The sequence below is a fragment of the Girardinichthys multiradiatus genome, chromosome 13 (assembly GCF_021462225.1).
Source record: "Girardinichthys multiradiatus isolate DD_20200921_A chromosome 13, DD_fGirMul_XY1, whole genome shotgun sequence".
Taxonomy (NCBI): Eukaryota; Metazoa; Chordata; class Actinopteri; order Cyprinodontiformes; family Goodeidae; genus Girardinichthys; species Girardinichthys multiradiatus.
In genome coordinates, this window is record NC_061806.1 from 42,938,898 (window position 1) to 43,188,897 (window position 250,000).

Below are 250,000 nucleotides of genomic sequence, written 5' to 3' on the forward strand. Positions count from 1 at the left end.
TTTGATTGTGGTTGTTTATAACACTGGTCAAGGATATTAGCCATAAACAGGAAACCTGTAGTGTAGAATAAAAGAAGTAATGGTACTGTACTCCGATGACACAAAGCATAAATTCTCATTTGTTATTCCTGATAACAGCTTTTTTTGGGTTGTTTGTGAAGGTTTAAGTAACTGCACTGTTACTATTGTGTTCTATTGTGATTTGGGCAAAGGGGCCTGGATTAGTTGACCTCATTGGAAGAAAAAACTGATTCAGTTTTGCAGATTTCAACTTTTGTTTGAGAAATCAAGTTTTTAATCTTAGACATGAGTCGTTGACAGAAGTTACATTGAGAGGTCTGCGGCAAGGATAAGTTAAGCATCACATCATCTGCAAAACAACAAATACACAGAAGTGAACATAACAAAAAATCAAACGGGCCTGAGTAAAGACCCCTGAGGCACTCCGCAAGTTAGAAGCACCAAAGAAGGAAGCCCCTAAATCCTTTAAGTGATTTAGTTTAGTACTCAGCCAGGAATCGGTATCTACAGGATGCTGTCTCGCTTCTTCAACCTCAGATCAACAGGTTTATGTTTCAGGAGCAGGTTTGATTTTCCAGAGAACAGAGTATAGACTCAGATTTAAATTTTATTCATTTCAGTTCAAGTTACTAAGATGTTAAAAGTACCGTAATATCTGATCTTTACCTTATTCCCATAATTAATGAAGAGGATCGACCTTTATATTTAACCTCGTCTCCTCCTCCTTCCTGCAGCGTTTTCCTACCTGTGATGATGTTAACATGCAGCCATGTTCTGGTTGTCCTCCTCAGCTGCTGTGACTGTCTGGCTCATATCTGCTGGAGGAAGAAGGAGCTGAAGGCCCGGACCGTTTGGCTCGGATGTCCAGAGAAATGTGAAGAAAAGTACCCAAAAAACGGCATCAAGAACCAGAAGTACAACATCATCACCTTCGTGCCTGGGGTGAGTCAGAACCAAGTTCCCTGAAGTTCGGCGCCGCATTAGAACCTTCTAACAACGTGTATATTTGTTTCTGTTTTTATTTTGCCACTGTTCCATATGTTGTTATTGGGGTTGAGATGGAGAGATGCAGAGTCAGACTGGTTGGTTAACATACAATGAGTCCAAGAGCTTGTGTGGGTTAAAAATCAGTTCTTCAGCTTTGAACCAGAACTGGAACCAGTTTCAGCTTCCAGTTAACTGGAACTCTTGTGTTCATATTGGAGCTCAGGGGTGTCCTTGGCTTGTTGGCGCACGCTCCTGATGTATTTTCCTTCAGGTTTTAAGGAACGCATCATCCAGCAGACGGAGCAAATTCATCCCAAATGAGCTTTTTTATCAGGAAGACGTTTTCACTTTAACAAGAAAAGAGACGCATTTTCTTCTTCTGCACAAAATATGGATCTCCTCAGTGCTTAAGTTCAGTCGGAGAAGTTTAACGGGCTTCTCTGCTAATTTTAACTAAACACGGAACCACATGCAGCCCATAATTCCTCATTCTCATAGTTACGCTATAGAGGAGCTCCTGATGTGTTTCAAGTTATAAGACTGTTTGTTGAATTTCTACTTCAAGGAATTATGGGAGTAGTTTATTCAGAACACAGGTCCAGTCAAAGGCTGTTTTAGACTCATATTGTTCAGCTCTTTGGGACTTTTTAAACCTGAGGCATGTAGCCCGTTTAAAACCAAATCCGCTTCGTTTCCCTCTTGGTTCGGTCCGTTTGTGTTGATATGAACACAGGCATTAGATCAACACAACAGAGACCTTCTGGAGGAGGTGGTCTTGGTACGGTTCCAAACAAACTCTAGAGCGGTTTGTTTAGGTTGTGAAAGTGATCCAACCTTGACCCGACACAGCTACCAAGTGTTAATGCAAGCTTGATCCAAACTCCTTCCTGTTGCCAGGTTAGTGTTGCATTATGGGATGCTAATGGGGGAACTAATGACCAAAGGCGGCAAATGTTTTTTGCAAAGCTCAATGCTACTTTCTCAAAACCCGTTCAGTGTGCTGCTCAGAACTTTAGCCTGAAACGGAACACAGAAGGGTTCTAATGAGATGATTAAATCAGATCACAGAATCTGTTTCCTGTATTCAAAGTTGGTACTTTCCTGGACCAATCTGACACTTAAACGCACTGAACGTTCTGGTTCTGGTTCTGATTCACTCTGAGTTTTCTGTGTGAAAAAAGAAACTGAACCTCTGGAAAACGTTAACAAACTCATCAACTGATCAGAACTAAAGTTTACGAGCTAGAGGTGTAAAAACACCCTAAAATGTAAATAGTTGCATAAAAAATAAAAATAGTTTCGGGCCTAAATGGGGTGATTTTAAAAGCCTTCATTTGACTCTGAGGGTTACTGTTAAATGATTAATTATAGTTTAGTTATTATGTCGCATTAATTCCACAGAAATAACCGCTAAATGTTTATGACTCTATGGGCCATAAACATTTAGTTCTTCTGTCTGTCTTATAAAAGTTGCTTCAGGCTGATTTTCCTTGTCTGACATTAGAAGAAGAAGAAGAACTGGAGAAACTTCGCAGCTTGACATTTAAAAATGAGATGTTTTTGGTTTTTAAGTAATAGAAAATAGAAAAAAGAAATTCAAGTGAAAATATTTAGGTGGGTTTGTTTGTTTTGTCACCTTTTTTTATTTTCCCTTTTTCTTTTCTTCCACTTTATACTTTATACACACTTATAATTCATTCAAGATTTTCATGAATTTTTATTTTATATATTTAATTTTACCATCATGCGGGCCTCCTGCGGGACTCATGCGGGCCTCATGTGGGACTCATGTGGGAATCATGCGGGCCTCATGTGGGACTCATGCGGGCCTCATGTGGGAATCATGCGGGCCTCATGTGGGAATCATGTGGGACTCATGTGGGCCTCATGTGGGAATCATGCGGGCCTCATGTGGGACTCATGTGGGACTCATGTGGGCCTCATGTGGGAATCATGTGGGACTCATGTGGGAATCATGCGGGCCTCATGTGGAAATCATGCGGGCCTCATGTGGGAATCATGCGGGCCTCATGTGGGACTCATGCGGGCCTCATGTGGGAATCATGTGGGACTCATGTGGGCCTCATGTGGGAGTCACGCGGGCCTCATGTGGGACTCATGTGGGACTCATGTGGGCCTCATGTGGGAATCATGTGGGACTCATGTGGGACTCATGTGGGCCTCATGTGGGAGTCACGCGGGCCTCATGTGGGACTCATGCGGGCCTCATGTGGGACTCATGTGGGCCTCATGCGGCACTCCTGCGGGCCTCATGCGGGCCTCGTGGGAATAATGCGGGCCTCATGCGGGACTCATGCGGGCCTCATGTGGGAATCATGCGGGCCTCATGTGGGAATCATGCGGGCCTAATGCCGGGCTCATGTGGGACTCGTTGGCCTCATGCGGGCCTCATGTGGGACTCATGCGGGCCTCATGCGGCATTCCTGCGGGCCTCATGCGGCACTCCTGCGGGCCTCATGCGGGCCTCGTGGGAATAATGCGGGCCTCATGCGGGCCTCATGTGGGAATCATGCGGGCCTCATGTGGGAATCATGCGGGCCTAATGCCGGGCTCATGTGGGACTCGTTGGCCTCATGCGGGCCTCATGTGGGACTCATGCGGGCCTCATGCGGCATTCCTGCGGGCCTCATGCGGCACTCCTGCGGGCCTCATGCGGCACTCCTGCGGGCCTCATGCGGGACTCATGCGGGCCTCATGCGGGACTCTTGTGGGACTCATATTCGAACTCATGTCTGACTCGTGTGGGACAAAGACCTTGCAGAGCGTCCAGACCAGTCAGACCTGTGTGTGAAGTGTCCCTATGATGGTGGATGATATGAAGCCCTGCCAGTTTTGGCTCAGCATTACAGGTCAATAAGACCCCTTTAAAACCCACTGGTAGTGGTAACCGTAATAAATAGTCTCTGGTCATAGTGCAGCACTCCTGCTCTTTCAGTGAAACTTGGTTCCTCACATGTTACCTGTATAAAAAGCCCAGTGGCCTCCCATGCATCTAAATGTTAACTCTTCAGCCTCTAAATTAGAAGTTTACCCTGTCGGGGACATTAGAGATTCATCTGAGATACTTATGAAGAAGCCAATTGGTCCATGATTAAGAGAGCTGCCTTTGGCTCGGTTCATTAAATGTCAACTGTCAATTAGAGACATAGATATTCTCTTGGATGGCGAACCAAACTGCTCTATTATTCTCCCTCTACCTTGAATTATTAAGTACACACAAATTGAGTTTAGCAGGATGCATTTCCCCCTAAAGGTCAGAAGGTTCATTAACTTTAGAGCATCGCCCATTGATCCCATTGTCGTTGGTAATGTTTGACGCAGCGCCTCACTCTCATTATTGCAAACATTACTCAAAATTCGACCTTAGATGAACAGAAGTCCAACATCGTCTGGTTGATTGATGGCAAATGAACAACGTGTGCTGCTGCATTTGGAAAGTCTTTAAGGAATACCACCTGTAACAACATCTGAGTGAGTCAAACTCACCTGGATTTTACTCTTATTGTGTTCATGGAGATTTAAACATATTTAAAAAGGAAACCTAACAGCCAGGTACCCCAGATGAAACCCTTTGATTAACTGATCAGCATTTCAAAGGTGGAAAGACATCAGCAATTACCTTAGAGCTGCCCATCAATCTGGGAAGGGTTATGAGATGATCTCCAAACATCTGAAGTCCATCATTCTGCAGCAATGAAGATCATTTCCAAGAGGAAATTGTCACAGACGGTGCCAATCTTCTCAGGAGTGGCCGTTCCAGCAGATTCAGGCCAAAGTCAGAGCGTGAAGCTCAGAGAAATAATCACTTACCCAAGAGCTCCATCTCAGACTCTGCAGGCCTAAGTTAGCAGGTTAAAGGTCATGAGTAAAACAGTAGGGATGGACAGTTATTGTTTCGTTTATCTTTATTAGGAAAGAAATAATTTCTCCTCCTGTAATAATTACAATAAACTCCTGGTGGTCCAGTTGCTTCCATGAGATCATTACTAACTGCTACGTTTATGCTTCATAATGACTAAATGCAGTTATTATTTACTGTCATGATGTGACGCCGTTTATACCCAGATGTCAGTCAAAGGGCCGAGCGAAGGGCCTAACTTTCAGCGTAGCGGGCCGCTGAAATGCGCTGGCGAGACCCTGACTTCTGAAATGAGCTTGTGGGACCAAAGTAAAGATGTTTGGCCATAAGGCACAGAACCGTGTCTGGAGAAAATCCAACTCAGCAGATCAGCACAAACCGCTCATAGCACTGCTAAAGCACAGCAGTGGAGGGATGATAATTTGGGCTTGTTCTGCAGCAACAGCACCTGGGCTCCTTGCAGTCAATGAGTTAGGGTTAGGCTAACCCTAACCCTAACCCATGAACATATCTGTATGTCAAGGTTTTCAAAGAGGAGACAATCTGTCCTACAGCTGAAGCTTGGACCAAACCGGGTCATCAACAGAACCAAGATCCCAGGTGGCTGAAAATGATGTTTAATGTCGTCTTGCTTGCAGCTCTAACCGTGTTTCTGCTTACGCCGATGAATTTGTGTCTCCTCAGGTTCTCTACCAACAGTTCAAGTTCTTCCTCAATCTGTATTTCCTGGTGGTGGCCTGCTCCCAGTTCGTTCCATCGCTGAAAATCGGATATCTGTACACATACTGGGCCCCTCTGGTTTGTAGAGCATGATTTTATTTATCTAGTTCTCTATATTACACCTTTTTGTGTTTCTCTAACTTATATATATTCTATTTACTTCATTTTCAATGTTTTTATCTATTTTCAGAAATTCTAGGAATATTTTTCTAAAACATTTTTCTTCGTTTTTAAGGTTGAGTTTGGATGATGATTTTAAAGTGCTGGACCAACATTGTTGAATCCTCGGTTTAAAATGTTCTGGTTCTTCTCTGCTGTTTAAATATTGAATGTGTTCTATTATTTTTGATGTAAATCTTTTTAAAGGAGCTGCAGGTCTTGTTTTATTAATATGTTTATTTAAACAGGGCCTTATTATTGCTCTCGTCGCTCAGGGCTTTGTGTTAGCGGTAACGATGGTGCGGGAGGCTGTGGATGAGGCGCGGCGATATCAGCGAGACAAAGAGATGAACTCTCAACTCTACAGCAAACTCACAGTTAGAGGTTAGCAGCACTGAAACATTTGGACCTTCATCTGAGGACCTTGCAGAGTTTGTTGATTCAGAAACTCTCTGCAGAGGTTTGACTCTTGTTGTTGAGTTGATTTGTCATTTTTCCCCCTGCCTGACAGTAGATGATTTGAGATCTTCTTCTTTATTTTCGAATAAAATCAAATATTTTGGGTTTTTATTAAAGAAATATGGAGCTTTGTGCGTCTCTTTAGACTACTATGGTATCGGAACGGTCTAACTGCTGTTGTCGGATCTTCTGACCAGACAGGAAACAGAACTTATGTTTTAATGTAATGGACCTGTTAGATGGGATGGTTTCTTTGAACTGGTATTCATTTCCCAGCTCTTTAAAAGGTGCTTCCGATTCAGTCTTTCTGTTGTTCATCATATTTGTTCCTCTGAAACTTCCTTTTTACCTTTCAGGTAAAATCCAAGTGAAAAGTTCAGATATACAAGTTGGAGACCTGATAATAGTTGATAAGGTAACATGACCTGTTTATATCTGTGCTGACATGGTAGTTATGTAATCTACTCATAATAATAATAATAATATTAATAATAATATATATTTTTTTTATTTAACAAAAACCAAGATCTGCTCTTTGAAAAGCCTGAACCACTTCCTCTGTCTGCAGAAACTTTCTCTTCTTCTATTTTCAAAAAATGTTTTTTTGTTATCGAGCAGTCAGTATCTTACCTGCGACATGAAGTTCTCAAGGTGATCGTTGGTTTGGGAATCAGGGAAGAATTCTTATAGAGGAGTATTTTTTTTATCCTGTAGATTTAGCAAAATTCAGTTTATTTTTTAGTGCAGTTTCATGATTAATGTTCAGATAAATGTTAATCTAAGGGCCATTATTGTTCTTAATAAAATAATTTTATTGGAACTTTGTTCATTAAACAAGAATTACTTTATTGAAACAAAGTAGGAAACAGCAAATTACTGAAGGTTTCAAACATTTGCCTTTTTAAAAAGAGGGTGAACTGCTTCCCAACTTTTTGGGTCAAATATTTTCTGAAAAGGCTAAAAAACAAAGGTGCTGTTCCTAAGATTTTCCATTCAAGAAGATATAAATGTGTCATATCATCCTAAAAATGTCTGCATCAGCTCCATTTGGTGGGGGGCCAATTCCTACCATTCTGGATCTGCGGTCAGGGGCCCCACCAACTTATTCCAATGGCCACAGATGGTCCCCAGGCCACACTTTGGACACCCCCAGTGTAAAGTCTCCCCTGATTGGCTCCTGCTTTGAGCATCTTTTAGCCTGACTCCTCTGTGAGAAGTTCTGCTGCTGCAGGGAAGACACTGACTGCTCAGAACTTCTCCGCACAACCAGGTTGACTAGATCCGACTCATATGATAGGGAATTCATTCAGACCGGATTTACTAGGATTGATTTCAACACATGATGTTCAAGTATTTACAGATATTCTGATAATTATTAGAGCAGCAGCAGCGGTTTACAGTTAAAGCTACAAACCCAGAACTTGTTAAACATCATCATGAATTTAGCTCAGATTAACAGCTGGACTCCAGGTTTTCTGTTTCTGACTTAGGTTTTGAACTCTTTTTGTAGAACCAGAGGATTCCTGCTGACATGATTTTCCTGAGGACGTCGGAGAAAACGGGTCAGTATCCAAACTGGGTTTGTGTCCAACAGGTTGTGTTGGAACGAACAGCACAAACAGAAAGTGTCAGATTAATCATGCAATAACCAGTTAAAGCCACCTGAACGTAGACGGGTCCTCTCTGTATCTCCTGTCATGAAAACATCACTTCTCTTTCAGTCCTTTGAGCTCCTCAGATCAAACCTGCCACTCAGAAGATTCCTCTCACATTGTTCCTGTGACTGATGATCCAGATTACAATAAATCAATGAGCTCATCCTTTTTCCAGAGGAAATGTTCGGAGGACATCATTTCCATCAATCTCTGATGTGTCGATATTCTCCACAGCGAGGCGTCAACGTCTTTGTCCCCCTGAAAACCCATCGTGCTCTTCAGCGTCTCAGATCTCATCTCTGTTTGACTGCGAGGGGCTGAGCTGCCTCTGCAGCACAGAGACGACATGGATCATCCTCCATCATGCTGAAAACCACAGGGAGCGTTTACAGATGCCCTCTGCCCTGCCTGTCCCTTAGAGGCTCCCATCCATCAGCTGTTCCATCCGTATTATTACCTCAGATCAATGCCGGGCAGATGCCTCCAGCACTCTGCTGCTGTAGCTCCTTTAGAGGCTTGTTGATGACTGAGAGAAAGAGCTGGAAATGCAGGAAGGAACTAGCAGGAAGTGAATATTTGTTCCTCAAAGTTCATGTGTTGGTAGTAGAAAAAGTGAGCAGTGTGAGCATCTCTCTGGGATGTCAAAGATCATGCTGAACCCGAACCTGTCCCCTGTGATAGAAGATACCAGGCTGTGTGAGAATCATGTCAGAAAGGTCCAACGATGAATGGATGGCTAGTTTCAGGTGTTCATGCTGATATTATTAGAGCCTGACACTGAAAAGAGGAGAGGAAGAGGAAGATGAGGAAATGAGACGACCCTAGAGGCGCTCCTGGCTGGCCGTCAGCCACAGCAGCAGTCGCTCTACGTGATTTTCCCAAAGATTTCTGACACATCTTGACCTTTCATCAGAGGTCACCTTTGGTTGGGTGTGTGGTGCATCTGTGACACTGCAGGACGACACACTACTGATTAATGCACAACCTTCACCGTCTTCAGATTTAAAATAAACCTTTTCAGATCTTTTCAGCTTACCAGAACTAAAGGATCTGCTGCCAACATCTCAGTACACCTTCAGAGGTCTGGTGCCGTTTTGATATCTAAATGGTGTCCAACACACTGTTAGGCAAGTGGTCATAATGCTGTGCCTAACCGGAATAAAACTGAAGTGTTAACAGCAGTTTGCTTTTTTCCACAGGGGCGTGTTTCATCAGGACGGATCAGCTGGATGGAGAAACCGACTGGAAGCTGAAAGTCGCTGTTTGCTGCACACAGCGCCTCCCTGCAGTCGGGGTACGGAGATCAATGTGAACCTGACTGCTGCTCCATTAAAACACTTCAGATTTAGGTGACATTTCCAGCAGGTTATTGGAGACGGTCGTGTCTGCCGATTAAATCCTGCTTTTCAGGTTGCAGCCCATAAAAAAAAAAGCTCCCACAGAAACAAGTTAGGTTTTAAATAAAGTTTCTTCAGAGAACAGATGGAGGGGATTTGTATCATTCTCCCTGTAAGGAGCAGAATACCATTCAAGGAATTTCAGATCCATCTCACAGCTCTACATCCAGAACCTTCATTTATCACCAGCTGGTAGAACTTCATGGAGCAAGGATCACTTTCACAGACCTGATGTAAACCTCAGAGGAGGCGTCAGCTTCTCTGGGATGGACCATCACACAGTGGGAACATGGAGCAGATGGACCAGTTCTCCAGATGTTGGTTGGAAACGGATCATCCAGCCTGCAGCCTGGCTCTGTGTTGGTAGGAGGTTGCATCATGGTTCTGGATCATTTCCTCTTCTTTGATGCAGGATTGATGCAGAAAAGTCCAGCAGAGATTTTACATCTGCTGCCTTCAGGACCAGATCTTCTCCAGGGGTGTCCAGCATTTTTCACCATATAGACGACAGAAAACCACATTCTAAAGCCTGGGCGAAGAAGAGGAGGGTACAGCTGCTGGACTGGGACAAAGATGACGCCTGTTCTGCTTGGAGTGATGGGAGAAGGAATGTGAGCATTCCTGTGGGAAAACTGCGGAAGCGGCGTTTTGGGGGTTGCATTGCAGTGAAGTGCAGAAGTTAATGATAATGAGCAGATAAAATGAAGCTGATGAGAAAGACCTTCTCCACACTGTCCCGAAGTCATGGGTGTGGGAGAAATGAACCTCAGTGTTAATGTGATCAGTGGGGTTCAAAAACGTTCTGGTCTGAGCTGCAGGTTTCATTTATCGGCCTCCATCCTGATCAACCATCCATTGTCGGGTTTTCTGTGGCAGATTCTGGGTGGTTCTACAGTGACCCACTCAGTTTGTCTCTAAAACCTCAGAATGAACATGAGCCTCCAGTGGGAGTGGAGGAAAATAATCTTCCAGCTGCTCTTGGACCGCTCTGCTCATGTTCTCGCTGGTAGAACATGGCTTAGGGCTTCACGCTCGCCTGAATAATTTAATGCTTGGAATTTAAAGATGACCGTCTCTCTGTACTACAGGAGCCCCGTCTTTCACCCAGAGATCAGAGGGATTCAGCAGGTTAACACTGATTTATGAAATGCAACAGAACTTGGACCTCCTACCAGTTTCTGTCTCTAAACACCTAGTATATGATTTGATAAAATCAGATCACATGCTTTGGAGCCTTTATCTTCAGTTTAATTCTCCAGCGCCAGTCATCTGTTCCTCCTGTCTTACAGGATGTAAATAAAACTGAATTGTCCTCAAAGAAAACCGTAAATCGGTATCGGCCAGGAAGCGTTGGATCAGTACGTCTCTCTTCAGACAATGCAGATGTTTTTCAGAATACGAGCCTAAATGAGCACTTCTGAGATCCTGAATGATGCACCTAAACGCTCTCCTTCAGTTTTATTAAACGACCTGCAAACACAACCTTTGACCTCATATTTAAAAACAATGTTGCACAGATAAAATATTTGAAGGATCCAAAGATGGTTAAGAAGTCATCCTTCTATGTGGTTTGCAGTAATGAGGACGTTGCTCTGGTCTGTGGTGGTAAAGATCATCTGAGCTGAGAGAAGAAGCTCTAGATCAGAGGTGTCTAAGTCCAGACCTGAAGAGCTAATATCCTGCAGCTTTTAGATGCATCCCTTCTCCAAATTATGGCTCGTTACCAGGCCTCTGCAGAGCCGAACGACCCAATGCAGATGAGGGAGTTCAGGTGTTCACATAATGTGAGGAGTGAAATGTTTTGTATATATTTCTCATCAAATTACCACAACTTTAGACTACAAGCACACACACAATATTGGTTTAATTATGTGTAACACAGTTTTTTTAATGTGATGGTGGCCTATTCAAAGCCCAGCTGCAATGTATCCAGAAGGTGAGGCGGCCCCTGGGTGAGGAGAACCTTCTGAGATGTTTGTCATGTAGAAATCTGCATTTCCAGCACAAGCTAATATGGGACGACTTTGTTTCTTCTTAAATGTTTTAAACTTTCTGTTTTATTAATCAGCAAAACAAATAATCTGAGGCAGGAATAAAATAATTTCCCGTTTGGAGAGAAAACTGAAACACATCCTGAGTGGCTTTTAGTTCTGAATTTACAGTAAAATAATGAACACAATAGATTAAATGTAGCCAATTTTAAGAATGTTTTACCCTTTGACTTTAGATGTTTAAAATGTTTTCTCTGGTGTCTTCTGGCTACAGGACCTCTTCTCCATCAGCGCCTATGTCTACGCCCAGAGGCCTCAGCTGGACATTCACAGCTTCGAGGGCAATTTCACCCGGGTACTGCAGCTCGCTGACACTTTTATTACCTGCACAATAAATCTCAAACACTTGCAGATGTCTCCATAGAAACTGCACTGACTTACATGATGGTCCTGGCTGGAAAGTGTTGGCAGGTGACAATAAAGAGGTCCAGTGTGTCCATCTGGGCCGGCGGTTATTTGCTGCAGGCGTCCCTCTTACATCACCGCAGGTCCCTGCAGCCTCGGCTCTTTCCGTCCCATCCTGCTTGTTTCTCAAAGATTTTCTTTTTGTTTTTTATTAATAGCAGATTAGTGCAGCCCCCACAGAGAGGAGAGCTGCAGTACAAAGGGGGCCTTTGTGGTCCGTCTTCAGTCTTGGCCACACACCAGGGTTAGTGAACGAGCACTTCCTGCGTTCATTCATCAAGCATCCCGCAACCTGCCGTTCATTTTTCATGCACCTCTTCCCGTGTTTGAGCGGACTGACAGGACGTGGCCGGTTAGGTATCATAATTATCATGTCAGGCAGGAAAGTCGAGCTGAAACCAGAGCCTGGACTCTACTCCTGATGCAAGACGTTTTCGGTGTTTTTCTTTATTTAAGAGAGACGGCTGAAACAAGAAGCTCTCTTGGGGGCTGATTTATCACTACAATCTCATTTACGTTTCTCCCTCTCTGCTGTTTTTTAAAAGAAGCTTCTACCATCAAGCCAGATCTACTCAGGGTATCAATAAAGGCTCGGCTGGGGCGCAGCAGTCTCTGTAGAGGACTTGTTTCAGTGGATAGGACAGCAGAGGTCAGACATTATCACAAACATGTTCGGTGTCTCAACTATAGATCACTTGTGAGTCGTCCTTCACGCCAGAAAACATTTGAAATACTAAAGGGGAAAAAAGGACAAATCCACCAGCTCGTTAATATTTAACATTTCTCGCCTTCACACAGCTCTCTCGGACCGGACCGGACCTCTGTCACGCCTTGGTTCTTTGGTTTTTCAGCCGGTCCGTTATAGATTAGCTGCTGCTGTGTGGGATCATTTTCCTGTTGACCCAGTTTGTCATATTTGACTCTTGAAAGAGGAGTTCATGGTCCACTCAACGACTCCAAGGTGTAAAACAAGCCCACATCATCAGCCCTCCACCACCGAGCTTTACTGTTGATATGAGATGTTTGTACTCATCTGCTGTGTTTGGTTTCCTCCAAACATGGTTCTGTCCATTATGGTCAAACATCTCTACGTTGGTCTCATCTGTCCAGGGGACTCTGGTCCAGAAGTCCTGCTAGCATCTTGTTTTTAGAGAGAAGAGGCTTTCTCCTTCAACCCTTCCAAACAGCCATACTGGTTCAGTGTCATGACCTTTAACCTGCTAACTGAGGCCTGTGGAGTCTGAGATGGAGCTCTTGGGTGTTTGGTCATTGCTCTGAGCTTCACGCTCTGACCTTGGGCTGAATCTGCTGGGACGTCCACACCTGAGAAGATTGGCAGCTCTCCTAAGTAAACCTAATATTTCATAACAGGTTTGTAGAGTGTGGCTGTTTACACAAAATCACAATCAGCAGAACTGATTAGAAGTTGTTTAGTTGTAGAAATATTTTGCAGCATTTCCTTTGTTTTTACAACTAAATGTTACAAAAAGCAAAAACCTAAAAACAGTTAAGTTGAGCTACGTATAAAAACATCTTAACACAACTGGAAGTGGTTGAAGTGGATTTGTTTCTGGTTGTTTGTAGGACGACACAGACCCACAGATCCACGAGAGTCTGAGTATTGAAAACACTCTGTGGGCCAGCACAGTTGTTGCTTCTGGTAAGTGGACTCCAGCTGTTCTTCCTCAGCTTTTCACTTTTTACAGAAACTCTGCTCGCATCCTCATCATGTAACCAATCACTGAAGAGCCGTTTCTCACCATCCCCTTCATCCTCGGTACATGTTACAGATAAATCAGAACATGAGTCGAGGAGGAAACGGGACCAGGAGGGAGACCTAGACCTCCTCCTACTGAGCACACACTCCAGCTCTCCTGGAGGATCCCTAGTTGTTCCCAGGTCAGAAGGGATCTACAACCCTTCTAGTCCATTCAGAGTCAGCTCCAGGGTCTCCTCACTGTGGGACGTGATGAAGATCTTTAGGCTCTTTGTTACCAGCATCATGTCTTCTTTTGTCCTCAATGTGTCCAGTTTCAAGAACACTCATAATGTTGAAATCTTCTGAGGTTTCATCTACTAGGACAGCTTAGAGAAGGTCTTTTCCATCAACTAAAAATATGTGAACAAGCAGTGAAAGTGCAATGATGGGGCTGTCGTATGTTGGAGAAGCACTGATGAAGACTACTTTGAAACAGGGATGCCTGGATCTGTTTTAGCTGTTGATCACATTCAGTCAGAAAAAATGTGGAAATCCATCATCATTCCTCAGATTAAAGTGAATCTTCTAAGTTTTGTTGTCCAGAGGTTGTTTTTTTTTTTTGACCTTCAGTTTGATTCTTCTGCTGCTTCCTCTGTTACCCACCGTGACTCCCAGAACCTCCTCCCTCGCTCCACCGATTCTCCACAGACTTGGTCTCATCAGTTGACTGCTGATGTTTTCGGTGATGGTTGCAGTATTAATGACCTTCACCAGAAGAGGAAACAAAAGGACTTGAGCACCTCACGTCATCATCATCTTCATCATCCCGTATTCCCTCCCAGTCTCCACTCTTCATCCGCTCCACAGCGGCGTTCCGGGCTTCGTTCTCCCTGGTTTTCACGCTGTCCGGGTCTGGGTCCAGCTGCGATGGGAGAATTAGATGCTTACATGTTCAGCCTGCAGCTCCTCTACATGCTGAGACCTTCTCACCATTTGTCACCCTGCTCACTAATCCTGGAGCTGTCATCATTCATCACTTTTCTCCTGCAGTCCTCTAACTACAACTCTCCTTCCTTCCTTCTCAGCTTCATCTTCACTTCCTTTTCTTTCTTTTTAACCCGTTTATTAGTTTCTCACCATTTTTATAGTTCATGGGTTCTCAGGCTGCATCCAGGTATTATTAGTGGCTTTTTTTCTTCCACTAAGCTCATTTAATATTAACGAGTCATTAATCCTTCCTAATAAGGCCGCTGTAATGAATCGGCAATAAAGATGGGAAGTATTGATCTGAGTTTATGAGCTTCCAGAGGATGGCTGTGAGTTTCCTCTCATGTCATCCTTCACCATGATGAGGACTTTCTGTGTTTGTGTGGGAGCTTCAGGTAATGAGCTGCATCCTTTTCTTTATCTCCATGTTGGACAGGAACCGTGATCGGAGTGGTGATCTACACGGGAAAAGAGACACGGAGTGTTCTGAACACGTCCTGCGCCAAGAACAAGGTGAAGATTTTCCCGTTTCTTCTGGTTACAAACAAGGAGTTTTCCTCTTTAAACCAGAAGGAACAATTAGGATGATTGTTAATTATCTCCATTAAACAGCAGCAGTGGTAGTTTATTCAGTTGGGTAATCCAGAAATGAATCCAGTTAGTTCAGCATTGGTTACTATCAGCATCAACCTCCTGCTAATCATAAATGGACTGAATTTATGAGACCCAGTCACACCGACCACTCGAAGCGCTTTACACTAGAGCCACATTCATACACTCATCTGCATAGATTGCTAGGCAACTTCAGCTTTGATGCCTTGCCCAGGGGCACATGAACATGTGGCAGGAGGCAGCTGGAATCAAACTCACAACTTTCAGGTTTTAAGGCAACGGATCATTCTACTGAGCCACAGTCGCTTTACACAACATGACCCCTTCTGACTTCATCAGGTGCTGATAACAGAGATGGAGGCTCGAGTCATCAGATTTGACTGAGGTCCTGTCTACGTCTCCTGCTGACCCAGACTGAGATGGACCATGTAGGGCCTCAGGAAACCTGTGCAGGTGTTTGGGGTTAATTAGCTGATTAGAGTGAGACGCCAGGACTGCTTGAGCTGTACCTGTACATGTTGTTCAATATGATGCCCTCATATTCGAGGCTCATAGCTTACACTGACATGGAAACTAGAGCGGTTTGTATTCTGTTATAAACCAGATCACATTAGAAAAATAACATTTTACTGTAAAATCTCAGTGTTGTGTTTGGGAGGATGATGTCTTAGTTTAAAATAAGTCCTGAGATGTCCTCCAGAAGATGAAAAGCCTCAGAACAAGAACATTTCTCTTTCTGTAACCTTTTTATAATCCCGCCCTGGTCACTAATCCATCCTGGCGAACAGGAAATGTTTTAAACCTTGACGAGTTGCAGCTAAAGGTCGGGATGAGTTGTTCATTAAAAATGTTTACCACAAGTGGTCCCTGATCAGAGAGATTAATGAAAAGTGAAGCTAAATGTGTCATTTTCTGTTGAAGAGCTGCTCAGATTTGCTTCAGATGGAGACCTGGATCAGTAGGAACCTCAAACCTCTGTGGTCCTGTAGCTCGTTGAGGCTGCAGAAGTATTTTGAAACCTTTGTCTTTTATTAAGAGCGCCGATAGCTGCTGGTTTCTGTGAGCTCTGCAGTTCAGAGCCATTCGATATTTCAAGGAGACGATGTCAGAAGTGTCGATATGGAGACTGGAGATCAGGGAGAGAGTCGATATAGCTCAGTTAAAGTCACAGGAACGTTCTGGCCCGCTGTGACACGGACGAGGACAAAGCTGCAGTAGATCAATGTGGCAGGACACAGAAACACGCTCAAACATTGGTTCCCATCTCACACGTCAGTTACTGCAGCAGATAAAACTTTTAAAATAAAGTGCTTCAGATGCCTCCAAGACTTCATTGTATTGATGGGTGTAAATCCGTCTGATTTCTCAGTTTTATTTCATTTTACACACTAGAAAAACTAATGGATTCAGATGAACAGTTTTTCCTGTTAATCTGAAAATGAAGACTCCTCTGAGGAGAAGCTACAGTCTTGACACAGAAGACTCGTATTGTTGGTCTTTAATGATGTCGACTCAGAAGCTGCTCGGCGTCTGATTCAAGATGTTTGGCTGCTTTTGTTTCTCCGTCATGAATTCATGAGTCATCCTTCCACTGATTGCTGCTGAACATCAGTCTGTCATTTAATGAAGAGCTGATGTAGGGTTGAAGCATCTCTTTAAACTCTTCTTCTATGTTATGAAGAGGATAATTCAGTCTGAGTCTCTAGGTTCTGTTTGAGCTCTTGGATCCACCAGCTAGACCTTCTATTACTTCTAGGTTCTAGACTCCGACTTTGGTTCCGTTGTGAAAACCCGTTTGTGAAGTTTGCCAGACGTTAGCGTTCTTTAGTTTTGGGCCCATGCATATTGATGTTCTGGGGCTGCCTTTCCTCATCAGATTTCACATTCATGTTTGATCGATTTCAGGCAGATCCAGTCGTTCCTTTAGCTTTTAATAGCTCCGGGATGAATGAAGTGAAATATGCACTTTTATTCACTGATAGCATCTTTACGTTGGGGTAATTGAGTCCCTTTTTTGCCCATTGACTGAATGAATAATGACTTCATCTGATCCCTGGCAAGCCTTGGAAAATGGCAGAGGGGATCCTTTGCTTTTCAGGCCTCCTCTCTGTTCTCCTCTTCATTTTTCTTCATTTTAATCCATCCTAACCTGCTATTTTTCTCAATTGCTCAACCATGAAGCATGTGGTGAGGCGGCGGATTGGGGGGTGTACCAGGCCCTCCTCTGTGCTCTGCTGCTGGGAGTTTAAATCAGTCACACTGGTCTCCCAGTTTGCCCAGTCCTCAGGGGAATGCTGTTAAGATGGGGGTGTGAGCAGTGGAGGAATTTTGCAGCTTTTTTCCCCCTGCCCTGCTTGTCTTTATCTGAGGGAGAAGAGATGTTATGTTGTGCTGTTTTTGTAAGCGTGGTGCATCACATGAAAGGCCTCTGTGTCCGAGGCGGCGCTGCCAGAAAGGGGACGGCCGCGTCTTTATTTGACATCTTTTTCCCACATGCTCCATTGGCTGGGAGATGCACTCCAGAAATAAAAGACAATCCTGGCCCCCCTCCTGCTTCCCTGCTCTTTATGGGAACGTCTCTGTGTTTCTGAGGCCTTTTAACCTTCAGCATGTTGATGATGCAGTTTGGAGTTGAGCTGAAAGTTGCAGAGTTTGCATGAAAAAAGGCTTTAAATGATGCTGGCTTTGCTTCAGTGCAGCATGTTGGAAGAAGGTTTCTGGACCTTCTGGAGAACAGAGTCGCCTCCAGAATAAGACGTCAGAAAAGGATTAGCATATTCTCTCATTGTAGACATAATAGCTTTACATTGTTTTAGCAAGCATGCCAGTAACTCTTTGGTTTCGACCCTGTACAGGTGGGCCTTCTGGACCTGGAGCTGAACCGCCTCACAAAAGCCCTGTTTCTGGCTCAGGTGGTTCTCTCTGTCGTCATGGTGGCGCTACAGGGCTTTGTGGGCCCATGGTTCCGGAACCTTTTCCGATTTGTGGTTCTGTTCTCCTACATCATTCCCATCAGGTGCGGTGTGGTTCTGAACGGATCAGTCTCAACACGTGGCTCTAAGAGTGGGAAGTAAAGTGATGTTTGTGTTCTGACGTGCAGCCTGCGGGTTAACCTGGACATGGGGAAGTCCGCGTATGGATGGATGATCACGAAAGACGAAAACATTCCCGGGACTGTGGTCAGAACCAGCACCATCCCTGAAGAACTGGGCCGGCTGGTCTACCTGCTGACAGATAAGACAGGTGGGAGTCATCATCAGTGGCCCAATCAGTACCTGCACCTGATCAAACCCAAATGAGATCAGATTCTGAGAACAGTTCTGTCTGTTTAAACTCTAGATTGGATTTCAATATTGGACCTTGATGGTTCTGGTTGGTTCGGGTTTTAATGTTCAAAATGACTCTCTGACCTGCAGGAACCCTGACACAAAATGAGATGATCTTCAAGCGGCTGCACCTCGGAACCGTCTCCTACGGCACCGACACCATGGACGAGATACAGAGCCACATAATGCAGTCGTACGCGCAGGTGAGCAGCGGTTATCTGAACGTATGGACCAGGGCCCAGTTCATGCTAAACTAGCTTTATCCAGACTGCTTCACGAGGTTCTGGACCTGTTTTAATGTTGAGGTTTATTTAGATTCGTATTCAGTCTAAGACCAGTGAGTCTGAGGTGCTGCAGGTTGCTGGTTTCATTCCCAGTTGGTGCTGGTTTTGTTGCTTTTCGTTAAACCAGAATGCAGACAGTAGGTCTGAGGTTTTACTTTGTTGCATTTTCAGTTATTCTTCAGGATTCATTGAGGTTGGAAATAAAACAAATACAAATTCTTCAGCTTTTAATTCCATATTCTATCAAACGGACTTTAAATCATATGCTGGGAACGGACTGTCCAACCAGTCATCCTTTTACTTTAACCTGAAACCGTCTCCACAGGGCCAAGAATATTCTGCCAGAGCTCATCGCTACAGCTGGCTCCATATCTTTGGAAGAAAACCAGTTTGGGTCTTAACGGGACCAGCTGGTGGTCTGGCTCTCAGGGGTGTGTGTCTAAGGATGCAGCTGAAGTGGATCTTCTTCAGATGATGAAGAGCGGAGCCGATGATCCTGCTGGAGAGTCTCCGCTGTGTTACGTGAAGAACATCGGGAAGGTTTCCTAAAATCCCAGCGGAGATATTTAAACTTGACTCACTGTTGCTCCTTCACTTAAAAACAAGCATCTGAAATTTAACGCCTAAAGTTCACTTTTCTTTTGCTGCCTTTAAAAATGAAATGCAAAGATGATTAGAACCTTTATAAATTCTGAAACTGTCCCGGTTTGGAGTTGAAATGTCCCATGTTTCACTTCCTGACCGCCACTCTGTTTTAATCAGTTTTTATGACGAAGGAATCAAGCGGTTTCCAGGAAAGCTGCTCATATTGTCCATTCATCACTCCGTGTCCCCCGGGTTTTCCTCGCTGGGTGGTTCGGATCTGGCCGCAGTCGGGACAGAATGATATTGTTTGCTGTTGGCCAGCTCCAAACAGCTGCTGGAGCTGGAACCATCTGCCACACACCCTCATGTGTAATCTCAGCTAAGAAGAAATGACTTGGAGCCAAAAATGGGCCGGTGCTGCTCAGCTCAGCCCAGGCACACCTGTTGGTGGTTCTTATTTCCTCCTTAACCTGCTTCACCTCTTTGGGTCTTCAGTCCGATTAAGAGATGGACTTTCTTTTTGTCGTGAATTATGATTAATTCCTTTAAAATATCGAGTTGTGGCAGGTTCTGGTCCAAGAAAACGGATTTGTTTAAATCAGTTCTAAAGTACCTTGGATCCAAAACAAAAGCCAAAGCTCTCACAATGTTTCAGGTGACCTCTCAGCCATTGGGAGGAAGTGCCGGGAGCGCCAGCAGCACCACGCCGTCACAGAAAGCCCAGCCGTCAGGCCCGAAGGTCCGTAAGAGCGTCAGCAGCCGCATCCACGAAGCGGTGAAGGCCATCGCCCTGTGTCACAACGTGACGCCCGTCTACGAGTCCCACGCCGCCGTGAACGGAGAGACGGAGTCTGCGGAGGCCGACCAGGACTTCAGCGATGACAACCGGACCTACCAGGCCTCCAGTCCAGACGAGGTAAAGATGCATCTGAGTTAAACAAAAAGCAGAAGCAGTGATCATGTTGAAAGGTTCTGTCTGATGAGTTTTGGTCAGACTTTGAGGACATCATTAATAATTTGACAGATATCAAACCCAAAATCATTGTTTTACAGCCTGGGAAACTTCAAGTCCTCAGGCAACAGCAAGGTCCCTCCTCAAAGGTCGTGAGGGGTCAAACAAGTGAACTTAGGAAGGAAAGGATTCATAGGTTACAGCATCTTGAACAGATTTTTACCACAACAGATGAGCTCAGTAAACATAACTGCACTCGTTGGTGTTCTTCTGGTCCTCAAGAAGATGATTTTTAACGCTACAGAAAATGTAGCAGATGCCCGTTACTAAGGGTCCCTTAGTAACTGACTTTTAAACTAGTGGGGGTGTGAACGTTAACAGATAGCAGGACCTTTGATTTGGCCAGATTAGGGTCGCCTGAGCATGAAGATAGAAATGAATTAAATTAGCAGATGACACAATTATTTGAAGTGCTTCACTGGATTAAATAACTGACCTACCTTCTCCAATTAAAAATGAAAAGCTTGTGTTTTAGAAAATGGTTTCATTATTTTGTAAGTCAAAGGTTTTCAGGAGTACGAGAGCCTGGGTTTTTCTCTGATGTTTGATGTTTATAGTGTGTTGGTTTGAAGGTGATGAACACACAGTCTGGTAGCTTTCATGTTGATTCAGCAACACTTTCTATTAAGAAAGGCTCAGAGAGCTCGACGTAGAACACGGACAGAACCCGAGGCATCCAGACCCAGTAACAATGAAACTGGTCCTAGAACGAACCCCTGAGGAGCTCCACGGACCACTCAGCCGTTACAGCAAGCCGTTAGTAAGGACATCATCAACAGTGTTTATCTCCAGAGAAATGTGTCTGATGACAAATACCAGAGGGGCTGACCTTTGAACTCATCCCTGTGGCCTCTTTCAGAGCTTGGTCTTAATAATAGAATATGTCAGACCATATCTTCCTCCAAGTCCGAGGTCATGGTTCTCGACCAGAAAAGGGTGGCTTGTCCTCTTCAGGTTGGAGGGGAGTTCCTGCCTCAAGTGGAGGAGTTTAAATATCTCGGGGTCTTGTTCACGAGTGAGGGAAGAATGGAGCAGGAGATCGACAGACGGATTGGTGCGGCTGCTGCAGTAATGGGGGCGTTGTGCCGGTCCGTTGTGGTGAAGAGAGAGCTGAGCCGAAAAGCAAAGCTCTCAATTTACTGGTCGGTCTACGTTCCTACCCTCACCTATGGGCATGAACTTTGGGTCATGACCGAAAGAACGAGATCCTGGATACAAGCGGCTGAAATGAGCTTCCTCCGTAGGGTGGCCGGGCACTCCCTTAGAGATAGGGTGAGGAGCTCGGAGTAGAACCGCTGCTCCTCCACATCGAGAGGAGCCAGTTGAGGTGGCTCGGGCATCTATACCGGATGCCTCAAGCAGAAGACGACGAGTACATATCTTCCTTCTGAAGGTTAGTGGTCCTCCTGGTTCCTCCTGCTGTAAACATGAGAAAGTACCAGGAGGCTCCTTCAGTTTCTCCTGGTTTTAATGTTTATTGGCTGAATGTCAGAGGTCATAAACTCCTGTTGGAGGTTAATCCGTTTGTCGCTGTTTGCTTCCTGGGGATTTATTTCCTCGACTAGAGGAAGAATGCAGCTCGTTCCCTGAAGGCATCTCCATGGCTTTCTGTGAAGCTGGAGCTTTTAGGACAGAGGAACTAGGATGGCCAGGTGGAACACAGGGAAATAGAGTAATGGCATGTTTTGTCAGGATGGACTGGGGGAGGACTTTAGGAGAGATACTTTGTGTTTGTAATCACAATGAAGATAAAAAATAAGATAAATCTGAGTTTACGTTCCTCCTGCGGTTCCTCCTCCACGACTGGCTGATGTGTGTTCATTCCCTGCCTGTTCAGGCTCAGCCGTTCCTCTCTCTGTTGTTTCACTCGCCTCTGGTTGATCAATATTTAATTTTCTCTCTGAGACAGAAAGACGTCGGAGTCTTTGTGGCCGTCGTCGGAACGTTCTCATCATGTCTACTCCTCTTCTTATTCACTTAAAGAATCAGATCAGCTGCCACTGTTGCTTTGGTTGATGTTCATCTTCTCTGATGAAATAAATCACAATTAAAGAGGTGGAACGGACCAGATTCAAAGGTCAGAACTTGGGTCACTGGAGCCGTAGCGTGAGCCATGAACCTTCTGTAACCTTTGACCTTTATAATGTCACAACAACATTTGACCCTCGGCAACACTTGGCGACCATTATCTGTCATTCTTCTGAACGATCCGCATGTTGTCGCAAAGAATCAGCTGCTGCTGAAATGTGAGGTTCTCCTGGAGATCTTTGAATGGTTCTTGTTGTGCTGAGGAACTGGATCTAAGAACTGAACACGTGTTCCCAGCTGATGTGACCTTTCCTGCGTGTCAGATAACTGACACAGTTACGGGTTGAATAAATATAGGTGGCGAGAGAGAGGAAGTTCCTGTTGGAAGGTATAACAAAGAGCTCTGAGAGAACATCTCTGAGGGTCCTCAGAAGGAAACATCTGAGAGAAAGAGAGAATCATCTCTGAGGGACTCCAGTTCCTTGAGGAGAGATTTATTTGAAGCTGTGACCTCTTTGATCCAGTATTTATTGGATCTTTCTGTATCAATTAAATAACAATGAATAAAAGGATTTTTTAGATATTAAGGTTTTAGTCTTTTGGTGGATCATTGTGTCAGAAGGCCTCCTAGAAGCCTCACTTTGTTCCATCATGAGGAGATCCTGAGGATGACTCAGAACTCTTTGGTGGGATTATAAATCCCTTCGAGGAGGAGCTAGAGCTAGTGTTGCTGAGGAGATGCATGTCTGGGTTTGCCTCCTGGACCAGTTTCGTCCACAACTCAGATCTCAGATAAGATGAAAATAATGGATGGATAATAAAAAACGAAATTCTCCACCAACTTCGCTTCCTGTAGACATAGGTCAGGAGCCACAGAATCATCCCGACTTGTCACTGGTCATCCAACTTGAATGTTATTGATCCAGTAAACCTGCTGGTGATGCTGGTCCCAGTGAGCAGAAAGGAGCAAACACTAAGATCAGGAGTTTCCCTGTCTGGCCTCTGCCTGATCCAGATGTTGAAGATCAAACTCAATCAGCAGCAGCTTCAGGTTGGGAAGCAAGGCTGAGTGCAGAAAAACACAGAAAACATAAGTCAGTGTGTGATTCTGATGTTCTCCAGGTGGCACTGGTGCGTTGGACGGAGAGCGTTGGTCTGACCCTCGTCAACAGAGATCTGACCTCCCTGCAGCTGAAGACCCCGTCTGCACAGATTCTCTCCTTCCTCATCCTGCAGATCTTCCCCTTCACCTCAGAGAGCAAACGGATGGGCATCATTGTCCGGGTGGGAACCCTCTTTCTGCTGTTATCAAACGGTGACCAACAACATGAAGTAATAAAGCTGTTGCCTCTTCTAATGATTCAGGACGAGTCAACAGGAGACATTACCTTCTACATGAAGGGAGCTGATGTTGCCATGGCGAGCATCGTCCAGTATAACGACTGGCTGGAAGAGGAGGTAAGAACGGGTGGCTTCATCCTCAAGCTTCTGATGGACACTCCATTGAGCCAAAAGTATTCACACCCCCTAACCTTTTCAGTGTTTTGTCCCATTACAACCAGAAGCTTTAATGTGTTTTATTGGTATTTTATTGGTAAGTATTTAGTAAGGAATAAAAAAAGGTTTTTTACAAATACAAATCTGAAAAGTGTGGCATGCATGTGTTTTCAGCCCCCTGAGTCAGTACCTAGTAGAACCACCTTTGACTGCAGGTCTTCTGGGTTTATCTATACCAGATTTAAATGTTTTCAGACTGACATTCTTCTTGTAAAACTGGAGGGAGAACATCTGTGAACATCAGTTTTCATGTGTTTCCAAAATATTGTCAGTTGGATTTTGGTCTGGACTTTGACTGGGCCATTCTTACCCATGTATATTTGTTGATCTAAACCATCCTGTATGTTCAGGGTGGTTGTCCTGCTAGAAGGTGAACCTCCACCCCAGTCTCAGGTCTTCTGCAGCCTCTAACAGGTTTTCTTCCAGGATGGTCCTGGATTTAGCTCCATCTATCATCCCATCAACTCTGACCAGCTTCCCACAGCATGATGCTGCCGCCACCATCAGGCTGGATATAAATGTATTTGCTGCTTTTACCTGTAAACATTAATAATTTTCTATCTCATAAAATCAAAATTAAATATGTGATTGTTGGAGGAGGTAACCTGACCAAATGCAGAAATGCTTTAAGGATTTAGGGATTGTTAACATGCTGCTTCCATGTGGCGTCCCACCAGACTCCTTTAGAAACCTTCAGTTTCTGTGATGTTAGACCTTAGGTGGAGGTTAGGGTTAGACACAAAGTCTCTTTTCTTCAGCGAACCTTTTCAATAAACACTGAATCCTCGACTCTGAGGAAAGAACATTCATTTTGGCTGATTTCAGCAGCAACATCCTCTGGGTATGAAGGCACATCATCATCTTCTGGGTGTTCATTGGTGGACTGGGTCATGTTGTCACCTTCATCATCATATTGGCATTATTGAATCATTTAGCACCGGGGGCAGCTTCTGATTTAATTAATGACCTAGATAAAGTTGATGTAATTAGTGTTTGTCATATTCATGACCAGAGCTGTTGGCTGTAATATCCTGCTGTCAGACTCAGCCTGTCGATAACCAATCAGCAGCACCGATCAGTGTTTCATATCAGAAATAAACCGCTGTCCATCCTTCTGGTTCCCTGACCTCCAGGCTTCACCACAGGCTCTTATTCTCCATTGATTTCTGTTGCTGTTGGTTATAAGTTGTTATTGGCAGCTGTGGACATGGCGTTCCTCTGCAGCAGCTGCTGTGCTGGAACCATCATCTGCCCCATATTTACACTCATTCAGGGTCGCTGCACACAGAAGCGCTGACATTTATTCTTAGTGTTTTCCTGGTCTGGAGAAGTTTGGAAAAGCATTTGTTCTCCAGATGTTTCTCTCTTTAGTTTCTAAAAGAAAACCTGAGGTCGTGGTTCTTAACAAGAAGTCTGTTCCAGTATCCTGGTGTTCCTCAGTGATGGAGCAGCAGATGGATGCATCAGAGGCTTTGTCTGCTGTTATGTGGACGTTGCTCTGGTCTGTGGTGATGAAGAAGAAGCTGAGCAGCAAGGGGAAGCTCTGTTCCTACTGCTCTACCTTCGTTCTGTGGTCCCTAGATATGGATCAGGTCCGAAAGAACCATATCCTGGATTCAAGCCGCTGAAATGAGCTCACTCTGTTGGTCGCCTGGGCTCTACCTTAGGAGAGAAGGTCCATCACCCCCCACATGATGGACCGTGGTGGAGGAGCTGCTACGTTGAAAGGATAGATTATCCTAAAGAATCTGGAAAATATGGAATTTGTTTTAAATATTTTCCTGATCCAATTCGTATTCGTCGTCTTCTGCTTTATCCGGGACCGGGTCGCGGGGGCAGCAGACTCAGCAGAGACACCCAGACGTCCCTCTCTCCAGACACCTCCTCCAGCTCCTCCAGGGGGAGCCCAAGGCGTTCCCAGGCCAGCCGAGAGACATAGTCCCTCCAGCGTGTCCTGGGCCGTCCCCTGGACCTCCTCCAGGTGGGACGTGCCTGGAACACCTCCAGAGGAAGGCGTCCAGGAGGCATCTGGTATAGATGCCCGAGCCACCTCAACTGGCTCCTCTCGATGTGGAGAAGCAGCAGCTCTACTCCGAGCTCCTCACCCTATCTCTAAGGGAGTGCCCGGCCACCCTACGGAGGAAGCTCATTTCAGCCGCTTGTATCCAGGATCTCGTTCTTTCTGTCATGACCCAAAGTTCTTGCCCATAGGTGAGGGTAGGAACGTAGACCGACCGGTAAATCGAGAGCTTCACTTTTCGGCTCAGCTCTCTCTTCACCACAACAGACCGGCACAGCGCCCCCATTACTGTGGCAGCCGCACCGATCCGTCTGTCGATCTCCCGCTCCATTCTTCCCTCACTCGTGAACAAGACCCCGAGATACTTGAACTCCTCCACTTGAGGTAGAAACTCCCCTCCTACCTGAAGAGGACAAGCCACCCTTTTCTGGTCGAGAACCATGACCTCGGACTTGGAGGAGCTGATCTTCATCTCAGCCGCTTCACACTCGGCTGCGAACCGCCACAGTGCATGTTGTAGGTCTTGGCTAGAGGGGGCCAGCAGGACCACATCATCTGCAAAAAGAAGAGACGAAATCCACTGGTCCCCAAACCAGACCCCCTCCGTCCCTTGGCTGCGTCTAGAAATCCTGTCCATAAAAGTTATGAACAGGACCGGTGACAAAGGGCAGCCCTGCTGGAGTCCAACATGCACCGGGAACAGGTCCGACTTAGTGCCGACAATGCGGACCAAACTCCTGCTCCTGATCCAATTCATTAAACATATTTATATTTCCATACTTACCCTGTTCCGTTGTCTAAATGTTGCAACCATCCATGTATGGAGATGAATGTATCTCCTCCGGTTTTTGCAGATTCCATATTTAAAGCCTCACTGGAAGTATCATATGCAAATTTGACCTGAAAAATGTTTAGGAACCCTGAAAGGAGTCAGCTGAGGAGGTTCATGTGATCCAGATGCTTTCTGGACACATTGCTTTGGAGCTTTTCCATGCATGTCCTACTGGGAGGAGATCCAGAACTGCCGGAGGGACTTTCTGTTCCTTCTGGCCTGGAATGCCCTGGCGGCATTTTACTGGGGAAAGGGATGTCTGGGTTTCCCTCTTGGTCCAGATAAACCAGAACCTGAACAATGGACGGATCTGTGATGATAAAATGTTTGAAATGCATAAAGGTTTTTCCTTTTTATAAAACGTATAAATTCCAGGTTCCTGTCTGGGTCAGAAACTGGATTTAAGGCTTGGTGCAAACATTTAAAAATGAGTTTCATTTATCAAGATGCACTGAAATACTAAGGAGTTCCTGTTGGTGGCGCCGTCAGGTGTTCCTTGTTTTGAAGAATTAAATACACAAAATTAAAATTAGGTTTTATTGAAGAAGACTGTGATGAAGATCACATCTTGGGAAATAGTTTTGGCGTCTGAGACAGAACGACCTGGGAAACTGGAAGCTGTAGAACCTGAAAGAACACTGTGTGCTCGAGTAACTTGGCCTGTCTCCTTTGCTTCCTGCCAGTGTGGGAACATGGCCAGAGAGGGCCTGAGGACCCTGGTGGTGGCCAAGAAGTGCCTGTCTGAGGAGCAGTATCAGGACTTCGAGGTAAGGATGAGCTTCAGATATGATGACAGCAGCTTCAGTGAGCCCATGTTCTCCTCACAACGTCCTCACAGCTTTACATGACCTCAAGCTACTCAGCCGCTAAAAGCTTTAATCAGCTGTGGTTCTGCCGGGCCGCTGGACTCACCAGAAGTTTGATCAGTATGCAGACTTAGGAGGAAGTTGCTTACCAAATATTGCTGCACCGTTGCAGATTGTTCTGCTTTTTACATCTTCTGCTTCATGTTACTGGAGATGAATTAAGATTAAAAACATATTCACTGTTGCCCTGCAGCAAGAAGGTCCTGGGTTTGATTCCCAGCCGGGGGTCTTTCTGCATGGAGTTTGCATGTTCTCCCCGTGCATGCGTGGGTTCTCACTGGGTACTCCAGCTTCCTCTCACAGTCCAAAGACATGCCAGTTAGGTTAACTGGTCTCTAAATTGCCCTTAGGTGTGTGAATGAGTGAGTGTGTGGTTGTTTATGTGTTGACCTGTGATGGACTGGCGACTTCTCCAGGGTGACTCCGCCTCCTACCCATAGACTGCTGGAGATAGGCACCAGCTGCCCCACGACCCACTATGGAAGAAGCGATAGAAAATGACTGACTGACATATTCACTGATTCACATTTCTGCCTGGTGGTCGCTGAAGATCCTCGGTTTTATAGTTTATACTCTGGAAGCAACCGAGAATATAAAGAGTTTTCTTTAAATGTTTTTGGTTAATAAATATGTTCACATCGCAAACTGTGGTTCAGAAATGGAACCGAACCAGCAGCTCGGGTTCAGTTCCCAAACCTGTTTCTGAATGAGGGACAAGACATCTGCACAGAGGAGACCAAAGCAGAGATGTTTCACCATAATCCAACATGTTTGGAGAAAACCAAACATGGCAGATCAGCACAAAGACCTGGTACCAAGTGTAAGGCATGGTGGTGGAAGGTTGATGATGTGGGTTTACATCCACAGAACCTGCCTACCTCGCAGTCATTGATTGAAGTTCTGATTAAACACCGGACCGGCTGTAGACGTTTATAGGAGAGCTGCGCAGAACCACATCAGTGAGCTGAAGCAACGTTGGACCCAAATTTCTCCTCCTTCAAGCTGCTGATGTTTCCACTCACTGCTCCAACAGTTTGATGTTAAGTTGGTTTCTTTGGTACCAGAATCATGCTGTTGCCTCTGCATCACGTTCTGGACCGGATCCACAGATTGAGTTTGTGTTTCATCTAAAATGTGCTGAAGCTCATCAATGTTTATTCTGCAAAGATTTATGATTAAAGTAGAACATATGAGGACAATCACATGTAGGTTGATCTTCTGGTCTTCGGTCTTATCTGTGAAACCCGATTAAGATGTCGTTTGGACCTCTCTTCCTGTCTGAGCAGAATCGGTACAACCAGGCAAAGCTGAGCATCCACGACCGAGCTCTGAAGGTGGCTGCGGTGGTGGAGAGCCTGGAGAGGGACATGGAGCTGCTGTGTCTGACCGGCGTGGAGGACCAGCTGCAGGCGGACGTCAGGCCCACGCTGGAGCTGCTGAGGAACGCCGGCATCAAGGTTGGTGCCGGGAACATAGACGGTCACAGTTTGATGTTCCAGCTTCTCCTCATCATCATCATGTTTTCTCCTCAGATCTGGATGCTGACGGGAGACAAGCTGGAGACGGCTACATGTATCGCCAAAAGCTCCCATCTGGTTTCCAGGAACCAGGACATCCACGTCTTCAAACCGGTGCGCATTCCCTGAGCATAACGCTCCCACTCAAAGGAGATTACTGGAGCCCTGAGTGTACTTGTGTCTAATCGTGTTTTGTGGCTCTCAAGCAGGTCTCAAACCGAGGAGAGGCCCATCTGGAGCTGAACGCCTTCAGAAGGAAGCATGACTGCGCGCTGGTCATCTCCGGAGACTCTTTAGAGGTACTACAGCTCCGGCACACTTCCTGCCACTGCAGATGATGCTGAGGATGCAGCCAAAACAAATACTGTGGGGCTGAAACTGGGACTTTAGAGTTGAAGAAAAATGCTCAACAGATTTTGTTCAGAGATAAAAAGCTTCTCAGAGCCTCACAGAAGATCACGTCTCTGTTTCTGCTGCAGGTCTGTCTGAGGTATTATGAGCACGAGCTTGTAGAGCTGGCCTGTCAGTGTCCGGCTGTGGTCTGCTGTCGATGTTCTCCGACTCAGAAGGCCCAAATCGTCTGCCTCCTCCAGCAGCACACGGACAACAGAACCTGTGCCATAGGTGGGCTTTAAAGACGGGGTCAAAACTCTGGAGAAAAAGATGAATTTATTTGAAGGTTTTCGAACATCTCCACCAGAGGGAGCAGATATGAGGGACGCTGCTTTAGTTTGACATCCTGAGGGGACAGAAGAAAATCAGTTTTCCTACAAGGATTTAATTGATTGAACTTTATGATGCATCTTTGTCTTACAGATAAACTGATAATTAAAGTATTACACTAGCTCAGAGGTGTTATATTCCTTTTCTCCATGTGAATCTCTCCTTTGTGGCAGGCGATGGAGGAAATGATGTGAGCATGATCCAGGCTGCAGACTGTGGGATCGGGATTGAAGGAAAGGTAAAATCCTCCTGAACTCTGGGATTTTAATCTGTGTTAGTTTGGATTAACTTCCTGCTGCAGCTTTCTCATTCAGCCATTGGTTTTTGAGCAGGAAGGGAAGCAGGCATCTCTGGCTGCAGATTTCTCCATCACTCAGTTCAAACACATCGGTCGCCTCCTCATGGTTCACGGCAGGAACAGCTACAAGCGCTCGGCTGCGCTCGGACAGTTTGTCATGCACAGAGGCATGATCATCTCCACCATGCAGGTCCTAAAACAGCTCCATGTGCAAACATTCATCTGCAGCATTCACCAGGACCTTCTAATAATCCTGCCTGTTGTTTTATCCTCAGGCGGTCTTCTCCTCCATTTTCTTCTTTGCCTCTGTGCCTCTGTACCAGGGTTTCCTCATGGTCGGGTATGTAAACTTTTACAGTCAGAACCAGAGGTCCCACCAAAACCAGCAATGTTTCCATTTCCTGCCTTGCTTTTAAGAATTATGGAAAATGTTGATTTCTGCAGGATTCTCATTAAAACAAAGCAGCTTTGCCATAAAACGGGAGGTTCTGATTGGTCCAATCAGAGTGTGTGATTGGTGGGCAGTTCATCTCAAGGTCACATGAACAACATTGTTTGAGGGAGTGTTCTGATTGGTGCAGTGGTCCACACTGTTAATAGGAACCCAGAAGGTCCCAGGTGGAAATCTGGGCCTGGGATCGTTCTGCATGTTCTGCTTCTACATGCATGGGTCCATCCCGGGTACTCCGGCTTCCTCCACAGTCTAGAAACATGACTGAGAAAACTGGTTACTCTAAATTGTCCTTAGGCATGAGTGTCTGTTGTCCTATGATGGACTGGTGAACTGTCCAGGTCCCTCTGACAGAAGACACCAGTCCCCCGTGACCCTGCAAGGACAATCTGGTGTAGACGGCGGATGGATGGATTCATCTGCCCCAAACAGACATTCATGCATTAAGGTACAGAGAAGAAAACACATTCTGAGGTTTGACGGTTCTGGATCTTCTGGATCTCGTCTCTGCTGTAATCTGCATCTACGGGAAACCTTTATTTCTATTTACATCATTGTTTAACTCCATAACTTTCATGCAGCTTCCTTTTAAATGTGGTCGTTCTGCAGATGAACGGTCATCATCTCCTCCTATATCTGGTCCACATGTCAGCCTCTGAGTCCTCTGCTCTGATGGTTGCTTGTGATTGGGAGGAGAGGTCAGAGGGGGCAGGGTTGACCCTTCTTCCAACGGTAGATCTTTGCTTGGTGGAGCTGTCTGAGCTCCAGGACAACGTGTTGAGCTCAGATGTTGACATCAACCCTGCAGGAAGCTTCTGAATTGAATTAGCATAAAATTAGCAGAGAAGACCCCCACAGGCTGTAGATGTTACAGAATCTGCTTGTTGCTGGACAGCCAAACATTCTTCCTGTGGATTTCTGTTCTGTCCAGGTACGCCACCATCTACACCATGTTCCCCGTGTTCTCCTTGGTTCTGGATCAGGACGTGAAGCCAGAGATGGCACTGCTCTACCCAGAACTTTACAAAGACCTCACCAAGGTTCCAGCTCATGTTCTAACTGTTCACTCTGCTGCACTGCTGCTTGTTTCATTCACTGAAGATGTTTCTGTTTTTCAGGGACGTTCCTTATCGTTCAAAACTTTCCTCATCTGGGTTTTAATCAGCATCTATCAAGGTGAGCTGCCCTGAAAGGTGCTTCAGGTCTCTCAGCTAGGGTCAGAAGCTTTTATCCCCTCATCATGGAGAAGATGGACAAGAACCATCGTTTTATCTTACATCTAACTGCAACATGAGCTGGGATCACTGTGTGGATCAGAGTTAAATCCAGCAGGAATTCAAACCAGAGTCATATGACTCATACAGGCTCAGATATATACATACACCCCCACTGATTCAGCGTATCCCAGCAGGTTGCACTCTGACCCTGGGAAAAGAACAGTTCAAACCAAATGACTGATCTTCATGTCCATGATGAGGTTGGAACTTCTGACCAGAGCTGTAGGCAAGACGCCATGGCCTCGGTGGAGAATTCCCAGTCCGGGTCTGTTCCTGTATGGCTCCGCCCCCTCTCCAGTGAAATTCTCCGACGGTCCATTTCTCAGTATCTAAGGTTTCCAGCCACCGTCCTCTTTCCCATGCAGCCTTTTGTCTGGGCGGTAAATCGATATCGGTGTAAGCCGTGCAGCGTGTGAGAAAGATCCGTGTTCCTGCTGGAGCGTGACTTCCTGACAGCTCCGGATTTTTAATTAAAGGCCCAGAAAGCTGCTCTGCAGGAAAAAACCGCTGAGCGTACGGCAGCGAACTGGCTTCATTTTTACAGAGATTGACTCGCTGGAATCTGCTGTATGAAGACTGTATATAAGAGCAATTATGTGATAAGTTAAAGGCTAATTACGCTTAATTTGTGTGGAGTTATGATAAAGCCAAAGGCTATCAGGATACAGAAGGCGCCAAAGGATGGCTGGGGTCAGACGCACAGAAATTAAAGCTTAAACAGTCCTTATCATCACACTCGCTGATCCCAGGATGGATTAAGAGACACGGAGGTGGACAGAATATTATTACTTTCAACATACTTAAATTTCTCTGCAGCTTCTTTGATCCAAGGTTTTCCTGCATGGATAAAAAGGAATGACATCTGATAGTTTCATCCACCAACAGTCCTGGAAAAAGCACCTGAAACAGATTCAAATCTCCCTGAAAGTCTGGAAACCCCAAGAAGTTCTTACATTTTTCTTTAAGTTTTAACCTATTGCATCTTTTCTTACATCTGAGGCTGCAAAGCAAAAGCATAAAGGCTTGCTTTTTCTGCTTTGTAGCGTTCCCATTCCCTTCTTCAGCCCTTAAAGTCGTTCTGACATTATGGGCCCAACCTGTGAGGAATACCAGGTCCTATTTTACCACATCCTTCCTGAAAAGGCGTAGATGGGTCAGTCCAGCAGCTGTACCCTCCTCTTCCTCAGCCAGACCTTTGAAATGTGGTTTTCAATCATTTTGGTGAAAAATGATGGACGTCCCTGGTGAAGATGTGGTCCTGTGGGCAGCAGATGTTGCTCCTATATCTCTGCTGCCTTCACTGAGGAGGAAATGATCCAAATCCATACTATGATACAACCTCCTACCATCATGGAGCCTGGCTGCAGGAACTGGTTCCTGACAACAGGCTGGATGCTCCTTTCCAACAAACATCTGAAGAACTGATCCATGTTCCCACTGTGTGATGGTCCATTAACCTTCAGCTTGGCACCAGGATCATTTACAGCGAGGAAAACTCGATTCGACAAATGATTCAAGCAGGAGTTCATTTTTGGGAAAAGTTTAGAAAGCCATCCATTATTCAGCAGTCATTCAAACGAACGCTGACCTTATTTAAACATTTATTTTATACAGAGCCTTAAAAGATCAAAATGAAGAAGGAGCAAATCATTTAAAATAAATAATAAATTCGTAATCATTTCAGGTCCTTTCAAACTGTTAACCATCTTTTATTTGTTGTCTTTGGCGCCTCCAGGTGGCATCCTGATGTATGGCGCGCTGGTGCTGTTTGAGTCCGAGTTTGTTCACGTAGTGGCCATTTCGTTCACGGCGCTCATCCTGACGGAGCTGCTGATGGTGGCGCTGAACGTCCGGACCTGGCACTGGCTCATGGTGGTGGCCGAGTTCTTCAGCCTGGGCTGCTACCTCGCCTCGCTCGCCTTCCTCAACGAGTACTTCGGTACGTGTCCAAGTTCATGGAGGGTTCTGCTTCTGCTGCTTTGTCAGGTTTCTTTAGGAAGCAACAGAACGTCTCTGGATTCATCATCATGCAGCTCATGGTTCAGGTTGGTGACCCTTAGATGATGTAGTGGGGAGGTTGTTTAAGGGAAACGTCCTGGTAGAACTCAGAAGATCTCAGGGCACCACAAAATCTATCTGAAACTAGGTCAGGGTTTTGGAACAAACTGGGTGAAACCAGCTGACGGAGAAAAAGCCAAACTGGAACCACCAGTACCAGCATAACAGGAGAAAACAAGGTTCCAGTAGGCAGAACAGAAGCATTTCTGGATCAAACCTGGAGATGAAGCTGTTTGGTACCATCCCAGCAGTCAGTGATGATCTGGATCTGCAGGTCTTTGGTGTTTTTAAGGGGGATCAGAGTCCATAAAGACTCCATCCTTCAGAGCTGATCTGTTGGAGCCTGATTGATGGAGAGGTTCTGCTGAACCATTCTAGCTGTTTAACATCCTCCAAGAGTTTCTAATAATCTTGAAGAACCTTAGGAAGATGAGGGAAGCAGCTTTTAGTTGAAATGAATCTATTGATGGGGGGCTGCTGTCCTTCATCACTGCTATTGTCTGTTGTTCAGCTGAAGCTTCTGCTCCTCTTCTTCTTCTCTCCTCACTGCTTCTTCTTCTTCTGCTTCTCTAATGTGTGTAACAGGCATAGGCAGGGTGTCGTTTGGAGCGTTCCTCGGTAGGTTTGCAGCATCTTCTCACCTTCTCTGTCTCTGCTGATTGTTTCCTGTGTTTCTGTGGCCTGCTGTCCATCCCACTGCCTGTCTTTAAATCCTGAGATGAAAAACCCAAACACAGAGCTGGGTGTCTGTGACGGGTCCGTCTCCTTCCAAGTAACCGGATCTCCTTTATGATGGTTCTTGGTTTCATGCCTTGAATGTTTTCAAGAACCAATCAGAAGAGGTCAGCTGGTTTTATGGAAGGGTTTAGGTACCTCATTGGTCAAAGCTTCTGCAGTGACATAAATCTGCTCGGTTCCTGAGGAACACAGAACCAAGGAACTGATCTTCAGTTTCAGGGGTTTGTCTCAGAGAAGCTAACTTTGCTCCAGTCTGTCCATGATGGATCTTCTTGGATCCACCTGCTGCCAATGCTGACGGCACCATGAGTCTGTAGTGCCCTCTTCTGAAAGGACACCCTCTTGGACATCCTGAAGCTTCTCTGCAGCTGAACCTCCTAATTTAAAGTTCTGGATGATCCAGAAAACCTTTGAGATTTTATTTGTAAGAAACCTATGACTCACTTAGCTTCTCCTTCAGGGATCAGCAGCTCTGTCTCATTGAATCCCAGTAAAACAGACAGAGGTTTGATTCTGATTAAACTCTGGACACATTTAATGGGTGTACATACTTTTGGGGCTGTGAGTTTAAGCAGATAAATAATCTGGAGCAAAGTGTCTCTGCAGAAGTTTGGTGTTTCTATGTTTCTCGTTTATTTCTGAAGTTTTAATTTGTTGTCTGCTTCCTTCCTTCCTTCCTCTCAGACCTGTCCTTCATCACAACGTGGCCGTTCCTCTGGAAGGTGTCGGCCATCACGCTCGTCAGCTGTCTTCCTCTCTACATCATCAAATACCTGAAGCGTAAATTTTCTCCTCCGAGCTACTCCAAGCTGTCCTCCTGAGCCCCCCGGGGGGCCAAGCGACTGCAGTTGGTTTGTTTTTTTGTATTTTCAGCACTTTTGTTTTTCCTTCCTCGGTGACGGACAATGACCCCTGCAGGTCAGAGAAACGCTGGAAGCGTCATAAACTGGGAAATCTTTCTTTACTTGAACACAGGAGCACAAGATGGAAGACCAACCCGTCAGTTGTTTTAAAGTATTCAATGAAATGGGACTTTTAGAGGGTCTGAATGCTCCAGCTGCAGAGTTTGCTTTTATAAACAGCTTTTTTTAACACAGGTTTTTTATTCTACATGTTTCTGGGCTGCATTCAGCTGGAGTTCCTGATAATCCTGCCTTGGTGCAGCTTCAGCCGCTAACAGCTGCAGCTGGCACCTTCGTCATGCATCCAACCAAAAACAGACATCAGACATTAAGAAGAAGGGCGTTTTCTGTCCTTGTCATGCAGAAACATCCTGAGATGCTTTATAGTTCTGCAGACTCGGTGATCAGAGTGTAGAAGCATCAACTGTTTCCATCTTTGGCCTTTAATTAACGCCTACAGGCAGGAAGCGGCAGCTCGTTTAGTCTGTTTAACGCCCTGAAGATTCACCTTAAACTCTGCATCTCAAACCGTTCACTTCTGATGTTAAAAACTGTCCAGCAGAGGTTCTGAAATTGCTCCAGAATGAGTTTTATCATTGCCTAACTAGACATACAGTTGGGTTTATTACATGGTTCTTTAATCTGATCATTCCTGGTTTTGGTTCTGACCTTCATGCTGGAAAACGTTGCTGCTCTGTTAGTAAAAACAAACCTGAAGAATCAGCACCACTGGGCCACTTTGATGCGAACTGCATTTAGGATTTAAATATTTCATTTTTCTACTGTTTCCTGCTCTGATTCTTGTTTTCTACAGATTGCTTTGTGTTCCTGTGATACTTTCCTTGTCCTACACTGCACTGTCACTATTCGTTAATTATAGAAACGTTCCTGATTAATAAAAAGAAACTTTGAATGTTGTTCAGATATTTAAGGTTTTATTGGTGAACTTTCTTTATGGCCACTAGATGGAGACAAAGACTGATTTCTGGTCACAGTGGGGATTATATGGAGCTAAAGCCAGCAGCACATGACATAATACAGTAATGTAAGTACACCCTTGTTGCTACGATGGGATTGTAGAGGGAAGGTATCAGGCATGAGCTGCTGATGGACCTATTGGACCCTTCAGTGGGTTGGCGGGTACCGCTTAAAATGAAAAACCTTCTAAAGATGAACTTCCTGAGTTTGCTGCCTGAACGTTTTATTGAGTTTATAACTAAAGAATCAGTGAAAATAAAAATCTGACCTGATCTGGTCAGTTAGCTTGTTTCTGGTGGCTTCTTCATCACGTTTTCACAATAATGTCTGACAAAGTGTTTCAGTAAAATGTTGCTGTGTGAACAAGTCTACATGTTTAAAAACTAGAACCTTATAAAATCAGGTTGGTTCTGTGTTGGGCTTCAGTTCATCAGGGCAGGTCATCATTCATCTTGGATTTAAAATATTCATTTATTCGCTGCAAGCCGTGAATCAGAAAACAAAAAATTTAAATGCTACAATGACCTAGTCAAAGTCAAGACCTCAACCTTCAGAGACCTGTGCAGAAATTTCAATGAGAATCCAAAGAAGTTTCCACACGTAGCCAAGAGGTTCCAGAAGCTGCTGAATAAAAATGATCATGTGGTGTTCTGTAAAGGTTTTTCCATCATCCTCCACCTACAGAGCTCGGGTGGAGGAACTGTCCTGCTGGTTCTCAGGAAACGACTTGACCCTGAATGTCCACAAAATGAAAGAACTGATCATGGACTTCAAGAAGATCAGACAGGACCACACCCCTCCTCATAGATGGAGAACAGATGGAATCCTTCAGGTTTCTGGGCACCTTCATCTCCACAGACAACTCCTGGACTCCTGTGTGTCCTCAGGAAGAACAACCTGCACCCAAAGCTGCTGCTGACCTTCTGTCCCTCCTCGGTGGAGAGCGTACTGACGTGCTGTCTGGGTGGGTGATACCCAGACTCCACAGCTGAGGACAGGAAGGAGGTGCAGAGGTCATAAATACTGACCTCTGCACCTCCTTCGGCTGCCCAGCCTGGAAAACATCAACATGTCCCGCTGCCTCAGGAGAACAAAGGCCATGACAGTGACCCCTCACACCTCGCCAACACAGCATTCAGAGCGAGACCACCAGGTTCAGAACCTGAAGCTGTCAGACTGCTGACCTCGAGCAACAATCTGTAGACTCTCTCCACGCTGACCTGCACTAAACCCTTCACCCTCCAATGGTGCAATATTTAAGACTACCTCATGTTTTACATGTGGATTCAGTTCATTTCAGCTTCACTATTTAACTGTAGATATTTGTCTTTTTTGCTCTTCGCTGCATATATTTTTACTGATTGCTATTTATTGGTAGATTTAGCTTTGAATGTTATACGTAGTTTTCTTTTTACTTAAGTATGAGGCTTCTTAACGGGCACCTGTACCTTAACATGTGAAAGTGAGCTGGTATGACAATAAAAATCCTTGAATTTAGAAACTGCTCCTCAGAGCTGCTTGAAGAACCTCCAAAACCTCTTAGAAACATTTGGACTGAAAGTTTAACTAAAGAAAAGCTTGAACCTCTAATCAATGACCTCTGTGTGCATCGAGCTCACATGTTATCCATTTGTTCCCACACAGCAGGAAGCAGTTTTTGGATGCAGGAGGACGCAATGATGAATGTGATGGTCCAATGGCTTCAGAACCTTCTTTCATCTTTCACACAGGAAGACCTGAAGCTCTGCAGGTTGGACCCAACTCTTCAGACGTCTCTACATCGTTCATTTCAGGATTTTTCACATTTGCTATAATTTACATTAAGTTACTATAAAAACCTCTGAATTTGTGTCGTTTTTTAAGTGCCGCTCAACTTAAAAACGCTGAAACGCTTTTATGTACAATGCTTAAGAAAAAGGTTCTGCTTGGACCCATTAGGTCTCCCTATCATGAGGATGTTAATTTAGATATGCAGCAGCTCAAAACTGGACCGGGTCCACCCGATCGCAGAAAGGCTCTGGAGATGAACACCTCTCTGCACCGCTGGAGGCAAGCAGGAACCAGTTGGACTTTTATTCTTGTATTTATCTTATTGTAATTGTCTTTCAACCTCTGCTTGCTTTAGTTCACTCAGGTTTGGTCATGTAGAACTGTTTGGTTAGTCCAGGTTCTGAAACCCAAAAGCCGTTTCTACCCTCAGTCCAGACAAATGAAATTGTTACAGAGCCGCTAAAGTTACCTGGTCTTATGAAAAAACACAATTCTAATATTTGATAAATGTCTTCTGTATAAAATGTATTTCTTTTAAAGAACAAAACCTTTTTATTTGTAGTTTTTATGTTAGAATGAAATAAAAATCTTCAAGCCGTAGCAAACAGAGGATGAATACATTCAGCCATGTTCTGTGGAGAATGATAAATAAAGCGGATCGTTTCCAAACTGAGGAGAGAAATGGGTCCAAATCATCTTACTGGTTCTTTTAGTTTCTGCTCCAGAAATGTGTACTCGTCATCTTCTGCTTTATCCGGGACCGGGTCGCGGGGGCAGCAGACTCAGCAGAGACACCCAGACGTCCCTCTCCCCAGAAACCTCCTCCAGTTCCTCCAGGGGGAGCCCAAGGCGTTCCCAGGCCAGCCGAGAGACATAGTCCCTCCAGCGTGTCCTGGGCCGTCCCCTGGGCCTCCTCCAGGTGGGACGTGCCTGGAACACCTCCCGAGGAAGGCGTCCAGGAGGCATCTGGTATAGATGCCCGAGCCACCTCAACTGGCTCCTCTCGATGTGGAGGAGCAGCGGCTCTACTCCGAGCCCCTCCCAGATGGCCGAGCTCCTCACCATATCTCTAAGGGAGTGCCCGGCCACCCTACGGAGGAAGCTCATTTCAGCCGCTTGTATCCGGGATCTCATTCTTTCGGTCATGGCCCAAAGTTCATGGCCATAGGTGAGGGTAGGAACGTAGACCGACCGGTAAATTGAGAGCTTTGCTTTTCGGCTCAGCTCTCTCTTCACCACAATGGACCGGCACAGCGCCCCCATTACTGTGGCAGCTGCACCGATCCGTCTGTCGATCTCCCGCTCCATTCTTCCATCACTCGTGAACAAGACCCCGAGATACTTAAACTCCTCCACTTGAGGCAGGAACTCCCCTCCAACCTGAAGAGGACAAGCCACCCTTTTCTGGTCAAGAACCATGACCTCGGACTTGGAGGAGCTGATCCTCATCCCAGCCGCTTCACACTCGGCTGCGAACCGCCACAGCGCATGTTGTAGGTCTTGGCTAGAGGGGGCCAGCAGGACCACGTCATCTGCAAAAAGAAGAGACGAAATCCACTGGTCCCCAAACCAGACCCCCTCCGGCCCTTGGCTGCACCTAGAAATCCTGTCCATAAAAGTTATGAACAGGACCGGTGACAAAGGGCAGCCCTGCCGGAGTCCAACATACACCGGGAACAGGTCCGACTTGGTGCCGGCAATGCGGACCAAACTCCTGCTCCGCTCGTACAGGGACCGGATGGCCCCTAATAAAGGGCCCCCGTTTCCATACTCCTGGAGTACCCCCCGAGGATGAGCTGGTAGATAACTTTCATTCTAAAATCTCAGACATCATTGATTAAATTGGTCCAATTAAAGTGAAAGTTGTTTCTGGGAAGAAAATGTCTCCATGGAGAAGTTCTCCACCAGTTAGAAGTGAAATAAAATGAGTGTTGAAAAGCTGAACGCAGGTGGAGAAAGACTGGACTCCAGGTTCACTATATTATCTATAAATAGAGACTATACAGATATAACCTACAACTGAAAAATGTAAGAGAATCTTTCTTTTCTGAGATCATCAGTAAAAACATTAACAATGCTGGTCCATTATTTGCCACGGTCGACAGGTTAACAAACCCTCCTGTAACTGTAGCATCTGAACTCTACTCTACCAGGACCTGCAATGAATTTGTTAACTTCTTCACTGAAAAAACCCAAAAGATCAGAGAGGCAGTCAGAACATCCACATCAACTCCAGTACCAATGTTGTCTCCAACTAGAACTGATTTTGACAAAATTTACCAATTTCACCAAATAAACTACAAAAACTTAGAAGAAATCGTACAGCAACTAAGTTCTTCTTCTTGCTGTCTTGATGTTTTACCCACAGCTTTCCTTCAGAAAGCTTTGCCTGTAATAACATCTGATTTAACACAAATAATAAACACGTCCCTTTTGTCAGGTGTTTTCCTCCAGGCCCTGAAAACAGCAATTATCAAACCTCTATTGAAAAAGAGCAACTTGGACAAGCTGCTACTACAGAACTACAGGCTTATATCAAACCTCCTCTTCATCAGTAAGATTATTGAAAAAGCTGCGTTTCAACAGTTAAACAACTTCCTAACAACGACCAACTGCTTCAATGTCTTCCAGTCAGGCTTCCTGCTCACCACAGTACAGAGACTGCTCTTGTCAAGGTGTTCAATGACATCCGTATAAATGCAGACTGTGGAAGAACCACAGTGCTGGTATTATTGGACCTTAGTGCAGCATTCGACACTGTTGATCCATTTTATTAGAGCGCCTGGAAAACTGGGTCGGCCTTTCTGGTACAGCACTCAACTGGTTTAAATCCTACTTGATGGACAGGGACTTTGTGTCAGTAGGTAACTTTACGTCAGAGACACAAAAATCACATGTGGCGTTCCCCAAGGGTCCATCTTAGGGCCCCTCCTATTCAATATCTCCATGCTCCCCCTAACTCAGATTTTAATAAACAACAACATAAGTTATCATAACTATGCAGACGACACACAGCTATACGTTAAAATGTCACCAGGTGACCATGAACCCATTCAAGCGCTTTTTTCTTGAGCTGAACCAAAACAAAACTGAAGTAATAATCTTTGGACCAAAGGAAGAGCGTTTAAAAGTTATCACACAGCTTCAGTTAATACAGCTAGAAACCACCAGTCAGGCTGGAAACCTGGGTGTAGTGATGGACTCAGACCTGAACCTTCAGAGGAACATAAAGACAGTAACAAGGTCGACCTTCTATCACCTAAAGAACATCTCCAGGATTAAAGGACTAATGTCTCAGCAGGACCTTAAAAAACTAAGACTTTTGGACCAGACTGAACTACTCAGCAGCAGGACGGTGGAGCTGATCATCTAATGTTTTATCTCTTCTGAAGAAAATGGTCATAAAAACAGCTCCATAACCTGATTTGAGGTGGTTTTTGCAAAACACTTCTCTTCTAAACTGGATTAGCTTTGTGCCATAAGTGGCAGTGAAAACACTCACGCAGCTCAAGCTGTGGAGCATCTGGCAGAATTACTGCCTTTATTTCACATTTCTGCAGCTTTTGGACTCGTTGGACGAGGAGAGATGCCATTATCCTATCCTGTTACTAAGTGGCTTCTGCAGCCATGTTGATCCACTGAGCTTGTCCTGAAATTTCACAGCAGCCTGTTTGAATGATGAGCAACTAGCAGAGATGACCTCACTGTTGCAGATCTGAGGAGGTCAAGGGTTTAAGGAACTTTTAGGGAGACGAGATGTTTCCACGCTGCCCCAAACTGGGGGAATAAATCATTCATGTTTCAGCAATTCTCATCTAATGGATCTTTTTTATCAGGCTGTAGGTGATTGGTTCAGTCAAACTCTGCTCAGGAACCAGTGAGAAACTCAAGAGAGGAACTCAGAGGCCATTGACCTAAACTCAAGAATTTCTACACTGCAAAAACTGACAGCCCCCTTAGGTAAAATCTGTTTGTAGCATCCAGTCAATATTAACTGGTGGTTAAATGATGATTTATTGAATCCATCCGTGTCATCAACCAACGTAAGAGCTAGACAAGAGCAAATAACAATAATTTGAAACATTTTTCCATTGTCATGCATAGCCCATTAGTACAATACAAATACACTTTATCACATTTACAAACCTTGTTCCCCTATTGACTGTAGCTTAGCTTAAGTTGCCTTTTAACTCTTTCCATAACCTTTTCTCTGTGTTGCCGAACTCATTCCGGTTTTACCTTTTTGTCCAACTGAGCTGGTTCCGTTACCCTACTTCTGCACATTAGAAAGTTATCGCTGTAACTTGCAATGTGTAAATACACTTCAACTTTATGGATTTATCTTTCAGTCTTCTAGCATCAGAACTAACTTATGAACTGGGCGTTCTACTACAGACATGTTATTCACACGTTGACCTCTTGACCTGTCTGCATAAGCTATTCTGACCTTTCTGACCAGTCCGTCTGAATCTCTTACAGTGTCTGTGATTCGTCCAAGCCTCCACTGGGATCGTGGTAACATTTCATCCTTATCCATTACTATGTCTCTGTCTATTTGCATGTTCCTTTTAGGTGTGTGCCATCTTTGTCTGACCATAATGTTCTGAAGATACTCTTGTTTCCATCTGTTCCAGAACCGTTTGAGTAAGTACTGTATCTGACGCCATCGCTTTCGTGCATACAAGTCCTCTTTAACAAACTGACTGGGGGGAGGCAGAGCAATCGAGGTCTTCATTGTGACAAGATGATTCGGAGTTAGTGGCTCCAGACTATGTGGATCAGTAAGATTACATGTTGTTAGGGGACGACTGTTTACTATCGCAGCTGCTTCATACAAAAAGGTTCTGAGTGAAGAATCAGAGAGTCGACCTGGTGTAAGAGCCAATGTTGCATTAAGAACGTTTCTCACAGTCCGTATTTCTCGTTCCCATACTCCACCTGCGTGACTAGCATGAGGTGTGTTTAGGACAAAGTCGCATTGTTTCTCTGCCAAGAAGGTCGTCAATCTGTCAGTGTCCATTCCACTTTGGGCTACGTTCAGTTCATTTTTGGCACCTATGAAGTTAGTTCCCTGATCACATTTTTATTTGTCTGACAGAGCCTCTTAAAGCAATAAAACATCTGAGTCCATGTATAAAGGTGTCAGTTGACAGATCCTCTAACATTTCAACACGAACTGCACGTGAATAGAAGCATGTGAAAAGGAGGCCATATCTTTTATATTCTTTCCATGCTTGTTTAGTCAGGAATGGGCTGAAAACGTCCATACCACAGTATGTGAAGGGAGGAGTGTGTTCAATTCTCTCCATGGGAAGGTCTCTCATTCTTTGTTCTTCCACAGGTCTCCTTTGTCTACGGCAGAAAACATAATGGCGAATGTTGGATGCAACCCTTTGACTTAATCTTGGAATCCAATAACCATTTGATCTTATCTCATTCATCATAAAGCCCTTTCTCTGATGACTGAACCTTTCATGGCAATGGGCAATTATCAGTTTTGCGATGTGATGTTCACTAGGAATGACTGTGGGATGTTTGAATGAAATGGGAAGAGATGAATGATGTAGCCTTCCTCCTACTTTAAGCACATTGTCCTTGTCCAAGAAAACATCCAAATTGTGCATTTTGTTGTTCTTTGGTAGTTGTTTGCCCTTTCTTAATGTATCTATTTCATTTTGATACACTTGTCTTTGTAAATCCTTGATAATCACAGTTTCTACATTTTGTCTTTCAGCCACAGTGGTGAGGGTGTTTGATTTGTCTTTGATCGGGTATCGTCTGAGACGCGCTACTGCAATAACGGCACAGGACCAGGATGAAAATTTTGTGATGCGGTCACTGAGGCTTGTATGTTCACCTGGTCGTGTACTTAAGGTCTGCACCTTCCTCACTTCCGGGTCTCCTAGTCGGAGAATATTTCCCTTTTTGGATGCTGTATCTCCTTTTCCCACAGGAACCGAGGGCCTATGAGCCAAGTGGATGACATCAGTTCATTTATTGAAGTGCCCCTGGATGCAAGTCTGCTGGGTTTTCACAGGTAGGTACATGAAACCATTGTTGTGGTGAGGTATTGTTGTGGATTTTTTGCACTCTATTAGCAACAAATGTGTGGAAACGCCTCGCCTTGTTATTTATGTATCCCAGTGTGACCTTGGAGTCTGTCCAAAAGAACTCCTCAACGTTGTTGTAGAGTAGTTCCTCTTTTAAAATGCTGCTAACCGTGACTGATACTGTGGCTGTGACGAAACGGCACCAAAGTGATGTACTGTCATCCTGTATGCTTGCGGTTGGCTGTTCCTGTCTCCGTCTTTAGACTATTGATCATGTCGGGACCATTTAGCAAATGTTCATTAAGACAGGTACCTTTATGCTTTGCAGAGCAATCAAAGACCACCCGTAACCTGTCCGGTTTCTTTGGGTGATAGATGCCATGGTGCGGTATGTACCATGTCTCTCCAGGTTGTCCATTATCATCACACTCTTCTGCATCACCTCTTTCGATGATGTCATTCATGTATCTCCTGTAATCCTCCATATATTTTTCGTCTTTCATGAATTTGCGTTTAAGCTGGTTTAATCTGCTTTCCGCAAGTTGTCTGTTATCTGGTATTTGTGGCCTTTCTCTAAATGGTAATGGCATTTTGAAATGTCCCTTTTCCATTTGTGTTATGCCTCGCTCGAGCTTTTGGAGGAATATTAAATCCTCTTGTGACACAGTTTTTTCATTTGTGTCATTCTCTTTGAAATCTCTTTCTAAAGCCAAATTGCATCTGCTGGAGTAGAAGAAGGGATTTCTTTAATTGTGACTCTATGACAGAGACTGTTGGCCATATTTGTTTCATTGCAAGGTGTTGAGTTGCCAACTATGCTCCATCCTAAATCTGTGTGAACAGCATAGGGCTCATTGTCTTTGCCTGAGATTACTTGTTTGGGTGCAAGAGCTCTAGGACAAGTATAACTTATTAGGAGACTTACTTCACAAGTAAGGAGTTGGGGAACCTCATCTACAATAGATAGTAAATGAGTCCACTGTTTGGCTGTTTCACATGTGGCTAAGTGTTCTCTGTTAGCAGGTATGCATTCCTTTGAGTACGCAGTGGGGAGCTTAGGACTGTAGCTTAGGACTGTAGCTTAGGACTGTAGCTTAGGACTGTAGCTTAGGACTGTAGCTTAGGACTGTAGCTTAGGACTGTAGCTTAGGACTGTAGTTTAGGACTGTAGCTTAGGACTGTAGCTTAGGACTGTAGCTTAGGACTGTAGCTTAGGACTGTAGCTTAGGACTGTAGTTTAGGACTGTAGCTTAGGACTGTAGCTTAGGACTGTAGTTTAGGACTGTAGCTTAGGACTGTAGCTTAGGACTGTAGCTTAGGACTGTAGCTTAGGACTGTAGCTTAGGACTGTAGCTTAGGACTGTACCAGGAGGTATAAGCTCCTCTAAAGCTTTCATCTTCTCTCTTTGTCTTTGTTCCTTTAGTACAACCTCATATTCCGCCTCTTTTGCTGCTAGTTCTGCCGCTGCCACAGCTCTTTTTGTACTAAGCTGTGAAGCTGAGGATCGCTTGCTGTGGTTTGATGCTGCGGTCGAGCCATATATGGACGGAGCGTAGTCATGCTCTAAGAGTTCACATCAACGGGTTCTTTCACGTCTTGCATCAAAGTTTTCATCAACACCACTTATTCTTTCCAGAATTATATTTAGAATGTCATAAGTTACTGCTTCACATGCATCGATCTTTCTCCTGATGTCAGATGATGGTGCCATTTGGTTTCTCATTTCCGAGTAGAGTTTTAGTATATCATCTCTCTTTCGTTCAATTGTGTCTGCAAGTTCTGACATTTCCTTGTCTATGATATTTGTCTTTAGCCTTTTTCTTGTTTCGCTTGCCTGGATCTTCCATTGTTTCCCTTTTACTCCTTTCTTCCCTTTGATATGTTATCATTTTTTCTGTCTGTAGTTTAATTCTTTCAGAACGTCTTGGCAAATCTGACATTCTTTGAGTTTTATCTTGAAGCTTGTTCTTTGCAAGTGAATGAATCTTTAATGTCTTGTCTGTACTTACTTTCATCTAGAAGTGAATCCTTAAAATCTTGAATTTCTAGTTGTAAATTTGCACTCTGGTCATCTGTGACCGTTTGACTAACAGATGCAGTCTGTAGATCTTCCATTTTGAGCCCCTTTTATCCGTTTTTCTTTCTGACCAACCTCTGTCCTCTGCTGGACGATGTGGGTATTACCTTAGGACCTTGAGACCACGTGGTGCAGCAATGAGGTGGCGGTCAAGCTGTTACTGTAGCATCCAGTCAATATTGAGAAGATCAGAACTGGTGGTTAAATGATGATTTATTGAATCCATCCGTGTCATCAACCAACGTAAGAGCTAGACAAGAGCAAATAACAATAATTTGAAACATTTTACAGTCCATTGTCATGCATAGCCCATTAGTACATCTATTTCTGTTAACACTACCTTTTACATTTTTTCACATAAACATTTTAAGTTACTCAAATAAACTTTATCACATTTACAAACCTTGTTCCCCTATTGACTGTAGCTTAGCTTAAGTTGCCTTTTAACTCTTTCCGTTCTCCTTTCTCTGTGTTGCCGAACTCATTCCGGTTTTACCTTTTTGTCCAACTGAGCTGGTTCCGATTCAATTCAATTCAATTCAATTCAAAAATACTTTATTAATCCCAAAGGGAAATTAAATGTTGTTGTAGCTCATATTATGAAGGTTTCTTCAAAGAGACGTTGTAGATGCTGATGGCTGTGGGCAGGAAGGATCTCCTGTAGCGCTCCGTCTTACAGCAGATCTGAAGAAGCCTCTGACTGAAGACACTCTGTTGTTGTAGGACAGTCTCATGAAGAGGATGCTCAGGGTTCTCTATAATGTTCTTCATTTTATGAAGAATCCGTCTTTCCACAATGATCTCCAGAGGTTCCAGAGGAGTCTCCAGAACAGAACCAGCCTTCTTTATCAGCTTGTTGAGCTTTTTTAAGTCCCTGGTTCTGATGCTGCTTCCCCAGCAGATGATGGAGAAGAGATCACACTTTCCACAACAGACTTATAGAAGATATGCAGCATCTTGCTGCAAACACCAAAGGACCTAAGCTTCCTCAAGAAGTACAGTCTGCTCTGTCCCTTCTTGTAGATGGCTTCACAGTTGCATCTCCACTCTAGTCTGTTGTCCAGGTGAACACCGAGGTATTTATACTCCTCCACCACCTCCACTTCTTCTCCCATGATAGAAATAGTTTTTGACTTATTCCTGTTCCTCTTAAAATCTACAATCATCTCCTTTGTTTTAGTCACGTTCAAAATGAGATGATTGTTTCCACACCATGCCACAAAGCGGTCCACCACCTTCCTGTACTCAGCTTCTTGTCCATCTCTGATCCACCAACAACTGCAGAATCATCTGAGTATTTCTGCAGATGACAGGAGTCTGTCTGGTCCTGGAAGTCTGAGGTGTACAGAGTGAAAAGGAATGGTGAGAGTACCGTCCCCTGTGGTGCTCCTGTTCCGTTACCCTACTTCCGCTCATTAGGAAGTTATAAAAATAAAGGCATGTGGTCTTAAACGTAGTTACTATAAACAGCGGTAACTTTACTCTGCTGGTCCTTACACTGTTCATTTGTACACAGAATGTGTTTAATCTATAGTTGTAAAGTCCTGAGAGTTCTTCAGCTTGTCAGACCATGAACATGTGAACGTTGCCTTTCCTCCTGGTTTTAAAGCAGCGTTCGAACTGTCTAACTTAAGAGACATACCATTTTTATAGTGTACACATCCAATTCAGCAACAGTTGCAGTGAATTTTCTGTTCAGTTACTTTTATTTAATTTCAGAAATTGATTTAGTGAATAATTTCAGTAAAAGATGTACACCTGAAATCAGATGCAGCAGAAATCTGCATCTGCTGAATCTACAGCTTTTTCTCACCACCTGACATCAAATCGGACCAAACTTCTCCCAGCTTCCTCCTACAGTCCAGGAACATGACTGTTTGGTTCACTGGTCTCTCTTTAATGTCCTTCTGAGTGTGTGTGTCTCTGTGATGGACAGGTGACCTGTCCAGGGTGGACCCCGCCTCTTGCCCAGTGATCGCTAGAGATAGACACCAGCCTATTTTGTCTTTTTGTTAGAGTTCATTCATTTATGACGACTGAATTTCAGGCATGAGAAGGTTTATTCTCACCTTCTGAAGGACGATCTGACAGATGGAGACATGTTGACAGCGTCAGACAGGCCTGAACAAACTGTTTTGTTAGATAAACTACAGGAGCTCCAAATATCTACAAGATTTACTGAACTAATGGTAAACAAATGAAGAGTTTCAGCAGCAGCCTGGGTTTGGATTGGACCAACCAGGCTTCTGATCAGAAGGATCTCATAGATTTAACCCGGTTAGCAGTAGAACCTACAAAGATTCTGGAGAAATGTTTCAACAGAGCCAGAAGAGGATGGGTTTCTACTTTTAGCACCTGGACCTTCTGCTGGAGTCGGATGCCTGTAGGGGATGCAGGATATCAACTCTGCAGATAATAACCCACTGGTCCAGAACCAGAATGTGGTCAGTGTTGGCCTGCTGCAGTTTAACAGTTCATCCATCAAAAACATGGATTTAAGTGCCTACAGAAGAATTCATAGCTCTTTAGCAACTGTTCCTCATCTTGTCACATTAGAACCAGGAACCTTTGTGCATCTTATCAGGAGAAGAAGGTGAACCTCCACCCCAGTCTCCAGTCTTCTCCAGCCTCCAACAGGGTTTCTTCCAGGATTGTCCTGGATTTAGCTCCAACCATCTTCCAATTAACTCTGACCAGCACCGCCTGTTCCCGATGAAGTACAGCAACGCCACATCATGATGCTGCCACCACCATGTTTCACTGTGGGGATGGTATGTTCAGGGTGACGTGCAGAGCCTCCTCCCCCATGTAGGCCAATTAATTCGTTGTTGGTCACCTATGAGCAGATCACCTTCTTCCACGTTTGCTGTGTCTCCTACATGGCTTGAGACAAACTGCAAGCAGGGCGTCTTCTGTACTTCTTTTAACAACGATTTTCTTCTTCCTTCTCTCTAATAAAAGTCAGAGTCCACGACTTCCCACCTGAGCTGTGGATCCTTGCAGCTCCTCCAGAGCTACCGTGGACTTCTTGGCTGCTTCTCTGATTAATGCTCTTCTTGCTCAGCCCGTCAGTTTAGGTGGACCTCCATGTCTTGGTAGGTCTGCAGGTGGTTGAACTTCTCTCCATGTTCAGATGATGGATTGAACAGAGCTCTGTGAGATGTTTAGAGCTTGGGATGTTGTTGTAGAACCCACCCCTGCTTCAAACATCTCCCCAACGTTCTCCCTGACCTTTCTGTAGTGGTCCTTGATCTTCATGATGCTGTTTGTTCTCTAATGTTCTCTAGAGAACCTCTGAGGCCAGAACCAGAACATCTGCAGTTAGTAAATCACACACAGCTGGACCTTGGTTACTCAGAGGTGTCTCTGAAGGTGGTAGGGTAGTTTTCATTTCGGGGTATCAGGTCAAACTTCTTCACTGCTCTGTCGGTTTGTCACATAAAATCCCAATAAATTATACAAACATTTGTTTTGAGTTCAATGGGTGCAAATACTTTAGTGAGGCTCAGCATCTGATCGCTTCAGGCAGAAAGTGAGTGGACTTTCTTTTTAAGCTCACCTGAACTGAAGGTACAGAGATCACACCCCTAACATCCTTTTTCCTGAAAAACAGCCTATTTGAACTTCTCTACATATTTAATTATCAAAACTAAATAGTTTAAAAGTCCAGCTGTGTGATGACTCCTTCAGCTGTCCAGGTTCCAGGAAGCAGAACCATGTTGTAACTTCCAGCTTCCCCCCTCAGCGGTTACCAAGGCGACGGTTCTGTACAACAGGAAACAGAACCGGGGATTCCACCACAAAGACGGACCATTGACGGGGGGCCGGAAATCTGTGAAAAGAGTGGCGGCGGCCGTGTTGGAGGGGTGAAGGGTCAGCTGAGCTGAATAACAACAGGAAGTGGGAACTCCCAAAACTAACGGGAGTTTAATGGAGACAGATGGTTACTCCTCATTCCTCAGAAGGATCAAAAAATCAATCCAGAGCTGATAAATGAGATGGAGAGCAGATCAGCAGATGGGGAACGTTCTGCAGGCTGATGTAACTCTTCATCGCTGGGCCAGATGACCTCATGTCCTTCAGAGCCAGCTGTCTGGTCACTGTCGGACTATTTCTGCTGCTCAACATCATCAAACACTTTATAAAGTTCAGAGTTTGCTCAGAAACATGTGTGAACACTCACAATATTCCTCTGTTCCTTTAAATCATTTTTTCCAAAACAAGCAATGACTCCGCTGAGTTCCCTCTCATTGGTTTCCCAGCTTTTAAAGAACTTCCATCCCCGTCCAGCGATCCGGCGACTGGTTCTGTTCAAGAGCTGGATTCTTAGGGAGTGAGCCAAGGAGGGAAAAGCCACCCGAGGCCTTTTCCACCTTGCTGTGTCCAAACCACGTCTTTCCAGAGACTGCACTCAACAGAGACCACCCCTAAATCCAGATCCTTAACCCCTCCACGATGCATGAAGTTCAGGTCCTCTGCTCCAAACCTGAGGAAAAGCTGCTGGTCATAATTTCCAGCAACAGGATCAGACGTGTTTGAAAGTTTCCTGGACTAAAGAAGATCTTCAGTCAGATTGTGTCAACCAGCAGCTTCAGAGAACCCATAAGTTGTGTTGAGGGTTTGAGGAGAGTTACGTCCTGTTTCAGCTTTCTGACGGCCAGAAGACTCTGAGATATCTCTGAACCAGCAGGAAACCTGTTCCTCAGGAAAATAAATCTGAGGCAGCTTGTTTCTAAGCTGCTGAGGGACAACTGAAGGATCAGAACATTTCTGGGCCAGATGGACTGGACCCAATAAGGTCTGGTACCCTGTCTCTAAAAAATCTTATCAGAGATGGAAATGTCATTCATTTTAGCTCCTCGTTATTCTTTTGATGGTTTTTCTTCCAGGGTGGTAGAGATTTTTAAAAACGAGGATATGGTTAATTAGTTCAAATTTTCTCTGATCAACACAGGGTCAGAATTATATGTTGGGACCACAGCTATGGGTTTCAACACTAAAACTCCAGTACATACTTTCCTGGAACTTTTCAAAATAAAGTGCATTAACCTTCTTCCAGCACAGCCAGGAAATGGGGTAACTGTGGACTTCCTGTGGCGCCATTACCCAAATAAAAGTCCCCACTTTTCCACAAGTCTTTCTCTTCCATGCGGCCTTCCAGAGGAACCGGATAGGAGAGGAAAGCGCGCTGATGTCTCTTTGGTGGTAAAAAGACATAAATTCAACTGGATCCAAGGACCGATCATCGATCATATGCAAAGTTAAGTAGAATGAAATACTGTCTGTGTATCCGGTATTTTCATTCATGAACGGGGAAATTAAGGTGTAAGAGTTGCTTACATTTTCTCTTCGAGGCCCCACAGAAGCAAAACTGTATCGAGGAGAGATCCTGGTGGAGAAGCTGTTTCTACAAGCCGAGCTGCAAGGACGGACTATGGCCCGCACCACCACCGTGTTACGGTACCGAACAGCTGGTCACCTTCTGATCGGGAGAAACTGAAGAAGTTAGCGGGAAGCTAACTCTTTGCTTCTTCAAACTTCGCCCTTGGACAACATTCCCTCAACAGGTTCAGAGGTTGGGTTTTGGGCAGATTAACAGTTAGGATGAAATAATCTGAACGTTTACATTCTATGAAGTTTGTTTTGTGGAACCTGGCTACCTTTAGTGCTAGTAGGCTAGCTACGGCACGCTCCGGTTCCGTGTTCTTTGTATGTTTTAAAGTTAAGATAAACTTTATTTAAAGGGTGGTTTTAACCAGAACATTGCTCATAACGCGCCGGCAGCGCTTATGCATTTTAACCCTTTTATTAACCTGGTATTTTAAAGGTATGTGTTGATTCTGGCGCTAAGCTATCTTCTAGCTTAGCACTTTAGCTAGCTTCTTTGTTAGCCCAACGGCCAGCCGGTAAGAACACGTGTGCTAGCATTAAGGCTAGTCAACAGAAAGGTTGTTAGTTTTCAAGCTAGTAAATAATAGTCCCTGAACATCATTTACTAAAGTTGATAACTAAGTAAACACCATTAAGACCCATTTCTCCAGAAAGATTTGGCTCTTTTCCAAAATACTCAATAATATTTCTTCAAATATTATTTTAATAAATAAAGGCAGCCAATGAGACACCGTTGAGAATTATTCATCCAGAAGGTTGGTTTTATTCAGCAGATCATTATTTAAAACATTATTTTATTAAAATAATATTTTATCTGATCTTGCATTGTGAATGGTTGTCTAATGTTTGCTGATTATTTCCTAAGTTAGTTCCAAGACTAACTTAACTTCATTTCCAGATTCTTCAAGATAATCCTTGGTTCTCAAACATAAACATTGCATGGTAATGTTGCATCACTCTTTTGGTCATAATTATCAATCATCTTTAATCAACTTGTTTATATTGTACATAGTCCATTAGTCTTCATTATTCTTTAATTCTGCTTGGTAGTTTAGTTGGATTGTTTTAGCAAAGTAAAGAGTTTGTTGATTGAAATATGTTTGACTTTGAGTTGACTTATTTTTGTTAATAAATTCTTGTATTTTAAGAAATTGTGTGAATTTATTCCATATATGTGCAGAGTTTATGCTGTTCAATAATGTCAGAGCTCGTCTCACACCTTTCTATTTTGTCTTAATACCATCACCTTACTGGGCTGGTATTCACAGGACAATCCTTAACAGACCATAATATTATTTGATAAAATATTAATATTAAATAATATTCTCAGATTCATATTTACAATATATACATACACCCCCACTAATTCAACGTATGTTTCACCCTGGAAATAGAAGGGTTGAAGAGTTTGGAGGTTGTCCTCCAAACTTGGATGACTTTAAATTTTCTGCTTCTAAATTCAGACAAGACAGAAGTTGTCGTCTTTGGACCGGAGTCTTTAAAAAAGAAACTGCTTAGTCAATCACTTAACCTGGATGGCATTAAATTAACCTCTGATAATAAAGTAAAAAACCTTGGTGTTATTTTTGACCAGGACATGTCATTTAAATCCCATATTAAACAGGTTTCTATGATTTCCTTCTTTCACCTCCAGAACATTGCCAAAATTAGAAATATCCTGTCCAGGAGTGACGCTGAAAAACTAGTCCATGCATTTGTTACTTCAAGGCTGGACTATTGTAATTCTTTACTATCAGGATGTCCACAAAATGCAGTTAAAAGCCTTCAGCTGATTCAAAATGCTGCAGCAAGAGTTTGTTAAAGGCTACAGTCTGTGGTCCAGGTGTGTAATTCAACCTGATGACTCATTTAAACTGATGCTGGAGGGTGTGTATGTATACTTGTGACCCTGTGTGGATCAGAGCATGTATGGTGATGTATGTAAATTTGTGACCAGAACTGTGTATTTCTTATAAACTCTGTGATGGTTTCTGCAGTTTGTATTTAATCGGAAGTCCTTGCAGCTCTTTGTTTGTTTCTTCTCTCAGTTCTGGTTCTGGATCAGCCCAGTCTGTATTGATCAGTTTCTGAGGGGTCCACTAAGCAGATCAAGACCCAGATGCAGAAACTGAGACACTGCAGCTCGTTCACGTGTCAATCAGCAGTGCAGATATTTATTAACAGCAGACGTGTTTATTGCAGCACATGCTTCAGTTACGCAGAGATCTGCTAACACACCCCTCCCCTCCACTGGACCAGAACCGCCAGCTTTCCATTAGGTCAACCAAACGAGCGGGCCTCTTCAAATGTCTGACGAGTCAATGAGCCTAGTCTCCATGATGAAACACACTGATTGGGTTTCACAAGAGCCCCCCAGATCCAAGATATAGCATTCCAGTGGGAAGGGAGGGGGCGTGTATGCTAGGCTGTTACAACAAGTATGGATCAAGAGATGGTCTCTAAAAATGTTTCATGGCATCAAATTAATACGTCCTGACAAAGAGGAGGGTTGGATAACCTCATATGTATTGTATATGTATGTATATACCCCACTCACATAAAATTAGGTATATTTGGCTTTCAGCTAAAATTTATGGAACATAAAAAGTTCACACAACAGTGATCTTATCTGATGAAAGCAGGGCGTGTACGTAGAAGAATGCAGCGGTGATTTCCTCATCTCAACAATTTATTGGTGGGTAGACCACAACAAAAATATTAATGTTTCATATGACCTTAAGCATCACTTACAGCTTAACAACAACGCCTCCTGCTCTTCCCGAGTCCACTGGTTGTCTGCAGAGGCATGGCATCCCACTCTTCTTGAAGGGCGGTCCTGAGGTCATTGAGGTTCTGGGGTGCAGAGTTACGAGCCTCTAGATAGTGACTCAGCTGATCCAATAGGTTTTCTATGGGATTCAGGTCTGGAGAACCTTCAGGCTGCTCCGTTCCAGGTTACCCAGTCTCCAGCAGCCGTTCCCTGATGATGAGACCTCGATGATCTGGAGCAGTGTCCTCCATGAAGATGAAACTAGGACTGTGTTGTTAATGCAGGGGCACAACGACTGGATCTATTACGGTCCAGGTGGGTCTCTGTCTTGTAAATCCTGGCCTACTTAATTTAGCATCGTGATGGGGCCCATATTAGCTGAATTAGTGCCCGCTTCACGCATCTACAGACTCCACATTTCTGCCCGTTGTTGCTTTTAAAACATATCAAGCTCAGTCAGTTCAGATGGAGAGCATCTGTGATCATCAGTTAAGTATTGACTCAGAATCTCAGCTGGATTTTAGTCTGGACTTTGACTATACCATTTTAACACATAAGTATGCTTTGATCTAAACCATCCTGGTATGATTCTGGTTTCAGGGTTATTGTCCAGCTGGTAGGTGAAGCTCGACCCCAGACTCCAGTCTTTTGCAGCCTCAAACAGCTGAAGAACGTTTGCTATTCTGAGCTCTCAGGTGGACTAACGTTTGCCCTCTGACAGCAGTGTCCTGCTTTAAGTTTTACTGGGGAGAAATGGTGTCCATTTGCATGCCATCTGTAAGCTGCAGAACTGATCTCGGGTAAAAGGTAGAGCCGGGTGGAGTGGAAAAACAGACCTAACATGAGCAGAACTTAAAATCAAACTGAAACCTTTTACCACAACATGACAGATTATTCACTGGAATAAAATTCTGGAAATTTCAATCTCTGATTAAAGAAGTCAGAATAATGCTGGAAAAGTGAACCTGAAGAAGAAGAAACATCTCATTTGGGCATTTAATCAGAAGCAGGAGAGCTGGAGTGACGGAAAACACCAAAGAGCTGCTGTTGCAGGTAGAATAAGAATACTTTAATAAATTCACCGGTTTTATTTAAAGGTTCTAAACAGATTTATCTAAATAATTCAGTCAAAGTCTATTAGAACAGATCTGCAAAATCCTGATAAAATCATTGAGAATGTTAAGAAATAGTGAAATACAGTTAAAAAACTCATATTGGACCTTTAAATGTAGGGTTCTGATGGGATACCACTATCCTGCAAACAGAGTGAAGCAGCTTCTCACCTCTAGGTGTGGACAGACTCTCAGGGAACAGTCATGTGACTGTTGTCATCACAGGAAGCATGACCTGCTGCCAGCTGCTTCCAAAGATAGAGACGGGTCAGTCTGTGTGAGCCGGGTAGGACCGGCCCAACAAGAATACACCGGCTGCGCAGAGAAGATTATGAAAACTGGAGATCTTCACATGCATGGATAATTGCAGCTGGGTCGAAGAAGTGGAAGAGCAGTCAGATGCTTTTTTTAGCTGTGAGAAGATATTCTGTCTGACTCCAACTGCGACGAAAACACCTTTAATGTTTTATGGAGGACAACAGAAGTTATACGACAAATAAATCTGATTCCAAACTCCAGACCCACAAGCAGCTGGAGCCTCCTGAGATCTTAGACCAACAGTTTTTGTAGGTCTTTCAACATGTTCGTAGTGAAATATGTGGTAGGATATGTGGAGGTGTTCTAGTTACATGCAGCAGAGAAGGATCCGTCTGGTGAACAGTTGTATTTACTTTCAGCCAAACAGATCCATTCAGAGCTGTGAAGAAGCATCTACCTTCTTACTGGGTTTATCTGCTTTTGTTGAACTTGAATGTTTCAGATAATCAAACGAATGTTTTAAATAAGACAAGGAGAACCTGAGTGAAAACAAAAAGCAGTTTCCAAATGACGATTACATCACTGTGGAGGAGTTTTGGCCTACTCTGCTTTGCTGAATTGTTTTAACTCAGCCAAAATGGAGGGTTTCCCAGCATGAACGACTTTTTAAGGTCACACCACAGCACCTGAAACCTATTTGAGTTTGGGCTTTGACTAGGCCACTTATAAACCTTCACATTGTTTTATTGTGCCACTAAGAGATAAATCTGCTGCTTTTCTTTGGACCATTGCTCTGCTGCCGAACCAAGTGTGACAAAGCTCATAAACCTTCTCCTTCTGGATGTTTTGACCAAATGTCATGCTTTCATCAATTACAGCAGGTTTTCTAGGAGATGAAGCAGTGAAGCATCCTTAGACCGTCACATGAGGTGACTGTGGATCAGTAGGAAGAGTAGTCGTCCTGCAATCGGAAGGTTGTGGGTTCGATTCCAGCTTCCTCCTGCTGTATGTTGATGTGCCCCTGGGCAAGGCACTTAACCTCAAGTTGCCTACTGATCTGCGTATCGGTGAATGAATGTGTGAGCGTTAGTGAGTGCGATTGGGTGAATGTGGCTCTAGTGTAAAGCGCTTTGAGCGGTCTGTATGACTGGAAAAGGGCTATATAAGTTCAGTCCATTTACCATTTACTACCACCGCTTTGTTTGACTCCTGGGTTCTTTCATGATCTTCTGGATAAATAATGAGAAATGTTGCAGTAATTTTGGTAGGCCGGCCACTCCTGGGAAGATTCTCCTCTGTTTCATGCTGTCCTCTGGAGTCCCAAAGGCTAAGGAGGACTGGGAGCACCACTGAACATCTCATTGTTAATGTTCGTCAACTGCTGCCTTTGACACTCATTGGACCGTTCAGCCAGTTCTCTGTCAGTTCGATGAAGGTACTTGAAGGCCTTGTATCTTGAGGTGGAACTGGTGCCCACATAACGCTGGCTCATCCCTTGAGTTTGTATCTGATGGCTGCTTCCAGCAGGACAATGCAGCACGTTACACAGATCAGATCATTTCAAACTGGTTTCTTGAACATAACAATGGGTTCGCTGGAGTCCAATGGCCTCCATCAGAGAACCTTTGGGATGTGGTGGAACATGAGATTCTCATCATGTGTAGCAAATAGATCTGCAGCAACTGTGTGATGATATTGAGTCAATATGGACCAGAATATCTAAGGAACGTTTCTGACACCCTGATAAATTGATGCTCTGACGAATTAAGGTAGGGCTGCACGGTGGCGCAGTTGGTAGCACTGTTGCCTTGCAGCAAGAAGGTCCTGGGTTTGATTCTCAGCCTGGGGTCTTTCTGCATGGAATTTGCATGTTCTCCCCGTGCATGCGTGGGTTCTCACCAGGTACTCCGGCTTCCTCCCACAGTCCAAAGACATGCCTGTTAGGTTAATTGGTCTCTAAATTGCCCTTAGGTGTATGAATGAGTGTGTGCATGGTTGTTTGTGTGTTGACCTGTGATGGACTGGCGACCTGTCCAGGGTGAACCCCGCCTCTCGCCCATAGACTGCTGGAGATAGGCCCCAGCTGCCCCACGACCCACTATGGAATAAGTGGTAGAAAATGACTGACCGACAAATTAAGGTAATTCTGAAGGCAACAGGAGGTCCAACCAGCAAGTGTGCCTAATGAAGTGGCCGTAGTTTAATATGAAGAAATCCTGTGGAACAAATATTCAGGTTCAGCTCATTTTTACAAAATGAAAGTTATAGGATCAAAACAGAATCTAAAAATGATTTAAAACTTTTGCACAAGTGTTGCAAACAGAAGATTAATGATGTCATGGCGCATGCGCTCTCTGCTAACATTCAGCTTAATTTGGGCACAGGTCCTCTGAAACATCTTCTGATCTTTAGGGTTTGGGGCTGAGGATCCAAATAGTCTCCTCCAGGTTTCCTTGATTGGGTTCCACCAGGTGTGTACGCGCGTGCGTGTGTATCCGCTGGACACATCTGGCGCTCGTGCACGTTAATGCGTCAGAGGGCGGAGAGCGGTGCGTCACCGGCCGGGGTGATCCCCGCGTTTAAAAGCTCAGGAGCTTCTCGGTGCGTCACAGCGAGCCACAGAACCAGGATCCCCCCCGGCACACAGAGCCCGGAGTTTCCCGGAGGAAACCAGACCGCACTCGCGGTCCATTTAAACATCAGATTGTTTTCTACGGTTTGGATGGGACTTTGTTCTCACTTGAAGCAGAAACTGTGAGGTTATTATCTGAGCCCTGGGAGGAGGAGAAGGAGAAGGAGAAGGAGGAGGAGAAGGAGGACCGTGCAGCAACTGGAGGATATTTATGGAGGACGGATCGCACCGGTCTGCTGCTTCGCTCACAGTTTAAACTTTTTTCCTCAGAGGAGAAAATGAAATCTGCAGAAGAAGGTCAGTTCATTTATTTTTCTTCTTAAACTGAACTTCCTGACAGTATTTTGGACGTTTAAGACCCGGTTCGGGCTGATGTTCTGAGTTTTCCAGTTTTCCACTTGTTTGCAGCTTGAGTTGAGCTGAAGGCTCTCTCTGCTCCTCCCCGCTGATCCGGACTCAGTGGGCGTGGTTCGGCTGATAGTCCAGAACCCGATATTGTGTTTCTGTTTGGATCACAGACAGGCATCAATTAGGTTTATTACAAAGATTCATTCTGATGTCACAGTCTGACCAGCAGACAGGAGCTGAGGCGGCTGCAGCCGTCTCCTCCTCACTCTGACCTCAGCTGTGGACACAGATGGGCCCGGGTTGGAGCTTCAGAAGACCCAGCGGGAGGCTTGGCATCATCCGCTGTCTGGGTACAGCATGCACCTTTACAGCATGCAAATAAAAGCATCATGTTCCTGCTGTGTTTATTCTCCATGGCTGCTGCTGGAACGTGAAGCCAGCCAACAAAAGCATCAGCTTTCAGGAGTTTATGGGCCCTGTGTGCATTTGGTGGGAGAAATCTGGCCACGCGCGGTGGAAAAACACTACCTGGTGTTGTCTGTAGTTATATTTAGTCTGTAGTTATTCTTAGCTCTGTTGTTTGGTCTTCCACCACATTTCATTTGTATAATTTGAGCCTTTCAGAGATGGTTTGTGTCAACGTGTCTATGGATCATCTCAGTGCATGCCCTTTGGAGGCCAACCCCAGTAAGCAAGCCATTCTGGACCCAGCGGCATCACTAAGGGGGGATTAGGCTCCTCAATAAATCTTTGTTTTCTTTGTCTTGCTTTATTCTGTAGATAAAAGCTAGACTACTAATGAGCAGTGTTGGTTTTCCTTCACTCAGTTATTTTGCAGTTCTGGTCTCATCTGATCTGAGTTTACCTGTGGACAGATTCTCCCACCTGAGCTGTAGATTTCTACAGCTCCTTCAAAGCTACCATGAGCCTCTTGGCTTGCTCTCTGACTAATTCTCTCCTTGCTCAGCCGTTCTGTAGGTGGACGTCCATGGTAGGTCTGCAGTTGGTCCAGCCTCTCCATGTTGAGATGATGGATTAAATAGAGCTCTGGCAGATGTTCAGGGTTTAGGATGTTGTCGTAGAACCTAAACCTGCTTTAAACTGAACCAGAACCTCCCCCCTGACCTGTCTGCCGGGTCCCTTGGTCTTCATGATGCTGGTTGTTCTGTGATGTTCTCTAAAGAACCCCTGAGGCCAGAAACAGGACATCTGCACAGCTTGATTCTGTTTATTTATAGTTATTTTAAGAAGGCAGTTTGTTTCCCTACATTTTATTTGGAGTGATTAGTCATGCATGCTTGAGGTATCAGAGTCTCATGTGTAACAAATATTGAAAGCCCCTCTATGAAGTCTTTCAGCTGGTCCTTCTGTCTGGCCAACGCCTCTGCAGCAGCTCCTCTCAGAGCTGAGTCAGCATAAATCTCCTTCTAATTGAGTAAATATTTGTTTTACTATCATGGTAACAAACTCGGTCTGTTTGCCTTCTAGATGCATATGGCTTCACGCCGAACATCAGCCTCTCCCTCCCACTGGGCAACCCATGCCTGCCCTCCCAGTACCATGGCCTCCAGTCCAGTACCACCATATCCGTCTCCATTACAGAGCCTCAAGCCTTTGACTCCCAGGACGGCATGAGAGCAGCCGGCTTCTATTCAACTGTCCGTCCAAATGGGGCCCCGACCCTTGAGAGTCCCCGCATCGAGATCACGGCCTACGGTCAGTTTCCTGAGGATGAGGCACAGGAGAGCCGCCTACCCACTGCCAAGCGAGTAAACTCCATAGGGACGCTGTCCCTCCCCAGTGCTGATGGTTACCGTGATCCCAGCTGCCTGAGTCCGGCCAGCAGCGTCTCATCACGCAGCGCCCTCTCCGACGCCTCCTACGAGTCAAGCTTCTCCTACAACTATGACAACTCCCCCCAGAACTCCCCTTGGCAGTCCCCTTCCGTGTCCCCAAAAGGCTCCACCCTGGTCCTGCCGGGTGATGGCGGCGCCTCCTGTGGCTCCCCTCGTCACTCCCCCTCCACCTCCCCCCGTACAAGCATAACAGACGACACCTGGATGGGGCCTCGAGGTTCCAGGCCCAACTCTCCTTGTGGAGCCAAGAGGAAGTACAGCCTGAATGGCAGCGAAGCATCACACAAGAGCTTCCCATATTCACCCACCCACTCTCCAGGCCTGTCCCCTCACACCTCCCCACGGCTCAGTGTGACCGAGGAGAGCTGGCTGCCAAACACCAACCAGTACACCAACTCGGCCATCCTGGCAGCCATCAACGCGCTCACCACAGATGGAGTGTCCGACCTTGGCGAGGGAATCCCCATAAAAGCTCGAAAAACCAGCCTAGAGCACAGCCCCACAGTCAGCCTGAAGGTGGAGCCTGGAGGTGGGGAGCTGCGTCATGGAGACCTATGTCAAGATGAACCTTCTGCAAACCGAATGACCCTCAAGAAGGAAGGCTACTGTGGAAGCTTCCTGGATGTTCCTCAGCACCCTTACACCTGGACAAAGCCCAAGCAATATATCAGGTACAGAGGGGAAGGTGTTGCACCTGTTCATGTGCAGAAGTTGGAGGTTTTAGCACAGTTTTATCATCTTTCTTACCAGCTCATCCTAGTGATCACATTCTGCACATTCAAGCTTCATAAGAACCTCTAAAATAAGCTCTTTGTTCGGTCCATGTGGGACCTGTTTTCAGCCCATCTGTGCCGGCGCTGGACTGGCAGCTGCCATCGAGCTCGGGGCCGTACAGCTTGCAGATTGAAGTGCAGCCCAAATCTCACCATCGAGCCCACTACGAGACGGAGGGCAGCAGGGGAGCAGTGAAGGCACTGGCAGGAGGGCACCCAGTTGTCCAGGTCTGCAAACACAATGTGTCTGTCTTGATGAATCAGGTTTGCAGTTATGTTGGTTCCTGCTTCTGAGAATGTTTGAAGAAATCATCCAGAAATGCACAATAAACTCTGCTTGTAGGTCAGAATCAGCAAACCAGACTATTAAATGTCCTGTAATGATGAGACCAACACATGGTGCAACCATAAGGCTCAGTTTATCCTCTGCTCACCACTTTGTCACCTCTCACCTCGCCCCTCTACCTGTTTGGCACTCTTATGTTATTCTGAGATGTTGCATTTCTGAATGGAATACCAACAGTCTGTCATTAGTCCGGCCCGGTCCACTCAGCCAGTTCCTGTCCAGACGGGGGTGACTCAGACTTCTCCATTACGTCCCTGAATGCAGCGCAGACAGTCACAGAGTAATGTAGCATGGCCAGTAAGAGCTTAGTCATGAGCTCTAACCACAGCAGGCTCCGGTGGTCCAGTCTGCAGATGGTTTAGCTATAAACCCGTCTGCTCCCCCTGAGCATTACCACAGGTTCTGAATAAATAAAGGCTGTGAAAGTAAGGAGAGTCCTGCATCACAAAAACCCCACTAAAAGGTTCTGGGTCCAATAAATCTTATCTGCCTCAGAGTTTGAAAAATGGTTTGTGACGTTCCAAACAAATTGTGCAGCTTTGCAGAGACACGCTAATTAAACAGTGAGACAAAATACTGCATCTCAAATATCAGTATGTATACTTAGAAGTAAACAGCTTAGGGAGTATTAAAATACTGCAATAAAATAACATTTCTTTAAGGTTTGGAGCCTCTTCTAGTCTGGAAATATTTTATTCTGTGATTCGTTCAGACCTTCAGGGTTCAGAGTAGACCTATTCAGGCTCCAATGTTTACATTAAAATTGGGACATTTTTTATTTTTTAAATTCAGTTCTGATGAAATCAATCTAAACATACAATCTTAAGAACATCTGGCTCCTGGTTGATGTTTCTTCTTTTCTCCAGTCGGAACTTGGACATTTTCAGTTTGCCAGATAGTTTTAATAATGAATATGTGCTTTTCTATCTTTAACAAAACCATTTTTAACACTGGTGAAACTGGAAGCGACCCTGGAAGTCAGATTTGGAAAAAAAAGGTTCTGCCAAACTTCACTGTGTTTCAGGTCCAACCCTGAAAACCAGTCCGATTTGTTGCCAGTTGTGCACAGTAACCAGTTTAACTACTATTAACAATAACCAATGACAACATGTGTCTCTTACTCTTACTACTCAATGATTTAATAGGACACAAATGCCAACAGCATCGGATTATCTTTCAGCTCAGGGAAGGACGTTGGCTTGTAAATACAGCTAGATTCAGAGATGTTGCTATGGAGACAGTCAAAAAGAAAAACACAGCAGTCTCTTACTTGTAAGTTTACACGCTGTGTGTGTATTTACAGCTGTAAATAATCCTTCCTGCTGTCCAGGAAATGAACATCGGCATGAGAAAGCAGAGGTGACGTGTTTTCCTGGGGTTCAGCTCTCAGCCGTGCACTCCCACCCCGCCTTCGCCTCCAGGCACACGGCATTCGGTGCAGCCGTCTGGGCCCCCGGTTCAGTAGCTAGCCATGCAAAGCTTGTCCACAACAAGCCACAGGTGGCATCCAAATTGGATATTGAGGTTTGGGTTGGAGAGGCACCTTTAACTTTCCCGTTTAGGTTTGATATTCTTACAGTTGATTAAGCCACAGTTTTAAAGGAAAAGTTGTCTGTTTTCTTATATATAAATACACAGCTCAAGAAAATAAAGGGAAGACTTAAACAACACAATATAACTCCAAGTAAATCAAACTTCTGTGAAATCAAACTGTCCACTTAGGAAGCAACACTGATTGACAATCAATTTCACATCTTGTTGTTCAAATGAAAAAGACAACAGGAGGAAATCTTTGGTGATTAGCAAGTCACTCAATAAAGGAGTGGTTCTGCAGGTGGGGACCACAGACCACTTCTCAGTACCGATGCTTTCTGGCTGATGTCTTGGTCACTTTTGAATGTTGGTGGTGCTTTCACACTCGTGGTAGCATGAGACGGACTCTACAACCCACACAAGTGGCTCAGGTAGTGCAGCTCATCCAGGATGGCACATCAATGCCAGCTGTGGCAAGAAGGTTTGCTGTGTCTGTCAGCGTAGTGTCCAGAACCTGGAGGCGCTACCAGGAGACAGACCAGTACACCAGGAGACGTGGAGGAGGCCGTAGGAGGACAACAACCCAGCAGCAGGACCACTACCTCCACCTTTGTGCAAGAGGAGGAACAGGAGGAGCACTGCCAGAGCCCTGCAAAATGACCTCCAGCAGGCCACAAATGTGCATGTGTCTGCACAAACGGTTAGAAACTGACTCCATGAGGATGGTATGAGGGCCCGACGTCCACAAATGGGGGTTGTGCTCACAGCCCAACACCGTGCAGGACGCTTGGCATTTACCAGAGAACACCAGGATTGGCAAATTCACCACTGGTGCCCTGTGGTCTTCACAGATGAAAGCAGGTTCACACTGAGCACATGTGACAGACATGATGGAGTCTGGAGACACCGTGGAGAGAGATCTGCTGCCTGCAACATCCTTCAGCATGACCAGTTTGGCAGTGGGTCAGTAAAGGTGTGGAGTAGCATTTCTTTCTCCATGAGCTCACCAGAGGTAGCCTGACTGACATTAGGTACCGAGATGAGATCCTCAGACCCCTTGTGAGACCATATGCTGGTGCGGTTGGCCCTGGGTTCCTCCTAATGCAGGACAATGCTAGACCTCATGTGGCTGGAGTGTGTCAGTAGTTCCTGCAAGATGAAGACATTGAAGCTATGGACTGGCCCACCCGTTCCTCAGACCTGAATCCGATTGAGAACATCTGGAACATCATGTCTCACTCCATCCACCAACGTCACGTTGCACCACAGACTGTCCAGGAGTTGGTGGATGCTTTAGTCCAGGTCTGGGAGGAGATCCCTCAGGAGTCTCATCAGGAGCATCTCCAGGTGTTGTAGGGAGGTCATAGAGACACATGGAGGTCACACACAATACTGAGCCTCATTTTGACTTGTTTTAAGGACATTACATCAAAGTTGGATCAACCTCTAGTGTGTTTTTCCACTTTAATTTTGTGTGTGACTCCAAAATCCAGGCCTCCATTGGTTCATAAATTTGATTTCCATTGATGATTTTTGTGGGATTTTGTTGTCAGAACATTCAACTTTGTACAGAACAAAGTATTCAATGATAATATTTTATTCATTCAGATATAGGATGTTTTATTTGAGTGTTCCCTTTATTTTTTGGAGCAGAATATATATATATATAATCTTTTTCTTTTAAACAGCTTAAATAACTTTTGTACCAGCTTATGCTACTGTTAAAATGTTGATTATGGTCACTTTCATGTCTACTTTGCTACATGGAAACCCTGCTGTTCAGAAAAGTTAGTCACAGGGTAAATAAGGGTTTGATGCTAAAGTAAGGGCTGCACTGTGGAGTAGTGGTTAGCACTGTTCCTTGCAGCAAGAAGATTGTACAGGTCCTTCTCAAAATATTAGCATATTGTGATAAAGTTAATTATTTTCCATAATGTAATGATGAAAATTTAACATTCATATATTTTAGATTCATTGCACACTAACTGAAATATTTCAGGTCTTTTATTGTCTTAATACGGATGATTTTGGCATACAGCTCATGAAAACCCAAAATTCCTATCTCACAAAATTAGCATATTTCATCCGACCAATAAAAGAAAAGTGTTTTTAATACAAAAAACGTCAACCTTCAAATAATCATGTACAGTTATGCACTCAATACTTGGTCGGGAATCCTTTTGCAGAAATGACTGCTTCAATGCGGCGTGGCATGGAGGCAATCAGCCTGTGGCACTGCTGAGGTCTTATGGAGGCCCAGGATGCTTCGATAGCGGCCTTTAGCTCATCCAGAGTGTTGGGTCTTGAGTCTCTCAACGTTCTCTTCACAATATCCCACAGATTCTCTATGGGGTTCAGGTCAGGAGAGTTGGCAGGCCAATTGAGCACAGTGATACCATGGTCAGTAAACCATTTACCAGTGGTTTTGGCACTGTGAGCAGGTGCCAGGTCGTGCTGAAAAATGAAATCTTCATCTCCATAAAGCTTTTCAGCAGATGGAAGCATGAAGTGCTCCAAAATCTCCTGATAGCTAGCTGCATTGACCCTGCCCTTGATAAAACACAGTGGACCAACACCAGCAGCTGACACGGCACCCCAGACCATCACTGACTGTGGGTACTTGACACTGGACTTCTGGCATTTTGGCATTTCCTTCTCCCCAGTCTTCCTCCAGACTCTGGCACCTTGATTTCTGAATGACATGCAGAATTTGCTTTCATCCGAAAAAAGTACTTTGGACCACTGAGCAACAGTCCAGTGCTGCTTCTCTGTAGCCCAGGTCAGGCGCTTCTGCCGCTGTTTCTGGTTCAAAAGTGTCTTGACCTGGGGAATGCGGCACCTGTAGCCCATTTCCTGCACATGCCTGTGCACGGTGGTTCTGGATGTTTCTACTCCAGACTCAGTCCACTGCTTCCGCAGGTCCCCCAAGGTCTGGAATCGGCCCTTCTCCACAATCTTCCTCAGGGTCAGGTCACCTCTTCTCGTTGTGCAGCGTTTTCTGCCACACTTTTTCCTTCCCACAGACTTCCCACTGAGGTGCCTTGATACAGCACTCTGGGAACAGCCTATTCGTTCAGAAATGTCTTTCTGTGTCTTACCCTCTTGCTTGAGGGTGTCAATAGTGGCCTTCTGAACAGCAGTCAGGTCGGCAGTCTTACCCATGATTGGGGTTTTGAGTGATGAACCAGGCTGGGAGTTTTAAAGGCCTCAGGAATCTTTTGCAGGTGTTTAGAGTTAACTCGTTGATTCAGATGATTAGGTTCATAGCTCGTTTAGAGACCCTTTTAATGATATGCTAATTTTGTGAGATAGGAATTTTGGGTTTTCATGAGCTGTATGCCAAAATCATCTGTATTAAGACAATAAAAGACCTGAAATATTTCAGTTAGTGTGCAATGAATCTAAAATATATGAATGTTAAATTTTCATCATGACATTATGGAAAATAATGAACTTTATCACAATATGCTAATATCTTGAGAAGGACCTGTATGTTTGAATCCCAGCCGGGGCATTTCTGTATAAATGTTCTTCCTGCGGATGCATGGATCCTCGTCTTGTCCTCTGGCCTTCTTAACAGTCCAAAAACTATGAGGGGTCAAACTAACAAAAATGAACTTGAAATGAATTCAAGGTGTGAAATACTGAACATGGTAAAACTGAGTGCCATAAAAACCAACATGTGATTAATTTTGCCTCTGTGAAAATTAGAATCTGTGAATTTAAAGGTCATTAAAATGATAACATGGTAAATATTAATGTTATAAAGATTAATGTAATCAAATTTAACGTTGCCTGTTTTAATTCACTGCCTTCATTTTAGCGCCTCCATTTTTATTACTTCAGTTTCATCATTCATCGCGTTCATGTTGTAATTTTTGTTACTTCCGGTAGATCGGAATACGGCAGCAGCCCCGGCGCTGCTGTGGTGACTACTTGTCAAAGGGAACAAATCAACCAAACTAAGTACTTAACTCAAATAATCACTGATGCGCACCATGGGTTTGTGGTTTATTTATTTATTATTTGTTATTCAAAAGAGTCCAATATACAAACAAGATCATATCTTTTCAAAGGTTTGTTTCCATGGAAACAAAGAAAAAGACAATGACAAATGTGGGTTCCACCCTTCCATCCAATAGTTAAACCCAGCGGTAGGTTCAACACAATGAGCCGGGAATCAGGCGCCTTCTCCGGAAGAGGGAGGGAAATCTGCCCGGTTGGCTGACAGCTGCCGAAGCGAACTGGCGCCGAGAAACGCCGAACCTCTTTTCGTAAATTAAGTGGAATCTTAATAAACCGAGTAGATATTTGAGATTAACAAACCTACATTAGAAGTTTAATTGGGGCCACAGAAAGCGTATTATTTACATTTTTTATTCACAATTTCTGCCACCATCGTCCGCCATTGTTGTCCGAGCTCGACCAATCCGATTTGACCAGCAATGAATCATGGGAAATTGCGGGTCACGGACTACAACTCCGCTGTCGCGCCGGGGCTGCCATGACATGAAAACAGGCAACCCTAAATTTGATAACCTATTTATAATATTAATATTTTATCATTTTAATGACCTCCAAATTCACGGATTCTAATTTTCACAGAGGCGAAATTAATCACATTTTGGTTTTTATGGCACTCAGTTTTACCATGTTCAATATTTCACACCTTGAATTCATTTCAAGTTAATTTTGGTTACTTTGACCCCTCATTAAAAACAAGTAGTTTAATTAACCATTTTAAATTAGCCTAATAAATGGATGGATGATGCTAAGTGAGATAATACAAGTGAGCTCACACTGACAGAGCAAGCTGAGGTCAGTTGGACCAAGGATAATCTAACAGAAGTATTTAAAGTCTCTTCTCCGAGGTCTAGGGAGGCAGTGGAAGGACTCTAGAACTGAGTTGATGTTCTCCACTTTTAGGTACTAGTGAGGACCAGGCAGCAGAGTTCTGGAGTAGCTGTGTGATGGACCTTTCAGGCAGACCTGTGAAGACACTGTTTCAGTGATCAGTTCCACTAAAGATAAAAACATGGATGAGTTTCTCCAGATCTTGCTGGACATTAGTCCTTTAATCCTGGAACTATTCTTCATGTGATAGAAGGCTGACTTAGTGACTGTCTTTACGTGGTTCTGGAGGTTCTGGTCTGAGTCCAACACTACACCCAGATTTCAGACCTGATCTGTGGTTTCTAGCTGTAGTAATTGAAGCTGTGTTCTGACTCTTTATCCTTTGGTCCAAAAATAATGACTTCAGTTTTGTTTTTATCCCACTGAAGAAAAGTATGGTTCATCCACTCATTGATTTGTTCTATGCTACCCAATGCTTTTATAGGTTCAGGGTCACCTGGTGGTCCCCTGGTGTAATGTAGAGCTGCGTATCATCTGCAAAGGTGTGGTAATTTATCTTGTTGGTTGTTAAGATCTGAGCTAGGGGGAGCATGTAGATGTTGAATTAGAGGGGTCCCAGGATGGAGCCTTGGGGGACCCCACGTGTGACTTTTGTCAACTCTGATGTAAAGTTACCTACTTACACCAAACGGTTAATTTTCGATGGTGCTGAAAAGTCAAGCATTCATGTGCAGCAGTGGACTGAAACATCTGGAAATGAAGACATTTCACACCAAGCACACGTGTGTGTGTGTGTGTGTGTGTGGCTGGGGTTCCTGAGAAGGTGCTAATGATTTAATAACAGGGGTCCTGGTTCACCTCAGCTGTTCTTTTCAAACCCAAACTCCTCCTGCTATCGCCCAACCACACAGACTTCCCTTTGTTTAGGAAACTTCCTGTGTGGATGCCTGACATCATCGCATCCCGTGGAGGCGGCAGCAGTTAACCACACACGTTTCTGGCAGCCTCAGATGGAGATGTTGGAGAGAGGCTCAGACATGGCAGCCACATCTCTCTGACTTCTTGGCGACCGATGAAGTATCAACGACTCATCCCGTCGATGCTTTGACTCAATGCCTGCCCTTAGTTTATTCTGGAAGCGCTGCTTCTGTGGGGTGTAGTTTGTGAAGCCGGCTGTTTTTTCTTCTTCTTGATGCCATCACTGCTGCCTGCTTCAGCCACACCCGCCTTCACGCCGGTGGCAGACTGACGCATGTCCCTCTGAAGTGCTCTGCTTGGCTAACCACAGCTATTGCAAAGACGATCATACTGTGCTTTTGTGTTCACATCTATGAAGTCCTTTTTCTCTGCTCTGAAGCAATATGTCTGTTTTTAAAATAGGATTGTACAAAGTACTTATGAGTAGTTACTGTCCTACTGTAGATTTTGAAGGACCGACAAGTCCAACATCTCACGAAACATTTAAATACTTTCAGACACTAGCTTTACCAGCTTGTGTTTATAGGTGGATTAACAGTAAGCATTTGAGAAATAATTGTGAATCTAAGCCCGTCTCTAAACAGAAGGACTGGCAGACAGGCTTGTTGCTGTTGTACATAAAACAAAACTCTGTAACTACCTGCCATCAAAACTCTAAATTAAAATTTTAGCAAGTCCTGATTAAATCTTGATTAAATGTGCATTTCTAAATAAAACATGTTAATTGATAGAACTGAGGCCCCTCATGTTCTCCAGTTTTCCCTCTCTGGATGCTGCTACAGGGGACTCCACATTTATGGAGCTGCTGGGGTCTGCCACAGAGATGGGGACCCTGTTGTCCTTGAGCGGTTGGAGGATCTGCATTCCTCTTGTAGCTGATAATGTAAAGGAAGGAGGAGAGGCTGCAGGGTGGAGGGGTGACAGATTTACACAACAGAAATGTAATTGCACCAACAAATCATAACTGTTTGCAGCCGCTTCTTTAAACACATGATTCAGATCAAAGATGATGACAGAGTTTAGATTGAAGTTCATAAAATAAGGTGTAGAAGGATAAAAAATGATGCTTACGTCAGTGAATTTTAAATGTATCAAACAGTGAGATGATTGGTTGATTGTTTCTGCTTGTTTAGACTTTTTTGCTGGTGGTAATGCACCTCAAAGCTTTGGTAATTTGATTTGAAGATTAAACCCTGTGACCACTCCGTCCTTCCTGCTGCTGGGCCGATCCCATTTCCTCACTAATCTACCGGCCCTCATCCCAACAATGATCCACCTGATCGCGTTAGGACTCTTCAGTCTGAGGCTTTCGCTCTCTCTGTGGGTGCGAGTTGCCTCGAGGGCTTCCATGCTGGACATGAAAGCTGTGGTTTCAACATTTCCACAGATTGTTTCAGTGAATTCTCTTTTCCACAGCGGCTTATAATTAGTCAGCGATGAATGTTTCCCTCGAACGTCTTACCAGTCATGGTGAGCTGCAAATATTGTTTATGTGGAGGTATTTAGTCTTCCAGCTTATACCAGTTTGACTCCTTTAAAATGATCGGTTTATTATTACTAAAACTGCTCTAATTCAACCCAGAGGCATTTTAATAAACAGAGAACATCCAGCATCATGGAGACCAACAGGTTAGGGAAAAGGTTCTGGTTCAGTTTAATGCAGGGTAAGGTTCTAAAACAGTATCCAAAGCTTTGAATATCTCTCAGAGCTCTGTTCAGTCCATCATCTGAACATGGAGAGAGGATGGACCAACTGCAGACCTACCAAGACATGGACATCCACCTAAACTGACAGGAAAGCATTAATCAGAGAAGCAGCCAAGAGGAAATCCACAGCTCACGGGGGAACATCTGCCCACAGGATAACTATTTGTGGTGTACTCCACAAATCTGGCCTTTATGAAAGAATGAAACAAAGACATTGTTGAGAAAAAGTCAGGGGAAACCATGTTTGCCACAAACTATGTAAGAGATACAGCAAACATGTGGACTTTTGGTCTCCTCTGATCAAATCCAATCCTGGAAGAAACCCTGTTGGAGGCTGCAGAAGACCTGATCGTGAGGTGGAGGTTCACCTTACAGCAGGAGAACCACCCTGAACATCCAGCCAGAGATGCAATGGATGGTTTAGATCCAACCAGATTCATGAGTTAGAACGGCCTAGTTAAAGTACAGTCTAGAAACCAACTGAAAATCTGTAGCAAGATTTAAAAAGTGATATTCACAGATGTTCTCCATCCAATCTGACTGAGCTGTTTTGTAAATGTTTTTATGTGTTAAAATCTTAACAAACATGCATCGTGCTCCTTCTGCTCCACAATGATGCTCCGCTTGTTGCTGGTCTATAACGGCACCAACTTGTGGAAAAGCTGAAGGGGTGTAAATACTTTGTACTTGTAGGTCTAACATGAACTTACAGTGGAAGTCCACACAGACCGCTGGAAATAAGTCGGACAAGATGCTGCTGATCCTGAATGGGTGCTTTGTTTAAAAACCATAGCTCTGAGAGGCTGACCTCAGGAAGACCTGGGTTTTTCAGCTCAACCACCCTGTGTGCGTCTTTGTCTTCTCTTAGCTTCATGGCTACATGGAGAGCGAACCTCTGACTCTGCAGCTGTTCATCGGCACCGCTGACGACAGGCTGCTGAGGCCCCACGCCTTCTACCAAGTCCACCGGATCACCGGCAAAACGGTGTCCACGCCGAGCCATGAGATCCTGCACAACAACACCAAGGTGCTGGAGATCCCCCTGCTGCCGGAGAACAACATGCGGGCCATGTGAGTAGGACCAGGAGCTGCAAACATGCTGACATGCAGCTGCAAAAAATAGGTAGAAAATGGCTTGTAAAGACTGATGATGAGGATAAGTGGGATGAAGAGATGGGGATAAAGAGGGATGGGGACGATAAATTAGATAGTGGAAAATGGCCATAAAGTGGGATAAGGAGGATGAATAAGACATTAAAGTCCAAATAAAATCTCACAGTTTTAAGCCGTTAAAAAGGGAAAAATTAAATAAAAAATAAAAAAACTAATTTAATCCAGCAAACAGCAGCTTTTCTGTAATATTAAAATGAGAATACCGACTTCAATCTTTTTGGACCTCTGAGTCCAGTCCAGGTCAAGTGTGTGAGCCTGCATCTGTTCATCAGGGCTTGGATTTTGAAAGCATTGCCCTTTGAACACATACAGCAGCTCACTTATTTCCTAAGAGCTCAGATGAGTCCAGAATCTCTGAGCTGCTCTCATGTTTAGTCACAATTTTAACAGCTGAAGCACAAACTGGGAGGTTTTCTCCAAACTTCATCTCATTGGATTGTTTCTGCTTGCTGTGAGCAGAACTTTGACACATATATGTTTTAAAAGTGACCAAGGATAGATTTGTGGCTGAGTTGGATCATTAAACAACAGTTGAGATGTTATTACTGTAGTGTTTGGTTTAAATCTAAAATATATTCAGTTCAACCCACTTTCAGATCATCTCTATATCTTAATCTGCATCTGTTGGCCGTGGTCCTCGGCATCCACACCTGATTGCTTCACCAGTGCTGCAGAGAGGAATGTAGGGAGTGCTCAAATGAGTGCAAAAGTTGACATTAACTAGGCTTTGGGGAATGCAGCATCGAGTAGCTCCACAGTGGAAAAGCCAGAAATGATTTGGAGAAACTCAAAGTATAAAATCAGTTTGATGTGTGCAGCAGTGACAGACAGGAATCTAATGAAAACTCCTGGAAAAACCTCCTAAAGCTATTTCTGGGTGGTGAAAACATCCCCGGGTTTTATTTTCACCCTGAATTTATCCCAAAGCAGACGCTGGAAGGAGTGAAAGATCTGTTGGTGCTAATATGAGCACAGCATCTCTCGCTGATGGGGTGCTTAAAATCCACTCAAGTACATCTGTCATAAAAGCACACAGCATACCATGGGATGCCTGACCTTATCCTTTCACCAATAGAATCGACTGTGCTGGAATCCTGAAGCTTCGTAACTCTGACATCGAGCTGAGGAAGGGCGAGACGGACATCGGCCGGAAGAACACGCGTGTGCGGATGGTTTTCAGAGTTCACGTCAACCAGTCGAACGGCAGAACAATGTCTCTGCAAGTTGCGTCAAACCCTATCGAGTGCTGTGAGTCATCTTGATTATTTTGGAAATTTCTCATGCAGTCCCCTTGGAGAACTAAAACATGCATGAAGGCAGGAGTCAAATGTGTACAAATGTGATTAGGTGAAGCTTCTTAATAACTTTAATTAGTTTTATTCAGTTCACTTTCTCATCTCTCTTATACAGCTGTCACAGTATTGCATGTTTGACTCAAAGCCAGGGAAAAATAGCGCTAGTACACGTATCGCTGTAGCGCCACAGCTGGTCAGGCCCTAGAGAACAACGTCCTGTGATTGTTGTGCTTCAACCGGTTAGTTTTATTAGGTTACATTTCTGATACAACAAAGGCTGATAGTATTTATGCACACCGACTAAAAAGAGCTGCCTTACTAATCTAACAGAAAACATGGCAGAAAGGAAGGTTTTTGTTCTGGCCATCAGGCTGCCAAAAATATTTTTTGACGTGAAATATTTTGCCATATAAGCACCGCAGCTCTCAAATGCCATGTATACTTCATATGTGCACCAGCAGCTTCTTAAATATCGCAGCAATGACCCAATATCCACATTACTTAAATTCATGCCACACTCTGCCATCTGCACTGATGAAGATTTACTCATCTGGATATTTGAAGCTAAGAGTAAAACTGACAGCAGGGCCAGTTTTCTGATTCATTTGGCTAATATCTACCTGACCTCCAGGGGGAACTCTTAGAGCAACCAGTTTTAGATGGCCATATGATTCTTAAACATGAACATTTTTAAAACAAGACAATGAGGTCACAACAAAAGCAAAATATCCCATCCTGATGCAGCTGCACACTGTGAATTTCACACTCTTGATCCCAATACTCATACACTATTCAGAACAGGAAGTTCATCAAAAGTGACACAAATATTCCAAAGATGAGGCAAGACTTCCTGTTCCAGAACATCTCCTTCATTTTCATGTTTTGGCCCACGTCACATGTGAGAAACAAGTTGATAGCAGTTTTATGGATGGTGTTCACCAAGTTTTGATTCTTTTTAGGCATTGAACAATTTTACTGGTTAGCAGTTACCTAAAACAGTAAAGATTTCACTTTAAATGTGATGTGACACATTTTAATAATAACGTATATGAGATGAAAATGAAACAAAATAATTGATGGGTGAATTGATAGAAGTGATAATATGTCAGATAAAATCAGAACTAAATGAGGTTCATGTGACTCTGAGCTCCATTTGAATCCTTCTGAGTCAAACTCTGCTGGTTCCGAGCTCTCAAGCTGACCTTCAGAGTTCTGGGTTGAACTTCCTGTGGTTCTACTGCTGCCAAACAGAGTTCTTATGAGGAAAATTAAAGACAGTAGTTAAACCCTGATCTCAGGGTCCTGAAATAAACCATTGTTAGTTCCATATTTCCACACTCTGTGTGGGTGAAGAAGAGCCACAGAAAAGCCAAGAGACGAGAAGATTTCTAAACACAAAGGAGAATCAGAAGACCGAACTTCAGTGAAAACCAATACAGCATTTACTGATCTTTTCAGCTTTTAAGGAAACCTCTGTAAGGAAATGTTCAGATGTTTCTGTTGTGTTGAAGTTTTCTGCAGAAGATCACTAGAGAAGATCATGAGGACCTGCTGATCTCTGTAGGTCACAGATGTTGAGCAGTAACTAGATGCAGGGATATGCAGCACAGCCCTGAACATGACTGCTTTAATCTGCTCAGCAGTACTTTGGTCCAATCATGATAGAGTTCTGAAATCAGGTTACTGTGTACATGCAGATGACTTTAAATCAAAATCTGGAAGCTACACCTTCATTAAATCTTCACTGACTGATTCAAAACTGTGTCCCCATGAGCAGAAAGAGATCCTGGAGGCTCCAAGCCTCATGCTGAATGCTGTACCAAAGTAACTAAAGGTCAGTCACTAAAGATCCAGAGGACTTTTCAGCAGAAACATCTGGCCCAGACATCAGCAGCACGTCTTCTCCCTGCCTGTAGGCTTCTAGCTGCTCAGCAAAGGAGCTCTCTGATTCAGCCTCAGCCTGGATGCTCAGGTCTGCATGGGGAGTGGGTGTGTATGAGCTGAGCAATGACTCTGGGTTCTCATCTTCCTCCCACAGCCCAGAGATCGGCCCAGGAACTGCCACTGGTGGACAAGCAGAGCCTGGAGAAATGTCCCGCCCCCGGAGGGGAGAGGATGATCCTCGATGGGCACAACTTCCAGCACGACTCCAAAGTGGTGTTTGTGGAAAAGGCTCAAGGTACGGGGAAGGGCTGCAGCTGTGTGTGTGTGTGTGTGTCCGTCCCTCTGTTGCTGGAGAAACCCCAGGACTCCCCCTCCGTCAAAATATCCTCCATGCTGCCAGAGAGTTACATGTGGTGCATATTACTGCGCTGTATTTTTAACCCAGCAGATTCACATTTGCAGAAGTTTCCATTGCCTTTTCAGCAGAGGAATGATCACAGCGGAGTGTGTTGTGTGTGTGGGTGGCTGTGCACGTGACGTGGAGCAGATTCTGATGATGTGTATGTGCATTGTATCTCAGAGTAGGAGCTGCTTCGGTTCGGAGGCAGCAGCAACAGCTCCCAGATGTTCAGCTGAGGTTTACAAACAGTCATTTCCTTGATTAGCTTCAGCGAAGTTATGTGAGGAAGAGTCTGGGCTGAGGCCAGGCAGCGTAAACACGTCTGATAGGATCACAGCCATGACTCATTCCAAAAACGAGGGAAGCCTGTTCATTGTTTCATCTGAGAAAGCAGGAATTTGAGGCACAATGGAGCATGACAGTGCTTATCGCAACGAGACGCTGACCTTTAACCCTCTACACGTCTTTTCTTTAACGCTGTCTTTGGGATTTATGTAAAAGATGTTAAAAAAAGGAAGGAAAAGTCAGATATAAGGTGGAGCTTGATGATTCAAGGCTTTTTATGTAAGATGAAGAAAAGAATAATGATCAATTCTTTCTCCTTTGCGAGACCTTGATTCACAGTCTGGTACATGTGGGTCCGGTTTCTTATTGTCTCCGTATAAATGATCACAATCAGCTTTCTTCCCCAATTTTCTACACAAAAACCTTCACTTCAGTTCCTCTCAATGAAAACTTGACATAAATATATACATTTGGTGGGAAATAAAACAGTTTTATATACAGGTCCTTCTCAAAATATTAGCATATTGTGATAAAGTTCATTATTTTCCATAATGTAATGATGAAAATTTAACATTCATATATTTTAGATTCATTGCACACTAACTGAAATATTTCAGGTCTTTTATTGTCTTAATACGGATGATTTTGGCATACAGCTCATGAAAACCCAAAATTCCTATCTCACAAAATTAGCATATCATTAAAAGGGTCTCTAAACGAGCTATGAACCAAATCATCTGAATCAACGAGTTAACTCTAAACACCTGCAAAAGATTCCTGAGGCCTTTAAAACTCCCAGCCTGGTTCATCACTCAAAACCCCAATCATGGGTAAGACTGCCGACCTGACTGCTGTCCAGAAGGCCACTATTGACACCCTCAAGCAAGAGGGTAAGACACAGAAATAAATTTCTGAACGAATAGGCTGTTCCCAGAGTGCTGTATCAAGGCACCTCAGTGGGAAGTCTGTGGGAAGGAAAAAGTGTGGCAGAAAACGCTGCACAACGAGAAGAGGTGACCGGACCCTGAGGAAGATTGTGGAGAAGGGCCGATTCCAGACCTTGGGGGACCTGCGGAAGCAGTGGACTGAGTCTGGAGTAGAAACATCCAGAGCCACCGTGCACAGGCGTGTGCAGGAAATGGGCTACAGGTGCCGCATTCCCCAGGTCAAGCCACTTTTGAACCAGAAACAGCGGCAGAAGCGCCTGACCTGGGCTACAGCGAAGCAGCACTGGACTGTTGCTCAGTGGTCCAAAGTACTTTTTTCGGATGAAAGCAAATTCTGCATGTCATTCGGAAATCAAGGTGCCAGAGTCTGGAGGAAGACTGGGGAGAAGGAAATGCCAAAATGCTAGAAGTCCAGTGTCAAGTACCCACAGTCAGTGATGGTCTGGGGTGCCGTGTCAGCTGCTGGTGTTGGTCCACTGTGTTTTATCAAGGGCAGGGTCAATGCAGCTAGCTATCAGGAGATTTTGGAGCACTTCATGCTTCCATCTACTGAAAAGCTTTATGGAGATGAAGATTTCATTTTTCAGCACGACCTGGCACCTGCTCACAGTGCCAAAACCACTGGTAAATGGTTTACTGACCATGGTATCACTGTGCTCAATTGGCCTGCCAACTCTCCTGACCTGAACCCCATAGAGAATCTGTGGGATATTGTGAAGAGAACGTTGAGAGACTCAAGACCCAACACTCTGGATGAGCTAAAGGCCGCTATCGAAGCATCCTGGGCCTCCATAAGACCTCAGCAGTGCCACAGGCTGATTGCCTCCATGCCACGCCGCATTGAAGCAGTCATTTCTGCAAAAGGATTCCCGACCAAGTATTGAGTGCATAACTGTACATGATTATTTGAAGGTTGATGTTTTTTGTATTAAAAACACTTTTCTTTTATTGGTCGGATGAAATATGCTAATTTTGTGAGATAGGAATTTTGGGTTTTCATGAGCTGTATGCCAAAATCATCCGTATTAAGACAATAAAAGACCTGAAATATTTCAGTTAGTGTGCAATGAATCTAAAATATATGAATGTTAAATTTTCATCATGACATTATGGAAAATAATGAACTTTATCACAATATGCTAATATTTTGAGAAGGACCTGTATGTATAAGAAACTGTCTCTGCGGCAGCTGGTCTTTTCCTGACCCTTGACCTGTATAAGTCCTGGATGAAGGGAAGGTCAACCCTGATGATTCTCTCTGCAGACCTGATTATTCGTTGCAGTCTGGACCTGTCCTGTTTTGTGGATGATCCAAACCACACTGAGATGGATGAAGACAGGACAGATTGAATGATGGCAGTGTAGAAGATGACCAGCAGCTCATGTGGAAGGTTGAACTTCTTGAGTTGGTTCAGGAAGGAGAGTCTCTGGTTGGTCACTTTCTGAACTGAATGTAAATGCTATAAATAACAAAGTTTTGAAGAATCAAACTTGTAAAAGTAGATTGAAAGGGACCAAGGACTGATCCTTGAGGTACGCTACAATGCTGGTGCGTCATCGTAGAGTAATGTTGCTGTGTTGTTGGACACTCCAGTAAATCTCCAGTGATGGTAAAATGAAAATACTCACACTACTAAGGCTATTTGTTTCAGTCACAGTAAAACTGTTCTAATCTTTATTCGAATCCAAAATTGTTTAAATCCAACCTAAACTGAACGAAAAGTCACAAGAGATTCCAGACTCTCATTATTTAAAGAACGATAAAGCAAAAGTGGAAATCTATGCATGGAAAACAGTCAACCCTATGATCCACCATCTTGGAGAACCTCCTTCAGCAGCGTTAACTCTCAGCAGGTGTTCTGCCTGACTTCATAATTCTTTCACATTGTGGTGGAGAATTTCTGATCGACTCTTCCTTCCAGTGCTGCTTACATTCATTGATGTTTCTGCACAGCTGTTTGAAGGTCCAACCACAGCTTTTCAATCAGGTTGAGGTCTGACTTTGATTCTCACCCTTTCAGTCAATCTGTTGTAGATCTGCTGCTGTGTTTGGGGTCATCAGAATCAGCTTTATTGCCAAGTTTGTGAACACAAACAAGGAATTAGACTCCGGTACACTTTGCTATCATTGTTCTGTTGATTACCCAGTTTGGATCAAGCTTCAGCTTTTGGACAGATGGACTGACATTTGATTCCAGAATACTTTGGTAAACAGAGGAGATCATGGTCCACTAAATTACTGCAAGGTGTCCAGGTCCAAAAGTTGCAATAGTACCCAAAACATCTGTCCAAAGGACATTGTTCCAGAGGTCTTCTCCTTCATTCAGATGCAGCTTTGGAACCTAAGTCCTGCTGGAATCTTGTTTCCAGAGAGAAGAAGCTTCCTCCTTCAATCCTTCCAAGCAGCCAGACTGGTTCAGTGTTTTTTTTTAACTATCCTGCTGTCCTGTCATGACCTCTAACCTGCTGATTGAGGCCTGTAGAGTCTGAGATGGAGCTTGTGGGTTTTTGGTCATTTCTTTGAGCTTGATGCTCTGGCCTTGGGCTGAATCTATTCAATTTTCAATTCAATTCAGTTTATTTATATAGCGCCAATTCACAACACATGTCGTCTCAAGGCTCTTCACAAAGTCAGGTTCATACATTCAAATTAATCGTAACCATTGAACAGTTCAGTCAGATTCAGTTATTTATTCAAATTGGATAAAAAGTTTTTCTATCTAAGGAAACCCAGCAGATTGCATCCAGTCAGTGACTTGCAGCATTCACTCCTCCTGGATGAGCATGTAGAGACAGTGGACAGTCACTGGTGTTGACTTTGCAGCAATCCCTCATACTGAGCATGCATGTAGCGACAGTGGAGAGGAAAAACTCCCTTTTAACAGGAAGAAACCTCCAGCAGAACCAGAACCAGGCTCAGTGTGAGCGGCTATCTGCCACGACCGACTGGAGGTTAGAGAGAACAGAGCAGAGACACAAAGAAGCACTGATCCAGGAGTACTTTCTATGGGAAGGAAAAGTAAATGTTAATGGATGTAGCTACTTTAGTCGTTTCACCTAGAAACGACTAAAGGAGCTACACAGAGTCAGGCCAGGTGTAGCTTCTAGGAAGAGAAAAGAGAGAGAACAAAGTTAAAAGCTGAAATAATAGCAAATAATGCAAAATTCGAAAGTAGTATGAGAATGTAGCGAAGAGAGTGAAAGTGGTCATTATTTCCTCCAGCAGCCTAAGCCTATTCATGGATGAGTAAAGCTGAGTATCATCAGCGTAACAGTGAAAATTTATCCTATGCTGCCTAATAATTTGACCTATTGGAAGCATATATATAGTAAAGAGAATTGGCCCAAGTACTGAACCCTGTGGTACTCCACAATTAACCCTGGAGTTTAAAGATGATTTATCATTTACATGAACAAACTGGAATATGTCAGACAGATAAGATTTAAACCAGCCTAGTGCTGTTCCCCTGATCCCTACAACATATTCCAGCCTTTTTAAGAGAATATTATGGTCGACTGGATCAAATGCAGCACTGAGATCTAACAGAACCAGAACAAACACAAGTCCATTATCTGAGGCCATAAGTATATCATTAGTGACTTTCAGCAGAACTGTTTCAGTGCTATGATGAGCTCTGAAACCTGACTGAAACTCTTCAAACAGGTCATTGCTGTATAAATGTTCACACATTTGATTAGAAACACTGAAAGACAGGGCAATGTGGATCATCGGTAGAACCAGGGGTGAAAGTGATCCGGTACGGTCCGGTTCTGCGTACCACTAAAAGGTTCTGTGCGGGTACGCAGTACCGGGAAGAGGGAAGAACGGGTCTGCTATGAAGCCGTCATCCAGAACCAGTTACGGCTGCAAAAACTCACGAGCACACAAAGAACAGATCCGCTACCAATAGTTAGTTTAAAACACGACTTTATCTGTTTATAAATATATCTTTTTTCCCCTCGTTCCAGATAGTTTCTGAACTGTTCTTCATCCATCTCAGTGTGGTTTGGATCATCCACAAAACAGGACAGGTCCAGACTGCTACGAATAATCAGGACTGCAGAGAGAATAATCAGAGCTGACCTTCCCTCCATCCAGGACTTATACAGGTCAAGGGTCAGGAAAAGAGCTGCTAAAATCTCTGCAGACCCCACACACCCTGCACATAAACTGTTTAGGGTTTTACCTTCAGGTGGCGCTACAGAGCACTGTTTACTAAAACCAGCCACAGAGACAGTTTCTTCCTCCAGGCTGTTTCTCTGTTGAACATTTAATAGAGAACAAAACAACAGCATACAGATGTTGCAAATGCACCTTTTTATTATATATGTGTTTATTGTATATTGTAAATATGTATATTCTGTAATGCAAAAACAGAACAAAAGAGCAAAGTGTACTGGAGGCAAATTCCTTGTTTGTATGAACGAACTTAGCAATAAAGCTGATTCTGATTCTGATGCTGGAGCCTCAATGCTCTTTGCTTCTCTCCCATCGGAGCTCGAGGTTTTAGTGAACAGCCGGCGTTTAAAATGAGCACCGCTACGTTTAATGTCTGTCTGCTCGCTGCTAAATACCCCAGTTAAAAGCAAAGGGAGGGAAACTAGTTGTGTTTCTGATGAATTACAACAACACAGTTCAGCTCGAAAACACCGCGTTTGACCAGAGATTTCACATAAACTACACGAGAGCGCATGCGTGCTTACCTCCAAAACAGAGCAGTTGCCATGGAGATCAATGCGTTCGTTTTAAGGACTGGGAGATTTTACACAGGTGGTGCACAGACATAAAAAACCGCTGCTTGCATTAGGACAAGACGAACAATAAATCACCATCTACAGACTTTTAAATAAAAACCGCGAAAACAACCGGACTGTCAAATTTTTAATTTAAATGAAATCAAAACTTGACCACAAAGCAGAGAACAATAACTTATTTGTTCAAAAGAAAAGAGGGAAACTGAAGATGAAAAGTTATGCTCCGCCCCTAAGTACCGGGAAGAATTTAAAACTACTTTCACCCGTCGGGTGAGCATTAAGTTGTTGCCAGCAGAAGCTTGGACGATGCCCCCTCCAGAAAGGTGTCACAGTAAGGGCCTGGAGGACGGTACAAAACAACAAACAGAAGTGGTTTTAATGCTTTGCAATTTGGATGAGGAAAACTAAGGATTAAATGCTGGGATTTCCTCTCCTGGGAAGGATGGCAGCTGTCTGAGATGTTTTCCTCTTGGGAATGATCTTCCTCTCTGGAAAATGATGGACTTCAGATCTTCAGATGACCTTCTATGGCCACCAACAGTTGCTTTTCTATGGTTATTGCTGTTATCTTTCCATCTTGGCATCACGTTGACACAGCTGTAGACTCCTGAACAGCAAACTGACAAAACTTCTGCTTTTGCAGAGGTTCTCACACTGATGATGCTCAATTAATCAGGTCATCTGACCATCATCTTCATTAAATAAGTGATGACTCTGGAATCAGTTCATAATTTTAGTTAAATGAGGTTAGATTTAAAAAATGTCTGAACCTGGTAAAGATCTAATATTTTATGTTATGTCCTGATATGTAAAACCTAGAAAAGAAAGAGAGTTTTATTTTTTCTATGTAAGAAAACCAAATGATTTCTCAGAAAAATGTACTGGACTGAAAATGTGTGAATAGCAATCAAAGTCCAAAGAAAAACTTTTGATCAGGAAGGAGAACATGAAAAGAAACTGTTTGGAAGTTAACTGTTATGAGCAGAGGACTGGATCAGGACTTATTGGTTTCCGTCAGCAGCTGTGGTTGAAGCTGATAGTCTTTAGGACCTGGTGAAGCTGCTGCTGATGGGCGGGCCCAGTTTGTTTTTGATGAGGGTTTCCCTGCTTCTGGCTCCAGCTTTGGATTCCTGGGCAGTCCTACCATGGAAACACCCTGAAACCAGGCTTCCACAACACCGGCCACCTCCTCCCTCCATCCCATCCCTCCGATCCGAGCCACCAGCTCCCTGTTCATTAACTCCATGAGCTCCCCGTGGATCAGCTGCTCATCTATAAGCAGAGAGAAAAACAGATACAGTCGACAAGCAGAGGCGTCGTTGCTCTCTGAGGTGAAATGCTTCATATAACAGGATCCGATGGGATAAAGCAACATGTTTAGAATTAACTCTTGCGTGCAACTTGGACTGTTTTACTGTCAAGTTTGAAACATTAAAATTTCTTTAAATCTTCCTGCAGATTTCAGCTTCAGACACAAAGTTTTATTTATTTTTCTCTGCTTTTGTGTCGGCTGCTTTGAATCAGGCTTCCACCTGATATTATCAACTTACTGATGAGATTCTGTGGGAACACCCTGGTGTGTGTGTGTGTGTGTGTGTGTGTGTGTGTATGTGTGTGTGTGTATGTGTGTGTGTGTGTGTGTGAGAGAGAGAGAGAGACTGGAAGAGATAGTTTTTGCTCAAACACACCTTCATTTTCCTGTTTTTAAGTTTGTGTTTTTGTTGCCATCTGTGACTCAAGCAGGAGGAAATCTTTGTTTCTAATGGAGACACAAACACACGCTGTCAGCTGCAGATCAGAAAGGTTAAAGGTATTTTAGGTTCACCTCCCCTTCTGTCCTCCGTTTCCTGCCTCAGGACCAGTACCAGCGATAGCATCAGTTCAGCCTTGACTCCTGGGTATAGACGACCTGGACATTAAGACCAATTTTGTCTCCTCGTGCTTTTCTTCGGTCCTTCCTGCACAGAAGATGCTCTCTCTGAAAATCCATTGAGTCCATTTAGGAAATGAAGAACCTGCTGACCTTCATTAACCTGTTTTCTGTGGATGGAGTCATTTATTACCTCTAAGACTCTAAACAGCACCAGCAGACGTTGAGGATGCTGAAAATGAAAAGTTGAACAGTTATTTTTATTGTATTTTATGATAAAACAGTAAGAGTTTCAATGATGCACTGAGAGCAGAAACCTTAATAAATCACATTTTCTTTGTCTTAGGTTCTGCGCTTCATGGTTACTATGAGGTGTTTGTGTTGTTTCTGGTTTTCTCCAACATGCTTCTGTCCATCATGGTCCATTATCTCTACTGTAGTCTCATCTGTCCAGAGGCAGACATTCCCCCAGACGTCTCCTTCATTCAGATGCAGCGTTGCAACCTAAGTCCTTCCGCCATCTTGATTTTAGAGAGAAGAGGCTTCCTCCTGGCTACCCCAAGCAGCCGGACTGGTTCGGTGTTTTTCTAGAGATGCTCATTCAAAAATCTCACAATGCTCCATCCTAATTTGTCTTATTTACTTTGGGTGTGCTCTGAGGTTGCCCTTGTTTTTTTCTGGAGGGTGTTGTTGTAGAGGAGAAAACCCAATTGAAAGGAACATCTTCCCATGTGGCCTGATGCTCTGGAGACATGACATCCATCCATCTCCTCAGCTGCAAGCCGCTGTGTGTCGGTTGAACTGTGTTCATCTCTGCAAGCTGAGCCCTTAGTGCTGCAGTCAGGTATCCTGACAGTTTAAAACTGTGCAGAAGATGTTCTGAAATTTGGAACAGGTGATGCTGCTAGCTTGTTACTTGTAGTAGACTTGTAAAGCCTGCAGAGCTGTGAGCAGAATGCAGAGATGCAGGCTCAGCTAGCAGTGGTTTGCAGGAAGGTTTGCTTTTCTTCTTGTGGTGCATGAGGTCAGCGTTCCTCCACAGAACAATGAGTTCCACATGATGCTGTTTGGTGGTTTGGCTGTTTCTGACATGGCTCAGAACAATGCCTGTTTTCATAAACAAATTAATTATAGCCACATAAACAACCGTGGATTATGTTTTTATAAATTACGACGTGCAATCCAGAAAACTCGCCATCCCCTTTGAGGAGTTTTGAGCAGAGATGGGCACCACTGTCGCTGGATTTTGGACTTTACCACAGCGGCTCTTGTGCCACTTCCAAGATGTTTTCAGGACGGCAGGAAGGAAGAAGTTAGAGTTGCCAGGCGGAGGACGGAGGACAAGGCAGGTCTTTGAGCCACAGCAGAGCATGTGTTTATATTTACTGGATGTCATGAGGGTTTGGGCACATGCCACCCCGCTGTTTCACTCTGGGCACCACAGTTTCACTCCACCCAGCTCCAATTAAGGAGCACAAGGAGACATTTGATTCCATTTATACACAAAACACGACAAATAACTGAGGCGCATATTGTTTGATCCCTCTGGGGGCCGTGACTCTCTGCTGCTCTGTGTTATGTCTGTCCTCGGAGAGTAATGATTTGTATAGACCATTGCTAACAAAATGTGACTGCTGAGGCCGAGAGGCTGCCTGGGTGTAGTGGGAGCTGCAGAGGGCTACTGGGTTCATAAGCTGGGTTGGTTTTGGGGAGTGGTTTTCTTAGCTCCGTTGTTAAACTTAGAGAATCTTGGAGAGAGTCCAGCATAGTGGGTTTGGGAGCTAGAAAACTGTTAGGAGGGGAGCTGGGAGTAGCTTCAGCTGATGTTTTTTCCTTGGATCGGAGCAGGCGCTGAGCAGATGTTGCTCTATAATTCTGGAACATTCTGCGGTTATCAAATATCTGGGATGGCCCAAAGTCCTGAGACCCAGAAGGGTGGTTAAACGTTGGATTTCTGCTCTGATGTGAAAAACGAAACAAGCAGAAACATAAAGGAAGAAAAACTACATGTTTACCTCCTGTGGATTTAAATCAGTTTCCCTTCTGGAGACAGACGCTTGGAGGAAATAAAACAGCTGAAGCTGCATTCTGTGTTGACAACATCTCCACAAGCAGCTGATCTCTGGCTGCGTGCGCTCCTGTTTTACTCAATGTTTCAGTTCAAAACTGAACTCTTTATTTTCTTAATGCAGTGAATCAAACCGGAGAGAAATGCGTTCATCTGCATAATGTTGTAGTTGGGACCTTAAAATTGGAAATCAGCAAAAAAGGGAAAATAAAACTTGATTATTTCTTTAAGTAAAATCTGCCGTATAAATATTTTCCAATTTGTTTTATTGTTTAATATTTCACAGATTCAGTTCAACAAAAAATTGTATTAATTTTAAAACTAACTGTTATTTATTCTAGGAGTATTTTCAAAATAAGACAATTTTTAAAATGCTTTTTGGTCATCTCATGAAAATTTGATTCATTCATGTCAGAAAGTTTATTTTGAAAGAGCACATTTACTGAAAGTTTAGTTAATACTAATTTATCTGCAACAAAAATTTTAACTGCTGTCATTCAATATTAGCAATAAATAAAATAAAATTAAATATGTTTTTTAGTTAATTGGCTTAAGTCCTTTTTCAATGTTTTGGACAATAGAATAGAACATGTTTCTTTTTAAAGATGCTTTTTTAATTATTTCCTAGGATCTTTTTGAACACATTTATTTATATCAGGTTATTTTGACTTTTTTATTTTATTTAGTAAAGTTATCAGTAAAATTTTACTTTGAAGACCAAGATTTAATCATAGGATTTTCCAGATCATTTTGAAGCAACAAAGTTATCTATTTCAGAAAACGTTTACTTTGAATTGCTGCATTTGTTTGTCTTGAATGGAGGATTTAAGTTGGACCACACTTTGTTTCTCATGGAGCTTTAATGGATTAAAATAGAATCAAATATAAATATTACTTTAAGAGGTTTATTACATACCTTGAGCTCATTTCAAAGAAAATACTCAAACTTTGGTGTTTTTATGCAAAATACTTTTATTTTGTAATGGCTCATTTGTAGTTGCACTTTATATAGGAGTCATATGTTTCCCAGCTCCAGAGGGTACAAAATGCTGCTGCTCGTCTTTTAACAGGCACCTGAAAATTGTATCACATCTCCCCTATTTTAGCTTCCTTACATTGGCTGCCAGTACATTTTAGGATTCAATTTAAAATCCTTTTATTTGTTTTTAAAGCTCTTAATGGCCTTGCCCCTCCCTATCTGTCTGAGCTGTTACATTCTTACACATCGTCACGTTCCCTCAGATCAGCTGATCAGTTGTTCCTGAAGGTGCCAAAAACAAAATGCAAGCTCAGAGAGGACCATGCTTTTTCTGTGGCAGCTCCCAAACTTTGGAATGATCTTCCTTTGGGCATAAGACAGGCCTCTTCACTCACTGTTTTTAAGTCCCTCCTTAAGACCCATCTTTTTTTTTGGTGTTTGGCAAAATCTGAGATGTTTTTACTTGTTTTATTGTGTCTGTACATTAATATGTATTTTATATTCAATCGTTTTCCATTTTGCATTGTTTTTATGATTGTGTACAGCACTTTGGTCCTGTCGGTGTATAATGTGCTTTATAAATAAAGTTGGTATGGTAGTTAATTTAGGAGATTTATTTTTTTGAAACCCTTAAACATTTTTCTGAGATTAATTCATTTATGGGGATTTTAACCACATTTTGTGTATTAGTTATTTGTTTTTGTTTTATGTTTTAATTTCATGAATTTGCGTTAATTATGAAATCTGACTAAAGCAGCCGACCTCGGCATAGATCTCCGCTGCTTATACTGGGCTTCGTGACAAAAACATCTTTTTATAGTTCAGGGCCTCAAACTGGTTTGATTCCAGTTTACAGGAAGGTTTTGGTGCCACTCTGGTTACAGATGTTTGGTATAATTCATAAAACCCAAAACACCCATTTCTCTGTACCTTGTGTGTTTTTCTGCATTTTTGCAGAATGCATCAGTTTTACCAAGGTGTGCCTCAGTTTTCATAAAGTGTTTTTTGCTTTTGTTGGATGCATCTTGGAGTGAAGTCAGAAACAATAAAGAATCTGCTGCTGATGTTTCCTATGTGAGCTTGATGCACCCACAGGAAGAAACAGCAGCACAGCCATCCTGACATCATTTACTGGTTTCAGGAGTTTTAACCAGTCCCCAGAAAACTGTCCCCCAATCCTCTGCTGTCCTTTCATCCAGTTCCATGCACTGTTTTGAAATGGATCATGTGGGAGAAGGCAGTAAAAATAATAATGAATTGCTGCTTTTACTGTGCCTCCTATCCTGTACAATTTAACTAAAAGACAAAAATAGAAAAGAAATATCAAAAATGAAAAGCTGCATTGACATGGTTGCATAAATGTGCAAACCCTAAACCTTTTTGAAGCTACACCTTTTGTTTGTTTGTGTTCTAGATGTGGCAACAATCAACCGTATTCTCCATATCTCCTTATGACAAGGGAGTAGGGCTGCAGGATGGGAGACTTTTCATCCAATTATAGAGAATTAAAAGTGAAGTTCTTCTTCTAGAATCTAGAATCTGCTATATATTCTAAAAAACACTGTGAAGAGGTTCCAGCTGATAGATTCCTACCTACAAATGCTGAAATTAAATCACTAGGTTCCTAACCAAAGCATTCATTAAAGGGTGTGTTTACTTATGCGACCAGTTATTGGATCTTTTCCCAAACACACTGTTTTGTAGTTAAATTGTTTCGGACTCCCTTTTTGACACTGTGGTCTCATTTCACAGGGGATTCGAAACCTCTATATTCTCATTGTAAAAACTATTACCTGTAAAAAGTTATGAAGGTTTGATTTAAGAAGAGAAAAAATTGTAGCTTTTAGTTAATGTGCATTTCTGATCTTTAAAGCTCATTCTTTGCTTTAATAAATAGTTGGTAAGAATGAGTGTCTTCCTGCCATGAAAAGCCAGGTATACAGGAAGAAAGCCAGATTTGTTGTTTCAGGTAGCAAACGTTACACCTCATCAATCCTGTCTTTACAAAGCCAGAGTGCTGTGCATCCATGTCATCCGTGCTGTCAACACAGTTTAATTACTTCACTTATCAACTGCCTGTTGAGGAATAGAAACCTGGAGTTCGTTGGCCACAGCTGCTCATGTTTTCTGTAAACTGCAAGCCTTCTCTCATAAAATCATTTTCACTGACCTTTAACATCTTTTTAAGGCTCAGTTAGTGGCTCAGAGTTTTCCTCCCTGTCTAATAAATTGGTTTCAAATATAGTTTTACTTACACCTCATTGGGCATAGCAACATGTCAAACCTTCAGCAGGCCGATGTTTCCAGCAGCTCACAAGATGCCTCATTTAATAGCTAATGGGAAAACCTCTTTAATGTGGCACAGAGAAGAAGAAAGAAAGGCAGAAAAGGTCTGTTTAGAAACCATCTCATGGAAATAACAGAAAGGCTCCTCTAAGAACAAAAGACGGTTTCAAAGTTGAGTTCGGTTGCTGTCCGTTAACGAGCCAAGCAGCTGCTCAGGCCTGCGTGGATTCTGATTGCGATGAAGCCGACGATGACGCTCATCTCTCTGGAGCATGTTGAATTTATTCTAAGATGCAAACGCAGTGATTTTTCTCTGCCAGATGTGTTTGTCAGTGATGTAACACAGCAGGGACGTGCACAGAGCTAGGTGGTGCTAGAGCACCTGCCCTTTTATCCTTTGGAGAAAAAAGTGCCCTCCTGAAATCTTTTTTTTTTTTTACAGTGTATAGTGTGGAGCCCGAGGTAAATATTCTGAATTTAAAGGCCTATAATACCAGTGCCCCATGTTTTGAAATCCCCCCCCCCTGCGCCAACACACATACGTGTCCCGCCTCGTGTGTCTCAGCAGAGACGGGCTGCGAGCAGAGCGGAGAGTTGGACCTGCACTGGTCCAGCTTACCTCATCTCTCCTCCCCTCCACCGTCATATAGATAGAACCCTGCCCTGCAGACAGGCCGGCTAACCATCCAGGAAACAAACAAAACGAATATTCTTGCTTCCTAAACTTCAGATGAAAAAGTTCAAACTTCACCTGCCTCCATTTTATCTAAACAGAACAGCCCAATAAATGGCATACCTTTACCCGCCATGTCTTCTATGGCCGCCACCAGGCGCCAGTAGAATGTCTACGTTTTAACTCTTAGATTAAATTAGAAGAAATAAATAAATTCAAATCTATCTCATAGATGTCGGTATTACATTTGCTATAACGGTCCATGATGACTTCTGTTTGACTCATATTTTTTTTTTATTGCAAATATGGCTAAATGAGCTGATTAACATTACAATTCATACACAACTAAAATACCTTTAATAAAGTTCAGTAAATGTGGGGCATGTAGGCTAAGTTGTATTTTCTATTTCTGTGTGTGTAAAAATGATGATGTGATCAGAATATTTTAATTTCTAAATAGCAGACATCTTATCAGTTCTCATGACTTGTAATCTCATAAACGTTTATTCTCTAAGAATCATTTCTGTCATATATCACACTGGCTACATGCAGAAGTATAGATGATTCTTCTTATGATCATATTCTCTGATGTTGGTTTCATTTTGACTATAAAGATTTTATAACTTATTTTCTGGGTATAGTTGATTTACACTGTAGAATGGTCACTGGTTACTGAAGATAACTCATTTAGTGTGACCTACCTGGTAAATTTGGCAGTGTAACCTGCTTTGCTACAACATACGGTTATTTGGTGCATTAGAAATTTTGTGATAAAAGGCTGACGGTGCCGTGAGGCCAAGCGTGCTGCGGCCCGGGCTGTGGCAGAGGCAAAAACTAGGGCCCGGGAGGAGCTCGGTGAGGCCATGGAGAAGGACTACCGGTTGGCCTCGAAGCGATTCTGGCAAACCGTCCGGCGCCTCAGGAGGGGGAAGCAGTGCTTCGCCAACACTGTTTATAGTGGGGGTGGGAAGCTGCTGACCTCGACTGAGGACATTATCAGGCGGTGGAAGGAGTACTTCGAGGATCTCCTCAATCCTGCCATCACGCATTCCTTGGTGGAAACAGAGGCTGGGGACTCAGGGTTGGACTCTTTCATCACCCAGGCTGAAGTCACAGAGGTGGTTAAAAAGCTCCGCGGTGGCAGGGCTTCGAGGGTGGATGAGATCCGCCCTGAGTACCTCAAGTCTCTGGATGTTGTGGGGCTGTCATGGTTGACACGCCTCTTCAACATTGCCTGACGGTCGGGGACAGTACCTCTGGACTGGCAGACTGGAGTGGTGGTCCCCCTTCATAAGAAGGAGGGTGTGTTCCAACTACAGAGGGATCACACTCCTCAGCCTCCCTGGTAAGGCCTACGCCAGGGTATTGGAGAGGAGAGTCCGGCCGATAGTTGAACCCCGGCTTCAGGAGGAGCAGTGTGGTTTTCGTCCCGGCTGTGACACACTGGACCAGCTCTATACCTTCTACAGGGTGCTCGAGGGTTCATGGGAGTTTGCCCAACCGGTTCACATGTGTTTTGTGGACCTGGAGAAGGCATTCGACTGTGTCCCTCGTGATGCCCTGTGGGGGGTGCTCCAGGAGTATGGAATCGGGGCCCCTTTATTAGGGGCCATCCGGTCCCTGTACAAGCGGAGCAGGAGTTTGGTCCGCATTGCCGGCACTAAGTCGGACCTAAGTATCTCGGGGTCTTGTTCACGAGTGAGGGAAGAATGGAGCGGGAGATCGACAGACGGATCGGTGCAGCTGCCACAGTAATGGGGGCGTTGTGCCGGTCCGTTGTGGTGAAGAGAGAGCTGAGCCGAAGAGCGAAGCTCTCGATTTACCGGTCGGTCTACGTTCCTACCCTCACCTATGGCCATGAACTTTGGGTCATGACCAAAAGAACGAGCTTCCTCCGCAGGTTGGCCTGTCATTCCTTTAGAGATAGGGTGAGGAGCTCGGAGTAGAGCTGCTGCTCCTCCACATAAAGAGGAACCAGTTGAGGTGGCTCGGGCATCTATACTGGATGCCACATGGGCGCCTTCCTCGGGAGGTGTTCCAGGTACGTCCCACCGGGAGGGGGCCCAGGGGACGGCCCAGGACACGCTGGAGGGACTATGTCTCTCGGCTGGCCTGGGAACGCCTTGGGCTCCCCCTGGAGGAACTGGAGGAGGGGTCTGGAGAGAGGGACGTCTGGGTTTTGTGATAAAAGTACAGAATGATATAGTCAAGACAAACACATTGCGCTCAGCGTGTAAAAATAAAAAAAAAAGAAAGATAACGTAAGTTTCCAATTTGACTCAGGAAGTTCAGGTTGTGAATCAGTAATCTAACTTTAAATCAATCTATGATAATTTTGTTGCCTTATTAATCATAAGAATTTTGTCAAATGCATTCTTGAGTTTTTTATCCTGGGTGGTCATTTCCCTTCAACCCACAGGACGGTTTGTTTTGGGGGTGCTTAGTAATACATATAAATTATGTTCATGCTGTGCTTGTAATAAATCTCACACTACAAAGGCAACCGACAGCTCCATGTGCCGCACAAGGTGCCCTTTTTTTCCACTTGAGCACCTGCCCTCAAAATGTCTGTGCACGCCACTGTAACTGAGGATAAGGTTTTTATTCTGTTGTTTTCTGATCTGCCATGTTCTGTTTTTCCTTTCATGTTTTTATTTAGATGGCCACCACATCTGGGAGACTGAGGCCAAGGTTGAGAGAGACATGTTGAAGCCAGTAAGCAACACATACTGCTACATTTTTATGCCAAGTTTGTACTCGACATCTGAGTGTGTATAACAGCTGCTATCAAAAATCCAACTGAGCTTTGTGTAAAATAAAATAAACTAATACTTTAATCATGCTCCCTGAGGAGCTCCCCACTGATTCCTTCCAGCATCCGCTTCCTGCTTTATACAAATCTGAATCTTCATCTCACTTTTACCCTTTTATGTTCTATTAAGTCAAATAAAGAAATTCTTGCGTTGGGAGAAAAACGCTGACTTTCACATTAGAGTAATAAATATAAAACTAAAGCCGGTAGGCTGTTAACTATAACAATTTAGAAGCAAGAAAAATAGCTAAACTGAGTTTCATTTTAACTCAGTTTATTTCAAAAATGTCAAGTCACACAAAGTCATCTTAAGTAACTTAAAAAAACCATCTCCAGCTGAAATGAAGTCCAACTCAACTAATTTGTTTCTGTCATAGGAGTTTATATCACCCTCAATTCAATAAGAAGTCTAATTCAATGCTGCAGATAATTAGATGTCTATCTATGAAAGCCTGTCGGTTGGATTGTATCTTCAGATTAATTTAGTTTTCTATCTTGAGCAAGCATGTGGTGACAGTGGAGAGGAACAAGTACCTTTTGCCACAAAGAAACGTTCAGCAGAACCAGATTCTTTCTAGGCCTATAGTAGTACGACTGTGAGCTTTATCAAATAGAGAAAGTATTAAGTAATTAAGTATTAAGCCCAGATTTTTAAAGAAATGTCAGTCATGATTAGCAGGTTTATGCAAATATCTCCTGGATTATACATATCATGTAGGTTTAGGGTCCTCTAAATACTTCATTGGTTAAGAATTAGCTTTGCAAGACTAACTCTTGACATATCTTCTCAATGATCTTAGCTTTATAATTGTAAATATACTTATTTACCACCATTTGATTAAATACTATCTTGATGGACAATAGCAAAGTAATGCTAACTATTAGCATGTTTAAAAGAAATATCTTCCTGGATTAAACATTAGCAGCGTGATTCTATTAGCTTCCCTACAGTTTACATAGTTCTTTGGACAGAGGTTAGCATTGCTATTTATTTTAGAGAATAGCTTGGCTAATTACATTCCTGGATTAAACACTTCTAAATAGCATTGTGATGCTTACTGTTAGCTCCTTGAATGGACATTAGCATTGTGATGCTAACTGTTAGCATGACAGTTGCCTTCCTGTTTCTCTGCAACATTAGCATTGTGATGGTAACTGTTAGCTGCTAGATGGACATTAGTATTGTGATGCTAACTGTTAGCATGTCAGATACTTTCCTGTTTCCCGGTAACATTAGCATTGTGATTCTGTTAGATCCTGGATGGACATTAGAATTGTGATGTTTACTGTTAGCCCCTTGAATGGACATTAGCATTGTGATGCTGACTTTTAGCTCCTTGATGGACATTAGCATTGTGATGCTAACTGTTAGCATATAGTCTTACTGTCGGTGTAAATAGCATTGTGACACCATTAGCATTTCTTGATCAATAGTCTCCCTGCATTAAATGCTAACATTAGCAATATGATGCTAACTATTAGCATATCTTGACTTATTCCTCATTGACATAAACTGTTCCTTCGATGTAGTTTTACATTGCTGACATCAGAGTTACAAAACTGACAGTTAGCAACCTGGGACAATCAATCTGAAAACATTATGCATAGCTTTGGGAACAAACACACCACAGCTGCTAATTTGGTCCAAATTCTGTGGTTTAGTGAAAGAATGTAGAAGAGACAGCAGGTTTGATCTGATTCTTCAGGGTGTAATAATAACTAAATATAAATTATAATTAAAGTATTTTGATTAACATTGACACAGACAGGCTCTTCTGAGGTCAGCTGTTATGGTTTGATTTTCTGCTGACGGGACAGAAGCTCTCTCTCTGTGTTGTGTCTGAAACGTGCAGCTTTCAGACGTTCAGTTTTCCAACCTGTGGGAATTTGTGCTCCATCTGCGATGGCTGAGACTGAGGGATGGGGTGCGATTCTGGGAGATAGATGAGGGGATTAGAGAGTGTCGGGGTGTGAGGCGCAGTGTTGCCAGGTGAGAAACGTAGGATTATGGTACTAGAGACATAAAATTATCGTATTTTGAGGGAAATTATCGTACACTTGTCATAACCAAAATAACAAGTCTGTTGATGTGTTGAATAGCGTCTAACAGGCATTCGCAGCTTTGTGGCGCCAGTACGGAATGGATTAATCAACAGCTGCAGCCCCACAGTGCCAGGCTCTGCTTCTTCTTCTTTTCTTTTTTTCATTCCTCAATCGTGGGCGGGCGCCATTGGCTGTAATTTCCAGCATTTCCGAATCCGGACCCAGATGCCTTCAAGGTTCACAAAAGAACTCCGACAGACTTTGGCGATAGGCTGATGACGACTGATTACAACCACACATTCACGGAATGGTCAAATTATCGTAAATTTGGCCTTTTTTAGGAATACTGATCGTACATCGTACGGAGAGCAAAATTATCGTACAAATACAATAATTATCGTACATCTGGCAACACTGGAGGCGCTGCACCTGCTCCCAGTATGTTCAAAACACACCCCCGCAGTCACTACTGGAACACATCTGTCTGCCTCAAGAGACGAGGAGATTACCTACCCTCCCCAATGTGCTGGATTGGTCCCATTTTAAACACTGTCTCTGCTGTGGCCAGATTTCAGAATCAGAATCAGAATCAGAAAAGCTTTATTGCCAAGTACGTTTTTGGACATACAAGGAATTTGTTTTGGCGTAGTCGGTGCAATACAGTACAAATTAAACAGTATAAACATATCTACAATATAATATAAATATATGTGCACAGTTTTAAGTGAGTGAGAGTAAATATAGAGCAGTATAAGATGCAAGAGCAATACAACAGTGCAGGTGATCATTGTACAAGTAAAGCAGGAGTCCATGCTGAGCGTTAATGTAACTCATAGAGTTACAGGTTACAGGGAGAGTGTCAGGGTGGTTTCTGGGCTTTGTTAACCAGGCTGGTGGCAGATGGGAAAAAACTGTTCTTGTGGTGTGAGGTTTTGGTCCGGATGGACCGCAGCCTCCTGCCAGAGGGGAGAGTCTCAAAGAGTCTGTGACCAGGGTGGGAGGGATCAGCCAGAATCTTCCCTGCCCGCTTCAGGGTCCTGGAGGTGTACAGTTCCTGGAGCGACAGTAGACTGCAGCCAATCACCTTCTCAGCAGACCGAATGACACGCTGCAGCCTGCCCTTATCCTTGGCTGTAGCAGCGGCGTACCAGATGGTGATGGAGGAGGTGAGGATGGACTCAATGATGGCTGTGTAGAAGTGCACCATCATAGTCTTTGGCAGGTTGAATTTCTTCAGCTGCCGCAGGAAGAACATCCTCTGCTGGGCTTTCTTGATGAGGGAGCTGATGTTTGGCTCCCACTTGAGATCCTGGGAGATGATGGTTCCCAGGAAGCGGAAAGATTCCACAGTGTCAATTGTGGAGTCACAGAGGGTGATGGGGCAGGTGGGGCTGGGTTCTGCCTGAAGTCCACAACCATCTCTACTGTCTTTAGAGCGTTGAGCTCAAGGTTGTTCTGGCTGCACCAGTCCAACAGATGGTCCACCTCCCATCTGTACGCGGACTCGTCACCATCAGAGATGAGTCCGATCAGAGTGGTGTCGTCCGCAAACTTCAGAAGCTTGACAGACTGGTGACTGGAGGTGCAGCTGTTGGTGTACAGGGAGAAGAGCAGAGGAGAGAGAACACAGCCTTGGGGGGAACCGGTGCTGATGGTCAGGGAGTCAGAGACGTGCTTCCCCTGCCTCACACGCTGCTTCCTGTCAGACAGGAAGTCAGTGATCCACCTACAGGTGGAGTCGGGCACACTCAGCTGGGAGAGCTTCTCCTGGAGCAGAACTGGGACGATGGTGTTGAAGGCAGAGCTGAAATCCACAAACAGGATCCTGGCATAGGTTCCTGTGGAGTCCAGGTGCCGGAGGATGAAGTGAAGGGCTAGGTTGACTGCATCATCTACAGACCTGTTGGCTCTGTAGGCAAACTGCAGGGGGTCCAGGAGGGGGTCGGTGATGTCTTTTAGGTGTGAGAGCACAAGGCGCTCAAAGGACTTCATCACCACAGAGGTCAGGGCGACGGGTCTGAAGTAATTAAGCCCTGTGGTCCTTGGCTTCTTGGGAACAGGGACGATGGTGGAGGACTTGAAGCAGGCTGGCACATGACATGTCTCCAGTGAGGTGTTAAAAATGTCTGTGAAGACTGGAGACAGCTGATCAGCGCAGTGCTTCAGGCTGGCTGGTGAGACAGAATCCGGACCAGCAGCTTTCCGGGGGTTCTGTCTCCTGAAGAGTTTGTTTACGTCCCTCAAGCTTTTGGCTTGTAGTTGGTGATTTGCTTGAGCCCTTTCCAGACAGACGCAGAGTCGTTGGCTGAGAACTGGTTTTGGAGCTTCTCAGAGTACAGTCGTTTGGCCTCTTTCACTGCCTTGCCAAACTTGTACTTGGCCTCTCTGTATATGTCTTTGTCCCAACTCCTGAAGGCCTCTTCCTTATCCAGTCTTAACCTTCTGAGTTTAGCTGTGAACCAGGGTTTGTCGTTGTTGTAACTCACCCTGGTGCATGATGGTACACAGCTGTCCTCACAGAAGCTGATGTAGGAAGTCACAGCCTCTGTGTACTCGTCCAGACTGTTGGTAGTAGTCCTGAACACATCCCAGTCTGTACAGCCTAAACACGCCTGGAGATTCTCCACAGCCTCACTGCTCCACTTCCTTGTCGTCCTCACAACAGGTTTGCAGAGCTTTAGTTTCTGCCTGTATGCAGGAATCAGGTGGACCATGATGTGATCGGATTGGCCCAGTGCAGCACGTGGGACGGCGTGATAAGCGTCTCTGATGGTGGTGTAACAGTGATCCAGAATGTTGTCCTCTCTGGTCGGACATTTTATAAACTGTCTATAACCTCCACTGAGGATCCAAAACAAAGGCCAGACCACATAAACTGCTTCTGACACCTGCAAACTCTATGCTTGTTAGGCTACAAGAGGAATTATTTGCAGTACTTTGATTTGCAGTTGCTTTGAGTCTGGTATAGAGCTATTTTAGATTTTTTTATCGTCTCTGAGAGCATTGGAAGGTCTAACCTCAGAGTGAACCTGATGGGCCTTCGACAGCTTTCTTGAATGCATGTAGATACAGCAGACGTTTTGGATTTAAATCATGTATTCTTCAAACAATGGCAGAATTTTAATGGGATCACAGCTGTCCAAATTTTCCTGTTCTCTCTGGACACAGCTACAAAATCATATCATGGGGTATTCACTAGTTGATATTTTTAATGTTAGAAGAATTTCAGTGCAGAGTAAAAGTTTCATCTGGCTTTAAAACTGCAGTGATTTAATATAACGTGTCAGTTCTCACATTTCCACGTCAGCTTGCTCTGCTTCAGTTCTGAAGCTCAGTTTTCTCAATAGATGACTCCCTCCCTGACTACCGCACAGCACCGACCACACGCTCAGTCATAAACATTCCAACACACATGCACAGCAACAGGTAGGGCTGAAGTTTCCACGCTATGAACCCAGAAACATGGTTGTTCAGTCTCAGCAGGAAGCTCTGCTGGTGAAATAAACCATCCAGACACTCCAGAGTTCAGTTTTTCAGTGAGCAAACAACCAGAACCCTCTCTGACCGGGCCGCATGGTCTCTGTGAGGCTCTTTATTCACAGCAACAACCTGATTTTTACAGTTTCTTCTCACCAACTAATGCTTAAATGTTTCTAACAAAAGGAGGCCGAGGACAAACTGGATCTCAAGTCTTATTTGTTTCTGTGAAGTACAGAGACAGACAAAAACCAAAAGAAATTAAAGAATCACAAAAACAGCAAAGATGTGTTTTTCCTTAAAGTAGAAAAATCCCATAAGGTGGGGATTTATTTTATGTACTTTTAGAAATTGAAGTGATTCATGTAATCAAACTGATTACATAAATCACTTAAAATGTAATCACTTCATGCATTGAAATAACTTTTATGTGACCATAAAAGGACAACATCCTTCTGAATAGGAAAGAAAATGTAATTTATTTTGTGTGTGTTGCAGAATTCACTGCTGGTTGAAATCCCTCCGTATCGGACCCAGCGACTCTCCACCCCTGTCCATGTTAACTTCTACGTCTGCAATGGCAAGAGGAAAAGGAGTCAGTACCAGCGGTTCGCCTACATCCCTACCAACGGTAGATTTTTTCTCTAACAATTCAAACACTGCAGCAGTTTCTTATAACCTTATAGCCTTAGAGAAGGCTTAAAGCTAATGTTATACTGATGTATCCACTGGGTGTGTGTTTGGATCCAAATTTCTATCATCTACATGTGTTTTTAAAGCTTGTCCTCCTTCTTTATTATTCCTCCTACTATTAGAAGTGAAAAGACCTCACAGCATGATGCTACCACCACCCTGCTTGACAGTTGGGACAGTGTTCTCAGAGAGATTTGGTCCACTTTAAATGGACCAGAGGTTCAGTTCGTCTGATAGTCTGGTTTGTTAGAGTGGATGTAAAATCTCATCCAGACTGTGGTGCAGATCAAACAAGCAGAATCGAGAATGCTTGGGTCTCGGTTTCTTCCAGATGAACCCTGGTGTGGTTTGTTTAAAGCGGGAAATAGAACGGGGCTATCCAGTGAACCGACAAGCGGAAGTAATATTTTGTTTTTAACTGTAATTAAGATTAAGCATGTGCTGGACCTGGGATTGATGAGAATAAAACAAATCTTCACTGGGGATTGAACTCCAAATGTTCCACCCAAAGCAGGTTTTACTGAGTGCCACCAGTGCCAAGGTGAAAATCTGCACATTTAAAGTAAAGCTTTCCATTAGTTTTCTTTTTCCTGAGATGTTAGTTTATTATCTGGCCCCAATAAACAATAAACCACCACAAATTACACATTCTTACCCCCTCCATTATAGAGGGACCTTCAGGTGGGCTCCTCTTTCAGAAACCTTCTGGGATTTTCCAAACTTAAAGTTCACATATATCTGTCTACTGCAGGTACCACACTAATTACTCACAAGTGTTGTGATTATTATTACTTTATTATGAGTATATTATTATTTAATATTAATATTTTATTAAATAATAATTTGGTCTGTTGAGGGTTGTCTGGTGAATACCAGCCCAATAAGGCGATGGTATTAGGACAATAATGAAAGGTGTGAGACGAGCTCTGACATTATTGAACAGCATAAACTCTGAACATATATGGAATAAATTCACACAATTTCTTAAAATACAAGAATTTCTTAACAAAAATAAGTCAACTCAAAGTCAAACATATTTCAATCAACAAACTCTTTACTTTGCTAAAACAATCCAACTAAACTACCAAGCAGAATGAAAGAATAATGAAGACCAACTATGTATAATATGAACAAGATGGTTAAAAACCATGACCAATAAAGTGATGCAACATTTATTTATGTTTGAGAACCAAGGATTATCTGGAAGAATCTGGAAATAAAGTGAAGTTAGTCTTGGAACTGAATTAGGCAATAATCCATTCACAATGCGAGATCAGTTAAAATATTATTTTAATAAAATGATATTTTAAAGAATGATTTGCTGAATAAAACCAACCTTCTGGATGATTAATTCTCAACAGTGTTTAATTAGCTGCCTTTATTTATTAAAATAATTTTTAAAGAAATATTATTTAGAATAAGAACCAAGCCTTACTGGATAAATGAGTCTTAATGGTATTGAATTAGCTTTCACCTTTAGAAAAATAAATACTAGGGAAATATTATTTTCCTAGATTGGAAACTCACAACCTTTCTGAATAAACGAGTCTTAACTTGGTGACGAAAAGCCTGTGGGCTCATAAGATGACATCATAAGTCACATGTTACTTTAGCCGTAAGCGGTTGAAGCTAACAGTTAAGCTTATAGCTTGTTACCTCTCCTTTAAACTCAAACATGTACATTTTTAAATAGTATCAATAAAAGGATCAAAATGCATAAGCGTTGATGGCACGTTATGGCCAAACTGTGTTTAAAAACCACCCATTAAATAAAGTTTGTCTTAACTTTAAAAACACAACAGAACACATCATTAGCTGAGCAGCTAGTCTGCTAGCACTTAGCTGAGTTTCTCAACACAAACAAAAACAAACATCATTAAACGAACATTATTTAGATTATTTCACTCTGAACTAATCTTCTCTGCCTAAACACTACCTCTTACATGAACCGTGCTGAAGACGAGATGTCCTGGGCAACGAGTTGAGGGACGCGGAGCTATCGGGTCATCCACGTGTGAACTGAACCATACAACAAAGACGCGTTGCAGCACCTTCAGTGGCCGCAGTGCAGTGGGGTAACTCTTGTTGCAGGAGGACGAGTGATGCTGCGGCCCCACAGCATCAGACCATGAGGGGCAATCTGCTGGGTACTCGAACGGCAAAATCATTACTTAACTATGTTGCATACGATTGGCGTGATTATAGTCACTTTTGGATCCGAGGATTCTTTGAAGGAGAAGCCTTATTCACACGTCAGTTTCAGGGCTTTCACTTGACGCGTGCCCTGGTCCCTCCATTAGCCGCTGTTCGCAGCTGGAATGAGACTGGGCGGAGGGGGAAGGTGTTTTGGGTTAGAGATTCCAGATATGACTCCTCTTCCTGGGCTGTGTTAGGGAAAGGAGGTGCAGAGGTTCATACAAGCCTTCAATGATGTTCAGTTCGGAGTCCATGTTCATCCATATTAACTGCATGGCTGGGGTCCCAGCGTTCCCCCTTTAGTTCCGACGAATGAGATGAGGTTCACAGTCTTTGGAGCTAACCATCAGCCATGTGAAAAAAGTCACTGGATTCCTGTGTAATCCAACAATCACATAATAATTTTCACACCATCATAATGCTGCTTTAAAATCCTTAATTTCTCATGTTCGAAACCATAAGAAAGAAAAAGTTAAAACATAATATAGGGTGTTAGAAATTATTTACGATCTTCACACCTTTGGTTTTATACATTTTATTCCTTTCTACAGGGTTGATTCTGGACTGCAACGGCTTGCCATGTCTTTTATGAACACCGTTACCTCAGTTAAAAAGCACCTGCAGATCATCTCAAACTCTTCCTTTGTGATGATATCTTTGGAGTGTCTTCACTCTTTACCACCAACTTTACACTTCGATGTTGCACTATGAAAAGGTGTTTGTCTTATATCTGGCGGCTTGGGGTTTTGGTGGCGCCGGTTCCCAACTTCCTGGTCCTGTTTCATCGTTGGGAACCGACTTTGTGCTTCTTCTTAGGCCTGTTCTCAGTTTGAATGTTTAACACTCTAACTTTACCTTTTCCTGCTCTGTCTGAACGAACACGTCTTTCCCACACAAGCTGAGCATATCTACGAGTCTCCTGCATGGAGAGATTCTCTGTTATACAATGCATGGTCACGTCATACTGCACGCTAACGTGGAGGTTGTGAAGAAAGAAAGACTTAAAACTGTGGTTTTCTTCAATACCTGCAGCATAACATCCCTGAAAGTAAGCAGTCTTCAAGCTGTGGAAATATTCTCTGGGAGGTTCATCCTCTTTTTGCATAACTGCGAAAGCATCAATAGTGGCAGCGGCTTCATCTCTGTAAACATAGTACTCTTCTCTAAGAGCCTGGCAGAGAGCTGGATAACTGTCACAAATTTCTGTAGGAAGAGTTTTTAATGAACACATGAACACTCTTAGTTGTTGTTTTCCGTATAAGCTTCAGCTTCTCTCGAGAAGAAGGAAAACACAAGTCAAGAAGACAATGTTTAACCTCAAGCAGATAAGCATCAATATTTGACTCCTGACTACCTGGATCCTTTATATCCTTAGCAAGGGATTCAAGCTGCTTAAAATGGATACCATTCTCATAAGGTGGACCACGTCCATCTGAGAAGTCAAGCTGGTTAAGTTTGTGAAATAGTGGAAGATCATGATCTAACCTCTGGGGACGAAAAAGAGTTTCTCGTGATTTAAATGAGAGCTTTCCACTGAGTGGACTCGTGCCTGTGGTGGTGGGTCAGGTTGGATTGAGTGACTTGAGAATTTTGTGTGCTTCTCCTGGCCCCTAAGGGCCAACACAGAGTCAGAAGGGAGAGGGTTGCAGATCAGGTTGGAAAGCTGGACCACCTGGACCACTTGCACCTGCTGAATCCAGCATGAGATTGTCCCACTGCAATGGGATTTGAAGCCACTGGAGACCATCGAACTTTCAACATTTAGAGAGGGGAGACTCTGACCTAGTGATGGATGATGTTCAGAAAAATGTGATTAAGAAATGCCTTCATCTTTACACAGTAAATAAGAAAATCGTTTTAATCTCATTTTTTCATTAATGTTAACACATGTTATGTTAAGTCAAGATTTTTATTAAAATATTAATATTTTCTGTCTGTTTTAGTTGTTTGTGGGGTTATTTCAGGTGCTCTAAGTCTTAGGGACTCCTTTTTTCATTTTGTTTACTTTGAGCCATAATTGTGTTGTTTCCATGACGATGTTGTAGGCAGTAATGACAGAAAACTGGATGGAAACTTTACATTTTCTTTGGCTTCACTTTCCCCAAACTGAATGACTTTATGACAAATATCATATCAAATGTTTTCAGCGATACTGCTGCCTATTTCAATGTTGACGTCATTTAAAAATCACTTTTCCTTTTAGTGTTCAACAAATGCTCTTTACGTTTAACATAGTTTATACCTAAAGCTATAAAAAATGAATTTAATTAAACTGTAAACAGAAACTGGCCTGAAAATGAAAAACATCCCTCCTTTGACCTCTTAGCGCCTTTTCTTTTCTTTCATCCTTCTGGTTTCTTTGTCATCCATCCCAGACTAATTAGAAACATTTTCACCAGGACCTTTCAACTGAGGACTGGGAAAAACCGTTTGTGCTCCCCCTGTCTGGTGGTTAGCCCGGGAGGAACAAAGCAACACTTTTATTTGTCCATTGTAAAAAACAAAAAATCCATAAAATCTGTTCTTTTCCATACCTGCAACCTCACGCAGGCTGCAGCGAGTGGATGCAGGAAGGTGGGGGAGAGCGGCATGGGAAAGGCCTGTTATTTCAATGCAGAACCTTTTGCCAAACTAAATATAAACACTGACCCACCAACTGAAATGTAAAAACCACAACTAATTGCACTGCAGCCTTGGAGAGAAAATCCAGTGGGTGGTTCAAAGCTGCGATTCAGCTGGAGCAGCCCAACCCTGATCGTGGGCGACGGAGTGCCCCACTGTGAAAGTGGAGCATTGTCTTCAGGATGGAGAGTGTGAGGGAGGGGACAGACTGTGGGACAATAAGTCGGGTCGGTGTCTCCTGAAGGGTGAGGGATAATAAAGCAACGAGTCTGCAGACTGAACAATAAGTCAATAACAAAAGAAGAACATTTTAAAAGACTGAGGTGCAAAAAGGACCAAAACCCCCAGTTCTTGAATAATAAATTGATTTAATGTTAAAATTAAAAACTTTTAAATTTTTTCTTTAAGTGGCTGCAAGTAATTAAACTCAAAAACAGATTGATTTTCAGACATACAGGAACAATTTTCACACCCCAGAAACCCATTTGCAAACTCTCTTTGGTGGCAACACAAACATTTTCACTTCTGCTTCTATCTTTGCCGACTGAATCCTCCGGAGGCATGCACACTTCCTGTAAACAGGCCCAAAATAGGGGTGCCTTGGCTATTTTGGTCCTGTGGTTGATCTTAACTATCTTTGCACAGTTCCTCTTTTAAAGCTGTTGGCAGCTGAGCCTTCAGTAAAGAATGACACATCGCTGCTTCAGTCTTTTTAGGCTCACTGTACGTGACTCTTTGTGAGGTGAGGAAGATAGTTTTTATTAAAGACTAAAGGTTGCAACATGATTTAGATCAAAAATTATACGTGTATACAAGTGCTTTCTTTTAAGTTTAACGTTTGAGATGTTAGGATATAAAAACTGACCCATGGTTTACCAGCCCGTAGTGCTTAGTTAAATCCAACTCTAAGGCATCAACCTTACATACGCACAAATGGCACAGAGTAAAAATGATCTGAGTCTTATTGAGTGGGTTTGTTGTCTGTGCAGAGAAGATAAGGTCCACCGTGGTTCTGAAGAAGGAAGAAAGAAAGGGGGGTAATGGCTGATTCCTGAGGGAAGCCACATCTCTAACTGGGCAGACTGGTTTTATGTATAAGGACATAATAAAAAGGATGTGGTGTTCACCAGGATCTAGAATCTTATCTGCATTGTGGCATACCTCAGGGATCCGCCTGTGGCCTCTTTTTCATTCTACTTTTATAAGCTTTCAAAACGATTTTACACAATATTATTTCTGCTCAGGCAACACACATTTTCCCACCAAACCCACATATACAAAAATGCATGTGTACCCATTCAGGCCCCATGTTTCCTTAGTCATATGAAAACAATAAACCCATCTGGCTCCCCTTCATTAGATCTAACACCTGAGGAAAAGGTTTTTATGTTTTAAAATAGGATCAATCTGTTTGAGTCCAGAACAATCTGCAGTCAGAGCATCACTGCTCAGTTTCACTTCTCACATTAAATATATTCTTGTATTACAGAAGCAGTAACATTTTCCCAGTTTCTGAATATTTTCATAAGGTGGGGAGCTCAGACTGAAACAAAGACTCTCATTGATGAGTGTTTATGTGTCTGTGAACCTCATAACCACAGACTGACTCACTCACACTTTCAGTTTTTCTTCTCCTCCTTTCAGTCCCAACAATAAAGACGGAGCCGCATGACGACTACGATTCTGCCTTGGTGTGTACCCAACATGGATCTGGCCGCTCCCTGCACCCAAAGCCACATTACCCCCCTCAGGTTGTGACCCCAATGATCTCTGACCTCAGGCCTTGCGTTGTAGGAGGAGCTTATGCCGTTAGTCAACAAAGATTGGCGGCCAAGCCTTCCCCTGTGACCTCCTCCTGCTCTCCAAGTACAAGCCCCAAACTTCATGATCTGTCGCTGTCACCCTTTTCCAAGTGCCTCCAACAGTCGGGCCATCAGTCCCCCACCTCTCACATCTCCATTATCCAAGAAACTCCAGGATGTTTCCAGCCTCCAGAGCTCTACCCACCCAGCAGTTCTTCTTCTCCTGCGAACTCACAGCCGTCCACCCCGACTGACGCCTCCTTCTCTCAACTCCCCGACATGACTCCGACCCAGTCGGTCAGTGACAGCACCAGTCCCGGCACCCAGGAGCTCCCTAACCCAGCAGAGAGAGGTCAGTCTTCTCTGCAAGAAGACGGCAGCCCACCAACTGTGACGGTCAACATTAAAGAAGAACCACAAGAGCTGGACCAGATGTACCTGGATGATGGTGAGAAGAAACTGAATCTGTTCTTATAGAAAATTGTAAAAATGCTCTGATCCGGTGCAGGAAAAAGGTTGAATTAAATCCAGCTGTTACTGTAACAAGCAGCGACCATTTCTTTCATCAGTCATTGAAAATCATTTTTTTCAGATCATAAAATACTTTTTTAAATGTCTGAATTATCTCATCTGCTGTCATTTAAGAGAATATCTAAAATAAGAAAGCAGAAACAAGAATAAATGTTTAAATGTTAGAAATGACCAGAGACCAGAAATCATTTATCAACATCACAGAGAATAAAAACCACTGATTCCTCAGTCTTCAGACAGTATGGAGCTAAGATCTTTCTTCAGCTTCACTTTGTGTTACTGTGGTTTGATTCTTCATCCACTGCCTTTCAGGCCTCAACATCTTCAGCGAGAAGAACAGAGGTGTTTTAGGGCTGATATGAGGAATAATTTATAATGCAGCAGCAGAGGTCAACAGGTAACTCTCATACAGCCATAATCATGAATCACTGAGTCTGAGAAGATCCAAGATGTTTACTGGATCTCCAGGGTGTAGGAAAATCATTGAACTGATGAAAAACAAAGTTCCTCAAAGAAAGATCAGAAAGGATCTGCAGAACATCATGAAACCATCGGAGAATCTGGAGAAATTTCAGGGAGCAGCTTCAGCTAGACAACCATGATCTCTGCTCCCTCTGACGGTTCTGCATCCAGAACCATCATCCATCATCAGCTGATGAACTTCATGAAGCAGGATTTAGTTTGGAGAACTTTCGTCCAGCTCCACTACAGAGTTAGATTCACAGACTTTACTGAGCAGAGAAGAAGCCTGATGTTGACCTCAGAGGAGGAGTCAGCTTCTCTGGGCTCAGAGGCTTCTGAGATGGACCATCACAGAGTGGAAACATAGATCACTCTCTATCTGCTGCCTTTAGGACCACACTTCTCCAGGGATGTCCATTATTTTTCACCAGAACAATAGAAAACCACCTTCCAAAGGTCTGACTAGGGGCTCAGCTGCTGGACTGACCAGTGTGTCCCTGATAGAAGATGTTGGAGAATTCAGAAATCAGAAATAGAGCAAAGATGACCCTGGACACCTCAAGACATGTTTGGAAAGAAATTAGAACCTGGAGTTACAGAACTGTGGCTAAAGTTGCTCTGGAATAACTGTTATTTTTAAAGCGCTGCAGCATGAAAGTTTTAATTTGATTGATATTAGCAGATTAAATAAACCTACTGAGACATAACAGGAAACATTTTGGACTCCAGGTAAACCTTTTTAGGAGCTTTCGTTTCACTTTCTGCTGTTGTGTTCCTTCTGAAGCAGTCAGACTAAGCTGCATGCAGCTCTGAGGTATTTGATCTGATTGACCCTGAAGGTGTGGAAGCTTCCTGAAAGCAGTCAGTTCATACTCTGTGACGCCCTCAGACAGACTGAATGATCTCACCGCCATGGCCTTCTGCGCTCACCGCTGAGGTCTGGAGGCTGCGCGCTCTGCATGCCGCTGATTAGAAATAAATTGGATAAATGATCCCCAGCCTCAGCTAGGAAAACGGTCTGTGGTTGTGTGTGATGTCAGTGAGGTAGAGGAGCTGAGGAGATGAAGAAACACTAACCAGCAGCTATCTGAAAATCGAGCAGCGGTGCTTTGATCTGTCACCAGAGCTCCTGCTGAATAGTCTGGCTGAGCTTCCTGATGACGTGGAGTTAGATGGTGCTGTTGGCCTGCAGACTGCAGGAATTAGACAGCTCCCTGTCCGCTTCCTCTGAATGGTCTGAGAAAAGACATCAACACCTCTCAGCCCCGTCTGCAGGAATATTTGTCTGGCTCCAGCCTCAAATTACATTTCAAATCCTCTTTTAAATTCTCTAAGAATCTAAGGATTTAGCAGCAAAACGTGGGTTAGTGTTAGGGTTATATATAACAACATATTTTGTATTCTGATGCTTTGATTCTTTTGCAAACACAAGCTTTATGTAAAATCTCAGCATTAATGTAAATAGTTTTGGAACAAAATGTCACTGAAATATCAAAATATTGACCTGTTTTCATTTCTTTTCTCTTTCAGAGGAAAGATTAAGTTGGTTTTTGTTTTACTTTTAACCCTTAATGGTCCAAAAACCTAATTTTAAATCAGTTTTTTGGAGGATTGTCTGAAATTCAAAACCTGGGATCCACAGAAGTTAAACATGCGTTTTGTTCTGAGATCATTTATTGGATCTGATCTGAGAAATAAGTCAGAAAAGTAAAGCAGACGCATCAAATGAATTGCATTAAATGTATGCATTACATATGTTGTTTGAAAAGCAGAATTTAGACAAATAATAGCTAAAAATGGGTCAACTCTACCCAGGAAATAGTCTTTTACCATTATTAGAAAGCTGCACTCAGTTAAGAACGGCAGCTTATCGAAATGAAGACAAGACAGTAGATGCTGTTTCGGAGGCAATTAGGAAAACTAAAATAATGTTGAAGGTTTCATCAACAGAGGATTTTAAAGATGTCGGCAGTAGAAAACGTCTTCAGCACAGTAAATCACAGAAATATCAATAGAGGCTAAAGAAACCATTTTACAGCCTTTAACTGGATTTCTTATTAACTCTGACCAGCTTCCTGGCTAAAGAAAAGCATTCCCACATCATGATTCTGCCTCCACCGTGTTTCTCTTTGCAGATGGTGTGTTTTGGCTGATGCCAGTGTTAACACTGAATTTAATTCTGTAATACACTAATTACTTTAGTTCAGTTTATTTAGTTTGTTGCTTTAAATGATATATTCATGAACATGTGCATGTAAACACAAGAGAAATGCTCTACTTTGTGTTGGTCTGTCACTCAACGTCCCAGTTGAATACACTGAAGTTTGGTTTAAGAGATGTTAATATTTCTGTAAGACACTCTGAGCAACAATGGTGTTATATGAAATAACCTGCAGTGGTTCCAGGATTATTCCCTGTGGAACACCATTGGTTTTTTCATGCAGGTCACCTATTTCACAGTGTGTCACACAGGTGTAACCTGACCAGTCTGTTCTTCAGGGTTGCACATGAACCCTACAGGTGGAAGCTCCTCTAAAGGCTGCAGGGTTCCTTGTTCACTCCAGTTAGTGAGACCCCAGGATTTCCAGTTTATTTTGAATGTTTCCCACTGGGAAGTTAAGAAAAGACTCCTCTGCTAAAGGCTGAGGATGGGGTTGAAGGGGGTGGACGGATGAGGCCCTCCCAGCTGTAAAACCTGCTGACTGCACAGCTTTCCAGGCTTCCTGCTGACTTGGAGCGAGTCTGGAAGAGGCAGAGAAAGCACGAGTGCACATTTTTATCATCTCTGAGGAAACATTTGGAAGTCAGGTCTGAGCTTCAGTAGCTGTCAGGACTCTATAATTAATGGATGAGACTGTAACCGATTAAGGAAAACTATTCCAAATGTTGCATCCCAAAACTACAAATCTGAAGGGTTGATTGGGAATTTGTTTTGCTTGGAAAAGTCCCAGCCGGCAGTCTCTGCATATTAAAGCTCATATGAATAATTTATCTGGGTGAGAAAGAGCTGAGCTGAGAAGTAAAGCTCTGGATTTACTGCTCCATCTACAACCCAACCCTCTCCTAGAGTCCTAAGATACGGATCATGACTGAAAGAACCAGGGTCAAGTGGTTGAAATGGGTGTGGGAGGGCAACCAGCCCCTGCCTCAGAGAGAAGGACAGGAGCTTCATCATACAGGGAGAGCTGGAGTAAAGCTGCCTTCTCCTCCCCTTCAGGATGAGTCCACTGAGGTGGTTAGAGGATCTGAGTAGGATGCCTTCAGGAGGTTTTCTGAGCCTTTCCCACTTGGAGAAGAACCTAAAGCATGTCTAGGACTCTGGGGAGATAATATATTCCTTTTAGCCCGGAACCAACGTGGGATCCCTGAGAGGAACCTGGAGAGTGCTGCAGGGAAGAAGGATATCTGACTCGTTACCTCTAAACTCGTATAAGAGGCTGCTTGGTCCAAAGAAGGAGGAAAACTTGTTCCATCAATGTTTGTTTGAGAATTTGAAATCTTAAATCCTTCTCCAGGTTCCTTTGGATTATCAGTTTGGAAGTCTTCTCGTGTCAGTTAAACATGTGGAACCACTCGGGCTCGACCTGCAGTACGATCCTGGTTTCTGTTCGTGGATGCTGCCTAAATGAATCAATGTGACCCAAATGACTTGATGCTGCAGAGCGGTTGGGTTTATTTTAGGACTTGATTGTAAGCGCACTAAGAGATCAATGAATCGACTGTTTCTCTTTTCAATTAGATCATCTCCATCAAATGTGACGGCACACTGAGAAGTGGACCATAGCAACACATTCACAAACAGAGAGGGCGGTGTCTTCTGAAACCGGAGACCGAGCTGCAGAGGCTGGAACTCTGCTTCAGAAGACAACCTAACGCTGAAGAAACGTTTGGAGGCATCAGAAATAATTTGTTATACTCGTCCAGGCCTCTGCAACCTTTACTTTGTTGCCCTCAGTCCAGCTAAATAAAACCCATTTAGAGCCATTAATGTTACATGATCTTTGAGAAAATATAACTTATTATTTTTTTTTACATCTTCTATAGGAAATATGTTTTCATTTTTTAATTTCTATTTGAAGTTTTAAAATAAAGAAAAACATAAAACTTCAGCAGAAATAAAACAAAAAGCCCAGTTTCCAACCTGAGGACAAGAAACGTGGACCTAAAAACTCTTGTTGGAACCTTCAGCGTTGTTCTGCTGTGGAAATTCAATGTAGTTTTTCCATTTAAAAAAATCTGCTAAAACCTGCATTTATTATATTTGGATTTAAAAATATTAGTTGGTTCTTTATCATTTTTAGCTACAAAGAGCCACTTGTGGCTCGGGGACCTTAGGATGCAGAACCCTGCTCTAGTTACTGCTGACGATGCAGTGATGGTGTCAGTGAGAAGTTAGGCTCAGCTCTTTCCACGCAGCAGAGAGGACCTCTGACTGTTTCTTCATGTGAGATTCAGCTGCCTGGATGAAGCGTTCTCTGTCTTAGAAACATCTCAGCCATCCCGCTGGAGATCTGCTGCTGTGTTTGGTTTTCTCCAAACATGGTTCTGTCCATCATGGTCAACATCTCACTGTCTGAGATGTTTTCCTCTTGGGAATAATCTTTCTCTCTGCAGATTGATGGACTTCAGATAGTTTGGAGATGACCTTATAACCCTTCCCTGATTGATGGGAAGCAACAGTTGCTTCTCTGAGGTCATTGCTGATTTCTTTCCGTCTTGGTGTTGTGTTGACACACAGCTGAAGACTCCAGATCAGCAAACTGACTAAACTCCTGCTGTTTATGGAGAGTTTCTAACTGATGATGATCAAATAATCGATGCTTCTCATTCCCAGCTGGAGAAGCTGTAAACTGCTTCTGGTTTCACACCTTAAACAGATGAAGAAACATGTTTATTATTTTGTTTTCATCCATTTCAGCAGCTGCGACCTTCTGTTTTCAATTTATGGCAAACTGGGACAACCCGTCATCTTTTTATGGAAAGAAATGAGTGTTATTTCTGGTTGGAGGGTCTGGGGGCCCTGGGTCCCCCCTGCTGCCTCTGATGTTTCCTGTCAGTGAATGAAGGGAAATCCCAGGATTCCAGGCTGTTTTTTCTGCATTCGGAGGTGATTCCTCATTCTTACTGTCATCTGCAAGTATGCATCTCTCTGAAGTATCTGAAAGAGTGAGAGACAGACTGATGATTTAACAGAATGAGTTTATAGATAACAGCAGATGATCTCACCTTTTATAATGAGGATAAATGAGCTGCTTTGGTCTTTTCTGCAGCATGGATCACCTCCCCCCATCAGAACAGAGCCGATAGAAACAGATAAACAAGCGAGCGCACCTGGACCCTGCTGCAGGTTGCATCATCTCACCTGAGAAAACTCCGATTCAGAAGGAAAAACAGGATGTGAGCTGCTGTGAGAATTTACTCTGTGTGGCAGAAAAATGAGCCAGAACGTTTTTTTAACGGTCCTGCAGCTTTTTTCCTCATCAGTGGTTCCTCGGGCTGCGGGTTCCAGCCCGACCCGACGGGTCTTATCTGCTCGGGCTGCGGGTTCCAGTCCGATAGCAGAGAGATGTTTCTTTAGCAAAAACATTTTCAACAAAAATGTAATAATAAAACAAATAAAGAAAATAAAACAAAGCAGCAAGTTCATATGTTTAAAAGCTAAAAGAAGAAAACAAAGATTAAATAAATAAAAATATCACCTGGAAATAAATAATAAATGAAATAAATTCTAAAAAGCAAATTCCTACATGAGAAATAAATTAAAATAAAAGCAATAAGTAAATAATAAACACAAGTAATTTATATTTTTTATATTTATTTTATTCAGATATAAAAAACCTTAAAATAAGCCTAAAACTTTGTTCCTAAATGTCTGTTTTATGAAGTTCTTGCAGGTTGTTTTTCCTTTCTGGAGGTTGTGGAAGAGTTCAGGTTTCTGACTTAGAGCACAAGAGTGTTTATTTTTATTGATTCTCATTTTTCTTTTAAATGTTAAATCAACAACCTTTGGGTTAAATTTGAACTATAAGAACTTTGTTTTTTTAGCAGCTTTTCTTCTGCAGCTTTTTAAAACACTTGAAATCAGAAAGTTGTGATTGAACCAAGTCCAAGTCAGCGACCTGTTTAACTCTCCTCCATCTCCTCCTTCTACTTTCAGTCAATGAGATCATCCGGAATGACTTGTCCAGCATCTCCGTCCACAGCCACGTGTAGGCTCCTCCCAACACCAACAAACATTTGCAGGAAATGGAAAAAAGGGAAAGAGTTTTGGACATGATGCTTCACCTGCTGGGATGGCAGCCTGCAGGAAGCAGCAGCAGGAAATGTAACCAGAACAATTTTCCAGATTTCCAGGGTCCAACATGTGCCTTCAGTTTCTGATATTCCACCTTTTCTGGTAGAATATTCCTGGGAATGAATCCCTCAAGGGAACTGCAGCATCCCAGACGCTGTCCTCACAGTAAAGGATGCTTTCAGACGACCAAAGCTGTTTTAGCTGTAGTGCCTCCAGATGATGATGTGTATGAACACCCTGTGCTTTATATCAGCTTTACAGAGAAAAGTGCATTTTAACTGGAAACAAAGATAACATGTTTGATGTGTTGCTTTAACTCCTTTTAGCTTCAGTTTGAATAAAGCAAACTGAAATGTTTCTGTGAGTATGGATCATCTCAACCTAAGTTTGATCTTCTGAACCTCTGACCTGAGCATTAAGTTCACTACGAGCTTCGTTCCTGAAGTTTGTTTCTGTACCACAGGCTGTTTCCTGTTGATCTGTTCTTTGTCACGTCTCTGTTCATCCCAGAAATGTCCCAAATGAACCAACGTTTTCCAAAAGGCACTTTTACCCCAACATGGATGAGCTTTAAATGTTCCTTCTGCACCAAAACATGACAGAAACCGTCCAATCAAGTGCCGCTGTCTGCTGTACGTTTCATCAATTCATGCATGCATGGATCTGCCCCATGCTGGAGTCGCCCTCTGCTGGCTGTTAGACAGAATGCAGGTTGGAGGCTCTGACTTCGTTGTTAGTCTTTTTATTGAGCCCTTTTAAGCACATTTGGGTTAGGGTTAGGGTTAGGGTTAGGGTTAGCACACAGAGTGCTGAACAGCAGGCAAAAAATCAAACCGACGTCACTAAACTTGACAATAAATCAGTACATGTTTTTATTATTACTTACATTTAATTTAATGCAATCAAATTAAAATTAAATTTCAGATCTAAACATGAGGATAAATTAAGAATAAATAATTTAAACTTAAGTTTGCATTTAATCGCATCAGTAACACTTTATCCTTTATTTAAAACCTGCAGCAGTTAAACACATTTGTGCTGCACAAACTTACTAGAAGTTCAAATTAAGATAAAAAAGTAGCAAACAGCTCAAACTATGTTATAGATCCTCATTCACAACAGTCATTTATTCAGTTTTCAGTTAATATGAGTTTCCTTTTAGAACTATATGATCATTTTAAATGAACAGATGCCTTTTTAATGTTAAGACCTTAAAGAGGCGAGTGAAGTTTCCAACAAAAAGTCAGATGAGATTAAACTCCTTCACAGATGTCTTCCCCTTCAGGAAGTAAAATCAGGCTTTAAAGCTTTTCCATAGATCTGACAGAACAGGATGGTTTCTGCAGTTTTTCTTCCACAAAGTTTTCAGTATGTGATTTATTCTGTTCAAAGTTTTGCTCATTTTCCACTTCATTTTCAAACTTTGTGACCTTTAAACTCCAACGTTTCCAAAGAACAAACATTTCAGACCTTGTTTTGCTTCTTTCTTCTGTGTTTTCTGAATTTGCGTTTCTGAGTTTTTGCAGGGTCCTGTGTTTGCATACATGTTGCAGCATGCATCAAAGTTATGAATGTGTTTTTCTGACCCTGCAAGGATTGAATCTTTTTGCACTGATGCTTTAGTGTCTTGACCTCTCTCAGCCACCGTACTCCGCTTTGCTTTTTCTCCTGTAAATATTCTAATATGATAAAAATGACCTTTAATGTCATAAGTGGATTTGAAAAATGGCTCAGATCTGTTTTTTATTCCTCATGTGCCTTCCGAAGTTAAAGCACACTTTAAAAACTTGATCTGTTGCAGGAAACTTATTTCTCAGCCTTTCATTCCCTAAAAACTGAAGGTTGATCTGGAAGTGTCATAATTCCTGCTTGTAATTAAAGATGAGCAGAAACCTTAATAGGTCTGCACAGCAAAACATTTAAATACGCGCTTTATAATTTTGCATTTCTTCTCCCGACCTTAAACTGCTCTGTTCATGTTTATCGGCTCCTATTCCCAACATGTTTCTGTATTTATGAGTCTTAATCTGTGTAACCGAGCAGGAAGAGAAGCCATGTTTACTGAGAAGATTCCTGTCCCTGAACATCTCGTAGCTCCTTTTCATGATATTTTCTGTATTTGTCAAATAAAAAGGAATTCATGTGTTTAATCTAAACAGTTTGTGTCTGAGCGTGGACGTGACGGGACACTCTAAGCTTCGTTTATCTCACCTTAGACTTTATGCTTTCATTTAATTCTTGATTAATAGTTTTCAGCAGCTGAGAGGAAACATCCATCCATCACCTCTGTAGAACCAGACCATAATATTTGTTTGCTACCAGTCTGATGCAAAGCAAAACTCATATATTCAAAATTATTTCCATACTTTCATGAAAGAAACAAATGTTTAAAAGAAAAATTACAGATTTCTGGAGCAGAGAATTTTCAGGAACAGATCAGTTTGTAAAGAAATATAAAATCTACCCTCACGTTCTGACATAAACCCAGTCAAAATACTTCTAAACAATATGATTAATGCATGTAAATCAGTTGTTTTTTATTTTGAGTGAAATAAAGACAGAAAATACCAGAATTTTATCAAACACAACCTGAAATCTTAAAAGTTTTGGAGAAAATATCCAGCCTGACAGCAGGTTGAATGTATAAAAGGATTAAATCAAGGATTAAACCCTAGATTAACCCTTCAGGGGGTTGAAACCTGTGGCTCCAGGTCCACATGTGGCTCTTTAGGTGTTTAAAACTGGCTCTCAGTAACAAAATCAATCACTTCAGCAGCTTTTCTATTTGTTTTTATTCAACATCTGCACAGAAACAGAAATATGACACTAATAGTACTTTATTCCAGTATTTTTTGTCATCAGTCCACTACAGGCTGTTTAATGTTTCCATAAATATAGAAAAGGTTTTCACTCTCTATGTTAAGGTTTAATACTTTTCTTTGTTTTTGAAATCATGTAGGTTTTGTGGAACTAATTTATCTCTTTTATATAAATGACTCCACATATGGACAGTTTCTATCAGTCTGGGCCTTTTTAGGTTTTCTGAGCTGAACTGAAGTGATGGTTTGAGCTTTGGTCCTTAAGTACAGAAGAAAATGATTAACTGAAGTGGTTCTGGTCATCTGATCTGAAAGCAGGTAGAACATTGATGCAGAATCAGATCCTTTTGAACCAACAACCAAGAAAAAGGATAAAGTTCTACCTAAATGTCCTGTTTGACACATAGCTTGGTTAACAGTGCATGAAAACGTGCTGAAGATGTTCAAATAGTGCCGGTACAGTGAAATGTGCCGAAGGCTGCAGCATCTTGTTTGGGTGCAACAATAAATGTGGAAAAAACACCACATAAAATCCTCTCTAGATGCTGAGGATCTCATTTTGCTTTAAGAGAAAACAGTGACCTAAACCAGGCCAGCAAACCCAGGAAGAACATCTAAGAAACCTGAAAACATCTGAACTGGAGGAGAGCAGAGGAACATCTAAATGAAAGGTTTGGAAAGCTCATGTGAACAATTATCTACACTACTGCTGCTGCCAGTAGGGCTTCAGGCCAAAAAGTAGTTTAACAACTACAAAACTACAACTCCCAGAATGCTTTGCTTCAATCAGATGATTGTAAATGATGATTGTGTACTGCATACAGCCAATGATCAGGGTAGGACTGACCTGTTTTTAACCTGCCTGTTCATTGTTGTACTTTGTGTGCTCTGATGAAGGTGTCCGACTGAAAGCTCACATTAGGAGAAATCTTGTACAGAATAAGTGGGCAGGAATCCCATGTTTGCCAGAGAGTGGATGGATCAGTTGTTATAAAAATATTCTGACAGATGAGAAAGCGAAAAAGCACAAATTTCAGGTAAAAAGGATGCAGAAAACGTTCTGATATTTGCATTAAAACAAATTTTTATCAGAAATGTTTGTCATGTCACAGATTCATTGGTGTTTTGCTGTTATGAAAATCAGATCATGTTGATTTTGCTCAGCCCCCTCTCATCTGTGGTTTAAGCTTTTAGGAAAAACAGGAGCTGATTTAACTCCGTCTGAGCGGCTCGATGTTCATCAGCCTCAACGTTCAAACAGCAGTTGAGACTCGTGGGTAAGTTTGAACTCATTTTTATCTCAACATAGATTTAATTACAACTTTAAACTATATTTGATCAAGAGTTCATACTGTGATATTTGTTTGATTGGGTTTATCCTTCCTGATCCGCCCCATAATTCTCTAGAATTCCCTCAGCAGCCAGAATATCTGGAAAACTTTAAAAACTAAGAGGCTCAACAAATCCAAAGAAAAACCCTGAAAGAGCTGTTTTAAAAATGGCAATACACTTTAAAACTTTGTTCCTCAGACAAATTAATTATTGATGAAAACTGGGCAACATAATCTTAACCAGTTTCACAAGATTTCTCCAATTTTGCCCAAAGATGAGTTTTTGTTTATTTTGCAATAAAATCATGTTTGTTTCTTTAACCAGATAAACTGTATATCCAAAAGTATTGGGTCCCAGCACCCAATCAATGAATTCTGCTGGTCCAGTCATTTCCATGGCTGCAGGTGTGGAGAACCTTGGCTGGCCTGCAGAGTCCTGACCTCAACCTTCCAGAACATCTTTAGGGTGAATGAGAGTGGAGACTGCATTTCTGGTTCTGATCTAACTATGAACTCACTCCTAAATCTTGGAAGATGTTTACAGAATAGTTCAAGTTGCTGTTGCTGGCAACGGTGGTCCATCAACAAACTGGACCTTAGAGGTTAGGAACAGGATGTCATCAAAGTTCACGTACATGTAGAAGTAAACAGACAAATACTTTTGGCAATATATTGTACATTTATACCTGCAAAGACCAAACCACGGCAATGTGAGTTTAATCCCGGGTAAATGGGGAGATCATGGGTCAGAGGAAGTGGACCCAGACTGTTCAGTTGGTTAGATGTGTGGAGAAGTCAGGACGATATCCTGAATCTGTTTGTTGGTAGAAATGAACTTGGATTGTACCTGAAATTAGGATGAACCTGAAAAACTGTTGCAAACATCTGGACAATTTGCTCCAGATAACCGTTTTAATGAAATATGAATATCATAAAAACACACAGAAATTAAAGTGAACAGTTGGGACCATTTAATGAGGTTGAAAAAGAGAATAAGGAGGATAAGTGGGACAAAATGAAGGAGGATGAGTGGGATTAAAAAGGAGTCATAACAAACCTAGGGAAAGAGTAGAAATAAATAGAGATTGTACAAAGGATGAAGATGAGTAAGATGAAAATCCATGGCAAAGAGAGATGAATAGGATAAGTCAGATTACAAAGGGGGACACCAAAAGGGCAAATAAGAAGGATTAATGGGTTAAAAAAGGGGAAACAAGAGGGATGAGGAGAATGAGTGGCAAATAAAGAAATGGTTGATGAAGAGGATGAAAGAGGTGAAGAGAGTGGGGTTAAAAGGGATAGGAAATAGGTAATAAGGAGGATGGATGGAATGAAAAGGAATACAACTGAGTGCTGGCGGGAATGACTGGGATCAAAAGGGGCTGTTAAAGTGGGAAAAAATAAGATAGAGTGAGGTTAAAGGAGGATGAGGAGGATGACTGAGATGAAAAAAGGTTATAAAAGTAGAGGAGACGAAGGAGTAGCATGAGGATGATAAATGGGCTAAAACATGTTTTTAAAGAAAGATGAGAAGGATGAGTGGGGTGGATGAGAAATTTAAGTGGGATGAATGATGAAGAGTGGGATGGATAAGAAGGATGAATGGAATAGATGAGAAGGATAGGTAGGATAGATGAGGAGAACAAATGGGATAGAAGAGAAAATGAGGGGCGTGGATGAGAAGGATTAGTTAGATGGATGAGGAGGATGAGTGGGATCAATGAGAAGGATAAGGGAAAGTGTTATATACTGAGGGCCTGATCTTCAAAAGGTTTACGTGTAAAAAAACACACGCAAACCTGTTTGTGCCCACAAAACCTATCTACAAGCGAGGTGCTAATTGGATTGTGTTGGTAAAATCAGTAGGACAATATTGTGGCTGTTTATGATAAACTCCAAACTCTTCAAACACATACAAGAAGACAGTGAGTCTCTGAAAAGAATTAAAAGATCAAGAGAGGCAAACCTAATAAATAAACTTACAGACATATTTGTCTATATTGTTAATATTGATTGGCCAATTTGTTGCGAGTTAGGTCCAGCAACACAGTTAACAAGCTGTGCGTTGCTGTGGTGTTGTTAGCCTAGATCTGCTGCCCCGAGCGCGCACCAATGGCGCACAGCTCTGCCCTCCTGCACAATAGCCTGTAATCTAATATTTTAATTAAAGGCGAAGCAAAATGTGGTCTTTGCCTCACTGGGTTCATCCAGACGACAAAACATAAAGCATCTGCTGGCAGAACAACTTCAAACGCATTCAGAAACACTCAGAACAATTGAACAGAGAGGGGAAATAACCTCGTCAGGACAGAGGCTGCGATGACAAACCTGCTGCTGTGAATAAGATAAGCAAAGGTTAACAAACTGCAACAGTCCAGAAAAGCAGGAGCAGAACAGAAGGTCAAGATCAACAACTGGATCATTCCTAATGATGCAGCAACAATCCCTGCATGTTTCAAGCACCACAACAGAGAGGATCTGTTTGCTTTTCCTTTAGTCCTGCAGGGGTTAGTAGCAGCCAGTAGCACACGCAATGTCCTGATTTAAATAGGGTGGTCTGCACCTCTTTTGCACCTGTTATCCATTGAACACGCAATCTTTAATGATCGCACGCAACACACCCACTTATAGTACATGCAATTTAGCGCCCCCTATCGGGGATCTTTGAAAATCAGGGCCAGAGTGTCTTTTCCACGTCATATTTGGTGACTAATTGAGGAAAAAGTCAAACCTTTTTTATAAACTTTCTCACAAATGATTTCTGAATTATGATGAAGACTTACCTGTGGTCATATAAATTCTTACAGAATGAGAAGATGGAGGAGGAGTCCTACAGTAACGGCTCTTACTCTGGTGAATATAAAAGTTGTTTGCTGGAAGGAAGATACCTGGTTAGTCTGAGTCTGATCAACATTTTCACCTTTGTCATCGGGCAGCCTGTAACAGCCAAACTGCTGTGGATCACCTACACTACCAAGAAGTCTACAGAAATCCTCAACTGTAACTTAGCTCTTTTCCACAGCTTCTTGTACCTGGTATGTGTGCTACATTTGATATTCTTGTTCATTTACCAAAAGTACCAAGTGGACCTCCTCAACATTGTATTAATTTACGGCCAAGTTGGAAGCTCAATGAATCTATGTTTCATATGCATGGAGAGATACGTGGCTGTGATTTACCCCACATCCTACCCTCTGCTGAAGAAGTACAGGTGGAGGGAGATTTGTACCGTGATGGTTTGGCTCAGCTCTCTGTCCACTGCCATGATGACCACAATAGCTACAGGCAACATCTGCCCCCTCAAAAAGATGGTTATAAAAAACATCCCATTTACAGTGATGCTGCTTGCAATCTACTTGATGGTGTGGTGCACCGTCAGAATCGCCATGGCGCTCGTGAAGTCCAGTCCAGGACGGGACGAGCTGCATCCCATCAAGAGAAAAGCCTTCAGAATCGTCTGTGCAACGACAGCCATGAACCTGTTGTGTTACATCCCAGTTAGTGTGATGCAGACGTTTAGGATTCAGGATGAACATTTATTCAATTGCACACTTATGCCCATATCAATACTTGTGTTGTCTGCTGCAAGTGTTGTGCACCCATTGTTTTATCTTTCCACCAAGGGGAAGCTGTTCATTTGCTTAAAAGGGCAGAAGAAAGCAACATGATGGTCTCTCAGTCCTGAAAAACATGAAGATGAGCATCTACTGAGGGGACATCTGAGTTAGACACAGCAAATGCTGGCAGTTATCCAGCAATGATGGAGATTCAAAGATGTGTTGAAGATTGTTGGATAGATGTTAAACAGGTCAACCAATCAATGGGTGCAAACAAAATGGCCAGATGGATAAATGGACATAGAGACGGGGAGACACATGGACCAATTAAAAGGAGGGATGGATGGATGGATTCAGACTAAACATTCATAGGAGCTAGATGAAGATAATGGGACCTGCATTAAATCTTCAGAGGAACGGTAGACTAGAACCCTGAAGCTACAAGGTGTCCAACCAGCAGCTGGTGGACAAGTCAAATTGTTTTCTATCTCCAGCTTCTCATGTCAGCTTCAGGATCAGCTTGTTCCTCTGTGCTGGCCACTTTATTAGGTACAACTGGAGAATTCCTTGTCAACAGAAATAGCAAATCAGGCTGTCACAGTACAGCATCTCCATGCTTTTAAGCATCTTGATGAGTTGAAGACATTTGCACAGGATCACCAAACACCTGACGATAACAGATTGTGACATGTTTCCTGATCTGATAAGCCTTGATTTCATCCCTAACATCCAGACTGCTGCAGCTTTCTGCCTCATGATGTTGAAATCCTGACCAGAAGACAAATGGTAAATGGACTGAACTTTTCCAGTCATACAGACCACTCAAAGCGCTTTACACTAGAGCCACATTCACCCAATCACACACCGATACGCAGATCGGTAGGCAACTTGAGGTTAAGTGTCAGGAGGAAGCTGGAATCGAACCCACAACCTTCTGATTGCCAGACGACTACTCTTCCTACTGAGCCACAGTCACCTCAGACTTGTTGCTTTTCTGGACTTCTTTTATATCTGATCTTTAAGTTAAGTTTTGAGTTAGGTTTTCTGACATTTATACTCATTCATTACAGATGCATAAGAAATGTAATGAAAAGACAACAAATTGAATTAAACTTCTGGTGAAGACAAGTTTCAAAAACAATGAAGAGAAAAAAAATCTTGGAGCGTTTTTATTTTGTTCAGCATATATCATAAAGCAATGTGATTAAAATAAATGAAATGAGAAACAAAAATATGAAAAATGTGCAGATGTTTTATCACAAAAACAGTCCAGTGAGTGAATAAACAATAATGTTTGACGTTTAAACATCATCCGGACTTATTTGAATACCTTTCATAACTGATCTGAAGTTTTCTGTCCATCTTTCAGTCTATTTGACTGCGTTTGTTTTCCCTGACTGACAGAAACAATCTGCACCACAAGTGATCAAAATACAGTAATATTGAAAAGTATGTTACTCTAAGTAAACTATTAGCGGATTTACAAAGAAATAATATTTGAATCTGGTTCAGAATACGATAACGAAAGAACCTGATTGGAAAACACAGGTCGAAGCCTATTCTCAGAGCACATCGTCTCTCTTAGATCACTATGGCAACAAGGGTTTGCAAACTGCTTCTGAATAAAGAACAATGTCTTCGGGACATATTAGACCAAAGTGGAGATGTTTTACTGTAATGCACAGCATCAATTTCAGCAGAGCAGTAGAAACATCTCATACCAACTGTCAAGCACGAGGGTGGAAGAAATTGATGATTTAGGCTTGTTTTGCAGCTCCAGGACCTGAGTGGACCATGACCTCCTCTGTATATCAAAGTATCTGTCCAATTGCTAAAGCAGGGTGCAAACTGTACTCCAATGGCCTAGTCAAAGTACAAACCCCAGTCTGATTGAAATACTGCAGTGGAACATTCTGAGAGCTGTGGAGAAATAAATGTCTGCAAACCTTCTGTGAAGGGAAGACATGCTGGAGAGAAGAGGGGACCTGCATAAACAAGGGGGCAGGTGTACTTTCTTTTTATCATGACTGAATGAGTAAAACCAGTTCAAAGGTGGTTTAGACCAGTGGTTTTCAACCCTGGCCCTCAAGGCACACTGCCTTGCATGCTTTAGATGGTTCCCTGCTTCAGCACACCTGAATTCAATTAATGGCTGATTACCAGGCTTTTGCTGAAGTGCAATCTTCTACATCAGGTGTGATAGAGCAGGGAAACATCTAAAACATGCAGGTCAGTGTGCCTTGAGGGCCAGGGTTGAAAAACACTGGTTTAGACTGTGTCCTCGTTATCTCTTTGTCTAATTGGCCTTAGGAATAAACATGAGACGCAGATCTACCCGTTAGAAATCAGGTGATTTAAAGAGGCCCAAACCTTGGGACACCACTGTGGTAGAACTCAGATGAACCTGTCCCTTTCTTCTGATATAACTCCTACATTCAAACTTCTTCAGTAAAAACCTGCTAATTCAGAAGGACTGAAATGGATCAGATGTTGGAGTGCAGGAATCACAGTGAGAAGCAGCAATAGAGAAACCTTGTAAACCAAGAACGTGTCCACTCAGGGGCAGCTGGTGTTGCACGGATCTCCTGATGAAAACAGGCTGTACACACTGACCAGAGGGAACATGGTGACGGCTCCCAGCAGGGAGCCTAACTGCACCACAGCTCCACACCATACGAGGGCGCTGTGGCCTTCGTCTCGCAGGATCACCCCGATGATGACCTTCACGTAGGACAGAGAGAGAATGAAGAAGATCCAGGCCAGCACCTGTAGAGCAGATAGACAGACAGACAGACTCATTAACCTGGAGTTAAAGTCAGAACCTTTACAGCAGGAGACAAAGTGACCTCACCATGACAGCAGCACCTGAAGTGTCTTCAGCCAGCAGGGGGCAGGGACTCAGCGCTGCCATCAACATTATATATGATCCAATTCCAGTTCCCAGAACCGTCAGGAAGCCCAAGAACACCAACGACCTGTAGAGTCACACTGATTTTCAGTTACTCTGTCTCAGGTAAATTCTGATTTGGGAAAACTGGAGCTGCTGCAGGAACATCTTGTGAAGCACAGGCTTTCCTCCAGACATGCAGCTGCAGTTGCTTCCTCTAACAAAGAGGTCACTGAACATGTGAAAGTGTATGATCCACATAAGGTCATATTATATACACAACCCCGCTAGTATTGGGTTAAATGTTTGTTAGCAAGGTGCACCTGGACCACACGGTGGTAGGGGTTTGCCGGTTCAAACCCCCGTCTCAGTCGTTGTGTCCTTGGATGAAACCTTTCACCCTCCTTGCCTCCTGATGGTGGTCAGATGCCCTGGTGGCACTGACTGTATGGCAGCCCCACTTCGGCCAGTCTGCCCCAGTCAGTCCTACTACTGTCAGTGTGTGAATGTGTGTAACAGTCTTTGGAGGCCTTGGACTTGTTAAAGCACTATACAAATGTAGACCATTGACCACCAGTAGATGATACTGGACCACTCTGTTTGGCAGTACTGATTAAGTTCATTTTAATTGGTTGGTTGCTTAGATCAGGCCCGCTTATACATAGTTAATACATTTTAAACGCGGTTAATTTTATCCTATCTGATCCAGACCAGAACCAGTTTGGAACTGTGTTTAGGATCATTGTCCTGAAGTAACACCCAACTGGGTTCAAATTTCAACCATCTAGTTTTTCATTTGAGGTAAAAACGAAGCTTCTGAAGATGTTCTCCCTTCTTATTCCATCCACTTTGTGCAAACAACCAGTGAAACAACCCCACAGCATGATGCTTACACTTCCATGCTTCACAGTTTCCTAAACGCTGTTTGAATGTTTGAAAGCATCACCTTGACTCTTCCAAAACATCCTTCTTCTCGTGCCCAAACAACTTGCTTATCTGAGCATCAAACCGTTCCCCAGAGGACATCTGGCTCTTCCATGTGGGCAGCTGCAGATTTTAGTCCAGTTTCAAGATGATTTTGAAGCAGGGGACTTCTCTATATCAGTCCATGGTGATGTTAAAATGGTTATTTCTCTGACTTGCTCTTTTGAGCTGGCGGTCATGCATCATTGCCTCAGTAGAGTCAGGAAGGAGTGACCAGCTCTCACCTATTGATTGATTTATTGACAAATTATTTTCTTCTGCATATTTACAACAAGTAAATTTAGTTAATTATTTTAAATGCTAAACAAATTAAAATGTTTAAAAAATGTTAAATTCTTTAAAAAAATTCTAAACATTCAACAAATTAGAATTTGAGTTCTATGTTCTGTGTGAATATAAACATCCCCCCCTACTGGCCTGGAGGCTCTCTGCAGCCTTGGGCCGGCTCTTCTGTGAGCAGAAACACTGGTGCTGCAGCAGTTCCCCTCTCAGGGAGGTCTTGGTGGTTCCTGAGATGTTCTTGAACATTCCAAACAATCTCCTTCCAGCTGAGGAGGACAGTCTGGGTCTTCCTCCATCCTTCAGCACCACTTGTTTAGATTCCAACTAAATGCACGGATATATTAGAGCATGTATGTATAATTTTGACCCCGTGTGGATCAGACAAAATCCACAGTAAATTCAAACTCATTTGCTTGCAGTTGTTTTCTGCCCTGGCAAAGCAGCAGCTCATATAAACTAATGTAATGATTTCTGGACATCTAACAGGTCTGTTTCTGTGTATCGTTTTTATATGATGATGTCATTTTATTTATAAGATGTTTAAATGTTTTATCTGATTGAAAATAAAAGTGAAGCTGTCTGTTTAAACGTTTCCAAAAAAACCTGAGGTGCTCATGTGGACTAAGGTGCATTAAACACTTAAAATTAAAGTGAAAATGAATATAGCGTTCATAAGTTCAACTATTTTTGGTTTAACTAAAATAAAAGTTAAATAAAACTACCAAGGCCACCAATAAAGAACGGCGAGAAACTGTAAAAAGGTTTAGGTTTAGTTTCAGCAAGTTTGGCTAAAACTAGTTTTAAATGATAAAAATGCCATAATTTAAAAAGAAATGACACAAATTCACTTTTTCAAGCTCCTTTTCAAGTTTTTAGTGTAAGTCCTGGGAGAAAGAAATTATTTAAAAATACTATTTTTGATTTATGAGGGTTTGTTTCCCTTGGACCTGCTGACCTGATGGAGACAAAGATGGCGATGAAGCAGGCCAGCGGGTTGGACACAGCGGCCAGCGTGGCCGACAGGTGGTAGGCGTTGTTTCCGTACGGCAGGCAGGAGTAGGACTGGACCGACGGAAGGACCGTGTTGCTCAGAGCGTTCACCCAGGCCAGAATCACAAAGATATAAACCACCTGCATCCAGCTGTAAGAGCCGGTCCCAAAGCTGTTTCTGCTCTTGTGGTTCTGATGCCTGAACGGATCCATCATGGGCCTCTGCTCAGCCCATGTCCTCCTGCTCTGAGAGTTCTCATTTGTCCCGTTGGTGTAGCGTGGGTTGGGATGCTCCCTGACGACAGCGGGGTGGTGGTTCAGCAGCAGGAAAGCTACCAGGCACACCAGCATCATGGCGCTAAGGAAGAAGAAGAACACCTCAGCTGAGAAATTGGAAGGCTGGTACTGAGCCTGCAGATCGTAGTTTCCTGCACTATTGGAGGTGTTGATGGTGTGGTTCATTGACTGTGTGGTGTTGATGCAGTGCACAACCCCAACACCCTGGATCAGAGCCACCAGAGCCGGCAGAAGGCCGCTCACACCCTCACCGATGAAATATGTGGTCAGATACTGAGGCTGGAGGCGCATCATGAAGGGCAGGAAGGTAACGGAGGAGATGCAGTCAACAGCAGCAAGGAAGAAGGTCAAAACCAGGAGAGCCAAACTGCGGGGAACACCTGCTACCAGCACCGTCTCTTTCCAGAAGAAACCCAGCAGGAAACTGGCCACTGTGCCCAGGATGATGATCACGTATATGACAAACGTCTCGTTGAGGGCGCCTGGCCGGAAGCGGTGCATCAGGGTGACGAAAAGAGGCCCAACGTTGGCCATCTGGATGAGGACTGAGAGGTAAGAGGGTAGGTACCATCCCTCTGGGATCTGAGGGACAATGAGAGGCAGCTCCACCCAAAGACCGTTGATTGAGACCCAGGAGCCCATCCCAAAGAGGATCGCCAACATGTGGGTGAACATGGACATGATGGAGGCGTCCTGCAACAAATCAGACAAGTGCACGTTCAGACATTCAGAGGATTAATAGGTTAGTAACTTTAACAACCGCATGAATGTTTTCTTCAGGAAAGGAGTTTCAGACAGAACAGATCTGATGAAGATTCACCAAAGGACAACCTACCTTCCAGGGCTTTTATTCCTAGTGTCCACACCACAGAACAGAGGCTGAGCTGCCACTGCTCTGCAGAGTCAACAGCTACAGACCTCCAAACTTCATGTGGCCTTCAGAGAACATTGCATAGAGAGCTCCATGGAATGGGTTCCCAAGGCCAAGCTGCTCCATCTTAGCCTTTCATCACAGTGCAATGCAAAGGCTGCTTTGGTGTAAAGAACGCTGGACTCCAGAGCCGTGGAGACGTTCTCTGAAGTGAAGCAACAAATCATTTTTGGTTCATAAAGTCTGGGTTCAGTCAGGAGAAAAGCAGCTGTCTTACTGCATTGTGTCCAATATAAAGTTTGGTGGAGGGAGGATCATGGTGTGGGGCAGTCTTGCAGGAGTTGGGCTCGGCCTGGTAGTTCCAGTGAAAGTACCTCTTGAGGCTTTAACATACCAAGAGATTCTGGATAATTTCATGCTCCCAACAGTTTAAGGTGGATCTTCCTGCTCCAACAGGACATGGTCCACTGGGACATCGCAAAGCTCAGTGTGGAAGAACTCGACTGGCCTGCACAGAGTCATGACCCTAATTTGATAGAACACCGTTGGTATTGAACTCGAGCCAGCCTTCTCATCCTACGTCAGTGTCTGACCTCGCAGATGCTCTAGTAGTGTACGGATATCCTCAGAACCTAAAGAAGGTGGACTTTCTGTTAAACTACTTTACATTGAGAAGGTTTTGCACATGTAGGCTCACTATCACCTCAGTAGATTAGATTATTACACAGATTTATTCCTCCTGGTATTTTCACTTTTTAGATAAAACCTTATTGTTTCAAGTGTGGAGAGATTTAAATAAAAACCTTTACATGCGTGGAAATTTTCTCAAAGTCAAATTTTATTTTTTGAAACCAACTACAGGTTTGATTCATTTGTTATTGATTTATGTCTTTATAAATAATTCTGGGATAGATTTTCTCTGGTCACAGTTAAAATTATGTTTTTAAAAAACCCTGCATCGGGTTTAAAGATTTTGGGAGCAGAAAAAGAAAGAAAATCATTGTAATTCCAGATTAATGTGTCACCATGACGAAGCATCACTCTGTCAACTATTACTAAAGGTGAGGTACGTGAATTATTCCTCCATCCTGTTAATGTTTACTGTTTCCATATTTTGTCTTATTTCTGTTTTCTTTGGTGCAGCTGAAATATGATGGACATATTGCGAGCACGTGTCCAGATTTTGATTCCTTCAGGGTTACCATCAACCATAAAGAACCATGACCACCTACAGAACTGCTGTCCATTACATAAGCTGAGAAAACATTGACCCATAGGCTGTTTATTTAAACAGGAAAGACACGATGAGGAGTTTAAAAACATCTTCATAATGATCATCTCCAGTTACTGAGACAAAAACACTTTCTAATACATGTAGATAAATATAGGTGTAAGAATTAACCATTTAAACTGAGAAACAGCTTCTTTAAAAAAATAAATGGAATAAATATAAAGTTAGAGCTGAACTCCCTCCTCTTGCAGATTTACTCCTAGACAACAGCTTCAAATATGCAGAAAAATAGCAAACATCAGTTAAAACTTTTGTTAAAAGAATCTTGAGAGCGCGGGTTGCTGCAGAGACTCACCTGCTGTTTGCTGGAGTTTTTCTACAGACTGAAAGAAGTCAAAGTCCTGTGCAGTAAACTGCAGGAAAGGAGAGCGCCAGGGGATTAAACCCTCGTGGAGACGGGTGGGTGTGAGATGCTGCAGCCAACCATGACCAACGACTGGCTAACTGATGCTGTCTTCAGCACTGTGGACAACTTCAGGATGCTCAATGATGTGTCCATGATTTCAGCCCCAGTCCTTTGTCTTTTTGAAAGACTGGTGCTTTAAAAAATCTGCAGAATTCAGTTTATTCTTCTTAAGGGGATCAAGGGAGCAGAGGTGAAAACGAGTCTGCATAGTTCAGCAGCAGATTGCACAACAGAAGGTCACATTTTAGAGGCTTTGGTGATTTTATGTTTATGTAATTGGCCACATGTTAAAACCCTTCGAACAAGATATTTCTCTTTCAAGATAATCACTTTTTTAGTTTCAAGTTTCAGTTAAATTACCTAAACATCTCAGTAAAAAACTGTAACCCATAAAATATTGGGATGATATGAAAAATGCCAACAACACAAAAATAAAAACCAACTATTCCTGAATTTATTTTTATGACAGAAAATCTGAATTTTTAGGTCCTGAACTTCACCTGCAGTAAACATGCATCCATGCCTGCATTTCAGGCTGCAGCAGGTCAGATGGTTACAATTTAAACTGATTAAAAACAAAGCTTCATAAAGGAACATGGAAGGGATCTGCTCTGCAGAAGGACCCTTCAATCAATCTGGGCATTTCAAGATGGACAGTTGAGCAGAGAAGAAGCCTAATGTTAACCTCAGAGGAGGAGTCAGCTTGTCTGGGTTCAGAGGCTTCTGGGATGGACCATCACACAGTGAGAACATGGATCAGATGGATCTGATCTCCAGATGATTGTTGGAGAAGGAGCATCCAACCTGCAGCCAGGCTCTGTGATGGTAGGAGGTTGCACCATGGTATGGGCTTGGATCATTTCCTCTTCTGTGATCCAGCATTGAAGCAGAAACGTCCAGCAGATTTTAGAGCAACATCTGTTAACTTCAGGAGCACATCTTCCCCAGGGACATCCATGACAATGTGTTAGGTTTAAACACCAAACACTTTCACAATTCTGCACAAAGAAAGACACAGAGAAGTTAGTTCATTTTAACCTGCAGGTGAGAGTGTCTCAGAGGCTGCTCAATTACAATCCTCCAAACACACTCTGAGACAGCCCCTGCTCTCTCTGCCTTTTATTGATAAGAGAAGAGGCCCTGGTTACAAAATATTCCAAGCACAAAAGGGAGGGATGCACACTCATAAGATTAGAAACAGCTGCACCGACAGAATGTTCTAGAACATCCTGTCTCTATCTTGCAGCTCTTGTACATATAAGATATAATCACTCTGAACAGCAAGCTTCACTTCTATTAAAGTTAAAACATATATAATCATTAATTAACCCTAACATTTTCCTCCTCTTTATAAATGTTTTAAACACTTGATACATCAATCATTAACCTTTTCTTCTCAGATTTTCAGTTAAGACATCATGGTGTGTTTTATCTGTACATGTCATTGAAAAAGTAGCAGGAGGTCTTTAAGTTTACTGTATACAACTAATTGTCGTTAGGGTCAGGATACAGATCAGGGAAATGCAGAGAAGTCTCTTCTTCTTCCTGGTCATCATCACCTTCGCTGTCTCCTTCTGTCTCCTCAGGTCTCAGGAGAGCATACATCTCTGACATTTCTGTTTTGACTGGCTGAATAGCAGAGGTTATTATGCGAGTGCACAAAGCTCTTATACATGGAATACAACAACATCCACACAAAGTGAGAATAGCTGCAAAGACTGCTATTGACATAAGGATAGATAGCACTAATTGTTTATATTTACCAAACATTTCTCCAAACCCATCCCACATTGTGGTGTCAACTCCAGAATGATCTTTCATTTTGCTGTTAAGTGACCTAAGGCCCTCCAGGGCCTTGGTGAGGCTCCCATCAGCTGCGGTGTTATTTGGAATAAATGTACAACATTGATGCCCAAATATTGAACATACTCCACCTTTTTCAGCTAAGAGCATATCGACAGCAATTCTATTTTGGAAAGCCATTAGAGAGGTAGCTGACAACTGTTCATGGATGGCTGAGAATCCTTCTTCAGTTTTATTTCCTAGTCGTTGCACATTGTAATGGATGTAATTGATTCTATCAACGTTTTTATTTATTGTGCACCACCAGCATATGGTGGATTCAAAACCTGCTGCTACTTGATCTGCTAACTTATATTCATCAGGAACCCCTCTTGGTACTCCTATGCTATCTATATAAGTAGGGTCATCTTTACTCCATCCTGATCTTTTTACTCTACTTTTCCAGGTATGTGGAAATATGCTGGCTACTGTACCCAACAAATCTGCCACTGAGAGTGGAATGACAGACACGGGAAATATTAATGACACTGATGCACACAAACCAGTTGTGTTGTATGGCAACCTGTCATACAGTTTATCGTCTCCACACCACCACCAGATGTCGCTGCGTGCTTTAGGTTTAAAGCTGACACCTACTGTTATGGTGGAGGTACATTGATCTTCATTAAGTCTGCTTATGTTTGACCCCACACCTGTTCGGTTTATGCAAGAAAAATTTCCTGGAGCAACCTTATTTGAAAACATCGGTTTTTGTTTTTCAGCTGTAGTCAAGGGATAAATCTTATCCCACATAGTACAGTTTGTTGAGAGTCTTGTGCTGTTCATTACTTCTACTAAGCATTTTTCTGTCAACGTTGAGGGGACCACCTGTAACAGTGGTCTGGCTCCCATACATACTACACAATCTGTTTTTACTGCCTGGGCAGCCTGTTCTGCCATTAAGAGCCAGTTGTTATCTATTTTAGATATTCCTGTAGTTATTTTAAACCAGTCGTCTGTGGTCAGGTTCTCAGGATCAATTCTAACTCCTTTCTCTACTGTTTTTTGAGAGAGAGTCGTTGTATTCTTATGTTCACAAATAAACAGTTGGAAACTGGGATCCGTCCCTGATGAATAGGCCCTTAGTAGGAAAAGCCAACAATCTCCCTGTAAGTTGCTCCCAGGGGGTTTTAGGGAGGTTTTTGTAAGATTCACAGTTAGATATATAGCTGTACTTGTTGCGTTAAGTTTGAATAGTTTTTTCTGGTGCTTTGCATATGCAGTAGTGCCCCACGTTGGGGTCCATTCATTATTTGCATCAGCTACTATTGTGGCCCATTGTGTTTGTTTTTGATCATTAGTCAAGTACCATTTGTAGTTTTTATAATCTTGGCCTTTTTCTGTTTTACGGCTAAGACTGGTAAGTGGAATGACAAGATTCGTGGTGGTGTTTGACTGCACACACACCATTAATCCAAATTGGTAAGCTCTTTTTGTTCCACACCTGTTATTGTCGTCAGATTCGTCAAGGTCAGATGACCGGGATCTTTTATGCAGTGTTCTATGATTTCTTTCCCATATTAGCAGGGCACCTACAATTATGATCGAGATGACGCCCCCTATTATCAATATCTTTTTGTGTGTTGGCGTGAACATCTTTCTGTAGATTGGCGCCCTTCCTAAAAACCTGTAACAGAGCTGTGGACAATCTTCACCGGTTTGAGACAGCTGCAAACTATGATTGCAGCTCCCTTTGTAGCCGGACTTTCTCTGAAGGTCAGATGAAGAGCTACAATGCTACAACAGATACCACAATGCTATAACCACAACACAAATTATGATGGTTAGAATAAACACTGCTATTAAGAAACTTATTTTAGTCCCCTTTTTGGTCTGAAGTTCCCTTGTGCATTGTGTTTAGCACAGATCAAACATGTTCTACAAAAATTTTTTGAATAAGAGTTAAATCCATATGTTGTGTATATTTTGTTCACTAATCCTACCATTCCTCCTCTCGAGACATGAGAAACTCCATGACTCGAAATTGCTGCCCATTTGTATAGGTTTTTTGGTAGGATAGGTTTATTTTCTGGTCAGGTGTATATCCCTTCTTTAAGTTGAGCTCCCTTTTTTAGCCATTTTTGTATTTCATTTTGGGGTGATTGTTGTTGCATTTCCAGTAACGTTTCATCTTTTAGTTCTATTGTTACTAGGAGAAGACTACTTGGTTGTTGTTCTGCAGCTGCTTTAGCAGTTTTATCAGCAAAGGCGTTGCCTTTAGTCACAGTGTCTGTTCCTGTGGTGTGTGCCGCACATTTGCATATTGCAAGCTTTTTTGGTAGTTGGACTGCTTGCAATAGCTCTGTTAATAGTGCTGCATGTGTTACAGGTTTTCCAGTGGAGGTAATCATACCCCTATTTTTCCAATGTTGTGCAAAAGTATGCGTTGTTGCATATGCATACTGACTATCAGTGTATATTGTTGCACTTTTTCCTGTCATTAATTTGCATGCTTCAGTTAAGGCTACTAACTCAGCAGCTTGCGCTGAGTAGTGTGAAGGGAGTGCTTCTGCTTTCAGTACTTTATCAAGAGTTACTACAGCATATCCGGTTTTTGTTTTACCTTTCTCATCTTTTTTGGAAGACCCGTCTACAAATAATGTTTCTCCATCTGTCAGAGGGGTATCTTTTAAGTCTTTTCGGCTTTTTGCTATTTCTTCAGATAATGTTTGGTTTAGTTCTTATTAAAAATAAAAAATAAAAACTCACTCACTGATGAACACAAAAAATGAAGGGCATATTATATCTTATAATCTTAGTTTGTTTTACCCAGTTTTATAGATACAACATACAGTTTCAGTCAGCTTTGTATTTAGTTCAAGTAACTAAAGTTTGTTTCAATTAACTCAAGTTTTCTCTATTTCAGTCCAGTCCAGTAATTCTGTTAAGGTTAATTTAATCTTATGTTAAGTTTGAGTCTAATTCAATCATTTTGAACCTGACTGGAAAAAGTCTAAACATCTGTTAAAATCTTTTTGTTTTACTATAGAGAACTGACCTAATATTATTATGGTAATGTTGAGGACTCTAATTTTTACATGACATGAAACAGACATTTATTTCACAAAAACAGAAAGTCAAACACAGACATTTGGCCACATGAAAGTTTAAATAACCTGTTTGTAAAAGAATTAGGAAAAATTGAAGACAGATCTATGAACTTTCCTATAGTTATCAGTATTTTTAATACAGGTAGAACCTTTGCTATCTTTATATGATTTTTCGGAAAAGATTCTGGAAACCTTATTAAGATATAAATTTGGCAAAGATCATCAGAACATCAGACCTTTATTAGCGCTTTTAATGTCCCTCAAAGATGCATTACAATGAAATCAGTCATTCCCATTCACACACATTCACACACTACTTACTTATTTCTCTGTCAGAGTAATTTTTATTTGCAAAGATTTGAACATAATTTGACTTCTATTATTCTTAAAATGCACATTGTTTCCTCATAACCCCTTTTGTTTCCACAAGGTCTGTTTTGAACGCTTCAATTCTTTTTTTTTTTATTCACCAAGAATCAATAAGGTGGTCTTAGTGGATCCACCTTAAAGGTGTTGTTTGTTGGGTGTCATGTTATCATTGTCAGGTCAGTGAGGTTCATAAGTCAGTCAGAACCTTGGTCATTTGTTCTGTGCACATAATGTTTCATAGATCCAGCCTATGATTAGTCAGCAAAACTTCCACCTATAGGAGAAAAAATGATTGTTAATGAATGAGCTGCATTTCCTAGGAACACTGTCTTCCTCCTGGATGAGCATCACCTGTTGAAAAACTTTCATCATTGTTTGTTTCACATATTCACTCACATCTTTATATTATACCAGTAGGTGAAGTTGTTAGTATCTCATGTAGACTGACATATACTGTTGCATTTGGAGAAGATCTCAGATTAAATAAACTTAGTTAGAGCTTCAATCCAGGTTCATTTTATGTCTGCAGACTTTAGCCAATTTTTCTTTTCTTTCTTTTTTTTTTATACATAAAGAGCAAGATTCAAAACATTTTCAAAAGGCAGATTGTGGCAGAATGTAAACAAAACTGCTTATTGATTGACAAAATAACATTCAAGCACACAATCACCATATTAAAAGGCTCTACTTCTAGAGAATCACTAAACTTCTGGGGTCCGGTTTTGGCCCGCGGACCTTGAGTTTGACACATGCAGGGTAGAGTTACAATTTTTTCAGACCTTTCAGCAGAGACAGGCTTCTGCTGTTTGCAGAAGTTTTATCTTTGTTTTCAGGCAGCTGCATCTCTTTGTCAAGGTCGTTTCACAGAGCTGAAATTTAACTTCTCTCAAAGAGGAAAAATCAAGAATGCACACAATCTGAGCCAAATATGGAATTATTTCCCTGTAAAATGAATCTTTTGCATTTTATCATGATATTGTTGGTAGTATAACACCATAGAATGATTTTTAAAGCACCTGTTTCTCACTAATGCTTGCCTACAAAATCTTTTACTCTCAGATTACTTCTTTAACAACTCTAGTCATTGTTCACTGGGTTGTCCAGTTGGACAGTTTCCATGTTGTCCACATTGTCACCTCCTCTTTTAACTTCTTTTACCACGTCCTCTAAAACCATCTCTTAGTCTTTATAATTTGGGGCTACCTTGGTATTCTAAACTGGGATGGGTGGCAGTCCGCCCCCCCCTTTATTTGTTTTCAGTTAAGCTGAAAGTTTTTTCCTGTGCTTTTCTTAAGGCCTCAGTATTATGGTTATGTCAGTTAAAAGCTGCTCTTATTGTTGTTTTTTTTTAATTCATCTTTTTGTTTTAATCTGTTTATCAACTGTGTGCACTCAGGGACTGAAAAGTCCCCTTTGAAATTATAATCTGGCAAGGTTTTTTATTGTCTCTTGAATCTTTTAAATGCATAATCTCCAGTTTAAGATCCCCGTGTAGTTTTAGGATTTCAGTGATAATTAAGTTACCTGAAAATCCGTATTTTTATGCCATCGTGTACATATTTCTGTTAAATCAGAGCTTTTTCTCTGTCCCTTCCCCATTGTTCTTTGTTATTTTTCTCTTTTTAGTTTTCATTATTGCTAATTTTAGATCCCCTTGTAATTTTAAGACATCCTTTGTATCTAATTTGCCCAAAAACCCATGTTTTTTATTTTTTATTCCATCTATGACAGATCATACCTGCTCCTTTTACATAGTTCTCCATAAACTTTACCTCCCCTTCTAAGTCAATTAGTTTACTTTGTTTCTCTTTACTTTGCCCCTTTCCCATTTTGAACTAGATTTAGATCCAGTATGTTTTTTAATACCTGGTGTATTCTAAATACTGGATTTATGTATTTGAAAACAGGATGGTGATCAAGAAGTCAGTTGTGGTAAAATCCACTTCAACCCTGTTCAGGTGGGATTTTCTTGCCTACAAGCATCCACAAAGGCTCACCATTTACTATCTGTTTTCAGTTTATATGAAAGGTAAGGACCTAGTGGTCGTTACGATTCCATTCATTCTTCCACTCGTTTTTCAGTCACACTTTTTACGCGTTTTACTCTTACTTTAATTATTTTCACAAAAATACAACAGAGGACTCCGCCGTCCTGTGTAGAGTTTAATTAGTCTATTTCAACTAAGGGAGTCTACCCTCCTGCGGAATTTAACTGTCTATTTTAGTTCACCTGATAGTGTCTAGAATTGTCAGGGTTTCTCTATACTGTACTATTTTAGGTCATTTGCATTTCATCACTCATTCCTTTTAAATGAAAGACCTACTCACTGGTTCTCTGTGTCCTCGGGAGTACCGTCAGCCGTCAGACCCCAGCCTGTCAGGGAGGGACCAGTCCCGGAAAGGGTATTAGTACTGTGGCCACAGATTTGTCTGGAATCTCACTCACCCACTGGGATCGTCAAGCATCTTGGCCTCCGGCTCGAAGGACCATTTATGTTAGGTTTAAACACCAAACACTTTCACAATTCTGCACAAAGAAAGACACAGAGAAGTTAGTTCATTTTAACCTGCAGGTGAGAGTGTCTCAGAGGCTGCTCAATTACAATCCTCCACCACACTCTGAGACAGCCCCTGCTCTCTCTGCCTTTTATTGATAAGAGAAGAGGCCCTGGTTACAAAATATTCCAAGCACAAAAGGGAGGGATGCACACTCATAAGATTAGAAACAGCTGCACCGACAGAATGTTCTAGAACATCCTGTCTCTATCTTGCAGCTCTTGTACATATAAGATATAATCACTCTGAACAGCAAGCTTCACTTCTATTAAAGTTAAAACATATATAATCATTAATTAACCCTAACACAATGGAAAACCACATTCCAAAGGCCTGGTTGAGGAAGAAGAGGGTGTTACGGTTTGTGTAGTGAAGGACCCCGCAATGCAGACGAGCAGGCAGCATGACAGGAGGTGAAAATATTTAATTAACAAAACTTACTACAGAAGTTGACGGCAAAAACAGACATGGGCAGGCTGGCATGATCAACAGGACACAGGTGACATAAACTGAAAATGTTTCCGCAATGAGTAACTGTACAGGTGTGTATTTATGGAGCGTGAACCAGGTGAAGCAAGAAGACAGATTAGCTTGGAGCAGGTGAACTGAATAAAGTTGATTGACAGGACAAAACGTGGCTAGAGCAGAACAGAAATCCAAGGATACAAACTAATAGAAATACAACTAGAAAAACATGAAACTAAAGCATAACAAGATCCAAAAAACCTAACAAAACATGAGCAAGAAGATAAAAACTAAAGCATGATACAAAATCTGTCAATAATAATAATAATCATAAACCAAAAACACCCACAAATCATGACAGAGGGTACAGCTGCTGAACTGGTGTGTCCCCAGTGTTGGTGTCCTCAAAGCAGGAATGTCTGTCAGTGTTGGGAGAAGGAATGGAAACATCTAGGAAGAACTCCAGATGTTTGAATTCTGTGAAAACATGACTGCTATTGGTCCTGAGAGGGACAATAAATCTAACCTCGTCAGTTGTTCATTCTCTGCAACAGTGCTGCAAACTACAGTTGATATTAATACTATAATAAAAATGATATATATCATAAATAAAATAATATAATACCAATAATCCTGCCTTAAACTCGATCCAGGAAGGAAACATTTAGAATTTCAGACTGCAGCCGTGCAATACCCCCAGAGGAACCGCCGCCTTTCACTGGAGGGAGGGATCTGGGTTCTGAGGTTGATCTTGAACCTGTTACGTCTATAATCTGACCTTAGATACTAGAACCTCATGGACTTTCAGAACAAGTCATACAAGTTCAGTCCATTAATCCGATAAGCAGAAGTTCTGCTTATCTGCTGTCTAAGCAGAAAGCTAACAAGTCCAGAAGGAAAACCCAGACACCTCTGTCCTAACAGCACAGCTCCTCTAGAGGTTGTCGAAGGTTCTCCCAAACCAGAAAGAAGTTCTGGGTCTCCTCAGAGCCTTCTCTAAGCGGGACGTGTGTAGTCCACAGCTACTGCTCCACATAGGGCCTCCTGTGGTCCAGGTCTGCAGGTGAGGGCGGGGCCTACAGACCTCATTGATCGGGTTTTATTCTGCAGATAATACACCAGTGATGGAGAAAAACGTCCAGCAACCTTCATGTTTCATTAGAGCCCTCAGGACACCTTTATTGTTCATCACTTATATCTTCACAATTCATTGCAAGTACATGTTATACGTTACACATAATAACACTAACGATAGATCCAGAAGACCTTCAAAAAAATCATCAAATCTACCCAAAATCATCTCATCAGGCTGAATTCAAATAAAATGTTCCTTCATCTGTAGAGTTCTGGTGCTGCTCGGCTAATAAAGCACCAGGACAAGGCACAAGTTCACATCCTGGATACAGAACTCCAGAACCATTTGTTGTTGTATCAGGGTCCGTTTACATGCTGGGTGGACATATTAAACATCTGCAACAGCTGGAGTTCCCAGATGTCCCCTTTGTTCAGACACTCGGGTTCAACATTTTCATTTGGGTCCAGAAATAAAGCTATTAAAAATAAACACTGATCTGGAGACAGTGTGAAGTCTCTGCTGATCAGTGATGAACCGTTAAAGGTTCCTGAACCTCAGCTGCAAGGACCAGGAACCACAGTGGAACCTCCTGAATATGAAGGCAGAGCAGCAGACAGTAGAGGTGCTCACTTCCAGAAACACCGACCACATTTTTTGGATCGTGTGCAAACATGTAGCACGACTCTGTACAGTTTTATGAGACTTTTCCTGACAGGCAGCAGGAAGTATCAAGGAACTGATTCTGTTTGCAGACGGTGATGCAATGTCTGCCAGTGCGTCCAAGCAGGTCTATGGAAAGCCAGGAATGCCACAATTTCTCGTTGCTGTGTCAGCAGAATATGCTAGGATGGAGAACACATCTTGATGTCGTTCCTTACGTCACAATGGAAACACCTCAACCATCTCCCTGATGGTTGAGGTGTATTTGGAGGTTCTACTGTAAATATCTAGACCTTTTAGGTTACCTGAATTACCCTCTGAATTAGAACGTCTTCAAGCATGGCACTAAAGATCTGTAAATAAAAAACTGCAGCAGGACTAATTTTATGGTAATTAAAAAAATCCTCAAGGCTGAAAGTACAGATAATGAAAGAGAAGCTGGTCCTGGTAACTAACTCATAAAACCAGATCCTACAGAACGAGGATCAAACAGAGGGGGTAAAAACCATGTAGAGCCGTTGAAGTTTGTGCATTTAGATGTTAAACCTGGGCCGGTCCTCCCCAGAGACAGACAAAATAAATAAAGTAACCATTTCACAACGAGAAAAAGCCAGTTCAGTGGGAAAACTGATCGGTGAAGGTCTGTTTGGTTTAGTGAGAACATGTGGAGGGCCCAGTTAGCCCATTGTTACCGTCCATTATAAAACCATTAAAAGGTTCTTGTTCTTTATATAAATCACTTTATCTAAAGTTTACATCAATGTGAGTAATATTCATATTGCAAAGGACTGGAGCGCAGTAACTGCTGGATAAGTAGTAGCAGTAAGTGTTCATGCTAATATCATATTTAGAGTCCCATGGCAGCAGAAGTCCACACTGGACACAGATGACTTCGCCCAAAATGCTGAAGGTCAGCGTGATGGAAGGTCAGACCAGGAATACGCAGATATCAGACCTGACATAATTTCCAATATCAAGCAGCTCTAATTTTAACCACATTCCTAATAAAAACTTGAGCCAGCTTGTTAAATATAATGCCGACAATGATTCCTGCAGGACTGATGTATCACCTACAACATCTGCTGTAAATTATCAGCAAGCAGACCAACTTAATGCCTGGATAATAGCTGCGAATATGCACAGGTCTGATCGACAAATGCTAACACATTAATACCATTAACACCAGTCTGTTATCTGGACATCCACAGCAGCATCCATCATGATCATACATCTAAATCATTCAGGTTGGTCCTAATCTGTCAGAAGTTCTCCATCCTGTTTACAAATACCAGCTGTGCCTCCTGTGATGTCATCAACCAAAATACAAAACTAAATTAGCTGGTTTCTTTCTGAAGTGCATTTTTTACAAACTTTATTCATGAAATTCTGCAGGGAAATCCATCTTTCATTAGCAGACTTTATTTTTACTGTTCCACAGGTCTGATGTTTTTTCCCTAAAGAGCGACAAGATGATGTCAGAACTTCACATTCAGACTGAAGTAGACCCTCGGAGTCATTAAGGCAGAATGAAAACAGTCACAGCAAGTTTGAGTTGTCTAGTCAGCTAATTTTCTGTTGCTTTTATACTGAACTGTGGTGTTTTAGAGTTCTGACTCAGTTCTGGTGAACATGCATGTGACATCTGCTGCTTCTGCCTGTCAGCAGACCACAGATGAGCTGAATGAAGAAGTGAACCTCAGCTGTCGGTCCGGCCAAACAGCTGAGCTGCATCATCGTATCCCAGAAGGGAAAACAAAATTCCCAAAACATAAAACTGATTTTAGCTAAATTTTCAAACAGAAGGAAAACTGAACGGTTTTCCGGGGATACAGAAAGACTCTCGGCATGAAATCAAGGAACGTTGCGGCTCCTACACTATGGCTGTCTGTGGGGGGGTGAGACGGTGTTGGTTCCTCAGGAGAAAGGATCAGGAGCAACGTGTGGATGAAGGAGTTAGTGATGATGAAGAGCTTCCATGTGGTCTCCATCAGCAGCTTTCTGCTTCTGAAAACCTTCAGCTGAATGGATTGACCATAAAACACCAAACATGTTTGTGCTTTCAGTCCATAAGTCCAGGAATGTTCATGTTTTCACCTCCGCTCTGGGTGGACCTCATGTCCCAGGAGGAGGAAAAGAAGAAGAAGAACCTGCAGTTAGCAGGAGTCCAGGATCACACAGTCCTGGGCTCTGACGAACACCTGATAGACGTTCACCAGCGGGAACATGGTGAGCGCTCCGATCAGGGAGCCTGCCTGGATGGAGATGCCGCACCACAGCAGCGCAGCGTGACCCGCTTCGTGAAGCAGAGTTCCGATCACCACCTTCAGATAGGAGAAGAGGCCGGTGAAGACAATCCAGGAGATGACCTGCAGGGGGCGCACACAGGCAGCTGGATGAGTGAAACAGCAGGAGACAGAAGCTTAGAACTGGAAGTTCATCCATACTGGTGTTTGCTCTGGAGATGCCACTAGCAGCTCTTTTTTTCAATTAATCTGTTTGCTAATTTTTAATTATTCTAAAATATCATTTTCTCCCAAAATAAAACCATTTTATTCATCATTATCAGCTGCGCCTGTAATACACCAGACTTCTTATGTTACTGGTGTAAACCAGTGGTCCTGAGTATGGGGTAAGAACGCTGTCAAAAACAATGTGTATGTAAAGACGGAAATGTGTGCATATTAGTCAATAGTTGTGCATAAGTAAAATCTAAAAGAGGTATTGTATATTTTCTCTATAATTGAAAATAAAATGTTACAGCTTCAAGAAATTACAAACACAAAGTTCAAGTTTACAGTTGTGTTTTATTCTTTATGAATACAATATGCTATAACAGTTTGTGAATACGATTTATTTTCTTTGAGAATACGAATTTAAATCAGCGACTTAGTGTCACGTGATCTTAGGCTCAGGATATAGTGGGTGGAGTTATACAATGATGTACAGTAGGTGGCGCTATGCACCTCTGAATTTGTTGCGAACCGCTCAGCGACACACCCGCTGAGAAGCCAACTCTGGTAATTGGCAGCTTCATAGTCAGAAACGTGGCACTAGAGACACCAGCGACCATAGTCAAATGTCTGCCAGGATTCAGACCAGGTTTTCTCCAAAATGTTCACCAGTTATCAATGTAACCCACATTGTTTTCTAGACACCATCTAGACAGCCAGCGGTTGAATGACAGCATGCGGCTAAACATGTCATCACTGGTCAGATCAGGAAGGGGACCAGAGAAAATGACGGAGTCCGACATTGTTTTGGCAAACTTACACACTGAAGCAACACTAACTTTGGTGACCTCCGATTGACGTAACCGGGTGTCATTACCGCCAGCGTGAATAACAATCTTACTGTATTTACGATGATCCTTAGCCAACAGTTTCAGGTATGATTTGATGTCGCCCGTTCTGGCCCCTGGCAGACATTTGACTATGGTCGCTGGTGTCTCTAGTGCCACGTTTCTGACTGGAGCTGCCAATTACCAGAGTTGGCTTCTCAGCGGGTGTGTCGCTGAGCGGGGAAAATCTGTTAGAAACGCAGACGGGTTGGTGGTGACCTGTGGGCTGGGATCTAGGACTATGCTTTCTATGTACCGTCATCCAGCCGATCTGAGGCCCCGGCTGCCCGGGCTCTGCTGGAGGACAGCTACGGGGAGCTACTCTCAGTGGCTCCGCGCTGGTTAAGGGGCCTCGGCTATCTGCTGGTTTTTCAACAGCGCGGAGCCGGGCCTCCAATTCCGACACCCTCGCCTCCAAAGCTACAAAAATGCTACATTTATTACACGTCCCATTATCACTAAAGGAGGCAAAGGAGTAACTGAACATCTGACACAGAGAGCAGGAGAGAGAAGAAGACTCAGAGAAACAGTAGAACGGGTAGCCATGGTGGAGCTAAAGCTAAGCTAGCGACCCCTTATCACTACTAGAAAAACCGTGTAAAACACGGAGAGTCCCCAAACGTTAAAAGTAGCAACAGAAAGTAAGTATTTTAACGTGCTTATGTATTAGAACAAGTAAGAGATATCACAGTAGAGAGAAATCAGATCAAACGAGAGAGCTTCACACACCAAACAATTCACCGAGTGCAACAGTGAGAACAGGAAGTGACGTTACCCAGAGCAACAGAGCATCCTCCTTCAGTGTTTCCAAGCATTGATTTCTTCTAAGCATTTACCCAGCGCTTAAATGGGTTCATAGTCACCTGGTGACATCGTAACGTATAGCTGTGTGTCGTCTGCATAGTTATGATAACTTACGTTGTTGTTTATTAAAATCTGAGTTAGGGGGAGCATGGAGATATTGAATAGGAGGGGCCCTAAGATGGATCCTTGGGGAACGCCACATGTGATTTTTGTGTCTCTGACGTAAAGTTACCTACTGACACAAAAAAGTCCCTGTCCTTCAAGTAGGATTTAAACCAGTTGAGTGCTGTACCAGAAAGGCCGACCCAGTTTTCCAGGTACTCTAATAAAATGGAGTGATCAACAGTGTTGAATGCTGCACTAAGGTCCAATAATACCAGCACCGTGGTTCTTCCACAGTCTGCATTTATACGGATGTCATTGAACACCTTGACAAGAGCAGTCTCTGTACTGTGGTGAGCAGGAAGCCTGACTGGAAGACACCGAAGCGGTTGGTCGTTGTTAGGAAGTTGTTTAGCTGCTGAAACACAGCTTTTTCAATAATCTGCAAAATATATCTATTGAGGAGCAGCATGAAAAAAAAAACAATGTAATTCTAATACCTTTCTATATGTGTTAAAATGTGGTGCTTTGACAAAGTTACGTTCCACATCTACAGCTATAAAGATTCTCAAAGCATTTGTTATGGTTTGGTTTGGTTTGGTTTGGTTTGGTTTGGTTTGGTTTGGTTTGGTATGGTCTGAATTGTTAGCAAAGGACTACTTGAATGCCACAAGCAGCTGGATTTGTGCTTAAATTAGTTTTTTTCTTTATACCAGTTACATTTAGTCGAGTTATACCAGTTCAAGGGGGGAAATTAAGTTCAACGTAGAGCCAGCTACTCACCTTATCTTTGTTCAACAATGCCGGTCTCAACTTTAATTAAACCACCTTTCTTTCTACAATATTGTGTATGGCTGAAAAACAATCAATCAACAAACAGCAGACTAATGATTGTGGGAGGTCCTCGAGTTCTGGTTTGTATGTATTATTCATGCTCTTTGGTTTTGCTTCATGCGTTTAGGTTTTAAAGTTGTATAAGAGAGTTCCACACTCTTCTTTTGCTTATTACATCTAATGACCAAAAATAAGAAAAAAAAAAAAAAAAAGTACACAGCTTTACAACTGTTACAACTCCAGGTACAATTATACTTGAGTATTTAGGTTCTAATACTTTGTAACACTTGGCATTTACATGCCTATTCCTCTCATTTTCACAACGGTACTGTTATCTGTTTACAAAGATTTAAACATGCTTGATTTGCTGTCAGAGTTCGTACTTGAAATTAGAAAAAAAAGGAACTTATATTAAACTAATCTATTAAACTTATAGAGCTGACAGGAAAGTCGCAAATATTACCGAACTTCAGGAGAGTTGAATGTAGCGGTGTCAACACGCAGTATGCTGCTTGTAAAACGTGTTTAGTCGTAATCAAGTACACCAGTGATTAAGGCACACTCGTTAGGCAGATTCTGGATTGAATCAGCCCTGAATCTCTTCATTCGTCAAACGAAAGTACCATCACATGTCAAGTCTCATCTGACCAACAAAATTGCTCGCATGTGCACTAAAGATTTAAGAGCCTTTAATTACTTTGACTACAGTTGGTGTGAAGACTGTCTGAGACAATATGCAAGAAACAGCTGTGGATGTCTGGCTTAATTCAATAAACAGTGACATGTCTGAGTACTTTTCAACTTTTTTTTTTTTTTCAGTTTCTTGTGACGTTTAACATAGACCACACCTACAGGATACAACCTCCGCCACCTACGTGGTATGAGAAGAAGACTTTGAATCAGAAGGACGAGGCAGCAGTTACAGGATGACTGTTTTCTCTAAATCCTCAATAACTATTGCTCTAAGATGAAAAAAGAAAAGCTTAAGGTAACTAAAATTATCATCCATTTTACCAAATGAAGTCTCTCATGATTCCAAACAAAATCTTTTAGCTGTAGAATCTATTTCTAATTTGGAAACATCATACTGAGAACTCATAAATAGATAATTCCATGTTTGGCATACTTTTTAACAATTGTTTTTTTCAGTTCATTTATTTCTCTGTTTTTAGATCATTTCTACAAGTTACTGGTGCAGATTAGATTACTCAAACATTTGAGCAGAGGAAGAAAGGTCCTGTATCTACTTTTTGTCTCCTTGTTTTTTAGATGTAAAAACATCCATCTAAATAACCCCTGTGTTAATACAAAATGAATTTACAATTCTGTCAGGTTCTCTCTTTTTATCAGAATTTCGTGTGATGTCCCTGCATTAACTTGAGTGACCTTTTAAAGTGGATAAACTACATGTTTTGTTTTTAGATGTAAAAAACATCTAAAAACATACAATTAGAAAGATTCACTTCCTTGTATTGACGACATCCGGTTAATGACGATATCCGCCTAATGACAACATCCGGTTAATGACAACATCCGGTTAATGACGACATGCGGTTAATGACGACATACGGTTAATGACGACATCCGGTTAATGACGATATCCGCCTAATGACAACATCCGGTTAATGACAACATCCGGTTAATGACGACATACGGTTAATGACGACATACGGTTAATGACGACATCCGGTTAATGACGACATCCGGTTAATGACGACATACGGTTAATGACGACATACGGTTAATGACGACATACGGTTAATGACGACATCCGGTTAATGACGACATCCGGTTAATGACGACATCCGGTTAATGACGACATCCGGTTAATGACGACATACGGTTAATGACGACATCCGGTTAATGACGACATCCGGTTAATGACGACATCCGGTTAATGACGACATACGGTTAATGACGACATACGGTTAATGACGACATCCGGTTAATGACGACATCCGGTTAATGACGACATCCGGTTAATGACGACATACGGTTAATGACGATATCCGGCTAATGACAACATCCGGTTAATGACGATATCCGGTTACGTCACCGGAAGGCCCGCCACCGGAAGTCCTGCCCACCTGTAAAAATTTTCACACCTCGTTTGATTGAAGGATGTACATTTAGTCTCTCTGCTTCTCAGAAAAGCCACATCAGAAAGAAGAGAAGAAGTCATGAGAAGCTCATTTCCACTCACCACTATAGCTTTTCCAGCGAGGCTTCCCTGGAGCGGCGGACATGGGCTGAGTGCCGCCAACGCCAAGAGATACGCAGCAAACACGCCTGCAACCACAGACACTGAACCCAAACCTATAGAGGACCTGAAACAAAGAACACAGAAGAGAAGGTCAAAGGCCAAGCACTTTGCTAAAGTCCTGATCATTCCTTATTTTTGGTGCCATTCTGTTTAAGGGTTGTCCAGGTTTTTGAAGGTTATACAGTACTTCTTTGGCCCCTGGCTGCTTTTTAACCATTTTCAGTCCATTCTTAAACCCATCATGTGTATCTTTTTTCAAATTCTGGGCATTTGGACTCATGGAGGTGAGAAGAACAAGTTTTAGGACCAATGAAAACAGGACTTATCAGCTAAAAAATAATCTAACAAACCAGAAATGCTGTTTTGAGTCTTCAGAGTCTCACCTGAGCACGAAAAACATGGCCAGGAAACAAGCCAGAGGGTTGGCGATATTCCCGAGGACCACAGAGAGGTGAAAGGTCATGTTGCTGTATGGTAAACAGGAGAAGCTCTGCACAGATGGAAGGACTCCGTTGGTGAGGGCGTTGGAGATGGCAAGCAGCGCCAGGAGATAGATGTTTCGCGACGTCCAAAATGTCTGAGCAGGCAGCTCTTTCACCATGTGGACCTGCTCTTCAGACACCAATGTTCCTCCGTTGTACAGCCGGTGCGTCTCCTCCCTGTTCTTTGAAGCCTCGGCGCTGTCGGACTCTCTGGGCGATCTGTCCTGCTGGGATTCAATCTGTCTTCGTGATAAAGCCACGAAGCTCAAAGCTGAGATGATCAGCATTACAAACAGGAACCAGAAAAAATTCTGGGCGGGAAATCTCTCCTCCAAATACTCCGCCTTCACTGTGCCATTCTCAGTTTTACACTCCAGCTTGCTGACGCCCTGCCCCAACGCCACAATACAGGGGAACAAGGCGCTCAAGCCCTGACCGATGAAGAACGTCCGGATATACTCAGGAGGATACCGGAACATGAATGGCAGGAAGGTGACGGTGGAAGTACAGCAGACCAACGCTAGGACAAAGCTGAGGAGAAGGAAGGGAAGTGACCTCTCTGTTCCTGCCATCGTTACCGTGTGGGACCAGAAAATGGCCAAGAACAACGACGCCACCACCGCCAGCGCCTGGATGCAGTATATGGCGACACGTTCGTTCAGACGACCCGGAGCACAGTGGTGCGTCACTGTCACTGCAATTGGACCCAAATTCCCAAAGGCGATAAGCACTGAGAGGTAGGCAGGAAGGTTCCAGCCTGAAACAGGAGAAGAACCAGATCAGCTGGTCCGTAACATTTCCCTGTTCTCTTGTCAGAACCACAGCTGAGGGATGTTTCAGTTTGGATCATTTATTCTATTTAAACCGTTTCTTTCAAGCTGAATTTTCTGTTCATGTAAAACATTTGTACACCTCAGCAGTTTTCCAACCATTCTGTAAAGTGTATGTTTAAAATTTCAATAAAACTTTTTTAAAGGACAAAAAGGAAAACAAAAACATGAAAACTCTTTCTTTGAAGCTCTTCAACGTGTTCCTGATCCGTATTTCTTCAACACCCCAGCTGTGGTTTTCCAAAAATCATGCAGCCCTAGTCCTAATCCACTGGAAGAATATCTGAAACAGAAAATCAGTCAAAGAAAACCAGATACTGGTATCAGCCATAAGAAACACGTTCAGTGTTTTAGAACTTGTTTCCATATAAAATAGGAAGTCGGGTCAGTCAGTCATTTTCTATCGCTTCTTCCATAGTGGGTCACTGGGAAGCTGGTGCCTATCTCCAGCAGTCTATGGGCGAGAAGCCGGGTTCACCCTGGACAGGTCACCAGTCCATCACAGGATGTCGGGACAACTATTTTCTATTAAGCATTAATATTTGAAGATTGTTAAAATGCTTAGCTGCTTGGAGGAAGACAGAAAGAAATGAGGAGCGGATTGAAAACAAATATTTATTAATATGGTCCTAAGGGTATAATAAAGTAGAAATAACCAGACAGATGGTGCCATAATGAGTTTCTGGAGCTATAACCACAGTTAATCAAGAGGTCCGTTTATGAGCGGTTCTGAAGTCAGAATTTATGGATCTTAACGCTGAAACTGGCTGCAGCTCTAATTGTAAAGCTATTTCCTGTGTATATGTTCTAAAAAATAAGTGGACAGTAAACAGAACCAGGTCAGGCTGAGGGGATTTCCTCCGGAAAGATGAGCGCTGACCTTCGGGAAGCTCTCGGACCACCACAGGCAGCTCGACCCACAGACCGTTGACGGAAACCCAGGAACCCATGGCGAACATAGCCATCAGTCCGTGGGTCACCGCGGCACCGTTCCACCAGCTGCCCGACATGGTTCCGCTCGGTTCGGCCCTGAAACTAAGTGGATCTTTAGAGCTAATATGGGTTCGGAAGCTCCCCTGTAGCAACGAGGACTATTACGCAAAAATCCCGCCCCTTCAGCTGCCTTCACGGACACTCGTAAATTTTAAAGTTAGGATGAGAATATCCAAAAGTTTGCGTTTAACCGTTTTATGCTGGGAACGTCATTGTTATAAAAAGTTTGATACTACAACGACAACGTTAATACTTATTTCTGTTATTTGGTTCTTTAATCCGAATACCTCTAATTTAACTTGTCCCGTTAAACGCAAAGTTGTTTTCCATGCTAAGTGATATTTAAGTTCAGATGTACATCAACCATTGGCTGGAAAATGCAAGCTGATTTAAAATTGAATAAACTTAAATATATTTTATTAAAATTTGTTCAATCAGTTGGCTTCTTTTCATATAGGTACTGTAATTTCCTACATTCTGACGGCAGTGAAGGCACCAGCCCCATAACTCGTTTGTTTTCTAACTGGTTCTTTATCTGTCAGAGAGATGAGGACAAAAAGATCCAGGCCAAAGTTCAGGAAACATGAAGCAGCATTAAAGCTCAGGGAAAGGAAAGCACCTTCACTGCTAGAGAACTTCTTTCCTTTCAAATGTTAAAAGCCTGCACCATCTGTCTGACCTTTTATTTAAAGAACAGTTTAAAAACGGTGACAAAACTTTTTTAATATATTGAAGGAAGAAGAAAATAGAAGTGGGGACTGACGAACAGTAGTAACACTCAAATGAGAAACAATTGGATTTTTTACCTTTTTTTTTATAAGGAAACCGTTGGAAAACATGGGAGCAGTTAAGAGATTGATGCTCACACCTTCAGTTTTCAGTTAAAAATGTGCATATCTGAGCGCAACAAACAGTATTTTAGCAGTTATGGTTCAAATCTGAGGTTATAATGATACATTCAGCATATTAAATAAGATGATCCATGATCATATTCAATTATCAATATTTTGGTTGTCTCCACAACTACGTCTAAACAAGCTTGACGCACTTAACCATGATTTTCGACTGAATAAAAACTTACACTTAAACTGACTTCTTCTAAAATTATTTTTTAGAGATTAGTCTGAAAATATTTTATTGTTTTAAAAACATTCTCCAAAAGAAATCTTTAAAGATATTTATTTTGACACGGGAGAACATGACGAGCTCAAAGTTGGGAACAATTCCACATTTAAAATTTCCTTTCCTGAAATGCCTGCAGAGGGGTTCCACGCCAACCATGGAGCGGCATCAAATGAAGACCACAGAATAAAACTAAAACTTTCAGTTATTGTTCAGAAATGTCACATGTTCAACACAAGACGATATAATGCACAATCTGAAGTGTTTGGGAGCGTTTCTGCTCAGTTTGTGCTCCCGACATCCATGGACAAAGTGTCGGGATTTCCTTTACTGGACGCCAACAGGGGGCCGTCGGCACTTTGGACAGCTGAGTCTTCTGGAGCGTGCTGGATCAAAGGTTTTGGCTTAGTCTTCCTGGGTGCCAGCACCAGTGAGTATCCAGGCTTGACACGAGGTAGAGCAAGCTTCAGCTTCAGCACCATCTGGGTGGTGTTGAGGCAGTGTTGATCCAGGTGTGGATCAGTGTTGTTCAGAACCATTTTCTGGTAAAGCATCTCGCAGCGAATCGCCTCCCGTTTCTCAGTTCGCGGCTTCCCATCGAAGCGCAGCAGCATTTTATCAACGTCCTGCTGGGTCCTGCACGGACCTCCGTTTCTGGTCACTGTGGCGGTAATGTAGTCCTTATCCATGTTCTCCTCCTGCTCTTCCTCATGGAATCTTCTGTAACCTTTTCTCATCTGAAGACTGTGCTCCTGTATTTGGCCGATCTGGGAACTGTTTCTACCCACTGATGCTTCATCAGAGCTGTTACCAGAAATGCCTTCATCTTCCTGGGAGCTGTCCAACAAGCTCTTTGAAGAATTCTTGGACAGTTTGTCAGGTCTTTTCTTCTTGTATGGATATGCGTGGCCGAAGGGATACTCTGCCATCAAGACGGAGAACGTGCAGCTGACCAACTGCAAGCACACATCAGTGGAAGGGGTTCGGGAAAACATTCCTCCAGGTAGAAAACTCTTCAGATGTTCCTCAGTGACGGCAGCGATCACCTTTATGGTCCTCTTCAGACAAGCTCGGATCAAGTCTCGGTTTGTGTGCCAGTGGCCGCAGAAGTGAAACACCCCAGCAAAGGTTTTCTCTTGCAGTGGGAACTGCAGAAAGACATTACTGACTTCCTCCGGTTCCAGCAGAGTTGAAGGATCTTTGGACCAATCGAGGAACCTTTGGTAGAGACAGAGCAGGAACTGACTAAAGAGAGTGTACTCTCCTCCGCTCTTCAGAAGCTGCCAGTAGGGGCCGAGGATCTTGCAGTAAATTATGGCCACAACACACACAAAACTCTGGATCATGGAGTCGTTTGCGTCTGCAGCCACACTCTCCAGGATGATGTTCGGACATGGGTCGTTGGCAATTGACAACAGATCAGCGAAGAAGAGTGCGGTCTCTTTGTGATGGTGGATAAGACCCGCTGCTGCTTCAAAGTAGTTATTCAACCTGTTTGACTGGTTCACAGTGAGTCTGGAGGGGTTTCCTTTCTCCTCACAAAACGCCACCCAGTGCTTTCGGTAGTTTGGCTTTTCCGGCCTGATTGGGCTTAGGATATCACAGGCCATATGGATGTAACGCGAAGTGGCGCTTTCTGGCAAATTGACAAAGTTCTTGAATTTTGGGAGATTATCACGACCCAGTTTCACTCCTGTGGACAGAATGATCTCCTTTTCAAAACTCATGATCTGCGCTTCCACAGCATCGTGCAGATCAACAAGGAAATTAGCATTGTAGTTTAAAAACACCACCGGAGGCACGAGGGAAGTTTCTTTCCGCACACCGCTCACTTTTTTTTCAAACTCTTCCATGGCTGGATGCTCTTTGTAGGTCAGGGCGTAGTGATTCTTGAGCAGATCCAAGGAAACACTTTTACAGGCTTCAGTTTTCCCGCCGTAAACACTCGACAGCTTCTGGACGGACAGCATGGCGATGTCCAGCAGGGTCAGTGATTCTCTGCAGTCAGTCGAGCAGTCCTCCTGACGGCTGGATGCGTTTCGATCCTCCTCATCCCCTTCGTTAGCATTCGCTCTTTGGATTGTGTTTCCTACAACCTCCCTGCGTATCTCAGGAACTTCCTCTTGTGAGATTTCCATGCATTCCTCTTCTTCTTTGATTATAACCCTTTCATAATCATCTCTCCTTCGTTTCTTCGCCAACAGTTTAGGCGATTTCTTTCGAACCAGTTCAAACGGACTCTGAAGCACTTTTTCAATGGCCGCGTTTTTCCTGTGACTCCTTGTTTCATAGTTGCGACAGTAAATCTTTAACTTCTTTATCTTGGCCCTAAGGAGTTTATATGCTTTCTGGATTCCTCCGTTCTTGCAGTACTCCGGATTAAAGTTTCTTAGCCAGGTAACGATGACGACTGGGGAAATTTTCTCCCTGGCAACGAAGTTGCTCAATTCGACAATCAGTCCGTTTGTGACTTCGATTGATCTCGCGCGCTCTGAGAAATCCCTCAGCTCCAGAAGATGCGGGCGCTCCACTCCAATACTGTCACATATTGGGCCGACAAAGTTGAAGTTGACTTCTGAATCCAGGAAGGTAAACCTTGCATCGGTGCCCAGGCTCAGAGTTGTTGCAATGCCTCTTTCGATCAAACACCGGAAGTCAGCTGACTGATGACCGGGGAAGATCTTCTTTAGCCATTCTACGATAGCGAGCCAGGGAAAATTATTGTCCTCCCTCATAAGTCCAACTTGAATCATAAGTCTGTTCCTACATGGACCCTTATTCAGGTCAAGTCCCTCTCCAGTTTCAGGACCAATGAAGTCTGCGACAAGCTTCCAGTAGTACTCATCTCCTGGAAACAGAGAAGTTGGACAGAGGTAAGACAAATCCTTTCTGAAGTAAAAATTAATCAAATGTAGGTAGAGCTGCACAATCTATCAAATTACAATAATTATCACAATATCAATGAGTGCAATGTTGCAAGGACAGCTAGGATGCAAAATTGGTAAGGTTATAACATTTTATTTATAAACAAATATTAAAGGTTTAAATTGGTCAGCAGCCTAGATGTCAATTTAAAGACTAATTGATCGGATTCTACTACTCGTTTCTTTTTATTTCCTTCCTGTGACTATCTATACAGTTTTATAACGTTGTAAAGAGTTTGTGATTTAATAATTCTGCAAACGTTCTCAACGCCTTTCAGTGTTTATGTGGACTGCTTCTTATCTGGCAGCTGAACACCTTTCAGAAAAAGATAAACTACTCCTAGCGCCCTGAAGCATTGCGTCATCTTAGAAAACATTCAGCCTAAAAAGCGGTCAAAGTTCAAAGATAAACTGGAAGATTTTCAGAAGCCTGGAGAACTGCTGATCAGGCCAGCTTTAGAGCATTACAGGAAGGTCTAGCAGCTTAGAAGGAAAAACAAAGAAATGAGAGTTGGATCGGCATTGCAAACAGGACATACTGCACAGCTGTTTGCTGTAGCGGAGTTCAGACTTACTCAGATTAGCATCATTGACAACCGCTTTCCCATGGAGAGAAAAATCCTGACCTTCCTCCATGGTGTCCTGTTTAAAAAACACACACAAACATACAAAAGTTATTCTAATGCCACACAACAATATGAGTGTTAAAAAGTTTCTATTGTAAGGATTATGATTATTGATTATTTAATATTCATCAAGAATTATAATTTAAAATCATAATTTGAAAAATATTAATTTCTTAACCAAAAATCATAACTTACGAATAGAAATCAGAGAGATCCTCTGGTGTTGTGTTTATGGGCTCAAAGCTCTTTAATAATTACAAATTATTAACCAAAACCACCAACTGTCAGTGTTTATTCAACCACTTCACTGAAGGTGGGCGAACTTTGACCTTGTTTTGACAGATAAATCACTCTTGCACGAAATAAACACAAACGCTTTTCTTAATTATATATATGAAAATTTATTGAAGCCAAATAATCCTGATATACCATTATTCTGGTCCAAAAACCTTCACCTAACTAACAAGCACTATTCTACACAAAGGGAATAAAAATGACTACCTAACAATAATAATAAAAGAAAAATATATATATACATTTAGTGTCTATGAAGATCAAACCAGTAGTTTTATGGACAAAATGTGTAATTTGGGTTAAATGGAAAGAAATCCTCCTGGTGTTGATGTCTCGATCGCAGCGATCAGCTGATAAACTATGAGGCCACGCCCCTTTAGCCACAACCAGCTGATCGCCCCAAATCTTGATAAAGGGTCATAAACTCTGAGGCGGGAACCCAGTGGAAAATCTCCAGTAATAAAACTGGAACAAAGAGTGGTCGGACGAGGTCCAGACCGCAGTTGCTTTGAATAAAAACTTTTAAAAGTCCAACTTCTAACTTCTGGCTGATTTGAGATCAGCCGGACAAACATGAACCACGCAGCAGCAAATCAAAACACAGCTCAGCATAAAATACTTCCATCAATATTGCAACAAGTTAATACCTGAGATGAACTACAGGTGATCCTACATCACCTTAACGAGGCCTCATCCTGACCAGACCTTTAAATGCACCTATCTGATTTAATATGAAAAGAACCAAATTACTTTGACGTTGATTTCTTCTCTCCACCAGTTGAGGATCAGGTCTGAAGAAAAAGGAGGGGGGGATCACGCGTCCATGATCAAATTAAAGGAAATAACGGTAATTTCTCCTCCGTCCAGGAGGGGAGAAGATGAACCGTTAGTCGACTGCATACACAAGGAGGAAAACTCTTCTCCTTGGACATAGAACCTCTGTGGGTTTCCACCTTCGCCGGGTGTCGGCGTGGTCTTCGATCTGTGAATAAATCTCCTGATCTTCTCGTATCAGACAGATTTCCAGCTTTCAAGCTCTTCCAGGAATGGCCTCGTGGAGGAAAAGTTCGCCTGCGAGCTTTTGCCTCTCCAGATATTTGCCTCCGATGCGCTGTCCTGTTAGACAGGCGGGAAATGGCAACGAAACTCTGCCTCTCAGCCGGGTTATGCTCCCAGTGACGTCAGAGCTGCGACGTCTGTTGAGCTGCGTGTGTCAAAATGTGCGACCAAAGTGGATGACCTCAACACTATAATGCAGAAATAAGTGTTATCAAGCAGGGAGTCTTTAACTTCTCTGTGGAGGGATTTTGGCAAAAGAGTTTGTATTTATTCACAATGGAGACTACAATGGTAGTCTCCATTGCGATGGCATGTCATGGTCATGCTATCATGTCTCATTTGCATTTATGTCCAGACTTTGACTAGGCTCCTCCAAAATCGTAATTTATTCATTTTTTGAGCCAATCAGAGGTGGACTAAATAGCAGGCTTTGAATCCTTGTCCTGCTGTAGAACCCAAGTGAGGCTGAGCTTAAGGTCACAAATTAATGAACGGATATTGTCCTTCAGAATTGTCTGCTAGAAAGGGCTCAATCAATTACAGCAAGTCATCCTGATCCTGAAGCAGCGAAGCAGCTCCAGACCATCACACCGCCACCACCATGTTTGACTGTAGGTATGAAGTTCTTTATCTGAAATACAGTTAATTTTACCCCTGATGTAACGGGATGCACACCTTCTAAAAAGGTCCACATTTGTCTTTTCAGTAAACTGACTATTTTTCTAGGCTTGAGGATCATCAAGATGTTTTTTGGTACATGTAAGATGGGCCAAGGGCTGAAACACTTAAATCGGATGAATCAATTCTTAAAATAATCAGTCATTCAGTCATTTTCTACCGCTTATTCCATAGTGGGTCACGGGGGAGCTGGTGTCTATCTCCAGCAGTCTATGGGCGAGAGGCGGGGTACATCCTGGACAGATCGCCAGTCCATCGCAGAGCAACACACATACAACCATGCACACACTCACACACCTACGGGCAATTTAGAGTGACCAATTAACCTAACAAGCATGTCTTTGGACTGTGGGAGGAAGCCGGAGTACCTGGTGAGAACCCACGCATGCATGGGGAGAACATGCAAACTCCATGCAGAAAGACCCCAGGCTGGGAATCAAACCCAGGACCTTCTTCCTGCAAGGCAACAGTGCTACCAACTGCGCCACCGTGCAGCCCTCTTAAAATAATAATCAACTAATTTAGTAATCGAATAACTGTTAACTGGAGTACACAGACTAGATATATACAGACTAAAATATGTCATTTGCTGAAAGAACAACCCACTCAGAGCAGTTATTAGGCCAAGATTGCACAAAAATGCTCTATCCAGAACTCTTCAAGTGGCCTGGCTTTAGCTTCATCTGGATTAAATTCTGTAAAAAATTGCCTATAAAGCACCTTTTGATCTTCAGTTATTAATCAGTTAATTAAAAAAAATAGTCGACAGATGAATCGATTAGCAAAATAATTGTTAGTTGCAGCCATAGACAGGCCTTTGTTTTCTTTTGGGTCAGCAGTGGTTCTGGCCTGGTAACTGTCCCATGTAGGCCATTTTTCCCCAGTCTCTCTTTCTTATTGTTGAATCATGACCTCTGACCTTAATTGAAGTAGTGAGACCTGATGAGCTTTAGATGTTGTTCTGGGTTCTTCTGAGACCTCCTGGATGAGTAATTGATGAGCTCTTAAGAGTAATTTAAGTAGCCCAGCCATGCCTGGGAAGGTTCTCCACTGTTCCATGTGTTCTCCATGTTTGAATAACGGTTCTCACTGTGGTTCCCTGGAGTCTCAAAGCCTTAGAAATGTCTCTGTAACACTTTACAGACCCCCCCTCACCATCCTCAACAACACTGTATTGGCTGTGGACCACTTCAGGTTCTTAGGAACCACCATCTCTGAGGACCTGAGATGATCTTCACACATAGACACTGTTCAGAAGAAGGTCCAGCAGAGACTGTACTTCCTGAGGCAACTCAAGAAGTTCAACCTTCCACAGGAGCTGCTGGTCATCTTCTACACTGCCATCATTCAGTATGTCCTGTCTTCATCCATCTCAGTGTGGTTTGGATCATCCACCAAACAGGACAGGTCCAGACTGCAACAAATAATCAGGACTGCAGAGAGAATCATCAGAGCTGACCTTCCCTCCATCCAGGACTTATACAGGTCAAGGGTCAGGCAAAGAGCTGCTAAAATCTCTGCAGATCCCACACACCCTGCACATAAAGTGTTCAGAGTTTTACCTTCAGGTGGCGCTACAGAGCACTGTTCACTAAAACCAGCCGCCACAGAGACAGTTTCTTCCTCCAGGCTGTTTCTCTGATGAACATTTAAATAGAGTGAAAAACAACAGCATACAGATGTTGCAAATGCACCTTTTTATTATATATGTGTATATTGTACAGTGTAAATATGTTTATTCTGTAATGCAAAAAACAAAACCAAAGAGCAAAGTGGACCGGAGTCAAATTCCTTGTTTGTATGTACGAACTTAGCAATAAAGCTGATTCTGATAGATGTCAGAGACTTTGTTTCTCTTGTGTTCCTGAAATTCTTTAGAAGATGGCATGAAGCATTGCTTATGAAATCTTTTAGCCTACTTCATGTTATCAGTCAGATTATATTCAAGTAATTTCTAGTTTCTAGAGGTCAGGGAGTAATCAGGTCTGTTGTGGTTAGAGAAACAGAACCAAGAGAATTTGTGTAATCATATTTAATTCATGATTTAACAAGATCCGGCATCTATATTTTCACATGGGTCCAGTCGGTTCTGATAGTTTTAACCCTTAACTGAAAGGAACAGAAGAAATAAGTCAGGGGGGATTTTACAAAGGTTCTCTGTATTTATCAGAGCTGCTTTCCAAAAATGTTAGAAATATACTAGTTTTTAATCATGGCTTACTCTGCAGGCTCCGAACATTTATACAGATAAGAAGATCTGCCTTTTGTTAACATGGACCTCACACCTGGAATATGCTGCAACAAAGCATTAATCTGACTTACTGATACATTTTTCTCAATATCAGGTTTCAATCACCAGTCCGATCAATATAGTGTCACAGTGATTGATCTTTAGCTGTTGTTCTTGCTTTGTTGCATTTTATTCTGATCCGCTTGGACTACCGTGTTGTATGTATTATGATGTATCTCTGCTCCTGTGACATCACAAGTAGACACTCAAGGCCCACTTTTGAAGTATAGATGCATTATAATTTTAGACAAGGTTCAGCTTTAATAAGGTAAACAGCAAAAACCACAGACTGCACAGGATGGATGGATGGATACTGTACACATGTTTCATTTCATGAAACAAAGTCTTAGGAACCAAAATCTGGAAATACAAACAATATTCCATACTCTATTTTCGTTTTTATACTCATCCAAACATGGAAAAATACAGAAATCCAGCTCTTGTTTTGGGAGCTATTTCTCTCTCTAAAACTATTTTAATTAGATTTCTTTAATTTTCCAACTCCGTTCCTTAAAAGATGAAAATACCATTTTAAATGATTAAAAATGAAACAACTTAAAAACAGGCAGAACAGTAAACCGGGTTATCTGTACGAATGCTGCCTCCTAACAGGACCAGTGTTAACACTGCACATGAGTTAGCTTTCTCTCAATTAGCACACACTTTAACTGCAACAAACTCAGCTAATGTGAAGCTCATATAACAGACAAGCTGTACAATTGAGTTTGCTGATGAATAATTTCAGATTTTAAATCTTAAAATCATTTATATTAGGATAAACTCACCCTAAAATCAGCACAACTCGACCTTCTGGAGCAAAAATCGGTATTGCTTTGTGATTGGTCAATTTCATCTAAAGCAGGGCAGTTGTTTAGGTCTTGACCAATCAAAATACAAAAGCGGAATACATCCTGGGTCCGCTGCAGCTTTTTGAGCTAGCATTAGAAAAGGTAGAGTAAATACTTCCTGTTTTGTTAAATAAGCGTCGTCTCGTGTATATAATAGCTACTGGAATATAAACGGATTCAATCAACCTTATGTTTTTGTTTAATGTTGTTTTGTTTGATTATCACAGTTAGCGGATGCTAGTTAGCAGATGCTAGTTAGCAGATGCTAGTTAGCCGATGCTTAGCTTCGGGTTGTAAACAATCGAGATGCGCGCGCAGCTTCATTTAGACTGAAAGGAAGGAAATGAATTGACTCCAAACTGTTGGAATAAAGCTGAAAAATATACAAATTTATGGTCTGGGAGCAGTTTCAAACTCAGAGACTTTAACCTGACAGTAGAGGTTATTTTAGGGTCTGCAAGCAACAGAAATATTCTGTAGAAATCACTAAATACTGAGCTGAAGCCCGCCAAAATAAAAGATAAGCACAGTGCTTATAGTGTGGAAGAGAGAGCTTAACTTGTCAGGCAAAAACAAAGCAACATTTCGTGATGGGAACATAGCATTGCCTAAGTTATATTACACGTTGACCAACTTGACTTTAAGAAAGCAGAAAGGTGGGGGATAGAAAAAAGGCTTTTGGTAAAACTATTTAGGATGAAGAAGCAAGATCACTTTCTAATATTGTGTAGTAAAATATGATTTAAACTGTTGTAAAATCATAGACATTTGCCTTCAGAGCTTGAAATGTGTTTGAATTTGAACATGTGAAACAATGTCTAACTAATTAACTTTCTATTGTACTTTATGATTTGTCCCTTTCATCCTGATTTCTACTGTGCTTTGGATAATTAAAACCCGGAAAGCAGCAGTAATGGAGGCCTCCAGCTCAGGAGGTTTGGTCCAGAATGGAAGAGCGGACGACGACGCAGCATCTGGGTCAGGGGAAAATGGGTTGAGGTCGAGGAAAGCACAACTGAAAAGATCGGTGGGCGGTAAAACAAAGAAAGCCAAAAAGGCCCGAATGTTCCGACCTCGGCAGCCCAACTACACCATCCAGCAGGGAGAGGACATGCTTCTCTATATAACCAATGCTTCATCTCAGTTTGAAAGCTTGTTTTGGACTCATAGGAGTAAAAAAGTTTCCAAAGCAAAGTCGCTCAAGAATCAGAAAAAGAAACCTAAACCTAAACTGGAGAAGAAACCAGTGAAGGAGGAAGAAGAGGACAAATTTTCTGAGCATCAGCTGGAATCTGGGGACAGTTGGGGACAGCATTTACCAGAGGAGGTGCTGGTCAACATATTTCAAATGGTGGTTGTTCAAGACGGTGCTGTGCCTTTTCTATGCAGGTATTAAACATAATTTCATACAAGGAGCTGACACACATACCTTCCAAGCTTCCAGCACAGCCCAATGTTTCCTGCATTCTGTCTTCTGTGACTCAGCGATTTCAGATCTGAGTTTGGGAAAGAGGTTCAGTCTAACTCCTGTTGTGTTTGTGGTGCAGGGTCGGGAGAGTTTGTCGTCTGTGGAACGCCGCTGCCTCCACTTTGATTCTGTGGAGAAAGGTGACAGTAGGTCACTGTTGGATCCAACCTGGAAAAAATCAGCTTGAAAAGACCACACACAAGATAAAGGAGACTGTTACCTGGCTGGCTCAAAACAGGTCAGAGCTTCTGATGGTCCGGGTACTGTTGAAGTTTGATTTTAATCACCTTCTACAGAATCTTCACTTAATGTTTCCTCAGATTAAACACCCGGTTGCAGCTAAAGTCATATTTTCTCTCATTAAAACCCGCTGATGTTGGTAAAAAATTAACCGTTCTTCTTCTTTAGATTCTCGCAGCTCCGTGACTTCTCTCTCTGTCACTGGACAAAGAATGTTGACTTCACTTTGGAGGTAATTCTGAAACAAAAGGTTTTTAAATCTGCAGCTTTTCACATTATCTGAAAGCTTCTAAGCATAAATGGAGAAACTTGTCAGTTAAAAATATGATATTTATTCTTAATTTGCAAGAATTACCAAAAAGAACTTAAATCTAAAGACACATTTTAAAATGCATATCTTATTGGAGAAATATGCTTTCTTTCTCTTTGTTATCCCATTCAGGCTGTTTCTAAGTTTTGTCCTCATCTTCATTCAATCCACCTGTCCTACTGCAAAGGTCTGACAGCAAGCGGCCTGAACAGCCTTGGCCTGCACAGCCGCTCCCTGCGAAGGATCAATCTGCAGCATTCAGAGGTACATGAGCCTCTTCAGCAGGAACATCTAAATGCCCACCAATGATTTGTGTGTTTTTCCCCTTTTATAGAAAGGCATACAAATGTAGATGTCAGATGTATTGTGGAATTATTGTTTTATTTAGATGTATTTGTACCAGTAGATTTTCAAATGATGTTTCAGTGTATTCCAGCCTTAAATTGTTTGGCTGTTTGGTTAAAAGCAATCAGAAAAGAAGGAAGATTTTGCTGAGCGTAGATTCACAGGGTATGAAGATTCTGATACAACTTTAACTTTGAGAACATGAAGCTGGGTTGCAGAAGCTAGCACAACTTCAGCATGTCCACGCTAATACCTTGATGGCAGTGTTTCATGCACTTTATTGCAACTGTTTAGGAGGATCTTCTGACTCCAAGTGACTTCAGCATCCATTCTCTTTATGCACCTATAAATATCATGCCACACACACCTCCAAACTGTGCCAAATCTGTATTCTGCTGGTTGCTGCGAGACTGAAGGAGGTTAGGAATTTTTCATGCTGCAGTTTAATGCAATATATACATGTTACTTTTACCCATGAACAAAGCACAACCAGAGACCTGAGTATCATAATGCTTTAATGTAAGAACATGACTGAAGTTTATCTTTCATAAAAGCACTTTGGTTTCAAATATACACAATAAAAGAGCAGCCGATGGCGTTCCAAGCTGGCTAACATTCTAGACTAAAAACTTTTCAGTTTAACTTTATTAAACTGTGGAACCCAGTATCTTCTACAAGATGGGAGCCATTTGTATTCAGGATTCAGAACATGGTCAGCATCTCTTGAGAAAACCAAGTGAAAATATCTATACTGAAGAAAGCTGCTCTGGTCTTCCTTTCATCTGAGGCTGGAATAGGATGAGGAGGCTTTATATGCACAGCAACGTTCAAAGCTAACCCAATGATTAGTTGATGCTACTGATAAATATCCACCATCAGGTTCTTCATCTGTTCTAAATTTAAAGGGAAAAGTAGATGCATCAGTACAATTAGGAAAAACAGGAACTTTACATTAACAGAACCATTTAAGGAATAAAATTCTCTATGTTTACTATTAATGAACTTTAATTAGGAGGGCAGAGAGAGAAGAACTCAGAAATAATTGTGTCTTAGATATAATGTAGTCATTCAGAACAAGCTTTTAATAAGAGCTTTATAATGACTGATTTAGAGTTAAATCAGTCAGCTGGTTAATTGTTAATCAAATAGAAAGTGCCATCTAGTTTTAAAAGTGCTTTCCTTTGCTGTAGTTTCAGGTTGAAGGACTTGTGGAGTACCTGGAGGAGCAGGGGAAGCAGATCAAGCAGATGCTGTTTACCCGCAGTCATAAAAATGACAAAGTTCTGGCAGCAATCACTGTGAGGCTGATTCCTCCTGTCGTTTTATAACATACCAGCAGGAAGACACTCAGATGGACTCTTATAATAGACCAATGCTCGTGTTTTTGCAGAGAGGATGCTGTCCTGATTTGGAGCTGTTAGAAGTTAACAAGAAACTTGAGAGTAAAGACACAGAACTTTCTGTTTGCTTTCAGTCGCTGCAGAAGGCCTGCCCCAAACTTAAGGTAAAAATGTTCTCTATTGTAACATCAGAAACCTATTTTAACTAAGTGATCCACCTGAGACAAAAGTTCCCTGGATAGATCTGATGGAGACTTCATCTGCACTGATGCAAAAGTAGAGTTTATCCTAATTTTCTAAGAACTATTCACTGTGGATGAAGACGGTCCCGTGGTCTTCATCCACAGCAAAACCTTAAACCAAGTGAAGGCGGGCCACACCTGAGGTGCAGCTGATACTAGCTTGATCTGCTGAATTTCCTCATATACAGTATATATAGGAGGTTTCTGCACCTTCATCATCAGTTCCAGCCTTGCTGTGGAGGAAACACCATCAGAACTTTCATCATTTTATCAGCAGTGTGAGACTCTGAAGGAGAGCGACTTTTTCTGGCATGCAGAGCATGCCATCCTGTGCAATAGATTTAAAGTGGTGCAACACCGATGTTTAGATCTTGGTGAGTGCAGTCAGAAGAAAGCGTGGACCACAATTTAAAATCTGTTATTTACTGATCCATCTGATCATCCCAAACCTCAGACCCATTTTTTCCTCCAAACCTGTCCATACACCACCAGAATATCTGCCCTTTTTGAAAATCCAGTGATCTTGTTTGCTCACTTCCTTTCAGATCTTCCGAATGCTGAACATCCAAATTCAGCATAAGCCGATACGTAAAAGGGACGAGTCAGAAGCCGGATTTCCACTTCTGGATGAGTTTTGTATCGCCAACACTGAGTATTCGTACATGACGGACCAGGTTTTACTGGATATTCTGTTTGGCTCCACTAAACTGAGAGTTCTGGACCTGCGAGGCTCCACACGGATCACAACCAGTGGTCTGGCACAGTTACCTTGCCCCAGTGAGTAAAAGACGCCACATTTTTACTGCACAAGTTATTGAAACATCTTTTATCACTTGTTAGGTATTATTTAGTCAACTCAGAGGCAAGAACGATACAGTCAATTTACTTGCAAGGGTAGCTCTGCAGTACAAAGTATTAGCACCCCTCTCTCTTTATTTATACATGCTGGTTCACACACAGTTCAACAAACATTCAGGGTGTGTGTGTGATGGTGTGTGTGTGATAGTGTGTGTGTGTGTGTGTGATGGTGTGTGTGTGTGAGGTCAGAAAGTTTAGGGTTCATGTGTCTTGATTTTAAACAGAGAGGGAGTGAGGACTTGGTAATCATAACTCACTCGTCTCCTCATCTCTCTTTCTGTGGCATGTAGGAGGGAAAAGCACTTCGAGCAAACATGAGTGATAAACAATACAAAAGTTTTCAAACCCTAACATCTTTCATGCACAGGAAGAACGTACAAAGTCCACACACAAAGCTCCAGGTTTCACCATTATGTTGACCCATCTAGAGTTTATTTTATTTTGATTGTTTAGAATTACTATATTATATAATATTATTTTATGTTTACAATGTAAGTTATTGCAATTTTGCACCCAGAAATATAATTATATTACATTATTCATTCATTCATCTATACCCTTCTTCCAAAGTGGGTCTCCAATGAGCTGGTGTCTATCTCCAGCAGTCTACGGGCGAGAGGCGGGGTTCACCCTGGACAGGTCACCAGTCCATCACAGGGCAACACAATCACACACACAGGACAAACAACCATGCACACATTCATTCACACCTAAGGACAATTTAGAGAGACCAGTTAACTTAACAGTGATGTTTTTGGACTGTGGGAGGAAGCCAGAGTACCCGGTGAGAACCCACGCATGCACGGGGAGAAAGACTCCATGCAGAAAGACCCCGGGCCAGGAGTAGAACCCAGGACCTTCTTGCTGCAAGGCAACAGTGCTGCCAACAGCGACACCGTGCAGCCCATATATTATATTACATAATATTATATGATATTATAAGTATAATAAGCTAACTTTGTGTGCAGAAAGAAATATTTCATTTAACTCATGAATAAAATAATTATATATTAAATTAAATATATTATTTCCTATTATATTACTACATTATTTGTTTTGCCTTTTTATATTCTATTTATTTTATTGGAGAATAATACTGATTACCTAAATGATGATATAAGTTTATTTAATGAGGGCCAAAACAGAACCAGAAAAGGCTTTTAAAAAAGTGAACAACACAGCTTTTAGGTAAAGAGAATTTCTTACAAGTAATTAAGAAGTTTATTTAATGTTGATTTTGATTGAACATTAATTTAATCAGAACTGTATGACCTAATAGAATATCTAAAAAACATCTTAAAAAGTGTAAATATCGTACAGATGTGATATTAGTCAAAGCTTTTGTTTGACATGAACACCTGATGTGTCTTATTTATTAAAAACAGATGATTTATGTAAATGAATTTTTTAAGTTGATTTAGGATAGGGTTAGGGTCAGCAGACTGTGCTACCCCAACTGATAGGAGACATTTGCTGATTAGTTCTGCTTTTTAATTCCTTCAGAGCTTGAGTGTCTGTTCTGGGGTCAATATTTCACAAAAAACCTTGGGTTCCCGTCAGTGAAGAAGAACCTTCACCTGCTGACGGAGAAGTGGGGTCACACCCTGCAGCAGCTCGACATCACCAATCAGCCTTTCACCGAAGCCGACCTGGAGGTGGCGCTGAGTTTCCTGCGTCAGGTGACGGATGCAGACACGCTGCTCTCACTGAACCTCAGCGGGACCCGGATCACACCGCGGGCGCTCAGGTAACACATCTGTCATTTGATCCACGGTAGGAATATTTTATTGCTGAGCAACATCAACACATCTGTTTTTATCTAATGAGCCAGAAAAAATCTATCCAAACCAACCTGGTCCAGTGTGATAAAGTAATCACCCCTTAAACCTAATGAGTAATTGTTCTACCCTTGGCAGCAAGATCTGGAATCAGGTGTTTGTGATAACTGGTAATGAGTCTTTAAAATCACTGTGGAGGAGTTTTGACCCACTCTGCTTTGCTAAATTCTTTTAATTCAGACACATTTGAAACAATGTGTTTAAGGTCACGCAACAACATCTTTTTTTAAGTCCTGACTTTGACTAGGCCACTCCTAAACCTTTATTGGTCTATTTATAAGCCAATCATTTTCCTGCTGTATAACTCCGGTAAACCGAGTCGCACATTCTTCTTCAGGGCTTTCTGCCAGAGAGCAGAATTTGTGGTTCCAAGTTGTCCAGGTTCTGACGGAGTAAGGCAGCCCCAGACCATCACACCACCATGTTTGACTGTAGCATGATGTTCTGTTTCTGAAATGCTGTGTTAGTTTTACTCCAGGTGTAACTGGACCAACACCTTCCAAAAAGCTCCACTTTTGTTTCTTCAGTCCACAGAATATTTTCCCAAAAGTCCTGATGATCATCAGGATGCTCTTTGGTAAATGGGCCACAGGTCTTTGTGGTCTTTTGGGTCAGCATAGGTTCTGGCCTTGGAACTCTCCCACAGAGGCCATTTTTGCCCAAATAACTATGCATTCACACACACTCAGGTTATTAACATGGGTTTGAGTTCATTTCATAAAAAAAAGGGGACTGCATATTAATGGATATGTACATGTAAATATGTCAAATTATAGCCACAGCTAATTTCCATCTGTAGTCCCTTCGGCATAAAAAAACAACATAAAATAATAAAATCAATAAAACAACATTAACAACAATTAGAATAGTAAGCCATCATGGCTGTGAGCAGTATAAGCAGGTGGAGTAATTACACAGAGAGACAAAAGTTCCTTGAAAACAATTGGATAAAAAATAAAAGAAAAAGCAAGAACAATAAAAAATACAGTGGATCATAAAACATACAGGCCGAGGGGGTCAGGGGACCATATGCATTTCACTAGTGTTAAAAAGCTAAAATTAGATATCAAAGGGCTGATTAAAGTGTAGAGTGCAGAAAATATATGCTAGTATTAAACAAATATACAAGTTTAGGCATGGTTGTGGCAACAGTACTGTTCTTCCAATAGCCAACTTTAAGATGTTTGGTAAAAGAGGTCAAAGTCAGAAGTTCACGTATTGAATTCCAGGTGCGAGAAGCACAAACAGAAAAAGTGGCTTGACTAAAGGCACTCTTTCTAAAAGGAACCACACAGTCACCTCTAGAACCAGCTCTTGTTGATTGTTTGAGTTTTTTTCACACTTGTAACGGAGGAGGTGCTTTGCTGTGGAAGATTTTGTAAAGCAAGATAACATCGGTGTGTTTAAGAGTCCCAGTTTAAGTGCTCATGTGTTTTTAATATCTGACAGTGATGGTACGTTTTTGGTTTTTTATCCAATACTTTCAGAGCTTGTTTATAAACTGTTTCAGTCGGCTTTAGTGTCGTCTTACAGGCTGATGCCCAACTTGTTATGCAATAGGACATGTTCATAGTATCAAAATACAATTTTGCTGACTCAAGAGTTAGACTGTGTCGTACGAGTATTTAAACTCTTGTACGACATCAATTGTTTTACCTTGAACAAAAACATTGGGGTCACTGCCAGTATTTGCTCTTTTTGAGAAGTACATACACACAGTCTTGGATATGTTCAAGCATACAGGTCCTTCTCAAAATATTAGCATATTGTGATAAAGTTCATTATTTTCCATAATGTCATGATGAAAATTTAACATTCATATATTTTAGATTCATTGCACACTAACTGACATATTTCAGGTCTTTTATTGTCTTAATACGGATGATTTTGGCATACAGCTCATGAAAACCTAAAATTCCTATCTCACAAAATTAGCATATCATTAAAAGGGTCTCTAAATGAGCTATGAACCTAATCATCTGAATCAACGAGTTAACTCTAAACACCTGCAAAAGATTCCTGAGGCCTTTAAAACTCCCAGCCTGGTTCATCACTCAAAACCCCAATCATGGGTAAGACTGCCGACCTGACTGCTGTCCAGAAGGCCACTATTGACACCCTCAAGCAAGAGGGTAAGACACAGAAAGACATTTCTGAACGAATAGACTGTTCCCAGAGTGCTGTATCAAGGCACCTCAGTGGGAAGTCTGTGGGAAGGAAAAAGTGTGGCAGAAAACGCTGCACAACGAGAAGAGGTGACCGGACCCTGAGGAAGATTGTGGAGAAGGGCCGATTCCAGACCTTGGGGGACCTGCGGAAGAAGTGGACTGAGTCTGGAGTAGAAACATCCAGAGCCACCGTGCACAGGCGTGTGCAGGAAATGGGCTACAGGTGCCGCATTCCCCAGGTCAAGCCACTTTTGAACCAGAAACAGCGGCAGAAACGCCTGACCTGGGCTACAGAAAAGCAGCACTGGACTGTTGCTCAGTGGTCCAAAGTACTTTTTTCAGATGAAAGCAAATTCTGCATGTCATTCGGAAATCAAGGTGCCAGAGTCTGGAGGAAGACTGGGGAGAAGGAAATGCCAAAATGCCAGAAGTCCAGTGTCAAGTACCCACAGTCAGTGATGGTCTGGGGTGCCGTGTCAGCTGCTGGTGTTGGTCCACTGTGTTTTATCAAGGGCAGGGTCAATGCAGCTAGCTATCAGGAGATTTTGGAGCACTTCATGCTTCCATCTGCTGAAAAGCTTTATGGAGATGAAGATTTCATTTTTCAGCACGACCTGGCACCTGCTCACAGTGCCAAAACCACTGGTAAATGGTTTACTGACCATGGTATCACTGTGCTCAATTGGCCTGCCAACTCTCCTGACCTGAACCCCATAGAGAATCTGTGGGATATTGTGAAGAGAACGTTGAGAGACTCAAGACCCAACACTCTGGATGAGCTAAAGGCCGCTATCGAAGCATCCTGGGCCTCCATAAGACCTCAGCAGTGCCACAGGCTGATTGCCTCCATGCCACGCCGCATTGAAGCAGTCATTTCTGCCAAAGGATTCCCGACCAAGTATTGAGTGCATAACTGTACATGATTATTTGAAGGTTGACGTTTTTTGTATTAAAAACACTTTTCTTTTATTGGTCGGATGAAATATGATAATTTTGTGAGATATGAATTTTGGGTTTTCATGAGCTGTATGCCAAAATCATCCGTATTAAGACAATAAAAGACCTGAAATATTTCAGTTAGTGTGCAATGAATCTAAAATATATGAATGTTAAATTTTCATCATTACATTATGGAAAATAATGAACTTTATCACAATATGCTAATATTTTGAGAAGGACCTGTAGTTGGGATTTATTTTCTAAACATGTGTTTAATGATCTGAAACACTTTAGGAAGAGAAAAGCAAAACAGAAGAAATCTTTAAGGGGGTATATACAGGGGTTGGACAATGAAACTGAAACACCTGTCATTTTAGTGTGGGAGGTTTCATGGCTAAATTGGACCAGCCTGGTAGCCAGTCTTCATTGATTGCACATTGCACCAGTAAGAGCAGAGTGTGAAGGTTCAATTAGCAGGGTAAGAGCACAGTTTTGCTCAAAATATTGAAATGCACACAACATTATGGGTGACATACCAGAGTTCAAAAGAGGACAAATTGTTGGTGCACGTCTTGCTGGCGCATCTGTGACCAAGACAGCAAGTCTTTGTGATGTATCAAGAGCCACGGTATCCAGGGTAATGTCAGCATACCACCAAGAAGGAAGAACCACATCCAACAGGATTAACTGTGGACACAAGAGGAAGCTGTCTGAAAGGGATGTTCGGGTGCTAACCCAGATTGTATCCAAAAAACATAAAACCACGGCTGCCCAAATCACGGCAGAATTAAATGTGCACCTCAACTCTCCTGTTTCCACCAGAACTGTCCGTCAGGAGCTCCACAGGGTCAATATACACGGCCGGGCTGCTATAGCCAAACCTTTGGTCACTCATGCCAATGCCAAACGTCGGTTTCAATGGTGCAAGGAGCACAAATCTTGGGCTGTGGACAATGTGAAACATGTATTGTTCTCTGATGAGTCCACCTTTACTGTTTTCCCCACATCCAGGAGAGTTACGGTGTGGAGAAGCCCCAAAGAAGCGTACCACCCAGACTGTTGCATGCCCAGAGTGAAGCATGGGGGTGGATCAGTGATGGTTTGGGCTGCCATATCATGGCATTCCCTTGGCCCAATACTTGTGCTAGATGGGCGTGTCACTGCCAAGGACTACCGAACCATTCTTGAGGACCATGTGCATCCAATGGTTCAAACATTGTATCCTGAAGGCGGTGCCGTGTATCAGGATGACAATGCACCAATACACACAGCAAGACTGGTGAAAGATTGGTTTGATGAACATGAAAGTGAAGTTGAACATCTCCCATGGCCTGCACAGTCACCAGATCTAAATATTATTGAGTCACTTTGGGGTGTTTTGGAGGAGAGAGTCAGGAAACGTTTTCCTCCACCAGTATCACGTAGTGACCTGGCCACTATCCTGCAAGAAGAATGGCTTAAAATCCCTCTGACCACTGTGCAGGACTTGTATATGTCATTCCCAAGATGAATTGATGCTGTATTGGCCGCAAAAGGAGACCCTACACCATACTAATAAATTATTGTGGTCTAAAACCAGGTGTTTCACTTTCATTGTCCAACACCTGTACATTTCACAATGCTGTATGTTGCTACAGTAACAGTTCATGACAGTACCTCTGGGTGGTGTAAGACTGAGTGGACACAAAAACTCCGGACATATATATATAAATAAGATAGATAATAAAGTTCCAAACTTATTTCCCTTTGTATTTTCTCTTAGATTAATAGGAGGCTCCGGCAATTATTTTCCAACCTATAAATATTCATGTAGATCAGTAAACTCTTCCTTTTCGTTGGTTTCAAATTATTTTGGATTCTTCCTGTATCCTGTATTGCATTCTTTGCAATTTCTGCAAATTTGTCATTTCTCTTTTTCCTCTTTAAATGATTCAACTGGTTTGGTTTATATTGTTAAATGTTGTCTTGATTTACCACAAAGTACAAACAATACAGTAAATAATATATTACTGGACGAAAAAAAACAGTGAAAACTTGGATGATGCGCTTTCACTTGATACTTGTATGCTCTAAAATTCATCCCTGTATTCAATAACAGCCCTGAGGTGTTATTTGGAGATGTTAAATGTCCAGCTGTCCTCTTTGTCTGCACTTCCTGTTGCAGGCCAGTCCTGGAACGAATGGCGAGTCTGAGCTACCTTAATCTTTCATCGTGTCGCAACCTTCCAAGAGGAGTGAAAAAGATTTACCGCAGCCGAGAAGAAATCTGTGAGGTGTTGGACAATCTGCACTGAGTCTCTGGTTCAGCTGATGAGAGAGCATTTGGTGCCTCATGCCTCTGATAATGTTTGAGAACTGTAAGAGTTTTCATTCAGATTTGTTTCTAACTGTTGTAATTTAAAACAAATCTAACCGTTCTAGAAGACATGGAATAGGATTAGAAAACCTGATGATACTGTACTAACTTCACTCAAGGGTCTTACAACACCGGTTGTTTCTTTCTACGAAAAAGGTTAAGAGTTAACTCTGGATTCCTGGTTTTGGACCATTTTTATTTGCACATATTTGAATACGTTGAACATGTCTGACCAAAACATTTTGGAGCAAAAAATAAACAATTTGTTTCCAAAAACAGTGTAATTGTTTTTCATTCCACTAGAAGGCACCAGATTTAAAAATAGACCTTTCTTTGAAAGTTGTCCTGGAAACTCAGGTAGGACTGTATACATGTATTTTGTTTACTGTTTAATTAAATGTATCTCTGGTGGCTAAAGTGTAAATATCCTCCAAGCACTGAATACAAGAATAAAAGTAACTTTTCCTTGGTGAAAGAAACAAATTGAACAACGACACATGGAAAAGTACAGATTGCATCCATTTATTTGGTTTCATGAAAGGAAAAAAAGGGAAAGTGTTCCCTTGTTGAAACTACATCCACAAGGTTATAAGGTAGCAACAGGCACAAAAAAAACATTGTAAGTGTAAATATATTGGGAATAAAGAGTGTGTTAAACAAATATTTTTCCCACAGTGTAAAAGCTACATCTTAATCACGTCTGTAAATTATGACTGAGACAAGCGTAGGAATTTAACCATTGCAGACTGTGTTAGCATTCCAGGGCTGGAGAAAACTAATGAAGCCTCATTAATTGTATGGACAAAAGTTTAAATTGAAATTGATGCTACATCCCAAGATCTGTTTATGATGATTGACTGAACTTACTTTTCTAGTGGTAGCAAACTGAGACCTGTGACAGGATCGGTAATGCACCTTTCAATCAGCTGCAGGTAGGTAAGGTTCTCCTTGGTGTTGGGGTCAAAGAAACCCTTGGTGTCATCATCTGGATCAGATAAAATCTGGTTCATTTCTTCATCAAAATAACCTCTTTGGTATGCCACTTGTACCGGCACTCTGTGACTGTGAACCGGATCAATGATTCCTCCTGTTGCAATTTGTGCTTCAAGGAGACGGATTCCGTGATCCTTTACAATTAGATCTTTCTTCAAGGCCTGGAACAACGAAATTGTGTTTCCAGTGTAGGGATCTTTGTATCCTGTAACTGCTCTTTCTGCTGAAAGGAGTTTTTCCTTCCACTCTTTGCCAACCACTCCTTGAGCTACAGCTTCGTCTACAGAAAGTTTCTTGTTGTTTACTGGGTCAATGACAAATCCAGTGGCAGCTTGGGCTTCCAGCAGAACCAGAGATGTGCCAGGAGTCAGTAGACCTCGGCTTTTGGCTTGATGGATGCTCAGCGTCTCCTTGGTGGACTGGATGTACACTCCTGCAATGCTGTTGGTTCCTTCAAGGTACTTACGCACCGAGTCCATTTCACTGACTTCAGCCACTGTGACCTTTCCAGCACTAATATCCTTGCAGAGTTTCTCATCAATGATTTTTGATTTAACTAGCTCTGATACAGTAACATCTTTTCTGATTCCCTTGAACATTTTGTCTTCAGTGGTCTCTGTGATAGTTGTGCTGACAGTTTTTGTTGTTGTTGACGATGTTGTGGTTTGCTGCTGAATGATGGTCAAGATAATTTCCATGAAATGTTCGATGGTGAGTGTTCCAGCTTTGAACTGTTGCACAAGGTCTCTCCTCTTTTGTTCGGTGATGAATTTGGAGTATAGCAAATCCCACAGAGAAACTGTGGTCCCTTTGTATTTCCCTCCAGCTTTGGTTGTTGTTGTAGACTTCAGAATAAGCTTTGTGGCCTCATCGACAAAGAAGTAGAACTCTCCCTTCTTCACAATGACCAATAGACTGAGACCTGTGACAGGATCGGTAATGCACCTTTCAATCAGCTGCAGGTAGGTAAGGTTCTCCTTGGTGTTGGGGTCAAAGAAACCCTTGGTGTCATCATCTGGATCAGATAAAATCTGGTTCATTTCTTCATCAAAATAACCTCTTTGGTATGCCACTTGTACCGGCACTCTGTGACTGTGAACCGGATCAATGATTCCTCCTGTTGCAATTTGTGCTTCAAGGAGACGGATTCCGTGATCCTTTACAATTAGATCTTTCTTCAAGGCCTGGAACAACGAAATTGTGTTTCCAGTGTAGGGATCTTTGTATCCTGTAACTGCTCTTTCTGCTGAAAGGAGTTTTTCCTTCCACTCTTTGCCAACCACTCCTTGAGCTACAGCTTCGTCTACAGAAAGTTTCTTGTTGTTTACTGGGTCAATGACAAACCCAGTGGCAGCTTGGGCTTCCAGCAGAACCAGAGATGTGCCAGGAGTCAGTAGACCTCGGCTTTTGGCTTGATGGATGCTCAGCGTCTCCTTGGTGGACTGGATGTACACTCCTGCAATGCTGTTGGTTCCTTCAAGGTACTTACGCACCGAGTCCATTTCACTGACTTCAGCCACTGTGACCTTTCCAGCACTAATATCCTTGCAGAGTTTCTCATCAATGATTTTTGATTTAACTAGCTCTGATACAGTAACATCTTTTCTGATTCCCTTGAACATTTTGTCTTCAGTGGTCTCTGTGATAGTTGTGCTGACAGTTTTTGTTGTTGTTGACGATGTTGTGGTTTGCTGCTGAATGATGGTCAAGATAATTTCCATGAAATGTTCGATGGTGAGTGTTCCAGCTTTGAACTGTTGCACAAGGTCTCTCCTCTTTTGTTCGGTGATGAATTTGGAGTATAGCAAATCCCACAGAGAAACTGTGGTCCCTTTGTATTTCCCTCCAGCTTTGGTTGTTGTTGTAGACTTCAGAATAAGCTTTGTGGCCTCATCGACAAAGAAGTAGAACTCTCCCTTCTTCACAATGACCAATAGACTGAGACCTGTGACAGGATCGGTAATGCACCTTTCAATCAGCTGCAGGTAGGTAAGGTTCTCCTTGGTGTTGGGGTCAAAGAAACCCTTGGTGTCATCATCTGGATCAGATAAAATCTGGTTCATTTCTTCATCAAAATAACCTCTTTGGTATGCCACTTGTACCGGCACTCTGTGACTGTGAACCGGATCAATGATTCCTCCTGTTGCAATTTGTGCTTCAAGGAGACGGATTCCGTGATCCTTTACAATTAGATCTTTCTTCAAGGCCTGGAACAACGAAATTGTGTTTCCAGTGTAGGGATCTTTGTATCCTGTAACTGCTCTTTCTGCTGAAAGGAGTTTTTCCTTCCACTCTTTGCCAACCACTCCTTGAGCTACAGCTTCGTCTACAGAAAGTTTCTTGTTGTTTACTGGGTCAATGACAAACCCAGTGGCAGCTTGGGCTTCCAGCAGAACCAGAGATGTGCCAGGAGTCAGTAGACCTCGGCTTTTGGCTTGATGGATGCTCAGCGTCTCCTTGGTGGACTGGATGTACACTCCTGCAATGCTGTTGGTTCCTTCAAGGTACTTACGCACCGAGTCCATTTCACTGACTTCAGCCACTGTGACCTTTCCAGCACTAATATCCTTGCAGAGTTTCTCATCAATGATTTTTGATTTAACTAGCTCTGATACAGTAACATCTTTTCTGATTCCCTTGAACATTTTGTCTTCAGTGGTCTCTGTGATAGTTGTGCTGACAGTTTTTGTTGTTGTTGACGATGTTGTGGTTTGCTGCTGAATGATGGTCAAGATAATTTCCATGAAATGTTCGATGGTGAGTGTTCCAGCTTTGAACTGTTGCACAAGGTCTCTCCTCTTTTGTTCGGTGATGAATTTGGAGTATAGCAAATCCCACAGAGAAACTGTGGTCCCTTTGTATTTCCCTCCAGCTTTGGTTGTTGTTGTAGACTTCAGAATAAGCTTTGTGGCCTCATCGACAAAGAAGTAGAACTCTCCCTTCTTCACAATGACCAATAGACTGAGACCTGTGACAGGATCGGTAATGCACCTTTCAATCAGCTGCAGGTAGGTAAGGTTCTCCTTGGTGTTGGGGTCAAAGAAACCCTTGGTGTCATCATCTGGATCAGATAAAATCTGGTTCATTTCTTCATCAAAATAACCTCTTTGGTATGCCACTTGTACCGGCACTCTGTGACTGTGAACCGGATCAATGATTCCTCCTGTTGCAATTTGTGCTTCAAGGAGACGGATTCCGTGATCCTTTACAATTAGATCTTTCTTCAAGGCCTGGAACAACGAAATTGTGTTTCCAGTGTAGGGATCTTTGTATCCTGTAACTGCTCTTTCTGCTGAAAGGAGTTTTTCCTTCCACTCTTTGCCAACCACTCCTTGAGCTACAGCTTCGTCTACAGAAAGTTTCTTGTTGTTTACTGGGTCAATGACAAACCCAGTGGCAGCTTGGGCTTCCAGCAGAACCAGAGATGTGCCAGGAGTCAGTAGACCTCGGCTTTTGGCTTGATGGATGCTCAGCGTCTCCTTGGTGGACTGGATGTACACTCCTGCAATGCTGTTGGTTCCTTCAAGGTACTTACGCACCGAGTCCATTTCACTGACTTCAGCCACTGTGACCTTTCCAGCACTAATATCCTTGCAGAGTTTCTCATCAATGATTTTTGATTTAACTAGCTCTGATACAGTAACATCTTTTCTGATTCCCTTGAACATTTTGTCTTCAGTGGTCTCTGTGATAGTTGTGCTGACAGTTTTTGTTGTTGTTGACGATGTTGTGGTTTGCTGCTGAATGATGGTCAAGATAATTTCCATGAAATGTTCGATGGTGAGTGTTCCAGCTTTGAACTGTTGCACAAGGTCTCTCCTCTTTTGTTCGGTGATGAATTTGGAGTATAGCAAATCCCACAGAGAAACTGTGGTCCCTTTGTATTTCCCTCCAGCTTTGGTTGTTTTTGTAGACTTCAGAATAAGCTTTGTGGCCTCATCGACAAAGAAGTAGAACTCTCCCTTCTTCACAATGACCAATAGACTGAGACCTGTGACAGGATCGGTAATGCACCTTTCAATCAGCTGCAGGTAGGTAAGGTTCTCCTTGGTGTTGGGGTCAAAGAAACCCTTGGTGTCATCATCTGGATCAGATAAAATCTGGTTCATTTCTTCATCAAAATAACCTCTTTGGTATGCCACTTGTACCGGCACTCTGTGACTGTGAACCGGATCAATGATTCCTCCTGTTGCAATTTGTGCTTCAAGGAGACGGATTCCGTGATCCTTTACAATTAGATCTTTCTTCAAGGCCTGGAACAATGAAATTGTGTTTCCAGTGTAGGGATCTTTGTATCCTGTAACTGCTCTTTCTGCTGAAAGGAGTTTTTCCTTCCACTCTTTGCCAACCACTCCTTGAGCTACAGCTTCGTCTACAGAAAGTTTCTTGTTGTTTACTGGGTCAATGACAAACCCAGTGGCAGCTTGGGCTTCCAGCAGAACCAGAGATGTGCCAGGAGTCAGTAGACCTCGGCTTTTGGCTTGATGGATGCTCAGCGTCTCCTTGGTGGACTGGATGTACACTCCTGCAATGCTGTTGGTTCCTTCAAGGTACTTACGCACCGAGTCCATTTCACTGACTTCAGCCACTGTGACCTTTCCAGCACTAATATCCTTGCAGAGTTTCTCATCAATGATTTTTGATTTAACTAGCTCTGATACAGTAACATCTTTTCTGATTCCCTTGAACATTTTGTCTTCAGTGGTCTCTGTGATAGTTGTGCTGACAGTTTTTGTTGTTGTTGACGATGTTGTGGTTTGCTGCTGAATGATGGTCAAGATAATTTCCATGAAATGTTCGATGGTGAGTGTTCCAGCTTTGAACTGTTGCACAAGGTCTCTCCTCTTTTGTTCGGTGATGAATTTGGAGTATAGCAAATCCCACAGAGAAACTGTGGTCCCTTTGTATTTCCCTCCAGCTTTGGTTGTTGTTGTAGACTTCAGAATAAGCTTTGTGGCCTCATCGACAAAGAAGTAGAACTCTCCCTTCTTCACAATGACCAATAGACTGAGACCTGTGACAGGATCGGTAATGCACCTTTCAATCAGCTGCAGGTAGGTAAGGTTCTCCTTGGTGTTGGGGTCAAAGAAACCCTTGGTGTCATCATCTGGATCAGATAAAATCTGGTTCATTTCTTCATCAAAATAACCTCTTTGGTATGCCACTTGTACCGGCACTCTGTGACTGTGAACCGGATCAATGATTCCTCCTGTTGCAATTTGTGCTTCAAGGAGACGGATTCCGTGATCCTTTACAATTAGATCTTTCTTCAAGGCCTGGAACAACGAAATTGTGTTTCCAGTGTAGGGATCTTTGTATCCTGTAACTGCTCTTTCTGCTGAAAGGAGTTTTTCCTTCCACTCTTTGCCAACCACTCCTTGAGCTACAGCTTCGTCTACAGAAAGTTTCTTGTTGTTTACTGGGTCAATGACAAACCCAGTGGCAGCTTGGGCTTCCAGCAGAACCAGAGATGTGCCAGGAGTCAGTAGACCTCGGCTTTTGGCTTGATGGATGCTCAGCGTCTCCTTGGTGGACTGGATGTACACTCCTGCAATGCTGTTGGTTCCTTCAAGGTACTTACGCACCGAGTCCATTTCACTGACTTCAGCCACTGTGACCTTTCCAGCACTAATATCCTTGCAGAGTTTCTCATCAATGATTTTTGATTTAACTAGCTCTGATACAGTAACATCTTTTCTGATTCCCTTGAACATTTTGTCTTCAGTGGTCTCTGTGATAGTTGTGCTGACAGTTTTTGTTGTTGTTGACGATGTTGTGGTTTGCTGCTGAATGATGGTCAAGATAATTTCCATGAAATGTTCGATGGTGAGTGTTCCAGCTTTGAACTGTTGCACAAGGTCTCTCCTCTTTTGTTCGGTGATGAATTTGGAGTATAGCAAATCCCACAGAGAAACTGTGGTCCCTTTGTATTTCCCTCCAGCTTTGGTTGTTTTTGTAGACTTCAGAATAAGCTTTGTGGCCTCATCGACAAAGAAGTAGAACTCTCCCTTCTTCACAATGACCAATAGACTGAGACCTGTGACAGGATCGGTAATGCACCTTTCAATCAGCTGCAGGTAGGTAAGGTTCTCCTTGGTGTTGGGGTCAAAGAAACCCTTGGTGTCATCATCTGGATCAGATAAAATCTGGTTCATTTCTTCATCAAATAACCTCTTTGGTATGCCACTTGTACCGGCACTCTGTGACTGTGAACCGGATCAATGATTCCTCCTGTTGCAATTTGTGCTTCAAGGAGACGGATTCCGTGATCCTTTACAATTAGATCTTTCTTCAAGGCCTGGAACAATGAAATTGTGTTTCCAGTGTAGGGATCTTTGTATCCTGTAACTGCTCTTTCTGCTGAAAGGAGTTTTTCCTTCCACTCTTTGCCAACCACTCCTTGAGCTACAGCTTCGTCTACAGAAAGTTTCTTGTTGTTTACTGGGTCAATGACAAACCCAGTGGCAGCTTGGGCTTCCAGCAGAACCAGAGATGTGCCAGGAGTCAGTAGACCTCGGCTTTTGGCTTGATGGATGCTCAGCGTCTCCTTGGTGGACTGGATGTACACTCCTGCAATGCTGTTGGTTCCTTCAAGGTACTTACGCACCGAGTCCATTTCACTGACTTCAGCCACTGTGACCTTTCCAGCACTAATATCCTTGCAGAGTTTCTCATCAATGATTTTTGATTTAACTAGCTCTGATACAGTAACATCTTTTCTGATTCCCTTGAACATTTTGTCTTCAGTGGTCTCTGTGATAGTTGTGCTGACAGTTTTTGTTGTTGTTGACGATGTTGTGGTTTGCTGCTGAATGATGGTCAAGATAATTTCCATGAAATGTTCGATGGTGAGTGTTCCAGCTTTGAACTGTTGCACAAGGTCTCTCCTCTTTTGTTCGGTGATGAATTTGGAGTATAGCAAATCCCACAGAGAAACTGTGGTCCCTTTGTATTTCCCTCCAGCTTTGGTTGTTGTTGTAGACTTCAGAATAAGCTTTGTGGCCTCATCGACAAAGAAGTAGAACTCTCCCTTCTTCACAATGACCAATAGACTGAGACCTGTGACAGGATCGGTAATGCACCTTTCAATCAGCTGCAGGTAGGTAAGGTTCTCCTTGGTGTTGGGGTCAAAGAAACCCTTGGTGTCATCATCTGGATCAGATAAAATCTGGTTCATTTCTTCATCAAAATAACCTCTTTGGTATGCCACTTGTACCGGCACTCTGTGACTGTGAACCGGATCAATGATTCCTCCTGTTGCAATTTGTGCTTCAAGGAGACGGATTCCGTGATCCTTTACAATTAGATCTTTCTTCAAGGCCTGGAACAACGAAATTGTGTTTCCAGTGTAGGGATCTTTGTATCCTGTAACTGCTCTTTCTGCTGAAAGGAGTTTTTCCTTCCACTCTTTGCCAACCACTCCTTGAGCTACAGCTTCGTCTACAGAAAGTTTCTTGTTGTTTACTGGGTCAATGACAAACCCAGTGGCAGCTTGGGCTTCCAGCAGAACCAGAGATGTGCCAGGAGTCAGTAGACCTCGGCTTTTGGCTTGATGGATGCTCAGCGTCTCCTTGGTGGACTGGATGTACACTCCTGCAATGCTGTTGGTTCCTTCAAGGTACTTACGCACCGAGTCCATTTCACTGACTTCAGCCACTGTGACCTTTCCAGCACTAATATCCTTGCAGAGTTTCTCATCAATGATTTTTGATTTAACTAGCTCTGATACAGTAACATCTTTTCTGATTCCCTTGAACATTTTGTCTTCAGTGGTCTCTGTGATAGTTGTGCTGACAGTTTTTGTTGTTGTTGACGATGTTGTGGTTTGCTGCTGAATGATGGTCAAGATAATTTCCATGAAATGTTCGATGGTGAGTGTTCCAGCTTTGAACTGTTGCACAAGGTCTCTCCTCTTTTGTTCGGTGATGAATTTGGAGTATAGCAAATCCCACAGAGAAACTGTGGTCCCTTTGTATTTCCCTCCAGCTTTGGTTGTTTTTGTAGACTTCAGAATAAGCTTTGTGGCCTCATCGACAAAGAAGTAGAACTCTCCCTTCTTCACAATGACCAATAGACTGAGACCTGTGACAGGATCGGTAATGCACCTTTCAATCAGCTGCAGGTAGGTAAGGTTCTCCTTGGTGTTGGGGTCAAAGAAACCCTTGGTGTCATCATCTGGATCAGATAAAATCTGGTTCATTTCTTCATCAAAATAACCTCTTTGGTATGCCACTTGTACCGGCACTCTGTGACTGTGAACCGGATCAATGATTCCTCCTGTTGCAATTTGTGCTTCAAGGAGACGGATTCCGTGATCCTTTACAATTAGATCTTTCTTCAAGGCCTGGAACAACGAAATTGTGTTTCCAGTGTAGGGATCTTTGTATCCTGTAACTGCTCTTTCTGCTGAAAGGAGTTTTTCCTTCCACTCTTTGCCAACCACTCCTTGAGCTACAGCTTCGTCTACAGAAAGTTTCTTGTTGTTTACTGGGTCAATGACAAACCCAGTGGCAGCTTGGGCTTCCAGCAGAACCAGAGATGTGCCAGGAGTCAGTAGACCTCGGCTTTTGGCTTGATGGATGCTCAGCGTCTCCTTGGTGGACTGGATGTACACTCCTGCAATGCTGTTGGTTCCTTCAAGGTACTTACGCACCGAGTCCATTTCACTGACTTCAGCCACTGTGACCTTTCCAGCACTAATATCCTTGCAGAGTTTCTCATCAATGATTTTTGATTTAACTAGCTCTGATACAGTAACATCTTTTCTGATTCCCTTGAACATTTTGTCTTCAGTGGTCTCTGTGATAGTTGTGCTGACAGTTTTTGTTGTTGTTGACGATGTTGTGGTTTGCTGCTGAATGATGGTCAAGATAATTTCCATGAAATGTTCGATGGTGAGTGTTCCAGCTTTGAACTGTTGCACAAGGTCTCTCCTCTTTTGTTCGGTGATGAATTTGGAGTATAGCAAATCCCACAGAGAAACTGTGGTCCCTTTGTATTTCCCTCCAGCTTTGGTTGTTGTTGTAGACTTCAGAATAAGCTTTGTGGCCTCATCGACAAAGAAGTAGAACTCTCCCTTCTTCACAATGACCAATAGACTGAGACCTGTGACAGGATCGGTAATGCACCTTTCAATCAGCTGCAGGTAGGTAAGGTTCTCCTTGGTGTTGGGGTCAAAGAAACCCTTGGTGTCATCATCTGGATCAGATAAAATCTGGTTCATTTCTTCATCAAAATAACCTCTTTGGTATGCCACTTGTACCGGCACTCTGTGACTGTGAACCGGATCAATGATTCCTCCTGTTGCAATTTGTGCTTCAAGGAGACGGATTCCGTGATCCTTTACAATTAGATCTTTCTTCAAGGCCTGGAACAACGAAATTGTGTTTCCAGTGTAGGGATCTTTGTATCCTGTAACTGCTCTTTCTGCTGAAAGGAGTTTTTCCTTCCACTCTTTGCCAACCACTCCTTGAGCTACAGCTTCGTCTACAGAAAGTTTCTTGTTGTTTACTGGGTCAATGACAAACCCAGTGGCAGCTTGGGCTTCCAGCAGAACCAGAGATGTGCCAGGAGTCAGTAGACCTCGGCTTTTGGCTTGATGGATGCTCAGCGTCTCCTTGGTGGACTGGATGTACACTCCTGCAATGCTGTTGGTTCCTTCAAGGTACTTACGCACCGAGTCCATTTCACTGACTTCAGCCACTGTGACCTTTCCAGCACTAATATCCTTGCAGAGTTTCTCATCAATGATTTTTGATTTAACTAGCTCTGATACAGTAACATCTTTTCTGATTCCCTTGAACATTTTGTCTTCAGTGGTCTCTGTGATAGTTGTGCTGACAGTTTTTGTTGTTGTTGACGATGTTGTGGTTTGCTGCTGAATGATGGTCAAGATAATTTCCATGAAATGTTCGATGGTGAGTGTTCCAGCTTTGAACTGTTGCACAAGGTCTCTCCTCTTTTGTTCGGTGATGAATTTGGAGTATAGCAAATCCCACAGAGAAACTGTGGTCCCTTTGTATTTCCCTCCAGCTTTGGTTGTTGTTGTAGACTTCAGAATAAGCTTTGTGGCCTCATCGACAAAGAAGTAGAACTCTCCCTTCTTCACAATGACCAATAGACTGAGACCTGTGACAGGATCGGTAATGCACCTTTCAATCAGCTGCAGGTAGGTAAGGTTCTCCTTGGTGTTGGGGTCAAAGAAACCCTTGGTGTCATCATCTGGATCAGATAAAATCTGGTTCATTTCTTCATCAAAATAACCTCTTTGGTATGCCACTTGTACCGGCACTCTGTGACTGTGAACCGGATCAATGATTCCTCCTGTTGCAATTTGTGCTTCAAGGAGACGGATTCCGTGATCCTTTACAATTAGATCTTTCTTCAAGGCCTGGAACAACGAAATTGTGTTTCCAGTGTAGGGATCTTTGTATCCTGTAACTGCTCTTTCTGCTGAAAGGAGTTTTTCCTTCCACTCTTTGCCAACCACTCCTTGAGCTACAGCTTCGTCTACAGAAAGTTTCTTGTTGTTTACTGGGTCAATGACAAATCCAGTGGCAGCTTGGGCTTCCAGCAGAACCAGAGATGTGCCAGGAGTCAGTAGACCTCGGCTTTTGGCTTGATGGATGCTCAGCGTCTCCTTGGTGGACTGGATGTACACTCCTGCAATGCTGTTGGTTCCTTCAAGGTACTTACGCACCGAGTCCATTTCACTGACTTCAGCCACTGTGACCTTTCCAGCACTAATATCCTTGCAGAGTTTCTCATCAATGATTTTTGATTTAACTAGCTCTGATACAGTAACATCTTTTCTGATTCCCTTGAACATTTTGTCTTCAGTGGTCTCTGTGATAGTTGTGCTGACAGTTTTTGTTGTTGTTGACGATGTTGTGGTTTGCTGCTGAATGATGGTCAAGATAATTTCCATGAAATGTTCGATGGTGAGTGTTCCAGCTTTGAACTGTTGCACAAGGTCTCTCCTCTTTTGTTCGGTGATGAATTTGGAGTATAGCAAATCCCACAGAGAAACTGTGGTCCCTTTGTATTTCCCTCCAGCTTTGGTTGTTGTTGTAGACTTCAGAATAAGCTTTGTGGCCTCATCGACAAAGAAGTAGAACTCTCCCTTCTTCACAATGACCAATAGACTGAGACCTGTGACAGGATCGGTAATGCACCTTTCAATCAGCTGCAGGTAGGTAAGGTTCTCCTTGGTGTTGGGGTCAAAGAAACCCTTGGTGTCATCATCTGGATCAGATAAAATCTGGTTCATTTCTTCATCAAAATAACCTCTTTGGTATGCCACTTGTACCGGCACTCTGTGACTGTGAACCGGATCAATGATTCCTCCTGTTGCAATTTGTGCTTCAAGGAGACGGATTCCGTGATCCTTTACAATTAGATCTTTCTTCAAGGCCTGGAACAACGAAATTGTGTTTCCAGTGTAGGGATCTTTGTATCCTGTAACTGCTCTTTCTGCTGAAAGGAGTTTTTCCTTCCACTCTTTGCCAACCACTCCTTGAGCTACAGCTTCGTCTACAGAAAGTTTCTTGTTGTTTACTGGGTCAATGACAAATCCAGTGGCAGCTTGGGCTTCCAGCAGAACCAGAGATGTGCCAGGAGTCAGTAGACCTCGGCTTTTGGCTTGATGGATGCTCAGCGTCTCCTTGGTGGACTGGATGTACACTCCTGCAATGCTGTTGGTTCCTTCAAGGTACTTACGCACCGAGTCCATTTCACTGACTTCAGCCACTGTGACCTTTCCAGCACTAATATCCTTGCAGAGTTTCTCATCAATGATTTTTGATTTAACTAGCTCTGATACAGTAACATCTTTTCTGATTCCCTTGAACATTTTGTCTTCAGTGGTCTCTGTGATAGTTGTGCTGACAGTTTTTGTTGTTGTTGACAATGTTGTGGTTTGCTGCTGAATGATGGTCAAGATAATTTCCATGAAGTGTTCAATGGTGAGTGTTCCAGCTTTGAACTGTTGCACAAGGTCTCTCCTCTTTTCTTCAGTGATGAATTTGGAGTATAGCAAATCCCACAGAGAAACTGTGGTCCCTTTGTATTTCCCTCCAGCTTTGGTTGTTGTTGTAGACTTCAGAATAAGCTTTGTGGCCTCATCGACAAAGAAGTAGAACTCTCCTTTTTTTACAATGGACAAGAGGTTGAGCTCTGTAAGTGGGTCTTTGTTACACCTTTCAATCAGCTGCAGGTAGGTAAGGTTCTCCTTGGTGTTGGGGTCAAAGAAACCCTTGGTGTCATCATCTGGATCAGATAAAATCTGGTTCATTTCTTCATCAAAATAACCTCTTTGGTATGCCACTTGTACCGGCACTCTGTGACTGTGAACCGGATCAATGATTCCTCCTGTTGCAATTTGTGCTTCAAGGAGACGGATTCCGTGATCCTTTACAATTAGATCTTTCTTCAAGGCCTGGAACAACGAAATTGTGTTTCCAGTGTAGGGATCTTTGTATCCTGTAACTGCTCTTTCTGCTGAAAGGAGTTTTTCCTTCCACTCTTTGCCAACCACTCCTTGAGCTACAGCTTCGTCTACAGAAAGTTTCTTGTTGTTTACTGGGTCAATGACAAACCCAGTGGCAGCTTGGGCTTCCAACAGAACCAGAGAGGTACCAGGAGTCAGCAGACCTCGGCTTTTAGCTTCGTAAATGCTCATAACCATCTTTGTAGATTCAACTCTGACACCCGCTATACAGTTTGTAGCTCCTAGATACTTCTGAATGGACTCCATTTTTGTCACATTTTCCTCGCTTACTGTGCCCTGTATAATTTGGCCAAAAAGCTCTTTCGAGATAATCTTTGATTCAAACAGCTCACTTGCCGAGACCTGCTTTCTTAGCCCTTTGAACTTTCTTTCTTTAGATGACAGTTCTGTGATGATAACTGTGAGGATTTCAGTGATTTCGTCCAATTTCAAAGCTCCTGTTTTGTGCTGTTTTATTAGCTGGTCCCTTTTTTCTTTTGAGATGTATTCAGAAAGCAACAACTCCCACGCTGTTACTTGTTTGTTCTTAAATTTTCCCACATCCAGGGAAATTATTTTGTTTTTGAAGGCTAGCTCCACCTGCTCATCGGTGTGAAACACCTTGGACTCTTCTTTATGCAGAGACAGGAGAAGTAGCCCAGTTTTGGAATCTCTTTCACATCGATTCATCAGCTGAAGGTAGGATACATTTTCATTGGTATTTGGGTCGTAGAAACCCTTTGTATCATCTGTTGGGTTTAGCAGAATTTTGTGAGTTTCTTCATCAATGTATCCTTTTTTGATAGCAACATGAGGAGGTAGCCTGTGGCTTTGATTTGGGTCAATAATTCCTCCAGTTGCTATCTGTGCATCAAGAAGACAGAGGCCTTCACTTCTTTCAATCAGTCTTTCTTTCATGGCTTCAAATAGGGATATAGTTACATCTGTGTAAGGATCTTTAAAGCCAGTGACGGCACGCTCAGCTGAAAGTAGTTGCTCATGGACATCTGGTCCAATAACCTTTTCTTTAGCAGCATCATCAACTGAACAGAACTTATGGTTTACAGGATCAATCAGCCATCCTGTTGCAGATTGTGCTTTAAGCAGTACAAGGGCAATGCCAGGAGTCAAAAGGTCCTTCTGTTTTGCTTCATAAATGCTCATTACATTCTGGGTTGGATACATTTTGATTCCAGCGATGCCTTCAGTTCCCCTAAGGTACGTTTTTACAGATTCTTTTTGGCTTACTTCATCAAAGTTGAGCTTTCCCACCTGAACCTGTGTGAACGTGGCTGTGTCAATAATATCAGAATCTAGTAGTTGTTGTGCAGAGACTTCCTTTCTTATTCCCATTGTCACTTTAGGGGTTTCACTCTCCAGTTTCTCAATTCTGGAAAGTACTAACGTGATTATTATTTGGATGCTGATCTGCCTTAATTTCACTTTTTCAATGAATTCCAGTTGCTGATCTTCAGTAAAGTAACAAGAGTGAATCAAGTCCCAGAGAGAAACCGATTTTCCTGAAAACCGTCCAACACTTACGCTTACAAATGTTGTTTCAAGCTCTTGCCTTATTTCTGCTTCACTGTATGTTTTGTCTGTTTTTGTTGTTGTCTTTGGTGTGTCATTGAGTGGCAGGAGAAGGAGTCCAGTTTCTTTATCTTTCACACATCTGCTCAACATTTCCATGTATGTCAGGTTTTCTTGAGTCTTTGGGTCAAAAAAGCCCTTTGTGTCATCAGTGGGGTCAGTTAAGATTTGATTGAGTTCTGCATCAAAGTAACCTTTCCTGTATGCAACCTCTAGAGGTAAATGAAGGCACTTTAATGGGTCAATGATGCCACCAGTGGCAATTTGGGCCTCAAGTAAACGAATACCATGCTGCTTGACAATAAGATCATTTTTCAAGGCTTGGAATAGTGAGATCTTTTGACCTGTGTATGGGTCTTTGTAACCGGTGACAGCCCTCTCTGCAGACAAAAGCTTTTCGTACATTTGTGGACCAATTACTTTTTCTCTTAGTGCTTCTTCCACTGTAAGTTTTTGGTTTTTTAGAGGATCAACAATGAATCCTGTAGCAGCCTGTGCTTCAAGGAGACAAAGGGCAGTGCCTGGAGTGAGGATGCCTGTTTTCTGTGCCTCATAGATGCTTAGTTTCTGATTGGAGGGTTGCAGTATCAGTCCAGCAACACAGCTTGTCCCTTCCAGGTAGGCTCTTACACCTTCCATCTTCATTACATCAGTACTTGACACCTTTCCAGCAATTAAATTGTTGTATGTTTTATCATCCACAATTTTAAGATCCAAAAGATCCACAACAGAGACCTCTCCTCTGAGACCTTTAAAGTTTAGCTCTGGTTGCTGCTTTATCTCCTTACTCTCAATGATCTCTAAAATGATCACTGTCAGTTGCTCTATGGTGATTTTCCTATATCTGAAATTTTTGAAATACTCCTGTCGTCTGTCCTCAGAAAGATATTCTGAATTAATTGCTTCCCACAGAGTTGTGCTGCCCTTGAATCTGCCGTACTTGACATTAATTGTTGTCCTTTGGAAAAGTTCCCTCATGTTGTCATCAATATTGATTTGGCTGCCCTTGCTTTTCAGAGGTAAGAGGCGCAGGCCTGTACTGGGATCTTTGACACACCTGGCCATCAGCTGCAGGTATGTCAGGTTCTCATGGGTATTGGGGTCAAAGAAACCCTTGGTGTCATCACTTTGATCACTCAGAATCTGATTCATCTCCTCATTGAAGTATCCCCTCTTGTAGGCTACATGCACAGGGATGCGGTGGCTGTTCACTGGGTCAATGATACCACCGGTGGCAATCTGTGCCTCCAGAAGCCGAATTCCATGGTCTTTTAGGATCAGGTCCTTTTGCATTGCTTGGAACAAAGAGATTATTTTTCCATCATGTGGATCTTTATACCCAGTGACTGCCCTCTCTGCTGAGCGCAGCTTCTGACAGACATCAGGTCCCACAATTTTAGCTTTGACAGCATCATCCACTGAAAACTTCCTGTTTCCAATAGGGTCAATAATGAACCCAGTTGCTGCTTGTGCCTCCAGTAGAATCAGAGCAGTTCCCGGCATCAGCTTTGCTTTTTGTCTTGCTTGGTAGATAGTCATGATTTGGGAATCTGGAAGCAAAATACCTGCAATGCTGTCTTTTCCCTGTAAATAAACATTTACATTTTCATCCTCTATTATCTCCTTTACTGACTTTTTTCCCTTTTCCAGATCCTCCAGCATGTCCTCACTGATGATATCTGCTTCAACAAGCTGCTTGGCTGTGACAGTTTCCCTAATGCCCTCAAAGACCATTTTTGTTGTTTTTACAGATGTTTCTATGGTTTCCAGAACCATCTTAATGATTGTATCGATATTTAACTTACCTTCCCTGTATTTCTGAAACATATCTTCCCTCTGGTGTTCATTGAAGTATTCTGACATCAGTAGTTCCCACAAAGACACTGTCATTCCCATGTACTTCCCAAATTTTACTTTGACCTTCTCGGCTTTGAAGACTGTTTTTGTTTTGTAGTCAATGAAGATAGAATTCAATTTGCCTGATTTATCATGTACAGGAAGAAGGCACAATTCTGTTCGAGGATCGGTGACACACCTTTCAATCAGCTGAAGGTACGTTAGATTCTCTTCTGTGTTTGGGTCAAAAAAGCCTTTTGTATCATCTCCTTCATCTTCCAGTATCTTTTTCATTTCTGCATCAAAATAGCCTCTCTTGAAGGCCACTTGTGTGGGAAGCCTGTGGCTGTTGATCGGATCAATTATTCCACCTGTGGCAATTTGTGCCTCCAGTAGGCGGATCCCATGTTCCTTGACGATAAGGTCTTTCGACATTGCTTGAAATAGGGATATAGTCCCTCCTGAATATGGATCTTTGTATCCGGTCACTGCTCGCTCAGCAGAAAGCAGCTTTAAATGAAATTCTGGGCCAACAAGTTTGTGCTTAATAGCTTCATCCACTGTGTACTTTTTGTTTTCTACAGGATCAATTATAAACCCAGTTGCTGCTTGTGCTTCCAGGAGAATGAGAGCCGTACCCGGCATCAGTATCCCTTGCTTCATGGCTTGATAAATGCTCATTCTCTGATTGGTTGAGAGATCAGCAATGCCTGCTATACTGCCTTTGCCTTCCAGGTATTCTTTCACTGTTTCCATCAACATCACATCCTGCGTTGTGGTCTTTCCCTTTTGCAAGTCTTCATAGGTTTCTTTGTCAATAATCTTTGACTGAAATAGTTCACTGGAGGAAATGCCTTTGCGCAGACCTTTGAAAGCAATGCAGACAGGAAGAAGCAACAGGCCAGTGTCTGGCTCCACAGTGCATGTTTCCAGAAGGTTTTGGTAGTTAAGATTTTCTTGTGTGCTTGGGTTGTAAAACACTTTCAGCTCTGACATCTGGTCACTGAGCAAAGTCTTTTCATAAAGGCCCTTTTGGATCGCAGTATCAATTGAGATGCTTGTCTTCTCCACAGGGTCAAAGATACCCTTGGTGGCTATCTGTGCTTCCAGTAGCCTCAAACCATAATCTCTGGGGACTACATCTTTTTGCATAGCCTGGTAAACAGATATAATTTGACTGGTGTAGGGGTCTACATACCCACTAATAGCTTTTTCTGCAGTAAGGAGTTTCTCCCTCATTTCTGGACCAACTACTCCCTCTTTAACAGCATCTGCAACAGGCATTATACGGTTGCCTATCGGATCTATGATGCCCACCGTGGCAGCTTGTGCTTCAAGCAGAGCTAATGCCATTCCCGGTTTTAGCAAACGTTTTTTCATGGCCTGATAAATGGTGATCTTCTCCCCTGACTTCTCCAGGACTATACCTGCCAAAGGTGTATGGACTTTCCAACCATTTTGTCTTATGGTAGTGGTCTGACTGATGGACTCCATCTTTACCTAAAAAGCAGTGGTGAAACACAAACAGTCATTCATATGGGCAATACTTTAGCTAACATTTATTTTAGGAATGCACTCACTGGCCCAGAAGAAATGGTCTGAATTGAACAAAATTTGGTCCACATGCAAAACAGCGATGGAGATATGAACAATTTAATGTGTAAGGACCTGGCATGTCTAGAACAGGCAAGATTATAAGTTCAAAGTTGAGTACACGTGTTATCAGGCAGGTAACAAAACCTCCAGCAGTCAGAATACTACATGAAGGTGAGCAGACACCGGATATCTAATAGACGCATTAGACAGCTTTACCAGCAGCAGATGGAGTTTGATAGAGCTCACAACTTGGGTTTACATGAGATCCTGTATTCCAATTGTTTAATTGCTCTGCATATGAAGCACACAAGTGCAGAAGATATTTCCTCAGTTTTTCTTTGTTTGGATAGTGATGTTGCTCAGGGATCAGTTCTGGACCCGACTTAAATGCTAAACATTGAGTTCTAATTTAATTTTTATGCAGATGATACTTTCAAGTATTCAGTTGAATCCACACCTTATCATGCATTAAATCATGGACCACCTTACATCCAAATTGGACCATTCTTTCTGGGTTTGTTCTCCTGGTGCATATCAAACCTTTTAGTTTTGTTATGGGTCTGAGGGTAAAAGTAGATCCTTGGATGATCCAGTTGGTTCAAAGTCCAAAAAGATGGATGCAGGATTTGATGGTTGAACTTCCTCGAATCCTGACAAAGAAAGAGATTTTAAAAGATATTTTTCTCACATGTTTACCAATGAAATGGTTATAGTTTTATGAAGTTATTTTTTTTTATGTATTCCCTTAGTATTTTAAAGGCCTCTGTTTTTGTGTATACATCATCACTTATTCTTATATGTTGCTATATTTAAACAGGTCAGAGCACGCACTGGAGATTTAACAAACTCTTCGCTTATCCTCTATTTATTTTGACAAGACATTATGTGTGAAAACTGGAAGAGCCGGATGCTTATGTGGTAACAGAAATACTTGAAACACAAACAGTTGAAGCTGTGGTATAAAAACCTTTTACAAGACTTTCACTGTGTTGAAATCTAAAGTAGATAATGTCAGCTTGCAAATACACAATGAACATGCTAAAGAAGGAGCTCACACCCATTACAGAAACTAAAATCCTGAATGGCTGGTTAATGTCTCCGGTTATGGACACTCCTTTTTACGAATGTCATCTAATACCTATCAGTTTGAACAACTTTGCATATAATCAATCAAAAGAAATGAAATAACACTGGAGAAACAGGACCGCATTCCAACCAAAATGACATTTTGACACATGGATGTTTTTAAAGGAACTAAAAACTCGACTACGCTACTTTAGATATTTCTTTAAACTGATATTTTCCTCTTCATTTGAATGACAATACAGAAGTTTCAGGAAAAGCTGAAATGAATGTGCTTGGCTCAGTAGCACCTATTGTAAAATTAAAGGACAAATGTCTTATTTTAGGACAATGAAACATATAAATATAAAGGTATGAATAATAAATAAATCATAATCATCTGTTCCAATGTTTTTCACTGCAGAAAAGGATTTAAAAACACTGGAGGAGGCCCTTGCGGCAAGTAAGTGTAAGTGAGTACTATTTATGGATAATAGGGGTGTCATCTAGATCCTACAATGTAATGGATTATTATTGTACATAGGACATGGTATGTTACCTTTTAATGGAAATATGCCAAATATATGTGTGGCCACTTATTGGAAAAAGGGAGGAGTGAGCACTGTTGCTGCATCGATAATCCATGCAGGAGAAGTGAAAGTAAAGAGGTGCAGTGGACTGGTTTCCCCTCAACCATTAAAAACAGTCTCTGTGTTGGAAATACTTTCTACCCCAGAATTATTAAACTATTGAGATCTTGGATTTAAGAGAACACAACACAAAGCTGAGCAAGAGGAACACTACACCATTCATGCCACTTCTATAAAATATATATATAGTAAAGTCAACAGCCAGACCACCAAAGTGACCTTGTTTGTGAGCCTAATGTTTCAGGTAAGAAAATGCTGTCGTTCATAGATCAGTGCAGTGGTTGTACTTGTTCTTTCCACATCCTGTATGTTTACCCACTATAATTAGCTTCATCTTTGGCACTTTCTTTACCCCATGTCTGAGCCAAATAAAGCAGAGAATTTGACTTCAGCTACTGTCTGGTTGTGTATCAGTAGTTTGACTTTCCTTCCATCCAACACCTGTGTAACATTAGCTACACAGGTGTTGGGTGTGACATTTTAGGGCTACAAACATGCTGGGAGGAAAGAAACTGCATTCTGAGTGGCGTGACCAGGGGTGAACGTGAGCCGGTACGGTCCGGTACTGCGTACCACTAAAAGATTCTGCGCCGGTATGCAGTACCGGGAAGAGGGAAGAACAGCTGTCTGCTATGAAGCCATCATCCAGAACCAGTTACGGCTGCAAAAATCCATGAGCGCACAAAGAAGATCACAATAACAATGCTGATCAGAAACTGATTAGGAGATACAACATCTAGTTGAATGCAGCCAGAATTTAATGATTTAGAATAACGTGTTCATCACGTGATAATTTCCCTTCATGGTGAATTACAGGCAGACTGGACTAACCACAGAGAGCTTTTAAATTCTGATATCCAGTGGTTGTCATTACTGGATAAATTAGAAAATTAATCTTCGTTAACTCAAATTCAGGCTAGATCCTTTGCTAATACTACTTTCTTTAGTGTGGAGCTTAATGCACTGATGCCCAGATTTGGAGCAAATGTGGCACCGGTACATTTTGGTAGCTTTTTGGCTACGTTCTCAGCTGCATGGTGCAAATTTGTTTCTGTCATGTTTTTGCCATATTTCTCAATTTTGGTCATGGCAGTGTGTTCTGTTGGTATTAAATTAGGCAGATCTAGAAATACTTAGAACATGATCTGGAGATAAAGGAGCTCTTCAGGCGATCTTCTAGCTACACCTTTACACTTCTGAGTTGTTTTATATGAACAAGAACATTATCCAATCCTTAAAATAATATAAAGAATGAGAGAAAGGCTGAAGGTTTCCATTAAACTAACTGCAGATGATTATCGTGTTAAAAATCATCTGCAAACATCTGACTGCAGATCCCAGAGGAAACATCTCTCTTCTGGTTTTCACTGTGAGTTAAAGAAACAAATTGCCAATAAAGACTGAGTTAATTAAAATGGCATAAACTAATTTTATTTAATTCAGCTTGGTTTAAACCACCACCAACACTGCACACACCAGCAGAGCTTCTAGAAACCAACCAATAGTTACTAAACCAAAAAGGCCTGCAGCTCCGCTTACCTCCACCCCGCTGGTTAGATAAGCAGCCGGGTGCTTTATTGTGATCAGAACCTCTGAATGCAGGGAGCAGCTGTGCTTCTCATTAAGATGGGCTGATGGCAGCAAACTAGGAAACAACCTGAACAGGATTACCAACAGAAAAAAAACATGTTAACTAAATAGCTTTTACACTGATCAAGTTTTCATCAGACTCCAAAATGCACTGAGAACCAAGATTCAACACTTTATCGCTGTGATCTGCTGACTAGAATGCAAATTTATCTTGATAGGATCCAGGATTTCCAGGACTTCCAGGATTTGTTTGGGTTCAATTCCACCTGCCATGTCCAGGAAAGAAAGAGAGACTGGACAAAAATTGACTGCATGAAAGAGTTCCAATGCCAGAACCACTGCTGACCTATAAGAACATCAAGGCCCATCTCACATTTACCAAAAACATCTTGATGATCCCAAAGACTTTTTCACTTCGGTGGAAGTGGAACTTTAAGGAAGGTGTGGGTCCCATTTCATCTGGTGTTAAACTAACGCAGCATTTCAGAAACTGAACAGTCAAACATGGTGGTGGTCGTATGATGATCTGGGACTGCTATGCTGCTTTGGGATCTGGACGACCTCGTTTAATTGATGAAACCATGAAATCTGTTTTTTACCAGACGATTATGAAGGATCAGTTTGTGATCGTAAGGATAAGCTCACTTGGGTTCTGCAGCAGGACAGTTAATCAAAGCACACCAGCAACTCGACCTCCAAATGGCTCAGAAGCAACAAAATGGAGATTTAGGAGTGGCCTAGTCAAAAGGACTTAAATCTGACTGAGTTGTTGTAGCATGAGCTTTAACAGGGTGAAAAAACAGAAAAGTCAGAGTATCTTTTGTCTCCCTTGGGAGTAATTTGTTTGGACAGATATCTTTACTGCAACAGCACAGATTGCCCTTAACTTGACATACTTGACAATAAAAAAGCACTAATTGATTCAAAAACACTAATCACTAAAAACACTTCATTACAAACAGTTGGTTAAAAAGATCATTTCAAAAACAGTAACAGCAATAAAAACAAGGCCAAATTTATCATCCTCCTGTTTAAAATAGAACTAACCAACCCACAGAACCGAACCGGTTTCCTGGCTGGCTATTCATCTCGCATTAAGCACACATTATTGAGCTTAACTGATGATGGGATGAATGAATGTTTGTTCCAGTTGTGTTTCCAGAGAAAAACTTTGCTGCTTGTCTGAGGGGCTTCTGTTCTTGGGGAGCGAGAGGAGCCACCCTGCTGTGTTGATCAACCTAAATATCTGAGTCCTTGATTTGACTGTTGGATCTGGGCAAAACCTTCCAATTTGAATCAAATAATTTCTGCAAAGCAGAGTGAGTCAGTATTTCTCTACAGTGACATTATAAACTTACCACTTATCAGCTGTTTGCTGCCAAGTGTGGAATAACCACATATTAGGTTTAGGGGGTGATTACTTTTTCACATAGTACCAGATTGGTTTGGAAAAATCTGTTCCCTTAAAAAATTAAATCATCCTTTAAAAACTGCTTTTTGTATTTATTTAGATTAACTTTACCTGAAATTTTAATTAATTTGATGATCTGAAAAGCAAAATCAAGAAATCCGAAAGGTGGGAATATTTTGCAGCACTGTTTGTGTCTTGTTTATCTATATTTGTTCTGTTATTGGTGTCATGTTGCTTCACCACACCCAATGCTTAGGGCATTGTTACCACCTGAAGGTGCTTGATGTGTAAATACAGGACTGGTTTTCAATGCTGTAAGGCAAGAAGGAGCCAAAGTTGTCATTTAATTGATGCATTTGCATTAAGTGAGTGAATGGCTTTGTGTTGCATAAAATCATTTACCTTTAATGTGAACAGGAAGGAAATAAATGTAATTAAGGTGTTACATTTTTTTTTTACCAGAAATTGAAATCTATAATAGAAAATCTGTATCCGAATACTGATTTTATTCTATAAATTTGATCTTCATGTTAGACTGTTACACAATGTGACAAAAAATATATAAAGGTCAAATTTATTCTATAAATTTATTCTATTAATTTGACCTTTATATATTTTTTGCCACATTGTGTAACAGTCCAACATGAGAACTGAATGAATCCATATTAAACCCAGACACTTTTCTGCATATGGGACGGGCTGTAATGCGATTTAATAATATAGCTGCACCAAGCAGAGAAAAACCTGAAACAAAAGGAGCAGAAAACAATTCAGCCGTTTTATTACTTTAGGCTGTGCAATGTTCTGTTGCTCATTGTTTCTTCTTTCTGTAACAAATGACCAGAAACATGCTTTAAAAGAATCTTAGTGTCTGAGATAAAGTCACCGGCTGTCATCCAAAGGTTAGTGGGCCGAAGGTGTGTCCACAGGATCACAGGTGAGGTCCCTCAGTTATGACATCATAAACTCAGACTGACAGTCAGTGTCTGTCCAACAACAGCAACTCTTCAGCCTGCAGCTGCTGTTTGACTTTATCTGTAAATGTTTGAATGTTTTTATCAGTAATAACTTTGCATTTATTGCACTGTGCAAGTTTGCTTGTCAGAATTTAAAGCAAATAGTTTCCCTTACCAAAGTGAACTGAACTGTTTGCTTTTAACAGCAATCAGCTGAACCCACATTCCTCAGCCTAGTGACATCATTGCATACCTTCCAAGCCTATCCTCACTGCTTCTTTAGGATAGATACATTCAAGAGGGAAAGTATCAGCCAAGCGCTGCAGATCAAATGCACTGATTACCTGATCGTCATCACAATGTCAAAACAGAAAGACATCAGCAATATTTATCAGTAAGGGTCATGCGGTCATCTCCAGACTATCTGAGATCCATCGTTCTAAAGAGAGAAGTATGATTCCTCAGTGGAAAACATCTGAGACAGCTGCCAGTCTTCCCAGGAGTGGACGTCCCAGCAGATTCAGCCCAAAGTCAGGGCATGAAGCTCAGAGAAATGACCAAAAACCTAAGAGCTCTATCTCAGGCTCTAGAGGCCTCAGTTAGCAGGTTAAAGGTTAAAGGTCATGGCAGGACAATTAAAAAAAAACACTGAGCCAGTATGGCTGCTTGGAGGTGGTGGAGGGCTGATGATATGGGCTTGCTTTGAAGCCACTGCACCTGAGCTCCTTGCAGTCATTGTATGAACCTGGATCTCCTCCAAGGACCAAAGTATTCTGGAGATAAAATGTGTCCTTTTGTCCGACAGCTGAAACATGGCCCAAACTGGGTCATCAGCAGAACAACAATCTGAGCTGAGCAGCGTTGGAACGAAGAGCCGACCATAAATTCTCCATAATGATGAATGAATCATTAAATGAATAATTTGCTGCTTAAAGAACCAGAAAACAAGATACATCACACATACAGTCTATGTTCAAAGTCAACCAAATATTGATTTCCACATTAATGTAACGTTGCAGCTTCTGATTCTAAAAGAATAAGGATGATCAGTACAACTTGATCTTTTTTGACATATTCAGATAACATCACCAATCAGCAGTTTAATCTAACGACGCAGTCCTGTGATGCTTGAGTGTTTTATGAGCTTCCTGAACCATGCAGCTTTTCTCATACAAAATGTAATCACCCTGGCATGTGCAACGAGCTCCAGCTACCTTTCAGAAGGACTTTCTAACTGCAGCTTCGCCTCTGGGTGCCAACCAGCTCGTTTTCATCCTCACTTCACAAGTAGAAGACATGTCAGCTGCATCACAAGTTTCAGTTTATCATTTCAAATCCTGGAACCACCTGAGTAGCAGAAACTGGAGTAAATGAGATCATTGAGTGTTGGTATGCAACAGTTTTTGTTATTCTAGGATATTTAGGATTGCATCAGGGGTTCAGACTTGTTCAGCACCTCCGCAGTGACACATACTTTGTGTAAAGCCTTAAACTAACAGTGTGGTCAAAGGTAATCATGGAGGAATGTTTGCTTTATGTTTTTTTTATCTCAGGGTGTGGGCTGCCAGTTAGTTTCTTCACTTTTGGCTTTACTACAACTTTCCCAGCCCCACTTTTTCCCACTCAGAGGAAAAAAGCTGTGGGATGAGTAAGAACAGCAATTTCACTGAATAATAAAGCTATTATCTTAAAAGACAAATAAGCATTAAATCTAGCTTTCCATGAATCCTGCAGAGATCGCCTCTTACCAGAATGTCCCAAGCTGAAGTCTCTGCAGGTTGATGTCCTCTCTCAGCTGAAATGACAGACTTTCTCCTGGTGAAGTTTGTCTGAACATCTGAGAGGAGTTTCCCAGCTTGCTGCTCATTTATTCCCCAGGTCCCTCCTCCTTCTGCAAGGATCGGCCTCTTCTTTGTCAGCTCAGTGGAAAACAAGGAGTAACGGCTTCAGATCCACTCAGGATGTCAAGAATTCTTGCAGACTTCCTCAGAACGTGTCCATTGTGATCTGAAACAATAACTGCAAACAAGGTAGAGCTGTGCAGGAGGCGAAAATTTAACACCATGAACCGAGAGACTGTTAAGCTTTTTGTTTCTCACAGATAATGGTCTTCAGCTTTCATTCTGACTATCAGTTAATGATTGGTCTGATCACAATGACAGAGGGCTTATCTTACTTATTAAAGCAGTCAGGTTGGGACAAGCAGAGCTGCCGGACTCTGGGTTTGTGCAAATGTTGCTCAGGTTTGGCAGGTTATCAGAGGTGAGAGGGGGCCTCGTTAAAACCAAGTAACATGCGTCAAAAGCTTCAGAGAGAACATCTGTTTCTGCAGAAACAACATGGAGCTACATGAGTCCTGATCCAAACATTGAGTTCAGTCTGGAAGCAGCTGGAGAAATGTGAGATAAACAGGAATCACTGTGACCCTGAAGGCTCAGACCATCATCACTACCATAGTGCTAATAAACAGCCTCCCAATCACAGGCTTCTCTGCATGCAGGTCAACTTCTGCACGGACTTGGTTACATGCGGACCTACAGTAAGGTGTGAAAACTGGATTCCCTGCAAAATGTGACCTCACTCAGGTCTTGTTTAAGGGATTTAACTAGTTTCAATAATTTGCAGACATGTCTGCAGCTAAAAGCAGATATTTATATCCCCTGTATAAAAACACACTTCACCTTTTCCTCCTTCCAGTCTAACAGGAAATCATGCTAAACGCTTCCTGTTTATTTAATTTAGGACAAACTAAATTATTTCTATTTGCCAAATGACAGAATGGGAGAGGGCAATTTTTTGAGAACTGTTTGAACTTTCTTCAAATCTTGCAAGCTTCTGAAGTGTTAATTTGCAATTTGTTAATTTGAGTTAATAGAAAGAACACCTGTGCTGTAGATGTATTTTAAGTCAAGAGACTGCTTCCTGGAGTGACTTCATGGAAAACCCAAAGAAATCAGCCAAGATATCCGGAATGGTACTGCGGACCTCCACATATCTGGTTCAACCTTGGGTCCAATCTCCAGATGCCTGTAGGTTCCACATCATGGGAACATTCAGCTGTTACACTGTTTAGGAAGGAGACAGGTTCTGGTGTGAAAACAGAACAAAAGCTGAAGAGCTTGTGAAGATGCTGCTGAAGCTGGTAAGATAAACAGTGAAACAGGTCCTGTACCAACATGGGCTGAAAGGCCACTCAGAGAGGAAGAAGCCATTACCCCAAAAAGATTACAGTTTAATAAATGCACTCAGGGACAAAGAGCTTCTACTACTCATTCAATGTTGTGAGTTTGCATCGGCATGCTGATAGGACCATGCCAAAGTTGTTGTTAGCATGCCAACTTTAACATTAGCTGTAGATGTTACCTGAAAATAATCATTTCAGGCTGCTTTATGGTTTGTGTCAACGATCTTAAACTCCAGTCCAGGAAGCTTTTAGACCATGGTGTCCCTGGTCAGGTCCGGTCCAACACACCTGAATGAAATGACTGAATAAGTCCAGTCCTACAGAGTCCTGCTCTGTATCCGTTAACATTTTCTGCTTCTTACTGTAACAGAGAGGCTGAAATAGAAAGAACAAGGACCTCTTCCTGCCATCATCCCCTTCCTTATTTAAACATTCATGGCCGAATCAAACAAGGTGCATGTTTAAAAAGGTACACAGTAAGACGCTGCATGGGCATGTCTGATTTTCTATTTTATAGAGCGTGAAGTGCCAGCAGGCTGAGGCAGCTTCATATGAAGGTGTTGAGGCACTCTGAGGACACATGAGAGCAGAAGGCTTCAATTTTCTCACTGGTTTAAACATGGTGATGTCATTCAACTTAAATATCACGTTCACTATTTTTTATTTTGTCCATTTAAAGCAGAAACATCATAAAGTGAGCAGAGCTGTTTTTCTGCTTTTTTCGTGCACTAATTGAGGTTCTCAGCATCGCTATATTTTCTGCTTCATGCTCCTTTTTGGTGATACGTTTTTGGTCCAGTTGTTTAGTAAAAGCTTTTTAGTTTGGTTTTTAGTTATTTTTGAAACTATTGAAAACATGGTATAATCTTGCAGCCTCTCTCTGTACTTTACCTTCCCTTCTTGGACATTTTTACTGGAAACATTCAATTTCTGTTCCTTCTTAAATGTCATCTATAAGTAAAGTTGACGTGTCACTTGTTGTTACACAGTCACATAAAACCCACCCGAGCATTTCTACTCACATGTTCTGTAAACCTTTGGTTTATATTCTTGCAAGTTGTTTTTGCAGGTCTGCACTGATATTATGGGATAATTATGCACATTTTCAGTGAAGTTTCCTGGATAGCAGGTGGGATCAGGAAAAGCTTTTAGATAATGTAATCCTCTAATTTATTTCAGCTGTCATCAAATAATTCATGTTCGAGGTTAAAACTAATGATTTTCATAATATGGTCAGCCTCAGGCAGAACTTTTACTGTAACTGAAAACTCATCTCAAAACCATAATTGTCAATAAAACCTCATTAAGAAAACCCTCCAAAAATCACATGTAATAATTTCCTGAGCACTGCATTACTGTCATATATATAATGCATCTCGCAAAACAAAGAGCAGGTTGTTAAACCTAAAACTTTTAGAAAGGCTCTCTGGGCAGCTGCAGTGATTATTTCACCTGTTCTTATCAAACCCCACCATCAGGAATCTCATCAAGGTGTGGCAGCTTCAGAGGAATGGAGGTGTGACAAAAATGCACCAAGGGAAAAGATTCATAACTTATGGAAAAACGTCTTAGCGTGAGTAAGAAAACAAGTTCCCTAAAGCCGACTTGCTGATTTTAATCTGCAGGGACATGTTTAACCTCCCTCCGTTCATAACAGAGTGAAAGTTCAGTCAACACTTAAAGGTTTGCAGTGATCAGAACAGATATACATGAAATCAAGTTGTGCAGCTTCTCAGTTGGTTAACAGTTTCTTGTCTGAACCTTTTCTGCTCTGAGCTTCTTTTTCTCTCTAACTAGACTCTAACTAGACTTAGTACATACGGAGGTACGTTGATCTTTGCTTCATCAGAAACTTCTTTAAAGAGAAGCCTAATGAGAAAAACGTCAAGAAGTTATTAATTGAATTTAATAAGGCAGATAACAGTGAACCAGGAACCTGTGCTGCGGGCTTCATTTACTGTGTTCCTTTTAGACCAAAGGTTAGAACCTGGATCTGGGGAATACATCGAACCCAACTTGCCCCAGATGACCCAGTTCAAAAAGCAGCACAATATGGTCAACACCATATGTATATTTCTGCATTTTCAATGCAGTGCAGTTCATTTATAAGGAGGTAATTTAGAACAATTGTTCCCTCAAGGCCCTTTAGAGTCAAACAGACCCAAACTGTTTATACTGAAATCAACCCGATCATATGGACAGATTCAAATTTAATGACATACATTTCCGCTTTATAACACAGTCATATCCTGTCAATGTCCAATTAGCGAAAAGCTGTCCAAGGAAGTTCAACTGATTGCTGCAAAGTCAACACCAGTGACTGTCCACTGTCTCTACATGCTCATCCAGGAGGAGTGAATGCTGCAAGTCACTGACTGGATGCAATCTGCTGGGTTTCCTTAGATAGAAAAACTTTTTATCCAATTTGAATAAATAACTGAATCTGACTGAACTGTTCAATGGTTACGATTAATTGGAATGTATGAACCTGACTGTTGTGAAGAACCTTGAGACGACATGTGTTGTGAATTGGTGCTATATAAATAAAACTGAATTGAATTGATTGCATCATTGACTTTGCAGCAATAGTTTCTCTTCAGTAGGTATGTGGTGACAGTGGAGAAGAACAACTTTTAACAAAAGCTTGTACTTTCACAAGATGGCGCCGACGATGGCAGCCACGGAGCTTCGCTCTCTCTTTGTTTTTGTATTTTGTGTGTTTTTATGTTTTTCGAGCCACAATCCTGTGGTCTCATTCAGCAGTGAGGAACTTCTCAACATCAGAGAATCCTCTCTTGGGATTTTTTCACCATCTTTCATCGATCCGAGGTTCACTGAGCTCCTGGCAAGCGGAGCTGCGGCTCTATACGGGATCCTGCGCCGAAAGCGTCGAAGGGGGAAAGTGTGCTGGTAAAGCTCCACAAAAGAGGACTATGAACACCACTGCCTTCAATCCACCTGGCAAATGTCTGCTCTCTAAACAATAAGATGGACGAGCTGCTTCTTCTCACTGGTAAAAACTCAGACCTCCGTGGATCAGCGGTTCTCTGCTTCATCGAGACATGGCTGAGTGAAAACATCCCGGACCGAGCACTGCTGATGCCGGACCTCCAGCTGCTCAGAGCGGATCACAGCGTGGAGCTAGCGGGGAAGAAGCAGAATCTGCTTTTATATAAATGAAGGTTGGTGCAGAGACGTAAAAGTTCTGGAAAAACATGTAGTCCTGATCTGGAATCATTTTCTATAATCTGTAAACCGTTTTATTCACCGAGAGAGTTTTCCTCGTTTATAATAATCGGCTCATATTTTCCACCTCATGGCTGAACTTCTGCTGCTGAAAAACATCTTGCTGAGATGATTACAGACCTGGAGAAAAAATACACGGACTCTTTCATCATAATACTGGGAGATTTTAACAGAGCAAACCTCTCTAATGAACTCCCCAAATACAGACAGCATATTAAGTGTCCCACCAGAGATAAAAACACACTGGACCATTGTTACACAGCTTTAAAGGACTCATATCATGCTGTTACCAGGGCTGCTCTGGGTTTTTCAGATCATTATCTAATCCATCTCATCCCAACCTACAGACAGAGACTAAGAGCTTCCAAACCCAAGGTTCACACTGTTAAGAAGTGGACTGAGGAATCAAAGCAGATGCTACAGGCCTGCTTTGAATGCATAGACTGGACTGTTTTTGAAACTTCAGCCACTGACTTAAACCAACTAACTGATGTGGTGACATCATACATCAGTTTCTGTGAGGACATGTGTGTGCAGACCAAGACCTTCTGCACCTTTGGGAACAACAAGCCATGGTTTACTCCACACCTCAGGAATCTCTGCAGGGAAAAGGAAGAAGCTCACAGCAGTAGAGATTGGACGCGGTACAGGCAGGCCAGGAACAAACTAACAAAGGAGATCAAGCAGCTAAGAGAAGCTACAGTGAGAAGCTGAAGAACATCCTTTCTACTGGTGATACTTCAGCTGTATGGACTGGTCTGAGAAACCTGACTGCCTATAGGAGCCCCCCCACCCATCCTGAACAGAGTCGTCTCCTGACCAACCGTCTGAATGGCTTCTACTGCAGACATGACAAGAAGCCATTCACACCTCAAACCATCTCCTCTACATCCCATTCAGGAACAAGTTCTTCCCATAAAGCAACCAACCCTCCACCTTCAGATCCTCTACCTGCACTAAAGATCTCTGAGGAAGATGTAAACAGGCTCTTTCAGCGCATGAAAACAAAGAAAGCTGGAGGACCTGATAACATCTCCCCATCATGTCTGAAAGCCTGCGCAAATCAACTCGCTCCGATCTTCACAAGGATCTTCAACAAGTCACTGGAGAAATGTGAGGTCCCCTCCTGCCTCAAACGATCCACCATCATCCCGGTTCCTAAGAAACCCACCATCCTAGGATTAAATGACTACAGGCCTGTAGCCCTGACGTCTGTGGTCATGAAATCCTTTGAGCGGCTGGTGTTGAAGCACCTGAAAGACATCACAGGCCCCCTGCTGGACCTCCTGCAGTTTGCTTACCGAGCAAACAGGTCGGCAGATGATGCTGTTAACTTAGGTCTACACTTCATCCTGGAACACCTCGACCACCCAGGGACGTACGCCAGGATCCTGTTTGTAGACTTCAGCTCAGCCTTCAACACCATAATACCAGACATCCTCCACCAGAAGCTCACACAGCTCAACATCCCGGCCTCCACCTGTCAGTGGATCAACAGCTTCCTGATGGACCGACAGCAGCAGGTGAGACTGGGGAGCATCTTCTCCCGATCCAGATCAATAAGTACTGGTGCCCCCCAGGGGTGTGTTCTATCCCCACTCCTCTTCTCTCTGTACACAAATGACTGCACCTCATCGGACTCGTCCATGAAACTCCTGAAGTTTGCAGATGACACCACTGTCATTGGACTGATCCAGGATGGTGATGAGTCTGCATACAGACAGCAGGTGGATCGGCTGGTCCACTGGTGTGGTCAGAACTACCTGGAACTCAACCCACTCAAGACTGTGGAAATGATGGTGGACTTTCAGAGAACACCACCCCCATACACCCCCCTCACCATCCTCAACAACACTGTATCGGCCGTGAACCACTTCAGGTTCTTAGGAACCACCATCTCTGAGGACCTGAGATGGTCTTCACACATAGACACTGTTTGAAAGAAGGCCCAGCAGAGACTGTACTTCCTGAGGCAACTCAAGAAGTACAACCTTCCACAGGAGCTGCTGGTCATCTTCTACACTGCCATCATTCAGTCTGTCCTGTCTTCATCCATCTCAGTGTGGTTTGGATCATCCACCAAACAGGACAGGTCCAGACTGCAACGAACAATCAGGACTGCAGAGAGAATAATCAGAGCTGACCTTCCCTCCATCCAGGACTTATACAGGTCAAGGGTCAAGAAAAGAGCTGCTAAAATCTCTGCAGACCCCACACACCCTGCACATAAACTGTTCAGAGCTTTACCTTCAGGTGGCGCTACAGAGCACTGTTCACTAAAACCAGCCGCCACAGAGACAGTTTCTTCCTCCAGGCTGTTTCTCTGATGAACATTTAATAGAGTTCAGAACAACAGCATACAGATGTTGCAAATGCACCTTTTTATTATATATGTGTATATTGTACATTATAAATATGTTTATTCTGTAATGCAAAAACAAAACCAAAGAGCAAAGTGTACCGGAGTCAAATTCCTTGTTTGTATGCACGAACTTAGCAATAAATCTGATTCTGATGCTGGAGCAGCATGTTCACTGAAGGAGCTTACTGTGCATATAAACAATGTAATTAGGTACACATTGTCTGAAATTCTCTAATTTTGCTACTTTTGCATAGTTTATTCTTTGAGTCATATTGGACTTTGAGGCTGGGGTTGGTCGGACTTTCCAACCCAGAGTTCACACTTTTAAAAACCTTTGATTTATTTTTCCTTCAACTACAAATAAGGAAATGTCAGTTTTCAAGGGACAACACAGAAATAAACGGCCCCCTCCAACCAAACAGGCAGTGTCATAGGACAAGAACCTGTCTTTTTTCTTAAAATTAAAAAAGTCCTGTTGTGACATGTTTAAGCAGGTCTTTCAGTGTGGTGGTTACTTGGAAAACGTGGTATGTACCGAGGCGGTATTTGTTATAGAAGGTTTGAGAACCACTGATCTAATGGTGAAAACATGAAAAGGTGTTCTGAAAGTTTCAGGAGCAAGAGAGCAAATCAATCAACTATCCACTGTCGCCACATGCTTGTTCATGAGAGGGATTGCTGTAGTCAGTGACTCGATCCAATCAGCAGTGTTTCCTTAGAAAGAAAAGAGCTCATCAGTTGACACAATGAAATTAACCTGCAGTTTTACGGTATGTGTACACCTTTTTTGTATTTTTGAGATTATTTGTCTTTTTCCTGGATATTTTTAGATCTACTTTCACTTACAGTTAGTTTTGTTGCAATTTTGCTGATTTTGCACTTTTCCTGAGCCATTGCAATGAAATCTAGAAGTCCAGATATATATTTGTTGAATGACAATAAAGACAAGTCTGAGTCTGATTTCTCCTGCATGCCTCCTCTGAATTTAAACAGATCTGTTCTGGTTAAACAGTGAAATTATCTGGAAGCTCCTTCATACATAATCAGAGGGACTTGGACCAAGTGGAAAGGTTTACACAATAATGCAACCAGGTTGTTGCCCTTTTTTTATTTTCCTCACCAACAGTTTTTCAGATGTGTTGTAAAGGATAAATTTCACATTATATGTGGGAAAAAGTGTTGAAATTATTAAACATGGTCTCATTTTACCAAGTTTGGCCAGGTTTTTTCCAACTGCTACAGATTCACTGAGGTTCTTTAGACTAGTTGCTGCAACACAATTAACATCATTCCAGTCTGAGGAGGTAAAACTCTGTGGAGCTGTTCTCTGATGTCTGATTCAGACAGCATGGAGTGATAAAGCTGTCAGCTTCTGGCACTGAGTGATTAATGACTTCTTAATACCGTATTTTCCGCACTATAAGGCGCACCGGATTACAAGGAGCACTGTCATTTTTTGAGAAAATTAATGGTTTTTAAGTGCGCCTTATAGTGCGGAAAATACGGTACTTAGAGGTGTAAACACTTGCAGAGCTCCAAGTTTCTCAGCAACCCATAAACCACTTTCAAGTCAGCTCCAGTGAGTTCTGTCTATATGCAGTGAAACGTGTTGTCTGTGTGATAAAGTACAATCAACTCAATCAATCACAAGGATAGAATGTCAGATTTATTGTACAGCAGATTTTACTGCATTTGTGGTTCAGTTGGCAGATGAGGTGCGCCGGATTCACATATTAACCTTTTTTTGGTTCCAACTCTTGTTGTTACAGGCAGATTTTCAGGTAAAAGTTTTAAATCATGACCTTAATGTGAAGGAGGGGTCTGAGTGCCTCTGCGGTCCTCAGCTAACCCTTTCTGCTTCTAAAATTAGACAAGACAGAAGTTGTCATCTTTGGACCGGAGTCTCTGAAAAAGAAACTGCATTAAATTGACCTCTGATAAAGAAATAAAGGACATTGGTGTTATCTTTGACTAGGACATTTCATTTAATTCCCATTTTAAACAGGTTTTTTGTCACATTCGGCTGAGGTGGACCAAAGCGCAGACAAGAGCTGGGCAGCAGCATGTTAAAGGAAGGCTTCATCTTTATTCAAAAGGTTTTCCAAAAATGTAGCAAAAAATGTAACTGAAGTCATAGCAGCACTAGACATGAGTTGAGCCGAAAACTTACATGAAACTCAGAGCAGGAGCGAAGCACAAACTGAACATAGTCATGGTAGGGAATGAGGTAGTGAACGGGAGGAACCAGCGAAGAACAATGAAAACCAGAGACCTTATAAACAGAGGGAAGTGGAGTATGGAACAATGAGACAGGGAGGCAGGAAATCAGAGGAGATAGGAATCAGGTGTGGACCAGGCTGCAGAGAACCGAGGGAATATGAATAGTTGCTATGGTGACCAGACTAGAAAACAAGGGAACAGGAGGAGCAAGACTATAAAAACAAAACTATGAGTAAGGACTGAATAACAAAACTCAGGGAAACAGAACTAAACGAATCTATGGACAGAGATAGATAACTAAAAGAAACATAAGAACCTAGAATAATCATTAACTAAATTAAACTGAGAACTAGAAGAAATAGAAGAAACACCACAACCTAATAATTAACAAAGAACCCATAAAGAAACCCTGACCGCACAAATAAACAAACCTAAACCAACACTGACTGAAGTAACTGGAAAGGAAACAAAGAACGTGAGAACTAGAATATGTGCAAACCAAAAGTAAACAATAACTAAAGCTAACCTCTAAGGAAGAGCTGGAACTATAGAAACTAAACCGAGGAACTAAACTAGGAAAGAACTACACCACAGAAGGGGAACCAAATGACAAGAGGAGGAACAGGAAAAAATAAACTAATAAACTAGAAGAGTGGAAAGAGAACAAATACATAACCATAAATAAACACAGAGATACTAAATGAGAAACTAAACTAGAGAATCCAAGGAAGACAAAGAACTATAATAATAATAATAACAATAAGAAAACCATACAAAGTAATAAGAAAGCAACCACTAAGAAACTAAGAACGAGAGGTGAAAAAACAACAAACACTAGGAGGCAGTAGAAGGAACAAAACTATCAGGGGCAAAAGGAAATAAACAAACAAACTACAACAGAGTCCAAAATGTCGCACCCCGACAATTTTTAGGTTTTTCACCACCGGAACATTGCCATAATTAAAAATATCCTGAAGTGACGTTGAAAAACTAGTCCATGCATTTGTTACTTCAAGGCTGGACTATTGTAATTCTTTACTATCAGGATGTCCACAAAATGCAGTTAAAAGCCTTCAGCTGATTCAAAATGCTGCAGCAAGAGTTCTGATGAAAATTAATTCAATTCAGTTTTCAATTTAATTCAGTTTATTTATATAGCGCCAATTCACAACACATGTCGTCTCAAGGTTCTTCACAACAGTCAGGTTCATACATTCCTATTAATCGTAATCATCAAACAGTTCAGTCAGATTCAGTTATTTATTCAAATTGGATAAAAAGTTTTTCTATCTAAGGAAACCCAGCAGATTGCATCCAGTCAGTGACTTGCAGCATTCACTCCTCCTGGATGAACATGTAGAGACAGTGGACAGTCACTGGTGTTGACTTTGCAGCAATCCCTCATACTGAGCATGCATGTAGCAACAGTGGAGAGGAAAAACTCCCTTTTAACAGGAAGAAACCTCCAGCAGAACCAGAACCAGGCTCAGTGTGAGCGGCCATCTGCCACGACCGACTGGAGGTGTGAGAGAACAGAGCAGAGACACAAAGAGAACAAAGAAGCACTGATCCAGGAGTACTTTCTATGGGAAGGAAAAGTAAATGTTAATGGATGTAGCTCCTTTAGTCGTTTCATCTAGAAAGAAAGAACAGATAAACTCTGATCCAGTTTTCAAGGTTAGAGTCTGAAAGAGAGCATATACAGGTCCTTCTCAAAAAATTAGCATATTGTGATAAAGTTCATTATTTTCTATGATGTCATGATGAAAATGTAACATTCATATATTTTAGATTCATTGCACACTAACTGAAATATTTCAGGTCTTTTATTGTCTTAATACGGATGATTTTGGCATACAGCTCATGAAAACCCAAAATTCCTATCTCACAAAATTAGCATATTTCATCCGACCAATAAAAGAAAAGTGTTTTTAATACAAAAAACATCAACCTTCAAATAATCATGTACAGTTATGCACTCAATACTTGGTCGGGAATCCTTTTGCAGAAATGACTGCTTCAATGTGGCGTGGCATGGAGGCAATCAGCCTGTGGCACTGCTGAGGTCTTATGGAGGCCCAGGATGCTTCGATAGCGGCCTTTAGCTCATCCAGAGTGTTGGGTCTTGAGTCTCTCAACGTTCTCTTCACAATATCCCACAGATTCTCTATGGGGTTCAGGTCAGGAGAGTTGGCAGGCCAATTGAGCACAGTGATACCATGGTCAGTAAACCATTTACCAGTGGTTTTGGCACTGTGAGCAGGTGCCAGGTCGTGCTGAAAAATGAAATCTTCATCTCCATAAAGCTTTTCAGCAGAGGGAAGCATGAAGTGCTCCAAAATCTCCTGATAGCTAGCTGCATTGATCCTGCCCTTGATAAAACACAGTGGACCAACACCAGCAGCTGACACGGCACCCCAGACCATCACTGACTGTGGGTACTTGACACTGGACTTCTGGCATTTTGGCATTTCCTTCTCCCCAGTCTTCCTCCAGACTCTGGCACCTTGATTTCCGAATGACATGCAGAATTTGCTTTCATCCGAAAAAAGTACTTTGGACCACTGAGCAACAGTCCAGTGCTGCTTCTCTGTAGCCCAGGTCAGGCGCTTCTGCCGCTGTTTCTGGTTCAAAAGTGGCTTGACCTGGGGAATGCGGCACCTGTAGCCCATTTCCTGCACACGCCTGTGCACGGTGGCTCTGGATGTTTCTACTCCAGACTCAGTCCACTGCTTCCGCAGGTCCCCCAAGGTCTGGAATCGGCCCTTCTCCACAATCTTCCTCAGGGTCCGGTCACCTCTTCTCGTTGTGCAGCGTTTTCTGCCACACTTTTTCCTTCCCACAGACTTCCCACTGAGGTGCCTTGATACAGCACTCTGGGAACAGCCTATTTGTTCAGAAATGTCTTTCTGTGTCTTACCCTCTTGCTTGAGGGTGTCAATAGTGGCCTTCTGGACAGCAGTCAGGTTGGCAGTCTTACCCATGATTGGGGTTTTGAGTGATGAACCAGGCTGGGAGTTTTAAAGGCCTCAGGAATCTTTTGCAGGTGTTTAGAGTTAACTCGTTGATTCAGATGATTAGGTTCATAGCTCGTTTAGAGACCCTTTTAATGATATATGCTAATTTTGTGAGATAGGAATTTTGGGTTTTCATGAGCTTTATGCCAAAATCATCCGTATTAAGACAATAAAAGACCTGAAATATTTCAGTTAGTGTGCAATGAATCTAAAATATATGAATGTAAAATTTTCATTATGACATTATGGAAAATAATGAACTTTATCACAATATGCTAATATTTTGAGAAGGACCTGTAGAGTTAGTCACAGTAGAAGCTCAGTCAGTATCCATGTCTAGGAGAGAGAAAGGGTTAAACACTGAAAGACAGGGCCATGTGGATCATCTGTAGAAGGTGAGCATTAAGTTGTTGCCAGCAGAAGCTCGGACGATGCCCCTCTCCAGAAAGGTGTCACAGGTAGACACAGAGCCAGGCCAGGTGTAGCTTCTAGGAAGAGAAAAGAGAGAACAAAGTTAAAAGCTGAAATAACAGGAAATAATGCAAAATTGGAGAGTAGTATGAGAATGTAGCAGAGAGAGTGAAAGTGGTCATTATGTCCTCCAGCAGCCTAAACCTATAGCAGCATAACTACAGAGATAGCTCAGGATAAACTAAGCCACTCTAACTATGAGCTTTATCAAAAAGGAAAGTTTTAAGCCTAGCCTTAAAAGTAGACAGGGTGTCTGCCTCACGGACTAAAACTGGGAGCTGGTTCCACAGGAGAGGAGCCTGATAACTAAAGGATCTGCCTCCCATTCTACTTCTGGAGACTCTAGGAACCACCAGTAAACCTGCAGTCTGAGAACAAAGTGCTCTGTTAGGAACATATGGACCAATCAGATCTCTGATGTATGATGGAGCTAGATCATTAAGGGCTTTATATGTGAGGAGGAGAATTTTAAATTCTATTCTGGATTTAACAGGGAGCCAATGAAGGGAAGCTAAAATAGGATAAATATGATCTCTCTTTTTAATTTTCATCAGAACTCTTGCTGCAGCATTTTGAATCAGCTGAAGGTTTTTAACTGCATTTTGTGGACATCCTGATAGTAAAGAATTACAATAGTCCAGCCTTGAAGTAACAAATGCATGGACTAGTTTTTCAGCGTCACTCCTGGACAGGATATTTCTAATTTTGGCAATGTTCTGGAGATGAAAGAAGGAAATCCTAGAAACCTGTTTAATATGGGATTTAAATGACATGTCCTGGTCAAAAATAACACCAAGGTCCTAAAATGATCCAGGAAAGGGAGCCGCCCAAGACCTAACCTGACACAAAAACAGGCCCCCACAGTTACAGTCACACATTTCCACCCTCATCCGTACACACACAAACCCCCACACAACCAACTTAAAGATACACAAAAATGATAGCTGTACATTCACTCATATTCCCCATACACACTCTAGGTCCCCAGGTCCTGGGGGGTCCTGGGGTATCGAGGGGCAACAGGTCCTGGACCCAGGAGGTGGTACCTTTCATCCCAGGAGTGGAGACAGGAAGACTGCCTGCAAGCGGAACAGAGCAGACACCATCAAATATCAGCCCAGGGAGAACCACCGACCAGCTCTGCTCCACCGTCACCACTTGGCCAATCAAAATGCAGGCAATCACACTCTGCAACCATATACAGGTCCATATGTTCCTAACAGAGCACTTTGTTCTCAGACTGCAGGTTTACTGGTGGTTCCTAGAGTCTCTAGAAGTAGAATGGGAGGCAGATCTTCTAGTTATCAGGCTCCTCTAGGGGAGACAAGCGCGCTGATGTCTCTTTGCTGGCAAACAGACATAAACTTTTCAACTGGATCCAAGGATGTCATAAGATCACGCCATCATATGCACAAGTATGAGTGTGTACCCAGTATTCATTCATAAAAATGGGAATTAAGGTACACGCCTGGCTTGACTTTCTCTCTCTGAGGCCTGCAGAAGCAAACTGTCCCAGAGAAGTTCCCTACAGAGAAGCGGTCTCTATGAAGCCGAGTGGAGCGTCTCCCAGTCTGGAAGGAAGACAGCAGAGACCCCATCACCGTGGTAACGGTAACGTGCAGTGTGGTTAGCGGACAGAACGGGCCGTCTTTCATCCACAGCTACGGAGGTTAGCGAGAAGCTAACCATTTGTTCACAGAGGTCTCTTCAAACATTGTTGCTTGGACAACGTTCCTCACCACAGTTAATGAGGTTACGTTTGGACAGAAAAACAGAAAGGATTTAGGTTGAAATGATTGTTGGAGTTGTCCTCCTAAACTCCTGCTTGTTCGTTTATTTGGTCAAAGCATCTTAATTCTGCACGAGAAAAACTAAACTTAAATCTCTAAGAAAGAAAAACACGGACTAAGTAATAAAGTTGTTCACCCGGCCGGGAAGAGAGGTGCTGCATCTGCGTAGTCAGGAACACATCTGTTTTTCTCTCCCCTGCACCGTTCTTTTATTGAACACACACATACTACAGGAAATATACATTTTACATTTGTTGTGCAGCCCTTCTCAGTTTTCTCACACATTCTTTTGCTGAAGGTCAGTTTCTCACACATCTTCAGGAATCTTCAGTGAGAGGAGTTACCATGCCTCCCTAATCCACTGTCGTCTTTTCACGATACAGACAGAAAACACCTGCAAGCTTTAACCTTGAATAATAAACACTCATTGTGTGACCACATTAGAAGCTACTGTTTAAGGATTTTTATAACTCTCAAAAGCATAACTAAAAACTCCTAATAATAATGAATCTATAAGCAGCAAATCCCAAATATATCTTAGCTTTAGCTACTAATGATAAGGCATTTATATTTCCACATGATCTAAATGTTTTTCATTTTATGAAGTTTTGTTTTGTTTGTGTTGAACTCAGCTATCTTGGTGCTAGCAGGCTATCTGCAGCACACGTGCTCAGTTTGTGTTCTTTGTATGTTTTAAAGTTAAGACAAACTTTATTAAAGGGTGATTTTAAACAGAAGATTGATCATAACGCGCGTCCACGGTTATGCATTTTAACCCTTTTATTATGTGTGTTTGAATCTGGTGCTAAGCTAGCAGCTTCTTTGTTAGCTTAACTGCTAACAGCTAAGAACACGTGGTTGCTGCTAAATAATATTTACCCAGAAAGGTTGTTAGTTTTCAATCCAGTAAATAATAGTTCCCTAACATCATTTTACTAAATTTGATAACTAAGTAAAAACCATTAAGCCCCATTTCTCCAGAAAGATTTGGCTCTTTTCCAAAATATTCCCTTAATAATATTTCTTTAAATATTATTTCAATAAATAAAGGCAGCTAATTAGACACCGTTGAAAATTATTCATCCAGAAGGTTGGTTTTATTCAGCAGATCATTATTTAAAATATTATTTTATTAAAATAATATTTTATCTGATCTTGCATTGTGAATGGTTGTCTAAATGTTGCTGATTGTTGCCTAAGTTGGTTCCAAGACTAACTTAACTTCATTTCCAGATTCTTCAAGATAATCCTTGGTTCTCAAACATAAACATTGCATGGTAATGTTGCATCACTCTTTTGGTCATAATTATCAATCATCTTTAATCAACTTGTATATATTGTACATAGTCCATTAGTCTTCATTATTCTTTAATTCTGCTTTGTAGTTTAGTTGGATTGTTTTAGCAAAGTAAAGAGTTTATTGATTGAAATATGTTTGACTTTGAGTTGACTTATTTTTGTTAATAAATTATTGTATTTTAAGAAATTGTGTGATTATTCCATATATGTACAGAGTTTATGCTGTTCAATAATGTCAGAGCTCGTCTCACACCTTTCTATTCTGTCCTAAAACCATCACCTTACTGGGCTGGTATTCACAGGACAACCCTTAACAGACCCAAATATTATTTGATAAAATATTAATATTAAATAAAATTCTCAGATTCATAATCCTAAGATCATTGTTCAGGACCATCAGGATATTGCTCTGCTCTTCCTGGCCTGCCTCAAGCCATGGCTTTGGGCCAGGAATGTTTTCTATAAACATGTTTTCATAGTTGAGTTTGTGTTGGCAATGCGCCCCAAACTCGACTTTTCCCTGGAAGCATTAAAAGCTCATATAATGATTAAAATGAGCCAGTATTTTCTAGCATCATCCTTTCTTTGGCACGTATACACATCTAATCTGTTATGAGGAACCTAAATGGCTAGCTTAAAGACGAGACAGAACAAGCTTAGAAAACTGTCGCAGCACAACACCGGAGGCTTCAACAGCTTCTTGGGAACATTTGGCTGTGAGGACAGATAGTAAATTCTTCAAACTCCTACTCGCTGCATGCTTGACCTTCTGAATGGACCAACATGTCTGTCAGGTCAGGAATCAGACAGCCGAGGTTTGAAGCTTTAGTATTAATCTGAGCAACACGTCCTGAAGTGACGTGCTTTGTTCTGCATTCCAGCTGCACACTGGGTTGGTTTCTTTCTCCTCTGTGTTATCTCAGACACACCCAGCCTTTCTCCTCTCATGCATCAACTGAAAGCAAAGGTCCTGGCAGGGTGTTTTCTGTCAGGGCCTCACTGACAAGGACGGATTTGGTAACACAGCTGTTACACAACTCAGAAGCACTGAAGCAGTCAGTTAATCCTCTGGTTAAAAAATGCTTTCTGATGAAATAGAAGCGGCGCAAAATGAAAACATCCAGTCTGTGGCTTTCTCCACATATAAAGAGAAATATATTAGATTTATTTATTAAAATCGTATGTAGATATAATTTTAAGTCAAAAATGTTCAGGAAGAGAAAACCATTAAAAATAAACAGCAAATAAAAAAAAAATCAATCAATTGATCATGCATCCATTTCTATACCTGCTTCTATACCCTGTGACCCATAGTGGGTCACAGGGTCGCTGGTGCCTATTTCCAGCAGTCTGCGACACACACAGGTCAAACAACCATGCACACACCCATTTACGCCTAAGGACAATATAGAGAGACCAATTAACCTGACAGTCCTGTTTTTGGACTGTGGGAGGAAGCTGGAGAACCTGGAGAGAACAAACAGAAAGACCCCCGGCTGGTAGTTGAACCCAGGACCGCCGCCGTGTAGACCATCAGTTGAGCAAATCAATAGTTAAATAAAATGATCAAAAAAAAAAAAACCAACTAAAATTATAAAGTAAATGAAAAAGAAGGTAATTTAATAAATGTAAAAGATAGAGTAAAATTAATAATTGGGTCTTTTTCTTCAATATGAGTATCACTTGAATTGATTTTAACATTTTTTTTTTTCACATCTGCATCTGATCAGAGGAAGGAGCTAAATGATATTTCCACCAGTGCAGAGTTTGCTCAGCATTGGCAGCAGGCTGGCTGTGAGTGCATCTACACACATAGTGAGGTGGAGACTGTTGAACAAGAAGAGCACAGAAGACACTTCTGTCCAACAAGACCATCAACAACAGACTGGGACAGCAGGAGACTGGAGCAGATTTTTGTTCTCCAATGACTCCTCCCGCTGATTGTTTGGGACGTCTGGAGAAATAGCTGCCATGAGTCCTGTTTGGTGTCAACGTTGAAGTATCCTGATCCAGTCCATGTGAGGGCTGCTTCTCCTCCAAGAGGGTGGACGTCCTCCTGGTTCTGCCCAGGAACTCCACCACGGATATGGAGTGAGGTCAGACTGTCCTCCAAGATGAACTTCGTCCAACCATCCAGGTACTGTTTGGAGATGATCTGTGGATTTTCCAGTAGGATGGAGATCAGTTTTCAGGAAACTCTCAGATCTGAACCTGACTGAGATCTTGTCAAATATTTGATTTATTTGCTATCCTTCAGATCTTACAAAATGCTTATAATGTTCCTCATGTTACTGTGGAAACTTGTGAAACAACCTAAAATATCGAAGCTAACAAATGTTTGCCATGAAACTGAAGCTTAGAAGAAATGATATTGTGAGATGTCAGGATTTTTCCTCATCCTTTATCAGGAAGTGTCAACGTTTCTTCCTCCAAGTCACTGGATCTGATTTAGATTTGGGAGATCAGCAGCCTCAGAATCATTTTGTTCAGTTGATGTTTTTGAAATGTGTTCACATAAAGGATCGACATAGATCAACAGAACTGAAGAAACTAGTCCGCCTCCTCAGTCAGTCAGACAGAGCTGGATCCTTCTGCTCTGTGTCTAATGCATTGTTTTATTATCAGCAGGGTGGAGCTGTGGGATTATCACATATTTCCCCTGACCGAGTTCTCTGGAAGACACAGCAGCCCCACGCAATCAGCAGTGTTTCTGTTTAAAGCTGTTAAATGAACAGTGGTCAGCTGTGATGATCAGTACCTGTTGTAGCTGCTCAGACAGATTATTCTCAGATCCAGTAAGAGAGAATCATGGGTTCCTCTCAGGGTTCTTCTCTCATCTCCCGTCACTAAAACCTAACATTTGTTGAGTTAGATAATTCTGCTGAAATCTAAACTCTCTCCTGTGCACGCTGCTGCACATTAGCCAACATCCATCATTCAGCAGCTTTGCACATTTTGGATTGTTGTGGAAGATTTTGCAGCTTTTCTTTGTTCCTTTGTGGAAACGTTTGATGAAAATCAAACTTTTCTGTCTTTTTTGCCTTATTTGTGTTTTATAACATCTTGCTCAAGAGTTTAACATATCACACAAAAACACACATGAATAGAAATACAGACTGCTTATTTCCCCCACATGTTTAACAGGTTAAAGGTCATGGCAGGACAGTTAGAAAAATACTGAACCATTTTGGCTGCTTGTAATGGATAAAGGAGAGAGCATCTTCTCAATAAAAACAAGATTGTGGCAAGACTTAGGTTGCAAAGCTGCATCTGGATGAAGGAGAAGACTCCTTGGACAATGTCCTCCGGATAGATGATGTGGAGATGTTTGACCATGGTAGACAGAACCATTTTTGGAGAAAAAACACAGCAGATCAGCACAAACACCTCATACAAACTGTCAAGCACGGTGGAGGAGGAGTGATGGTTTGGGCTTGTTTTAAACCCTGCAGTCACCATGAGCTCCTCTGTGTACCAAAGTATTTTAGCATTAAATGTGGGTCCATCTGTCTGACAGCTGAAGCTTGGTCCAAACTCCCAAACGTTTGGATCCAAGCTGGATGTTACAATATAGTAATGGAATTCAACTGGAAACAAACTGGAAATTCAATTCTGAATGGATTTTCTTGCAGACAGATTCTTGTCTGAATGGGTGAGAGGACAGGTATCTCCTCTCACCCAGAAAGCCTTCGGCAGTGGAGCATGCAGCAGAAACTATCTGCTGAAGACTTTTCAGACCTCACCCACCTTCACCTGCCTGTCAGTCAGCCACACCTGCATTTCTGTGATGGCATCTCAGCACATTTGTCACGCTGACTAAATCAGTCCCACACATAGGGAAACATTTCAGCAACTCAGGGTGGTAATTCCTGTTGGTGGAGGTGTTAACAGTTTCAGCCTGGCAGCAAAAATAAAAAATAATTAAAGGTTTTCAGGTATGAAATATGATAATAGGGAGTTCAGCAGAAACTTCAGACATGTCTGCAAACTAAGCTGCTGCTCTGGTGCCAGCTTTCATCAACCGCTGAAGTTCTGAATTTCCCCTGAAGCACCTGCAGAAGACTCCACTCTGAGATAAAACACTCCTTTTATTCAAGTCTGAATCCAAAACAAACCTCAGGTCATGATTGTATTGGATTTCCTTGGAGTTTTCTGATAAAATCCAACCTGGGAATGTATCTGATGAAACTAAAAGCCAGCCGAAGCTTTGATTTAGCCATGGTTCATAAGACTGCTGGCCCCGACACACGCTGCATGCTGCTGAACTTTCAGATGTTTCCCCTCTAACATGGTTTCTACCTGGATGCATCAGTTACATCACACTTCACTGATGAAAAGGCAAATATACGAATGATGCCGAGAAAAAGCTTGTAATTTTTCACATTTATTTTCCCAGTTTTTTCCTTTTCGAACCAAAGCAGGCCAGGATAAATTAGGAATGCAAGGAACTCTGCATGCAGGACGTGATGCACAGCTGCTAGATATACCGTGACACTGCACCATAGTTAGCTGCTCTTCATCCAGCTACAATATGGGGCCCATAAGGGCTGAAAATGGGCCCTGTTGCGACTGCCTGCAGGTTACATAATGGTACCATGTTAGTTTGATGTAGGATAAAAGGTGGGAATGTTATGGGTCCTGGAGGTGTTGCACAGCTTAAACAGGTTTTTCTCAGACCCATTTGGGACCCAGTGGAAACCATCACAGAGTACCCAACTGGTTTTGTTGATAAAAGCTATTTTAGTAACGGGGAGCAGGTCCCATACAAGAAGCCTAATGTGAGTCCTAGCCCAGTAAGTACCGACTCAGACATTAAGAGCAAAATCCACAGGGGAACCACATTCACATGTTGGATGAGGAGGGGAGTCAGTCTGTCCCTGTTTAGACCCGAGCAACATCTACTAAAGTGTCTAAAACAACACTGTGACTTCTACAGCTGTTATATTTATGTAGTTACACTTTGCTCTTTGGGTTTTTAAATATATTTATGCATACATCTTTATGTCCTTAAATATTCATATATACAAAGGTACATTTGCAACATCTGTATGCTGTTGTTCTGTACTCTATTAAATGTTCATCAGAGAAACAGCCTGGAGGAAGAAACTGTCTCTGTGGCGGCTGGTTTTAGTGAACAGTGCTCTGTAGCGCCACCTGAAGGTAAAGCTCTGAACAGTTTATGTGCAGGGTGTGTGGGGTCTGCAGAGATTTTAGCAGCTCTTTTCTTGACCCTTGACCTGTATAAGTCCTGGATGGAGGGAAGGTCAGCTCTGATTATTCTCTCTGCAGACCTGATTATTCGTTGCAGTCTGGACCTGTCCTGTTTGGTGGATGATCCAAACCACACTGAGATGGATGAAGACAGGACAGACTGAATGATGGCAGTGTAGAAGATGACCAACAGCTCCTGTGGAAGGTTGAACTTCTTGAGTTGCCTCAGGAAGTACAGTCTCTGCTGGGCCTTCTTTTGAACAGTGTCTATGTGTGAAGACCATCTCAGGTCCTCAGAGATGGTGGTTCCTAAGAACCTGAAGTGGTTCACGGCCGATACAGTGTTGTTGAGGATGGTGAGGGGGGTGTATGGGGGTGGTGTTCTCTGAAAGTCCACCATCATTTCCACAGTCTTGAGTGGGTTCAGTTCCAGGTAGTTCTGACCGCACCAGTGGACCAGCCGATCCACCTGCTGTCTGTATGCAGACTCATCACCATCCTGGATCAGTCCAATGACAGTGGTGTCATCTGCAAACTTCAGGAGTTTCATGGACGAGTCCGATGAGGTGCAGTCATTTGTGTACAGAGAGAAGAGGAGTGGGGATAGAACACAGCCCTGGGGGGCACCAGTACTTATTGATCTGGATCGGGAGAAGATGCTCCCCAGTCTCACCTGCTGCTGTCGGTCCATCAGGAAGCTGTTGATCCACTGACAGGTGGAGGCTGGGACGTTGAGCTGGGTGAGCTTCTGGTGGAGGATGTCTGGTATGATGGTGTTGAAGGTGGAGCTGAAGTCTACAAACAGGATCCTGGCGTACGTCCCTGGGTGGTCAAGGTGTTGCAGGATGAAGTGTAGACCTAAGTTAACAGCATCATCTGCCGACCTGTTTGCTCGGTAAGTAAATTGCAGGAGGTCCAGCAGGGGGCCTGTGATGTCTTTCAGGTGCTTCAACACCAGCCGCTCAAAGGATTTCATGACCACAGACGTCAGGACTACAGGCCTGTAGTCATTTAATCCTAGGATGGTGGGTTTCTTGGGAACCGGGATGATGGTGGATCATTTGAGGCAGGAGGGGACCTCACATTTCTCCAGTGACTTGTTGAAGATCCTTGTGAAGATCGGAGCGAGTTGATTTGCGCAGGCTTTCAGGCATGATGGGGAGATGTTATCAGGTCCTCCAGCTTTCTTTGTTTTCATGCGCTGAAAGAGCCTGTTTACATCTTCCTCAGAGATCTTTAGTGCAGGTAGAGGATCTGAAGGTGGAGGGTTGGTTGCTTTGTGGGAAGAACTTGTTCCTGAATGGGATGTAGAGGAGATGGTTTGTGATGTGAATGGCCTCTTGTCATGTCTGTAGTATGCAAGGATTATGATTATTGATTATTTAATATTCATCAAGAATTATAATTTAAAATCATAATTTGAAAAATATTAATTTCTTAACCAAAAATCATAACTTACGAATAGAAATCAGAGAGATCCTCTGGTGTTGTGTTTATGGGCTCAAAGCTCTTTAATAATTACAAATTATTAACCAAAACCACCAACTGTCAGTGTTTATTCAACCACTTCATTGAAGGTGGGCGAACTTTGACCTTGTTTTGACAGATAAATCTCTCTTGCACGAAATAAACACAAACGCTTTTCTTAATTATATATATGAAAATTTATTATAGCCAAATAATCCTGATATACCATTATTCTGGTCCAAAACCATCACCTAACTAACAAGCACTATTCTACACAAAGGGAATAAAAATGACTACCTAACAATAATAATAAAAGAAAAATATATATATACATTTAGTGTCTATGAAGATCAAACCAGTAGTTTTATGGACAAAATGTGTAATTTGGGTTAAATGGAAAGAAATCCTCCTGGTGTTGATGTCTCGATCGCAGCGATCAGCTGATAAACTATGAGGCCACGCCCCTTTAGCCACAACCAGCTGATCGCCCCAAATCTTGATAAAGGGTCATAAACTCTGAGGCAGGAACCCAGTGGAAAATCTCCAGTAATAAAACTGGAACAAAGAGTGGTCGGACGAGGTCCAGACCGCAGTTGCTTTGAATAAAAACTTTTAAAAGTCCAACTTCTAACTTCTGGCTGATTTGAGATCAGCCGGACAAACATGAACCACGCAGCAGCAAATCAAAACACAGCTCAGCATAAAATACTTCCATCAATATTGCAACAAGTTAATACCTGAGATGAACTACAGGTGATCCTACATCACCTTAACGAGGCCTCATCCTGACCAGACCTTTAAATGCACCTATCTGATTTAATATGAAAAGAACCAAATTACTTTGACGTTGATTTCTTCTCTCCACCAGTTGAGGATCAGGTCTGAAGAAAAAGGAGGGGGGGATCACGCGTCCATGATCAAATTAAAGGAAATAACGGTAATTTCTCCTCCGTCCAGGAGGGGAGAAGATGAACCGTTAGTCGACTGCATACACAAGGAGGAAAACTCTTCTCCTTGGACATAGAACCTCTGTGGGTTTCCACCTTCGCCGGTGTCTTTTGACTTTAAAGACATTAAAATTAATATTGAGATAATTACAGAAGCAAACACTGACACTGAGTGCTGGAGAATATATGACATTTATCAGAAAGAAACATCAGATCTCTTTTCAGCACAGTTGATCTGTTATGAATTAGTGGGGTCTGCAGTTCTTCTTCTCTTATTGGATGGCTGGAGTTTAAATTTACTGGATAAGAAGAGTCTGGGCAGGGCCTTGCTTAATTTGAGAAAATGTTCTGACTTATAAACCGCCGTTTTTTGTATGACCTTTTAACCAGACGCGTGGTGAAAGTGGCGTTTTGTAACACAGTTGGCTTGCCATAGTATCCCGTAGAGTGCCGCAGCTCCGCTCGCCAGGAGCTCAGTGAACCTCAGATCGATGAAAGATGGTGACAAAATCCCAAGAGAGGACTCTCTGATGTTGAGAAGGTCCTCTCTACTGAATGAGACCACAGGATTGTGGCTCCAAAAACATATAAACGCACAAAATACACAAAGAGAGGGCGAAGCTCCGAGGCGGCGCCATCTTGGTAGTTGGCCCTTTGCAATGAGGCTGAAACCCACATCCCGAAGAATATCTCCTGCTCATTTCACCAGTTTCTTCTCCTTTTGTTCTGTGTTTGAACTGTATTTGATTATGGTTGAAGTCCCAGGAGAGCTGTCCAGCCTGGCAAACAGCAACATGAAGCTTAAGGTTCTAACAGTCTCCCAGTTTACAGCAGCTGTTTACTCTGGAACGTCACTGAACACAATGATCCACATTCAGTTAACGGGAACAGAGAATTTGGACTCCATCTACAAAGGAACCGGAGGAGCAGAATACTGTGGATCCTGGGTTTGTTAGGACTCATCCAGGCCATGACTCCTGTCAGCTTGGTGAACATCCAAGATGGCGCCGCAGATGGTCGCCTCGGCGTGTTGGTTCGCATTGTTTCGTTTTTTGCTTTAAAACGGTCTTCTGTGATGGTACCCGGAGCTCTCTCACCAGAGAAGAACTCATGAACATCAGGGCTACTACACCAGAGGAGTTATTTCCAACATTTCTGCCTACTGCTCTGGAATGTTTGGACATTCTGGTTAAAGGTTCCGCTCACCTTTGTTCATGCGGTGAAACACCGGAAGAGAGGGAAACGGGCTGGGGTGCTGGTACGACTTCACCAGTGTGGACTACAAACACCGTTACCTGGAATATTTCTCTCTAACGTGCGCTCACTTCCCAACAAAATGGAGGAACTACAACTGCTGTTGGGGAAAAACAGGGACTTTTATTCATCGGCAGTTTTGTGCTTCACGGAGACGTGGCTGTGTGGATTAATACCGGACTCTGCGCTGCAGCTGGCAGGATTCCAGCTCTACAGAGCGGACAGAGACACGGAACTCTCCGGCAAAGCGAAAGGTGGAGGAATCTGTTTTTACCTCAACAGTGGTTGGTGCAACGACGTGACAGTGATTCAGCAGCACTGTTCTCCAGACCTGGAAGCCTTCATCATAAACTGTAAGCCTTTCTATTCCCCCCGTGAGTTCGCTTCGTTCATCCTGGTCGGTGTTTACATCCCGCCGCAAGCTAACGTGCAGGTCGCACAGCGCATGCTCACCGACCAGATACTGAGTGTGGAGCGGACCAACCCGGACTCCTTAGTTATCGTCGTTGGCGACTTTAACAAAGGTAATCTCACCCACGAACTCCCCAAATATAGACAGTTTATAAAATGTCCGACCAGAGAGGACAACATTCTGGATCACTGTTACACCACCATCAGAGACGCTTATCACGCCGTCCCACGTGCTGCACTGGGCCAATCCGACCACATCATGGTCCACCTGATTCCTGCATACAGGCAGAAACTAAAGCTCTGCAAACCTGTTGTGAGGACGACAAGGAAGTGGAGCAGTGAGGCTGTGGAGAATCTCCAGGCGTGTTTAGGGTGTACAGACTGGGATGTGTTCAGGACTACTACCAACAGTCTGGACGAGTACACAGAGGCTGTGACTTCCTACATCAGCTTCTGTGAGGACAGCTGTGTACCATCATGCACCAGGGTGAGTTACAACAACGACAAACCCTGGTTCACAGCTAAACTCAGAAGGTTAAGACTGGATAAGGAAAAGGCCTTCAGGAGTGGGGACAAAGACATATACAGAGAGGCTAAGTACAAGTTTGGCAAGGCAGTGAAAGAGGCCAAACGACTGTACTCTGAGAAGCTCCAAAACCAGTTCTCAGCCAACGACTCTGCGTCTGTCTGGAAAGGGCTCAAGCAAATCACCAACTACAAGCCGAAAGCTTGAGGGACGTAAACAAACTCTTCAGGAGACAGAACCCCCGGAAAGCTGCTGGTCCGGATTCTGTCTCACCAGCCAGCCTGAAGCACTGCGCTGATCAGCTGTCTCCAGTCTTCACAGACATTTTTAACACCTCACTGGAGACATGTCATGTGCCAGCCTGCTTCAAGTCCTCCACCATCGTCCCTGTTCCCAAGAAGCCAAGGACCACAGGGCTTAATGACTTCAGACCCGTCGCCCTGACCTCTGTGGTGATGAAGTCCTTTGAGCGCCTTGTGCTCTCACACCTAAAAGACATCACCGACCCCCTCCTGGACCCCCTGCAGTTTGCCTACAGAGCCAACAGGTCTGTAGATGATGCAGTCAACCTAGCCCTTCACTTCATCCTCCGGCACCTGGACTCCACAGGAACCTACGCCAGGATCCTGTTTGTGGATTTCAGCTCTGCCTTCAACACCATCGTCCCAGTTCTGCTACAGGAGAAGCTCTCCCAGCTGAGTGTGCCCGACTCCACCTGTAGGTGGATCACTGACTTCCTGTCTGACAGGAAGCAGCGCGTGAGGCTGGGGAAGCACGTCTCTGACTCCCTGACCATCAGCACCGGTTCCCCCCAAGGCTGTGTTCTCTCTCCTCTGCTCTTCTCCCTGTACACCAACAGCTGCACCTCCAGTCACCAGTCTGTCAAGCTTCTGAAGTTTGCGGACGACACCACCCTGATCGGACTCATCTCTGATGGTGACGAGTCCGCGTACAGATGGGAGGTGGACCATCTGTTGGACTGGTGCAGCCAGAACAACCTTGAGCTCAACGCTCTAAAGACAGTGGAGATGGTTGTGAACTTCAGGCAGAACCCAGCCCCACCTGCCCCCATCACCCTCTGTGACTCCACAATTGACACTGTGGAATCTTTCCGCTTCCTGGGAACCATCATCTCCCAGGATCTCAAGTGGGAGCCAAACATCAGCTCCCTCATCAAGAAAGCCCAGCAGAGGATGTTCTTCCTGCGGCAGCTGAAGAAATTCAACCTGCCAAAGACTATGATGGTGCACTTCTACACAGCCATCATTGAGTCCATCCTCACCTCCTCCATCACCATCTGGTACGCCGCTGCTACAGCCAAGGATAAGGGCAGGCTGCAGCGTGTCATTCGGTCTGCTGAGAAGGTGATTGGCTGCAGTCTACTGTCGCTCCAGGAACTGTACACCTCCAGGACCCTGAAGCGGGCAGGGAAGATTCTGGCTGATCCCTCCCACCCTGGTCACAGACTCTTTGAGACTCTCCCCTCTGGCAGGAGGCTGCGGTCCATCCGGACCAAAACCTCACGCCACAAGAACAGTTTTTTCCCATCTGCCACCAGCCTGGTTAACAAAGCCCGGAAACCACCCTGACACTCTCCCTTTCCCCCACACCCCCCCTTTATACTGACAGGACACCTGTAACCTGTAACTCTATGAGTTACATTAACGCTCAGCTTGGACTCCTGCTTTACTTGCACAATGATCACCTGCACTGTTGTATTGCTCTTGCATCTTATACTGCTCTATATTTACTCTCACTCACTTAAAACTGTGCACATATATTTATATTATATTGTAGATATGTTTATACTGTTTAATTTGTACTGTATTGCACCAACTACGCCAAAACAAATTCCTTGTATGTCCAAAAACGTACTTGGCAATAAAGCTTTTCTGATTCTGATTCGCCATTAATCATCCTTACGAAAGTCCCACAACACACCTCCTCCAGGAATTCCTCATAAAGCTCCAACACCCTGGTGACAAATATCAGAACCAAGCACAAACCAGAACTGAGTCAGCATGAAATTAGGCTCCGCACGCCACTGCAACCCAGTCCAAGTTTAACCCGAGACCTTCATGAGTCACTCCCTGCTGGGCTCACCCAGGACCATCCCATCACAGATCCAGTTGAAAACATCTGGAATAATTCTTACTTCCTCTTCCATTGACACCATCAATGACGCTCTGATGGAGCTGAGAAACCAGCGAAGATGGCGCCTGTTTAAAGCCATTATTGTAATATATATTTACTGTCAAATCATTTAAGGACGGCCTTCATCTATGATGACACAAAAAAGGGAGAAACAAATACAAACAATCTGGATTTTTTTTAGCCTCTATGGAGACATTTACAAACCCAGAAATAGTAAATGTTTTCCTTTAATCTTCCATAGGCAGATGGATTGGGTCAGAGGTTCTGCAGACCCAGGTGTCCTGTTGGGACGCCATTAAAATCTACATTTTAATGTGAAAACAGCAGTAAATGATCATCAAGTTTAAGAAAATCTGTTACAATAAAGTAAAAAGATCAACTTCAGCAGCAGTTAACCTGACCACAACAAAATTAGTCTGTGAAGAGAAACTGATTAAGATCTTTTGTTCTGCAGAGAAAAACTAAATTCACAGGATAACATCTGAGTACAGAAAACGGTGGCGTTCCACATCTAGTCTAAAGGTAAGATCTCCGTTCCAGATCCATCTGCATGGTTCTGGGCTTTTCTGAAGTTTCCTCCAAACAGTTGGACTGATCACAAATGTTTCTGGAACTGAGTTCCAGATGTCTGAACTCAGAATGTTGTTGGAGATAACTGCAGCTAGAAGACGTAATCAGACCACAACGTCTGACCCAGACAGCCCTGATCCAGATCTGAGAACCGCAACCCAGAGACCGAAGGTTTTCAACAGTTTTTCATGACCTAGGACTGGACTCTGGTTGGACACCACATGGAGGCTCCTACAGGCTCAGTGAGATGTCTAGATGGAGCTCCTTTCCTTGTGCAGGCAGAACATATCTACCACACAGAGGAAAGCCATTTCAGCTGCTTGGTTTCAGGATCTAAAACCAACCCACTGATGTGTTCTGTGGAACGCATCAGTGGGAGGATCAACCTTCTGCAACTCATCCAGAACACTGCTCCTCAACCTCTGAGATTAGAAAGCTGAATCCCTCCAGACCATTACTCTGAATCAGCCGGTCAGGACATTTCAGGTCTTCTGAACCTTCCAGAACCCTGACCTAACCTAGAACAGCCATTCTTCCTGTCTGCAGAAGCTGCTTGTAGTCCTCCCATAAGAGTCTTTTATATCAAACGTTCCCTCTTCCATGTTTGTTTCATGGAGCCTGACAGCTTAGTTGTTAAAAATGAATTTTATTTCAGGTAACAAACTTGTAGTTTAACATCTCCCTCTTGGTCTCTTTTATCTAGTTTAAACAGCTAACTGTTAACTCTGAGCTAAACCTCTACAACAACATGGAACAAATTCACACAAACAGTTGTAGAAACATCAACCAGGAGATAAAACATGACAGAAATCCCTCTTTGCCCCATCAGGCTCTGTACTTATGGGCAGAGGCTGCAGGAGGTGCTTCTGGAGAACCCTCCGGCGGAGGAGGAGGAGGATGGAGGGGGAAGAAGACCAGCCTACAGTCCTGGAAAGGCAAAAAAACACTACATGAGCTCAATATAACCAACCACAGCAGAACAAACACAAAGAGGGAAACAGTGCAGGGGTTCTACACAGCTTTCATGTCAAGTCCAGATGGATGGATGTCCAAACTTAACCTTTTGAAGGTTTTTCCAGACTGTGTAGGACCCCTGAGGTCTGACCTCTGCTGGTGGAGGGTAGGACATGACACCCTGCAGGATGTGGGGGATCATCAGGGGTCTGCAGAGGCCATCATAAAGGCCAGCAGGAACTGGAGGCAAATATGGCAGGTGGAGCAGGAGGTCTGAAGATGAAGGAAAGCTGCTGGAGGAGCAGGTCATGATCGGAGAGAGGAGTTGCGGCAGAGGAGCCGGCTGGCCTGAATCCCCAACATGGACCAAAGCTGGAAGAAAAGGAAAGATCCTGGAGAATAAGATGTTCCCTGCCTAGATTTTTCTCTCCTGTCCTCTGCTGACTAAGTTATGTTATTACTATGTTATTTTTAAATTAGGATTAAGTCTATTTTATAATTTTTTTATGGAACAAACAGAAAGGTTCACTGATCTGTGAACAAACAAACACATTTTATCACTGAAACAGCTCTGCTGAAAGTCTAAATTCAGACAAGACAGAAGTTGTCGTCTTTGGACCGGAGTCTTTAAAAAAGAAACTGCTTAGTCAATCACTTAACCTGGATGGCATTAAATTGACCTCTGATAATAAAGTTATCTTTGACTAGGACATGTCATTTTAATCCCATATTAAACAGGTTTCTAGGATTTCCTTCTTTCATCTCCAGAACATTGCCAGAATTAGAAATATCCTGTCTAGGAGTGACGCTGAAAAACTAGTCCATGCATTTGTTACTTCAAGGCTGGACTATTGTATTTCTTTACTATCAGGATGTCCACAAAATGCAGTTAAAAACCTTCAGCTGATTCAAAATGCTGCAGCAAGAGTTCTGATGAAAATTAAAAAGAGAGATCATATTTCTCCTATTTTAGCTTCCCTTCATTGGCTCCCTGTTAAATCCAGAATAGAATTTAAAAATCTCCTCCTCACATATAAAGCCCTTAATGATCTAGCTCCATCATACATCAGAGATCTGATTGGTCCATATGTTCCTAACAGAGCACTTTGTTCTCAGACTGCAGGTTTACTGGTGGTTCCTAGAGTCTCTAGAAGTAGAATGGGAGGCAGATCCTTTAGTTATCAGGCTCCTCTCCTGTGGAACCAGCTCCCAGTTTTAGTCCGTGAGGCAGACACCCTGTCTACTTTTAAGGCTAGGCTTAAAACTTTCCTTTTTGATAAAGCTTATAGTTAGAGTGGCTTAGTTTATCCTGAGGTATCTCTGTAGTTATGCTGCTATACGCTTAGGCTGCTGGAGGACATAATGACCACTTTCACCCTCTTTGCTACATTCTCATACTACTCTCCAATTTTGCATTATTTGCTGTTATTTCAGCTTTTAACTTTGTTCTCTCTTTTCTCTTCCTAGAAGCTACACCTGGCCTGACTCTGTGTCTACCTGTGACACCTTTCTGGAGAGGGGCATCATCCAAGCTTCTGCTGGCAACAACTTAATGCTCACCTTCTACAGATGATCCACATGGTCCTGTCTTTCAGTGTTTAACCCTTTCTCTCTCCTAGACATGGATACTGACTGAGCTTCTACTGTAACTAACTCTATGTTCTCTCTTTCAGTCTCTAACCTTGAAAACTGGCTCAGAGTTTATCTGTTCTTTCTTTCTAGATGAAACGACTAAAGGAGCTACATCCATTAACATTTACTTTTCCTTCCCATAGAAAGTACTCCTGGATCAGTGCTTCTTTGTTCTCTTTGTGTCTCTGCTCTGTTCTCTCAAACCTCCAGTCGGTCGTGGCAGATGGCCGCTCACACTGAGCCTGGTTCTGGTTCTGCTGGAGGTTTCTTCCTGTTAAAAGGGAGTTTTTCCTCTCCACTGTTGCTACATGCATGCTCAGTATGAGGGATTGCTGCAAAGTCAACACCAGTGACTGTCCACTGTCTCTACATGTTCATCCAGGAGGAGTGAATGCTGCAAGTCACTGACTGGATGCAATCTGCTGGGTTTCCTTAGATAGAAAAACTTTTTATCCAATTTGAATAAATAACTGAATCTGACTGAACTGTTCAATGATTACGATTAATAGGAATGTATGAACCTGACTGTTGTGAAGAACCTTGAGACGACATGTGTTGTGAATTGAAGCTATATAAATAAACTGAATTGAATTGAATTTTAGGACATAAAATTCATGTATTTCATTTTGTATTTGACCAGAAGTTAATGTTAAAAATACACTATATTTGCTTTACTGACTTATTTAATAAACAGTTTCTGACGTCACAGGAAATGATTGTAACACAGAGGCGCCTCAGTTCTGTTAAAGATTTAGTCAGTCAGTCATTTTCTACCACTTCTTCCATAGTGTGTCGTGGGGAAGCTGGTCCTTATCTCCAGCAGTCTATGGGTGGGAGGTGGGGTTCACCCTGGACAGGTCGCCAGGCCATCGCAAACAACCACGCACACACTCATTCACACACCTAAGGGCAATTTAGAGAGACCAACAGGCATGTTTTTGGACTGTGGGAGGAAGCCAGAGTACCCGGAAAGAACCCACGCATGCACGGGGAGAACATGCAAACTCCATGCAGAAAGACCTGCAGCCAGGAGTCAAACCCAGGACCTTCTTGCTGCAAGGCAACAGTGCCACCAACTGCGCCACCCTGCAGCCCGTTAAATATTTAAATTAAGCTAAATTATTAGTTCATATTGTTATTTTTACTGTGTTTTTCATATGTCTAATAAATGTGTTTTCCTTTGATTTCTCTTTAAAAAACAAAACGACAATCAGCATAGATGTTTCGATCAAATATCTGGATTTATTTTCAAATGTTTGTCTCATCGAGCAGAAGACAGAAAATCTTCATTTATTTTCAACGTTTTTAAATAAAAGGAACAAAAGGCGTCGAAGCTTCAGGCCAGAAATAAAACCCAAACTGGATTTATAAACCCGAACCAACATAAAAAGTTCTTACCGTCCGGAGCATCTCTGCTGTGAGAGCCGGACTCTGGCTCTCCTTTCGGGTCACGCCGGTGGCTCCAGACATCGAGGTCCAAACTCTCCGGGTCCCGGGGCCCTGCAGAAGCAGCGGGTTCTCCCGTCGTTCTGGGTCCGGGTCGCTGATCCGGGTTCTCCACGTGCTCTCGGGTTCTGCTCAGGTTTCTGTGGAGTGCTTTGACCTGGGCCCGCTGGGTGAGGAGGCCGCACTTCCAGCACCGACATCCGGAGAACGGGCAGCACCCACTGTGACCCTTCTTCCGTGTGATGATGCCGTGGTGCCGGCACCGGGAGCATTTGGGTTGCCGTGGTTCTGACATGGCGGTCATCATCCAGCCTGAGTTTGGGTTTTCATTTAAAATCATGATGGGTGTGTCTGTTGGTGGGAAAGTGTCATGGACCCACTGAACTGACCAATCAGAGGCAGCCTTTCCTCATGAACCTGAACCTCCGGGGATTCCCCCTGATCCAGGTGTCCAGACGGGTCCACGTGGGTCCAAGCGCCTGATTGGTTGGAATTCTTTTAAATGTGACCAAAATGACTTCTAATGGCAAATATGGACATTTTATTGGTTTAATTCACACTAACTAGTTAACTAACTAATAAATAAATAGCTTTCATTCGGAACAGAAGCTGAACATGTCTCATGGTGGCACTAAATCAATAAAATGAAAATATTACAGGTCCTTCTCAAAATATTAGCATATTGTGATAAAGTTAATTATTTTCCATAATGTCATGATGAAAATGTAACATTCATATATTTTAGATTCATTGCACACTAACTGAAATATTTCAGGTCTTTTATTGTCTTAATACGGATGATTTTGGCATACAGCTCATGAAAACCCAAAATTCCTATCTCACAAAATTAGCATATCATTAAAAGGGTCTCTAAACGAGCTATGAACCTAATCATCTGAATCAACGAGTTAACTCTAAACACCTGCAAAAGATTCCTGAGGCCTTTAAAACTCCCAGCCTGGTTCATCACTCAAAACCCCAATCATGGGTAAGACTGCCGACCTGACTGCTGTCCAGAAGGCCACTATTGACACCCTCAAGCAAGAGGGTAAGACACAGAAAGACATTTCTGAACGAATAGGCTGTTCCCAGAGTGCTGTATCAAGGCACCTCAGTGGGAAGTCTGTGGGAAGGAAAAAGTGTGGCAGAAAACGCTGCACAACGAGAAGAGGTGACCGGATCCTGGGAAGATTGTGGAGAAAGGCCGATTCCAGACCTTGGGGGACCTGCGGAAGCAGTGGACTGAGTCTGGAGTAGAAACATCCAGAGCCACCGTGCACAGGCGTGTGCAGGAAATGGGCTACAGGTGCCGCATTCCCCAGTCCTGGGCTACAGAGAAGCAGCACTGGACTGTTGCTCAGTGGTCCAAAGTACTTTTTTCGGATGAAAGCAAATTCTGCATGTCATTCGGAAATCAAGGTGCCAGAGTCTGGAGGAAGACTGGGGAGAAGGAAATGCCAAAATGCCAGAAGTCCAGTGTCAAGTACCCACAGTCAGTGATGGTCTGGGGTACCGTGTCAGCTGCTGGTGTTGGTCCACTGTGTTTTATCAAGGGCAGGGTCAATGCAGCTAGCTATCAGGAGATTTTGGAGCACTTCATGCTTCCATCTGCTGAAAAGCTTTATGGAGATGAAGATTTCATTTTTCAGCACGACCTGGCACCTGTTCACAGTGCCAAAACCACTGGTAAATGGTTTACTGACCATGGTCTCACTGTACTCAATTGGCCTGCCAACTCTCCTGACCTGAACCACATAGAGAATCTGTGGGATATTGTGAAGAGAACGTTGAGAGACTCAAGACCCAACACTCTGGATGAGCTAAAGGCCGCTATCGAAGCATCCTGGGCCTCCATAAGACCTCAGCAGTGCCACAGGCTGATTGCCTCCATGCCACGCCGCATTGAAGCAGTCATTTCTGCAAAAGGATTCCCGACCAAGTATTGAGTGCATAACTGTACATGATTATTTGAAGGTTGACGTTTTTTGTATTAAAAACACTTTTCTTTTATTGGTCGGATGAAATATGCTAATTTTGTGAGATAGTAATTTTGGGTTTTCATGAGCTGTATGCCAAAATCATCCGTATTAAGACAATAAAAGACCTGAAATATTTCAGTTAGTGTGCAATGAATCAAAAATATATGAATGTTACATTTTCATCATGACATTATGGAAAATAATGAACTTTATCACAATATGCTAATATTTTGAGAAGGACCTGTATATGACCTTGATGGAAGCTGTAAAGTCCTCAGAGGCCTTTCAAGCAGAACAGAACAGTCCTAAGACCTGATGAGTTACTGAGCAGAACCCTGACTCGTCCTCAAAAAAACCTCAAACTTAGGACACCAAATAGTTTTCTGACTTTTAAAACTTTAATCATTTAATCAGCTTTAGCCCTAATGACAGCTGTCCAGTCTTAACTCCTTTTAGAAGCAATTCTCTCTTATTTATGCTATTTTAGTCACGACAGCGTTAGTCAAGAAAACACAAACCATGAATTATAAAGTGCAGAATGAAATGTTTGATGTATTTGTGGTTTACCCAGACTATTTTCTACAGCAATATTATATTTAATTTCTATGCATTTGTAACGGTACTGTATCGGCAGAGAACTTTCCTGAAATACAGATAAATAATCATGGGACAGGCCAACAGCTTAGTCCAGATCTTGCAATCTCTGTGGTTGTGAGAAGATTAATAGACACAGAAAATGTTACGTCGCCCCCTGCTGGTAGGGTTTTAACACACTATCCTTAGAATACATTTGAATCTGAAACTTGCATTTATTTCCAGTGGAATATCTTCTCAAGTTCAAACAAAAGACAGTTCAAATTCGTCCAAATACTCATTCATACAACAAATCCAACAAGATCGCTCTACCTAGTGGTTAAATATGTAATTTAACCACATTCAACAGGCTCAGACTGAAATGGTTGAAAAGGTATCACCTTTCTGTTGTGGCTGAATTAAAGCATATCCAAAATACGTTGTTTAAATATCATCAGTTCTCACATTTAATCTACAAAATTAAGACTAACAAATTTGTGAAAATGTCCCTTTTACTTGATTAGCTAAACTGAACGTTTCCCTGAGTTTCTGCTTCTTTTCCAATGCTGACGCATTTCTGCTTTTTTGAGGTTTGGTAAAACTTTGCGACCCGTTTCTGTGTTTCCAGTCTGTAAACTTAGAGGAGGTCCAGCTCTTCTTAATTTCCAGCTGAACTTTTGGACTTCCTGGTTGTCAGCAGAGCTCAGTCTTTCCTGAAAGCCAGCCACACTTACTTTTTCCACTCCAGTTAACCTCTGTGGCTTTACTGGTGACCAACTGGGGAAATCCTGCCTTACAATCTGGTACCAGTTAACTCAACTGATAATCATTTATTTTCTCCTCCGTTCATTCCTTCCCATTTCTCTCTCTGTCACAACTGATGCTGAGTGTAATTTATAGGAAATATTCTTGTTTTGCTGTTTGCTTTTATAACAACAGTAGAAATCTGTAAACATTCCAGTTTTTCATGGGTTAAAATCCCAAAAATGTCAGAATAATTATTTAATCTAAATATTTCAGGCTGAAGCAGCTATAAAGACTGACACGTTGAAGTGGAAATACACTAATACTCAAACTTTTCACATACTTTATGGAAAGCAGGCCTTTTTGTTCCCAAAGGATCTCAAGTGTTCTTCTTTCAATTCAACATTGTGGAAAAAAATAATCATGGATCAAATGTTGATAGCAATCGTTAACTAAACGCATACTAATTACAAAGAGCAAATTAATGTGGTCTTTTTGCTTTTTAATAAAAACTGTGGAGTTAAGCTAACATGCTGACCTTTAAATGGTTAAAATGATTCATAGTTTCTACTAATATTGCACACTGCAAGGCGTGGAAAACTAAATATAAATTATTTCTGCAGTAGTTTCTGTGAAGTGGACATATTTGGTTGAGATGACCTTTTAGGGGTCAACAGTAAATCTGTATTTTCACGGTTCAACACTTCTTATTGTTCATCAGGAAATATGTTGAAACAAAATGTTTAGTTTAGCAGTGATTCCTCTAAATCTTTATTTAGATAGCAGACAAGACAAAACAAAAATACATCGATTTTTTTTCTTTTAATTTCTGGGTTTATTTACAGGCTTAAGGTGCAACAGTAAACGTCCTTATAAATACACCGTTTCAAACAAGGCTTGATGACCCCTCACTAAAATACATCCTTCAAACCTCTGGAAACATAGCAAAAAATAGGCTTTAGAAGATATAACTGTTGCATCTTTTATATGTTAGTAAAGCATGCAAAGCAGAAATATAGAGTATGAAAATAAAAGGAGATATAGATCAAATGTGCTGCTTTACAAAGGAGAGTTAACATTAAAACAAGTCGTGTAGTGTCAAATACAAAGACTGGGTGTGCTGCAAAGCTTAAAGATCTTTCTCAAAGAAATGTTAACTCATGGTTTTTCCTGCAGTCACCAATCATCACTACAGTCTCAATACATCGTCTGCCAAATAAAAAAGTCATTTGAATCTTGGCTAATAAATCTCTGTGCCTACTGGGTCTTTAGTTGTATGAGGTCTGTAGCCGACTGCTCACCTTTCTTTTTCATTCATGCATCAGTTTGAGGTCTGCACCTTCTACTAATGCTACTAACCTAGTGAAGTGAAAGTGTCTGCTGTAGGCACTTTCTGCAGATCTTGACAAAACAACCAAACCAAGCAGCAGAGCAGCAAATGTTTTCAGCACTGTGTCCTTAAACCGATAATGAGCAGAGTCCACATTACGTCCAAGAGTCCAAAGCTGACATCTGAGCAAAGAGTTGGAGAAGAACTAAAAGCTGGAAGCAGTTCCTGAAACACAGAAATTCAACATTAGATTCCAACAACCTGGTATCAAACCCAAGGAAATTCTCCTCTCTACTGTTACCTTTCTGTGCGTCCAGAAAAAGCAGGGATTTATATATGTTGGTCAAACTGTCAAAGATTAGTCCTGATGATGTCTCCAGGTTTTTGCCATTTATGCTTTATTTTCTGTCCATTTTAGTGTGCACACGTTGCTCCACCTGCAGGATTTATGATGATCTTCTAGTTATGAAGGTTTATGCGTTTGAGAGTAAATATGGCAGTGTAGCCCAGGAGAGGAAAGATCTTGAAGCTAGGCATTCTTTAAGCAAACTATCGATAGACTCCATATTCTGCTCTGCAGAGAAGGTTTTTGTCCTTATGTTTCAGAAATATACACATGAACAGAAACCTTAGTTTTTACATCCAATTTGGTTCTGTTAACAGTGCAACAGTATTTTTAGTAAATAAATGCATGTTTGTGAAAGACCAAATGTATATCCTAAAATGAATATTAAAAAGCCATGTACAACTGAGACATTTATGATCATGAACTGCTTACAGGACATGATCATGGATCTGATGAGGCACCATACTCGGGCCTTCCAGCAAGAGTAAAATATACAATGAACTGAAGGAATAAGTTGGCAGAAAATGAAAAATTCTAAATTTGTAAAAACCCAGTGCAGAGCAGAATAAAGGAGGTCTTTATTCCACAGGGAAGTAGGCATCTGGTGAGCGTTGTGGTTTTAAAGCACATCCTTCCTGGGCCTCCCGCTCAGTACCGCCGGCTGTAGCTCGGTGAGCCATAGGAGGAGGACGAGAAGGTTGTTGTAAAACTAGACCCTGTGGCATCAAAGCTTCCTCTTCTGGAGCCTGATCTAGATCCAGTTCTGGAACCAGACCGTGATCCTGTAGCAGAGCCAGAACCACTGATGCTATATGGACTGTAAAGGCCTTTGGTGGACTGAGACGATGCTTCAAGCAGCCTTAGACCAGTTCCCTCCTCGACCATGCTTCTTTCCATAGCGTCCTTGTAGGAAATCTTGAGCTTGGTTTTAGGGCAGGTGAGGTATTTGGAATATGCGCTAACATCTCGTAACTTCTGGGCTGTGCGGGTGTCTAAGGTGCCTTTCTTGACAGCATCATCAATGGAGACTCTGCCAGAAGCATCTGGTTCGATCAGCCCACCAGTGAGGTACTGGACTTCAAGGAACCGCTGTCCGGCTTCATAGTAAAGCCATCCTTTCTTCAGAGCTTGGGCAGCAGACATTTTGGTTTTAGTTCTGGGGTCTTCAAATCCATTGTACGCCTTCTGGGCTAAACTGATACGGTCCACCATGATTTTATTCACAAGTCCTTCATTCATGGCATCTGCCACAGAGAACTTCTCCCCTGTGTTTGGGTCAATGATCCCTCCAGTACAGGCCTGAGCTTCCAGCAACCGTTGACCTGTTATATTGTCCACAAGGTTTCGGTGAATGGCCTCTGTGATCGAAACCTTCTCCAGTGTGTCTGTGTCCAATATTCCAGCTACAGGCCCAGTTTCCTCAGTTGGGTCGTTCCAGGTGGTTGCTGGTGTTTTTATGGAAGGTACTGGGCTCGAGGTGTAGGAGGAAGAGGAGCCAAAGGAGGATGAACGTGATCGGCTGCCGCTCATGTTTCCAGACAGCATGTCTGCAAACTCTGTGATGGACAGCGTTCCGGCTCGATACTGATCCAGTGCAGACTTATCTATCAGGGCTCTTGAGATTGCATCATCAATGTCGTACTGCCGTCCAGACCTTCTGTCAATGATCATGGACTTTACGACTCCATCGGAAGAGGTTATTGTTATCTCCTCCCATTCGCACTCCTGCTCTGAAAGCTCTATGTAGGTCTGGTGATCAATCAGACCCTTCTGATACGCTTCATAAACGGACATCTCTTTGCCCGACTCCGGATCAACGATGACAACCCTTCGTTTACGAACTGAAGACTTAGATGATGTCTTCCTCTCACGTTTCTTCTCTTTCAGGAGCAGGAGACGAAGACCGGTCTCTGGATCGGTCATACATCTCTCTATCAGCTGCAGGTAGGTGAGGTTTTCCTCTGTGTTTGGGTCAAAGAAGCCCTTTGTGTCATCGGAGGGGTCAGTGAGGATTGTATTCATTTCCTTATCAAAGAGGCCACGTTCATATGCTGCTTCAACTGGTAAACGGTGGCTCTCTTGTGGATCGATTATCCCCCCTGTGGCAATTTGGGCCTCAAGCAGCCGAATGCCATGGTCCTTTAGAATGAGACCCTTTTTCATTGCCTGGAAAAGAGAGACAATCTGGCCAGAGTAAGGGTCTCTGTAGCCTGTGACAGCTCGCTCAGCTGAGAGGAGTTTATCTTTAAACTCTGGCCCAACGACACTCATTTTAACAGCTTCTGCGACATTCAGTTTCAGGTTCTTAATGGGATCGATCACATATCCTGTAGCAGCTTGAGCTTCAAGCAGCTCAAAGGCTGTTCCTGGCCTGATCATGTTCTTCTTCATTGCTTGGTAAATAGAAAGACGGTCTTTGGTGGATTCCACATACACGCCTGCTATAGAGCTGGTGCCTTCAAGATACTTCTTCAGTTCTCTGCTGATCTCCTCCACTGTGATGGTGCCTTCAGTGAGTTCATTGTAGGTCTTTTGGTCAATAATCTGTGAACGGAGGAGCTCATCTGCAGTGATTTTTTTTCTGAGACCCTTGAAGAGAAGCTGTCTGTCTGCCAGGGAAAGCAGCCGCAGTCCGCTTTCTTTATCAACTCTGCACCTCTTCAGTAGCTGTGCATATGTCTGTTTCTCATCAGTTGTTGGATCAATGTAACCTCGCACATCTGTCGTGGGTTCAGTTATCCTGTCAAGGGTTTCCTTATTGATGTATCCACGCTGCATGGCAACATCTAGGGGAAGGTGGAAGTAGTATTCAGGATCCATCAGTCCTCCAGTGGCATTCTGGGCCTCCAGAAGCCTTAAGGCATAATCTTCAGGAATCAGGTCTTTTTTCATGGCCTGGAAGAGAGAAATCACTTTTCCGCTGTATGGATCCCTGTATCCTGTCACTGCACGCTCAGCTGAGAGAAGCTTGTCATGGAGCTCAGGTCCAACAAGGCCCTTACGTACAGCTTCATCAACTGTTAGGAGCTCGTCTTTTACTGGATCAATCAGGAACCCTGTGGCTGCCTGGGCCTCAAGAAGATTCAAAGCAACTTCAGGCTTAATCTGGCCATTTTTCATAGCCTGGTAAATGCTAATTTTAGGAGGACTGTCAGACAAAATCCCTGCAATGCAACCTGTGCCAAAGAGGTACTTCTTCACCGAAGGCATCTCCATCACCTCCAGGATACTCATTTTCTCCTGTTTCAGTAGGTTGTATGTGTGCAGGTCAATAATTCGAGCACTGTAGAGCTCCTCGATAGTAACTCTTCTCCTGATAACATCACATGACCTGCTTTGCTCCAGCTTCAGAGTCTCTCTTTGTTCAATGATTTCGATGATGATGATGACCATCCTCTCCTTCGTGATTTGGCCCAACCGGAACTGCTCCAGAATCCGCTGCCTTTCCTCTTCAGGGAGCATGTTTGAGTTTATGATCTCCCAGATGGTCATACTCTTTCCTGCAAAGCTCTGATGTGGGATCTCAATTTGAGTATTAGCTAGATCTTTCTGAGCTTGCTCCTCAGTGTATTGGTACGATTTCTCAGTCGTTGCAGGAGCCTCAACCTTGGACAGAGGCAGGTAGCACAGGCCAGTGTTGGGATCTCTTATACATTTCTCCAGCAGCTGTTTGTAAGTCACCTGTTCATTGGTGTTGGGATTGGTGAAGCTTTTGATGTCGGCAGTGGGTTCGTTGAATGACTTCAACATTTCTTTACTGAAGAAACCACGCTGGATGGCGACATCATTGGGAACACGATGGCTGCTGACTGGATCGATTATTCCACCAGTTGTCATCTGAGCTTCCAGGATAGGAATAGCATGCTCCCTCAACACAAGCTCTTTCTTCATGGCTTGGAAGAGGGAAATCTTAGTGCCTGTGTAAGGATCTTTGTATCCCGTCACGGCTTTTTCAGCTGAAAGAAGTTTCTCATGAAGCTCAGGGCCAACAACTCCAGCCTTCACAGCATCTTCCACAGAGTATTTTTGGTTTTTTACTGGATCGGTTAAAAATCCGGTACCAGCTTGGGCCTCAAGAAGTGCCAGTCCAGTGTTATGCTGTAAAACGTGCCTTTTTATAGCTTCATATATGCTTAACTTCTCGTTGGAGTCCTCCATAGTGATACCATCGATGCGGTCGGTGCCTCGCAGGTACTTTCTGGCTTTATCGGTTTGACTGACTTCTTTGGGAGCCTTATTACCCTGCTGGAGTTGGTCAAATGTGGCTTTATCAATAATATTAGAATCAAGCAGAGAGCCTGCAGTGACTGGTTCTCTCAGGCCTTCAAAACAAGCTTCATCCTTTATTTTGGCCTCTTTCTCATCAATGGTCGTTATCACAATCTTTATCAGCCTCTCAATTGTTACCACTCCCATTCTGTACTGACGGATCAGTTCTAGTCTCTGTTCCTCTGAGATGTACTCAGAGTTTATGATCTCCCAAATCGTGACTTTTCTCCCTTTGAAAGGTCCGTATTCCAGCTCCACGGTCTTCTGGTTTAGATCCTCTTTCGTTTTGGCCTCTGTTATTTTTTTGTCCTCTTTCAGCTTCGGAACCTTCTTTGACAGGGGAAGTAATGGCAGTCCAGTCTCTTTGTCTGTGATACATTTATTCATGAGTTGTGCATAGGTGGCATCCTGCTGTGAGTTAGGATCATAAAATACTTTTGTCTCATCTGTGTTTTGGTTCAAGGTCTTGTTGATGTCCTCATCAAAGTATCCTCGCTTGCAGGCAACCTCATTTGGGATGCGACAGCTTTTAATGGGATCAATGACTCCTCCTGTTGAAAGCTGAGCTTCCAGCAGACGGATGCCTTGGTCTTTCTTTACGAGGCCTTTGCTCATGGCTTCAAAAACGGACACCTTTTTCCCCGTGTATGGATCGCTGTAGCCACTGACAGCTCGCTCTGCGGACAGGAGACGTTCGTGCAGCTCTGGACCAACAAGACCCGATTTAACAGCTTCATCAACAGGCATGCGTTCATTTTTTACAGGATCAATCATAAATCCAGTTGCTGCCTGAGCTTCAAGAAGATTCAAAGCCGTCTCTGGGGAGAGTAAATCTTTTTTCAAGGCTTGATAAAAAGGCATCTTCTCTTTCGTTGGTTCATTCAGGACACCTGCGATGCTGGGGGTTCCTTGCAGGGCCTTCTTCACAGCATCTATCTCAGAAACCTCTTTAACCGACATCTTCCCATTGCTCAATTTGTTGAACAAGTCTTTGTTTATGATCTTGGACTCTAGGAGCTCACTGGCAGTCACTGGAGCCCTCAAGCCATTGAACACGTTTCCACTGTCCTTCTCCTTGTCTTCCACAACTGTGATGACGATCTTGATGACCTTTTCCACAGTGATCTTGCCCGTCTTGTATTGGCGGATCAGTTCTCGTCTTTGCTCCTCAGTGAAATACTCTGAATTTATTACCTCCCAGATGGTGACAGTTTTTCCTTTAAACTTTCCAAATGGAACATCAACATTGGACCTGCTGAACACCTCTTTAGTCTCCATATCTGTGTATGTTCTCTCTCTCTGACGGGCCTTTTCTGTCACCGGTAATATTAGCAGGCCAGTCTCGGGGTCTTTGGTGCATTTCTCCAGCAGCTGTTTGTAGGTGAGTGGCTCCTGGGTGCTGGGATCAGTGAATAACTTGGACTCGTCACTGGAATCCGTCAGTTTCTTGTTGGTGTCTGCATCAAACTGCCCCTGCTTGTAGGCTGTCTGAAGTGGGACTCTGTGACTGTTAATGGGATCCACAATCCCGCCCGTTGCGAGCTGCACATCCAGGAACTTGGTGGCTTGCTCTTTATCAATGAGGCCTTTCTTCATGGCCTCAAAAAGGGAAATTCTAGCTCCCGTGTACGGATCTTTGAATCCAGTGGCTGCTCGCTCAGCAGAAAGCATACGGTCATTGAGTTCAGGCCCAACTAATTCCTCCTTAACAGCATTGTCAACAGAAAGAAGTTTATTTTTCACTGGATCAACAACAAAGCCCGAAGCTGCTTGAGCTTCAAGAAGCATTGCAGCAGAGTTGGGAGAGATCTGGTTCTCTGTCATGGCCTTGTAGACGCTCATTTTCTCCTTGGATGGAGTCAGGATGCCTCCAATGCAGCTCTGGCCCTTGAGACACGATCGGACCTTGTCCGTCTTTTCAAGCTCCTGCACTGAGACTTTGCCTTTTTTTAGTTTGTCCATGTCCTTCTTGGTCAGGACTCCAATGTCAAGAAGTCTCTCTGCAGGAACCTTTTCACGGATTCCATCAAATTCTAATAGAGATTCTCCATCTTTCTTCACCCCATCCACTTCGACTGAACCATTCAGAACTTTCTTTGTTGTCCCTACCATCGTCATTGAGACTGGCTGCTCCTCGGGAACTTTATCTGTCTGAACTTCCATTTCCTTTGTTTTGGACGCACCTTCCTTAGAAGCAACCTCCAAACTCTGCAGCTTCTCTCTGAGCTTCTTGTTCTCCTCCTCCAAGAGTTTTTCTTGTTCCAGTCTTTTCTTTTCTAGCACCTCCATTTCCTGCTGTTTGTTTTTCCTCTCTGCTTCTGCCTCCTTTTGCTTCTTCACAGCCTCGTCCATTATGGCCTGCAGCTTCTTCCTCTCCTCCTCCATGATTGAGCGCTGACGTTCCTGTTCTTCTTTAAACGCTTTGGCCTTTTTCACTTCCTCTTCATACTGTTTCTCCAGCTTCTTTTTCTCATCTTCAACAGCTTTTTCTCTTTTCAGCAGCAGCTCCTTCTCAGTGAGGAAAGACTGTTGGAGAAGGACCTTCTGTTGCTCAATATGCTCCTGCTGGACAGTGGCCATCTATCAGAAAAAAGGAAGATCAAGTTGGTAAAATGTTCACAATCAGTCAGTCGGTAGTCGTGACTTCTAGAAAACGTTTGATAAAAACCAGATTTTACGGTCTGCTGTTGTTCGTTGTTATATTTTAATGGTCATGTGGACGTTCGGCTCACTAAGTGTTTCATGGAAGGATCAAATGAAAAACCTCCCAAATGTTTTTACTTCAGAACCCTGAGGGTCTTAGTCCCGCTTCAAGTGATGAACTGACATGGCTCTGAACTGGCTTTCCCACTGAGGGAAACCAAACCAGTTCTTTCTTTATTACTACAGAACTGGTTCCGAAGAACCGTCTCTAGTACCAGGACTGATTTAAGACCTGGAAGATCTTTGGTTTAAAGACATATCAACTAAATTTGGTCCAAACGTAAAAGTTCTGTGAATGTTGGTGAGACTGGATCTGCTGCTGATTTAACCCATTATAAAAATAAGTAAATGAAGTTAATATAAATGTGTTACTGCTGTTTCTTTCTGGTGATTCTACCTGTTGGGTTTTCTTCTGAAGCTCCTCAGCATCTTTTCTCAGTTTCTTCTTTTCATTCTCCAGCTCAGAAATGGCTTTTTTCAGATCATCAGCTTCTCGGCTGCTCTGCAGCACCTGGGTCTCCAGCTTCTGGACAACAGTCTCCTGCACTTGTTTTTCGGGGCTCTGGAGGCGAGCTTTAACTTCTTCTGCTTGCTTCTTGAACTTCTTGGCCTCCTCTTCGGCGTTCGCCTGAGCATCACTGAGGTCCTTGACTCTGAGCTTCAGCTTCTCGGCTTCAACAGATGCCTCCCGCTGCCTCGTGCGCTCTGCCTCAAGAGATTTTTGGAAGTCCTCGGTCTCCTTTTCAAGACGCTGCTGGATCTGTTGTTTGTCCTGCTGTAGTTTTTTAGCCTTTTCCTGAGCCTGGTCCTTCAGTTTCTGGAGCTCCTCTGCTTCAGCCTTCAGTCGTGTAGCCTCCTGGATGGCCTGCATTTTCTCCTTCAGCATCTTCTCTGCGAGTGCTCGCTGTTCAGCCAAATCTGACTCAGCAATCTGTCTCTGCCTGGCTGCTTCTTCAGCTTCCACGGCGAGTCGAGCTGCTTCTGCTGCCAGGTTCTTCATCTTCTCTGCCTCCTCCTGGAGTAGTTTCTGGGTGTTGTCTTTGTCTTTCTGCATGAGGAGGCGGTTTTGCTCCTCAATCTTGAGTTTAACTTTAAGGAGCTCATCCATCTGATTCTTCACTTTGGAAAGTTCTTCCTCCACCTGTGCTTTCTGTTTGACAGCGTCGTTAACTTCACCTTTTACTCTCTGAAGCTCAGCGTCCAACACTTCTTTCTGCTTGTCGGTCTTTTCCAGTTGCAGTCTGATGGCTGAAAGCTCCTTCTCCACCTGGGATTTCTGCTTCAGTGCCTGTTCAGCCTCTTTCTTGTGTTTGGCCATCTCTGCATCCGCCTGCTGCTTCTGCTTCAGCGCCGCAGCTTCAGCTCCAGCTCGCCGTGATGCCTCCTCCTCTGCCTCCTTCCTCAGTCTTTCTGCATCTTGTTGAGCCTTGGCTTGTTTCGCAGCTTCGTCTTCTGCAGCTTTTTTCTGCTTCTCAGCCTCCTCAGCTTTCTGGCGCAGTGACGTGGCCTCTTTCTCTGCTTTCTCTTTGGCCTTCTCAGCAGCTTCAGCAAGCTTCTTTGCATTAATAAAATCATCTCGGAGCTTCTCCTGAGCGAGAACATCTTCTTTGTTCTTGCTGAGAATATTTTGAGCTTTTTGCTCTGCAGCGATGCGTTTCTCTGCCGCCACCTTGGCCAGGACCACCTGCTTCTCTGCCTCCTTCTCAGCGTGGTCTCTCTGCTTGTTGGCTTCCTCCGCCTTCTTTTTGAGCCGTTCCACTTCCTCCTGAGCAGCTTTGCATTGCTTAGCCGCCTCTTCCTCTGCTGCAGTAATAATCTTCACTTTCTCCTCAGCTTCTTTCCTCTTCCTCTCCTCTTCCGCTGCCAGTTTTTTCAGTTTCCCCGCCTCTTCTTCAGCTTTCAGTTTGCTCTTCTGTGTGTGATCTGCAACGTCCTTCAGCTTCTTTAACTCCAGCTCCAGGTCAGACTTCTCCTTTGATGCTTTCTCAAAGTTGATCCTGATGATGTGAATCTCCTCTTCGACCACCTTCTTCTGCCTCAGAGTTTCCTCCACCACCGTTTTCTGTCTCTCCAGCTCAGACTCAGAGGAGCCCTTCAGCTGAGTGATCTTCTCCTGTATCTCCTGCTTGTGCTGGGCAGCTTGGTCCTCCAGGAGCTTCCTCTGATAAGCTTCCTCCTCAGCCTTCCTCTTCAGTCTCTCGTTCTCTGCCTCCTTCGCCTTCAGGGCGATCTCTGCTTCGGTCTTCACTCGCGTCGCCTCACTGATGGCGGCCAGTTTTTCTTTGAGGATCATTTCGGCCTCTGCTCTTTGCTTTGCTGCCTCTTCTTCTGCGATCTGCCTCTGCTTCTTTGCCTCTTCAGCAACCGTTCTTAGCCGGGCGGCCTCCTCCGCCAGCTGTTTCATCTTCAGAGCTTCTGATTCTAGGAGCTGCTTGCTCTTTTCTGTCTTGGAACGCGTCTCCTTCTCAGCTTTGATCTTCATCTGCAGTAGAGCGTCCATTTCACTCCGGACTTTGGCCAGCTCGTCTTCTAGTTGTTTCCTCTGGTTTTCTGCAGCTCGGCCCTCGTTTTTCAGACGCTGGAGCTCACCGTCCAGCAGCGCCCTCTGCTGTTCAGCGTGTTCGAAGTCGGCCTTTATGCGAATGCATTCTTGCTCGGCGGACAGTTTCTGCTGAGCTATTTGTTCAGCAAATTGCCTCTGTTTCTCCAGCTCTTTTTCAGCGTTGTCCTTCTGCTTCAGCGCAGCTTCCTCAGCCTTTGTTCTCCTCTTGGCATCTCGTTCGGCTTCAAGCTTCTGGCGCTCTGCTTCCTCCTGAGCCTGGCTCTTCTTCTGGGCCTCCTCCTCAGCCTGCAGCCTGAGGCGAAGAGCCTCGTTGGCTTTCTGCCTCCATGTCTCCAGCTCTTGCTCTGCCTGCTCTCTGGCCTTGTTGGCTTCCTCCTGTTGTTTCCTCAGTTGTTCAGCTTCATCCTGCAGCTGCAGGACAGTGCCCTGCTCTTTCTTCAGAGATTTCTCCAGTTCTGTAGTCTTTTCGGTGAATAATGTGGCTCTGGATTGCATCTGGGTGGCAGCGGTCTGCTGTGCCACCTCCTCCACCACTTTGATCTGTCTGAGCTTCTCCTGCTCTGCCTGCTTCATGCGCCTCTCTGCTTCCTCGGCCTGCATTTTAAAGTTCTGCAGATCATCCAGGGCTTTCTGCTTTTGCTTGGCTGCTTCCTTCTCAGCTTCAGCTTTACGCTTCAGTTCATCTTCAGCATTTTTCTTTTTCTGGCTCTCCTCTGTGACCTGCTTGCGGAGCCTTTCTGCCTCGTCCTGAGCGGTTTTCCGGAGCTTCTCAGCCTCGGCAGCTTTGTCTCTGAGGCTCTGTAACTCGGACTCGGCTGTGGTTTTCTGCTTCATTGTTGTTTCCAGCTGGACTCGGATGATGTGGATCTCCTCCTCGATTTTGGTTCGACTGTCCAGCGCCTCCTTCAGCTGGTGACTCTTGGACTTGATCTCCTGCTCAGACAGAATCTTCAGCTGCTGCAGCTCCTGTTGGATGTTCTGTTTCTGCTTCTCGGAGTCCGCAGCCGCATCCTGCCTCCTGTTAGCCTCCTCCTTCATCTTCAGCTTCAGCTCCTGGGCCTCTTGTTCTGCTTTGGCCACGGATTTAGCCTGAGCTTCAGCCAACTGCTTCTGCTTTTCTAATTCGGCCTGAATCTCTGCCAGTTTTCTTCTTTCCTCTTCTTTTAGTTTTTCTGAAGCTTTCTGTTATAGTAGAAGCAAAAAGGAGGTGAAGAAGATTGAGAGAAGGTTAGAGCTGTTAGATCAAGTTTATTCTGACACATGTAGGTACATAAACTTGTACATTTGGGAGAATTATGTTCCAAGTAATGAAGCAGAGAATAACTTTCCTCGTTAAAACTATTTCCATGAGGTTTTCTCAAGAAAACAAGAAAATATGGCGGTACAGAAAGTATTTCAACAAAAATAAAATATTTTTCCTCATTACCTTCAGATGAGAAAAAAGAAAAATCGGGTTCATGTTCTTACTTTTCTTCAAATTATATGAAAATATCTCAAGATATTTTATTGTTTTTAACGAAATAACAAAACTCAAGATAATGAAAAAAATGGAGAAAAAAAATGAGTAAACTAAACAGAATTGCAAAGTATAATTTCACCTTCAGATAATGCATTTCATTTCTTTCGTTTTCTTAAAATAATAATTTTAAGAAAACCAAAGAAAAACATTTTTTTCTGAGCGGCGCTGAGGTCCTTGAATTTTTGTCATTGTTTTACAATTTATAGGCAATTTCTTGTTACATTAATATTAATATTATCAGAAGATAAACGTTTTTGGAGGAATAATAAGATATTGAAATTCATTTATTGTTGCAAAGTAAGGAAGTTAGGAAATATCTTCCATTAGTTCATCCATTCATCCTTCGCTTATCTGAGATCGGGTCGACAGTTTTTTTTATTTCAAAACAAGTAGCAAATCATTAGAAGAACATAAACTGGTTTTACAAGATTTTACGAGACATTTTAGGAAAAAGTGGTTCGTTTTTAGCTCACAGGATAACTTTAAGCATTGCTGGATATGGATCGGTTCTTGTATGTTTGACCTTTCATCGCTATGATTAACACACGTATCGGCAGGACGATGGTGCATTCAGGTACCATCTAAAAACTAGATAATTCACTGTAAATAGGCAGAAAAAGATTCATCACAGTATTATTTTCTAAACCTGTTGAGAAAACCATATGAAAATTATTTCTATGTTGGACGCTCATACTTCTGTCATCATAGCAAAAAGAAAACATATTTTAATCCCAACATTTGCTATATCAGCTCACATTGTCACCTGTCAGGTATTGTTGTTCATATGAGCTCGTAGTTTAAGGGCTGATCAGGATCTGGTGATTTATTTAAATTTTTGTCCTAATAGATAAAAGCAAAGAATTAAAGGAATCAGTGGTTTCTTCTGCATGACTGCAGCTACTTTCCCAGCAGAATATTTAAGGACTAAAGAGGAAAATCCTGTCCAGCGAGATTCTTATTGTGTTCATAAAACGTAGAGAAAACGAACAACACTTAACGTCACAGCACAGGACGACACTGCTTACATGCTACAAGACATTTTAATCCGTCCGTCCTTTTATTTAGGATATTTAATGTGGACAGAGTTCTGACAGCAGATTACATTTTCAGCCCAATCCAAAAGCAAATCTGAGAGACTGATTTTTCACTGAAAACGTTTGGGTTTGACATCAAAATCCTGGGCAGGAACTCAGCATTCAGCTTTTATTTCCCCGCATCAACCTTCAGAGGTGGAAAACAGCTAATCAAACCTGCAGGGTCCCAGCTGAGAAGTGTTCTTATGTACGATTAATCATCCATCCTCAACTTTCTGCTTATAAAACTGAACAGGAAGTACTCATACTCGTTGTCTTCTGCTTATCTGGGACCGGGTCGCGGGGGCAGCAGACTCAGCAGAGACGCCCAGACGTCCCTCTCTCCAGACACCTCCTCCAGCTCCTCCAGGGGGAGCCCAAGAAGTTCCCAGGCCAGCCGAGAGACATAGTCCCTCCAGCGTGTCCTGGGCCGTCCCCTGGGCCTCCTCCCGGTGGGACGTACCTGGAACACCTCCCGAGGAAGGCGTCCAGGAGGCATCCGGTATAGATGCCCGAGCCACCTCAACTGGCTCCTCTCGATGTGGAGGAGCAGCGGTTCTACTCCGAGCTCCTCACCCTATCTCTAAGGGAGTGCCCGGCCACCCTACGGAGGAAGCTCATTTCAGCCGCTTGTATCCAGGATCTCGTTCTTTCGGTCATGACCCAAAGTTCATGCCCATAGGTGAGGGTAGGAACGTAGACCGACCGATAAATCGAGAGCTTTGCTTTTCGGCTCAGCTCTCTCTTCACCACAACGGACCGGCACGGCGCCCCCATTACTGTGGCAGCCGCACCGATCCGTCTGTCGATCTCCCGCTCCATTCTTCCCTCACTCGTGAACAAGACCCCGAGATACTTAAACTCCTCCACTTGAGACAGGAACTCCCCTCCAACCTGAAGAGGACAAGCCACCCTTTTCTGGTCGAGAACCATGACCTTGGACTTGGAGGAGCTGATCTTCATCCCAGGCATGCCCTAGTGCATGCTGTAGGTCTTGGGCTAGAGGGGGCCAGCAGGAACAGGAAGCAGGAACAGGAAGTTTAGGGTTTAAACTAGAATGCAGATAAACATGGGGATAGACAATTTAAAAGGTTTCCAAATGGTCTCGGAGGAATAATCTGCACTAAATACATCAGTTTCCATCCTTATCACACGTTTTATAAGACACTGACAGAAACAGCTCAGTCCGGATGCAGACCAGCGATGGGGATGGAAAAGGTTGGATTTAAAAGAAGCTTGCATGTCTGGAGGCAGGTGGTAGCACTGTTGTCTTGCAGCAAGAAGGCCCTGGGTTCAAATCCCGGCCTGGGTTCTTTCTGCATGGAGTTTGCATGTTCTCCCTGTACACGCATGGGTTCTCTCAGGGTACTCCAGCTTCGTCCCACAGTCCAAAAACATGACTGTCTTTCACCTTAGGTATGAGTGTGTGTGGATGATTGCTTGTCCTGTTTTCCCTGGTCTGAAGGTGGACCAACCTATTCCTGCAGTCAGTGAAGGTAGAGTTTGTCTTATCTCATCCTTCCTGCTTTTTAAACATCAAGTCCTAACATGAATAAAATGTCTCTTTATGATAGCAGAAGGTTTTAGAACTTTCTCCTCTGGTTCCATTACTGTCTGAACCAGAACAGATGTTTGGTAAAAGTAGAGGGACTAATTACAGTAACAACGATTAAAACTTCATGTTTAATACAAAAACGTCTGACGTTTTCACAGATTTCCCTTGTGTTTCTTTCCTCCAGATTTTAACCACAGCCTTTTCTTTTGTTTTAAGGTAGATTTCCTCCTTTAATCTCCAGCCTGCCTCCACCAGGTCCACCACAGAAATCAGGTTTCACATCAGGTTAATTTCACACAGCTGGACACTGATAAAAGCTTCTCCCTTCTTCTCAGAATCATCTTGTGATGTTAAACCCAAATGTTTCAGAAGGAATCATCAGAGATTTGCAACATGTGCATTTTGAGAAAACCATTTAAACCAAAAATAACTTCAATTATTCAATTATTTCAGTCACCTTAAAGCAACCTTTGATTAAAAGCATCAAATAGCTCAGAATAAACAAGCAGGAAGTACTCAGCAGCATGCAAACATAAAAACATCTGAAACATTCATTAGTTTGAATAAAGGATCAGAGAAACATCTATTTTGGATCAGAAGTGATGCAGCAAATGGAGAACAATGATAAATCCAACATTGACTCTGAGGACATGAAGGCAACATGCAGGAGGTGAAGCTGAATGTTAGAAACACTGCGAACAACAAGGAAAGTTCAACATCTAGAAACCTGTCAGATCCTCCGGGTCTTCCATCTAATACTGATGATGCTAATGCTCACAGACACAAAAACTGAATCATTCATGTTCATAGTTCACTTCCTCATAATTAGGAACTCAGTAAAAGAATCAGATCAAAATTGATCAGTTTTTGATCAGTCTTTTTCTCACTTTTAACACTTAAAACTAAAACAAATAATCATAAATGTTTTTTGCTTCCTCTAAGGTGTCCAGGAGACCTCAAAAACCAAAGAGGCGATCGTTGAGGAGGAAGTCTGACCTGCAGCCCATCACCATCAGTGAGGAATGTGTGGAAAAGGTGGCCAGCTTTAAGTTCCTGGATGCCTTCTTCACAACGATTGTGAAGAAGGTCCAGCAACATCTCCACTTTCTGAGAATCATCAGAAGGCTCAACCTGAGGCGTGAGCTGCCGAACGTCTTCTACTGCTGCTCCATTGAGAATGTGCTGACTTCCTGCATATCTGCATGGTTCACAAACTGCAACATGACGCACAGAAGAGCAGCACAGAGGGTCATCAACACCACCCAGAAGATCATCGGCCACCCTCCTCCCTCCCAGGAGAACCTGCCATCTCAAGAAGACACACAGCATTCTTAGGGTGTCTGAGCTGCTGCCCTCGGGTCGCAGACACAGAGTGCAGAGGTCACGCACTAACAGCCTGAAGGAAGGTTTTTATAGTAGTGCTATAACTCTTATCAGTACCTCACTACTTTGAAGTGGACCATGTGCAACAAACAGGTCCAATGTTTATTTTTTCTGATTTATGGCTGATTTGAGGAAGTCAGTTTAACTTGATCATGGACTAGAAAGAAGCTCCTGCTCCAAAAATCAGCATCTTCAAGCTGGAATGAAACCTGCAGCTGTCCACATGGACAACCCAGATGTCCTCTGGATAAAGTCTGATGGACAGACGAGGCAAAAATTTAGATGCTTGGACACAATGAGAAGATTAATGTTTGGAGGAAGAATACAATAATATTGTACCGACCATAAAGCACGGGGGAGGCAGCATCATGATGTGGAGCTGTTTCACTGCCAGTGGTAGTGGTGCATTGCACAAAGTGGATGGAATCACGAAGAATGAGGAGCATCAGCAAATTCTTCAACGTCCACTCAGATCAGCAGCTAGATGAAATGTGGACCCTGTTTGATGTTCCAACGGGACAATGAACCCGAATGGTTCCAGAATGATTCTGGAATGGCTACAGAGAGGTGTGGTCCAGGTGCAAGTTGCTAAGAGATATTTAACCAAATATCAGAGGGGGTGTGTGCATGTATAATTTATAGCCTGTATGGATCCATTCAAGATTAGAAAGGTTTAAAAAATCCAGAACTGTTCTGACACCGATGCTGCAAATTGTTCCGTTGCACAAAACCACGTCGGTTTGAATTTGTTTTAAGACATAATGACCAGTTTAAATCTCTTTTAACCCCAAAAATGTTAAACTTTATTTTACTAAGACAATAAGAAATTATATGATAGCTTAAAGCATCGGAGAGCAACATCTGGAAACATCTGGAAACCAACAAAACAACTTGATATGAAAGATTTCCAAGATCTGTGAACCTTCCCTTCACCACAGACAGGAAGTGATGAAATGATCCGGGGTGGGGGGGGGTCGTTCTTAAATACCTGGCTGCTTTGGGTAAATTCATCTCTCAAACATGTGAAAAGTTTTCACCATGCGGGCAGTTTAGAGGAGTCAAACAGAAGATAGAGTTGGAAACAAAGAAGAAGGTCAGATAATGGCTGTGAAGGAAGGAAGCAGGAGTGACGGCGGAACCAAACTGACTTTAACATGTGACCCGGTCCGTTTTCTGTTTCCTGACCAGGTGACATGATTTAAATGAAGATGGACAGTTTCACTGCAGCAGGGATGAAAACAGGATGAAACTGTTTGTTTCAGCACCGTCCTCAGAAAGCTGTTTATTATCTCCTAAATGTGGCGTTTCAGAGGAAAATGACTTCCCAACATGATCTAGCTAGCAGCAGAGATGGGAAGCTCCAAGGAGACCTTGCCAACACGTGCACTCACCTCATCGTCCTCTAGGCGGCGCTGTGCGTCTGTGATGAACTTAATGTACTGCCTGGTGAGGGTCATCAGCTCGCTGTAGCGGGTTCTCAGGGTCACATACTGAACACAGGCAGAGACAGAAAGCAGGTTAAAAATCCACATTTTACGGATTGTTCTGATCCGTTCATCGGATCTGAGGAGAGAAGACGGTTCTTTTCTCTGATATCTGAACGCAAACGTCTGCGTCTAAATCAGCTGAGTTACAGGCAAGGTGTGGCAGTGCGTTGATGGATCACAGAGTATGGGAAAACCCTGCCAGAGACGATCTGAGGGTCCAACGGCACCATTCTATCTAGTTTGACCCAGTTTGAAAGTTGAAGGCAATGACTGTCAGCTTCGGCTCACGTCTGCAGGACAATTAACAACCCAATGAGCAGCAAGCAGGGGTTTC

General features: G+C 42.8%; 9 protein-coding genes across 21 annotated transcripts in view; 3 read left to right on the plus strand and 6 right to left on the minus strand.

The window, feature by feature from the left end:
* The window catches only part of atp9b (ATPase phospholipid transporting 9B), a 47,560-nt gene extending 11,128 nt beyond the window's left edge, over positions 1–36,432 (plus strand). The window contains exons 3-30 of the mRNA XM_047383635.1: positions 813–963; positions 5,573–5,686; positions 6,043–6,151; positions 6,583–6,641; positions 7,737–7,788; positions 9,081–9,175; positions 11,544–11,624; positions 13,319–13,394; positions 14,857–14,933; positions 17,888–18,048; positions 18,133–18,275; positions 18,449–18,561; positions 19,883–20,143; positions 23,390–23,551; positions 23,633–23,725; positions 27,360–27,443; positions 28,829–28,999; positions 29,075–29,173; positions 29,269–29,358; positions 29,539–29,683; positions 29,956–30,020; positions 30,115–30,270; positions 30,356–30,420; positions 31,463–31,571; positions 31,650–31,707; positions 33,544–33,747; positions 34,452–34,484; positions 35,289–36,432. Of these exons, the coding sequence (XP_047239591.1) occupies positions 813–963; positions 5,573–5,686; positions 6,043–6,151; positions 6,583–6,641; positions 7,737–7,788; positions 9,081–9,175; positions 11,544–11,624; positions 13,319–13,394; positions 14,857–14,933; positions 17,888–18,048; positions 18,133–18,275; positions 18,449–18,561; positions 19,883–20,143; positions 23,390–23,551; positions 23,633–23,725; positions 27,360–27,443; positions 28,829–28,999; positions 29,075–29,173; positions 29,269–29,358; positions 29,539–29,683; positions 29,956–30,020; positions 30,115–30,270; positions 30,356–30,420; positions 31,463–31,571; positions 31,650–31,707; positions 33,544–33,747; positions 34,452–34,484; positions 35,289–35,425 (3,163 nt within the window). The 3' untranslated portion in view covers positions 35,426–36,432. The remainder of the gene's footprint in view (positions 1–812; positions 964–5,572; positions 5,687–6,042; positions 6,152–6,582; positions 6,642–7,736; positions 7,789–9,080; positions 9,176–11,543; positions 11,625–13,318; positions 13,395–14,856; positions 14,934–17,887; positions 18,049–18,132; positions 18,276–18,448; positions 18,562–19,882; positions 20,144–23,389; positions 23,552–23,632; positions 23,726–27,359; positions 27,444–28,828; positions 29,000–29,074; positions 29,174–29,268; positions 29,359–29,538; positions 29,684–29,955; positions 30,021–30,114; positions 30,271–30,355; positions 30,421–31,462; positions 31,572–31,649; positions 31,708–33,543; positions 33,748–34,451; positions 34,485–35,288) is intronic.
* Positions 36,433–57,926: 21,494 nt separating this feature from the next.
* Positions 57,927–113,268, plus strand: nfatc1 (nuclear factor of activated T cells 1). Of its 3 annotated transcripts, none has more exons than XM_047384028.1 (10): positions 57,927–58,842; positions 60,382–61,420; positions 61,591–61,750; positions 71,809–72,011; positions 73,189–73,361; positions 75,447–75,587; positions 92,215–92,270; positions 98,386–98,518; positions 105,043–105,648; positions 106,044–107,701. In XM_047384028.1, the coding sequence occupies exons 1-10, from the start codon at positions 58,824–58,826 to the stop codon at positions 106,091–106,093; spliced, it is 2,580 nt and encodes an 859-aa protein (XP_047239984.1). In that variant the 5' UTR covers positions 57,927–58,823; the 3' UTR covers positions 106,094–107,701. The 3 variants fall into 3 exon arrangements, with proteins under 3 accessions (XP_047239984.1, XP_047239983.1, XP_047239985.1); XM_047384027.1 differs by lacking the exon at positions 106,044–107,701 and adding an exon at positions 112,351–113,268 and having other exon boundaries at positions 57,928–58,842; XM_047384029.1 differs by lacking the exon at positions 106,044–107,701 and adding an exon at positions 109,933–110,085 and having other exon boundaries at positions 57,928–58,842.
* An 8,080-nt stretch (positions 113,269–121,348) lies between these two features.
* Positions 121,349–128,207, minus strand: si:ch73-196l6.5 (riboflavin transporter 2). Its single transcript, XM_047384200.1, has 4 exons — positions 128,093–128,207; positions 125,304–126,328; positions 123,047–123,170; positions 121,349–122,961 (listed from the first exon to the last, which is right to left on the minus strand). Exons 2-4 carry the CDS (start codon positions 126,314–126,316, stop codon positions 122,752–122,754), a joined length of 1,347 nt encoding a protein of 448 aa, XP_047240156.1. The 5' UTR covers positions 126,317–126,328; positions 128,093–128,207; the 3' UTR covers positions 121,349–122,751.
* A 9,431-nt stretch (positions 128,208–137,638) lies between these two features.
* On the minus strand, positions 137,639–148,001 carry slc52a2 (solute carrier family 52 member 2). The gene is made up of 4 exons (XM_047384087.1): positions 147,753–148,001; positions 145,944–146,799; positions 145,501–145,624; positions 137,639–140,586 (listed from the first exon to the last, which is right to left on the minus strand). The coding sequence occupies exons 1-4, from the start codon at positions 147,880–147,882 to the stop codon at positions 140,374–140,376; spliced, it is 1,323 nt and encodes a 440-aa protein (XP_047240043.1). The 5' UTR covers positions 147,883–148,001; the 3' UTR covers positions 137,639–140,373.
* A 1,027-nt stretch (positions 148,002–149,028) lies between these two features.
* LOC124879445 lies at positions 149,029–159,265 on the minus strand. 2 transcript variants are annotated; one of them, XM_047384040.1, is made up of 3 exons: positions 159,136–159,265; positions 152,487–152,553; positions 149,029–151,835 (listed from the first exon to the last, which is right to left on the minus strand). In XM_047384040.1, the coding sequence occupies exons 2-3, from the start codon at positions 152,545–152,547 to the stop codon at positions 149,269–149,271; spliced, it is 2,628 nt and encodes an 875-aa protein (XP_047239996.1). In that variant the 5' UTR covers positions 152,548–152,553; positions 159,136–159,265; the 3' UTR covers positions 149,029–149,268. The 2 variants fall into 2 exon arrangements, with proteins under 2 accessions (XP_047239996.1, XP_047239995.1); XM_047384039.1 differs by lacking the exon at positions 159,136–159,265 and adding an exon at positions 157,644–157,766.
* fbxl6 (F-box and leucine-rich repeat protein 6) lies at positions 157,672–170,086 on the plus strand. Of its 4 annotated transcripts, none has more exons than XM_047384041.1 (10): positions 157,672–157,808; positions 158,615–159,095; positions 159,254–159,412; positions 159,583–159,646; positions 159,857–159,988; positions 161,260–161,367; positions 161,460–161,573; positions 162,197–162,428; positions 164,013–164,256; positions 169,619–170,086. In XM_047384041.1, exons 2-10 carry the CDS (start codon positions 158,620–158,622, stop codon positions 169,746–169,748), a joined length of 1,659 nt encoding a protein of 552 aa, XP_047239997.1. In that variant the 5' UTR covers positions 157,672–157,808; positions 158,615–158,619; the 3' UTR covers positions 169,749–170,086. The 4 variants fall into 4 exon arrangements, with proteins under 4 accessions (XP_047239997.1, XP_047240001.1, XP_047239998.1 ...); XM_047384045.1 differs by having other exon boundaries at positions 164,070–164,256; XM_047384042.1 differs by having other exon boundaries at positions 157,758–157,808; positions 158,612–159,095.
* Positions 170,087–170,316: 230 nt separating this feature from the next.
* On the minus strand, positions 170,317–188,216 carry eppk1 (epiplakin 1). Its single transcript, XM_047384030.1, is given in 3 exon segments — positions 170,317–176,969; positions 176,972–181,977; positions 183,001–188,216. Coding segments are annotated over 3 exon segments (16,512 nt in total). The 5' UTR covers positions 188,211–188,216; the 3' UTR covers positions 170,317–170,673.
* Positions 188,217–224,740: 36,524 nt separating this feature from the next.
* LOC124879448 (doublesex- and mab-3-related transcription factor 1-like) lies at positions 224,741–228,593 on the minus strand. Of its 2 annotated transcripts, none has more exons than XM_047384047.1 (3): positions 228,095–228,593; positions 225,171–225,436; positions 224,741–225,037 (listed from the first exon to the last, which is right to left on the minus strand). In XM_047384047.1, the coding sequence occupies exons 1-3, from the start codon at positions 228,480–228,482 to the stop codon at positions 224,936–224,938; spliced, it is 756 nt and encodes a 251-aa protein (XP_047240003.1). In that variant the 5' UTR covers positions 228,483–228,593; the 3' UTR covers positions 224,741–224,935. The 2 variants fall into 2 exon arrangements, with proteins under 2 accessions (XP_047240003.1, XP_047240004.1); XM_047384048.1 differs by having other exon boundaries at positions 225,216–225,436; positions 228,095–228,592.
* Positions 228,594–232,180: 3,587 nt separating this feature from the next.
* pleca (plectin a) overlaps positions 232,181–250,000 on the minus strand; it is a 130,564-nt gene continuing 112,744 nt past the window's right edge. For all 6 annotated transcript variants that reach the window (XM_047384031.1, XM_047384037.1, XM_047384034.1 and 3 more), the window contains 4 exons: positions 249,571–249,669; positions 240,484–243,831; positions 233,070–239,963; positions 232,181–232,993 (listed from right to left, as the gene is read on the minus strand). In XM_047384031.1, the coding sequence (XP_047239987.1) occupies positions 233,763–239,963; positions 240,484–243,831; positions 249,571–249,669 (9,648 nt within the window). In that variant the 3' untranslated portion in view covers positions 232,181–232,993; positions 233,070–233,762. The remainder of the gene's footprint in view (positions 232,994–233,069; positions 239,964–240,483; positions 243,832–249,570; positions 249,670–250,000) is intronic.

Bases quoted from the DNA above. Each gene is read 5' to 3' on its own strand.
- si:ch73-196l6.5 (XM_047384200.1), bottom strand. From the start codon at position 126,316: ATGTCCATGTTCACCCACATGTTGGCGATCCTCTTTGGGATGGGCTCC. The intron at 123,171-125,303 runs GTCAGCAGGTCC...GTGACTCTACAG, and splicing joins GCCATCTTTGTCTCCATCAG to GTCGTTGGTGTTCTTGGGCT. The intron at 122,962-123,046 runs GTGAGGTCACTT...TCTGCTCTACAG, and splicing joins CTTCAGGTGCTGCTGTCATG to GTGCTGGCCTGGATCTTCTT.
- LOC124879445 (XM_047384040.1), bottom strand. From the start codon at position 152,547: ATGGAGGAAGGTCAGGATTTTTCTCTCCATGGGAAAGCGGTTGTCAAT. The intron at 151,836-152,486 runs GTAAGTCTGAAC...CTCTGTTTCCAG, and splicing joins TGTCAATGATGCTAATCTGA to GAGATGAGTACTACTGGAAG.
- LOC124879448 (XM_047384047.1), bottom strand. From the start codon at position 228,482: ATGATTTTAAATGAAAACCCAAACTCAGGCTGGATGATGACCGCCATG. The intron at 225,437-228,094 runs GTAAGAACTTTT...CTTTTCTTCCAG, and splicing joins CAGCAGAGATGCTCCGGACG to CTTTGGTCCATGTTGGGGAT. The intron at 225,038-225,170 runs GTTAAGTTTGGA...TTGCCTTTCCAG, and splicing joins TCTGGAAAAACCTTCAAAAG to GACTGTAGGCTGGTCTTCTT.
- slc52a2 (XM_047384087.1), bottom strand. From the start codon at position 147,882: ATGTCGGGCAGCTGGTGGAACGGTGCCGCGGTGACCCACGGACTGATG. The intron at 146,800-147,752 runs GTCAGCGCTCAT...CTCCTGTTTCAG, and splicing joins GGTCCGAGAGCTTCCCGAAG to GCTGGAACCTTCCTGCCTAC. The intron at 145,625-145,943 runs GTGAGACTCTGA...TCTTTGTTTCAG, and splicing joins GCCATGTTTTTCGTGCTCAG to GTCCTCTATAGGTTTGGGTT.
- nfatc1 (XM_047384027.1), top strand. The intron at 72,012-73,188 runs GTGAGTAGGACC...TTTCACCAATAG, and splicing joins GAGAACAACATGCGGGCCAT to AATCGACTGTGCTGGAATCC. The intron at 98,519-105,042 runs GTAGATTTTTTC...TCCTCCTTTCAG, and splicing joins CGCCTACATCCCTACCAACG to TCCCAACAATAAAGACGGAG.
- fbxl6 (XM_047384041.1), top strand. From the start codon at position 158,620: ATGGAGGCCTCCAGCTCAGGAGGTTTGGTCCAGAATGGAAGAGCGGAC. The intron at 161,574-162,196 runs GTAAAAATGTTC...ACTTCCTTTCAG, and splicing joins AGGCCTGCCCCAAACTTAAG to ATCTTCCGAATGCTGAACAT. The intron at 162,429-164,012 runs GTGAGTAAAAGA...TAATTCCTTCAG, and splicing joins GGCACAGTTACCTTGCCCCA to AGCTTGAGTGTCTGTTCTGG.